Source organism: Pocillopora verrucosa, chromosome 4, assembly GCF_036669915.1.
Source record: "Pocillopora verrucosa isolate sample1 chromosome 4, ASM3666991v2, whole genome shotgun sequence".
Lineage (NCBI taxonomy): Eukaryota > Metazoa > Cnidaria > Anthozoa > Scleractinia > Pocilloporidae > Pocillopora > Pocillopora verrucosa.
Genome location: NC_089315.1, coordinates 4,251,212 through 4,468,792, shown reverse-complemented (window position 1 = coordinate 4,468,792; position 217,581 = coordinate 4,251,212). Strand labels below are relative to the sequence as shown.

At 38.0% G+C, this 217,581-nt stretch overlaps 12 protein-coding genes, 4 long non-coding RNA genes, 1 other non-coding gene and 5 pseudogenes across 22 annotated transcripts; 13 read left to right on the top strand and 9 right to left on the bottom strand.

The window, feature by feature from the left end:
- Positions 1–1,336: 1,336 nt before the first annotated feature.
- On the top strand, positions 1,337–7,108 carry LOC136280540 (uncharacterized). The gene is made up of 5 exons (XM_066165885.1): positions 1,337–1,399; positions 2,897–2,981; positions 4,880–4,924; positions 5,073–5,131; positions 5,602–7,108. The coding sequence occupies exons 1-5, from the start codon at positions 1,339–1,341 to the stop codon at positions 5,697–5,699; spliced, it is 348 nt and encodes a 115-aa protein (XP_066021982.1). The 5' UTR covers positions 1,337–1,338; the 3' UTR covers positions 5,700–7,108.
- Positions 7,109–30,439: 23,331 nt separating this feature from the next.
- On the top strand, positions 30,440–39,888 carry LOC136280517 (uncharacterized). Its single transcript, XR_010717271.1, has 5 exons — positions 30,440–30,530; positions 31,372–31,429; positions 37,605–37,649; positions 37,820–37,878; positions 38,349–39,888. It is a non-coding gene; the product is annotated as an uncharacterized lncRNA (long non-coding RNA).
- Positions 39,889–55,046: 15,158 nt separating this feature from the next.
- Positions 55,047–58,404, top strand: LOC131769198 (uncharacterized). 2 transcript variants are annotated; one of them, XM_066165747.1, is made up of 3 exons: positions 55,047–56,529; positions 57,137–57,202; positions 57,392–58,404. In XM_066165747.1, exon 3 carries the CDS (start codon positions 57,412–57,414, stop codon positions 58,324–58,326), a length of 915 nt encoding a protein of 304 aa, XP_066021844.1. In that variant the 5' UTR covers positions 55,047–56,529; positions 57,137–57,202; positions 57,392–57,411; the 3' UTR covers positions 58,327–58,404. The 2 variants fall into 2 exon arrangements, with proteins under 2 accessions (XP_066021844.1, XP_066021843.1); XM_066165746.1 differs by having other exon boundaries at positions 55,047–57,202.
- A 1,255-nt stretch (positions 58,405–59,659) lies between these two features.
- LOC131769197 (receptor-type tyrosine-protein kinase FLT3-like) lies at positions 59,660–63,424 on the bottom strand. Its single transcript, XM_059084955.2, has 9 exons — positions 63,258–63,424; positions 62,282–62,496; positions 61,804–61,988; positions 61,514–61,612; positions 60,737–60,925; positions 60,373–60,584; positions 60,187–60,227; positions 59,973–60,069; positions 59,660–59,840 (listed from the first exon to the last, which is right to left on the bottom strand). Exons 1-9 carry the CDS (start codon positions 63,422–63,424, stop codon positions 59,660–59,662), a joined length of 1,386 nt encoding a protein of 461 aa, XP_058940938.2.
- Positions 63,425–63,869: 445 nt separating this feature from the next.
- Positions 63,870–195,835, bottom strand: LOC131769194 (macrophage mannose receptor 1-like). Its single transcript, XM_066164893.1, has 9 exons — positions 195,735–195,835; positions 195,295–195,476; positions 194,769–194,962; positions 193,840–193,953; positions 192,990–193,107; positions 192,585–192,762; positions 191,987–192,168; positions 64,819–65,021; positions 63,870–64,121 (listed from the first exon to the last, which is right to left on the bottom strand). Exons 1-9 carry the CDS (start codon positions 195,833–195,835, stop codon positions 63,870–63,872), a joined length of 1,524 nt encoding a protein of 507 aa, XP_066020990.1.
- LOC136280180 (mast/stem cell growth factor receptor Kit-like) lies at positions 75,782–79,569 on the bottom strand. Its single transcript, XM_066164932.1, has 8 exons — positions 79,437–79,569; positions 78,959–79,143; positions 78,665–78,766; positions 77,888–78,103; positions 77,525–77,736; positions 77,339–77,379; positions 77,125–77,221; positions 75,782–76,992 (listed from the first exon to the last, which is right to left on the bottom strand). Exons 2-8 carry the CDS (start codon positions 79,091–79,093, stop codon positions 76,812–76,814), a joined length of 984 nt encoding a protein of 327 aa, XP_066021029.1. The 5' UTR covers positions 79,094–79,143; positions 79,437–79,569; the 3' UTR covers positions 75,782–76,811.
- On the bottom strand, positions 84,084–87,170 carry LOC136280183 (perlucin-like protein). The gene is made up of 5 exons (XM_066164935.1): positions 86,998–87,170; positions 86,472–86,665; positions 85,543–85,656; positions 84,698–84,815; positions 84,084–84,469 (listed from the first exon to the last, which is right to left on the bottom strand). The coding sequence occupies exons 1-5, from the start codon at positions 87,095–87,097 to the stop codon at positions 84,288–84,290; spliced, it is 708 nt and encodes a 235-aa protein (XP_066021032.1). The 5' UTR covers positions 87,098–87,170; the 3' UTR covers positions 84,084–84,287.
- LOC136280185 (uncharacterized) lies at positions 87,798–91,749 on the bottom strand. The gene is made up of 4 exons (XR_010717160.1): positions 91,593–91,749; positions 89,146–89,211; positions 88,483–88,588; positions 87,798–87,910 (listed from the first exon to the last, which is right to left on the bottom strand). It is a non-coding gene; the product is annotated as an uncharacterized lncRNA (long non-coding RNA).
- On the bottom strand, positions 100,789–102,282 carry LOC136280179 (uncharacterized; annotated as a pseudogene).
- LOC136280184 (uncharacterized) lies at positions 110,162–115,489 on the top strand. Its single transcript, XR_010717159.1, has 5 exons — positions 110,162–110,242; positions 111,077–111,134; positions 114,134–114,178; positions 114,448–114,506; positions 115,466–115,489. It is a non-coding gene; the product is annotated as an uncharacterized lncRNA (long non-coding RNA).
- Trnat-cgu (transfer RNA threonine (anticodon CGU)) lies at positions 115,250–115,322 on the top strand. Its single transcript has one exon. It is a non-coding gene; the product is annotated as a tRNA-Thr (tRNA).
- Positions 122,657–124,845, top strand: LOC136280181 (uncharacterized). The gene is made up of 3 exons (XM_066164933.1): positions 122,657–122,781; positions 123,579–123,644; positions 123,840–124,845. Exon 3 carries the CDS (start codon positions 123,854–123,856, stop codon positions 124,778–124,780), a length of 927 nt encoding a protein of 308 aa, XP_066021030.1. The 5' UTR covers positions 122,657–122,781; positions 123,579–123,644; positions 123,840–123,853; the 3' UTR covers positions 124,781–124,845.
- Positions 127,916–130,227, top strand: LOC131775902 (uncharacterized; annotated as a pseudogene).
- LOC136280104 (uncharacterized) lies at positions 135,441–138,501 on the top strand. The gene is made up of 5 exons (XM_066164760.1): positions 135,441–135,490; positions 137,250–137,294; positions 137,445–137,503; positions 137,992–138,326; positions 138,430–138,501. Exons 4-5 carry the CDS (start codon positions 137,997–137,999, stop codon positions 138,499–138,501), a joined length of 402 nt encoding a protein of 133 aa, XP_066020857.1. The 5' UTR covers positions 135,441–135,490; positions 137,250–137,294; positions 137,445–137,503; positions 137,992–137,996.
- Positions 145,505–148,482, top strand: LOC136280102 (uncharacterized). The gene is made up of 2 exons (XM_066164755.1): positions 145,505–146,504; positions 148,321–148,482. The coding sequence occupies exons 1-2, from the start codon at positions 145,755–145,757 to the stop codon at positions 148,480–148,482; spliced, it is 912 nt and encodes a 303-aa protein (XP_066020852.1). The 5' UTR covers positions 145,505–145,754.
- Positions 148,552–149,622, top strand: LOC136280101 (uncharacterized; annotated as a pseudogene).
- On the top strand, positions 161,917–169,435 carry LOC136280186 (uncharacterized). Its single transcript, XR_010717161.1, has 4 exons — positions 161,917–161,973; positions 162,800–162,857; positions 167,828–167,886; positions 168,360–169,435. It is a non-coding gene; the product is annotated as an uncharacterized lncRNA (long non-coding RNA).
- Positions 175,393–178,505, top strand: LOC136280100 (uncharacterized; annotated as a pseudogene).
- Positions 181,348–182,019, bottom strand: LOC131779154 (uncharacterized; annotated as a pseudogene).
- LOC136280182 (uncharacterized) lies at positions 182,213–184,386 on the top strand. Its single transcript, XM_066164934.1, has 3 exons — positions 182,213–182,310; positions 183,117–183,182; positions 183,378–184,386. Exon 3 carries the CDS (start codon positions 183,392–183,394, stop codon positions 184,316–184,318), a length of 927 nt encoding a protein of 308 aa, XP_066021031.1. The 5' UTR covers positions 182,213–182,310; positions 183,117–183,182; positions 183,378–183,391; the 3' UTR covers positions 184,319–184,386.
- LOC136280099 (receptor-type tyrosine-protein kinase FLT3-like) lies at positions 185,637–188,343 on the bottom strand (the record flags this gene model as incomplete). Its single annotated transcript, XM_066164753.1, has 8 exons — positions 185,637–185,817; positions 185,949–186,045; positions 186,163–186,203; positions 186,349–186,560; positions 186,712–186,900; positions 187,492–187,590; positions 187,778–187,962; positions 188,256–188,343. Coding segments are annotated over 8 exons (1,092 nt in total), but the record flags the coding sequence as incomplete, so codon positions are not given.
- A 4,198-nt stretch (positions 195,836–200,033) lies between the features above and the next one.
- On the bottom strand, positions 200,034–214,870 carry LOC131769193 (receptor-type tyrosine-protein kinase FLT3-like). Of its 5 annotated transcripts, none has more exons than XM_066164949.1 (18): positions 214,809–214,870; positions 214,073–214,244; positions 210,517–210,599; positions 209,727–209,832; positions 208,988–209,153; positions 208,246–208,427; positions 207,720–207,913; positions 206,173–206,286; positions 205,324–205,441; positions 204,659–204,848; positions 203,685–203,899; positions 203,207–203,391; positions 202,916–203,014; positions 202,144–202,359; positions 201,780–201,991; positions 201,594–201,634; positions 201,380–201,476; positions 200,034–201,244 (listed from the first exon to the last, which is right to left on the bottom strand). In XM_066164949.1, exons 4-18 carry the CDS (start codon positions 209,800–209,802, stop codon positions 201,064–201,066), a joined length of 2,286 nt encoding a protein of 761 aa, XP_066021046.1. In that variant the 5' UTR covers positions 209,803–209,832; positions 210,517–210,599; positions 214,073–214,244; positions 214,809–214,870; the 3' UTR covers positions 200,034–201,063. The 5 variants fall into 5 exon arrangements, with proteins under 5 accessions (XP_066021046.1, XP_066021045.1, XP_066021047.1 ...); XM_066164948.1 differs by lacking the exon at positions 210,517–210,599 and adding an exon at positions 210,390–210,455; XM_066164950.1 differs by lacking the exon at positions 210,517–210,599.
- Positions 214,871–217,581: the final 2,711 nt, after the last annotated feature.

Here is a 217,581-nt window from a genome sequence, read left to right as displayed (position 1 = left end):
GAAACAATGGGGAAAAAGTTAGAAGGGAGGAGAGGGGATTCCGGATGGAGTGGGTCAATAGTATTCTGGCCATCCCCGCCCCCTCCTCTGCTCTGCAGGCTAAGAATGGCAGAGCGCTACAAGGCATTGCAAAGAAAGGCTATACGTGGGAAAGCCAACGAAAGAAGAACTAGGGTATGCAAGCTTCCACAGTTCGCTGCGCAGATGAATCAGTACAGGGGTATTCAGGGGAGGTTCTTTGAATAATCTGGAGGCCCAAATCACCGGAATAGACCGAAGTTAGGACGATAGAATATGGAATTGTTTGTGACATTCTTGCTAAATTTAGCCGGTTTTTAGACCCCGACAAAGGGGACTGGAGACTACTTACCCTTTGTATGTGATTGGTCGATGTCTTGGGACAGCAAAATTTAAAGATGAAAGAGACGACCGATTCCTTTCGATTAAAGCATCCATTTCTTTCAAACTTTTTAAACTTTCATTTCGATAGAGTGATGGAAGCTAGTGAGTTAGAATGCTGTTGACAGTGGAAAACCTCAATTCCAATGGTGTGGTCACGAAACGGCGAACCTTCAAGAGTGTTACAGTTGTCTCGGGTCGAAATGAATTTCGCGACATCGCTCTCCGAATTGTAAGTCACTGACTAGTAGTCAATCTTCGTTGGGACAGACTTTTCCTGAAGGAATTAACCATTCACAAACAGTTGCTACAGGAAGGGAAGGCTACCATCAAACTTTTAACACAGAAGATTCAAATAATGTTTTCGCATTGTCCACCGAATCAGCTCGCGACGTTTTTAAAATGTCTGTCATTGAAACTTGCTCAAAGTAAACAAAATGGAATTGCAAGTAACAGAAGACGGCTTCTCAGTGATAAAGTGCGGTCGGCTAAACTTCAGAATACCCCGCAACTCATTTCCGCCTCACTTACATGTGTCGGGAGGCTTTGAAGATCGAGGCATAACACAATATACGCTATTCTTATTCAATGACATGTAAATGAGTTGCGGGGTATTCTGAAGTTGCTCCGTGCGGTCGTATGAAAACATAAGCCCTCTTACAGACAACGATTTCACAGTGGACCGCAAGAAAAGGCCTCTGGAAGATAAGAACGGTGTATCACCGAAGCGAATTAAAACTACAGGTAGAAAAAGCGATTCGAATTGTGGAAACGATGAACACAGCGGACCGGAAAGAAGACGTCTCAGGTCTTTGAGTTCTTTTCAAATGAATCTTATACCTGAACAAAGGGCAGTGATAAACGCCATAAGAGCTGGAAAGAGTGTGTTTTTTACTGGTAGTGCCGGAACTGGCAAGTCATATCTCACGTTTGATAACAATGTTACCACCTCAGAGTACCTTTATAACAGCTAGTACGGGAGCAGCAGCTTGCCACATAGGTGGGACTACGCTTCATGTGAGTGTGTGTGCGTGTGTGTGTGTTTGTGGGGCGGAGGGTGGGCTGGGTGGGCATAATCAGGAAACAAATATTGCTCTAGCCGCAAAATATTAGTAACCATCATCTTTCACGATCATTTGCACTATTGTGAAATATTCCTTTCCCGTTTCTTGATATCTTTTGTTTTGAACAAAGCGGCCATTGTATTTGGTTTTTAACAAAGCGGTCACAATCGTTCTTAATAGAATCTCAAGCCTTCATATAGTCTGATTTCCACATATTAATATTTTCGTAGTCACCAAACAGATGAGAGATAAAACCACCAGAAAAGTAAACAAATGGCTAGTCACGAAGGCAACTCTTCGCTTTTCCCTATAAAAATTCGCTGGTCCCTCATGCACTAAGCCAATAACAATATAAGGCACATATTGAAAAATCAGTGCGTGTACACCCCTGAACGTTGAAAATATATCAAGTCGAAAGAACAGTTTTGGTCTCGGTCCGCATATCGGTTAAAACGATGAAACGTACGCACCACATGCAAAGCTGTCAATTGTTTCTCGAATATTGCGTGTGTTAAATATTCAATAATGACATCTCATTTACATCTACGTCTACATCAACTTTTATTAAGTTGGCAAATTCTGAGCCGATATCACACCAACCAACTCGCGCGCAAAGAAAGAAGACTATATGAAGGCTTGAAATTATATTAAGAACGACTGTGATCAAGAAACGGGCAAGAAATATTTCACAATAGTGCAAATAATCGTGAAAGATGATCGTGGAAAAGCGATTGCGTGACGCTCGGCAAGTTGTAAGATGACATGTTATCACTTATCAGACGAAAAAAACAGTATAAATTCTCAGTATGCATTTTGTACCCAGTCAGCATTCTGCATTTTGTACCTTGTCTGCATTTTGCGCCCGGTCTGCAGTTTGCAGTCTGCAATTTGTTCTGACCGCATTGGTATTACTGTTTTGTTCGAACGAGCCTCAAGTCCGGACCGAAATATTGGAGCTCGAAAAAAAATTCTAGTGAGACTATCTTGGCCGCTATGATTGATATGTGGACTGTATGTTGAAGAGCTCACGAGGAAAAGTACAATAATAGAGCAATGATTACTTGTATCAACTGAAGACGGACGCAAATGCGCCGCTTACCAATATGGCTACCTCTGATACACTTTCGCGTGGTCACAGCGTGTGTCAAAATGAACCCGCTACGGGTCCCTTAGGTGTGAACACATCGGCTTTTCGATTCAAGTTGCATTTTCAGAAGTTTTGGAAATGTGATTTAAGGTTATTATTTTTATTAAACCATATAAACATTTTATTTCTTTCCACGTGAGTTTCTGAGCTTCATCGAAATTAATTTGGACTTTCACTAAGTCGGGAGGGGTAGCACAAATTAGTTTGGGCGGAAGCTAGTTCCTGATTTGACGCATTTTCGATATCATTTACAAAAACATCAAGTAGTTCTAATTCTTCCCTCCAGCTCCTACACTACTACGCGAAAGTCCAGGATTTGAACTCAGTTACGATTTGATTCACAGAAAGTCAGGCTGGTGCAAATCAACACTGTGAGTATTTCCTCTTGCAAAACTTATCAAAATCTGAATAGATAGCAATTTTTACACTCAAAGCTGTAATATAAAGTGAGGAATTGGGTCTATAGTTGTTCGCCTTGATTATAAACCCCTCGAAATAATCAAGGACTAAAAGGAACACTAGACGACATATCGTGTTTCTCCAAACGCTTCCTCCTTCGTCTGGCTGCCTCCTGCTCACCTTGTACCAGAACATATGCGGACCAAAGTGGAGGATTCTTTAGCTGTTAGAGATTGCCATTGAATAAGCCATTTCTGCTATCCCTCGACAAGGTGATGAAACAGGTTTTGCATGAGGTTTGCCCTGATCATTTTAGGCGACTTTGTAAATTACCAATAGTTGTCCAAATGAATACACGTAAATTATGATCACTAAGGTGCTCGGTTTCCGACTAGACTTCACTGGCAGAAAGTGTAGTGATCTAAATTTCGTAAACAGAAATGTCATTGTCGACGAAGCAGCGGCGTGTTTGTGTTTGAAACACAACTCTTGTATCCATGCGACCTTTGCCACAGGATAAAGATATTCCGGCTGAAATTAAGCTGATGATTTCTTGATCTTGGAAATAAAATGCTACTTTATATATGAATAGCAATTGTTCTGTAAGAAATACTGAACCCATCAAAGATATGTGGTGTTTGTACCTCATGAAATGGTGGCAACTCGCTTAATTAGAGGGAGGCTTTTGCCGCTTTCACTAATGAGATTCAAGAGTGATCCAAAGTTTGGGTCAAACGCGGCTGCTATATTCATATTTCGCTGGGTGTTGCATAAATAGCACGAGTCAGATAGAGCAGTCGAATTCCCAGTGATCGCACCGATGCTGAAAGCATAGGGGAGTTAAGGATAATCTTCTTTATGCGATTGTATGCGATTGTTTGCGATCGTGTTTGAAGCGCAACTTGCTCTATAGAAATCTACTTACCACGAACACAAACCAGTCATTTTGTTCACCAAACTTTGGATGTTTTACCTTGTTTAAATAAATGACAGGCTTGCACGGGTGGATACGATTGGAGAGATGAACAAAATTAGTAACATGGCGTTACGTTAAGATGATCTTGTTTATGCGATTGTTAGCGATCGTGTTTGAAGCGCAACCTGCTGTATAGAAATCTACTTACCACGAACATAAACCAGTCATTTTGTTCACCAAATTTTGGATTTATACCTTGTTTAAATAAATGAAAGGCTTGCACGGGTGGATACGATTGAAGAGATGAACAAAATTAGTCACATGGCGTGACATTTTTGGTTTGTGACGCTTTCACGGCAGTCTCCTTAGTTTGGTCAAATAAATTATATGTACTCGAAATTTGAGCATTATGCTTTTGAGAGTCACCCCTGAAAGTATAGCATTATGCATAAAATCCTGCTCAACGTAATAACAACTTTTAAGAGAGCTTCAACCTCCCCTCCCTCACTCCTACCAACAAATTCCTACCTTCATTCCTACCAAATTTCAGAACACAATGTTTTACTTGAACGAATTCCTTAGGTGAAAGCAAAAGAAGGAGGCTCACCGTTGAAATTACTCAGAATTTATCTCTTGTTGAACTGTTACATCAAGGGAATATTTGAGAGTTTTTAGTCCTTTAGCCCGCATTATGTTCGATTCTATGATTGTAATATGGCCAAAATTATGCCGGCATAATTCATCTGATCCTACTCCTTAGTTCCGTCACGCAATACGTTCTGATGGAAAAGAAAACACAATGCATGATAAATAAATAAATAAATAAATACATAAAAATAGCTGGAAAGAAGAACACTCCAACACTGCAGACTTGTAGCTCTTTAGTATAGCTTCCCATAGTCGACACAAAGGTTTCATTTCCTTACCTTTCAAATGTTTTTGTCTCATCCTCAGCTCAATTCTTGAGGTTGAATCCCAAACTGAAGACGTCCATACAAGGTAATTTCAGCAGTGGACTTTTTCAAATGATTCCGTTGTCGTGTTTTAAGAACAAAAGGCTTTCATAAGGCTATCATAAGGCTCTCGTTACGGATCCTGAGGTTTCTTTAGCTTGACTTCAGCGTTACATATTTTTTATATTATGCAGGAATCGCTTCACAAAAGACGTGTCAATAGTTGAAAGGACATTTTTTATTCAAAGACTGCGTAAGTCGTGTTTTTTCTCCAATTTTGTTTCATAGTGGTAATGTTTTCTCCAAACTTGTAGTATCCCAACATTTCCATCATTTCATAGATCTTCCATGCACTTTTGAGTTTTAAAAAGGCTATGTACCCAGCATTTAAAAAGCGACTCCATCTGTACCAATATTCCTTATCGATCAAACTCCTCATATGAGCCGTGACGTCTCTGCATGAGGTTCTCTTGCCTGCCCTTTTCCAAACTGAGTGCAAACGCTGGATCATGATAAAATCACCTAGGTTATTTGCCACCTATTATTCTGTTGACCTTGAAAGAACATGACCCATCTTCTGTTGTTTTTACATGGAACGTCGTGCTTGAGAACTCAGATCGGTTCCTGTACCTTACTTCAGTTCTCTACTGTGATGGTGTCTTTGTCGAGTGTAAGCTACTGATATATGCTGCATTTGTGCCTGTTTCGATTATCGTTTTCCAGATTTCGCGGAAATAAGTTGGCTTGTCCACTTTGTGTTGGTTTTTTCAAGCAAACATGTCGACAGAAGCAGGTCACACCTCAGAAATTGCTGCGAGTGAATACACAGCAAACGGCTTACCTGCTGATGAGAACACACCGCTGGTGCGAGAGGCCAATTCAACACGTCGCCTACAAAGAATCTGTGAACAGTTCTCACTAATTGGCTTTTTTTTACTGTTTTTGTCAACTGAGGTGGTTTTGATTATATCATATCTCAGTTTGTCCCTTACGAAATATTTGAGCGGAAACTCGACGAACACCTCGACGCAAGAAAACCTTGATAAAGAATTTTCCGACGCCATAATTTGGGCTATTTTCTTGAACGTGGTAGAAATTGTGAATTGTTGTCTTTTTCTGAGAATAGTTGCAAAATCCCCATCATTTGTCGGTTCCTCACGAGTTTTAAAAGATCTGTGTCGTCTTCCAAATTTTTGGACCCTTATTTTATTCTTTTTACTCTATTTGATGGGTGCCTCACTCAGCATCTACAGTGCAAATGGATTGTATAGTTTTTGCGTGAATACTAAATGGTGTCATGTAACGAAATCATTCATTGTTAAAATCATTCTTCAAATCACTCTTGAAATCTTGAATTTCCTTGTTATGATGATATTAGTTGTATTTCTAAATCACACGAAACTTCGCTATACGATACCAGGTCGTGCGTACATCTTGTTAAAGGGAGCTTTGATTTTGTTTTGCTTTCGTTTTTTCTTCATGGTGGTCGGTAACACGATTCATTTTATTTTTGCACGAGATGCAAACGAGGGAGTGATTCGGGCCAAGAAGATCAGCGAAATTTTGTTGTTGCCTTTTTTAAAAAAAATCATTGAACTTCTTTGGGAAAAAATCTTCTTTGATGAAAAGCGTATCATTGGTAAGATGAGGAGAAATAGAGACACACACCAAATTACTTTCGTCCTTTAAATTACTACTTTTCTCTCTTTACAGGTTTATATAAAGATAGGTTTGTCATCATTGAGCTTCCAATTGTAGTTAATTTTTATTAGACTTAAATTTTAAATTGTGTGTCGGGAGTAATTCAGGAATGCATTGGTTTTTTACTCAGACTGTGATTAAGACAACTCGTTCCACTATCTTAACCAATCGAGTGCAATTTTATTTCAAACCTTATCAGTAACAATGCCGCATGCAAGGCTGCTCTAAATATTATAATGAAAAGTAAAGCCGGGTAACCGAGCCTCGACTCTTAATTGAATAGACACTACTACATGAGACTTAAGTCTTTGAAAGGGCCTTTATAGCCTTGTATCATTTTTCTTTTTTTGTTTTTCTATTGTAACACAGTCATGGTCTTATTCAGACCCTGACTGGTTCATAAAAGAATCATTAAAGGCATATCGCTAGTTACTGTTACCAATTTAACTGAGAAGTAGTTAATAAAAAATTAGTCATGCTTAGCGTGCGTATAGTGAGTTATGGATGCACGTGGGAAGTTTGGAGAACACGAAAGAAGTGTAAAAAAGTGTGAATAAAAACCTTTACTTTCTGTTGATTTTTTGTTTATGTTATTTGTTTTTATTCATTATTCTTTATGTATATCTGTATTCGGGAGGAGGGAGGGGGGAGGGGAAGGCACATTTTTCTACTCAGTCGACCTTGATTAGAGTGGTCAGGCTAAAGTATGAGAACCAGAAACTTTTTATTAGACCTCGAGATATGCCACAACACCACCTTTATTTCGATTTGTTAATGCGTTGTATATAATGCGTTGTATTTGTTTTCTCGGCACCATGCTCTTTGACATGATGAGCATAGGTATGCTTTAATTTGTGGACCAAATGCAGACGGGGCAGTGAAGAAGGCTTCCATCTTTAACGAATTTTTGATACTGCGATTTTGCAAAAAGATAATTGAACTCCTTTGGGAAAAATTTTCTTCAATGAAAAGAATATCATTAGTAAGATTAGAAAAATAAAGGTGCGGACCAAATTCCTTTCATTGTTAAATTGTGGTTTGCTTCCTTTTTATTGTCTTTATAGGTTTGTGTAAAGGTAGGTTTGTCATCATTGAGTTTTCCACCGGTAATGGAATGCATTGCTTTTTACGAAGACTAGTCTGTGATTGAGACAGATTGCGCCACCATCTTAGCTAATCAAGTTTAATTATGTGTTCTTGAAATTCCATCAGCAGATCAGTGACAATGCTGCCTGCAACGTCGCTCTGTTTTACAATGGAAAGTCAAGGTAACTGCACCTCGACTCTTGATTGAACAGACACCATAACATACGACCTTGATCTTTAAAAGGGCCTCTACAGTCGTATTTCATTGTCTTTTTTTTCTTTTTCCACTACAACACTGTCATGGTCTTATTCAAACTCTGACTGGTTCGTAAAATGATCACTAGTTTCTGTTAATAGTTAAACCGAGAAGTAGTTAATAAAATTCTCAATAGAGGACTCAGCCAGGTTGTATCAGAGAAGATAAATTATGTGGATAAACATGTTAATTTGGACATAGTTTAGATAAGATGATCTTCACTTCTGCCTGGGAACGAACCATCTTTTTCCTTCTACCCGGGTGTTAGTTACCTTTGACAATTTTTGTGCAACCCTGAAAAGAGTTTCGGAAAAAGTAGTTTTCTCATAACTAGTAAGAGTAATTTACACTGTATTGTCAAGAAAGCTTAAATACTCTTAAATTTTTAGTTGATTTTTCGGTTTATTGTTTTCAGTCGTTATTCTCCATGTGTTTCTGTATTCGGGTAGAGGGAGGGGGAGAGTTGGGGGGGGGGGGAGTGGGTAGGGGGTAACATTAGATTGCTCAATGTCGATGGGAAAGTCGTGGTCACATTTTTCTATTTTGTCAACAGTTCCCGAGCAGTTAGCTCTAATTACAAGTAACTACACTTTAATAAATACTCGTTGATGAATTAATCTACCTTTACATGAAAAGCACGTGTGATTTTGCGATTCGGATTTTATTAACAATATTTGATGGAACCAAATGCCTCTTTTAATAATGAAATGGCTAACCGTATAGTCTCTGTGGTTCAGTGGTAGAGCTTCGGATCACGGAATCCGCAGGTCTGATGTTCGATTCCTCTAACGCTCGTGGAATGAAAAGCAAACATCATGTTCTTCATGATTAAGAGCTTTGCTTGACGAGTGTTTTCGCGTTTAGTAGTAGTAGTAGTAGTAGTAGTAGTAGTAGTAGTAGTAGTATTAGTAGTAGTAGTAGTAGTAGTAGTAGTAGTAGTAGTAGATCTTTATTTAAACTCGGTTAAGAATCTTCAGTTATACTAATGGTAATTACAATCATTTGTAAAAATTAAAATAACTATAAAAACTGATTTACAAGATTGCCGAGTGGGAATCGAATGTTTCAAGTGCGCGGTTGATTTCCTTCTTAAACTGCCCAATTGATCTAATCGCCCTAATATTCTCAGGAAGAGAATTCCACAGTAAGGCACCGCTATAGCCAAAGCTACGTTTCAAATAGTCTGTACGCGGCTTGGGTAAGTTTAACTTACAGAAAGAATCACGCAAGTCATAGTCTGTGTGTTGCTCACTGAATAAATCATGCAAGTACACTGGGGCTAACCCGTTGAGGGATTTAAACATCATTATAGCTTTCTGCTTTCTTCTTCTTAATGATAGCTGGTCCCACTTCAAAGTTTCAAGAAGAAGGCTTGAGTTTACCTCACAGTTGGCTTGCAGGATAACCCTAGCTGCTCGGTTTTGCAATTTTTGTACTTTCTCACATAGATAAGAACTAAATCCATCCCAAACGGGGACACAGTAATCGAAAAGAGGTTGGATTAAAGCGTTATATATTTGTACTGCAGTAGACTGAGAAATGAGGGACCTAATGCGCCTCAGAGCACCTATTACCGAGGATATCTTTGTGCATAGTTCTTTGATGTGATTAGACCATGAAAGTCGGTCATCAATAATTAAACCTAATGATTTCGCATGCTCAACCCTGCAAATTGGATGGCCATCTATTTGTATAGGTAATCACATGAGGCCAAGTACTATTAAGGATTAATTGCACGAGAGTTTTCAAAATTTTCCAAAATTGCCCGAGTCGCGAAGCGACGAGGGCAATTTGGAAAATTTTGAAAACTCAAGTGCAATTAATCCTTAATAGTACGAGGTCTCATGGGATTACTTGTTTATCAATAAAGGGCAAAATTTATACGAAGGAAAATCACGCGCGCAGTCTATTTTTATCTGGGAAGCCTGTTGCTAAGCAACGGACTAGCCAATCATTAACAGGTAATCATGCCCTCTCTTGATTACTAAAAATGCCCTCGATTAAGAAAAAAATGCCCTCTCTCTCAACTAATCAGCGCTCAGTAATTTTGCCCTTTATTGATAAGGATATTAATCTCACTACAATTTCTCGTGGGACTCGGGGACGTAGGACGCATGGACGTGGGACTCGAGGACGCGTGGGGACTCGGGGACGTGATCAACAAACAACACCTGAATTTGTAAAGTATAATTCTCGGTGGTCTCGACTGAAGGTGTAATATGCTGGAGAGCTTGTCGGGTGAGGCTATATCGAAGGCGTTGTCGAAGGTAAGAGTACACGGTAATTTTGGTTAGAGGGGAAATTATGAAACCTGCAAATATTGCAAAAGCCCGCGAAAGGATGACATCTAAAAACTGAAGGCAATTTTTGAATAAGACATTAGTATGCGTAATGATGGCGGCAACTAATCAATCTTCTTTAAACAAATCGGAGATTGACTTCCTTGAGGAAAACCTTGAAAATTGTTCGGTTGAAAATCGGTACTTCGTAGATTATTTCGATGGAAAAAGAGACGAGTTCGAAGATATGCTCGAGAGTTTTCTTCTTAGTAGTTCCACATGCTTTGTAAAGAAGGCCTTGCACTCAAAGGACTTAAATCACAAGAGGTTTTCGAAAAATGGTGGCAGTTTTTTTTAGTATTAACTGAATTTTTGCTTTTATCAATTCGGTGTGGGCCTCGTAGAGACTCGATCTTTTGAAGGCAATTTTGTAAAAACTTACGCAATGCACCGGGCGGAAAAGTGTTGAAATATTTAAAAGTATTTCATATAAAGGAAAGCACTTGGAAAATACTCCAAGTGCGTAATCTAGTGTACCGAAATACTTTTTCAAATTATGCATTTGCAGCGTCTCCCGTTTTTGAACACAACGGTGGTAATGTACCGATCCAATTTTTCGGCAAACCGTTTACCATCTAAGCAATGAAACTCGGCATTGCCTCCACACACCAACAAAGGTGAGAATTCTATTTGAAAACAGAGTTTGAAATATAATAAAACGTACCAATAGCATTCGATTTTTGCATAACCTGCGAAACTGTTTTAATTTTTTTAGGTATTTTAGTGGAGGAATCCATCGAACTTTTTGCATACTGAGGAAACAAAATCGGGAAGGTCATTTACATCCATTTACTTCAGAATTCCCCATAAACGTAGGGTGTATACAATTCCTGAAATTCCCGTTCGTTATTTCACGAATTATTTGACGTTTCAGTGTTAACAGATTTTTCGTATTACGTAAGTAAGAAACATTGAACTTCTCTGAACGGACTCAACGCTGCAAGGAGAATCTTTCTCATAATTTACTTTTTAAGAGACGAAGTTACCGTCTAAAATTCAAACGTTACTGTTAGGCTTATTGGCGCATTGATAACCAAGTAAAAAAGCACAAACATACTGAAAAAATTCTTATCTGTTTTTGTATATATCTTTATCTGTAAGCCACATGTGACTAAACAAAAACAGAGAAGTATAGATTGATGGCTTGTTTTCATGAATCTAGGATTTCGGGAATCGCTATAATTTACACGATCACGCATTTAGTAATATTTCTTCTTCTAATGATTGATACTGGAAGAAAATAGTGGGTGTATAGAATGCTTAAGGGAACTTTAGTTATGTTTTGTTTCCGCCTTTTCGTCTCCGTGGTCTTTAACATAATGAATTATAATATTGCTTTGATTCATGGAATACAAAACAAGGATATGCTAACGGCCAAAATCATTAACGAAATTTTGTTATTGCCGTTTTGCAAAAAAATCGTTGAACTCCTTTGGCAAAAAATCTGCTTGGATGAAAAGTGTATCATTGGTAAGATTAAGAGAAATAGAGGGACGCGACAAATTTATTTCGTTGTTTAACTCAGTTTGATTTTCTACATTTCTCTCAGGTTTATGAAAATATAATTTTGTCATCATTGAGCTTCCGCTGGTAGTTAGTTTGACAGAACATATTTAAAATGCATTGGTTTTTACTCAGACTACAAGGTGAGATTGAGACAACTCGCGTCACTATCTTATCCAATCAAGTGTTATTGTGTATATTAGATATCTTACTGGGCCCAAAGCCGTATGTCGCCCTGAATTACAATGGAAAGTCAGGGTAACTGCACCTTGACTCTTGGTTGAGCAGACACCGTTAAATTAGACCTAGATCTTCAAAAGGGCTTCTAAAATTATATATCATTTTTCTTTTTTTTTCCACTAGAACATAGACATGGTCTTATTCAGATCATGAAATAATCATCAATGTATCTTGATTTATATTTTAGCTACTTAAGGTTGGATTTTCCTGCCCTTTTTTTATATTCTCACCATGCTAGTTATTGTTATCTATTTAACGATGAAGTAGTTATCAAAACGTTTCAGCAAGGTTCAGATGAGATAAATTATGTGGATAAACTACTTTTACATGAAAAACACGTGTGATTTGGTAGTTCGATTTTTTACATTTTTTACTGAAATCAAGTGCCTCTTTGAGGAAAGAAATGGCCAACCGTAGAGCCTCTGTGACTCAGTGGTAGGGGTTCAGGGCGCGGAATCCGTTGGTCTGATGTTAGATTTCTCAAACGCTCGTGAACTGACGATAATATATATTTCTAATTGTCTTCTATATGATTAAGAGCTTTACTTGACCAGTCGATGAACGTGTTTCACGAATAGCACCTTTCAGGTTGATCATTTCGAGATGATCGTTAATATGAATCTCTATTGTTCAAAATAGTTTTAATCGTCAGTACTTGCAATTATGAAAGAGTTATCCTCTTCGACTATTATTTGGTCAGACCAAAGAATGAAAACTGTGAACTTTCATTAGATTCGAGGTACTACAATACTTTTAATATTTCGATTTGTCCATACGATATAAGTAGAACATATTTCTGCCATCCCTACGCAAAATGTCTATGTGAAGGAATGAAACAGGTTTTGTACGCGGTTCGCCTTAATCGTTTATTACTAATTGTTATATGTGACCTAAGTTAATCATCCAGTGTTAAACTATTAAAGGTGCTGTTTAACGCTTCAAAATAAAATAAACAAGACAACATCTATACAAAAATGAAACCAACTTATGATTAAGAAATTGGGCAGTAGCAATTTTCTGACAAGAGGTATTTTCTTTTGAAAAAAAAAAAAATAAAACTCAACAACAAAACCAGTTGAGCGTCGTGTTATGACGTGATCTTTATCAAGCAAAAGTCCCGGATGTACTATAGTTCCGACTTAATCATCGTGCAACACTCAGAGCAATCGACTAAAACGCAATTTGCTTTCACGGAAGCTTTGGGTAGGTGTTGAGCTTTGTTTATAACAAACCATTTCTATCAACGATACATAACATGACCGATAAGTTTTAATTAATGATTGTTTGTTTACGGGAAGTCGAACGAAAAAGAAGTATTTTATCGCAACATCAAACCATAAATCGCTTAGTCTGAGCAATAGGATAGCAATATAATAATAGCAATAGGTGTTATTGTCACGCATTTACGAGACAGATTAATCATGAGGCAGTTCTCTCCACAGTTTATAGGTCAGACAGTAAACAGACAGCATGGTCCAGTTTCGTGCAGTTTTTATTTTTTAAAATTTTTTTTTGATGCTGGCAGGGTCAAACACGGCTACTAAATCCATATTCCGCCAGGTGTTTCTGAGACAAATTTCTTGTTTGAATGCTAACGAGAAAGGGCAAAATCTTTACTCTAAGGGGTAGGGATATTCTTTCCTTTCAAAAGCATCTTTTGAATTTTGGGCCCCCCGCCAAGGATTCTGTTTTCGAGGTGAAATCGTTTAAGAATGTAAATTTGGCGCGTTATGAGGAGGAAATCCATCCTTGGTAATTTTCTATTCTCGTTGTATCCTACCTACCAAAAGTAAAAAAGCTTTATTATTACATATAGACTCCATTTGTTTGTATTTTCAATCGTGGAAACCGTAAATTCGTACGTTTCGAACCCCGATTTTATCAAGCGCTCAAAGACATATTGGATTCTCCACAGATCGCTGGTCATTGTGAGTCATTACGGTAGAGTAAAGAACATTTGAGGAAGAACCTTCGCATGGCCAGCAATTTTTCAGGGGAAAAAGGGGACGACGGGTGAGCAAAGCAAGTCTGCAAGTCAAATTCGCGATGTGTGGCCATGTTGAATAACTAAAATTTCTTGCTCACTTTGAGTGCAGTCGAAGGCCTCTAGATGGATAAAGCAGAAAATATGGTGAGCCGAATTCTCACCTTGTTGTAGCTGTTTCTACTTAGTCGAGTTTCCTCATTCAGTCAGCTTTAATTTCGAGCGACTACATTTTAATGAATATCTGTCGGTTAATTACTTTACTATTACATGAAAATCACGCGTGATTTGGGTATTTGATTTTGTTTTTACAATTTTTAATGGAACCAAGTGCCTCCTTGAATAAGAAAATGGCTAACCATACTATATATAAAATATATATAGGTATGACTATGTGGCTTAGCTGTGCAGTTATAGAAATCTTAGTATCCCAGGTAAAAGTAATTTTCTCCCTAAGCTTCTCCAACCCCCCTAAGAAAAAAATTATTAACCCTTTATCTACTGCTAGTCAAGCTATAGTTTTCTTGCTGAGTTATAAGCTTAATTAAAAGAAGTTGGATTTTTAGAAAATAAAAAGGACAAAAAGTTATGTATAAACCGTTTTTTCTGGTTAGTAGGCTAATGTAATCTTAAAATAACCTCGTCTAGTCAGCAAAGGATGACGTAATGTGTTATTTTGGTAAAAACAATTTGGGCGGAAATCCAAGACTTGACGCAGTTTCGATTTGATCCATAGAAAAAGTCAGGCCGGTGCAAGTCAGCACGTTGAGTATTTCCTCTTGCAAAACCTATCGACATCTAAATAGATATAAATTTTTGTAGCAATTGCGTAAAGCTATAATGTAAAGGAAGGAATTGGGTCTCACGTGGTTCGCCTTGATTTTAAACTCCTCAAACTAATCAAGGAGTCAAGCGGAACACTCGATGACCCCTCTTGTTTCCCCACACGCCTCCTTTGTCCTCTGGCTGTCTACTATTCGCTTTGCAGCAGATCATGTTCCTGCCATCCCTATGTAAAATATTCATGTAAATTGATGAAACAGGATTTGTATGCGTTTCGCCTTGATCGCTTATTACTAATTGTTATATGTGACTTAAGCTTATCATCCAATGTTAAACCATTAAGAGTTTCAGAGCATCAGAGCATTGCAGCGCGGGATCCGAAGGTCTGAGGTTCAATTCCTCATGGGGACTCGGAATTTTTTCTTTGCCCACGCTCGTGACAAGACGAAAAAAACATCTTTCTCTATTAAAAGTGCTGTTTAACGCTTCAAAATAAGGTAACTAAGACAGCAGCTACAAAAATGAAAGCAATTTATGATTAAGAAATTAGAGCAGGAGCAATTTTCTGACGAGGAATATATTTTTTTTCCAAGAAAAAAAGATATATTGAAAAAATAAAATAAACTAAAGCCCAACAACAAAACCAGTTTAGCGTTGTATTATGACGTGTCTTTATAGGGGCATCTCCTTACTCAGCGTTGTGGGCAAAGTCTTTGCTCGGGTTATTTTGGTAAGACTTCAGAAACTGGCTGAACGTATCTATCCAGAGTCACAGTGCGGCTTTCGAGCAGAAAGATCAACGATAGACATGGTATTCTTCCTCCGCCAGCTTCAGGAGAAATGCAGAGAGCAGCAGATGCCTTTGTACATTGCCTTCATCGATCTGACCAAGGCGTTTGATCTTGTAAGCAGAGAGGGTCTCTTCAGAATTCTATCTAAAATTGGCTGCCCCCCTAAACTACACAGCCTGATTGAGTCCTTCCATGCCAACATGCAGGGGACTGTGCAGTTCAACGGCAGAACCTCTGAGTCATTCAACATCAACAGTGGTGTCAAACAGGGCTGCGTACTTGCCCCAACCCTTTTCGGAATCTTCTTTGCCTTCCTTCTGAAACATGCATTTGGCGCATCGAAAGAAGGGATCTACCTGCATACAAGATCAGATGGCAGGCTTTTCAATCTTGCACGTCTCCGAGCAAAGACCAAAGTGCGTGAAGCCCTGATAAGAGACATGCTATTTGCTGACGATGCAGCAGTAGCCTGCCATACTCAGCAAGCACTTCAGTCACTCATGGACCATTTCTCTCAGGCCTGCAAAGACTTTGGGCTTACCATCAGCCTGAAAAAGACTAAAGTCCTGGAACAAGGAACAGAAACACCACCATCCGTTACCATCGACGATTACGAGCTCGAAGTGGTCCATCATTTTACGTATCTAGGCTCCACTGTCACTGACAATCTCTCCTTAGACTTCGAGCTCGACCAGAGAATTGGAAAGGCGGCTGCCACACTTGCACGCCTCACTACACGTGTGTGGTCCAACCCCATGCTCACAGAGAAGACCAAGATGGCAGTATACAGCGCTTGTGTCATCAGTACACTGCTATACGGCAGCGAGACATGGACGATGTACGCCAGACAAGAAAAACGCCTGAACACCTTCCACATGAGAAGCCTCCGCCGCATCCTGGGAATTTCGTGGCAAGACAAAGTCCCAAACACAGAGGTCTTGTCTCGTGCGGGCCTGCCAAGCATGTCAACCTTACTCAGGCAACGTAGACTCCGCTGGCTGGGCCACGTTCATCGCATGCCAGACGGCCGCATCCCCAAAGACTTACTGTATGGTGAGCTAGCCACTGGAAGTAGACGCAGAGGACGCCCACAGCTGCGATACCGAGATGCTTTGAAGCGTGACATGAAGGCTGTAGGAATTGACACAGAGACCTGGGAAAATCTCGCAGCTGATCGGTCACAATGGAGAGGAGCCGTTACAAGGCACCTCAAAACAGGAGAAGAGAAGCTGACACAAGCTGCCACAAGGAGGCGGACCCGCAGAAAACTTCGTATCAGCAACGTCCAACAAACAGCATACACGTGCAGCACTTGCGGCAGGGACTGCCATTCACGCATTGGCCTTCACAGTCATAGCCGCAGATGCTCCAGCCAAACACACAATTAGGATGCTATACCCATGGTCGACCCTGACCGATGGAGGCCTACTACTATATAGCAAATTCCCGGATGTACTATGGTCTCGATTTGATCGTCGTGCAACATTAAGAGCAATCGACTAAAACGCAATTTGCTTTCACGGAAGCTTTGGGTAGGTGTTGAGCTTTGTTTATAACAAACCCTTTTTGTCAACGACACATAACATGAACAATAAGTGAAAGGAATACGAAAAGAGAAGATTGCACAAAAATACAACGCAGCAGAACTGCTTCAGGTAGCAAAGCTAAGGCGGAAGAAACAAATCTCTTCCAAATAAGTATACTGCTGCACTCTTACGTATTATAAATACTTAGATGTTAATGATGGTTCGTTTACGTGTAGTGGAACGAAAAAGAAACAAATTATCGCAACATCTAACCATAAACCGCTTAGTATGAGCTCAGGGATGGATGGTCAATGAAAGCGAAAGTAGGAATGGGTGATTATTGTCACGCATCTACGAGACAGATCAATCATGAGGCAGTACTCTCCAGAGTTTATAGGTCAGGCGGTTGATAGACAGCATAGTCCAGCTCAGTGCTGTTTTTAATTTTAAACTACATAGTTCCGAGAGCAATGCTGACACTCAGTTTGAGCTGCGTAGAACCCGCATGAAATCCGCAATCGAAAGATCTCACGCTAGCGTCTGCTTGCATCATGATTTGGTTTTCGCAAGCGGCCAACTGAAAAATCATTTGTTAAACAAAAGATCTCGTTGACCTTAAATGATAGGAATTAGTGATTGATACAAAGTTGCATTTAATTCAGCAAGACTCTTGTATTTCCATCGACATATCACTGATGTTTTAAATTTAATCAAATTAATTTGGATTTTGAAGTGACACACAACCAGTGACGAGTCCGATCCTTGACGAGCCAGGATTAGAACACAACAGTGTAAATAATTTATTCTGACTACGTACAAGAAGAGTCAGGCCAGTTTTTTTCATCAAGGATAATTCATATGTCTTTTGTTACTTTAATTTTTATGATTTCTTATATAAGTCTGTTTAGCTTGCAACTTGTGGTATTATTTTCTTTGTTGTTGTTGTTTTTTAATTGGATGTCAGTTGTAAATGCCTCAGGAAGTTAGGCACAACTTTGTTTGAGCTTTAATTAACTTTAAAGTGCAAATTGTTCAATGTTTACTCTTTGTTTACGATTCACAGGTATCATGGCTGGAGATGAGGACAATCCTTCACTGATACCAGACGACAGACCACGAATAATATGGAAGCACTCTCCCCTCCGTTGGAATCTCAAAATGTCATACTCATTTTTCTTACTTGCTGAAATAGCTGCTGTTGGTTTTTATATTTACGAATATTGGAAAATTGTTTCACCTATTTTCACATCTAAAAATGCAACTCAAGGGCCAGTTAATGATGGAAAAAGAAATACTTCTGAAGATCAACTAGAGGATGTTTCCTATTTAAACATGACAAAGACATATTCCATAACACTAATGACCTTGAATTCTCTTGACACCTTGAATTGTTGGATTTTTCTCGGAGTGATAGTTACTTCACCGCTCTTTATAGGTTGCTCCACAATGATGAAAAATCTGAGTCGTTTACCAAGATTCTGGACCTTGTTGTTTTGTTTTTTTCTCACCCTCTCAGGTAACATTGTTGAAATTGTTTCCCCTTTTGTCTTCATGTACAGCTTTCCATTAACTACTGCACTTAGCGTTACGTTTGTTATAAGTGCTTTGTCACAGACGATCATGCTGGGAGCACTTAATCAGACGAAAATTTGTGACCTTGTACAAGGTGAAACATCGACATTTAAGGGAGCTCTGACTGTCTTTTTTGTTCGATTGCTTGCTAATCTGATTGTTACAACATTTCATCTCACTGTAATTTTATGTTTGCTTGCTGGCGCAAAGGAAAGATTATCGAAGGAGAAAGGTGCTATTACAAACAGTGTCAGTATGTTTCTGTACCTGCCATTCTACAAAATGGGGACTGGACTCCTTTGGAGCAAAATACTCCGTGATGATGGGCACATCTTTGGCAGAATTTAGGATACTGACGTAGCTGGTGATGGTAGACCGCCGATAAGCGGTTTAATTTCATTGCAACCCCTGGTTAAACCGTAATGGCCTTCAGGATGTCTAGTCAGGAAGAAAGGCTGAACATAGATTGTTTGTATAGTCTTTGTATAACCTATGAAGATGTAAACCACAACATTTATACAAATTGTAATCCCTCCATGGGAGTCTGTTTTTTTATATTGACATTTCAGCAAAATAGCAACGCTTCAGGTCAAATTGTCTGCCTTTCAACAACGAGAGGGTATTTGATATTTTGTTAGTGACGTTTTTGACCACATTAGATTAATCTTTGCCGTCTTGTGACAGTTGTGGTTACGGTTTTCTACACACAGTCGACCTTTCTTTCGTGCAGACATCAGTTTTCATGAGCGACAAAATATCATAAATATCTGCCGAGGAGTTGATCTAAGTGCAAGCAACTTATACTTCTTAGTTTTCGCGATATGCCGCAATAAGTTGCCTGCCCTGGAGCAGCATTAAAGAACTCGAGATTACATTATTATTGGCTGAAGTGGTTCTGCAGCTTGGATGGGTGACTTCAACAACCGGGAATCTATTTATATTTGTTCCTTTGTTGTTTTGTCTTTTTTCGATTGTTCTACTTCCCAAACGTGAGTGTTCACTTCATTTTACGGAGAATCGACCAGACCCCTCACAAGCCTTGCTGGTAACGATTTTTTAAGACTATAATTTAACAGTGGTAACTATTTGTCAAAGTAAGTCTCTCAATTTCAAGGATTCATCTAAAGATGAATTAAGAATCCGCTACTACTGCCAACTTCGCTCAAAATTTAAGCACCTTTTGCAGCCGATCACTCCCTCGCTAGGAAAAAAAATTGGTGAATAAACAAGTCGCATACCTTATTAACAACAATTGCTATTTTGCAGACCCGAGACATGGTCAGGATTAAATTTGCATTTGATTGAAAGAGAAATCGACTAAGTCAGTCACCTTATCTGGAATGCATGTCGCAAGGTGTTGTATTTGTAAGGACAAATTAATTTGGGCGGAAGTTCCAGATTTGACGCAATTTCTATTTTATTTACAAAACAGTCTGGCAGATCTTGTAACCTTCAAAGGTTACTAGTGTAGCGGAGAAGACAACCTGAACGCACAATATAAATCACGGTTTAATCAAATGAAGCACGTAATCAAAATTACAAACGAAAATAAGAAGATCGGTGTGAAATCGCAGATGAAAAGGGCGAAGTAAGATTGAAGATAGCGTAGTTACGATTGATGGTAACGTTGTAGCTGAATTTGTGTGGTTCGAACTAAAAGAAAATGCAGCGGAAACCAAACTAAGAAAATATCCCTGAGAAATGTAACACTAGCCTAATTAACAATGAAGCGATTATAAAGTGAATTGAGAGCGAGAAATAAATCGATAGAATATAAAAAAAGGGAAATATCTTAAATGAGAAATAAAGAAAACTTACTTTGGTCTAGTTCCTAATGATTGTAGATAAATCGCCGATAACGGATCGTAAGTGAATACCAGACAAAATAAGTGGCGTCGTCAGCAACTTATAGCGATGAAATATGAAATATAATATCTGGTACATGTGCTTAAATGAAACTGATCGAAATAAAAAACTTATTAAGTAATAATCATTAACCAACGAAGAAATAATAGACCGGAACAAACCTAACCGAAAAGTACACAAGTTACGCGTTTCGAAACTAACAGATCTAAATTAGTAACGCGGTGAGTATTCTCTGTAGCAAATATTAGGAAACTGAACTAAAATTTACTAAAGTTTCTGAACCAAAATTTCTTCTGAATATGAAGCTTTTTGCAAGCGCTGCGTAGATTGAAGAGATTGATCGATCTGTTTTGAAATTTGCGCCGCGAAATCACGACGATTTCTTAACAAAGCCTTGGACCTTAAATGGTCATATCGTTTGCTAAGCCTTCTTTGGTTACATTCATTAAATCTGTAAACCAGAGTAGCATCAAACCATGTCCAGTTATAAGTAATTTGAAACTTAAATTTGAAGCTTCCAAGAGTTTAGATGAGGTGAACTTTGAGTAATAATGCCACATCCGAATGTTCTCTAGGTTTGACGACGGAATTAAAAAAAAAATCAATCAATAGAGCAGGGCCTTCGTTTGAAGAAGACTGCCTTCCAGGTCAACTTTGGTCGAAAATGATTTTTTGTTTGTTTGTTTCGATCGGATTCAAGTCAAATACTTAAACTTAGTTTTTCCAATCAAACGAATTTAAAATCATGCAAAGCTGGCGAGTTGTTGAGAAAAGGTATTTCGTTAAAAAGTTCACCAACAATTGATTTGTCACAAATCTTCCAGCGACCTTCTCGCGGTAACCTGCTCCGCTGGGATTCGGAGATCTTAATGCCTTTGGTTGAACACTCGCCTTTGTCGAACACTCGCCCTTTAGAGCAGATTTTTTTTCGAATAAAGATGAGTTAACCGCTGGTCATGAAACATTGATTAAAAAGGAGCAAAACTCCTAAAATAAAACCAAGTAAAGCCAGGACCAAAGAGGCGCAAAGTTTGCAAATTTTCTGATGACAAAGGTAGATATTGTGCCGAGGGTCAAAGGTAACAGGATTTGTGATTTGCCCATAATTGTACATGTAACATACGAGCGATGTCATTCATGTTCAACACCTTAGCACGCCACTCCTTTATTCTCCAAACTAGGAATTTTAGATATTTTCCAAGTCAGTACGTTTGAAATCGCCAAATTCATGTTTTATTATAGAAAAAAGTTATTGCCTCTAGTACTTCTCAATCTTTTTGTAACGAATAGCCAAATTCACAACTATGGTACCAGAACAGCCCGTAATTATCGAACGCATTTGTGCCGTACAAATCTCAAGCAATTTACAATTCTCTATATACTAAGGTCCTAAAATTTAATTTGAAGTCTCCTCTGTTTCAGTCGCTCTTTCATCAAACCTTCTTAGTTTTAAGACGAAAATGCAAGATTTTTTACTTAAATAATCACTGAATTGGCTTAGTCGCACATTCGCAGCACTTTTTCTTTACTTTATTTATTAATGTAAGCTTCCTGGGTCTTCTCGCCTTCTAGCTATAACCGCTGTAAATAAATATTTTGTATTGTATAAATAAGGCAAATAAAAGACGATGATGATGATGATGACGAAGATATTTACTTACGATAATGAAAGTTATGAATTACTCAAATGTTGGGTTAGACATAACTGCCAGCTTGATATTCATGTTACGCTAGCTATATGTAGGTGTTGTATGAATAGCATGAGTCACATAACTGTCGTCTCGTAACTGTAAGTTTCTAGAACGTATTATTTTCCCCAACAATTTTAAGTAGGCTGGTTTCTCTTTTTATTTGTCAGAGAAGACCAACGTCATGAGCTTATGGACACCGTATGGATTTTTCGTATTCACATATTCGTATCTGGAACAGTCAGTCTCAATTATACAAGCTATATTGGGTGGCATTTTCTAGGTTCTTAAGGTATTCTGAGATTATTTGATGCTCCCAACCTTACTTGTTCTAAAATATTCGGGGTGTACTACTGCAATTATGTTCAGAATCACGGGTACTCGATCGATTGCGGTCATATACAAATATCAACTTCTTTACAGCTTTTAAATTTTCATCTTCAGCGCCAACCTTTGTGCGATTAGACTGATTTCATGGTGGCAGACACTGGCCCAAGCTGTATCGATACGTTAACAATGGAAGATAGCGGAAGTTTTACGTCTGCTGACCCCCAGGTAGACATCAGGCACCCAGACGAGACAGCCCCGCTAATGCCTGTGACTGTTTTATCAAATCGTCAACGCTGCCTCTCTCAATGCTGTTTCCTTTCAGATTTGTACTATCGGTTTTTCCCTTGCTCAAGGGGCTATGTTAATTTTTTGCATGACTTTCTTTTGGATTTCGCTGATCCTATAATTACTCAAAAGAAAGTAGGGAGATACCTCATTGACTGATGCGATCCAACTACAATCAAGAAGTGAACCATGTACCTCTGTTTGTTAACATGAAGAGATTTTTAAAATTTGCAATCGCGTATAATTTTTTTGGAATATTGAACTACATAATATTTACGGCAATCGTTGTCAAATCACAGATTTTTCTCGGCCTTTCAATAGTTTGTAGGAATCTGAATCACCTGCTGAAGTTTTAAACCTTGGTAATTCTACTTGCACTTTACTCGCTGGGTGCATTACTTACAGTTATCAATGTCAATTATTTTTACGAGTTGAGAGAATTAGACTGTGATTAAGTTGGCTTAGAAATTGTTGAAATTGTGATAGCAGTTATCCATTCTTTTTTTATGACCATATTTATTGGGTTTCTGAATTACACGAACATACGAAATATCAGTCGTAGTCAGTGCACGTATGTATTGCTGAAAATAGCATTAGTTGTTTTTTTGCTCTTGTTTCGCCATCTCTTGGCTAAACGTCGAATTTTCCATATATCTTTTTCTTGGGAAAACAAGTGATTAGTCAGTGTCGGTTGGCCAATTTTTGCCACTGCCATTTTTCCAAAAAGTAATAGAACTTCTCTGGACAAAAATACTCCACAATGAAGAAATGAAAAGTGGTTTCCGTGTTTACATAGCCTGATGTAAACACGCGGGAGGTTGGGAGAACACGAGATAAGCGTAGGAAACCACGACGTGAAGCTTATCGATTACATTTCTTTTATAAAATAACTAATGAAAGAGGAACGAAAACCGTGTTTACATACGCTTATGTAAAATGGTTTTATGGCCAATCAGAGCGCGCGTACTATTTGAATTATTTTGTAATGAAAAGTGCATCATTGGTGAGATTTCAAGCCAAAATGATGAGAACCGACATTCTTCCGCTTTTTACGCTTTTTACATCAAATAATTTGACGAACAATATGGAGATAAAAAGGATATATTTCAAGGGAACAATGTGCGTAACCCTGGCGGAGGAAAACAAATGATCCAAATGGGAGCTATTGATTTGCAATTTGCAATTGTGGTTGAAGAGAAAAAAGCATCTCAGTTTGAGCTAGAACTTTATTTGTAAAGTAATTGATCATGATCAATGTTTTAGTCACTAAACGTTTATTATGCACACTTAGCACATGATTGGAATGAAAGGAAGTAATATAATTCATTATTCTACTATTTTTTCCTCTGGTTAAAAAATGCGCATAGTGGGTTGAACTAAGTACGTTACCAAAGAAATTGCTTATAAAAATAAATCAGAAGCTTTCAGTTATCCATCTATTTTTATTTTTCAGGGAATAGGATAATTATTGTAAGCTACTTCATTAGATGATCTTTGTTATCAGCTATATCATTATTAAAGAGCGAAAATTCTTGCGCAGACTGAAGTATAAAGACCGTAAATGGATATTTTAAGCCCGTAAGGCTAAACCGTTTCTCTGTGTAACATCGCACCCCCTCACCAAACTTCCTTTAGAAAATGTTAAAATTTGTCACAGTCTCATCAACAGGAGGAGCACTACTTTTTAGATGAATTATTCACACCCCAACCTGGTTTAATCAAGGGAATCAACTTTGAAACTCACCCCTGTGACATCAGCAAAGGATATTAGATATTTCATATGGACATTTTACGTGCTGAAATATCAGCCCATTAATAGGGTTAGATTTTTAAAGGAGAAAGAGGCAAAATGTTTCATTCCGACCGAGAGCTTCTGCTTGCGTATTCACGCAGACCTTCCACGGACAAATCGGCTGAAAATTGCACGAACTTCTCGGCAGTTAAATATTTAATGACTCAAGAATTTTTTTTTTGTTGGAAGTTCAACTGACGCACGGTCAAACGGCGACAACTTATTTTGCAGTTCACTGCGGTAACAAGACAAAAACAGAATCGGAGTTGCCTCAAAACCAAAAGCGAAGCTTGTGAATTGCTCAGGCCAGTTACAGCTTTAGATCGGCTCAAGCTGGGTAGTCAATGATTAGGAACTTCTCTTATTTATTTATTTATTGCGGTTGCGTGACAAAAAAAGAGAAAAGATTCTAGATGCACTTTACCTTTTCTGCCTGTTCTTTGTTCCGACTGTAATCCAACTTTCTAGAAAAGGTAGTAATTTATCTGCCAAATTCAGCTTAAATTTCCTCAGAACAAAGAGGCAAGTGGAGCTATCTCGTTACATTTAGTTTATGATCTAATGAACTATATTTGAGCGAATTGTTCTTGGGGGAAGTCCCGGAGTGGATTTAGTTTCGCCTTGATTTTAAATAGCTGAGAACGAAAAAGGCGACGTGGCAAGTGACTCTCTTTTAAATGCTCTTTGGTTGTAAATAGTTAAATTTTCTGCAAGCGAAGGTATTTTATTTGAACACGTAATAAAAAAGAACGGTGCAGCGATTGAAAATACTCAGATTACTTATGCTTTAATCGAGCCACCGTTCACCGAAAGTACAACCCAGACAGCCAAAGTGGAAGGCCGGAATGATGTTACCGCTTCTAATGTGCTCTCTCGCTCTTACCATATTCCCATCAATAAGAGAACTTACGGTAAAATCAACGCAAGGGAGTCATTACGTTGATTTTCTTTACGTGACGCAGCAAAGCTGTGATCGGAGGTGACAAAAAAACCGAAGCGAAGAGAAGAGAAGTTTTGAGAAATAAGTAAGATCACAGGCAAAGTAAACAGCTCGGTTTCAGGTAGCGTGTTTGATGGAGCTTCGACGAGGAATTGTTGTCATGTTGAAAACAATAAAGTACCGAATATTCTCTCAAAACCGAAGCCTCGGTCTATTCTAGCGGTAGAAGCATGTCTCGAGGCTAAGCTTATTCTTTAGAAAAAAATCGTAAAATGGCGTGAGATTCTTGTTGGGTGACCCATGCACCGTAGTCTCCTCAGTTCCGTCATGCAATCGGCTTTGATGGAAAAAAATGTTACGCAAACTATAGCTGTTGAAAATTATATTTATACTCTGCAGTCTTAGAGTCCCTTAATATAGGTTTCTAACTTGCAAGTTTACCACGAAGGTTTCATTTGCTGAACTTTCAAATGTTTTGTCTCGTCCTCAGCTCAGTCCTTGAGGTTGAATGGCAGACTGATGGCGTCATTACAACGTAAATTCTCAGACTTTTTCAAATGATTCCGTTTTGATGAGACAGTCACTGTCATTATGGATCCCGAGCTTTCTTTAGATTGACTTGTTCTGGTAATGAATACTGAGTTAAATTTATTTTTTTCTAAAACTATCGCCTCAAAGAAGACGTGTCATCAGAGGATGAGGCCATGCCTTAATTGACGTCACATACATTTTGACGTAGCCGAAGGGGATTTCATGAATGCGTTAAGAAAAAAGACAAGAAGAAACTGGAACAAGCAGATGGGATCTGCTCCAATAATACTTATAAAGTTTTTGTAAAGAAAGGCGAAAGAGGTTGCCTTACAGCAAGAGCATGTACCCACAACGGCTCTTTTGGATGTGCGTCTTCTGGGAATGGAAATTGCTTTTTTCGTTCGTTTGATCCCTTTCGCTGTAGATTCTCTAACTGGGTTGGTTGGTTTTAAATAAAAGCACTGCAATTGCCCTTAAGTTCTTTGTTATCTTTTTTTTAGTGTTGATCTCAGCTTTTTTTTGTGGCTCAACGATCTGCCTTGACAGACCTAACAAGAAAATACGGCTAATCTGTTCTTTTCAAACTGTTGGGATAATGTTAATAGTGTGCACTATCTCACCTTATTGAACACATTCCCGCATTCCATTTCCAATGCAATATGAAACGAGAGGCAGCTGTCCTTAATGTATTAAGTTCCGTCACGCGCTGAGTACGCTCTGATGGAAAAGAAAACACGGTGCATGACAAAAACAATAGCTGCAAAAAAAGAATACTTGCACCCTGCAGATTTGTAGCCCTTTAGTATAGCTTTCGATAGTAAACACACAGGTTTCATTTCCTTTCCTTTCAAATGTTTTTGTCTCATCCTCTGCTCAGTTCTTGAGGTTGAATCCCAAACTAAAGACGTCGTTTTTAAGATAAATTCATCGGTGGACTTTTTCAAATTATTTCGTCGTCGTGGTTTAATATCATATCAGGCTATCGTTATGAATCCCCAGTTTTATTTAGCTTGACTTCAACGGTTTTTCTTACAATTTTATACAGGTATCGCTTCACAGGAGACGTGACAATAGTTTAAAGGTCATTTTTTATTCAAATATTACGTAAGTCGTGTTTTTTCTCCAATTTTGCTTATATAGTGGTAGTATTTTCTCCAAGCTTGAATTATCCCAACATTTTCATCCGTTCATAGATGTTCTATTCACTTTTGAGTTTATAAAAGCTTCGTAGCCAGCGTTTAAAAAGCGACTCCGTCTGTACCAATATTCCTTCATCGATCAAACTTCTCATACGAGCCGTGACGTCTCCGCACGAGGCTTTTCCAAACTGCGTTTAGATGCTGGATCATGAGACCTGAGGGTTAGGCTGGACACCTATCTGTTATTCTGTTGACCCTGGAAGCGCATGGCCCATTTTCTGATGATTTTACATGGAGCGTCGTGCTTTAGAACTCAGATCAGTTTCTGTACCTTACTTCAGTTCTCTCCTGTGTCATGCGACATTCGAGTGTAAGAATTGATATATACTGCATTTATGGATGTTTGGACTATAATTTTCCAGATTTTGCGGGAATACGTTAGCTTGTCCAGTTTGTGTTGGTTTTTTTCAAGCAAACATGCCGAAAGAAACAAATCACAGCTCGGAAATTGCTGCGAGTGAATACAGAGCAAACAGCTTACCTGCAGATGAGAACACACCGCTGGTGCGAGAGGCCAATTCTACATCTCGCCAACACAGACTCTGTGAACATTTCAACTATCGCCATTTCTTACTTGGTTTTTTTCTTAATGTTTTTGTCCGCTGAGGGGGTTTTTCTCGTGACAAATATTATCTTTTTTCTTAAGGAAAACTTAGAAGAAAGTCCCATCTCCACGAAAGGGTATATTCCCTATATTACCTAGTATGTCTTTGTTGTTGTCTTTTCCTGCGAATCATTGTAAAATCCCCATCGTTCGTCGGTTTCTCAACAGTTCTTAAAGATCTGTGTTGTCTGCCAAATTTTTGGACCCTTTTATTTTGTCTACTCTATTTAATAGGCGCCTCAATTAGTTTCCATAGGGTACTTGGAGTGTACAAGGAGTGTGTACCAGTTTGTAGTTCGAACATGATTAATAAATGCTGTTATTTTATTGAATTAATGATGGCTAGAATGATTCTTATAATTTTTAGTTTATTTTCTATGATGATATTAGTTATATTTCAAAATCAAATTAAGCTTCGTCATACGATAAGAGGTCGGGCCTACATCTTGTTAAAGGGAGCTTTTATTTTGTTTTGTTTTCGTTTTTTCGTGGAAGTGGTCGGTAGCACTACTACTTTGATTCTTGTAATAACTGTAAACGAGGAAAGGGCGCGGGCCAGGAAGATAAGCGAACTTTTGTTATTGCCATTTTGCAAAAAAATCATTGAACTCCTTTGGCAAAAAATCTTCTTTGATAAAAAGTGTATCACTGGTAAGATGAGGAGAAATAGAGACACATACCAAATTACCTTCGTTCTTTAAGTTAATTTTCATTCGCTGCTTTTCCCTCTTTACAGGTTTATGTTAAAATAGGTTTGTCATCATTGAGCCTCCAATGGTAGTTAATTTTTATTAGACTTTAATTTTAAATTGTGTGTCGGGAGTAATTCAGGAATGCATTGGTTTTTTACTCAGACTGTGATAAAGACAGCTCGCTCCACTATCTTAACCAATCGGGTGCAATTTTATTTGAAACGTTATCGATAACAATGTCACATGCAAGGCTGCTCTAAATATTACAATGAAAAGTAAAGGTAACCGAGCCTCGACTCTTAATTGAATAGAAATTACTACATAAGATTGAAATCTTTGAAAGGGCCTTTATAGTCTTGTATCATTTTTTCTTTTTTTGTTTTTCTACTGTAACACAGTCATGGTCTCATTCAGACCCTGACTGGTTCATAAAAAAAATCATCGAAGTATCTTATCGCTAGTTACTGTTACCAATTTAACTGAGAAGTAGTTAACAAAGAATTAGTCCATGCTCAGCGTGAGTACAGTGAGTTATGGATGCACGCAAGAAGTTTGGAGAACACGAAAGAAGCGTAAAAAAGTGTGAATAAAAACCTTTTACTTTCTGTTGATTTTTTGTTTATGTTATTTGTTTTTATTCATTGTTCTCTATGTATATCTGTATTCGGGTGGAAGGAGGGTGGAGGGGAAGGCACATTTTTCTACTTAGTCGACCTTGACTAGAGTGGTCAATCTAAAGTATGAGAACCAGAAACTTTTTTTTAGACCTCAAGATATGCCACAACACCACCTTTATTTCGATTTGTTAATGCGATGGTCGGGCCATGGGGTCAACTGTATTCGTTTTCTCGGCACGATGCTTTTTGACATGATGAGCATAAGTATGCTTTAATTTGTGGACCAAATGCAGACGGGGCAGTGAAGAAGGCTTCCATCCTTAACGTATTTTTGATATTGCAATTTTGCAAAAAGATAATTGAACTCCTTTGGGAAAAATTGTCTTCAATGAAAAGAATATCATTAATAAGATTAGAAAAATAAAGGCGCAGACAAAATTCCTTTCATTGTTAAATTGTGGTTTGCTTCCTTTTTATTGTCTTTATAGGTTTGTGTAAAGGTAGGTTTGTCATCATTGAGTTTTCCACTGGTAATGGAATGCATTGCTTTTCACGAAGACTAGTCTGTGATTGAGACAGATTGCGCCACTCTCTTAGCCAATCAAGTAAAATTATGTGTTTTTTGAAATTTTATCAGTTTCCGTATTCGGGTAGAGGGAGGGGGAGAGTTGGGGGGAGGGGAGTAACATTAGATTGCTTAATGTCGACGGGAAAGTTGTGGTCACATTTTTCTATTTAGTCGACCTTTCCCGAGCAGTTAGCTCTAATTACAACTGACTACACTTTAATAAATACTCGTCGATGAATTAATCTACCTTTACATGAAAAGCACATGTGATTTTGCGATTCGGATTTTATTTACAATATTTGATGGAACCAAGTGCCTCTTTGAATAATGAAATGGATAATCATAGAGTCTCTGTGGCTCAGAGGTAGATGGTAGAGCTTCGGAGCACGGAATCCACAGGTCTGATGTTCGATTCCTCTAACGCTCGTGGAATGACGAGAAAACATACTTGCAGGTATGTTCTACAGGATTAAGAGCTTTGCTTGACGAGCTTTCCGGTTCAATACTTGTAGATGATAGTTCATGTGAGTCTCTCCATTATTAAAATGGTTTTAAGTAAGAGTTTTAAGAGGTAAGAGGTTCGGGGTTTGTTTACATCAAGTCACGTGACACTACACGTGAAATCTAAAGCCCAAAAGGTGAGTTAGCAAAACATGACGTAATGTCTTATTTTGGTGAGAACAATTTTAGCGAAAGTCCAGGATTTGAACGCAGTTACGATTTGATTCGCAGAAAGTCAGACCGGTGCAAATCAACACTGTGAGTATGTCCTTTTGCGAAACTTATCAAAATCTTAATAGATAGCAATTTTTACACTCAAAGCTGTAATATAAAGCGAGGAATTGGGTCTATAGCTGTTCGCCTTGATTATAAACCCCTCGAAATAATCAAGGACTAAAAAGTAACACTGAACGACATATCGTGTTTCTCCAAACGCTTCCTCCTTCGTCTGGCTGCCTCCTGCTCGCCTTGTACCAAAACATATGCGGAATAAGCGGACCATACGGACCAAAGCATTTTTTAGCTGTTAAAGATTGTCATTGAATAAGCCATTTTTTCTATCCCTCGACAAGGCGATGAAACAGGTTTCGCATGAGGTTTGCCCTGATCATTTTAGGGGACTTTGTAAATTACCAATAGTTGTCCAAGTAAATACACGTAAATTATGGTCACTAAGATGCTCGGTTTCGGACTAGACTTCACTGGCAAAAAGTGTAGTGATCTAAATCTCGTAAACAGAAATGTCATTGTCGACGAAGCAGCGGTCGTGTTTGTGTTTGAAACACAACTCTTATATCCATGCGACCTTTGCCACAGGATAAAGATATTCCGGCTGAAATTAAGCTGATGTGAGCGCCATCCATGAAGATAATAATAATATAATTATGTAACGTTATTAACAATAACAATAACGATTGTTATACTAGTTTTTATGCTCATTTTCTTATTTACTGTTATCGTTATCACCATTTACACTATCTTTATTTCAACAAGGGAAATGTGAGTGCGAATTCATTTCTCATGCAAGTTCATTTCAGTTGAAATCACTCAACCTTCCGAGGGTCATTCAAATCATATCGTAGTTTGTTAATTTTTTAAGGTATTGGCTCAAAGAGGAGGCATCAGCTGAATAACTCTCTTTCTTCATATCCAATCAGGTAATTATAGTTCAAACCGTTTTAAGTGATGTTTAACGTATTCAAAATGTATTTCGACTGACTCGATTACTCTTAACTACAGAAACTAATGCAATAATGCAATTTTCAGGGCAAGCAAAGCAGATATATAGATAGTTTTGATGATGGAAACTCGAGTTTCAAGTTTTTCATTTGACCTCCAATTGAAGCGCATACGGAAATGTCATATTCAATGTTTTGTTGAGAGAATCATCTTTTGATGTTGTACAATATACATATGATACACCTTTTTAAAGCGTGATTTGTCGAGACATACCTTCTGACGACCAGTTTGGGTCAGTCGACTTATCGAAATTAGGGTCTTTCCGCGTTGTTTGATCAGTCGAAGTGGTTATTGATATCATTATTAACTTGGACTTTTAAATTATGAAAATCACGAATGTGAATTGCGGACTGATAAATGCATGTAAGAGTGACCTTGGCAGTGATAAACATTACTTGGGCAGTAGTGGAAATAAAGCCCGAGAAAAATTCAGGGCTAAACAGGATTTTAATCTAAGATTCAAAGTAAGGCCTTGCTATTCTCCCAAACTTGTTTAATAGTAGTAATGTTTTCTTTAGGTTCGCAGTATTTCAGCAAATTTGTCAGTTCACTGATCTTCCATGCAGTAAGTGTACTGTAAAGTTAACAAAAAAACTCGATACCCAACGTTTATAAGCGTTTCACTCCATCTGTGCAGGTATTCTTTAATCGGTCAAACTTGTCATTTAATAATCGGGATTGAATAAGAAGTAAGAAATCGGTAAATTCAACAGTCACCTGATCTGGAATGCATGTCACAAACTGTTATATTTGTAAGGACAAATTGATTTTGGTGGAAGTTCTAGATTTGACGCAATTTCTATTTGAATTACAGAAGAGTTTGGCAGATCTAAATCAGTGCGGTAAATATTCTCTCTAGCAAATCTCAAAAAACCTAACCAAAATCTCCTCTGAATATATAGCCGTTTCTGCAAGCGCTGCGTAGAGTGAAGAGATTGATCGATGTGTTTTGAGATTTTACGCCGCGAAATTATGTCGAAGTAACGACTTCTTAACAAAGCCTTGGACCTTAAATGGTCATATCGTTTGCTAAGACTTCAGGAGAGAATGATCAGTGGTCAGAGAAATCTTGAGGACGAATTACTCCTTTAGAAATTGTTTTGGATATTTCTTTGGAAATCGCTTCGGATATCCCTTCAGATCTTTTTGGAGTGCCCTCTGTGTGTTTTATGCTTGATCCTCGTCGCCAGATGTGGTGTTAATGATTAAATTAACACTGAAACTCTGGATGCAAACACAACGATATATAATCAACATTCAAGACGATACACGACTACCGAAAAACTCCCTTTTCTTTTGGACCGCGTGTGCATTCCGAATACTGTGATTGACAGCTGTCAGAACCGATACAATAGTTATTCATAAACCGTTTGTTCTGGAAAGTACGCCCATGTAATCTTTAAATAACCTAGCTCAGTCAGTTAGCAAAGTATGACGTAGTGTCTCATTTTGGTAAGAACAATTTTGGCGAAAGTCCAGATTTGACGCAGTTACGATTTGATTCACAGAAAGTCCGGCCGCTGCAGATCAACACTGTGAGTATTTCCTCTTGCAAAACTTATCAAAATCTGAATAGATAGCAAGTTTTACACTCAAAGCTGTAATTTAAAGCGAGGAATTGGGTCTATAGTGGTTGGCCTTGATTATAAACCCCTCGAAATAATTCTCTAAAGTTCTTAGCACACCACAATCCCAAATGCCAAACCCGCCGAGGAAAGCTTCTTTCCGCTTTTTTGGCTCGCTTTGGTTGTTCTACTTCCTATATGCGAGTGTTCACTTGATGTTACGGGGATGTCAACCATACCTCTTACAAGCCTTACTGATAACGATTTCTTAAGGACTAGAGTTCAACAGCGGTAACTATTTGTCAAAAGTAAGTCAAGGATTCATCTAAAGACGAATTAAGAATTCGATAGTACTGCTAACATGGCTCAAAGTTTAAGCACCCTATGCTCGAACAAAAGTAAGTTCAAGGATTCATCTAAAGACGAATTAAGAATTCGATACGACTGCTAACATTGCTCAAAGTTTAAGCACCCTGTGCTCGAACTTTTGCAGCCGATCACTCATCCGCTGGAAAGAAAAAAAAAGAGATGAATAAACAAATAGCACATCATTTAATGACGATTACCATTTTGCAGACTCAAGCACCTTCGCGCTTGAATTTGCATTTGATTGAATAAGAAATCGGCCATGAGTACTGATAGCAATTTTGTCCAAAAAAAAAAACATTGAATCTTAAATGATCATTACGACTGCTGAGAACGGGGAAGGAAAGGACGATCACGACTAGGACGGAGGTGGCCATCTTGTGGAAGAATTAATTCACAACAATCACAGCGGCAAATCTAGTCACCGATTGAGTTGTTTTCAGTTCAATTACCATATGATTTCTTGATCTTGGGAATAAAATGCTACTTTATATATGAATAGCAATTGTTCTGTAAGAAATACTGAACCCATCAAAGATATGTGGTGTTTGTACCTCATGAAATGGTGGCAACTCGCTTAATTAGAGGGAGGCTTTTGCCGCTTTCACTAATGAGATTCAAGAGTGATCCAAAGTTTGGGTCAAACGGGGCTACTATATTCATATTTCGCTAAGTGTTGCATAAATAGCACGAGTCAGATAGAGCAGTCGAATTGAGGAAATGAATGTTCCACTTCCCAGTGATCGCACCTGTAGTGACAGTCAAACATTGGAAACTTCATTTAAGTAACTTTACCGGTACTCGTAATTTACATTGTTGATGTTATTGTTAATCCGGGATACCGATACCTTTTAGTGCCCGTCAACACATATGTCAGCGGACTCGTTCTGTGAAGACGCCATTTTGTGAAGTATATGTAGCACGAGGTTTTTGTAGATTAAAGCCTTTAGAAACGAGGCCAAACGTTTGTTTAACTATCATAACAGCACCGATGCTGAAAGCATAGGGGAGTCAAGGATAATCTTCTTTATGCGATTGTATGGATGGATAGATTCACCCAACTAGATGCTTTCCCGCTGCCGAGGATCAGTGATACGATCAACGAAATAGCTCAGTACAAAGTGTTCAGTACCCTTGACCTCCAGAGTGCGTATCATCAAATACCTTTAAGAGAAGATGACAAGCCTTACACTGCGTTTGAAGCTAAAGGTGGGCTTTATCAGTTTACCAGGCTTCCTTTCGGTGTAACCAACGGTGTAGCCTGCTTCCAATGGGTTGTATCAATGGGTTCCTTGTTTCGCCGACAGAATTAAACCCATAACCAGCTGTAGATCATTTCCTTTATCTTCTGAAGCACAGAAAGCATTTGAAGACTTAAAGAGGATCATTGCCAAAGCTGCTGTCTCTGCCATAGACGAGAGTATTCCATTTGAGGTGGAAACAGACGCCTCAGATGTAGCGCTAGCCGCTACCCTAAATCAGAAGGGCAGACCTGTAGCCTTTTTCTCCCGCACCCTTCAAGGTAGTGAACTGAAACACTCTGCTGTAGAAAAGGAGGCTCAAGCAATAGTTGAGTCGGTCAGGCACTGGAGACATTTTCTCACCGGGTCCCACTTCACTCTAAAAACGGACCAAAAGTCAGTTTCCTACATGTTCAACCAGCGTCATCAAGGAAAGATTAAGAATGACAAGATAATGCGCTGGAGGATTGAACTGAGTTGCTATAGCTTTGACATAGAGTATCGACCAGGCAGAGATAATGTAGCACCGGATACCTTCTCACGAGCCACGTGTGCTTCTAGCGTCAGTGATGCTCTCTACAAGCTCCATGATTCGCTCTGTCACCCTGGGATTACCCGATTATGGCATTTTATTCGAGTCAAGAACTTGCCTTATTCTCTAGAAGATGTTAGGAGGACTGTGAACTCCTGTCCAATCTGTTGTGAATGTAAACCGGTATTCCACCGCCCGGACCCAGTTCAACTTATAAAAGCTACCCAACCCTTTGAACGAATCAACATTGACTTTAAAGGGCCACTTCCTTCCAACGACAAGAACAAATACTTCCTGAATGTTGTTGATGAGTTTTCACGGTTCCCGTTCGTTTTCCCTTGCCCTGATGTGTCTACTCCGACCGTTATAAAGTGTCTCACCACATTGTTTTCTCTATTTGGTATGCCTGCCTATGTGCATTCTGACAGAGGGGCTTCGTTTATGAGTCAAGAGTTACGGGAATTCCTCTCTAGCAAAGGTGTATCTACAAGTCGTACAACCAGTTATAACCCCACATGTAATGGTCAAGTAGAGAGGTACAATGGCACTGTATGGAAGGCGATTACAACGTCTCTTAAGTCAAAGAAGCTTCAGGTAGAACAGTGGCAATTGGTCCTGCCAGATGTGTTGCACTCGATCCGTTCTCTTCTGTGCACCGCAACGAATGAGACTCCGCATGAACGTTTCCTGAACTTTTCACGCCGTTCATCCACAGGTAGTTCGATCCCCTCTTGGCTGGCTGAACCTGGCCCTGTTTATGTAAAGCGTCATGTACGACATAGTAAGTTTGATCCTCTGGTTGAAAAAGCTGATGTTCTCCAGACCAATACTCACTACGCTCACGTTCGTTATCCTAATGGCAGAGAAACAACAGTTTCAACCAAGAATCTGGCTCCTTGTGGTCAAGTGGAACTTCTAGAACCACCCTCTTCAATCCAGCTCCCAGTCGTTAAACCCAATATTTCTAGTGAGTTTTCTCCCGTCAACGATCATCATGTTGATAAGACGCAAGAACCAACTAAAGAACCAGAACCCACAGAATTGAGGAGATCACAGCGAGAGCGCCGCCCTGTAGATAGGCTCAATTTATAGGAAGGGGTGAATGTAGTGACAGTCAAACATTGGAAACTTCATTTAAGTAACTTTACCGGTACTCGTAATTTACATTGTTGATGTTATTGTTAATCCGGGATACCGATACCTTTTAGTGCCCGTCAACACATATGTCAGCGGACTCGTTCTGTGAAGACGCCATTTTGTGAAGTATATGTAGCACGAGGTTTTTGTAGATTAAAGCCTTTAGAAACGAGGCCAAACGTTTGTTTAACTATCATAACAGCACCGATGCTGAAAGCATAGGGGAGTCAAGGATAATCTTCTTTATGCGATTGTATGCGATTGTTTACGATCGTGTTTGAAGCGCAACTTGCTCTATAGAAATCTACTTACCACGAACACAAACCAGTCATTTTGTTCACCAAACTTTGGATGTTTACCTTGTTTAAATAAATGACAGGCTTGCACGGGTGGATACGATTGGAGAGATGAACAAAATTAGTAACATGGCGTTACGTTGAGATGATCTTGTTTATGCGATTGTTAGCGATCGTGTTTGTAGCGCAACCTGCTGTATAGAAATCTACTTACCACGAACATAAACAAGTCATTTTGTTCACCAAATTTTGGATTTATACCTTGTTTAAATAAATGAAAGGCTTGCACGGGTGGATACGATTGAAGAGATGAACAAAATTAGTCACATGGCGTGACATTTTTGGTTTGTGACGCTTTCACGGCAGTCTCCTTAGTTTGGTCAAATAAATTATATGCACTCGAAATTTGAGCATTATGCTTTTGAGAGTCACCCCTGAAGGTATAGCATTATGCATAAAATCCTGCTCAACGTAATAACAACTTTTAAGAGAGCTTCAACCTCCCCTCCCTCACTCCTACCAACAAATTCCTACCTTCATTCCTACCAAATTTCAGAACACAATGTTTTACTTGAACGAATTCCTTAGGTGAAAGCAAAAGAAGGAGGCTCACCGTTGAAATTACTCAGAATTTATCTATTGTTGAACTGTTACATCAAGGGAATATTTGAGAGTTTTTAGTCCTTTAGCCCGCATTATGTTCGATTCTATGACTGTAATATGGCCAAAATTATGCCGGCATAATTCATCTGATCCTACTCCTTAGTTCCGTCACGCAGTACGTTCTGATGGAAAAGAAAACACAATGCATGATAAATAAATAAATAAATACATAAAAATAGCTGGAAAGAAGAACACTCCAACACTGCAGACTTGTAGCTCTTTAGTATAGCTTCCCATAGTCGACACAAAGGTTTCATTTCCTTACCTTTCAAATGTTTTTTTCTCATCCTCAGCTCAATTCTTGAGGTTGAATCCCAAACTGAAGACGTCGATACAAGGTAATTTCAGCAGTGGACTTTTTCAAATGATTCCGTTGTCATGTTTTAAGAACGAAAGGCTTTCATAAGGCTATCATAAGGCTATCATAAGGCTATCATAAGGCTCTCGTTACGGATCCTGAGGTTTCTTTAGCTTGACTTCAAAGTTACATATTTTTTATATTATGCAGGAATCGCTTCACAAAAGACGTGTCAATAGTTGAAAGGACATTTTTTATTCAAAGACTGCGTAAGTCGTGTTTTTTCTCCAATTTTGTTTCATAGTGGTAATGTTTTCTCCAAACTTGTAGTATCCCAACATTTCCATCATTTCATAGATCTTCCATGCACTTTTGAGTTATAAAAAAGCTATGTACCCAGCATTTAAAAAGCGACTCCATCTGTACCAATATTCCTTATCGATCAAACTCCTCGTATGAGCCGTGATGTCTCTGCATGAGGCTCTCTTGCCTGCCCTTTTCCAAACTGAGTGCAAACGCTGGATCATGATAAAATCACCTAGGTTATTTGTCACCTGTTATTCTGTTGACCTTGAAAGAACATGACCCATCTTCTGTTGTTTTTACATGGAACGTCGTGCTTGAGAACTCAGATCGGTTCCTGTACCTTACTTCAGTTCTCTACTGTGATGGTGTCTTTGTCGAGTGTAAGCTACTGATATATGCTGTATTTATGCCTGTTTCGATTATCGTTTTCCAGATTTTGCGGAAATAAGTTGGCTTGTCCACTTTGTGTTGGTTTTTTCAAGCAAACATGTCGACAGAAGCAGGTCACAGCTCAGAAATTGCTGCTAGTGAATACACAGCAAACGGCTTACCTGCTGATGAGAACACACCGCTGGTGCGAGAGGCCAATTCAACAAGTCGCCTACACAGAATCTGTGAACAGTTCTCACTAATTGGCTTTTTTTTACTGTTTTTGTCAGCTGAGGTGGTTTTGATTATAACACATCTCAGTTTGATCCTTGCGAAACATTCGAGCGAAAACTCGACGAACACCTCAGTGTCGCAAATAAACTTTGATAAAGAACTTTCCAAAGGCATAAGTAGGGCTATTTACTTGAACGTAGTAGAAATTGTGAATTGTTGTCTTTTTCTGAGAATAGTTGCAAAATCCCCATCATTTGTCGGTTCCTCACGAGTTTTAAAAGATCTGTGTCGTCTTCCAAATTTTTGGACCCTTATTTTATTCTTTTTACTCTATTTGATAGGTGCCTCAATCAGCATCTACAGTTATAGTTTGCGTATCACTCCGACATGCAGTTATGTAACGAAATTAACCGTTGTTAAAATCATTCTTCAAATCACTCTTGAAATCTTGAATTTCCTTTTTATGATGATATTAGTTGTATTTCTAAATCACACGAAACTTCGTCATACGATACCAGGTCGTGCGTACATCTTGTTAAAGGGAGCTTTGATTTTGTTTTGTTTTCGTTTTTTCGTCATGGTGGTCGCGAACACGATTAGTCTTATTGTTTTACCAGATGCAAACGAGGGAGTGATTAGCTCCAAGAAGATCAGCGAAATTTTGTTGTTGCCTTTTTTAAAAAAAACCATTGAACTTCTTTGGGAAAAAATCTTCTTTGATGAAAAGCGTATCATTGGTAAGATGAGGAGAAATAGAGACACACACCAAATTACTTTCGTCCTTTAAGTTAATTTTCATTCGCTACTTTTCCCTCTTTACAGGTTTATGTGAAGATAGGTTTGTCATCATAGAGCTTCCAGTGGTAGTTAATTTTTATTAGACTTTAATTTTAAATTGTGTGTCGGGAGTAATTCAGGAATGCAGTGGTTTTTTACTCAGACTCGTTCCACTATCTTAACCAATCGAGTGCAATTTTATTTCAAACCTTATCAGTAACAATGTCACATACAAGGCTGCTCTAAATATTACAATGAAAAGTAAAGGTAACCGAGCCTCGACTCTTAATTGAATAGATACTACTACATAAGACTTAAATCTTTGAAAGGGCCTTTACAGTCTTGTATCATTTTTCTTTTCTTGTTTTTCTACTGTAACACAGTCATGGTCTCATTCAGACCTTGACTGGTTCATAAAAAAATCATTAAAGGCTTATCGCTAGTTACTGTTACCAATTTAACTGAGAAGTAGTTAACAAAGAATTAGTCCATGCTTAGCGTGCGTATAGTGAGTTATGGATGCACGCAAGAAGTTTGGAGAACACGAAAGAAGCGTAAAAAAGTGTGAATAAAAACCTTTTACTTTCTGTTGATTTTTTGTTTATGTTATTTGTTTTTATTCATTGTTCTCTATGTATATCTGTATTCAGGTAGAGGGAGGGGGGGGGGGAGGGTAATGCACATTTTTCTACTCAGCCGACCTTGATTAGAGTGGTCAGGCTAAAGTATGAGAACCAGAAACTTTTTATTAGACCTCAAGATATGCCACAACACCACCTTTATTTCGATTTGTTAATGCGATGGTCGGGCCATGGGGTCAACTGTATTTATTTTCTCGGCACGATGCTCTTTGACATGATGAGCATAAATATGCTTTAATTTGTGGACCAAATGCAGACGGGGCAGTGAAGAAGGCTTCCATCCTTAACGAATTTTTGATATTGCAATTTTGCAAAAAAAAATTGAACTCCTTTGGGAAAAATCGTCTTCAATGAAAAGAATATCATTAGTAAGATTAGAAAAATAAAGGTGCAGACAAAATTCCTTTCATCGTTAAATTGTGGTTTGCTTCCTTTTTATCGTCTTTATAGGTTTGTATAAAGGTAGGTTTGTCATCATTGAGTTTTCCACTGGTAATGGAATGCATTGCTTTTCACAAAGACTAGTCTGTGATTGAGACAGATTGCGCCACTCTCTTAGCCAATCAAGTAAAATTATATGTATTTGAAATTTCATCAGCAGATCAGTGACAATGCTGCCTGCAACGTCGCTCTGTTTTACAATGGAAAGTCAAGGTAACTGCACCTCGACTCTTGATTGAACAGACACCAGTCGTATGTCATTGTCTTTTTTGTTTTTCCACGATCACACTGTCATAGTCTTATTCAAACCCTGACTGGTTCGTAAAATAATCATTAGTTTCTGTCATAACCGAGAAGTAGTTAATAAAGTTCTCAATAGAGGACTCAGCCAGGTTGTGTCAGAAAAGATAAATTATGTGGATAAACGTGTTAATTTGGTCATAGTTTAGATTAGGTGATCTTCACTTCTGCCTGGGAGCGAAGACGATCTTTTTCCTTCTACCCGGGTGTTAGTTACCTTTGACAATTTTTCTGCAACCGCAAGGAGTTTCGGAAAAAATAATTTTCTCATAACTTGAGTAATTTACACTGTATTGTCAAGAAAGCCTAAACACTCTTAAATTTTAGTTGAATTTTTGGTTTATTGTTTTCAGTCGTTATTCTCCATGTGTTTCCGTATTCGGGTAGAGGGAGGGGGAGAGTTGGGGGGAGGGGAGTGGGTAGGGAGTAACATTAGATTGTTAAGGGAAAGTTGTGGTCACATTTTTCTATTTAGTCGACCTTTCCCGAGCAGTTAGCTGTAATTACAACTGACTACACTTTAATAAATACTCGTCGATGAATTAATCTACCTTTGCATGAAAAGTACGTGTTTGCGATTCGGATTTTATTTACAATATTTGATGGAACCAAGTGCCTCTTTGAATAATGAAATGGATAACCATAGAGTCTCTGTGGCTCAGTGGTAGAGCTTCGGAGCACGGAATCCACAGGTCTGATGTTCGATTCCTCTAACGCTCGTGGAATGACGAGAAAACATACTTGCAGGTGTGTTCTTCATGATTAAGAGCTTTGCTTGACAAGCTTTCCGGTTCAATACTTGTAGATGATAGTTCATGTGAGTCTCTCCATTATTAAAATGGTTTTAAGTAAGAGGTAAATACCGACATTTGAGGTATTTATCCGACCTACTTAATGATATTACTCACAAGGTATCTTTGTAGAACGATCCTTTCTTCAAGGGGCCAAACACCGGCTAATTAGTACGGTCACACCTTCGTCGGATCAAAGCAGATACAATGAAAGCAACCTGATGTGTGCGTTTCTCACAGGACTGTGAAAATTTGTGGCGAATTCCTCCGTGACTTTCACCTTGCGCCGTACGGAATTTTACTTACAGTTCAAGATGATTTGTCCTTTGATTTCTTTGTCTGGATTTGCGAAATCGCAGGTCTTCGCTAGGCTTCTCAGACGTGTGTGGAAACAGCCGAGGATTTCTCCATCCTTCTGCTTGGCCTGCCGGAAATTATACACTTCGTACGTTACGCTGACTCGCGGAGAGAAGTGAGCGGTGAGTTTCTCGAACGGCCTTTTCGTAATCTTTGTCTTCACTGACGTCTTGAAACGTGTCGAAGATCTCGTCGACCCCTGGACCGCTGTTTTGCAGCAAAAGGGCTCTTTTTCGCTTGTCATCGGAAATTCCCATTCCAATGGCTAGTCTCTCGAATCGTCCTAGCCATTTCTTCCATCTCGGGTCTGCATTTCCATCGAAATGAACTTCGAACAGTGGTAAGTAGAGAAATTGCCACAACGTTTTCGGGGGGAAAATGCATCGGAAATCTCTTTAGAAATTGTTTTGGATATTTTTTTGGAAATCGCTTCGGAAATCCCCTCAGATCTTTTGGAGTGCTCTCTGTGTGTTTTATGCTTGATTCTCGTTGTCAGATCTCGGGAGAAACTGCAAGAATTCTTTCAGAGTGTACGGCTGTGACTAGTGGGACGGGGACGTGGGACGGGGACGTGGGACTGGGACTCGGAGACGTAGGACTCGGGGACGCGGGACTCGGAGACTCGGGGACGTGGACGTGGGACTCGGGGACGTAGGACGCATGGACGTGGGACTCGGGGACGCGCGGGGAATCGGGGAAGTGATCAACAAACAACACCTGAATTTGTAAAGTATAATTCTCGGTGGTCTCGACTGAAGGTGTAATATGCTGGAGAGCTTGTCGGGTGACGCTACATCGAACGCGTTGTAGAAGGTAAGAGGACACGGTAATTTTGTTTAGCGGGGAAATTATGAAACCTGCGAATATAACGAAAGCCCGTGAAAGGATGACATCTAAAAACTGAAGGCAAACTTTGAATAAGACACTAGTATGCGTAATGATGGCGGTGACTAATCAATCTTCTTTAAACAAATCGGAGATTGACTTCCTTGAGGAAAACCTTGAAAATTGTTCTGTTGAAAACCGGTACTTCGTGGGTTATTTCGATGGAAAAAGAGACGAGTTCGAGGATATGCTCGAGAGTTTTCTTCTTATTAGTTCCACATGCTTTGTAAAGAAGGCCTTGTACTCAAAGGACTTAAATCACAAGCGGTTTTCGAAAAATGGTGGGCAGTTTCTTTTATTTTTAACTGAATTTTTGCTTTGATCAATTCGGTGTGGGCCTCGTAGAGACTCGATCTTTCGAAGGCAATTTTGTAAAAACTTACGCAAAAAGTGTTGAAATATTTAAAAGTATATCATATAAAGAAAAGCGCTTGGAAAATATTCTTAGTGCGTAATCTAGTATACCGAAATACTTTTTCAAATTATGCATTTGCAGCGTCTCCCGTCTTTGAACACAACGGTGGTAATGTACCGATCCAATTTTTCGGCAAACCGTTTACCATCCAAGCAATGAAACTCGGCATTGCCTCCACTCACCAACAAAGGTGAGAATTCCATTTGAAAACAGAGTTTGAAATATAATAAAACGTACTAGTAGCATTCGATTTTTGCATGACCTGCGAAACTGTATTAATTTTTTTAGGTATTTTAATCCATCGAACTTTTCGCATACCATTAACGTAGGGTTTATACAATTCCTGAGATTCCCTTTCGTTATTTCACGAATCATTTGACGTTTCAGTGTTGACAAATTTTTCGTATTACGTACTAAGTAAAAAACATTGAACTTCTCTCAACGGACTCAACGCTGCAAGGAGAATCTTTCTCATGATTTAATTTTTAAGAGACGAAGTTACCGTCTAAAATTCAAACGTTGCTGTTAGGTTTATTGGCGCATTGATAACCTAGTAAATAGCACAAACATACTGAAAAATTATCTGTTTTTGTATATCTTTATCTGTGAGTCACATGTGACTAATCAAAAACAGAGAAGTATAGATTGATGGCTTGTTTTCATGAATCTAGGATTTCCAGAATCGCTATAAACTACACGATCACGCATTTTGTAATATTTGTTCTTCTAATGATTGATACTGGAAGAAAATAGTAACGGTGTCATGCTAGCTCACGGGTAAAAATCTCGTGAAAATTGTTCAAAAGAAATATGCCACAGTAGTTATTTTATGACAACCACAAAATACTCAAAACAAAATCAAGAAACTGCCGCAGAACCGCAGAAAATTATACTCTACAAATTCAGCGCAAACGTCAGGTGTTGTTTGTTTATCACGTCCCCGATCGAGTCTTCGCGCGTCCCCGAGTCCTCGCTTCCCACTTCCCCGATTCTCACGTTCCTGAGTCTCACCTCCCCGAGTCCTCGTGTCCCACTTCCCCGAGTCTCACTTCCCCGAGTCCCACGTCCCCGAGTCGCACGTCCTAGTCCCACATCCCAGTCCCGCATCCCAGTCCCGCATCGCAGTCCCACTTTTAGTCACAGCCAGAGTTGTTTTGTAAATAACACTGCAACGTATTTCAACTTGTTTGTGTGCTCTTTTAAGAAACGCGATATGTCTGTAATGTAATGACTAGAGTGCCAAACTTTATTCTTTAATTTTGATCTTCTCCACGCAGTGCGTAGTTCATGACCTGATATTTCAACGAAAATTATCGAGAAGGCGTCTTCCGATCACCTTTGTTTACTTTGTAAGTCACGCAAGCACGCAAGCGTTACGACCGATCACGTTTACGCAACGTTTTAGGACAACTCGGCATCTATTCTCCATTCAGTTGTTATGAAAACCTGAAATCATAAACGTAAAGGATAAACAAACGAAGTTTGAACGGTCAAAAGGAGATATTGGTCGAATTTCAGAATTATGCAAATCATCATTGACAAGAGCGCATTTGAGCAAGCATATGGATTTGCGTTGTTTTTAAGATGTTGGTAGATGAAAGCTATGATATAGCCGCGGGTCTGAGGCAATCGGTGACTTCATTGGTGTATGTACACGCCTGAATTTTGAGAATTCTTTCGTACAAATTGGTGAATTTTGACATGCAAATTAAGGTCAAAGAGACGGCTCACCTCTGATCACGCTTGTATGAAAAATGTTTCACCTGAAGTTTCCATATTTTGTCTGTGAACTAACTGAAGGCACCTTGTAACTTGTAACAAGATAGAATTCCGTGAGCTATATTATTGCAGTCGCTACGCGCTAGACAAAATCTGTGAAATTTACACTTTCGATCGCTGTCCACACGGGTGTTCTAGCCAAAAATCATTTTTGGCTTGTGACGACGCAAAAAAAGAGAATTGGAAAACAACTAAACTATTTTTGAAACATGTGTCCTAAACCCTTTTCATGGGCAAAAAAGAAAAGAAAACTTTTTTTCCGACAGGAAGTCGATAGGACCGCTCTTAGCGAGAGCGGCACTTAATCAACATGCAAGACGATACATGACTACCGAAAAACTCCTTTTTCTTTTGGACCGCGTATGCATTCCTAACACTGTGATTGACAGCTGTCAGAAACATTACAATAGTTATTCATAAACCGTTTGTTCTGGAAAGTAGTTCAACGTAATCTTAAAATAACCTAGCTCAGTCAGTTAGCAAAACATGACGTAATGTCTTGTTTTGGTAAGAACAATTTTAGCGAAAGTCCAGGATTTGAACGCAGTTACGATTTGATTCACAGAAAGTCAGATCGGTGCAAATCAACACTGTGAGTATGTCTCCTTGCGAAACTTATCAAAATCTGAATAGATAGCAATTTTTTACAATCAAAGCTATAATATAAAGCGAGGAATTGGGTCTATAGTTGTTCGCCTTGATTATAAACCCCTCGAAATAATCAAGGACTAAAAAGTAACACTAAACGACATATCGCGTTTCTCCAAACGCTTCCTCCTTCGTCTGGCTGCCTCCTGCTCGCCTTGTACCAAAAAATATGCGGAATAAGCGGACCATACGGACCAAAGCATTTTTTAGCTGTTAAAGATTGTCATTGAATAAGCCATTTCTGCTATCCCTCGACAAGGCGATGAAACAGGTTTCGCATGAGGTTTGCCCTGATCATTTTAGGGGACTTTATAAATTACCAATAGTTGTCCAAATGAATACACGTAAATTATGATCACTAAGGTGCTCGGTTTCGGACTAGACTTCACTGGTAAAAAGTGTAGTGATCTAAATTTCGTAAACAGAAATGTCATTGTCGACGAAGCAGCGATCGTGTTTGTGTTTGAGACAGAACTCTTATATCCATGCGACCTTTGCCACAGGATAAAGATATTCCGGCTGAAATTGAGCTGATGTGAGCGCCATCCATGAAGATAATAATAATATATATAATGTTATTAACAATAACAATAACGATTGTTATACTAGTTTTTTATGCTCATTTTCATATTTACTGATGTGAGTGTAAATTCATTCCTCATGCAAGTTCATTTCAGTTGAAATCACTCAACCTTCGAGGGTCATCCAAATGATATCGTAGAGTGTTAATTTTGTGAGTTATTGGCCCAAAGAGGAGGCATCAGTTAAATAACTTTGTCGTGTTAATTTTTTAGTTATTGGCTCAAAGAGGAGGCATCAGCTGAATAACTCTCTTTCTTCATATCGAATCAGGTAATTATAGTTTAGACCGTTTTAAGTGATGTTTAACGTATTCAAAATGTATTTCGACTGACTCGATTACTCTTAACTACAGAAACTAATGCAATAATGCAATTTTCAGGACAAGCAAAGCAGATATATAGATAGTTTTGATGATGGAAACTCGAGTTTCAAGTTTTTCATTTGACCTCCAATTGAAGCGCATACGGAAATGTCATATTCAATGTTTTGTTGAGAGAATCATCTTTTGATGTTGTACAATATACATATGATACACCTTTTTAAAGCGTGATTTGTCGAGACATACCTGCTGACGACCAGTTTGGGTCAGTCGACATTTCGAAATTAGGGTCTTTCCGCGTTGCTTGATCAGTCGAAGCGGTTATTGATATCATTATTAACTTGGACTTTTAATTTATAAAAATCACAAATGTGAACCGCGGACTAATAAATGCATGTAAGAGTGACCTTGGCAGTGAATAACATTACTTGGGCAGTAGTGGAAATAAAGCCCGAGAAAAATTCAGGGCTAAACAGGAGTTGAATCTAAGATTCAAAGTAAGGCCTTGCTATTCTCCCAAACTTGTTTAATAGTAGTAATGTTTTCTTTAGGTTCGCAGTTTTTCAGCAAATTTGTCAGTTCACCGATCTTCCATGCAGTAAGTGTACTTTAAAGTTAATAAAAAAACTCGATACCCAACGTTCATAGGCGTTTCACTCCATCTGTGCATATATTCTTCAATCAGTCAAACTTGCCATTTAATAATCGGGATTGAATAAGAAGTAAGAAATCGGTAAAGACAGTCACCTGATCTGGAATGCATGTCACAAACTGTTATATTTGTAAGGACAAATTAGTTTGGGTGGAAGTTCTAGATTTGACGCAATTTCTATTTGATTTACAGAAGAGTTAGGCAGATCTAAATCAGCGCGGTGAATATTCTCTCTAGCAAATCTCAGGAAACTTAACCAAAATTTCTTCTGAATATATAGCCGTTTCTGCAAGCGCTGCGTAGAGTGAAGAGATTGATCGATGTGTTTTGAGATTTCTTAACAAACCCTTGGACCTTAAATGGTCATATCGTTTGCTAAGACTTCAGGAGAGAATGATCAGTGGTCAGAGAAATCTTGAGGACGAATTACTCCTTAGAAATTGTTTTGGATATTTCTTTGGAAATCGCTTCGGAAATCCTCTCAGATCTTTTTGGAGTGCTCTCTGTGTGTTTTATGTTTGATCCTCGTCGCTAGATGTGGTGTTTATGCTCAAATGAACACTGAAACTCTGGATACAAACACAACGATATATATCAACATGCAAGACGATACACGACTACCGAAAAACTCCCTTTTCTTTTGGACCGCGTGTGCATTCCGAACACTGTGATTGACAGCTGTCAGAACCTATACAATAGTTATTCATAAACCGTTTGTTCTGGAAAGTAGGCCAATGTAATTCTAAAATAACCTAGCTCAGTCAGTTAGCAAAACATGACGTAATGTCTTGTTTTGGTAAGAACAATTTTAGCGAAAGTCCAGGATTTGAACGCAGTTACGATTTGATTCACAGAAAGTCAGATCGGTGCAAATCAACACTGTGAGTATGTCCTCTTGCAAAACTTATCAACATCTGAATAGATAGCAATTTTTACACTCAAAGCTGTAATATAAAGCGAGGAATTGGGTCTTTAGTTGTTGGCCTTGATTATAAACCCCTCGAAATAATCAAGGACTCATTAACAAGTAACACTAGACGACCTATCGTGTTTCGCCAAACGCTTCCTCCTTCGTCTGGCTGCCTCCGGCTCGCCTTGTAGCAGAACACATGCGGACCAAAGTGGAGGTTTTTTTAGCTGTTAAAGATTGCCATTGAATAAGCCATTTCTGCTATCCTCGACAAGACGATGAAACAGGTTTCGCATGATGTTTGCCCTGATCATTTTAAGGGACTTTGTAAATTACCAGTCGTTGTCCAAACGAATACCCATTAATTATGATCACTAAGATGCTCAGTTTCCGACTAGACTTCACTGGCAAAAAGTGTAGTGATATAAATCGGGTAAACAGAAATGTCATTGTCGACGAAACAGCGGTCGGTTTTTTTTGTTTGTAACACAACTCTTATATCCATGCGACCTTTCCCACGGGATAAAGATATTCCGGCTGAATTTAAGCTGGTGTAAGCGCTATCCATGACGATAATAATAATGCATGTAACTTTATTAATAATAACAATAATGGTTGTTATACTAGTTTTTGTGCTCATTTTCATATTTACTATTATCATTATCACCATTATTATTATCTTTCTTTCAACGAGGGAGATGTGGGTGCAAATTAATTTTTCATTCAAATTCATTTGTCCTTAAATCACTCAACCTTCCGAGAGTCATCCAAGTCACACCGTAGTGTGCTTACTTTTTAGCTATTGGCTTAAAGAGGAAGCATCAGCTGAATAACTCTCTTTCTTCATATCGATCAGGTAATTATAGTCTAAACCGTTTTAAGTGATGTTTAACGTATTCAAAATATATATCGACTAATTCGATAACTCTCCACTAAAGAAACTGATGCAATAATGCAATTGGACAAGCCAAGCAGCTATATATAGTTAAGATAAAGGACGCTCGAGTTTCAACAGTTTTTCATTTGACCACCAATTAAAGCGCAGACGGAAATGTCATATTCAATGTTTTCTTGAGAGAATCATCTTTTGATGTTGTACAATAAATATATGATATACTTTTTCAAAGCGTGATTTATCAAGATATACATTATGACGACCAGTTTGGGTCAGTCGACATATCGAAATTAGGGTCTTTCCGCGTTTTTTGATCTGTCGGAGCGGTTATTAATGGCATTATTAACTTGGACTTTTAATATATGAAAATCACATATGTGAACTGCGGACTAATAAATGCGTGTAAGAGTCAAAGCATGACGTAATGTCTTATTTTGATAAGAACAATTTTGGCGAAAGTCCAGGATTTGACGCAGTTTCGATTTGATTCACAGAAAGTCCGGCCGGTGCAAATCAACACTGTGAGTATGTCCTCTTGCAAAACTTATCAACATCTGAATAGATAGCAATTTTTACACTCAACACTGCAATATAAAGCGAGGAACTGGGTCTTTAGTTGTTGGCCTTGATTAGAAACCACTCTAAATTATAAAGGACCAAAAAGTAATACTAGATGACCCATCGTGTTTCTCCAAACGCTTCCTCCTTTGTCTGGCTGCCTCCTGCTCACCTTGTAGTAGAACATATGCAGACCAAAGTGGAAGAAGTTTTAGCTGTTAAAGATTGTCATTGAATAAGCCATTTCTGCTATCCCTCGACAAGGCGATGAAACAGGTTTCGCATGCGGTTTGCCCTGATCATTTTTGGGGACTTTGTAAATTACTTATAGTTGTCCAAATGAATACCCGTTGCCGATGCTTAGTTTCCGACTAGACTTCACTGGCAAAAAGTGTGGTGATTTAAATCGTGTAAACAGAAATGTTATTGTCGACGAAACAGCGATCGTGTTTGTGTTTGTAACACAACTTGTATATCAATGCGACCTTTGGTTAATGGTTGTTTGTTTACGAAAGAAAAAAAAAAAATTAAATACGTACGAGGTTGATTGGGGGCTCAATAAGTATTCACATTCAACATGATCTGTACAAGAATTGTACAAAAGTTTATAGTTTGAGCATGGTAGATAAATGCCGTAATGTATTCAAATTAGCCATTGTTGAAATTATTCTTGAAAGCTTGGATTTCTTTATAATGATGATATTAGTTGTATTTCTAAATCACACTAATCTTCGTTATACGATATCAGGTCGCGCGTGGGTGTATAGAATGCTTAAGGGGACTTTAGTTATGTTTTGTTTCCGCCTTTTCGTCCACGTGGTCAAGAACATACTAATGGCCCAAATCATGAACGACATTTTGTTATTGCCATTTTGCAAAAAAATCATTGAACTCCTTTGGCAAAAAATCTTCTTCAATGAAAAGTGTATCATTGGTAAGATAAGGAGAAATAGAGGTACATGCCAAATTACTTGCGTCGTTTAACTCAATCGTAATTTTCTACATTTCTGTCAGGTTTATGAAAATGTAGGTTTGTAACCCCTTTGGTAATTAGTTTGACAGAACATGTTTGATAAGTTAGTCTATGGAAAGTAATTCAGGAATGCATTGGTTTTCACTTAGACGACAAGGTGAGATTGAGACAGCTCGCACCACTATCTTAACCAATCAAGTGCAATTGTGTGTATTTGATATCTTATTGTAAAGTAAGCTTAAATAAACTGCTTAACCTTTCGTTAATTTTTGTTATTTTATTTGATTGTATCCATTGCTCTCCATTATGTCTATATTTGGGTAGAGGGGGGAGGGGGAGAGGGTGGGCACATTGGAATGACCATTGCCGACGGGGACGATTGTTGTGACAGTTTTCTACTCAGTCGAACTTTCTCATGCAATCATCTTTAATTACAAGCGACTACATTTTTATGAATACCTGTCGGCGAATTACTCTACTTTCACATAAAAAATACGTGTGATCTGACGATTTGATATTTTTTTTGGACAATCTTAATTGGATCCACGTTCTATTTCTGAAACGCTCGTGAAATGACGATAATACATATTTCTAAGTGTGTTCTATATGATTAAGAATTGTTTAGTTCTTTGCACTGAATTAACCCTCTTCTACATTGAATCAGCTTAACCAATCAGAGCTGAGTAATTTTTTCATGTATCTTATTAAACTATTAATAGTGCAATTTAACGCTTCAAAATAAGGAAACCAAGACAACAGCGAAAGAAATCTGAAACTAACTCATGATTAAGAAATTAGAGCTGGAACAATTTTCTGACCAGGAGTATTAAAAAAACCCCAACAATTAAACCAGTTGAGCGTGGTATTATGACGTCATCTTTATCTAGCAAAAGTCCCGGATGTACTATAGTTTCAATTTGATCCTCGTGCAATACTCAGAGCAGTCGACTAAAATGCAATTTGCTTTCACGGAAGTTTTGGGTAAGTGTTGAGCTTTGTTTATAACAAACCATTTCTGTCAACGATACATAACATGAACAATAAGTGATAAGTGATGACAAGAAATGAAAAGATCGCACAGAAATTAAACGCAGAAGAACTGCTTCAGATAGTACAGCTAAGGCGGAAGAAACAAATCTCTTCTAAAGAAATATACGGCTGCGCTTTTATGTATTATAAATACTTACATGTTAATGGTTGTTTGTTACGGGTAGCCGAACGAAAAAGAAACAAATTATCGCAACATCTAACCATGAATCGTTAAGTCTGAGCTCGGGCATGGATGGTCAATGAAAATTACGAGGCAGTACTCTCCAGAGTTTATAGGTCAGGCAGTTAATAGAAAGCTTAGTCCAGCTTAGTGCAGTTTTTTTTTGATGCTGCGGAAATCCGTGAAAAGTGCTGACATTCAATTTGAGCTGCGGGGAACCTGCACGGAATCCGCAATCGAAAAATCTCACGCTAGCGTCTGCTTGCATCATGATTTGGTTTTCGTAAGCGGCCAACCGAAAAATCATTTGTCAAACAGAAAATGTTAATGAACTCGAATGACAGAAAATGGCGTTAGAGACTGATGCAAAGTTTCCATAAATTTAGCAAGACTCTTTCGTATCTATCTATCTACATACCGTGTTTTAGATTCAATCAAATTAATGCGGATTTTGAGGTGAAACACAACCAGTGACAAGCCCTCGACAAGCTAAGATTAGCTGGCAATATCAGGATTAGTCGGCAATGTCAGTCATCTGATCAGGATTGCTTGTCGTAATATGCTATATTTGTAAGAAGAAATTACTTGAGCGGAAGCTAGTTCCTGAGTTGGCACAGTTTTGATTTGATTTACAGAACGATCAGGTAGATCTTGAACAACGAGGTGAGATTCTCTTTAGCAAGTTTTTAAAAGTTCGACCAAATCTTTTCTGAATGTGAAGCCATTTCTGCATAATGCAGCCGCTGCTTAGGGTAATCTAAAGTGTTGGGCAAGCTTTCATTTACTTTGCCTTGATTCGATGTGAAAATTAAGATGAGTATAACGATTTCGTCCAAAAAAAAAAAATCGTGGACTCTAAATAATCTTCGTACTTCCAAGAAGGGAGAAAGAAAGGATAATAATGGAAAGAGTGGTGGTAGCGATCTCGTGGAAGAATTACTCCACAACAGTCACAGCCGCGAATCTAGTCACCGGCTGAATGGTTTTCAATTTCGATACGAATTCCAAGTTACTTTAAAGCTGGATAGCAGTAGTTCTGTAAGAAAGAGTGAAACCATCGGAGATATGCGGTGTTTGTGCCTCATAAAATGATAACAACTCGCTTAAATTGAGGGAGAGTTTACTGCATTCAATAACGAGATTCAATGATGATCCAAATTTTAATTTGTACAAAACTCAGCTACTGAATTCATATTACGCTAGGTGTTACTTAAATAGCACGAGTCACATACCTACCGCGCGTCTGATAACGATTGTCACTAGAAACACTGAAAGAAGAGCGGTCGATTCGAGAAAATGACAAGAGGAAGATAGATAAATTTAGTAATGATATACTATCCACACAAAGGAAAACGGATCAAAAACGAGAATTGGACATATTTTCAATAACAGTTAAAGTCCAGTGTTTTGGTGCTGTTTCGCACTCGTATGACAAAAGCCCAGCCCAGCGTAACAACCTAGCTCAAAAATTTTGACATTAAAATAGTCAGTCGAAAAACCGCTAAAAAAAAGTTGTATGATCCAGTGAATACTCCATCAATCAGTAGCATTTACTTCTACTAATAGTTCGTCTTCCACCCCTCCCGAAGTAATAACAGTCTACCTCTCACCCCTCCCTAAGTACTGATTGACTGCATCCCACCACTCCCTGAGTACTAATGGTGTGTTCCCTCCCTCCCCCCCCCCATAAAATGATCCAAAGAAATATTGGGTAAAAGAAAAGGTCCAAAAACTTATCCAAAAAAACGGTCCAAAATATAGTCCAAAAAAATAGTCCAATGGTCTGAAGGTCCACTCCATATTTTACCCCATGACTGTAACGTTATAAACGATAACAATAATAATTTTTTTACTAGATTTTATGATCGTTTTCATTATTACTATTATCATTATCACAATTATTATTATTATCTTTATTTCAACAAGGGAGATGTGAGTGCAAATTCATTTCTTATGAAAAGCCCTAAAGAAATCTATAGTCAATCACTCCACCTTCCGAGGGTCATCCAAATCATATCGTAGTGTGTGCTTTTTTCAGCTATTGGCTCAAACAGGAGGCATTAGCTGAATAACTCTCTTTCTTCATATTGAATCAGGTAATTATAGTCTAAACCGTTTTAGGTGCTGTTTAACGTATTTAAAATGTGTACCGACTAATTCGATAGCTCTCCACTATAGAAACTAATGCAATAATGCAATTTTCAGGACAAGCCAAGCATGACAAGCAGCTATATATAGTTTTGATAAAGGCGACTCGGGTTTCAACAGTTTTCCATTTGACCTCCAATTCAAATGATTTTTATATATTCGCACTCGTGGATTCATCACTTCCCGAGTTTATTAAGAACCAACATAATGACCAGCTCTCAGTTGTATCGCAGATTAGGTAGGAGAACGATGAGGGTTGAAACTAAAAAATACCAAATTAAAAGTAAAGGTGAAGAAAGACAGCCAACTTAAAATGACGATACTTACATTGTTACGATTACTCACAAACTGCATTTGACGAGAAAACACTGTCCGAAGACGAAAAGAATAACGTGAGTACTGTTCGAAAGCGAACTGCGACTAGCGCGACTACAGAGAAAAAAAAAGGCCTCCTGAACAGAAAAAACTTAGTTTATATACGCAGGAAAAACTGAAATTAAAGCATGCGAAACGACTACCTGAAAATGTAATCGACGCCAATAATAACGAATGAAACAATAATATGGAATAACCAGTGGAAAAAACACTAATTGAGACAACGTGAAACAGCAACAAAAATTTAGGGAACACCCTATAATTAACAATATACAACATTCCGCGCGCTAAGATCCCACACAGTCGAACCTGTATCAAGCGGCACCGTGTTAAGCTGTCACTCTGTATTAAGCGGTGAGTAGTCAAAGTCCCGAAATTATTTTCTCTTGATCACTGTAATTGTCCCCTCTACTGAGCAGTCACCTCTATTAAGCGGTCACCCTTTATTGAGTCCCAGTAGTTGGTATTGTCCACCACCTGTATTGAACGGCCACTGAAAGCGGAACCGCTCAAATAAACTAAAAATAATTTTTGTAGCGTGATTGAATCCTGATTTCTCTCCCGAAATCAATGATTATGTCAATAATATGTTTGGGCGAGTTTTTGTACACGAGCGGTTAATTATGGCATGAAATTCATCGTTTCTTATATTCCCCCAATTTTGTGGAGCCTGTGTGAGTCGGTCAACATGTATTTAGCGATAACCTCGTTTTTTTTCGGTGGATGACCGCTTAATACAGGTTCGACTGTAATTTTGCTATACTTCTTACCGGCGCAGTATCACAGTTTCTCAAGAAATTTCCCCCTTATTCATCTTCATTATTCATTACTTAATTTTAAACACTTTTTAGAATAGGTTATTTACACTCAAACATCATGCAATCAAACGAAGATCACAGCTCAAACATTGTGACAGCAGACGACCATCGAAACATCAGCGCCCCAGATGAAACTACTCCACCGACTCAAAGCGGCAGAGAATTGAGTTCACCATACAAATACTGCCGATATTTCTTCCCTCGGTGTTTCGGTTTAATAGGCTATTTTCTCTTTCTCTTAGTTGAAGTGGTTACGTTTATTTTACGCATAACTTACTTTTGGCTCACGGTGATTCCACTGTATTCTTGGAAAGTGAAATGTGCAAAGGACTTGACTCATGGTGGGCAAGCATCAAACGAAACATCTCCAGACTTCTACTTGTCTTTACCGGTGACGAAGCTATTCAACCAAAGCTCAAGAGAAATGTTTCATGTATTTATTATTGCTTTTAAATCTATAGAAAACATTAAACTGCTGTATTTTTCTGTCATTGTGGGAACACTACGGTTTGTTAATTTCTCCAGAGTTCTGAAGAGGCTGATTTATATCGCAAAGTTTTGGACTCTGATACTTTTTCTTATGCTTAATTTGTCATCTGACGTAATCAGTATAACTTTGGAAGTCTTAAAAGATGAGTGTAATGGTAAGCATGGTAATTTTACTAAGTTGAGCATTGCTGGAATTGTGATTGAAATGCTGAATGTTTGTACGATGATGATAGTAGTTCCAGTTCCGAACTAGGTTACGTGTTTAACTGCTTAACATATATTTTCTTGCCGAGGTTTTTGTGTTTTTTCTTTTTTGTTATCACAAACGGTACGTACTTCTGGATCGACCCGCTTCCACGAGAGAGACGAGAGACATACCTCAATGGCTGATCCACCTGCAACCTAAGATTTCACCACGAGCATCTGTTGTTCATAGAGAGATTAAAAGTTGCAACTACCTTTGATTTTATGGGAACATTAAATTGCAGCCTTTTTGTGGTTGGATGCTCAAACGCAGTGTCAAAGAGCGAGAACTTCTTCTTCATTTCCAGTCGCGGTAACAAGTCAAAAACAGAATCAGAGTTGCCACAAAATCAAAAGTGAAGCCTGTTTAGCGAAAAGCGCAGCTTTATATCGGCTCAAGCGGAATAGTCAAAGTTCAAGAATTTCTCTTTTTTATCTGTCGCGGTCAAAGAAAAAAAAATCGAAAATGCGCATTCAAGGGAGACTTTACCTTATCTATACCTGTTCTTTGCTCCGGCTGTCATCTATCTAACTTTCTGGAAAAACGAGAAATTTACCAGCCAAGTTCAGCTTAATTACCTTAAAACAAAGAGGCAAGGGCACCATCCGTTATATTAAGCCTATGATGTAATGAAGTATATTTGAGCAAACTTTTTCAGAGGAAGTCCCGGATTGGATTTAGTTTCGCTTTGATTTTCAACAGCTCAGGAAGAGCAAAGGCGACCTCATTAATGGTTCTCTTCGTTTCTTGGAAAATCATTTAATTTTCTGCAGATCAAGGCTTTTATTTAAACAAGACCAAGAGGTAAAGTGCAGCAATATAAAATATTCAGATTACTTATGCCTCAATAGAGCTGAAGTTCAATCAGACTGCAACCAAGACAACCAAAGCGGACGGAATGATATATCCGATTGGTACAGTCCTATTTCAGCTATTTCGCTCATATCATAGTCGCATGAATAAGAGTAGTTTATTAGATAATCAATAGGAAATACTCATTTTGTTTCATTTTCATGACGTGACTCAGCGGTGGTATGATCAGGGGTTAAATCAAGAACTGAAACGAAGCGGGGTGAAGTTTCATGCATGAGCACAAAGGCAAAATAAACAATTCAGTTTCTCCAGGCCAACAGACAGTAAGTAAGATGAAGCTCGAAGAGGAATTCAGTCGTGTTGAAAACCTCCAAAGTACCGTAATATCCTCTCAGAACGAAAACCTCGGTGTACTTGGACGGTAGAAGCGTGTCTCGAAGCTAAGATTGTAGTAAAGTTCAGCTAATATCGTCGTGGAAAGGGATAAACAAAATGTAAAATCGTCAAATTAATAACCTAATTGTGAATTTAGTATTATTTATTATTAGTATTCATTTAATTATTTCTTGATTTCTTTGTTCTTTTTATCGTCTTCTAGAACTTCTCCGAACATATTGACCAAGCTGATTTGGGTTTATTCTCACTGCACAGCAATTAGATTTCGGTAAGTGCCAAGGGATATTTCAGTGACATATCGACATGTTTTGGCGTATCTCGGTTAATTACGATTCGAGTATTGTCTCTGTCATGGTCTACTGGGTAGCGTTTGAGATTAATATGATCGTTTCAGTCAGGATTGTCTGTAGTTTTCATTTTCGAAGGAGTTTCTGATGTATTGACTTTATCCACCCAGACCTAGATTCCCCAAGAACCATGAATCAGACGGAGGAGATGGCCTCGATGATATCAACTGAGGTGGATTCAAACCGTCAACGAAAGTGTACTTGCTGCAAGCCCTCCCTCGGCCGGATGATTTCCATGATTATGTATTTATTGCTTTTGCTGGCTGAATTAGTGGCTACTTTCACTTTCATTTATTATTTTGGAAAATCAGTATCGCCCGTTTTCACTTCGGAGAGTCACTTAAAAACCACGAATGTATCATCTAGCACTAAAAATGCCTCTCACGTATTTCCAATACAGCTTGTGCGCTACTTCGGCATGACAGAAACTTACTCCAGATTGATTATGGCCTTAAATTGTTTAGACACAGTGAACTGTTGGATCTTTCTTGGAGCAGTTTTCATATCTCCGCATTTCACCGGCTTCTGCCCTATGATGAAAAATCTTATTCGTTTGCCGAAATTTTGGACCTTACTATTTGTATTTGTGCTCTATGTCATAGGGAATGTTATTGAGAGCACAAGTTCCTCAATCGTCGCATCCGTATACAAATTTAGAGCTATGGTAGCAGTTTGCTTTACGTTCTCCCTGAATGCGTTCTTTGTAACAATGATTCTTGGAGTTCTGAATGAAATGAAAATTTGCCATATGGCGCCGGGGCAAGTGCACTTAATATTTAAGGGGGCACTTATTATCTTGTGCTTTCGATTGCTTGTATATTTGATTTATACAATACTTTATTTAGCTGTAATCTTATATTTCATCGCTGGAGTGAAGGATAGCTATTGGCGGAAGGGAGGTACGTTTACAACCTGTGTAAGTAGTTTTCTTTTCTTGCCTTTTTACAAAAAAGGAACTGAACTTGTATGGACAAAAATATTTCATGATGAAAAGTACATTATAGGGAAGATTAGAGACCCTGAAAGACAAGACAGTGATCTATAGTACCATCCAGACTGTTTAAAAATCGTCGATAACTTTCTCTTTAATCAGTATAAGTAACTGTTTCTGTAGTTCTATACATTGTTGTAATCATACACTCATAACATTTGATTATTAAAAAATCATGTTTTGCTAAGATAAAAAATGAAGCAAACTTTTCTCCATGCAAAATTAAAATTACACGCGAAAGAAGAAACCTCTAAAATGTACCTCGCTGGCAACGTATTTCAGTCGGTTGTGCCCGACTAGTATCTGAGAGTATGGTTTCGAATCCCTTCGAACAAAAGAAATATATCATTCATCCCTCAACCTCGATGTGATTTCTTTTGTTTTATTCCCCTAAGCCTCGTAGCCAAGTTTCAATTTTAATATTTTTAAAATGGCTAACTGAACACTCATGCGTTTACTGATATTTTCTTCGCTGCGAGAATCATTTTCTTTTTGTGGAAAAGTCGGTCAGCGACAACAATAAAGACAATATTCGTCCTTATATATTTGACGTCAACGTAAGGTTCGTCATTCGAAAGAAGAACTTATCGAGGAAGTCGAGGATAGTATTGGAGGATTTGTCTTTGAATAACGATTTGCGATGATAAATGGTAAGTACTTTTTCTCCTGGGCGCTTAGTAAAGTTTAATACTTCCGCCGTCAAGGGCTTTGCACACACCGCAACGGCTTACTAAATGTAACGATGAAAATTTTTTAAAGATTCTTTGGTACGCCTAAATAAAGCCTGAGAAAACCTGAGTTGATGGAGTGATTTCTTTTAATGAGTGTCTGATCTCCAAATTTTGTTCAATTTTGAGATCTGTTCATGTGAGACGGTCGTTATGCCTAGTTATCGAAATGTCGTCGGTCGCAAAGACCGAAATCCTGATGGCCAGGCTGAAAATTTTCGCATTTTAATGAGGAGCGACTCCTAAAGGAAGTACAGAAATTATCCTCAATATACTTACTTGAGCTCACTACAGTCTATATCTTAGCTCACCACTGACACAATCTCACAGTCGCACGTCTTCAAAACTCCGAAATGAACAATCTTCCACAGTAGCTCTCTTTCGGTATAGCTTCCCAAGTAGGTCACTCCTGACAAGAGCAACTACTACTACACGGCTGAATCCTTATTTACATTTACAAATATTCTAGAAAATTCCGGAAGCTTACAACACAACAATTTCGTTAGTATTGCATCCAACGTAAGCATGTCAGCATGATTAGGCATTCTAGAAATTTCGAGAAACTTATCTTTACAGCTATTATCCATAACATAAGAAACTCGGAGGTGATGTTATTCTCCAGGCGGTGATTACTAGGCGACAACCCTTATTTATACATCTCATCCGCTTTCTTCGTCAACCATGTCCTGTATGTTATAGTATGGACTCGATTCATCGCAATTTGACAGATCGCAGTATGTTACATCCCTCGTCATAATAGCCTCCAGTCGGTCAATCAACTCCGAGAAACTGGGGCGAGTTGTGGGATTGTTCTCCCAGCATGACGTCATCAGTTCATGTCTTTCAAGTATGAAAAGGGATAGCACATTTTTTTGAGAGTTTGTGGCGAAATCCAGTCAAAAAAGCAAAATTTGTTAGCAATTAGAATAAAATGGCAGGGTGAAAATTATTTCAAAATAAAATTCTACTCACACTTCATCGCAGCACATATCAGGTTTTTCCATGCGATAACCATTCTTTAGAAGTTTACAGAGCTCTGTATTGGTAAACGTAGGGTATGGAACACCACCTTAATTACAACAGAAGAAGAAATATGAATGCAACAACGAACAAATAACTCTAACAATGTGAAAAACGATAATGATAAGAACAATAGATATCTATCAAGAAAAGCTTTTTAACCTACCCATGGTAGCCATTTCCCAGAGAAAAATTCCATAAGACCAACTGCGAGAAATTTTAAACATTAACTATTAAATTGAGATTTGCGGCATCTCTGAGCAAGACTGAAAAAAAAAAGTTGTAAACAAACAAAAGAGAAAATTTGTTGAAACAGAAACACTACACTCAGTAGCAGCTCCAGTCTACTTACACGTCACTCTTGATAGTAAAAACACCCTCGAAGATGCTCTCTGGTGCCATCCATTTAACTGGTAGCTTTTTAGCTTTTTTTATGCTGTACACGTCTTCGTACACTTGGCGCATCAAACCAAAGTCTGAAACCTTCACTCCTCCGTCTTGACCAACAAGGATGTTCCGAGCTGCAAGGTCACGATGAACGAAATCATTTTCGGCAATGTGATTCTGGGAAAAAATAATGAAAAAAAAATTGCTTAAAGAGGTGTAACTGAAGACGACATAAAATAATGTCGAGAATGCTCTTCAGGTATGGTTTCTGCGTAAGGTTTTTTCGAAGGTAAGCCCACAGTCACTTCTGATTTAATTCATTTACTTACCATTCCTCTTGCTACTTGCCAAGCAAATGAAAACAGCTGTTGAGCAGAGAAACCATCAACACCGACGTCATCATTATCATTTACGCCATCAAGGTTACTCTCATGAAGATTCACCGTAGACAGCGAAATGACAGCAGCGTGGTTATAGTAACCTGGACTGGATGGCATTGACATCAATTCGATATTTTCCTGATTTACAGCACTGTCACAACTTTTCTGAGTGATAAAGGAAGGAATTAAATTAATAGATTAATGTTCACTGTTAGATCATGATTCATGGTGGGATGGCTTGCATGGAAGGGAGATAACTATGAATGCTTGATATCCGTCGAACTTTATTTTGACAAATAAAATCCGAAGAAGGCATTCGCTGTTCACAAAGCACTTTTCCGTCCCACATAGTCCATGCAAAGCGACAGAAATTGCGCCAAGTCGCCGAGTTATCTACCTTAATCTTCTTTTTACAACCGCGCTTGTGGAGGTGGAGTAGTTTTCCTGAAGGGCCTCAAGGAGCCTAGCTTTCCTCTCAAGCAAAATAGCACCTCATTTTTCTCCTTGATTTTTTCGGGGGTGAGGGGAGGGGTCTCTGATTCCCTTTAGCTTGACTACATTTTATTTCTTAGAGGAATAATATTTTTAGGAAACATTTCACCTTACTTTCGAGTTTCAATTCAATGGACGGAATAATGAATACTAATATAAATACGGTCAATCGCGACTTGCTTGGCAAAGCCTTCCCCATAGCCTAAACTACCGAAATAGCACAAAAATACTTACTCGACTAGTTTCGCATCTTTTCAACTCATCAATCGGAGTGTCTCTATCTTCATAAAACTTTTCCGCCTCCTTTCCTCTGAGTGCTTGATTTTTATTTACCTGAAGCGCAATAGGCGTAATATTTACCACAGATATGTATATACAGAATAAGGGTAGAAGATAAAGTTGTTATTTTTTTATCCAGAATCTAGCGAAACGTAATACAAGACTAATGATTAAGCCTCTTCCTTTCTCACAGACATCGAAATACAAAAAGTTAGCCTTGCTCAGGAAAATCTCTCTCCTCTTACCGATCGCCTCTTTTGCCGTAACCATTGTAAGAGATCACCATACGGAACATACTCTATCACCAGAAACTTGGTGTCCTGCAGTGTGCAGCATCCGACCAAAGACACGATATTTTGATGTGAACCCAACAGCTTCATTTGTAATATTTCATGAAGGAAAGCTTCTCTTTGCTCATCGCTTGGATCACCTGTGGATAGATGGTATTGATGCTTTTAGCGATTGTGAGTCCAGTCTTAGACCCTTGGGCGTTCGCAACAGCCCCTGGATTGAATAGGATGCTTGAAACCCCACGAGAGTAGCAGCCATCTCGATTATTACAGCGCATGCGCAAGTCGTGAACTAGCCCCTTCTGGCTTGATATATTAAAAGGAAAGCTTATAAGATGTTACCAGTCGACTTATGATTCCATGCAACGGCAGATCCTTTTCTTAGCGATTAAAAATTTCATTTTGACGGTATTTAGGCGCTATATCAACTCACCCTGCAATACTTTTACCGCGACAACTTGACATTGTTTTTCTGGCTTTAGTCTTTCTCTTGTTTCAAACACTTCTATTCCAGCTCTTCTCGTAAGAGTTGCTTTGTAAACCACACCAAATGCACCTCGGCCCAGTTCCTCCTCATAATGCACCTGCTTGGGAAGAATTTCCCACTTGTCAAGAGGAATAATCTCGCGGAAAGGACGCTGAACATGTCTGTTGACAACACAAATTTGGATTCAGTGAGAGAATGTTAAATGACTTAATAACTGATAGCTTTTTTCATCATTAAGACAAGAATTACAGTTAACCTTCTTCCCCTCTGATTTGGCACCATATTCAAAACCAACCGCGCTCAAGAGCAATATTTAAGGAATGTCTTTAGAAGATATCCTGATCAGAGCAACAACAACACATCTTCCGAGCATAATTCTGTAGTTCTCTCCTAGGCTGCAGTGTGACTGCTTTCTCGCTAACTGATATGAATAATTTCCGGGATGATGTCATGAGCCAACCCGCCCCATTCCCCCTACTTCTCGGTCGTGAACTTGAAAGACACCAATTTCGGGATCTTTGGAAGCTCAAAAATAATAATAATAACAACAATAATAATAATAATAATAATAAAAATAATAATAATAAAATAACCAAAATAGTTGCTAAATTAATTTTTTTCGATTTTTTTTATTCGTGGGACAATAAGATTTACTTTGTAGATAGAAAAGTTTTTGGGTAAGTGGCACTTTCAGAACTAACAGATTGAGAAACCTAAAGCTAAAGAACTCAGCTTGTGGATCGGAAGCAAGCGTCATCTGTTTGAAGATACTAACGTTAAGATCACCCGACCAAACGATGGTTCTGTTGTTGTTTTTGACATGCATATACACCATGCAGAGGAAGCTTACAGAAATTTACATAAGCCGTGATTGAATTGTGCTTGTTTACCATAATAACTATATTGGGCTTGTGAACATTACCTTTTTAACCTAGCGTGTCTTTTGCTTTTGTAGCACCGAAGTCCCATAATGCAGCACAGCACGAGTATCACTACAAAGGTAGCACCAGCCAAGCTGTAAATAAGGGCTACAGAACTCATGGCCTCGTTTTTCTGCGTTTTGATTGCAAGGGTAGGTGTTTTGGCCATGATATCCGATGCTGTGACTGTTGCTGCTGAAAAAAGTCAAATCTAAATAATCCAAGAAGCATTTAAAACACGTAATCATAGTAAGTAGATATTTGGAAAAAATTCCCCAGCTGAGGCCAGGTTTTTCCTCTATCATTTACAGGAAATACAAAAAACGAATCTTATTTGTGGTTAAGTCACTTTAGTTACCAAGAGTAATCCCATTCATTTGAAACTTCGTAAAGCGGAATTAGTGTTATACCTGTGTTCATTTTCAACCATTTCCATTTCAAAAGCTTAAGCGACTCGCTTTTCTCCAACCTAATGAACGTCAGAAATATTCAATTTATTCCCTACGTATTGGATGAGGCGCATTTTTTTTCCGTGCAAAATGTCATCTCTAAGGCAGGATGTCACAAAGACACATTTGAGAGAAAATATGCTTTGAAGACTCGACAAAGTGGGCTTACTTACGCCTAATATTTTTCTCGCAAATGTAAGGGGCACTCTTGTCACAGTCCATATCATTCCATCGGCCGGGAAGGTATAGTTGACTGTACATGTACAAGAAAATCCCAGAGACTGCAACACAGTCTTCCCCATCACCAGAATTATCAGGTTCACCCTTATTCCAGTGAGAGAAGTTGGCAGGTGTATTATCATGCTCCCATTTGAAGTCATTTTCATCATCAAGATCATGAAGTCCAATCCAAAGTGCCTTTAGACAAGAAAAGAATTAAATATTGCAACAACACAATCACAATGTTTAGGTCTTAACATTTCTAAATATTGATAATGAAATAACATAAGTAACATAATATTCCCTCGGAGCTACTATGGTAAAAATTATTTTATATCACATCTAGCGCGCAAGTCCTACCTAATTCCTTTAGAAGCTAGCATGGCAGAAATCCTTTGGTACGCATGGCCGTGCATCCATAACACTCAAGAAGCTAGAGTTGCTCTCGACTTCGCCTCGGATAACTTTTATGCTTCTCTCGTGCTCTCCAAATTTCCCACGCGCATCCATAACTCGATATACACACGCTAAGCATGAACCAATTCTTTCTTAACAATTTTGCCTAATTTACAAATTGTAGATTGCAGTATTGATATTATTTTGACTAATAGTAGAAAGAGGAGCTCGGCATTCAAAAACTTAATCAAGCTTATTCATTTTATATTTGAACTTTATCTTTTTTTGATAAAATAGATAATAATTCACCGATGAGAAATTCTGAAAGGAAAGTTTGATGTATTTTCCATTTTATCTATTTATTTTATCGTGAATAGACCAAAAATAACATCTTCGGTATTTGAGATCAAGTCGGAATTATTGCTTGAATCAGACCATTGCCACCGACTTTCGGAGTAAATGATATCGTGAAATGGTACTCTGGCAGCTGTAAACAGACCTGTATTTTTCTACTGATGTTGATTCTATCCGTTATGAAACTTTGTTCATCGGCATCATCTATTTTCACCAAAAATCCTCCAAGACTTTTACATCGCCTCACTGCTTTATACCAAGTGACCATTTCAGAGCTAAATTTGTAGCAAGATGATCCATACTGATAATACCATCCGGATGGACAGGATGGATGGATGGATGGTTGAACTAAGGAAAATGAAACACATAGTCAGCCATGGCGATATTTCTTTTATCATATAAACTATTTGGTGCCGCTCGGTTAGGTTGATGAATGAACGGCAAAGCTTTCACCATTCTCAATCCAAGGTATTTTGTCGAAATTTTCTCGGATTATGACAGCTAATTTACTGAAAAATCCATATCATTTACAGACACCGTATCGCTTTCCTAAGAGGGAAAGAAAACCAGTATACCAAAAGAAAAACCGAAAGTTACGTATCTAGTGGCTTTGGTAATGGCATTTCTCGAGGCTGAGAACAAAAAGATCGACAACTGGAAGACTTGCCACAGCCTGATTTGGCCGTTTACCTGAAAGATTTCTTCTGTCGGTAAGGAAGAAATCGACGAGTAAGAATTTTGTGAATTGAAAATTACGCCCATAATTGTTTTTGTAATCATGATTCAACGCATTTTTGCATCTTCATCCTTGGCGACAGCCCACTGTGTGATTTTTTTGGGGAATTGTCGTTTCCTTTATTTTCATTCATTATTAAAGTCGGCTTTTCTTGTCAGTAAAGGGCTATTGTGTTTATATGATAAACGAAATAATACCTGATTGCTTCTAGATATGGAATTTCTCTTCTCGTGTTCAACTAGAGCTATCGAGTTGAACACTCGAAGAGTAATTTGAAATCTACGCGCGCTCATGTATTATTCTCCATATAACAAATATTCACTCTATCGCGCTAATGACGCGAGTCGAGCTTCCTCAGTTTCACGCGCAAGATGTCAATCTCAATTAGTAAAACCAAATTACCTTGTGATACCGCTCAACGACGCGGTCCCACAATTTCTTTAGAAACTTTCTACCTTTATTCATCTCTAAATTGCTATCATTTTTTCTTACCAGGTAGATCAGCAGCCTCGAAATACAAAGAGAATCCTCGCTCCCGGCTGGTAAAATTATCACGAGACTCAAATTTTATCACCACGCTATTTCCAGTTACAAAAATGGTTTCTCCAGTCGCTTTGCCACAATAACTTCCAAAATATTGGTGCTGTTCGTTCAGAATCATCAGATGGTCGTCTCTTTTAGTACAAAATATAATAATAATTCTGATACTGAAGGAAAAAATAATCTGAAACTAAAAACATCATCTACTGGACTTTTCGAAAGCAAATTCATATACAACCTTTTCTTCAGGAAATAAAGGAAAAATTGACTGTAATAAAAGCCCCTCTTCCCACTAAAAAGCATTGAAGTGAGAGATCATGCTGCACTGTTACTAAGGCAAAGTCATGGATAAGATTGCTCGGTAAAAGGCTAAACAGGTATTCAATTCTGTACACAACTACTACGATCAATCTTTCCTCTATTGGAAAAAACATTCTTTTTAGAGGTAATGAAAGAGGGAGCGCCAGGGTGGGGTGGTTGGCGGGGGTTTATAGGACCTAATTCTGTTATTCCGCCTGCTGTAAGCATATGTGTTTATAATCAATCCTTACTCACAAGCACTGTAACTCATTACCAACAGGATATGGGTCAGGCATCTGAAAGTATTGAAACTTTATTTTCATTCTCGTGCCAGCTGGAATAGGAACTGAATAATTGCACTCCATTTTGTGTGGATAGCCTTCAGGATAGTGTGGACTTTTCAAAGTATTATTCACCACTGAACCACAGTCGGCTGAATAAAACAACAACAGCAGCAACAAAAGAAACGAAGTTATCTTAACATTATGCTGCGCAACAATGTAAATATATTGGAACAAAAGAAAAAAATTAACGTAGAAAAGAGTTTAAATCCAACAGGACTGATTTGGGCATTCACGTTGCCGTCTGTTGTTGTGATAACCAATTTGGCCGTGACGTTATGTAAAAACGTTCAATTAACTGGCCAGTGATCCACTTACCGTTTTTCTCGCAAATGGAGAATGTCTTGTCACTACACGATACGTCATTCCATTTCCCAGCTGGAAAGGGTGCGCCATTCAAGTCAAACCAAATCCCATAGGCCCGTGCACAGTCGGACTGAACAATTACAATTATAAATCATCTTATTTATCGAAGTTTAAGTTACAGAAAGTAGCTAGCCCTGCTCACCGAAAATAACTTAAGGGTTAAACCGGTTCGGTGACCATCATTCATAGGGGTATTGAGCTAAATCATTTATGCGTTTATCTTTATTAAGACTTCTACTCACAGTACACACGATTTAAAGATAACTCAAACACATTACAAATTATGAAATGATAAGCTAAGTATAACAAATATATTATCAAATAGATAAACAAATGATTGAATGAATAACAATATGAGGTAGCGATTTGTACCAATAAATGAAAAAATATTAGAAACAAGAGAAAGTAATGGCACTTTTCTCTTGATAGAAATTAGTAAAATACAATAGTTAATTATTTTTTGAATGAAGACTCTGTGAGAATTTTGAATATTTAGTCTATCTCATTCAGCAATTTCGGCCCATTATATCGAACATAAATTTGCCATAATTTGGTAATAGGCAGATCTCTTTTAAAAACATTGTGCTTCCATGGGATTTTATCTAAAAGTGTGTCAAAGATGATGGAACATTTTCCAAATTTGAACTTGTTCATGAACCAAAGGCTTGAAGTTGGACATGATGAAAATCAAAGACAAGTATGTACGCACATAAAAATATGAAGGGGTCGAAAGATATGATAGCAAGTCTTGCCCCAAACTAAACAACTATATGACAAAAATGAAAGAATGTTCGCCTCATACCGCTTTATTATTAGGCTCGTCCCTATTCCAGTTGGAGTAACGAGGAGGAGTATCGTCATACACCCATTTAAAGTTATTATCCTTATCAGGATCGTGTAGTCCAATCCAAACAGCCTAAAGTGAGAGATTGTCACTGAAAAATTAGATGAATACATCAATAATGATCACTTTAAGGAAGTGTAGAGCTTCACCTCTTTCGGTCTTAGAATTATGTTTATATTAACTTTAGATGATAAAAACAATAAATTAGCACTGCTGAACTCATATTTTGGTTGAGTACCACCACCTACTGCAAAATGCCTCTTACAAAATGTTATAAAACTCAGATATAGAGTTATAACGGAGACATAATCTTAAGTCGTAGAATGTCTTACTTTTAGTGTTTGTATTTTCTTCCCCTTCTATGAATTTTTCAACATCACTTTCCGAGACTTCGGAAAATCTTCCTGAATGTTCTTCAAGCTCGGAAAAAGGATCGATGTGAACATTTGGCAGCTCACCGACAAAGTCACCGGTTACAGTACCGTCTTCGCACCTCGAAGCCATTTTGTGAATGGAATTTCAAAAGAACCGGCCGCGCGCCTGGGCGGGAAGCTCCCTTGTAATTGGCTAATCATGTTAGTAATCATGTCGACACCAATATCCTCACTCGTGAAAGATAAAAATAGTATCTTCACTGGGCGCGATGAAGATACGATTTTTTAGTAAAAGGAAAAATCCTGGTATTTCATCGGTATCTATACAGTAAAAAGCGTTTGTCGATACCGATTTGAAAGATATTATTTCCAGATTTTTTTGCAGCTTTCCATACTACCTAGATGTGGGAAAAGGTCGCAGACTGTCGCATGTTGCTTTTAATGATTTATGAGATTATTGTACCTAGAGACTGGTATGGACACGTTTTCGTCATTCCTCTTTACATCACGAACCTGTGCGAGGCTCATTTCTTTTATTTTATCCGTAATATAAGACTGCTCTTTGTCATCATCGATCTTCACCAAATATCCTCCGAGACTTTGACAGTGTCTGCTAGCTTGATGCCAAGTCAGATACTCAAAACTGAATTTATAGCAGGATGAACCATATTGGTAATACCAACCAATCGGGCAGATACTTGGTTGAACTAACAAAAGTAAAACAAGTCAAGTTTACGATTGTTCAGTCTTTAGCGGAAACTGTACCAATCATCGTTTATACTGAGAAAAAAGCAACACGTATTAAATAATACTGTGTAAAAATAATGTAAACGGTCATCGTTGATCATCACTGACCATCGCACAATTGACGAGATTTATATGATGTTTATCGCAAGGCCATTATTCTAATAGTTGAGATTAATCGTTGAGATCTTCGCTCGTGAATACTCAATTTCCGGGCGCTTTATTTAAAGAGAATTCTTTGCTTTCCTTTTAAACTGAACTATATTCTGGGGGACTGGAAATTGAGATACATTACCGGGTTGATCAACAGCTTCAAAGCGTAACATGAATCCTATCCTTTTCATGTTAGAACTATTTCCAGAATGAAAGTTTATCAACGTGTAGTTTCCAGTTATCATAAAAGTTCCGCCTGTCGTTGAACCACAGTATTTCCCAAAATTTTGTTTCCTGTCGCCACGGAACGTCAAATAGTCATCCCTTTGGAAAACAAATAAAAAATAAATCTAAAATAACATACATCACTGCATTGCAAATAATAGTTCGCGGATGGGTGGATATACTTCTACAAGTCATATTCGAAAGTTTGCTTCACTTGCGCGTTTTTGAGTCCACGATCAATAACTTTGGACTCGAACAATCAGTGACGGAAGAATCGAAAGCCAATTTTGCCAACTGAACTCATGTAGATTTTTTTTCAATCCGGAAGAATAGATCGGAAGAATTTTAGAGGAGCAAGACGATTTGATTACAGGAAAGCAAGTGGGAATAGACCGGAATTTTGTTTGGACGGCTTTAGATAATTTGCCAAGATAAAAATTAAAACAGCACGTTTAATGAAGTGAGGTACCTTTTTGCTGCCTGCCCTCGTCAGTTTGTAACAAAATAAATTTTCGCTATTTTCTCACGCAGCTGATTGAAGGATCAGGAAAGTGAATATGTAAATGAACATAACTCATCTTTACCGTTTTTCGCTGTTAACATCAAGCTTAAACCCAACATTCATTCTTTCTTCTAACTTAAAATACCCATGAAGGATAACAGCCATTCCTCACTTACACGCACTGATAATGATTCCTTAGATCAGGCAACCTCATGTACTCAAACGTGATTTTCAATCTAAATCCAGATGGAATAATTTAATTTAATAATTTAATAATAAGTTCTTATATAGCGCATTAAAATTGAACTCTATGCGCTTTACAATTACAAATTAACAAAATTTCGATAAAAATCCTATACATGCAATTCGCTACTCTATCTAAACTAATGAATTATTACGTGTTATGCATATGTTTGACAACGTACGATATCAAATAATCTGGTGGCTTAATTTTTGAAAAGATGAGTTTTCAATAAGCGTTTAAAGGAGTCAACAGATTCGGCGTTTTTTATGCATTCAGGTAGTTGGTTCCACAAATACGGTGCTGCGTAGGAGAATGCTCTTTGCCCATACGTTTTAGTTCGAATTGTTGGGACCTCAAGTAGATTCATATTTGATGAACGGAGGTTTCGTGCTGGAATATATCGACTAAGAAGTTCAACAAGATAGGTTGGAGCCATGTCATTTAGTGCTTTGTATGTTATCAACAGTATCTTGAATTGAATTCGTTTTGTGACCGGGAGCCAATGAAGTTTCCTAAGTATAGGTGTTATACTGTCTCTTGATTTGGCACCGACTAACAAGCGGGCAGCTGTGTTTTGGATCCGTTGGAATTTTTCGATGTCACAAATCGGTAGACCGTACAATAGGCTATTACAATAATCAAGTCTCGATGAGATAAAGGCGTGTATCAATCTTTCATTTTGCTGCGTCGAGAGGTATTTACGAACGCGACCAATATTTCTGATTGCTAGAGACGACGATTTACAGATGGAATTTATATGCGAGCGTAAGTTCATCACAGAATCAAGCATGACGCCTAGGTCTCGGACAGTATTAGATAAATTAATGATATCATCTCCAATATTGATATTACAGAAAGGAGGATTTTTTGAGAAGCGTGAGAGGAAATGAATGATTTCTGTTTTTGAAGGGTTGCACTGCAATCTGTTTTTCTTGGCCCACTCCATGATTGCATTAACACATGATTTCAATCTTTCCATGCCTAGCATTCTGTCAGAGGAGTTTATCTTTATGTAAAGTTGCGAATCATCGGCATATATCATACAGTTTAGGCCATGTTCAGCAACAATGTCTTCTGTAGGCGAGGTATACATTAGAAAGAGTAGTGGACCAAGTACTGATCCCTGGGGTACGCCGTAGGAGATATGTCGAGGCTTGGAGATAGAGTGTTTGATCTTCACTGACTGAACACGATGTTCTAGGTATGATTTGAACCATTTTAGTGCGATACCTCTAAATCCGAAACGTTTCTCCATTCTTTCAAGTAATATGTTATGGTCGATCGTGTCGAACGCAGCGGAAAGGTCTAGCAAAACAAGTACTACTTCTTCTTTTTGATCTACAGCTCTTAGGATGTCATTTGAGACTTTTATTAAAGCAGTTTCAGTGGAGTAGTATTTGCGGTATGCTGACTGCATCGCTGGAAATAACTGGTTCTCGGCCATAAATCTGTATATTTGATTTGCGACCACCCTTTAGGTTCCTTTAATAGGAACTTTAAATTCACACTCCATATTGTCTGGATAGCCTTCAGGATAATTTGGACTTTTCAAAGTGTTATTCACCACTGAACCACAGTCTGGCAACAAAATAACACACAAATACTGACTTAAATGGTAAAATAATATTCGTGAATCAGAGCTCACTGATCAAACAATGAATAATGTGGTTTTGTCTAATGAACAGACTAAAATAACAGAACTTATTAAGATCCCATTCGCATCCAGGATTGTTGAGATAGAGAAGCACGACGACCCTGTATTGCAACTACGCGACTTTTGACTTCGATGGCGACTTTCTGAGCAAAGTTTAAGCGATTGTCATTCTTATCGCTACGGCCACTGTCACTCTTGCTGTTGTAGCTCTTTGTCATTGTCATTGTGCAATATTTTGCCTTTTACAAAATGCCACCCTCAGTGTCTAAATAAAATTGAAGGTCTCATTAGGGTTAACCGTCAGCCGTAAAACAGCAAAAAAAAGTTATAGACGTTAGAGAAAAAGTTGAGGAATATTAACCGTTAGTCTTAAAAAAAAGTGAACGGTTACAAGTTTCCTTTAATCGCAAAGAAAACAAATTAACCGCTGACCGTAATTTGAGACACTCAAAATTCAATGACTGTGTAATTGTGTGGTTACCCTGTGCGGCAGCATCGCCGCCAACTGTCACATTCCACATCTGCAGAACGAGCAATGGGAAAAGACTTCTTATCATATTTTTTTTATCTTGGGTTACAGCAGTATCCCTAAATATCAGAAACAAAATAAAAAAAAATTGGCAATGAGATATTTTGTAAAAATATCCGTTGATTTTAAATGCAAATTTGCTGATGGCTTGTTTGCTGAACACATCCTGTCGACCGACCTAAATGGAACTTAAATTGTTCAGGAGATAAAACAACTCATGAGTTCACAAACACCTTGAAGATCAACACTGTGAAATTTAGAGAAGTAAAGCTGACGGGTCTTATCACATCGATTAGATATTAGGGCATCTGTAATTGGTTAGTGGGCACTCAGAAAATTTTAGCAAGCTGACTTTCGTGTAAGGCTTTATTGCAGCTACTAATCCAAACACGAATATACCCTCGCTAGCAACATACAGGTTCAAAGAATTAACGAACAGCTGAAATTTAAATTCAGAGTTTCACCACCCTTGAGCAAGCAAAATTTTGGGAAACCGGCAAAGGGATGTTCGATCAATGCACACATTGCACTAGTTTCTTAAAACCGTCCTCAAAACCACTATGGAAGAAAACCGAATTTGCAGAAAATCTGGTTAAGTTACCTTCTATAACATCTGACAAGCAATGGACCTGAAAACACGTCTTCGTGGCATTGTACGTTGCAAACTCTTAAAGAAAAAAAAACTGTACAAGGAATATACCGAAAATGATAATAAACACAATTTTTACCCGAGGCAAATATACATTTAACACTTAAACTCCCATGAGTGACCAAGACAGAATTTCCGCTTACAGTATCAACACGATATTAAACAGAAAAGTGATGAGAATGAAGAAAATATCAATTGAGGGAATGTTAGTTGATTCAATACCAAAATCTCTGAAGTAACTTCATAAGAGTGGTATAGCAGAGAGTGAGGAGAATTACTAATGAGATCTTGGGAGTGAAAGGGTTACGGTGTTTATTGGGAATTCGAACTTCAAAATCATTTTGATGCCAGATCTTATTATATCACCTATCTTTATATTGAGGTCTAAGGTCAGGTGATGCGATATTCTCGTTTGCGGCTTCGGGGAAATATTTTTCAGTGTTATATTGAGTAAAAAATACATAATCAATGTTAACTGCTGTGCAACTTCTGAGTATTTGGTGTTAAATCAAACAATATCTCCTATTTGACATTTTGGGAAGGTGAAAGGGCAATAGTCTAAGTTACAACGAAGGTGACATTTCAAGGTTTATCTTGCTATTAGCCAAGATACACGAAGGGCGTTCATATTGGCGCGTTTTGAGGGCATACATTCCAAAAGTGCTATCTTTAAGTTTTTTGCGTCACTGGAGTCAGATATATTTTCCCTTCAATATTTCATCGTACACGTTTACGATATTTACGTAAATCTTATCTAGTTTTAGGCATAATTTAATGACATCATTCGTGTTGCGTGATCTTGCCGGCGGAAGATGCAAATAATCAGAGTAAAGAGGGCAATTCGACGCTGTTGAGGACTTCTGGTTAGTCGTCGGAATATCACCAAGTCACTGACTCTTGTGTCAGTGCTTTTCAGGACTACTTTCACCTGGACGATCGCTGAGCGTTTATCTGTGTTTCTTCAGATTCTAATCACTCGTATTAACAATGATGAATGCGGTCAATTCTTTTCAAGTCAGAGTGACTCTTTTTAACAATTAGATTATGAGCTCGGGATTTCTATTGCGTGACGGTTGATATGGGCGAAGCTGGAAATCAAATATCACCACAGAAAACGAGAGATATTTAATCGTTTTGGCATAAATTTTCTGCATGGTCATTCAAATCTTAAAACAAGACAGGCTCTGGATTTTGATCTATTTTATTTACAAATCCACTATGTTACGTTGCTAACTCAGCTCGCCACATATCAATGAATATCACGGGATGAATACTGCGTAGCGTAGCCACTAAGTTTTTAGCAATTCTGATAAAACACTGGTAGAGCTATACATGGACTTTTGGCTTAAACGAAATGTTCATTTGATCAGCGTTTCGTTTATTCGCAATGAATATTTAAGGTAGAGAAAATGGGTCTTTCCGATATCAAAAATACATTTTAATACCGACTTTTTGAGGATGAGTTGCTAATATATTTCTTATACGGAATATTTTCTTCACATCGATAAATAAAATATTGATGAGTAGCTGTATGAATTGAACTTACTATCGGTGGTCAAAATTATCTCCGAAACTGTAATCAAATTCACAGGTTTCTCAATCTCGCGTCTTGATCAGACTTCTCTCGGTCGTGAAGTCTTGAACGAAAAATTTTTCCTATAACTGGGGAACCAGTTTATGACAAGGGAGATTTGAAAGGACGATAATTGTCAGGGTAAATTCACGTCACATTTTTCATTCACATGTTACTTTCCTTATGAATGTACAAAGGGATTCATTTGCTGATCAGTTCAGGCAGGCGAAAAGTAAACGCTTCGGATCAATTTCAAGATTTTTTTCCTTTTTTTAATGGATAGATTTTTGAAGGTAACGACAGTTAGCAGTCAAAATGATAAAATACACCTTTACTGAAACTAAAATTAGTTCAAGTTTCTTTACTTTTATTTTGAATCTCGATGGCATCGTATTTTCCGCTTACTTCTGAAGTCACATCCCCAATATTGATCAGAGAGATTTTTATCTCACCGAGTTCATTCAATTTTCTATTTTAACATGCCCCTAGTCATCATATATTGTACTTTCAGTTCCTCAGACATATTTTTTACGAAGCCGAGAAAAAAAGTATCTTGCATTCTTGTGCAGCAAACTGACGCAACTGCATTTCTTATTGCGGAGAGCTGCTAGTTTATCATGGTCGATAAATACGGTAAACAATACTTAAATATAACAATAAAGAAAATAATTTTCTGTCTTGTCTTGCACGATGAGTGAAATACCAAAATATCGTTCTTAGCTCCAATAGCTATAACAATTGGCCGGGGATTTGGTGAGCATTATAGTGTTTTGATTCCATTCATCAAAATGTTTTTTTGAACTGTCCAGATGAGCAACCGAGTTCGATGGGCCAAACTAAGTGTCAAATGCTTCTTAATCCCAGTCTTGTATTACCGAATAGTATGAAAAATTAATTTAAATGCCCTGAATTGCGAGTATCAGCTTTTCCACTATCCTTTGATGTAATCAACACCAACTTAATACCTACAACTACTTTTCAATTGATGATATCTTTCCGAGCTTATAACCTTTTATTTCCTTTTTTTCTTTTTATAATTTATTTCAAAGGTAAAAACAGCAACACTTCATAAAATGCTAGCACTACTGGTTTCTAACTCTCAAACTAAATGAAACGCTCGTGGTACTTCATGTCTCCATTATTCAAACTTCAAAAACTCATTAATAATTCATAAGCCCATTAACCTATCAAATGGTAGATAATTCATCACGTGCAGTGACTTTATATCGATAAACCTCATCCTTATTAGTATGCGGTGTTTTATCAGATATAAAGACACTGCACGTGACTTATGAATATTAATTAATTATCAACACAGAAACTGACACAACAAATGGTGGGAACATATTTAATGTTCTTTCAACAAATTTCACACAGTAAATTTACTTTTGCACCAAATTAATAGTACAGTTGTGAAATACACATCTGGAAAAATTCTCTATTCCATTAGTACAGTAATCTGGTAAAGGCATATTAGACAATACATGAATGTTTTTTCTCATATGCTAATTTCTAACGTTCACAAAAGCATAATTGTTATGAACTCTCTTGACACACGCTTTTCCAAGAATGTTTTTGAAGCCGTTCAAAAAACTCCAGCACGTGTTTTATCGGGTCAAAAACCACTCGGCTACGCCTCGTGGTTTTAAACCCGATAAAACACTCCTGCTCGTTTTTTAAACATTACATAATACCAAAAGTTCAACTTTGGAATGTAACAACTAATAAATTGAGACTTTCCCTATCCCTTAGCTTTGCCTTGCAGCTTTGAATGTCTTAAACATCAATATAGATAAAACCGTTTATAGAATTATATGTTTTAAGCAAGTTAAGCATGTTTTAACAATGATAAGTGTTACGGTATAATCAAACCAACAGAAACAAACTACAAACTCAACTACTTTATCAAACAATGAGGAACATTCTTAATATGGAGCGACTCCTGAAGGAAGTACAGAAATTATCCTCAATATACTTACTTGAGCTCACTACAGTCTATATCTTAGCTTACCACTGACACAATCTCACAGCCGTACGTCTCCAAAACTCCGAAATGAACAATCTTCCGCAGTAGCTCTCCTTCAGTATAGCTTCCCAAGTAGGTCACTCCTGACAACAGCAACTAACTACCACCACACAGCTGAATCCTTATTTACATTTACAAAGTATTCTAGAACATTTCGGAAGCTTACAATACAACAACTGCGTTAGTATTACATCCAAGGTAAGCATGTCAGCATGACTAGGCATTCTAGAAATTTCGAGAAACTTATCTTTACAGCTATTATCCATAACATAAGAAACTCGGAGGTGGTGTTGTCTACCAGGCGGTGATGACTGGGCGACAACCCTTGTTTATACATCTCATCCGCTTTCTTCGTCAACCATGTCCTGTATGTTATAGTATGGACTCGATTCATCGCAGTTTGACATATCACAGTATGTTACATCCCTCGTCATAATAGCCTCCAGTCGGTCAATCAACTCCGAGAAACTGGGGCGAGTTGTAGGATCGTTCTCCCAGCATGACGTCATCATTTCATATCTTTCAAGTATGAAGAGGGATAGTACATTTTTATTAGAGTTTGTGATGAAATCCAGTCAAAAAAACAAAATTTGTTGGCAATTAGAATAAAACGGTAGGGTGAAAATTATTTCAAAACAAAATTCTACTCACACTTCATGGCAGCACATATCAGGTTTTTCCATGCGATATCCATTCTTTAGAAGTTTACAGAGCTCTGTATTGGTAAACGTAGGGTATGGAACACCACCTTAATTACAACAGAAGAAGAAGTATGAATGCAACGACGAACAAATAACTCTAACAATGTGAAAAACGATAATGATAAAAACAATAGATATCTATCAAGAGAAGCTTTTTAACCTACCCATGGTAGCCATTTCCCAGAGAAAAATTCCATAAGACCAACTGCGAGAAATTTTAAACATTAACTATTAAATTGAGATTTGCGGCATCTCTGAGCAAGACTGAAAAAAACAAGTTGTAAACAAACAAAATAGAAAATTTGTTGAAACAGAAACACTACACTCAGTAGCAGCTCCAGTCTACTTACACGTCACTCTTGATAGTAAAAACACCCTCGAAGATGCTCTCTGGTGCCATCCATTTAACTGGCAGCTTTTTAGCTTTTTTTATGCTGTACACGTCTTCGTACACTTGGCGCATCAAACCAAAGTCTGACACCTTCACTCCTCCGTCTTGACCAACAAGGATGTTCCGAGCTGCAAGGTCACGATGAACGAAATCATTTTCGGCAAGGTGATTCTGGGAAAAAATAATGAAAAAAAAATGCTTAAAGAGGTGTAACTGAAGACGACATAAAATAATGTCGAGAGTGATCTTCAGGTATGGTTTCTGCGTAAGGTTTTTTCGAAGGTAAGCCCACAGTCACTTCTGAGTTAATTCATTTACTTACCATTCCTCTTGCTACTTGCCAAGCAAATGAAAACAGCTGTTGAGCAGAGAAACCATCAACACCGACATCATCATTATCATTTACGCCATCAAGTTTACTCTCATGAAGATTCACCGTAGACAGCGAAATGACAGCAGCGTGGTTATAGTAACCTGGACTGGATGGCATTGACATCAATTCTATATTTTCCTGATTTACAGCACTGTCACAACTTTTCTGGGTGATAAAGGAATGAATTAAAGTAATAGATTAATGTTCACTTTTAGATCAAGATTTATGGTGGGATGGCTTGCATGGAAGGGAGATAATTATGAATGCTTGATATCCGTCGAACTTTATTTTTACAAATAAAATCCGAAAAAGGCATTCGCTGTTCACAAAGCACTTTTCCATCCCGCATAGTCCATGCAAAGCGACAGAAATTGCGTCAAGTCGCCGAGTTATCTGCCTTAATCTTCTTTTTACAACCGCACTTGTGGAGGTGGAGTAGTTTTCCTGAAGGGCCTCAAGGAGCCTAGCTTCCCTCTCAAGCAAAATGGTACCTCATTTTTCTCCTTGATTTTTTCGGGGTGATGGGAAGGGGTCTCTGATTCCGCTTAGCTTGACTGCATTTTATTTCTTAGAGGAATAATATTTTTAGGAAACATTACACCTTACTTTCGAGTTTCAGTACAATGGACGGAATAATGAATACTAATATAAATACGGTCAATCGCGACTTGCTTGGCAGAGCCTTCCCCATAGCCTAAACTACCGAAATAGCACAAAAATACTTACTCGACTAGGTTCACATCTTTTCAACTCATCAATCGGAGTGTCTCTATCTTCATAAAACTTTTCCGCCTCCTTTCCTCTGAGGGCTTGAGGGCTTTTATTTACCTGAAGCGTAATAGGCATAATATTTACCACAGATATGTATATACAGAATAAGGGTAGAAGATAAACTAGTTATTTGTTTTATCCAGAATCTAGCGAAACGTAATACAAGGCCAATGATTAAGCCTCTTCCTTTCTCACTGACATCGAAATACAAAAAGTTAGCCTTGCTCAGGAAAATCTCTCTCCCCTTACCGATCGCCTCTTTTGCCGTAACCATTGTAACAGATCACCATACGGAACATACTCTATCACCAGAAACTTGGTGTCCTGCAGTGTGCAGCATCCGACCAAAGACACGATATTCTGATGTGAACCCAACAGCTTCATTTGTAATATTTCATGAAGGAAAACTTCTCTTTGCTCATCGCTTGGATCACCTGTGGATAGATGTTATTGATGCTTTCAGCGTTTGTGAGTCCAGTCTTAGACCTTTTGGCGTTCGCAACAGCCCCTGGATTGAATAGGATGCTTGAAACCCGACGAGAGTAACAGCCATCTCGATTATTACAGCGCATGCGCAAGTCGTGAACTAGCCCCTTCTGGCTTGATATGTTAAAAGGAAAGCTTGCAAGATGTTACCAGTCGACTTATGATTCCATGCAACGGCAGATCCTTTTCTTAGCGATTAAAAATTTCATTTTGACAGTGTTTAAGCGCTATTTCTACTCACCCTGCAATACTTTTACCGCGACAACTTGACATTGTTTTTCTGGCTTTAGTCTTTCTCTTGTTTCAAACACTTCTATTCCAGCTCTTCTCGTAAGAGTTGCTTTGTAAACCACACCAAATGCACCTCGGCCCAGTTCCTCCTCATAATGCACCTGCTTGGGAAGAATTTCCCACTTGTCAAGAGGAATAATCTCGCAGAAAGGACGCTGAACATGTCTGTTGACAACACAAATTTGGATTCAGCGAGAGAATGTTAAATGAATTAATAATTCATAGCTTTTTCATCATTAAGACAAGAATTACAGTTAACCTTCTTCCCTTCTGATTTGGCACCATATTCAAAACCAACCGCTCTCAAGAGCAATATTTAAGGAAAGTCTTTAGAAGATATCCTGATCAGAGCAACAACAACACATCTTCCGAGCATAATTCTACAGGCTACAATGTGACTGCTTTCTCGCTAAATGATATGAATAATTTCCGGGATGATGTCATGAGCCAACCCGCCCCATTCCCCCTACTTCTCGGTCGTGAAGTTGAAAGACACCAATTTCGGGATCTTTGGAAGCTCAAAAATAATAATAATAACAATAATAATAACAATAATAATAATAATAATAATAATAAAAATAATAATAATAAAATAACCAAAATAGTTGCTAGATTAATTTTTTTCGATTTTTTTTATTCGTGGGACAATAAGATTTACTTTGTTGATAGAAAAGTTTTTGGGTAAGTGGCACTTTCAGAACTAACAGATTGAGAAACCTAAAGCTAAAGAACTCAGCTTGTGGATCGGAAGCAAGCGTCATCTGTTTGAAGATACTAACGTTAAGATCACCCGACCAAACGATCGTTCTGTTGTTGTTTTTGACATGCATATACACCATGCAGAGGAAGCTTACAGAAATTTAAATAAGCCGTGGTTGAATTGTGCTTGTTTACCATAATAACTATATTGGGCTTGTGAACATTACCTTTTTAACCTAACGTGTCTTTTGCTTTTGTAGCACCGAAGTCCCATAATACAGCACAGCACGAGTATCACTACAAAGGTAGCACCAGCCAAGCTGTAAATAAGGGCTACAGAACTCATAGCCTCGTTTTTCTGCGTTTTGATTGCAAGGGTAGGTGTTTTGGCCATGATATCCGGTGCTGCGACTGTTGCTGCTGAAAAAAGTCAAATCTAAATAATCCAAGAAGCATTTAAAACACGTAATCATAGTAAGTAGATATTTAGAAAAAATTCTCCAGCTGAGGCCAGGTTTTTCCTCTATCATTTACACGAAATACAAAAAAAGAATCGTATTTGTGGTTAAGTCACTTTAGTTACCAAAAGTAATCCCATTCATTTGAAACTTCGTAAAGCAGAATTAGTGTTATACCTGTGTTCATTTTCAACCATTTCCATTTCAAAAGTTTAAGCGACTCTCTTTGCTCCAACCTAATGAACGTCAGAAATATTCAATTTATTCCCTACGTATTGGATGAGGCGCATTTTTTTCCGTGCAAAATGTCATCTCTAAGGCAGGATGCCACAAAGACACATTTGAGAGAAAATATGCTTTGAAGACTCGACAAAGTGGGCTTACTTACGCCTAATATTTTTCTCGCAAATGTAAGGGGCACTCTTTTCACAGTCCATATCATTCCATCGGCCGGGAAGGTATAATTGACTGTACATGTACAAGAAAATCCCAGAGACTGCAACACAGTCTTCCCCATCACCAGAATTATCAGGTTCACCCTTATTCCAGTGAGAGAAGTTGGCAGGTGTATTATAATGCTCCCATTTGAAGTCATTTTCATCATCAAGATCATGAAGTCCAATCCAAAGTGCCTTTAGACGAGAAAAGAATTTAATATTGCAACAACACAATCACAATGTTTAGGTCTTAACATTTCTAAATGTTGATAATGAAATAACATAAGTAACGTAATGTTCCTTCGGAGCTACTATGGTAAAAATTATTTTATATCACATCTCGCGCGCAAGTCCTACCTAATTCCTTTAGAAGCTAGCATGGCAGAAATCCTTTGGTATGCATGGCCGTGCATCCATAACACTCAAGAAGCTAGAGTTGCTCTCGGCTTCGCCTCGGGTAACTTTTATGCTTCTCTCGTGCTCTCCAAATTTCCCACGCGCATCCATAACTCGATATATGAATAAAGGGGTAAGTTTCTAAAGAAACCGTGGTGCTGCGTCGGTGGGAGAGTATAGCAAGTAATTTAGTGTTAACAACTGGGTTGAAAACGTAAATTAGCCACCGTAAAGGGTAAAAAAGCTGACGTTTCGAGCGTTAGCCCTTCGTCAGAGCGATTGAACTCGATATACACACGCTAAGCATGAAAAAATTCTTTCTTAACAATTTCGCCTAATTTATATATTGTAGATTGCAGTATTGATATTATTTTGACTAATAGTAGAAAGGGGAGCTCGGCAATCAAAAACTTAATCAAGCTTATTGACTTTATATTTGAACTTTATCTTTTGTAGATAAAATCGATAATAATTCACTGATAAGCAATTCTGAAATGAAAGTTTAATGTATTTTACATTTTTAATATATTGTTTATCGTGAATAGACCAAAAATAACATCTTCGTTATTTGAGATGAAGTTGGAATTATTGCTTGAATCAGACCATTGCCATAGAGTAAATGACATCGTGAAATGGTACTCTGGTAGTTGTAAACAGACCTTTATTTTCCTACTGATGTTGATTCTATCCGTTAAGAAACTTTGTTCATCGGCATCATCTATTTTCACCAAAAATCCTCCAAGACTTTTACATCGCCTCACTGCTTCATACCAAGAGACCATTTCAGAGCTAAATTTGTAGCAAGATGATCCATATTGATAATACCATCCGGATGGACAGGTTCTCGGTTGAACTAACGAAAACGAAACACATAGTCAGCCATGGCGAAATTTCTTTGATCATATAAACTATAGTGCTATAAAATGATTTCCAGCCCTGAGAGAAGCTGCCACAACACACGTGAAAAAATAAGAAATTTTTTCACGTGTATTTGATATCGCCAACCAGCTGCTGACACGTCACTCGCCTTTAGCGCGCTCGGTCAGGTTGATGAATGAACGGTAAAGCTTTCACTCCCAGCCCTGAGAGAAGCCGCCACAACACACGTGAAAAAATAAGATATTTTTTCACGTGTATTTGATATCGCCAACCAGCAGGTTGATGAATGAACGGTAAAGCTTTCACCATTCTCAATCCAAGGTAGTTTGTCGAACTTTTCTCGGATTATGGCAGCTAAAACACTGAAAAACCCGTATCACTTACAGACACCGTATCACTTTCCTAAGAGGGAAAGAAAACCAGTATACCAAAAGAAAAACCGAAAGTGACGTTTCCAGTGGCTTTGGTAATGGCATTTCTCGAGGCTGAGAACAAAAAAATCGACAACTGGAAGACTTGCCACAGCCTGATTTTGGCCGTTTACCTGAAAGATCTCTTCTGTCGGTAAGGAAGAAGTCGATGAATAAGAATTTTTTAAATTGAAAATTACACCCATAATTGTGTGGGATATTGATCAAATGAAGCCTTTAAGTGCTACTGTGGTTCTTTCTTTATTCACTCCGAGCTTTCGCCGTTCTACGGCATCATCAGGGAGGATAATGAAGATGATCCCTGATGATGCCGTAGAACGGCGAAAGCTCGGAGTGAATAAAGAAAGAACCACAGTAGCACTTAAAGGCTTCATTTGATCAATATCCCACATCATTACGACATGCTACTAAAGGACACGTTCAAACGTTTAGCACACCCATAATTGTTTTTGTAATCATGATTCAACGCATTTTTGCATCTTCATCCTTGGCGACAGCCCACTGTGTGATTTTTTTTCGGGAATTGTCGTTTCCTTTATTTTCATTCATTATTTAAGTTGGCTTTTCTTGTCAGTAAAGGGCTACTGTGTTTATATAATGAACAAAATAATACCTGATTGCTTCTAGATATGGAATTTCTCTTCTCGTGTTCAACTAGAGCTATCGAGTTGAACACTCGAAGAGTAATTTGAAATCTACGCGCGCTCATGTATTATTCTCCATATAACAAATATTCACACTATCGGGCTGATGACGCGATTCGAGCTTCCTCACGCGCAAGATGTCAATCTCAATTGGTAAAACCAAATTATCTTGTGATAACGCTCAACGACGCGGTACCAGAATTTCTTTAGAAACTTTCTACCTTCATTCATCTTTAAATTGCTATCATTTTGTCTTACCAGGTAGATCAGCAGCCTCGAAATACAAAGAGAATCCCCTGTCCCGGCTGGTAAAATTATCACGAGATTCAAATTTTAAAACCACGCTATTTCCAGTTACAAAAATGGTTTCTCCAGTCGCTTTGCCACAATAACTTCCAAAATATTGGTCCTGTTCATTCCGAAACGTCAGACGGTCGTCTCTTTTAATACAAAATATGATAATAATTCTAATACTGAAGGGAAAAATGATCTGAAACTAAAAACATCATCTGCTGGACTTTTCGAAAGCAAATTCCTATACAACCCTTTTCTTCAGGGAATAAAGAAAAAATTGACTGAAATAAAAGCCCCTCTTCCCCCTAAAAAGCATTGAAGTGAGAGATCATGCTGCACTGTACTAAGGGAAAGTCATGGATAAAATTACTTGGTAAAAGGCTAAACAGGTATTCAATTCTGTACACAACTACTATGATCGATCTTTCCTCTATTGGAAAAAACATTCTTTTTAGAGGTAATGAAAGAGGGAGCGCCGGGGTATGGTGGTTGGTGGGGTTCTATAGGACCTAATTATGTTATTCCGCCTGCTGTAAGCATATGGGTTTATAATCAATCCTTACTCACAAGCACTGCAACTCATTACCAACAGGATATGGGTCAGGCATCTTAAGGTATTGAAACTTTATTTTCATTCTCGTGCCAGCTGGAATAGGAACTGAATAATTGCACTCCATTTTGTGTGGATAGCCTTCAGGATAGTATGGACTTTTCAAAGTATTATTCACCACTGAACCACAGTCGGCTGAATAAAACAACAACAGCAGCAACAAAAGAAACGAAGTTACCTTAACATTATGCTGAGCAGCAATGTAAATATATTGGAACAAAAGAAAAAAAATTAACGTAGAAAAGAGTTTAAATCCAACAGGACCGTATTTGGGCATTCGCGTTGCCGTCTCTTGTTGTGATAACCAATTTGGCTGTGAAGTTATGTAAATACGTTCAATTAACTGGCCAGTGATCCACTTACCGTTTTTCTCGCAAATGGAGAATGCCTTGCCTTTACACGATACGTCATTCCATTTCCCAGCTGGAAAGGGTGCGCCATTCAAGTCAAACCAAATCCCATAGGCCTGTGCACAGTCGGACTGTACAATTACAATTATAAATTATTTATGGAAGTTTAAGTTACATAAAGTAGCTAGCCCTGCTCACCGAAAATAACTTAAGGGTTAAAGCGGTTCGGTGACCATCATTCATAGGGGTATTGAGCTAAATCATTTATGCGTTTATCTTTATTAAGACTTCTACTGACAGTACACACGATTTAAAGATAACTCAAACACATTACAAATTATGAAATGATAAGCTAAGTATAACAAACAAATTATCAAATAGATAAACAAATGATTGAATGAATAACAATATGAGGTAGTGATTTGTACTAATAAATGAAAAAATAGTAGATAAAAGAGAAAGTAATGGCACTTTTCTCTTGATAGAAATTAGTAAAATACAATAGTTAATTATTTTTTGAATGAAGACTCTGTGAGAATTTTGAATATTTAGTCTATCTCGTTCAGCAATTTCAGCCCATTATATCGAACATAAATTCGCCATAATTTGGTAACAGGCAGATCTCTTTTAAAAACATTATGCTTCCATGGGATTTTATCTAAAAGTGTGTCAAAGATGATGGAACATCTTCCAAATTTGAACTTGTTCATGAACCAAAGGCTTGAAGTTGGACATGATGAAAATCAAAGACAAGTATGTACGCACATAAAAATATGAAGGGGTCTAAAGATATGATAGCAAGTCTTGCCCCAAACTAAACAGCTATATGACAAAAATGAAAGAATGTTCGCCTCATACCGCTTTATTATTAGGCTCGTCCCTATTCCAGTTGGAGTAACGAGGAGGAGTATCGTCATACACCCATTTAAAGTTATTATCCTTATCAGGATCGTGTAGTCCAATCCAAACAGCCTAAAGTGAGAGATTGTCACTGAAAAATTAGCTGAATACATCAATAATGATCACTTTAAAGAAGTGTAGAGCTTCACCTCTTTCGGTCTTAGAATTATGTTTATATTAACTTTAGATGATAAAAACAATAAATTAGCACTGCTGAACTCATATTTTGGTTGAGTACCACCACCTACTGCAAAATGCCTCTTACAAAATGTTATGAAACTCGGATATAGAGTTATAAAGGAGACATAATTTTAAGTCGTAGAATGTATTACTTTTAGTGTTTGCATTTTCTTCCCCTTCTATGAATTTTTCAACATCACTTTCCGAGACTTCGGCAAATCTTCCTGAATGTTCTTCAAGCTCAGAAAAAGGATCGATGTGAAAATTTGGCAGCTCATCGACAAAGTCACAGGTTACAGTACCCTCTTCGCACCTCGAAGCCATTTTGTGAATGGAATTTCAAAAGAACCGGCCGCGCGCCTGGGCGGGAAGCTCCCTTGTAATTGGCTAATCATGTTAGTAATCATGTCGACACCAATATCCTCACTCGTGAAAGATAAAAATAGTATCTTCACTGCGGGCGATGAAGATAAGATTTTTTAGTAAAAGGAAAAATCCTGGTATTTCATCGGTATCTATATAGTAAAAAGCGTTTTTCGATACCGATTTGAAAGATATTATTTCCAGATTTTTTTGCAGCTTTGCACACTACCTAGATGTGGGAAAAGGTCGCAGACTGTCGCATGTTGCTTTTAATGATTTATGAGATTATTGTACCTAGCGACTGGTATGGACACGTTTTCGTCATTCCTCTTTACATCACGAACCTGTGCGTGTCGCATTTCTTTTATTTTATCCGTAATATAAGACTGCTCTTTGTCATCATCGATCTTCACCAAATATCCTCCGAGACTTTGACAGTGTCTGCTAGCTTCATGCCAAGTCAGATACTCAAAACTGAATTTATAGCAGGATGAACCATGTTGATGATACCAACCAATCGGGCAGATACTTGGTTGAACTAACAAAATAAAACAAGTCAAGTTTACGATTGTTCAGTCTTTAGCGGAAACTGTACCAATCATCGTTTATACTGAGAAAAAAGCAACACGTATTAAATAATACTGTGTAAAAGTAATGCAAATGATCATCGTTGATCATCACACAAATCCCAATTCATTGACGGGATTTAGATAATGTTTACCACAAGGCAATTATTCTTACAGATGAGATTAACCGTTGAGATCTTCGCTCGCGAATAATCAATTTCCGGGCGCTATATTTGAAGAGAATTCTTTGCTTTCCTTTTAAACTGAACTATATTCTGGGAGACTGGAAATTGAGATACATTACCGGGTTGATCAACAGCTTCAAAGCGTAACACGAATCCTATCCTTTTCATGTTAGAATTATTTCCAGAATGAAAGTTTATCAACGTGTAGTTTCCAGGCATCAAAATAGTTCCATTCGTTGAACCACAGTATCTCCCAAAACTTTGGTTTCTGTCGTCACGGAACGTCAAATAGTCATCCCTTTGGAAAAGAAGTAAAAAATAAATCTAAAATAACATACATCACTGCATTGAAATAATAGTTCGCGGATGGGTGGATATATTTCTACAAGTCATATTCGAAAGTTTGCTTCACTTGCGCGTTTTTGAGTCCACGATCAATTACTTTGGACTCGAACAATCAGTGACGGAAGAATCAAAATAAACTGACTCATGTAGATTTTTTCAACCTGGATGAATTGATCGGAAGAATTTTGGAGGAGCTAGACGATGAGATTACAGGAAAGCAAATGGGAATAGACAGGAATTTTGCTTGAACGGCTTTAGATAATTTGCCAAGATAAAAGTTAAAACAGCACGTTTAAGGAAGTGAGGTACCATTTTGCTGCCTGCCCTCGTCAGTTTGTAACAAAATAAATTTTCGCTATTTTCTCTCGCAGCTGATTGAAGGATCAGAAGAAAAGTGAATATGTAAATGAACATAACTCATCTTTACTGTTTGCCACTGTTAAAATCAAGCTTGAACCCAACATTCGTTCTTTCTTCTAACTTAAAATACCCATAAAGGATAACAGTCATTCCTCACTTACTCGCAGTGATAATGATTCCTTAGATCAGGCAACCTCATGTACTCAAACGTGATGTTCAATCTAAATCCAGATGGAATAGGAACTTTAAATTCACACTCCATATTGTCTGGATAGCCTTCAGGATAATTTGGACTTTTCAAAGTGTTATTCACCACTGAACCACAGTCTGGCAACAAAATAACAAACAAATACTGACTTAAATGGTATAATAATATCTGTAAATCAGAGCTCACTGATTCAACAATGAATAATGTGGTTTTGTCTTATGAAAAAGCCTAAAATGACAGAGCATATTAAGATCCTTAGAGCGTTAAGGCCTGTATATAGAGAGAGAAACGAAGACTACGAAGTGCAACTACGCGACTTTTGACTTCGATGGCGACTTTCTGAGCAAATTTTTAAGCATTTTTCATTCTTATCGCTACGGTCACTGTCACTCTTGCTGTTGCTGTTGTAGCACTTTGTCATTGTCATTGTTATTGCGATATTTTGCCTTTTACAAAATGCCACCCTCAGTGTCTAAATAAAATTGAAGGTCTCATTAGGGCTAACCGTCAGCCGTAAAACAGCAAAAAAAAAGTTATAGCCGTTAGATAAAAAGTTAAGGAATATTAACCGTTAGTCTTAAAAAAAAGTTAACCGTAACAAGTTTTCTTTAATCGCAAAGAAAACAAATTAACCGCTGACCGTAATTTTGAGACACTCAAAATTCAATGAATGGCGTAATTGTGTGGTTACCCTGTGCGGTAGCATCGCCGCCAACTGTCACATTCCACATCTGCAGAACGAACAATGGAAAAAGACTTCTCATCATATCTTGTTATCTTGAGTTACAGCAGTATCCCTAAATATCAGAAACAAACAAAAAAAAATGGCGATGAGATCTTTCGCAAAAATATCCATTGATTTTAAATGTAAATTTGCTAATGGCTTGTTGCTGAACACATTCCGTCAACCGACCTAAATGGAACTTAAATTATTCAGGAGATAAAACAGCTCATGAGTTCACAAACACCTTGAAGATCAACACTGTGAAATTTAGAGAAGTAAAGCTGACGGGTTTTACCACATCGATTAGATATTAGGGCATCTTTAATTGTAAAGTCCGCGTGGCTAGTAGGCACTCAGAAAATTTTAGCAGGCTGACTTTTGTGTAAGGCTTTATTGCAGCCACTAATCCAAACACGAATATACCCTCGCTAGCAACATACAGGTTCAAAGAATTGACGAACAGCTGAAATTGAAATTCACAGTTTCACCACCCTTGAAAAAAGAAAGCAAAATTTTGGGAAAACCAGGAAAGAGATGTTGGATCCATGCACATATTGTGCTAGTTTCTTAAAACCGTCCTCAAAACCACTATGGAAGAAAACCTATATGCAGGAAATCTGGTTAAGTTACCTTCTATAACACCTGACAAGTAATGAACCTGAAAACACGTCTTCGTGGCATTGTGCGTTGCAAACTCTTAAAGAAAAAAAAAACTGTTCAAGGAATATACCGAAAATGATAATGAACACAATTTTTACCTGAGACAACTGTGATTAATACTGGTGAATCTTCCTGTTCCTTGGCCTATAAAGGAACAGAACTGAGTGGCAACCTGTACCCAGCTGGGATCAAATTACTTTGTACAAATCTCCATTTTAAAATGTACTTGATATTTTAGGTATCTTAGTTCCTGAATGAACCTTTTAATGAGTTCTTTGGCAAATAAGTTACTGTGTCAACCAATCAGGTTTGGTTTGTAATTTGAAAGTTACTCTTCAGCAACTAAGTTCCTCAACAACCCAATGACATGGAAGAATATATGTCATGTCATTTATAAATTAAGGTTTGCCTGCTTTATTTCTGTTAACGACATAAAAAACAGACAACTATAGGCGGGAAATTTCTACTTTTAGAGCAGTAATGTTTCGCCATACATTGGATGCCATCTGTAGTAAATTATTCTTCTTGTTTACCATTCGAGTTGTTATCAGTCTTTTAACTGTCGACTGATCTCATTCGCGTTTTCAACGACGTAGAGAGTACTTTATTTAGGCAGGCGATAAATTAAATCGTGCTATTTTTTGCAATTACGTAGAGACCAAACTATTCGAGTAAAGCTCCTGTGGACTTATTTTCTATCGATTACGACTCATCTTTCGTTAAATGTGTTTAATTGGCGCCTTGAAACGAAGTACAATCAAGAACAATCAAGGAAATGCAAGACTAGAAATACAGAATATTGTGGTGAAACTTGTAAGATTTCCTTTGCGAAGCATCGTGTGTTATAGTCTTCATCCTGAACTTTTCATCTTACACTTAACGAAGGGTAAATTATGATTTGCCTGGTTTTTACTTAAGCATTCATGAAACAATCAGTTGGGGAAGTTAAACGCTGACAGCCATAGCAATACTGCTTCCGATGAAGGAAAACAACTCAAGGCCACTCAGAAAGTGGCATTACATCGTCTTTTTATAATCGATAACAGAATCCTTGGAACCTTTTAGCCATCACGGAAACATTACAGCATTTAGGTTTTTAAAATCATGTAGGAACATTAAGCAGCAGGCTCGTAGTACATAAAGGTGATAAGACATCCAATAAATTTTATTCGTGCCTTGAATTATGCATTGCCTCTATTTCATTTTTTACGGTCTTTTTAAGGACAGGAGTCTATGAGGAAACGGTTGCTAGATCCTTTTTTCCTTATAACTCTACTTTTGGTGTGCTGTCTTGTAAAAAAAAAAAAAAAAAAAGAGAAAATTTAACGGTCGACAGATGCCACCTGCTATTGAGGTGAGTACCTTTTGTAACTGCCACTGGCGATTTATAGTAACTAATTCTAACAATTTTAAACGCGAACGGTACACGGTACGGTTAAAACTGCAAATAAAACAGCGAACGAAAACTATTACAATATAAACTAGAATAAATACACAAGGAGAGCTACAACGAGAACAACGAAGAAAACTACATGATACCAAACTTACATTTGTTGCGATGTTAAAGATCCTGCCTAGTGGCGAACAAACAGCATAAAGCGAAAAGAACAAATATACCAAACCACACTCGACGAAACTACACTGCCAAACTGCCCCAAACTACATTGAACAATACGGTTAAATACGCGCTACATTACGCAACGTTACACAATGACACAAAGAAAGCGCACACAAAATTTTACTACAATTAGCACTCCTGCACAAGAACAATAAACGAAAAAGAATGTAAGCCGTTGCGATCTACACCTTTAAACTAATCATTGAACATGTTTGTGCTAATAACTTTCTCTTAGACTTGCACAATACGCGATTTTAACTTTTGATAGATAAGCTATGTTTATGGACGAATATACAACAAAAAATTGTAACTATTCTTTACCATATGTCAGTACTGTTCTCTTGTAAAAATAATTTTTCACATATGATTGAGAGCGGTTAAAATGTGCTTCCGTACGATGCAGAAAGATCAAATTTCCGCCTAGTAAAACGCGGGAAAATTGACCATAACATAGTGTCATGCTTAAATGTTATTGAGAGAGGAGAGATGGGAAGGTAACTATTTTAAATGAAGTAATTCGTATTTGCCGAAGTTTTTAGTCGTTTTGCATCTAATATCCAATTTTCTGAATAAGAAACGCTAAAAACGCTAAATCTTTCGTTAAATACCCTTTAATTTTTCAAAAATGAGTTCCAATCATGGGTAGATGTTGAACGTCGGATTTTGACTTAGTCTTTGCTAGTTGTTGTAACTTTAATTCTTTTTGTACCAGTAAAATATAATAGGAGAGATATATAAATGAAGTTGTACTCATAAGTGAATCGAAGGATAAAAAAATGATTCGCCGTCTGCGACTCACCTTTTCCAAAAGTGAAGTTAGTCAACAATGCAGTCCAGGTCAAGAACATGAAAAATGAACAAATTCCGTGCCTTCTTCAAGGTAACGGTTTTCTGTTTCTACCACGCGCGTATGACACAAGTTTTAAGTTGATCGCTAACTCCAAGCAGTGGATTAAGCTTCCCAAATCGACCTGTCGTTATGAACGAAACCTTATTATGAAAATAAATTTTAAAAAAATGCTTGCAGCAGTCAGTTCCATGTGGAAATTAATGCAAATGGCGCAAATGGATGTTATCCGCTTCGCTCGATGGAGAGAATTGGGTCTCTTAGGAATATCTTCACATGTTAACATACGTATTAGACACCGAAATTAGTCCTTTGACCAACATTGTAAAAATTTCGATTAATTCTTTTAGGTCCAATTGACGAAAACGCTAGGTAAAGCAGATACTTAGACGTTAAGTTGTACGTTTTTAATCCAAAAACTTTTGGATTAAAAACTCCCTATTATTTAACATAGCAAATGTTTTGTTCAAGAAAATAAAATTTAAGGATAATGATCTTGTTTCTTTCAAGTGATCTTGTTTCTTTCAAGCAGCTGAAGATGTTTTCTCGCCAAGTGTTTGTGATACTCACATTTGGAAGCTCGGTAAATTTCATTTTCGTTTTATTTCAACTACACAGAAATAGGAGTTAAGGCTGAATATCAAATCTTACCATGGGGTGAAAGTCAAACTCAAGTTTTTCATGCATTAAGTACAGTCATCTCCTACCTTCCAAGATCCAACGTTCTTTGATGCCCAACACTAGACTTATTTAGCCAAACGCGTTTTCTTTTATTAGTCTGGTAGCTATGGTTACGATAGAAACTGTTGGGTTTCAAGCCAAGATGAAAATTAATATTAGAAATGAACTTCCCTCTTCCTGTTTGGGCTCTTTGCACAAAAAGCTAAATTGGTAGAATAATAATGTGTCTTGGACTATAAAATGTCATTATTAATTCCTTGAAGTGTCACACGTCACGTCAGGTGCAAATGCATTATAATTATAGATCGTCTTTGGTAATTCATGTCAAACAAACGCAATGCAGGTGAATTTGAGAGAAGAAACGAGAGACTTTAATTAACAAATAGAGAAGCCTTGACTGTGCTCTGTTCTGTTATAAAGCACACAGGAAGCGGCTAGAGCACGAAAGAAGTGTAGGGAGAAACACAAGACGTAGTCGAGTGTTTCTTCCCACTTCTTGAGTGCTCTAGCCGCTTCCTGCGTGCTTTATAACAGAACAGAGCACAGTCAAGGCTTCTCTGTTTGTTTTATAATAAAGAATCCGTCAAATTCCCCATGTATTACTTTCAATTTTCAAAACAAACTTTATTTCCAAAGCGAACTACAATGTCGTCAGCATGCTCTATACTCTCATAGAGCACGCTACAATAAGCCAATCAAAATCCCTGTTGGAATGGTTCAAATAATCTGATTGGCTCTACAAAACAAAAGCCGTCAAAAGTGTCAAACCATCAAAGTTCAAAAACCATCAAAGTTCACAATCTGCGATAGTTTACAAAGTAAAATAGTTCGGCAAGTCGATTTTAACGCTTTTGCTTGAAGTTTTCATACAGAATCTTGAAGTGAAATGTTCAGTGAACTTCAGCCAAATTATGCCTCATAAAAAACACGCGAGTTTTTTCACATGACAAGGTAGAAAACAAACTGTTTAAGGCGAGTGTTTTTTAAATGAACGACAGCCGAATTCACCGAACATGAAGATCGCTCGGGATGACAGCGCCGCAAAACTCGGCTGCAGTGACTGAAGTGACTTTCTGCTAAACGTATCGGAAAGGATATCAGAGCGAGCTCTTATTTTTTCACTCGAAAGCCGGCCGATGTAGTTTCTGAGGCTTGCTTTACTGTAATGACCGGAGATCGCCATACTAAGCGAGCCGCGATGGACTTCAGCATGATCATATTTGCTCGGACACCGTCATGATTAGTATGAATTTTGACAGTTATGTCAGTTTGATTATATTTTTCATAATTTCTGTTTTGTTCTGTTTTGTTTTTGAACTCTGAACTTTATATACTATACGAGTGTTAGCTGTGTTTGATTTTTATTACCGTACGTAAGCCTAAGCGTGAAAATCTTTAAAACTCGGAATGTCTATTTTGTTTTTCCTTTGAGGATTTTTGTATCTGCTCACGTTTTAATAATGTAAATTACGGCGCCTGATATGTTTACAAACCTTTGTTTGGTTCATCTGTTGCTATTTGCCGGCTCGCTTGTTCCGAAATTTCACTTACAATTATCGGAAAAAAGCTAAAAAGAAGTCCCGGAAAAGGTCGAACATAGTACAATTTGGCAGATGGCGTAACAGCTTTAGCTCAGTTCTATGCTCTATACTCTCATAGAGCACGCTCTTTCAACCAATGACAGCGCGCGTTATATCCGAACTTTATTATAATGAGAATTAAAGGCAAGTCCAGCGAAAATGGTTTTGAGACTCACACAAACATAGATAAAGAGGAAAATTTTGCACTTCGTACTCCTTAGCTTGATGGATTTTATTAAATTGATTACAGTGTGTATATAGTTAATCTATGTTAATGAGACTGGAAAGACAGATGTTTTCTTTCTGTCATCCATAATTTTCTGAAACTTGTTGATTTTCCTTGTATGATTCTTTATCTTATTTTCTACAATCAGTTTATAAAATAATATAAAGATAAAATAATAAAGATTTGAACGGCTGCCCATGCACTAGAAGTGATTATCAACATTGTCTGTGTGCGTACAGCGTTTAAAGTCTGGATAAATAGGTGTTCTTAGGCAATATTGCCTGATGCGTTATAGTTAAACAAACCCATTAGAGACTTTTTCTCTTTCTACTAGAAGAAATGGCCCATTGTTCCGGGTCAACTTTCCAAACAAAAGTCCTGAGTAATTGGTAGTCCTGAAGGACTTTGGCCGAAGGGAGGCGGAAAAGCTCGTAACTGATCGAGAAAATTATCGGAGTGACAATTTTGCTGCACTGTGGGAGTGGGTAGTGTAAATATGCACTAGTAAAATCAATCTCCATCGGTGTACCCAGGGGTAGACTTGACCCTCGTTTAGCGCATCGAGCCAAAGGTTCGCAAATTCAAAAATAATTAAATTTATCCCTGTTGCAGTGACTCATTTAAACCACCTCTCTCTATATGTCAGTCAAAGTCGCCTAGTTTTTACCAGTCAGTTTTTTCAACGTACAAATATATTTTTTGGTCTTACTACTGGTGTTAAATACAATCGAAAGTGACGGTTTTCTGTGGAGAGCCTCGAGGCGATTAAAAACCTTGTTTCTGGCGCACAGCTGTTTTCAAACGAGGCGCTCATCATTTTTAGAACCAGCATGTTTACCTAACACGAGGATCCTTCTTTGCAAAGGCGCCAAATTCGTGTAGCTATGTTGATGATACAAGATATACTGATCAAAGCAATGATTTCTAGTTTTTGCGAGAGCATGTATTTGAGTTATTTTCGTTTTCAATCAAACGCGTGGCAAGATGAGGGTGTGATATTTTTTCTCTCACAACTCTCACAATGAAGAAGGTGCGAGTTTTTTTTATTTATCTTTTGCAAAAAAAAGCAGGTCCTGTTTAAAAGTAAGTCTCTCTCATTAAAAACTATCAGATTTTTACAGCGGATTTTAACAATCTTTGTTAAAAGTAAGGAGCTGTCAACAGCTTCTCCAAATTTTCGTAGAGGGCAGGCGCTGGCGCACAGCTGTTTTCTAACGAAGCTCTTACTTTCTGGAACCATCAAGTCTACCTAAGAAGAGGATTTCTGTTTTACAAAAGCACAGAATTCTTGCAACGATGTTGATGACACAAGATGTACTGATCGAGGAAATTATCTCCAGTTTTTGAGAGGACATCTATTTTGAGTTATTCTCGTTTTCAGTCAAACGCGCGGCAAGACGAGAGTGTGATATTTTACTCACAAGTCTCACAATGGAGAAGTTAGGAATTTTTTGTTTTCGTTTGTTCTTTATTCTCTTTCGGAGAAAAAAAAAGCAGGTCTTGCTTGAGCTTACATAGTTTTACGACGGATTCAAACAGTCTTGGTGAAAATTATAAAGCTATCAACAGTTTTCCCAAATATTCCCTTTGTAGAAAGCGGACGTTAGGACTTTTTGTTTGTTCTCAATCAACCGACATCTAATAGATACCTATTCATCCTTTTGTGTGATAGCAGGAGGTGATATTTTTTTCGCATAGTCATGTTCTGCTGGTTTCTTCCTTTTTTTTTTTTGCTCAACAGGTTACTTGTATTCAATCACATCACTGACGCTGTCAGATTCATCTACCAAATTTTAGGGCGATCGAATTTCGCGCTACGAAAGTTATCCTATTTTCTTAGTTTGCCTCACATAAGCCACACATCCCCACCACTGCCTTTTGTAGCATGGTGTTGTAAAAATGTACAAAAGGTTCTCTTTCATGCTATTGGGGTATCCCTTGCAATTTTAGTGGAAGAAAAACACCCCTAATAAGTACGACAGGCACAGAGCGCCAAAAAAACAAGAATAATTCCTGCAATAAATAGACGTATTTTACTGATTGTCAACAGACAAAGATGACTATTACAAAAGATGACTATTACAAAGATGACTATCACAAAAATGTTTACAGAATAAAATATTTTGTAGGTTCCAAGAGTTCAATTCTGATAGTGCTTAATTATATGGAGTTTTGCCCTTCACCTACCCCCTAAAGTTTCTTTGTCACCAGTATTGCGTGACAACCCAAATACTCAAAGGGCGTACATGTTTGTAGTCAACTCAGTTTAGCATTGAATGAGACTGTCAGATGTAATTTTTTAGTGCATTGTAAACTGAGCAATACTCGCAGTCAACTAAACCGTTGAATAAGATGCCACAGTGAAGAAAGATATCGAACGTTTGACAACAAGATGGTGTTCGACAGGGTTGGTGGTTTCATTGGACGTTATCGCTTATACAGACCTAAATACGACGAACGACAAGAGAATCACACTAAAATGGTCTCTGGATCGGTCTTCTGCGGCAAATGAGGTTAGAGCATTTGGAAATATGTTTCTATGTACATTTTTCGGCCTCATATGGGCTGAAGCATATTAAAATATATGACTCGCGACTGGAATGTTGACCGCAAAAGGTCAAATAACTGAATTTTAACGGACTTTGAAAAGCTTTTGTATCACTCTTAATCATTTGCCCAAACAAATTTTTACAGTAATATTGAGAACATCTTTTCGAAATTCAACCACCAAAAGCTTAATCCATTTGAAGGTTTAGCACATGGTGAGAATTAATTTTATTCAAGTAGTATTTTTATTGAAGAGAAATGCATGCTTCCGAAATTAAATTATTTTAAGCGCAAAGAAGAGCGCAATGTTTACAAAAATCATTTTGTGAGGTCTTATGAGATCGAAAAAGAAGATTTGAGTGTTTAAAAGACAAAATAGTGAATCGTTTTTGCACGCGAAGCCCTCAAACTCGTGCAATAACGATTTTAACAGAATTTCGTTATTCGTATTTTTCTTTGAAATAAAAAGATATTTTGCCAAAAAAGGTATCCAGTGATTTTAGTTATAGTCTAGCCTATCTAACATCAAAATAAGAAAGAAATCGAATTTTCCACCCTTGCCGCGATATGTTTGATTTTTACAGACAAACGCTCCTAAGACTTTTTTCTAAAGCTGACGTTTTGAGGTTAGGCCGTTCGTCGATCTTCGTGGTCGTCCAAGAATTTTTTTCCACCCCAGTAAAGTTAGCAAAGAATGATTCTTTTGACGGGGTATTTAAGCAAAATAGGCAAGCGAATCACCATTTTTTCGAAGCGTATCTTCAATGTCATAAAATTGTTGTCATAAAGAAACTTTAGACCGAACCTGCATACCCCATTCTTAACCGTTAAGAGTTTCTAAGACTTCTTTCTAAAGCCATCGTAGTATCCTTACAACTTCATAGGTTAATTGTTTCGTACTTAACCCTAAACTTGTAATGTCGCGGTTTTTATGTCTCAGGAATTGCAGCCAACTCCTCCTAATACAGATGTGCTATTGCTTCTACCAGCTGAAGAAGTATTTGTTGCTTTTCTCAGCTTGTCTAAAAGCGACAGAAACAACAACAACAGCAACAACTTTATTTGTTTATACTAAATTAAAAATGGAGAGAATACAGGCTGCCTTTAATAACCATTGGGAGCTATAAAGATAGGGCAACCTTACTTAGGTTATAATAATTGGCTATATTAAAGGGCCAGGTACCACACACGCGCACACACTACACAAAACACAAAACAAAATAAAGCTAGTAGAAAAATAAAGACAGCAAAAGAAAGCTAAGTGTGCCAGTATTAAACAACGGAGGGCCAGAAGAAATATAGTTTTGGTAAATCTGCAATTAGTATTTAGCAATAACAATTGATTTAAACTTTTTCCTAAAACGTCTGAGAGAGAGAAGCTTTATGTCATCACTTACATCATTCCAAACTTTATCACCTGAAAGCTTATGCTGTAAATTCCATACTTTTTTTCTGGCCTTTAGGATAACATAAGTCATCCTAGAGAACAACCGAATGTTATATCTATGTATGTTCCTAGCAGGATTAAAAAAGGGTATCAAAGACTTAAGGTAAAAGTTGGACTTAAGTGTTCAGTGAAGCTGGAAAAGATGATTATTCTTATAGCTTTCTTTTGTAATGCAAATAGAGGTTGCAAAGTTGACTGATCTACATATCCCATACTGCTTACGTAGTCTTCATTCCTGCGAAGATCGCTTTCATATTCACGTCTTTATCCGCAGTTCAGATATACGACTTTCATATATTCACAGCCGTTTATTCACCACTTCACGGGTTTATTTGGAACCAACACAGTGACCAGCTCCCAGTTGGCTCGTTAGCTCGAGTGGTCGAGCACTACACCGGTATCGCAGAGGTCATGGGTTCAAATCACGTACAGGCCTGAATTTTTTTCAGGCCTTCTTTTCACTACTGCTTAAGTAGTGTTCATTGTTGCGATGATTGCTTTTATATTCACGTCTTTATCCGCAGTTCAGATATATGACTTTCATATATTCACAGCCGTTTTAAGAGCGAATTTTTTTTATCACCGCGTGGGAGGTGGCACATGATCGGAAAAATCACTATCCTCATATTTCGCTCAGAGATACCTTAGGGTAAGTCTATAAACGTGGTATAATTTTTTTGTTCAGAGCTGTTTTTATTTTCTAGAAAATCACCAAACACTGTATCGAGCCCCAACCGCCATAAAATGACCGAAATGAAGTCGACGAGTAGGGCAACAAAACCTTTATTCCTCAAAAGCGCAAAAGAAAGCAAGTCTTTCTGAATTTTACCTATTTGTATACGAGGTATTAAAAAATGATTTGAATCTAATAACGGGCTTGTTGACATAACTATGAATTATTGGCGAATATTTGAAAATAGCCAAAATTTGATTGATTAAAAATTACATTTTGGAGCAGTTTTTCAATAAAAATTTTTCCTACCTGGTATAACTCGGAATCACTTGAGATGAGCATTTTTACAAAGTGGAAAGAATGGTCTTTCCATGGATATAAAAATTAATTTGGGGCTCTTAATTACTGCGAAGAAGTAGCCCGGTCTATTTCGTGCAAATCGCAATGCCGCCATGTAAACAACCGCAGATAATCCAATTAGGCTTTTTATTATCGAAGCCATAATTCCGACAAAATCTTATCGCTTTGACCTATACTAGATTGTAAACTGGATTTCTTAGGCTCACCTGGCGAAAAACACCTTTCTAAGATTGGTTCCTTGCCTCAATCTTGTTATAAAGAGACTTGACAACAGCTTCGATAGTACAGCACTACAGGCGGTGTATACCAAATCACAGTGAAAACATCTCACGAAGGTTCCTGCCGGAAACGTCGCATTGCTGGACAGTTATAACCATATTCAGCTTGGAACACTCACATTTTACAAGTCTTCCTTTCACAATAAGAATGGAAGTTTGTTTTTTATAGAACGAGCCAGAGCATCCTGACAGATGAAATGAATCATTGACGTTCGTTTTTTGCGATGGTGTCACGCAATAACATGTCACTCGAAAGGAGGCTCGGTTACCAATACGCTCTTATTTTCTTTCCTTCTTATCCCCTATTTTTTATTTCCGGGAAAAAGTTTTAAATCCAGAATTTAAAATTACCGTTGTTTGCATTTTTTAAGCGCGATACCACTCATGCGTCACCCTAGACTGCTAAATGAATTAGGTATATGTTACTACAGCATAGAGGAAATTTCACTGCATTAATTTTCAACGACGTAAAAAAATGTGTTATCCTATTTTGTAAATTGTGACGGCTTGCAGGGTAGACAGGTGCGGGAGTGGAAAAATTACATTGGGAGTAGCTTTCTAAAATACTCAGCGCTAAAAAAATAAATTAGATAAGGCACAGTTTCTAACCATATAATGAGCGTCGCGCCATAAATTTTCCAAAGCAAACTAAAATGGTGTTTTCGTTTGGCCGCCGATTTTTTTAAGAGGTGAGCGTACCAAATGGAAATCAATTGCTCCTTTCAAAAATTAGTTGGGGGATGCTGCTCCCAAGATAAGCGAAGTCGAGTTGCAGGAAAAGCTCCTCTTATATATATAGTCCCTCTGCGCTTATGTGAGAAAGACATCTCAGCACACAAACAGGCCGTGGGCGTGAATGATGTTGAATCGGAAGTCGATCTCATTTTAGCACGGGCATCGATATTCACGTTGCCTTCCAATATTAATTTCGGACATGACTATCTGCCCAGCCCATCGCTCCTCTTTGGGCATTGGATGGCGAAGAGGCTCGCAACGGTGCCGTGTTCCATCCGAATTATCGAGGCATGCCAAGGAAGGGAAATCACGAAAGGGTGACCGTGGTATAAACAAAGCGCTTTCGAAGGCAATCCTTCGACGCACGGGAATATTCCTCCCTGTTGGGTCTGGTAAGTCTTTGTAATGTTGTTAATTTACAATAGGACGCTATGACAAACAGGACAAGAAGTTACTAGTAAAAACAAAATTGGCACATTTAAATTAGTACTACCACTAAAGCACACATTTAACCAGCCATTTAATTTTGTAGCGTGAGCTAGTTTAATCAAATTATTTTTTATCATATTAAAAGAGATTTCTTAAAAGATAAAACGGTAAAAACGAACGATAAAATCCGACGTTTCGGAGTAGTCATGACTCCATTATCAAGGTAAAAGTTTAAAACATGCAAATAACAGTATTTAAGCGATGTGGCGCGAAGAATTAACATAATAGGTGCGAAGATTATACAAATACTTTCGCACGAATAGAGTCCGATTGCACGTTCAGGTTTGGCTTTAAAGTTCTTATATGAAGCATTTCGTACAATAAGCAGTCAAATTTGTTCCTGCACTTCTTAAGAACTTCGAAGCATTTCAGTAGGTCCTGAGGGATCGTCCCGTGTATGTTCTTGCAATGTTTGGCAATGGCTGAGGACTGTTGTTTATGTCCTTTTACACGATTGTGTAAATGTCCGCGTGTGTATCCTATATAACCTGCATCGCACAGGTCACATTGGTATTTATAAACAACACACTGTTCATTTACGATCGATGGCTTTGCTTCTTTCACATTCAGTTCTTGATCAATTTTTCGGCTGACAAATACGGGCTGGATGTTGGTGTTCACTTTTAGGCTCAGATCCTTGAGTTGTCCTTTCACAAAATTTGCTGAGGTTTGGTCTTTAAATGGTAGAACCACTCGAATTGTGTCATCCGTCCCTTTAGTTGGTAATAATGGTCGCTGCTGGTCACAAACCTTTGAGTCAACGAAATTTTTGGTGGCAGAGTCGATGAGGTGTTTGGGGTACTTTAAACGCGAGAATACTGTCTTCAATCGGTCACATTTGTCTGAGAAGTGTGACCAAGAAGAAGATAAACGATGTACTCGGCCCAGCATAGTTCGGAGTAAACCCTGTTTGTACCGATTGTCAACGTGACTTTGGTAATGTAAGAGGAGACTTGAATTCGTGGGTTTTACGTACATCTTTGTCTCTATTTGGGGCGATCGGTTCAGTAACTGGATGCCCAAAAAAGGGAGCATGCCATTGCATTCGGTTTCCATCGTAAATTTTATGGAAGAATGTGCCTTGTTAAGAGTGTCCAGGAAGTTAGATGCTGTTGCGATATTTGGCATGATAGTAAGTGTATCATCAACGTACCTTCGATAGAAGGAAGGAAGTTTATCCTCTCGCTCGAGGTTTTCTTCAATTGAAGACATGAACACATTAGCTAGCAGGGGACCAAGGAGGGAACCCATGGCCACGCCATCCGTCTGTTCGTAAAGTGCTCCATTATACTGGAAGAGTTGTCCTTTTGTAGCTACACTGAGAAGGTCAACAAGGTCCGTTTTGGTCAGGTTCAGGTCATAGGTTGAATTAAACCAGTCGTTGTCAAAAGCTCTGTTCGCGAGTATCTCAATTGTTTCATCCAAGGGTACGTTGGTAAAGAGGGAGGACACGTCGTAAGAAACCAGAATGTCGCCGTTTGATATTTTCAATTCGCGAATTTCGTCGGCAAATTAAAAAATGTCAGTTACTGTGTAGCGATTCAGAGAGAGAGGCTTTAGTTTAGTGTCGAGCCATTTCGCCAGTGCATAGTTGTAAGTTTGCGTTGCTGATAGTATAGGGCGCATCGCCAAGCGCTCCTTGTGTGTTTTCGGTAAGCCGTACAAATGCGCTAATCTGGAACCTGTAGGACGAACAGTATCTGCTATGGACTTAGGCAGAATTCTTCGAACAATGGCGTCTAAATCTTTCTCTTTCTTTAGGAGGGGGTGGTAATATGTTGGCGGCCTACCTTTACTCGAGGGCCTTTCCAGGGGAACAGCTTGAAATTTACTGGAATCATTGATGGAAGCTTCGGATAATAGTCGCAGATATTCGGACTTATTCATTACGACTACTCCCGATCCTTTATCTGGTTTGGTGATGACGATGTCGTCACGTCGTTTCAGTTGTTCGATGGCAACCAAAATTGTCTTGGGAGGTTTCTGTACTTTGCGCTGGATGTAATTCAGAGCTGTTATTTGCATGTTTTTAAACTTTTACCTTGATAATGGAGTCATGACTACTCCGAAACGTCGGATTTTATCGTTCGTTTTTACCGTTTTATCTTGTTGTATTTTTGTGATAATAATGAAAAAATCCCTTTCAGTCTCCATATGCACAGTTCTAAAAGATCTGCTTTGTCTGCCAAAATTTTGGACACTGATATTATTTTATGTACTCTATGTGATTGGTGCTTCACTCGCGATCAACGAGTATAATCCTAATGATATCAGCGACTGTTATCCATATGAAGCTAAATTAGTCAAAGCTCAAATTGGTCTTGAAATGCCAAATTTATTTTCTATGATGGTGCTAGTATTACTTCTAAATTACACTAACGTCCGTGAAACGAAACCGTTTTGCACGTGGGTATTGTTAAAAGGAAGTTCTAATTTTATTTTGTTTTCGTTTTTTCGCTACCGTGGTCTTTAACATGATTAGGGTAAGTACTGCTTTGATTTCTGTTCCAGCTGCAAACAGGAAAGTAACGAAGGCCCTTATCATTAACGACGTTTTGGTACTGCCCTTTTGTAGAAAAATAGTTGAACTCCTATGGAAAAAATTATTCTTCGATGAAAAGCGTATCATTGGGAAGATAAGGAGAAACAGTGGTACACGCCAAATTACTTTCGTCGTTTAACTCAATAGTTATTTTCTACATTTCTGTCAGGTGTATAAAAATATAGGTTTGTCATCATTGAGCTTCCACTGGTAGTTAGTGTGATAGGATATTTTTAATTAGTCTGTCTATCGAAAGTAATCCAGGAATGCATTAGTTATTACTCAGACTACAAGGTGAGATTGAGACAGGTCGCGCCACTATCTTAACCAATCTTAACTCTTTTACATATTTCTTGAATGATGGTTGTGTGATTAATTATAGACCATATTGGTGTTGACACGACACCAACCAAGTGTAATTATAAAATTAAATCAAGTTAGTGTTAAGTAACATCAATTAGGTGTAGGCAAAGTACTATATAACACCTTGCTGGAGTTTTTTTACCCTCTCCCTATGAAAAGAAATCCCCTGCAAGGGTTCAACACCACCGGTTTGTAAAGCACACTGAGTAGTGTAAGTGTGTAAAATTCAGTGTTAAATAACATCAAACAAGTGTGAAATGTCTTAAACGCTGGGTTTTCTTTTTCAAACAGATCTGAAGTAGAATAATGTCGTATAAGCTGAGAAATCACAAAAATATTCTTGACATTTCTTTCCTATCCTTTTGTAATGAAAGTACGTCAGTTACATGTGAATCTGCTGTTGTCAGGTGGCGAAAATCGACCGTCGCCTGCCAAAAGGAGAATCCTGAAACGGGTGAATTTTCTCCAGAGAGGCGATTCCGAAGACATGGTGTTAAAAGTATGCCGTGAAGTTGTCATTTGTGATACGTCGACTACGAATCTCAGACTACAAGCAAGCTAAAATACTTGATGCATAAGTTTACAAAAAAGCGTTCATTGATCGATGCTGAATTTTGTAGTAAGAAACTCTACCAATGAAAACGTAAATTGGTACGAGTTACGCCCAAATATTTATATTATTGCAGACATAAAAAGTAGAGGATGGAGTGTGTTGGCTTGCCATGTGGATGATCATCGCGATCACGAACCTATCAACGCTGAGGCAAACGAGTTTTAACTAACTAAGCGCCGCATCGGCTAGTCGAAAAATTTAATAAACGCTGCGGCACTTTATCGAGTAAACATTGCATCATAGTATCATTGGCTAAATTAACAAATTCTTGGCATTTTTCGGAGTTTTGTTGCAGAATTTTCCACTGCGTTAAGGAAAATCTCTGCTGAACGCTGGTTCGACAATTAATAGGACTGTATCTTTCCGATTTCTTGCGTTTATTTACGATCCATACAATATCCGGACTTTCTACATTCAATCGTTCTCCAGTCTTCTGTGACAAGATAGTGATTCTATTTATCTGCTATTACAACGGAAATACACGCCTAAACTACGTTAATCCAAGATTATCATTACTTATTCGTGATTTACTAAAATCCCAAGTTATTTCCTGTCAACTTGATTTTTTAAAATGGCACATTTGCATTTAAACGAGCTATTCGCTCATATGCGATATGTGGTTTAATAATGTTACTTACTTACTTACTTACAGGAAATAACTGTTTCCCATTATACGCCGATCAACACTTCTGTAATTTGCACCCGCACGCACGCACCATTTGCTGCACGAATGAAACATCACGCAACGTCACAGGATGTTCCAACCCAAACGCGCACGCACAATTTCCCCAAGCAATTCCTTATCTAATTATTTCAGACCATTATTGATTTTCTCTATCGCGAACATTCTTACTACAAGTCTGCTATTACCGTGCTACGCTCAATTATACATCTAAATCTTAAGTAACCCAACTGTAATCAAACCCTCAGCTTAATTACTAAATTAGAAAATAGAGTGTCACGCTATACAATTACAAGATTATCACGACAAGTTTCTTATCACTCGCAGTCTTCTCGTCCAATCAGAGGATAGCGAGAAAGAAGAGTTGAAAGTGACGGGTGTTGGTTTAGAGAACTCACATTGTTGTCGGACATTTCAAACTGACACTCTAAATTTCAGGGAAGTCAATTTGTACCGCGATCTAGGTATTTTTACGGTCAGAAAAACATTTTAGTAATGTGAATTCAATTATTTTTTCTTGTGATGATATGAGGGAGTGGATAAAGAAAGAGGGATTTCAAGGATTTGCCGACGTCTTCTTTGGTAAGCCGATGTTTTAGTCACGTTTCATAAAGTTTTTACAGGCCAAGGCAACTCCAAACTGTTACAAATAAGGACGTTTGATGTAGATGTACTCCAGATAACTTTTCACTTGTTTGAAGACACGAATTCAAACGACTGTGCAATTTCTCTAAGAAAGTTTGCTTGAAATGCACCGTGACACTTACGTATCTTCTTCACTAACCGAAAATACAATTTGGCGCCAAATGACAATCACCTTGATGGTTATAAATACTTTCTTTTCAAGTTCTTAGCTTCTTTGCTTGTTTTGTTTCTTTTTCTATTGGGTTTTTACTTTTTCTTGAACACCAAAAGACGAGTTAGTTGATGGAGAAGAGACACTGAAAAGCCTCGTGCCCCCAGAGGTGTCCGTGCTAAACTACTCAGATCGAGAAGCTCAAAGCGAGCGAGCAGTCGTCGTTTCCGTTGCCCGGAATGACCATTGAGATTCCAGAGAGTGAACCACTGGCGCACAGTACACCAACTTGCAACAAAAACCTGGACGATTCAAACGACATAAGCTCACACGAAGAGAGGCAAAAAAGAGGTAAAAAAGCTGACGCAATATTTCGTAATAACGCTCATTGTGCTGACGTATGAACCATTTCAGGCATAGCTATTAAAAATTCCCTTAAAGTAGCACTCCGCTGCTCCAGGAACTCTATCAATTAATCACTCCATTTGACAAATTTATAGTTTTTCTATAGCCTGTGAGTGTCTACTTGCCTTAGACTATTTTCACTGTAACTTCTGGTTAACTTTCACTGATTTCAAGTTTCCATTCTATTTTTGGAGCATGATTGAACAGAGTTTCTATGGTCACTGTTATCCCCAACCATTCAATCATGTTGTGGACTCCCAAAGTTATTTAAATCGGATTTTCCGCTTTTTACTAGCTCCAAAGTTGAGTGGATTAAATATTTAATACCGCTCATTACTTGGAACATGAAGGGAACCAGCAGAGGATGACAAGTGGCTGACAAAAAAAAAACAACAACAAAAACAATTTTACTTCCATGTTTCCTTTGAAGTGAAACTGTTAAAGATAAAACTTGGATAAGATCCATGGAGGCAACATGACGCCAGAGATTAGCTAGAAATAAGAGAAAACGGACAGAAAAAAAGGCGACCGGAGAAATATGCAGTTCAAGAGTTAAAACAAGAAAAATACAAAAGACAGGCAACAGAAGAGAAATTGCTTTACACTGAAAAAAAGAAGGATAAATTTTACCAAATGTGGCGCCAAGTAGAGCGAGAAAAAGAAAAAATAACTTCAGTCCCAGATGTCTCTAGAAAAGAAATCAAGCAATAACTTTTCAAAAGGTGTTGTTTTCATTAAATCACTACTGGATATTCCCAGGGAAATTTTAAATTTGGATTGTGATTCAAATGTTACCTTGGGAGAAGGAAAATTTGACCAAGTATCACTTGCCTCCTACAGAGGGTTACATGTTGCTGTGAAGCAGTTTCATGCTGCTGTCTCACAAGCAGAAATAGAACATGAGGCAAACATTACCTCTTCTTTCAAGCACTTAAATCTACCAGTTCTCTTTTGTGTTTCTTGTCCGGAAAAGCCTTATCTGCTTGTCTTACAATTCTATAAAGTGGCAGGCAAAGCATTCAATATAAAAGACTGCCTTCAGCCTTTCTTTTGGCACTGCTTAACTATAGAATAAATGACTGATACAGTTTTTTCCCTTATCTAATTACCCTGTAGAATGCTACTGCAGCAAAAAAAGTGGCCGGCAAGGCAAGGACAGGAATGCCTCTCTTCATCATATTTGAGGGGAAATCAAAGTATGCTCCTCATACCATATCTTTATCAGCAGGGAACAGGAGCTCTTGATAAAAACAAATGGGGGGCACACAGAGGCGCTGATTACTTTTTTATTGTTGTATTTTGTGTGTAATGTGGAGTATCCGAAAGAATGTTTGAACGTGTATCTCTTCTTGCAGAGATACATTTTAAAAGTTTGTGATAATGCAAGACTGCCAACAAAATTATTGCAATTTTTGAACGAACTAAAGTGCTAAGACTTTATTTTTTATGTTTCGTTGGTGAGTTTGAGATTGAAAATAATAAAAGTGAGAACAAGAGAACCCATCGCATTCAATTGTATTTGCAGTTTCGGTGTTAATTTCACTATCAAGAGTGTTATTACAACGCATAGGGTGTTGTTTGATAATACTGGTGGAAGTGCTGATTTACGCCAATTGAGTGTAAAATTCATAACAGTGTAAAATCACCTTCTCTCGGTGTTGACACAGCTGCAATGCATTTTACACCAATTCAGTATGAAGAGACACTCTTTTAGTGTTAGAGTACGCTAGAACAGTGATAAGTCAGCACTATTGTGGTGTATAGTTACACTTCAGTTACACGACATAAATAGAGATTACTTCATGGAAAATGCGCGCGTACGATTTTTATTCACGAGTTGTGTAGTATCAGAAAACGAACGAGTGAGTTTTCTGATACGTATCAACGAGTGAATGAAAATCGTACAAAGCATTTTCCATGCTGTAATATGTTTATTTCATAGGTGCTGAGATTTTTTCGTGTTGTCTTTGGTAGACAAATAGCACAAATGGGGCGATGAAAAGCGTAAAAAGTAGTTCTAGGAGATAATAAATTCGCTAATGAATTCATTCAACTCAGTCGCTGGAATATCTTCAATTTTCCTGTCTTCGTCCTTCGTTTTCAAAAATCTTTCAAGCAATCTTACATCTCTTTCAGTTTTTTGAGCGGTATTTTTGTTTTCGTGTTCTAAAATGAATTCTTCAACTGAGTAAACAGAAGCGAACCTTCCCTCGGCCATTTTTCAAAGCGCGCGGGTTTTGTGCAACGGCTCTCGCATGACGTTCTCTTCAGTACGTTCATTCATCATTAGTGAAATTTCGTCGTTCGCGTTGCTGATTGGACGAACGATAATTTTTCACGGTGAAATTTTGTCGTTCGTACTCCTGATTGGCTACATTTAGAATCAGTACGAATTTTATTCACTACGATTTTTGTGGGTAAATCTCGGTACCTATGAAATAAAAACGAATTTACACCATGTTGGTGTGAAAGACCGTTTCAGCGTTGATGAAACACCAAAATGGTGCTCACACAGTTGCAAAAATTTACATTTTTTGGGTGTCACCATAACACCCCGACTTTTTGTGTGAACTGAAAGAGAAAAAAATAATTTCGAAATTATTTTTTTTTTCTCTTTCAGCTCCAAAAGCCCAACAAAACTTCGCATGTTTGCTCATGGCGATAATGACTACAGTTATGTACATGCAAGGTAAATAAATACTGCGTAGTATGCCTGAGACTTAATACTGTAATCACAATTTGAAAAATTGACATCTGTCTTTATTCCACGGTTAATGCGTTAAACCATTATTTAGTGCTTTCTACTCCAAATGGAGACACTAAAATGACGCTCCTCACTGCGAATGATCATGAAAATTTCACTAAGATCCCGTGACAATTTTCCAGCAACACAATACACTCCTGGGTGGAGAGGCATTAGGGAAAATAAATTGTCTTGCCAAAGATATCAGAAAAATTACTCATCAAAGGTCTGGGTATGACTCGGATATATCAACTGAAGTACGGCGTGCTAAGCCCTAAACCCATTTATAATTAGTTCTCATCCAATGCAGGTGGGGTAAGGGTTGTTCAATAGATCTGGTACTCCGGAGGACCTCAAATCGTGACCCTGCTGGAAACGAGCACCGTTCGTCGTGCCATATACATCATACGTAAAAAAGAAAAAACAAACCAACAAATAGACGAAAGTAAATGTGCAAAAATCGTAAAATATCAGCCTCCTGTATATTAACGTAAAGGAAAGAAGATTTTTGTTTTAGATTCTAGCTGGCCCTTTTCCCCAATGCCTTCCCTAACGCTCCAAAGCACAAACATTTACAAAAGCTCCTGACCACTGAAGCCATACCTTAATTGACGTCACATACATTTTGACTTTTTGACTTTTAAGTTCACAAGACGGAGGATAAACATGCAACATCCAACTTTGGCAAGTAACGTTATTTTGTCTTTTTTTAAAACATCTTCATCTTCCGTTGAGACTAACTCTAATAAGGTTTTATAAAAAACAACGAACATGGAGTTCAGTCATTATACATATGAGACAAAAAAGAAATCTGTTATTTGTCTTGAAAAATAGCTCATTACATTTCATTTGTCGATGTCAAAGGATCTGCTCTCCTGAAAAGAGGAGATAATCAAGACAACAGCTACAAAAATGAAACCAACGATTAAGCGGGTTCATTTTTTTTCACTTTGTGAATGCACAACGATCGCTGTCCACACGGGTGTTCTAGCCAAAAATCATATTTGGCCTGTGGCGACGCGAAAAAAGAGAATTGGAGAACAACTAAACTATTGGAAAATGTGTCCTAAGCCCTCTCCATAGGCAAAAAAGAAAAGAAAACTTTTTTTCCGACGGGAGGTCGAGAGGACCGCTCTTAGCGAAAGCGGCACTTAATCAACATGCAAGACGATACACGACTACCGAAAAACTCCCTTTTCTTTTAAACCGAGTGTGTATTCCGAACACTGTGATTGACAGCTGTCAGAACCGATACAATAGTTATTCATAAACCGTTTGTTCTGGAAAGTACGCCAATGTAATCTTTAAATAACCTAGCTCAGTCAGTTAGCAAAGTATGACGTAATGTCTCATTTTGGTAAGAACAATTTTGGCGAAAGTCCAGGATTTGAACGCTGTTACAATTTGATTCACAGAAAGTCAGGCCGGTGCAAATCAACACTGTGAGTATTTCCTCTTGCAAAACTTATCAAAATCTGTATAGATAGCAATTTTTACACTCAAAGCTGTAATATAAAGTGAGGAATTGGGTCTATAGTTGTTCGCCTTGATTATAAACCCCTCCAAATAATCAAGGACTAAAAGGAACACTAGACGACATATCGAGTTTCTCCAAACGCTTCCTCCTTCGTCTGGCTGCCTCCTGCTCACCTTGTACCAGAACATATGCGACCAATGGAGGATTTTTTAGCTGTTAAAGATTGCCATTGAATAAGCCATTTCTGCTATCCCTCGACGAGGTGATGAAACAGGTTTTGCATGAGGTTTGCCCTGATCATTTTAGGGGACTTTTTGTAAATTACCAATAGTTGTCCAAATGAATACACGTAAATTATGATCACTTAGGTGCTCGGTTTCCGACTAGACTTCACTGGCAAAAAGTGTAGTGATCTAAATTTCGTAAACAGGAATGTCATTGTCGACGAAGCAGCGGTCGTGTTTGTGTTTGAAACATAACTCTTATATCCATGCGACCTTTGCCACAGGATAAAGATATTCTGGCTGAAATTAAGCTGATGTGAGCGCCATCCATGAAGATAATAATAATATATGTAACGTTATTAACAATAACAATAACAATAACAATAACGATTGTTATACTAGTTTTTATGCTCATTTTCATATTTACTGTTATCATTATCACCATTTACACTATCTTTATTTCAACAAGGGAAATGTGAGTGCGAATTCATTTCTCATGCAAGTTCATTTCAGTTGAAATCACTCAACCTTCCGAGGGTCATCCAAATCATATCGTAGTGTGTTAATTTTTTTAGTTATTGGCTCAAAGAGGAGGCATCAGCTGAATAACTCTCTTTCTTCATATCCAATCAGGTAATTATAGTTTAGACCGTTTTAAGTGATGTTTAACGTATTCAAAATGTATTTCGACTGACTCGATTACTCTTAAGTACAGAAACTAATGCAATAATGCAGTTTTAAGGACAAGCACAGCAGATATATAGATAGTTTTGATGATGGAAACTCGAGTTTCAAGTTTTTCAATTGACCTCCAATTGAAGCGCATACGGAAATGTCATATTCAATGTTTTCTTAAGGGAATCATCTTTTGATGTTGTACAATATACATATGATACACCTTTTTAGAGCGTGATTTGTCGAGACATACCTGCTGACGACCAGTTTGGGTCAGTCGACATTTCGAAATTAGGGTCTTTCCGCGTTGCTTGATCAGTCGAAGCGGTTATTGATATCATTATTAGCTTGGACTTTTAATTTATAAAAATCACAAATGTGGACCGCAGACTAATAAATGCATGTAAGAGTGACCTTGGCAGTGATAAACATTACTTGGATAGTAGTGGAAATAAAGCCCGAGAAAAATTCAGGGCTAAACAGGAGTTTAATCTAAGATTCAGAGTAAGGCCTTGCTATTCTCCCCAACTTGTTCTTTCTATTTGAATTTCAGAAGAGTTAGGCAGATCTAAATCAGCGCGGTGACTATTCTCTCTAGCAAATCTCAAAAAACTGAACCAAAATCTCCTCTGAATAGATAGCCGTTTCTGTAAGCACTGCGTAGAGTGAAGAGATTGATCGATGTGTTTTGAGATTTGCGCCGCAAAATTATGTCGAAGTAACGATTTCTTAACAAAGCCTTGGACCTTGGACCTTGGACCGTAAACAGAAATGTCATTGTCGACGAAGCAGCGGTCGTGTTTGTGTTTGAAACACAACTCTTATATCCATGCGACCTTTGCAACAGGATAAAGATATTCCGCCCCTTTTCTTTTGGACCGCGTATGCATTCCGAACACTATGATTGACAGCTGTCGGAAACACTACAATAGTTATTCATAAACCGTTTGTTCTGGAAATGTCTTATTTTGGTAAGAACAATTTTGGCGAAAGTCCAGGATTTGACGCAGTTACGATTTGATTCAAAGAAAGTCCGGCCGGTGAAGATCAACACTGTGAGTATTTCCTCTTGCAAAACTTATCAAAATCTGAATAGATAGCAAGTTTTACACTCAAAGCTGTAATTTAAAGCGAGGAATTGGGTCTATATTGATTGGCCTTGATTATAAACCCCTCGAAATAATTCTCTAAAGTTCTTAGCACACCACAATCCCAAAAGCCAAACCCCCCGAGAAAAGCTTCTTTCCGCTTTTTTGGCTTGCTTTGGTTGTTCTACTTCCTATATGCGAGTGTTCACTTGATGTTATGGGGATGTCAACCATACCCCTTACAAGCCTTACTGATAACGATTTCTTAAGGACTAGAGTTCAACAGCGGTAACTATTTGTCAAAAGTAAGTCTCCCTAGTTCAAGGATTCATCTAAAGACAAATTAAGAATTCGATACTACTGCTAACATGGCTCAAAGTTTAAGCACCCTTTGCTCGAACTTTTGCAGCCGATCACTCATCCGCTGGAAAGAAAAAAAAATAGATGAATAAACAAATAGCACATCATTTAATGACGATTACCATTTTGCAGACTCAAGCACCTTCGCGATTGAATTTGCATTTGATTGAATAAGAAATCGGCCATGAGTACTGATAGCAATTTTTTCCAAAAAAAAACATTGAATCTTAAATGATCATTACGACTGCTAAGAACGGGGAAGGAAAGGATGATCACGACTAGGACGGAGGTGGCCATCTTGTGGAAGAATTAATTCACTGCAATCACAGCGGCAAATCTAGTCACCTACTGAGTTGTTTTCAGTTCAATTACCATATAATTTCTTGATCTTGGAAATAAAAAGCTACTTTATATATGAATAGCAATTGTTCTGTAAGAAATACTGAACCCATCAAAGATATGTGGTGTTTGCACCTCATGAAATGGTGGCAACTCGCTTAATTAGAGGGAGGCTTTTGCCGCTTTCACTAATGAGATTCAAGAGTGATCCAAAGTTTAGGTCAAACGCGGCTACTATATTCATATTTCGTTAGGTGTTGCATAAATAGCACGAGTCAGATAGAGCAGTCGAATTGAGGAAATGAATGTTCCACTTCCCAGTGATCGCACCGATGCTAAAAGCATAGGGGAGTTAAGGATAATCTTCTTTATGCGATTGTATGCGATTGTTTGCGATCGTGTTTGAAGCGCAACCTGCTCTATGGAAATCTACTTACCACGAACACACACCAGTCATTTTGTTCACCAAACTTTGGATGTTTTACTTTGTTTAAATAAATGACAAGCTTGCACGGGTGGACGCGATTGGAGAGATGAACAAAAGTAGTAACATGGCGTGACAATTTTTGGTTTGTGACGCTCCCACGGCAGTCTCCTAGTTTAGTCAGATAAATTATATACGCTCGAAATTTGAGCATTATGCTTTTGAGAGTCACCCCTGAAAGTATAGCATTATGTATAAAATTCTGCTCAACGTAATAACAACTTTTAAGAGACCCTCAACCTCCCCTCCCCCATTCATACCACCATTCCAACCGAATTTCAGAACACAATATTTTACTGGATCAAATTCCTTAAGTGAAGGAAAAAGAAGTAGGCCCACCGTTGAAATTGCTCAGAATTTATCTCTTGTTGAACTGTTACATCAAGAGAATTTTTGATAAGTTTAGTCCTTAAGCCCGCATTATGCTCGATGCTGTGGCTATATTATGGCCAAAATTATGCCGGCATAATTTATCTGATCCTACTCCTTAGTTCCGTCACGCCGAACGTTCTGATGGAAAAGAGAAAACACAACGCATGATAAAAAATAAATAAATAAATACATGGAAATAGCTGGAAAGAAGAATACTCCAACACTGCAGACTTTTAGCTCTTTAATTTAGCTTTCCATAGTCGACACAAAGGTTTCATTTCCTTACCTTTCAAATATTTTTGTCTCATCCTCAGCTCAATTCTTGAGGTTGAATCCCAAACTGAAGACGTCGTTACAAGGTAATTTCAGCAGTGGACTTTTTCAAATGATTCCGTTGTCGTGTTTTAAGAACAAAAGGCTTTCATAAGGCTATCATAAGGCTATCATAAGGCTATCATAAGACTATCATAAGGCTATCATAAGGCTATCATAAGGCTATCATAAGGCTATCATAAGGCTATCATAAGGCTATCATAAGGCTATCATAAGGCTATCATAAGGCTCTCGTTATGGATCCTGAGGTTTCTTTAGCTTGACTTCAGCGTTACATACTTTTCATATTACGCAGGAATCCCTTAACAGAAGACGTGTCAGTAGTTGAAAGGACATTTTTTATTCAAAGACTGCGTAAGTGGTGTTTTTTCTCCAATTTTGTTTTATAATAGTAATGTTTTCTCCAAGCCTGGAGTATCCCAACATTGCCATCAATTCATAGATCTTCCATGCACTTATGAGTTATAAAAAAGCTATGTACCCAGCATTTAAAAAGCGACTCCATCTGTACCAATATTCCTTATCGATCAAACTCCTCATATGAGCCATGACGTCTCTGCATGAGGCTCTCTTGCCTGCCCTTTTCCAAACTGAGTGCAGATGCTGGATCATGATAATATCACCTAGTTTATTTGTCACCTGTTATTCTGTTGACCTTGTGCTGCGGCTGTGAATCTATGAAAGTCATATACTTGAACTGCCCGTACAGGCCTGAATTTTCACTACTACTTAAGTAGTGTTCATAACTGCGAAGATCGCTTTCATATTCACGTCTTTATCTGCATTTCAAATATATGACTTTTCGTATATTCACAGCCGTTTATTCACCACTTCAAGGGTTCATTTGGAACCAACACAGAGACCAGCTCCCAGTTGGCTTGTTAGCTCAGTTGGTAGAGCACTGCACCGGTACCGCAGAGGTCATGGGTTCAAATCCCGTGCAGGCCTGAATTCTTTTCACTACTACTTAAGTAGTGTTCATAACTGCGAAGATCGCTATCATATTCACGTCTTTATCCGCATTTCAAATTTTCACAGCCTTTTATTTACCAATTCACGGGTTTATTTGGAACCAACACAGTGTTCAGTTTCCAGTTGGCTTGTTAGCTCAGTTGGTAGAGCACTGCACCCGTATCGCAGAGGTCATGGGTTCAAATCCCGTATAAGCCCGAATTTATTTTTTTCAGGCCTTCCTTTCACTACTGCTTAAGTAGTGCTCATAACTGCGAAGATGGCTTTCATATTCATGGGTCATTGGAGTGTAAGCTCTGATATATACTTCATTTATGGCTGTTTCGATTATCTTTTTCCAGATTTTGCGGACATAGGTTGGTTTGTCCACCCAATGTTGTTTTTTTCAAGAAAACATGCCGACAGAAGCAGGTCACAGCTTGGAAAGTGCTGCGAGTGAATACACAATACACAGCTTACCTGCCGACGAGAACACACCGTTAGTGCGAGAGGATAATTCAACAAGTTGTCAACACAAACCCTGTGAACATTTCAGTTGTCGCCATTTCTTACTAATTGGCCTTTCTTTACTTTCTTTTGCTGAGGTGGTTTTGCTTATAACATGCGTAATACTTATTATCCCGAAATTGAGCAACGAGCAAATGATAGCGATTGTTTCCTTGAATGTAGTAGAAATTGGGAATTGTTTTTTTTTCCTGGGAATCATTGTAAAATCCCCATCATTCGTCGGTTTCTCAACAGTTCTTAAAGATCTGTGTCGTCTGCCAAATTTTTGGACCCTGCTTTTATCTTTTCTAATCTATTTTTTGACTGGTGTCTCAATAATTATACAAATTGCATATACGGTTGATGGATTAACCATTGTTCAGATGATTCTTGAAATCTTGGATTTCTTTTCTTTGATGATATTAGTTGTATTTTTAAATCACACCAAGCTTCGTCATACGATAAGAAGTCGTGCGTACATCTTGTTAAAGGGAACTTTGATTTTGTTTTGTTTTCGTTTTTTCCTCATGGTGGTCGGTAGCACAATTGATTTTATAAATACAGACGATAAGGCCAAGAAAATAACCATGCTTTTGTTGTTGCCTTTTGTAAAAAAAAATCACTGAACTCCTCTGAGAAAAAATTTTCTTTGATGAAAAGTGTATCATTGGTAAGATGAGGAGAAATAGAAACACAAGCAAAATTACCTTTGTCGTTTAAATCAATTGTAATTTGCTACTTCTCTGTCTTTACAGCTTTGTGTAAAGATAGGTTTGTCATCATTGAGCTTCCACTGGTAGTTAATTTTATACTGGACTTTAATTTTTGATTGAAATGCATTGGTTTTTACTTAGACTCTGTGATTAAGACAGCTCGCGCCACATTCCTAACCAATCAAGTGCAACTTTATTTGAAAACTTATCAGTAACAATGCCGCATGCAAGGTGCTCCGTATATTACAATGGAAAGTAAAGGTAACTGAGCCTCGACTCTAGATTAAACAGACACTACTACATAAGACTTAAATCTTTGCAAGAGCCTTTACAGTCTTGTATCATTTTTCTCTTTTATTTTTCTACTGTAACACAGTCATGGTTTCATTCAGACCCTGATTGTTTCACAAAATAATCATCATGGCATCTTAATTTACATTTTAGCTACTAAAGTTTTGATTTTCCTGCTTTTTATCATATTCCTACCTCGCTAGTTATTGTTATCAATTTAATCAGAAGTAGTTGATAAAGAATTAGTCCATGCTTAACGTGCGTATAGTGAGTTAAGGATGCACGCGGGAAGTTTGTTGAGCACGAAAAAAACGTGAGAAAGTGTGAATAAAGTGCTTCACTTTTTGTTGACTTTTTCGTTTATGTGATTTGTTTTTTCCTTCCTTGTTCTCCATGTCTTTCTGTATTTGGTGGAGGGAAGGGGGAGGGGGAGTACATTTTTCTACTCAGTCGACCTTGACTATAGAGTGGTCAGGCTAAAGTATGAGAAATAGTAACTTTTATTAGACCTCGAGATACCACAAAACCTCCTTTATTTAGACTCGTCAGTGTGATATAGGTTGGGCTATGGGGGTCAACTGTGTTCGTTGTCTAAGCAACGTGGTCTTTGACATGATAAGCATAAGTATGCTTTAATTTGTGGACCAAATGCAGACGGGAAAGTCATCGACGAAGGTTTCCATCCTTAACGAATTTTTTATATTGCCATTTTGCAAAAAGATGATTGAACTCCTTTGGGAAAAATTTTCTTCGATGAAAAGTATATCATTGCATGGTAAGATTAAGAGAAATGAAGGCTCAGATCAAATTACTTTCATCGTTAAATGGTGCCGGTTTTGTTCCCTTTTTTCGCCTTTATAGGTTTGTGTAAAGGTAGGTTTGTCATCATTGAGCTTCCACTGGTAGTGGAATGCATTACTTTTCACTAAGAATACAGTCCGCGATTGAGGCAGGTCGCGCCACCATCTTAGCCAATAAAGTAAAATTATGTGTATTTGAAATTTCATCAGCAGATCAGTGGCAATGCTGCTTGCAACGTCGCTCTGTTTTACAATGGAAAGTCAAGGTAACTGCACTTCGACTCTTAATTGAACAGGAAACATAATATACGATCTTTGAAAGGGCCTCTACAGTCGTATGTCATTGTTTTTTTTTGTTTCTCCACTGAAACACTGTCATGGTCTTATTCAAACCCTAACTGGTTCATAAAAATAATAATCATTTAAGTATGTTAATTAATATTCTAGCTACTTAAGCTTGGATTTTCCTGCTTTTTATTATATTCTACAAGGCTAGTTCCTGTTATCAGCTTAACCGAGAAGTAGTTAATTAAACTTCTTAATAGAGGACGGACTCAGCCAGGTTGTGTCAGAGAAGATAAATTATGTGGATAAACATGTTAATTTGGTCATAGTTTAGATTAGGCAATATTCGCTGCTCCCGGGGAGCAAAGACCATCTTTTTCCTTCTACACGAGTGTTAGTCATGTTTGATAATTTTTCTGCAATCGAAGAGAGTTTCGGAAAGAACTAGTTTTCTCGTAACTAAAGTAATTTACCCTGTATTGTCAAGAAAGCCTGAATATTCTTAAATTTTAGTTGATTTTAGGTTTATTGTTTTTATTCATTATTCTCAATGTGTTTCTGTATTCGGTTAGAGGGAGAGGGAGAGGGAGAGGGAGAGGGAGAGGGAGAGGGAGAGGGAGAGGGAAGGGGGAGAGGGAGAGGGAGAGGGAGGGGGGAGGAGGGGGGTAACATTAGATTACCTAATGCAGACGGGGAAAGTTGTGATTACATTTTCTACTTAGTCGACCTTTCCAGAGCAGTCAGCTCTAATTACAAGAGACTACAGTTTAATAAATACCGGCCGGTTATTGAATTAATCCATCTTTTCATCAAAGGCACGTGTGATTTTGCGATGCGGGTTTTTTTTTATTATTTATTTATTTTTTTTTTTTTTTTACGATATTTGATGGAACCAAATGCTTCTTTGAATAAGGGAATGGCTAACTGTAGAGTCTCTGCGGCTCAGTGGTACAGTTTCGGTGCGCGGAATCCGCAGGTCTGATGTTCGATTCTTTAACGCACGTCAAATGACGAGAAAACTTGTATGCGGGAGTGTTTTACATGATCAAGAGCTTTGCTTGACGAGTGTTTTCGCGTGTCATTACTTGGAGCTTTTAGCTTCAATATTTGTAGATATTGTTCTTGTGAGTCTCTCCATCGTTTAAAATGGTTTCAATCTTAGATATATACAACTGTGGTAGAGTTATCCTCTTCGATCAGAGTGGTTAGACTAAAGTATGAAAACTGCCAACTTTTAGTAGACATCGTGGTGCTACAATACTTTTACCTTTATTCTGTGAATATTTTGATTTGTCCATACGATATAAGCCGGACTATGGGCGTTAAGCTGTGCAGTTACAGAAATCATAGTATCCGAAGTGAAAGATGCTTTTCAAAGACATCTTCTTCCCAAGCTTCTCCACTCCCCCAAGAAAAAAACGTTTCCCCTTTATCTATTGCTACCGGGTTTAAATGTCTAAAGCTATAGTTTTTAGCTGAGTTATTAGCTAAATGATATGAGAGTTTGATTTTTAGAAAATAAACAGGACAGATAGTTATCGAGCATCATGCAGTCAAACCAAGATGACAGCTCAAACAAATTGACAGCAGACGACCATCGAAACATCAGCATCCCAGATGAAAATACTCCGCTGACTCAAAGCGGCAGAAAATTGAGTTCACCATTCAAATACTGCCGATGTTTCTCCCCTCAGTGTTTCGGTTTAATTGGCTACTTTCTCTTGCTCCTAGCAGAAGTTGTTACATTTATTTAAGTATAACTTACTTTTAGCTCATGGTGATTCCGCTGTTTATTTGAAAAATGAAATGTGCAAACGACTCAACTCATGGTGGGCAAGCGTCAAACGAAACATCTTCGGACTTCCACTTGGCTTTTCCGGTGACGCTGATCAACGAAAGCTCAATCCCTCGCGAAAGAGAAATGTATCATGCATTTGATATCGCCTTTAAATCTGTAGAAACATTAAACTGCTGTATTTTTATATCAGTCATTGTGGGAACACAACGGTTTGGCAATTTCTCCAGGGTTCTGAAGAGGCTGATTTATATCGCAAAGGTTTGGACTCCGATACTTTTTCTTATGCTTAATTTGTCATCTGACGTAATCAGTGTAACTTTGGAAGTATTCAAAGATGAGTGTAATGGTAAGCATGGTAATTTTACTAAATTATGCACTACTGGAATTGTGATTTGAAATGCTGAATGTTTGTACGATGATGATAGTAGTTCTAGTTCGAAATCACACCACACTTCGTAAATCATTCCAAAGTCGCTCGTTTGTAATGTTCAAGGGAGCTTTAATTGTGTTTTGTTTTTGTTTTGCTGTTTCTATTCTTTACTCATTAACTGGGATCGCTTATTTCTTACGTTTTAAAGATGATGACTTTATAAACAACACGCCCCTGCTCGGTGTTTTAGTATTGCCTTTTTACCAAAGAGCAATAGAACTGCTTTGGAAAAAAATATTCCATGATGAAAAGTTCATCATTGGTGAGGTTCAGAGCAGTGATGGCGAAGACGGAAATATCCCCATCGTGTAATTTAGCATAATCAGGAAGTGATTTTAATTAGATGATGGCTAAGGTTTTCGAAATGCTCTAAAATGTCGACTAAACTTTGTTTTTTCAATTTTCACGGGAGTAAGTTACATTGATACAATTTGGTGGAGGAAAACTCTCAGAAAGCTGTTACATAACGCAAATGTTTTCTTGATTGCCCTTTCCATTCCTTAATATCCCCCTTCTATCAGTATCATTTTTCCAAATAAGGTCAGATTGCACTCATTGTTGATTTCATACATCCCACAAGACCCGATAGAATGTGGCCTCTTCAGGAAGGTCCCTTAGACAAATGATGAAGACAATATTTATCATAGAGAAAGATTTTGGAAAACAGTAGAACAAAACGAGCAAAGGACCGAAGATCTCAAGTTGAAGATTAGTTTTTGTCTAGTTTTTTTTTTTTTTTAATCTTGAATACATATTTCATCGTAACTGATATATTGCTGTTTACGAATAAAAGTTGTCCTATTTCAGGTGTTTTATTGAGCGAAAAGCACCCTAAAACGTATCAGCTAGGTCTCTTTTCTTACCCGTAAAAGGTACGACAAGCATCCTTACCCATTTCCGATCGCCTTCTCCCCCCCGGTCAGCACCTAAAAACAAAGATTTGCCCCCCAGTGGAAAAAAAAAGTGATTTGCCCCAGTCGCCCCCCACCTCAAAAATCTAATGTTCTGTCTCTTAGATACCTTTTACATGATTCCAAAATGAGTTTCGTTCCGGAACGAAATGAATTTCATACCGCGTTTACATGTTTGATAATTTAGCCTGTAAAAACAAGTATTTGTGTCCTTTTCTGTCTTTTTCTATGCTTCCCTCGCTCCCAAAGAGGATTCATACAGATATAAGAGTCGTACCGCGTTTATATTATACAGGTACAAGAATGAATGTTTCTTTCTGGAATGAAAACCCCAATAAACTCATTCAGAAATGACTCGTTTCGAATAAACCTTACTCTGGCATCATGTGGCAACCAGTATGAACTCGTTCTTGAACAAAAGTCATTCCGATATCATGTAAAAGGCCCCTAAAAGTTTTTATTCCAAGAGCATCACGCTTTGCTCTCCTGTCTAAATACTATAAATTTCAAGAGCATTGAAGCAACAACCCACTTTTAACTGCTTCGCTGCCACTGAAACAACGATTAGTGACCACAAAAGGCAGATATTCTAATATTTTCAATTCATCATAAACAAAAATCTCTATACAGGGTAAATATTCATTTGTGTCAGTATAAATTATTGCGTGACTAGCTTCTGATGTAAAAGGGGGAGGGGAAAATCCAACGCAAAACCTGAGCTCCTGTTATTAAATCATAAATAAACGAGGTAAGAGTGTTATGTTAGATTTTCTTACAAATTGTAGTGATTTATGCCAATAAACGGTGGCGACAAGTAGGCACACCATACATATTTCATAGTCGCTTGCAAGTAAATTTTGCCGGACTTTGAGTTCGTCTCAAGATAAAACAACACAAATACACAAGGAAATTTTGACTCTTTTGTCTTTTAAAAAGCTCGAAGCTCAATAGATTTTGTCATATCGGTCATTGCTAAATCTGTCTTTGTTTTGATGTTACTTTTCGACATAGGCAAAGTATGTCGGACAAAAATATTTACCAAAAAATAAATATTTCTTTGCCAACTCCAGTAATGACAGGGGATTAGGTTTAGATGATAAAACAAAGGATTATGTTGACAGAAATACCGGAGGTCAAGTATATTTGTTACATGAGGTCACACAACTCGGGTAATATCCACGGTGAAAATTTGCATATTTGAGAGGTCGAACGAAAAAAATCATTTCTCGAAATCTAAAATATATTTTCACAAAACAAGGACAGCACAAATATTAGGACATATTGGGCTACAAAATATGAAAGTAGGGGTAAATCGAATTTTGGGCGACTTGCCACAATATTTCAAATTTGTGCGAGGGATGCTGATATCCTCTCTTAAATTGCAGCCTTTTTGTGGTTGGATGCTCAAACGCAGTGTCAAACAGCGAGAATTTCTTCTTCAGTTCGCCGCAGTAACAGTCAAAAACAGAATCAGAGTTGCTACGAAATCAAAAGTGAAGCCTGTTTAGCGAAAAGCAGATTTATATCGGTTCAAGCTGAATAGTCAAAGTTCAAGAATTTCTCTTTTTTACCTATCGCGGTCAAAGCAAAAAAATCGAAATTGCACATTCAAGAGAGACTTCACCTTTTCTACCTGTTCTTTGCTCCGGCTATCATCTATCCAACTTTCTGGTAAAATGAGAAGTTTACCAGCCACTGTCCAGCTTAAATTTCCTAAAAACAAAGAGGCAAGGGTTACCATCCGTTATATGAAGTCTATGATGTAATGAACTATATTTGAGCAAACGTTTTCGGAGGAAGTCCCGGATTGGATTTAGTTTCGCTTTGATTTCCAGAACAGCTCAGCAAGAGCAAAGGCGACCTCATTAATGGTTCTCTTCGCATCTTAGAATATCATTGAATTTTCTGCGGATGAAGGCTTTTATTTGAACAAGTACCAAGAGGTAAAGTGCAGCGATAGAAAATATTCAGATTACTTATGCCTCAATAGAGCTGAAGTTCATTCAAACTGCAACCCAGACAACCAAAGCGGAAGGAATGATATATCCGATTGCTACAGTTCTATTTCAGCTATTTCGCTCTTACCATAGTCGCATGAATAAGTGTAGTTTGTTGGATAATCATCACGGAATACTCATTTTGTTTCATTTTCATGACGTGACTCAGCGGCTTTATGATCAGTGCGGCGATAGAAAATATTCAGATTACTTATGCCTCAATAGAACTGAAAGTCAATCAAACTGCAACCCAGACAACCAAAGCGGAAGAAATGATATATCCGATTGGTACAGTTTTATTTCAGCTATTTCGCTCATATTATAGTCGCATGAATAAGTGTAGTTTATGGGATAATCAATATGAAATACTCATTTTGTTTCATTTTCATGACGTTAAAATCAAGAACTGAAACGAAGCGGAGTGAATTTTCGTGACATGAGCACAACGGCAAAATAAACCGCTTAGTTTCTCCAGGCCAACAGACAATAAGTAAGATGAAGCTTCGAAGAGGAATTCAGTCGTGTTGAAAACCTCTAATGTACCGTAATATTCTCTCAGAACGAAAACCTCGGTGTATTTGGACGGTAGAAGCGTGTCTCGAAGCTAAGATTGTTGTGAAGTTGAGCTAATAAAGGGATAAACAAAATGTAAAATCGTCAAATTAATAGCCTAATTGTGAACTTAGTACTACCTTTTCAGTTAATTATTTCTTGATTTCTTTGTTCTTTTTATCGTCTTCTAGAAACTTTCCGGACATATTGACCAAGCTGATTTGGGTTTATTCTCACTGCACAGCAATTAGATTTGGGTAAGTGCCAAGGGATATTTCTGTGACATATTGACATGTTTTGGCGCATCTCAGTTAATTACGATTCGAGTATTGTCTCTGGCATGGTCTACTGGGCAGCGTTTGAGATTAATGTGACCGTTTCAGTCAGGATTGTCAGTATTTTTCATTTTCGAAGGAGTTTCTGACGAATTGACTTTATCCACCCTGATCTAGATTCCCCAAGAACTATGAATGAGACGGAGGAGATGGCCTCGATGATATCAACTGAGATGGAACCAAACCGTCAACGAAAGTGCACTTGCTGCAAGCCCTCCCTCGGCCGGATGCTTTTCATGATTATGTATCTTTTACTTTTGCTAGCTGAATTAGTGGCTACTTTCACTTTCATTTATTATTTTGGAAAATCAATATCGCCCGTTTTCACTTCGGAGAGTTACTTAAATGTATCATCTAGCACCAAAAATGCCTCTCACGTATTTCCAATACAGCTTGTGCGCTACTTCGGCATGACAGAAACTTACTCCAGATTGATTATGGCCTTAAATTGTTTGGACACAGTGAACTGTTGGATCTCTCTTGGAGCAGTTTTCATATCTCCGCATTTCACCGGCTTCTGCCCTCTGATGAAAAATCTTATTCGTTTGCCGAAATTTTGGACCTTACTATTTGTATTTGTGCTCTATGTCATAGGGAATGTTATTGAGAGCACAAGTTCCTCAATCGTCGCATCCGTATACAAATTTAGAGCTATGGTAGCGGTTTGCTTTACGTTCTCCCTGAATGCGTTCTTTGTAACAATGATTCTTGGAGTTCTGAACGAAATGAAAATCTGCCATATGGCACCGGGGCAAGTGCACTTAATATTTAAGGGGGCACTGATTATCTTGTGCTTTCGATTGCTTGTATATTTGATTAATACAATACTTAATTTAGCTGTAATCTTATATTTAATCGCTGGAGTGAAGGATAGCTATTGGCGGAAGGGAGGTACGTTTACAACCTGTGTAAGTAGTTTTCTTCTCTTGCCTTTTTACAAAAAAGGAACTGAACTTGTATGGACAAAAATATTTCATGATGACAAGTACATTATAGGGAAGATTAGAGGCCCTGAAAGACAAGACAGTGATCTAAATAGTACCACCCAGGCTGTTTAAAAATCATCGATAACTTTCTCTTTAGTCAGTATAAGTAACTGTTTCTGTAGTTCTATACATTGTTGTAATCATACGGTCATAACATTTGATTATTAAAAAATCATGTTTTGCTAAGATAAAAAATGAAGCAAACTTTTCTCCATGCAAAATTAAAATTACACGCGAAAGAAGAAACCTCTAAAATGTACCTCGCTGACAACGTATTTCAGTCGGTTGTACCCAACTAGTATCTGAGAGTAGGGTTTCGAATCCCTTCGAAGCCTGAGTTTTTTTCGGGCTTAGCTTATTTTCACGTTTGCTTTCATGACAGCTAACCAGCGAGGATCATTGCTCTAACTGGTTTTTATTCGCAGGTCAAATGAACAGTATTTTGTATGCAAGTCAAAGAAAACAATGCAAGGTTATGTAAGCATAGCAACATCAAAGTATAGTCTGTACCCCACTCCACCAGGTATCATCCCATTTTCTGCTGCTTGAAACGGCGGAGATGATTTGTAATAGCTTTGATTGAGGTACTGTCGAATGAATGGGAAGAAGCAAAAGAGACTCTCAATAAAAGCTGGTAATAAACATTTGTCAGCATTACGTGACACTGAAAGGTCATTGATACGCTCGTTTCAATGTATTAAAATTCTAAGATGGCTCCAAGGCTGGAGGAGGGGAGGGGAGGGGAGGGGGAAACAAAAGGAATATATCATTCATCCCTCAACCTCGATGTGATTTCTTTTCTTTTATTCCCCCAAGCCTCGGAGCCAAGTTTTAATTTTAATATTTTTAAATTGGTTTACTGAACACTCATGCGCATACTTATATTTTCTTCGCTGCGAGAATCATTTTCCTCTCGTGGAAAACTCGGTCAGCGACAACAATAGAGACAACTGCCTAAATTCTTTCAAAAGGAGAACGAACTATAAAAAAGGCAATACTCGTCCTTATATATTTGATGTCGACGTAAGGTTCGTTATTCGAAAGAAGACCTTTTCGAGGAAGTCGAGGATATATTGGAGGATTTGTCTTTGAATAACGATTTGCGGTGATAAATGGTAAGTACTTTTTCTCCTGGGCGCTTAGTAAAGTTTAATACTTCCGCCGTCGAGGGCTTTCTTTGCACACACCGCAACGGCTTACTAAATATAACGATGGAAATTTTTCAAAGATTCTTTAGTACGCTTCAATTAAGCCACCTTAAAAAACCTAAGTAGATGGAGTGTTGATCTCCAAATTTTGGTAAAATTTTGAGATCTGTTCATGTGAGACGGCAGTTATACCTAGTTATCGAAATGTCGTCGGTCGCAAAAGCCGAAATCCTGATGGCCAGGCTGAAAAATGTTCGCATTTTAAAAAAGCCTTGAACATGGAAGAGAACCTCAGAAACGACAAAACGCAAGCTCGAAACTGAAATTCCTTGTGCTCGAAAATTCCTATTAAGTCATAGACTTTTTTTCAACTTAATATATCCCAGAATGCAAATATTAATGCCAATATTTAAATAATCGTCTTTCAATTTCACGTAAGAATTAACCTTCCACCGAGTTTCACGATAACTGAATGAAAAGTTGAGATAGCAAATGGTCACCGTTTGGATGAATCTTTACATCGCATATTGAAAAATGTTTTTGAAGAAGGGAAAAACTCTCAAAACTATTCAGCAAAAGTTAATAGGTAGAAGAGAACAAGAGGATCAAGTTAGCTCAATTTATCAATTAATCAAGTTAGCTTTTTGGTCCGGGTTCGAGCTCAGGCCGGGGTCATTGTGTTGTGTTCTTAGGCAAGACACTTTACACTCACAGTGCTTCTCTTCACCCAGGTGTACAAATGGGTACCAGCAAATATGCTTGGGGTAACCCTGCGATGGAATAGCATCCCATCCAGGGGGGAGTAGCAATACTCCTAGCTGCGAGACAGGCCTGGTTAAGGGGTACGAATATTGCAATGTATTGAAATCTGTCATGGTCTACTGGGTAGCGTTTGAGATTAATGTGACCGTTTCAGTAAGGATTGTTTGTAGTTTTCATTTTCGAAGGAGTTTCTGATGAATCGACTTTATCCATCCAGACCTAGATTCCCCAAGAACAATGAATGAGGATATTATGATTATTTGTTTCTTCAATAATTTATTATACCTCTTTATGCAAGGGTTAACAGAAATGAATGGGACTGATTAGCAAGGGCAGCAGTCCCACCCCCTTTTTTCTGTACTTGCATTTCAGAAGGGATATGAGGTGCTGATTAGCAAAGGGCAGCAGTACCTCATCTCCCTACATTGTATGTAATTTTCGTTTGTTTTCTTGTCTTTAAATAGCACCTTGAACTGATTTGCAAGGGCAGCAGTTCACATTCTCTAGTCTTTTATAACTATATGTGTTGCCATGTAATTCGTGGGCTGCATTTCCCTTGGGTGGGGCGGCAGCATGACCGGCGTCATGCTGCTTTGGCGTTGTTTTTCAGCCCTCACCTTTACTGGGCAAGCTATTTTTCCCAGATTCAAATATTTTGGGTAATAATTGATTCAGTTTTGATTACTGATTAAACCGGCTTTGGGCCTTTGCCCTCAGCCATTTTCACTCCAGATCAATGTGTTTGTGTGATTTTTATGTGCCCAGTAAACGAACCCGGGAGATGCAGCCCAGTAATACATGAAAATAGCTGGAAAGAAGAACACTCCAACACTGCAGACTTGTAGCTCTTTAATATAGCTTTCCATATTCGACACAAAGGTTTCATTTCCTTACCTTTCAAATGTTTTTGTCTCATCCTAAGCTCAGTTACCGATGTTGAATCCCAAACTGAAGACGTCGTTACATGGTAATTTCATCAGTGGATTTTTTCAAATGATTCCGTTGACGCGTTTTAAGAACGAAAGACTTTCATAAGGCTATCATAAGGCTATCATAAGGCTATCATAAGGCTATCATAAGGCTATCATAAGGCTATCATAAGGCTATCATAAGGCTATCATAAGGCTATCATAAGGCTATCATAAGGCTATCGTTATGGATCCTTGGGTTTCTTTAGCTTGACTTCAAAGTTATATATTTTAAATATTGTACAGGAATCGCTTCACAGAAGACGTGTCAATAGTTGAAAGGACATTTTTCATTCAAGGACTGCGTAAGTGGTGTTTTTCCTCCAATTATGTTTTATAGTGGTAATGTTTTCTCCAAGTTTGTAGTATCCTAACATTTTCATCAGTTCATAGATCTTCTGTGCACTTTTGAGTTACAAACAGCTTTGTACGCAGCGTTTGAGAATCGACTCCATCTGTACTAATATTCTTTAATCAATCTACTTCTCATATGAGCCGTGACGTCTCCGCACAAGGCTTTCTTGCCTGCCCTTTTCCAAACTACATGCAGATGCTGCATCATGAAAATATCCCTGAGAGATAAAATGGACGCCCACCTATCATTCTGGTGACCATGAAAGCGCATGACCAATTTTCTGTCGTGTTTACATGGAACGTCGTGTTTCAGAACTCAGATCAGTTCCTTTACCTCACTTCAGCTCCCTCCTATGATTGTGGTTTTGTCTTAGGACAAAGATATATAATGACAATATATATATATATATATATATATATATATATATATAGGATTGGGCATTTTGCAGACAAGTTAAGGCCAGAACCCATGCACTGTGAGATCAATGCCTGGCAGCATTATATTGATCTCCTATACTTAGAGGCAGTAAGAATAAAAAAGTTTGATCCTTTTGTTTCTGCCCTGGAATAGGGAATAGAGATGGAGATGTTGAGGAGGGACAACCCCAAAAGACTCTTTTGAGGGTTTCTAATATAGACAGTGTTGGGGAGCGTGCTAGAAAGCAGGAAATGTTGCAGAAATCAGAGGAGGACCTAAAACAATGCCTGCAAAAGACAGGTTTTCCTCATGTAAGGCATGCATCAGGTAGGGGGGGGGGGGGGGTGGACTGGAATACTTGGCTTCAAGAGTAAAAGAACATTTTAGTGATGAAACTAACAGGTATAACAAGTTACCAGATAGGCTTATTGGCAATCAAGCTATTGCATTGGCTCGATATTACTATCGTTTAGTTGGCACTTTAGAAAGTGAATATGAAACAGAGGCACAAACAATACAACGACTGGCTCTTAGCAAGATAGGTGAGTATCTGAGGAATGCTGGGGGCTTTTTAATAGAGTAGAGACCAATTCTGCTCAGGTTGCAGAACTGAAAGAAATGTAAACGTTTGAACGTGTCCGTTTAGTAGCATGTCGTAATGATGTGGGATATTTATCAAATGCAGCCTTTAAGTGCTACTGTGGTTCTTTCTTTATTCACTCCGAGCTTTCGCCGTTCTACGGCGAAAGCTCGGAGTACTTTTGCCGTTCTACGGCCGTAGAACGGCAAAAGCTCGGAGTGAATAAAGAAAGAACCACAGTAGCACTTAAAGGCTGCATTTGATGAAAGAAATGTGTAGTATGTATTTTAACCTGATGTCTTTGTTTTTTTCATCCAGCGTTAATGTCACAACGTGGACAATTGGATATGCCATTCCCTATCATGCAAATTTGCTGTTTACAAGGTATAGGTTGGGCTATGGCATTGTCTCTTTGCAGGCTAAAGAGGCCAAACATTCTGGAGTGAAGGAAGATTTGACCTTAACTAAGCGGTCAAATGTAAGTACTGCCACTGGTAAATGGTGGCAAGTAATGTGAAGTAATTATGTTCGCTCATTTTACCTCCCAGAACATCAACCAATGCCCTCTTCTTATACCTCACACTACCAATCACGTTCTCCACCACACTGTTACCAATCAAATGTTTGTAATTGTGGTAGAAATAAAGAAAACGATTTGCTCAGTTGTCAAGTTTGTTTGTCTGGTATTGACCTTGTGACTTGTGCAAGCAGCAGAGGTCTGACAGAATCAGTGTTGTGTGCACTAAAACCTGTTGTCTGTAAACAGTGCAATACTTGCTTTGCTGATAACCTATCATTGTCGTCTCATTTAAAGTTCTGCAATGCCACTGAGGTAAGAAGTGTAGCTATCAAGCCAACTTTGATGACAGTACCTAGTTTAAAGGAAGCTTTACGTAGTAGAGGATTAAGCACTGCAGGTACTAAGGAAATTCTAGTTAAGCGCCTTGAAGGTGCATTGACTGGGGAGGGGTTGTTGAATTATTTTTTAATCAACAGTTTAAATCTCCCAAAATATTTGATTTGAAAGTTATTTTTCTTGGTCAAGTTGGTGCACAATAAGGCATACTTGTTATGAGAATGATAACTAGGCTCTCAACAAATTCTGTGTACCAGTAATGTGAGTAATATACCTACTTCATAAGAAAAATATATTTAAATTGGTGCAAAATTTTTTAAAATAAGCTATGTTTGTCAGAGGTTAAACCTGTCCAAATGCAAAAGTACTGTTGTCACTGATATCACTTGGTATGCACTGATATATTACATATAAAACTTTATAAACCCATTAATTTTTTTTACTGACTTGCATTTTAGAGGCTGGGTTTCTGCTCTAATGAATTTATGGAATTTTGTACTTAAGTGGTTTGACCACTTAAGAACAAGTCTCTGTAAGAATCAAACATCTTGGCAAATGAAAATTTTCAACCCCCCTTCAAATTTTGCATGCAGTTAGGCACTCAGGGGGGATGCACAAAAATGCTCTTTTTAAAGGGCGCAGCACTCATGTTACCATGGTAACAACGGCTGCTTGTTCGAGGCCTGGGGCCTCATTTTCATACAAAAACGTCTCAAAAAAAAGAGTGAAATGTTTATTTCTCTATCTCAACCTAAATACAACATAACAAATTGGCACTTCTACCATACATAGTAACATCATTCATCTTGACATTGACACAGTCAATTTTCCCTGGGAGTGAAGTTGAACACACTAACAGATGATTCATTTCGGTACAGTTCCGGTCATCTTTGTTGTCGGGTAAAACAGGGAAAACGTTTATCTGAATTTCTCCAAAAGTACACCGATTCTGGAACTGAGACTAACCACATAGCTGGCTATAATATTCTAGTTTTTAAAAATGTTTAAACCTCTGCGGGCCTGCCTCTACTTTCCATAGGAGCAATTCGCAAACGAAGCTCAAAAGTCAGATATTGCATAATTTGGCTATGTTTACATCGAATGTTCTCGACAACAAATGTTTCAGAAAAATGAAACATGTAAAGCTTTGAAAGAATGTCATCTTATGAGCAATATCACGAAGAGAAATCTCGCCTCTGGTTGTCATCTTTTTAAAAAAAAAAAATGATCAACCTTCATGGAGGACTACTCGACGTAACTACAAACATATACCTCAAATCGTGTGCATATCATCCAGATTCCGAGTGCTGCTCCTTCTTTCATGGGAATTTGAGCGATCTGGAGTCCTCTGAGGATACACTGCTATACTTGTATGTCATTTGAAACATGTTAAGTCGGCTGATCTACATGAAACTATCCTCACACCGGTCATTTGTCATAAACATGTACGTTATCACGTTGGCGTGACACTGTATTTCTCCGCGAAATCTATATCGGTCGCTCCAAAAACTGATATTTGTATATATGTCAGCAGATTTCCTCGCACTCTGAACTAAAAACAACCGAAAAAAAAAGGGGAAAACCACGATTGAACGCTCGTAAACACTGAGAATCTGAGAGTATCAATCGTAACCTGTCAGCGGCAGTACTAGATCTGGATGATATGCACACGATTTTTTTTGAAAAGATGACAATCAGAGGCGAGATTTCTCTTCGGGATATTGCTCATGAGATGACATTCTTTCAAAGCTTTACATGTTTCATTTTTCTGAAACATTTGTTGTCGAGAACATTCGATGTAAACATAGCCAAATTATGCAGTAAGATAGAATTCCGTGAGCTATATTATTGCAGTCGTTACGCGCTAGACAAAATCTGTGAAATTTACACTTTCGATCACAGTCCACGGGTGTCTACAAAACGAAGACCGAAGACCGAAGACCGAAGACCGAAGACCGAAGACCGAAGACCGAAGACCGAAGACCGAAGACCGAAGACCGAAGACCGAAGACCGAAGACCGAAGACCGAAGACCGAAGACCGAAGACCGAAGACCGAAGACCCTAATTTTTTTGCCCGAATAAGGCACGGACAGTTCAAAAACCAAGCCAAAGCGTTCCTCAGCGCAAACAGATGTGAAAATAACGGGGATCTTCGTTTTGTAGAAAAGACCCCCTGAATCTACAAAACGAAGACCCTCACTAAAACGGTTTGTCAGACGCCAATTGACGCGAAATCAATGGGGTCTTCGTTTTGTAGAAAAAGCCCCGTGAATCTATAAAACGAAGATCCTTGCTAAAACGCTTTGTCAGACCCCGGGGAAGGGGGGGGGGACTCCTATACATTGCCTATAGGGGTATGTGCTGCCCGACGGGGTCATGATTTCGGAGCTCCTGATTTAGAACGAGCTATCCAATTTTATGACGGAGCTTCGGTTTCCGATCCTGTCGCCCACTGACATAAACCATATGCGAAACCTGTCACTGAGTCAGCTATGGTGCAAGCTTTTATTTCCGAATTCCTCGAAAATGAAGCTATCGCCGATGTAAAACGGTTTTCCTTGATTTATTTGAGATCGTGCATGGCTTGAGAAAGCTTCAGATCGGCTCACGCGCTTGCACTTAAAGTTTATTTTCAAACGTAGTTTTACTTCATTATGTAAACAATATTAATTAAATTTTAGAGTTCACGATTACATTGATATGCTTTTGATACAATTGTTGGTCCGAAAAGACATAGTACAGTAATTTACGCTTCCTTGAGATACGATTTTCCGCACGGAATGATCTCTGCAAAAAGCTTTATGTTAGAAGTATAGTATTATGATCAATTTCTTTAGGTACCTATTGTTAAGTCAAGGTAGATATAAGAGTTTAGAAACTGTGCTTATCTTGCCTGGAATCTCTTAAATAGAAGCAGTGATGCCGAGGTTTCTGCATGCTGTGCCTCAATTTTAACGCTTTCAAACAAGGATTCTTAAAACTGACAGGTTATAACTGAATATAAAAAGACACTATAAAAATTGCACATATTATGTAAAGGAAGTTTTGTTCTGTGCATTCTTGCGTGACTTAATACTGATCCTAATATAATTGGCTGAATAGGCCTTATACATTAGGTTATGTGCTCATATTTCGCAAAGCTTTGCTTTGGTGCATCACTCTCAACCCGCTGGCAAAATGTGCACTTTGAAAGCGAGCTATTAAGACGAGATATTTCGAAGGAAACATGAGTACCATTTTTCCCCTGTAATTGCTGTTAGAATAATAACCCTGTAAATTAGGATCGCAGCCATTTTTCCTAGTATGAATTAGTTCCTCGTATATTCTAGCTTATGTCACTAGTAGGGAGAACACGCATGCCTGTATACATACTTTATACATACTTATACATCACTGCAAATGTGATACAGAGGATTTCAATTTCACTGTAGTTTGATAATTAGCACATCAATGTTTACTTTAGTTTCTGTTAATGTTTTTTAAATAGGAATGAGTATTTAAAACTTTGTTAATTTTATCAGGAATCGAAGACATTTTCCCTGTGTATAGTTTCTATAATTCCAGAATTGCATAACCACAAATAAAACAATATTTTATTCTTTTTGTGTCTAACTTTCATTGCCAAAGGGAACTATCCAATCGAGGGTATTCGTTTTGTATATTTACACGGTCATTTCGAATTCTACAAAACGAAGACCCTAATGATTTCGTGTCATTTGGAGTCTGACAAGGCGTTTTAGCAAGGGTCTTCGTTGTAAAGATTCAGGGGGTTTTTTCTACAAAACGAAGACCCCCTTGATTTCGCGTCAGTTGGCGTCTGACAAAGCGTTTTAGCTCCGAAATCATGACCCCGTCGGGAAGCACATACCCCTATAGGCAATGTATAGGAGTCCCCCCCCCCCTTCCCCGGGGTCTGACAAAGCGTTTTAGCAAGAATCTTCGTTTTATAGATTCAGGGGGCTTTTTCTACAAAACGAAGACCCCATTGATTTCGCGTCAATTGGCGTCTGACAAACCGTTTTAGTGAGGGTCTTCGTTTTATAGATTCAGGGGGTCTTTTCTACAAAACGAAGACCTCCTTGATTACGGGTCAATTAGGGTCTAACAAAGCGTTTTAGTAAGGGTCTTCCTTTTTTAGATTCAGGGGGTCTTTTCTACAAAACGAAGATCCCCGTTATTTTCACATCTGTTTGCGCTGAGGAACGCTTTGGCTTGGTTTTTGAGCTGTCCGTGCCTTATTATTCGGGCAAAAAAATTAGGGTCATCGTTTTTCGGTCTTCGGTCTTCGTTTTGTAGACACCCGCTGTCCACACGGGTGTTCTCGCCAAAAATCATTTTTGGCTTGTGACGACGCAAAAAAAGAGAATTGGAGAACAACTAAACTATTTTTGAAACATGTGTCCTAAACCCTTTTCATGGGCAAAAAAGAAAAGAAAGAAAAGAAAACTTTTTTCTGACGGGAAGTCGATAGGACCGCTCTTAGCGAGAGCGGCACTTAATCAACATGCAAGACGATACAAGACTACCGAAAAACTCCCTTTTCTTTTGGACCGCGTATGCATTCCGAACACTCTGATTGACAGCTGTCAGAAACACTACAATAGTTGTTCATAAACCGTTTGTTCAGGGAAGTAGGTCAATGTAATCTTAAAATAACCTAGCTCAGTCAGTTAGCAAAACATGACGTAATGTCTTATTTTGGTAAGAACAATTTTAGCGAAAGTCCAGGATTTGAACGCAGTTACGATTTGATTCACAGAAAGTCAGGCCGGTGCATATCAACACTGTGAGTATCTCCTCTTGCAAAAACTTATCAAAATCTGAATAGATAGCAATTGGGTCTATAGTTGTTCGCCTTGATTATAAACCCCTCGAAATAATCAAGGACTAAAAAGTAACACTAGACAGCATATAGTGTTTCTCCAAACGCTTCCTCCTTGTCTGGCTGCCTCCTGCTCGCCTTGTAGCAGAACATACGAGGACCAAAGTGGAGGATTCTTTAACTGTTAAAGATTGCCATTGAATAAGCCATTTCTGCTATCCCTCGACAGGGCGATGAAACAGGTTTCGCATGAGGTTTGCCCTGATCATTTTAGGGAACTTTGTAAATTACCAATAGTTGTCCTATTGTATATAAGTAAATTATGATCACTGAGGTGCTCGGTTTCCGACTAGACTTCACTGGCAAAAAGTGTAGTGATCTAAATTTCGTAAACAGAAATGTCATTGTCGACGAAGCAGCGGTCGTGTTTGTGTTTGAAACACAACTCTTATATCCATGCGACCTTTGCCACAGGATAAAGATATTCCGGCTGAAATTAAACTGATGTGAGCGCTATCCATGATGATAATAATAATAATATACTTAACGTTATTAACAATAACAATAACGATTGTTATACTAGTTTTCATGCTCATTTTCATATTTACTGTTATTATTATTATCACCATTTACACTATGTTTATTTCAACAAGGGAGATGTGAGTGCAAATTCATTCCTCATGCAAGTTCATTTCAGTTGAAATCACTCAACCTTCCGAGGGTCATCCAAATGATATCGTAGTGTGTTAATTTTTTTAGTTATTGGCTCAAAGAGGAGGCATCAGTTAAATAACTCTGTCGTGTTAATTTTTTAGTTATTGGCTCAAAGAGGAGGCATCAGCTGAATAACTCTCTTTCTTCATATCGAATCAGGTAATTATAGTTTAGACCGTTTTAAGTGATGTTTAACGTATTCAAAATGTATTTCGACTGACTCGATTACTCTTAACTACAGAAACTAATGCAATCATGCAATTTTCAGGACAAGCAAAGCAGATATATAGATAGTTTTGATGATGGAAACTCGAGTTTCAAGTTTTTCATTTGACCTGATAAATGCATGTAAGAGTGACCTTGGCAGTGATAAACACTACTTAAGCAGTAGTGGAAATATAAAGCCCGAGAAAAATTCAGGGCTAAACAGGAGTTTAATCTAAGATTCAAAGTAAGGTCTTTTTACTCTCCCAAACTTGTTTGATAGTAATGTTTTATTAAGTTCGCAGTATTTCAGCAAATTTGTCAGTTCACTGATCTTCCATGCAGTAAGTGTACTGTAAAGTTAACAAAAAAACTCGATACCCAACGTTCGTAAGCGTTTCACTCCATCTGTGCTGGTATTCTTTAATCGGTCAAACTTGTCATTTAATAATCGGGATTGAATAAGAAGTAAGAAATCGGTAAAGTCAGTCACCAGATCTGGAATGCATGTCACAAACTGAATATATAGCCGTTTCTACAAGTGCTGTGTAGAGTAAAGAGATTGATCGATGTGTTTTGAGATTTGCGCCGCGAAATCATGTCGAAGTAACAATTTCTTAACAAAGCCTTGGGCCTTAAATGGTCATATTGTTTGCTAAGACTTCAGGAGAGAATGATCAGTGGTCACAGAAATCTTGAGGACGAATTACTCCTTTAGCAGTTGTTTTGGACATTTCTTTGGAAATCGCTTCGAAAATTCCTTCAGATCTTTTTGGAGTGCTCTCTGCGTGTTTTATGCTTGATCTTCGTCGTTAGATGTGGTGTTTATGCTTAAATGAACACTGAAACTCTGAATGCAAACAAAATGATATTTAATTAAAACGATACACGACTACCGAAAAACTCCCTTTTCTTTTAAACCGCGTGTGCATTCCGAACACTGTGAATAACAGCTGTCAGAACCGATACAATAGTTATTCATAGACCGTTTGTTCTGGAAAGTACGCCAATGTAATCTTTAAATAACCTAGCTCAGTCAGTTAGCAAAGTATGACGTAATGTCTCATTTTGGTAAGAACAATTTTGGCGAAAGTCCAGGATTTGACGCAGTTACGATTTAATTCACAGAAAGTCCGGTCGCTGCAGATCAACACTTTGGGTATTTCCTCTTGCAAAACTTATCAAAATCTGAACAGATAGCAATTTTTACACTCAAAGCTGTAATATAAAGCGAGGAATTGGGTCTATAGTGGTTGGCCTTGATTATAAACCCCTCGAAATAATTCTCTAAAGTTCTTAGCACACCACAATCCCAAAAGCCAAACCACCCGAGAAAAGCTTCTTTTCACTTTTTTGCCTTGTTTTGGTTGTTCTACTTCCTATATGCGAGTGTTCACTTGATGTTACGGGGACGTCAACCATACCCCTTACAAGCCTTACTGATTACGATTTATTTAAGGTCTAGAGTTTAACAGCGGTAACTATTTGTCAAAAGTAAGTCTCCCTAGTTCAAGGTTTAATCCAAAGATGAATTAAGAATTCGATACTACTGCTAACTTGGCTCAAAATTTAAGTACCCTGTGCTCGAACCTTTTGCAGCCGATCACTCATCCACTGGAAAGAAAAAAAAAAAGGTGAATAAAGTAGTACATTATTTTATGACGATGGCCTGTATTATGGTCTTACCTTTCAAATGTTCTTGTCTCATCCTCAGCTCAGTTCTTGAGGTTGAATCCCAAACTGTAGACGTCGTTACAAGGTAATTTCATTAGTGGACTTTTTCAAATGATTCCGTTGTCGTGTTTTAAGAACGAAAGGCTTTCATAAGGCTATCATAAGGCTATCGTTATGGATACTGGGGTTTCTTTAGCTTGACTTCAACGTCGCATCTTTATATAATTTTATGCAGGTATCGCTTCAAAGAAGACGTGTCAATAGTTGAAAGGACATTTTTTATTCAAAGACTGCGTAAGTGGAGTTTTTTCTCTAATTTTGTTTTATAGTGGTAATGTTTTCTCCAAGCTTGTAGTATCCCAACATTATCATCAGTTCATAGATCTTCCATGCACTTTTACGTTATAAAAAAGCTTCGTAACCAGCGTTTAAAAAGCGACTCCATCTGTAACAATATTCCTTAATCGATGAAACTTCTTATATGAGCCATGATGTTTTCGCACGAGGCTCTCTTGCCTACCCTTTTCCTAACTGTGTGTAGATGCTGGATCATGAGAACATCACCTGAGGGGTAGGCTAGACGCCCATATGTTATTCTGTTGACCTTGAAAGCGCATGACCCATTTTCTCAGATCAGCTCGTCTACCTTGTTGTCTTTGTCATGGGACATTCGAGTGTAAGAACTGATATATACTACATTTATGGCTGTTTCGATTATCATTTTTCAGATTTTGCGGACATATGTTGGTTTGTCCACTTAATGTTGTTTGTTTTTTTGCAAGGAAACATGCCAACAGAAGCGGGTCACAGCTCAGAAATCGTTGCGAGTGAATACAGAGGAAACAGCTTACCTGCCGACGAGAACACACCGCTAGTACGAGAGGCTAGTTCAGCAATACGCCAACTCAGAAGCTGTGAAAATTTCAACTGTCGCCATTTCTTACTGATTGGCCTTTCTTTACTGTCTTTTGCTGAGGTGGTTTTGCTCATAATAAGCCTAGTACCTTTCCTTATGAAATTGAGCGGAGACTATGATACTCTTAAATACGAAATGAGTGTGACTATTTCCTTGATTGTAGTAGAAATTGTGAATTGTTTTTTTTTCCTGATGATCATCGTAAAATCCCCATCATTCGTCGGTTTCTCAACAGTTGTTAAAGATCTGTGTTGTCTGCCAAATTTTTGGACTCTGTTTTTATTTTTTCTATTCTATTTGATAGGTGCCTCACTCAATATCTACAGTTTACATAGAATTTACAATTCGTGCGATAGTGCAAGTGACTGTAATGTAATCATATTACTCCTTGTAGAAATTATTCTTGAAATCTTCGATTTCTTTTCTTTGATGATATTAGTTGTATTTCTAAATGATATTAACCTTCGTTATACGATACGAGGTCGCGCGTGGGTGTATAGAATGCTTAAGGGAACTTTAGTTATCTTTTGTTTCCGCCTTTTCGTCCCCGTGGCCTTCAGCATAGCGACCATAAATGTTGCTTGGTTTTTTTACGCAGATCGAAGCAAGGGCATACTAAGGACCCAAATCATTAACGACATTTTGTTTTTGCCATTTGGCAAAAAAATCGTTGAACTCCTTTGGCAAAAAATCTTCTTGAATGACAAGTGTATCATTGGTAAGATAAGGAGAAATAGGGGTACACGCCAAGTTACTTTCCTCGTTTAACTCAATTGTGATTTTCTACATTTCTCTCAGGTTTATGAAAATATAGTTTGTCATCATTGAGCTTCCGCTGATAGTTAGTTTGACAGAACATATTTAAAATGCATTGGTTTTCACTCAGACTAAAAGGTAAGATTGAGACAGCTCGCGTCACTATCTTAACCAATTAAGTGCAATTGTGTGTATAAGATATCTTACCAGGGTCAAAGCCGTCTGCAGCTTCGCCCTGTATTATAATGGAAAGTCAAGGTAACTGCACCATGACTCTTGATCGAACAGACACCCTTAAATACGACCTAGATCTTTAAAAGGGTTTCTACAGTCATATGTCATTTTTCTTTTACTTTTTTTCCACTAAAACATAGTCATGGTCTTATTCAGACCATTAAATAATCATCAATGTATCTTAATTTATATTTTAGCTATTTAAAATTTGATTTTCCTCTTTTCTTATGTATATTCTTACTATGCTAGTTATTGTTATCAATTTAACGAAGGAGTAGTTAATGAAACTTTTCAGCCAGGTTTGTGTCAGATAAGATAAATTATGTGGATAAACTGCTTAATTTAGACATAGATTGTAAAAAGGGTGATCTTCGCTTCCGTTGGGAGCATAGGGTGTCGACCACATTCTACACCGGACCCTGCTTTTCTTTATTTTCTCTTCGCCTCTAAACAAGTGTTGATCATGTTTAACTTTTTTCTGGAAATTGAAGAAAGTTACGGAAAAAGTAGTTTCCTCTAGAACTTAAGAGCGAATTTTTTTTATCACCGCGTGGGAGGTGGCACATGATCGGAAAAATCACTATCCTCATATTTCGCTCAGAGATACCTTAGGGTAAGTCTATAAACGTGGTATAATGTTTTTGTTCAGAGCTGTTTTTATTTTCTAGAAAATCATCAAACACTGTATCGAGCCCCAACCGCCATAAAATGGCCGAAATGAAGTCGACGAGTAGGGCAACAAAACCTTTATTCCTCAAAAGCGCAAAAGAAAGCAAGTCTTTCTGAATTTTACCTATTTGTATACGAGGTATTATAATAAAGTTTGGATATAACGCGCGGTGTCATTGGTTGAAAGAGCGTGCTCTATGAGAGTATAGAGCATAGAGCTGAGCTAAAGCTGTCACGCCATCTGCCAAACTGTACTATGTTCGACCTTTTCCGGGACTTCCTTCTAGCTTTTTTCCGATAATTATAATTGAAAGTGAAATTTCGGAACAGGCGAGCCGGCAAGTAGCAACAGAAGAACCAAATAAAGGTTTGTAAACATACCAGGCGCCGTAATTTACGTTATTAAAACGTGAGTAGATACAAATATTCTCAAACTACTACGTCTCGTGTTTCTCCCTACACTTCTTTCGTGCTCTAGCCGCTTCCTGCGTGCTTTATAACAGAACAGAGCACAGTCAAGGGTTTTCTATTTGTTAATTAAAAAATTATTTGAATCTAATAACGAGCTTGTTGACATAACTATGAATTATTGGCGAATATTTGAAAATAGCCAAAATTTGATTGATTAAAAATTACATTTTGGAGCAGTTTTTCAATAAAAATTTTTCCTACCTGGTATAACAAGGAATCACTTGAGATGAGCATTTTTACAAAGTGGAAAGAATGTTCTTTCCATGGATATAAAAATTAATTTGGGGCTCTTAATTACTGCGAAGAAGTAGCCCGGTCTATTTCGTGCAAATCGCAATGCCGCCATGTAAACAACCGCAGATAATCCAATTAGGCTTTTTATTATCGAAGCCATAATTCCAACAAAATCTTATCGCTTTGACCTATACTAGATTGTAAACTGGATTTCTTAAGCTCGCCTGGCGAAAAACACCTTTCTAAGATTGGTTCCTTGCCTCAATCTTGTTATAAAGAGACTTGACAACAGCTTCGATAGTACAGCACTACAGGCGGTGTATACCAAATCACAGTGGAAACATCTCACGAAGGTTCCTGCCAGAAACATCGGCATTGCTGGACAGTTATAACCATATTTCAGCTTGGAACACTTACATTTTACAAGTCTTCCTTTCACAATAAGAATGGAAGTTTGTTTTTATAGAACGAGCCAGAGCATCCTGACAGATGAAATGAATCATTGACGTTCGTTTTTTGCGATGGTGTCACACAATAACATGTCACTCGAAAGGAGGCTCGGTTACCAAAACGGTCTTATTTTCTTTCCTTCTTATCCCCTATTTTTTATTTCTGGGAAAAAGTTTTAAATCCAGAATTTAAAATTACCGTTGTTTGCATTTTTTAAGCGCGATACCACTCATGCGTCACCCTAGACTGCTAAATGAATTAGGTATATGTTACTACAGCATAGAGGAAATTTCACTGCATTAATTTTCAACGACGTAAAAAAATGTGTTATCCTATTTTGTAAATTGTGACGGCTTGCAGGGTAGACAGGTGCGGGAGTGGAAAAATTACATTGGGAGTAGCTTTCTAAAATACTCAGCGCTAAAAAAATAAATTAGATAAGGCACAGTTTCTAACCATATAATGAGCGTCGCGCCATAAATTTTCCGAAGCAAACTAAAATGGTGTTTTCGTTTGGCCGCCGATTTTTTTAAGAGGTGAGCGTACCAAATGGAAATCAATTGCTCCTTTCAAAGATTAGTTGAGGGATGCTGCTCCCAAGATAAGCGAAGTCGAGTTGCAGGAAAAGCTTCTCTTATAGTCCCTCTGCGCTTATGTGAGAAAGACATCTCAGCACACAAACAGGCTGTGGGCGTGAATGATGTTGAATCGGAAGTCGATCTCATTTTAGCACGGGCATCGATATTCACGTTGCCTTCCAATATTTCGGACATGACTATCTGCCCAGCCCATCGCTCCTCTTTGGGCATTGGATGGCGAAGAGGCTCGCAACGGCGCCGTGTTCCATCCGAATTATCGAGGCATGCCAAGGAAGGGAAATCACGAAAGGGTGACCGTGGTATAAACAAAGCACTTTCGAAGGCAATCCTTCGACGCACGGGAATATTCCTCCCTGTTGGGTCTGGTAAGTCTTTGTAATGTTGTTAATTTACAATAGGACGCTATGACAAACAGGACAAGAAGTTACTAGTAAAAACAAAATTGGCACATTTAAATTAGTACTACCACTAAAGCACACATTTAACCAGCCATTTAATTTTGTAGCGTGAGCTAGTTTAATCAAATTATTTTTTTATCATATTAAAAGAGATTTCTTAAAAGATAAAACGGTAAAAACGAACGATAAAATCCGACGTTTCGGAGTAGTCATGATTCCATTATCAAGGTGTTTCATCCAAGGGTACGTTGGTAAAGAGGGAGGACACGTCGTAAGAAACCAGAATGTCGCCGTTTGATATTTCCAATTCGCGAATTTCGTCGGCAAATTCAAAAATGTCAGTTACTGTGTAGCGATTCAGAGAGAGAGGCTTAAGTTTAGTGTCGAGCCATTTCGCCAGTGCATAGTTCTACCATTTAAAGACCGAACCTCAGCAAATTTTGTGAAAGGACAACTCAAGGATCTGAGCCTAAAAGTGAACACCAACATCCAGCCCGTATTTGTCAGCCGAAAAATTGATCAAGAACTGAATGTGAAAGAAGCAAAGCCATCGATCGTAAATGAACAGTGTGTTGTTTATAAATACCAATGTGACCTGTGCGATGCAGGTTATATAGGATACACACGCGGACATTTACACAATCGTGTAAAAGGACATAAACAACAGTCCTCAGCCATTGCCAAACATTGCAAGAACGTACACGGGACGATCCCTCAGGACCTACTGACATGCTTCGAAGTTCTTAAGAAGTGCAAAACAAATTTGACTGCTTATTGTACGAAATGCTTCATATAAGAACTTTAAAGCCAAACCTGAACGTGCAATCGGACTCTATTCGTGCGAAAGTATTTGTATAATCTTCGCACCTATTATGTTAATTTTTCGCGCCACATCGCTTAAATACTGTTATTTGCATGTTTTAAACTTTTACCTTGATAATGGAGTCATGACTACTCCGAAACGTCGGATTTTATCGTTCGTTTTTACCGTTTTATTTTCTATCAGTGTGTTTTTTTTTTGTTAACTTCTTGTCGCCAAAAACTAATACACCTCTTTCCTTATCTCACCATGCGGCCTGGGACCGAGATATTTATTTTGGTCAGGGGCTCAGGGCCACTCACTACACCGCAAAACCGCTCTTAGGGAAGCGTGATGGATAGATTTAGGGGACGTTGTTGCGTTGTTGGTGCGAGGGGACGGGCAGGTGATTTGAAAAGCGAAAGGGAGGGTAGGATTAAAAAACTGTTTTTGTCTCTGTCAATAGACCATTTTACAGTTCTGTGATATTTAACCAGGCCTCTGTATGAAAGCGAGGTTTGTGTTGACCTTGACACGATAGAGATCAAAAACTGGTTAGCATAACAATTAAAGGATTTGCATATCAAAAGTAATAGGGTTTGTATCAAAACAAGGTCAACTTGAGCCTCGCTTCCACTCAAAGGCTTGGTATCTAAGCACGCAACTGTAAAAGGGCCTATCCAAGCCCGAAAATTCCCCCAGGCATTCTCATTCTTATTCATTTTCGTTCGTTCGTTCGTTTATTCATTCTCATTCCCCTACCCCAGTGTGGGGCCTTTTCCAAAGACGATCAGCCCGGTTAGTGAAGCATTGTCAAAAACTACGTGATCTTTTCAGTCAACTCTCGTTACAACGAACACCCTCGGGACGTCGTTTAGTGTCCGTAATACAGTGGAACCCACCGATATTCCCGGTATAACGATGAATATTCTATGTCCCTGCAAATGTTACAGTAAACTGTATGGGACAGAACCCCGATATAACGATCTTCGATATAACGATATTCCCGATATAACAATGAGAATGAATACACAGTGCACAGTCACAATTTAAGCAAAACATTGAATTTAATACAGTAACCGAGCATCTGTAAAGTTTCCGTCGACAGCTTCTCTTTGACTCCTTTTACCCCGATATAACGATATGTTTGGTTATTTTTCAGCATTATCGTTATATCGGGTTTTCACTGTAGTGAGAGTCCGTAATGCTTGGAGTCATTTCCAGACAAACCTCTTTTGTCGGGGATCTGAATTTTGTCCGTAATAGCGAATGTCCGTAATAGCGAGGTGTCCGCAAAGCGAGAGTTTACTGTAAATGGTTCTGCCCCAACACTGTACAAATATTTGCACTGTTGTTTCCGTGTGCAAACGAGAGATGAAGCAAAGAAGAACGCCGGGAAGCAAAAGAGTTGCAGTTTTAGATGTTAAAAAGCGATTGAAGCTGTTGCAGGCTCCAGTCGTTCTAATGAAGTTACATTTATTTGGGAATGATTACTTGTATGCGTGAGCTTGCTTCACCGTGGGGCATTTTCCACATTTTCAAAATCAAAAGACAAATGCCCCGGGGGATGAGCGGGCTTGGAATTGACTGAGCCATTAGTATTGATAAATTAATTTTACTTTACGAACAGTTCGATTATAATTTATCATTTTTTTGTGTGTGTAGGAATTTGTCGTGACTGCAGGACGGCCATTGTTCCGGATACCAAGATAACGGTTACAGAAGCCTGTAGCTCAAGCATAGCTGGCATTGCAAAAGGAATTGAAAATGAGCCACTTTAGTGACAGTACGTAGCAGTTTCAGTGGTTTTCACATGTATTTTCGCGGTGAAAGGGCATTATCAATTGCGATTTTAAGAAAATTTGTGATTAAACATGACCTGTTTTCAGATAGACACCCACTTGTGTAGACTTGCATAAACTTACTATGGGTTGTATCTTACTTGATCACGTTGAGATTTCAACGCAAGGAGTTATCCAGCAGTTTCATTTGTTTGGCAAAACAATCTCCATCATTTGTGGATAGCGCTGTCAATATTAAATAAGTACATTCAAGCCGATGCACGACATTGGAAGTCAATTCATGTAAGTTCAGACTTCCTACTTATGCTGGCCTCCATCTCGTTTTTTCTATTACTTCTCACCGTGCCTGATGTTTCAGAATTTGAGCGCCAGTGTAGCCCAGTCAAATAAAGCATTTGGAATTAAACACGTTATGACTTTCTACCAAGTTACATACTTATGTTTTCTTATTTCTCTGAGAAAAACAGAAACGCAAAGTAATACTAACAGTAAACACCCGCATACAAGAACGCGTGGATTAAGAACATCAGGCTAAAAATTGGGCAATTAAACACCATTTATATACTGAAGAACAAATTCAGCCTGAAAAATAAACATGTTCTTTATGTTTAAAAAAGAAAAAGGATACCAGAAAAAGAAAGCTGGTCTAGAAAAACTAAGAAAATTCGTGTTTACTTATATCATTGATAGTATTTATTTACTTTTAATTTGAATTTTTTTTTAATGCAAGTAATGAAACATTGTATGCTAATTACACCTCTAGTGATGTATAATGTATACTATTTCTGAAAAAAATTTTAAGAACAATTTAATAACACTTTCAGGCTGATTTCCACTAAACACCCATTAAACAAAAACACGATCAGCCAGAAGCCCGAAATCAATGTTCTTTTATTCAGGTGTTTACTGTACACGCGTGGTTACATTTGTAGGACGAGGGGGAGGATTACGCTGGTGTTCCTCACAGTACTCCCATAACACCAGGAGGAAGTTTCTACATTCCTGAAAGTGACGACACATGCACTTCTTTTGAAGTAACGTTCGATGATCTTCGCGGTGCACAGGCAGAACACAAACCTGCTGACGCCCTTAACGAGTATTTGCAATCCCGAGATACCAGTCCAGTCCGTTCTAGGCTTAACACTCCGTGGGAGATCGCAAGTGAGAGAACAAAGTGTTATTACATACGAAAAGCTGGACAAGGTGTGACCACCATAATGGAAGATATCGCGCCCAAAAGTCCTGCTGAGTTGTTCCAGGCAATGTGTTCCTCGCAAGCCATCCAAAGAACTTTGTCAAGTGACGAGGAAACTGAGACAACTGTCGATGAAACCCTACTAGGAGAGCTTGCTGATTGCTACCACGCTGCTGGATGTTGGGAGACGCGTCGGCAAATTCTGTCTATCATGGCCGATAAAGTGTCGTTTAAGAAGTTGCGACTTTGGATACCAGACCTGTCAAGTTGTCGTTTTACCGAGGCCAAACGTCATCGCCTGACACACGGGAGAGGAGCACCTGTATCGTCAGCGCAAGCGCCTGTGATGCGTGTTTCCACTGCACAAATAGATCACTTTATCACATTTATCACAAGTGCACATGTTATCCAGGACTTGCCCCTCGGGGAAAGGACTATAACGTTGTCATCAAAAGAGACAATCAAAGTTCCCAACGTTATACGAACCATGGTTCCAGAACGATTAGTAAAGCAGTACCTCGCGTATTGTGAGGAGACAGGATTTAAAGCCCTCAGTCGCAGCACCCTATTGCGTATCTTAAGTGTCTGCGCCGCGTCTGTGAGGAAGTCCTTGCAAGGACTCGATTACATTGGTTCTTCAGGGGCAGAGGCATTTGACGATTTATGCAAAGTAGCCAAGATGCTTGGGGACGCTGGGCAAGGGATGGGGTGGGCAAAACAGCAAGAAACCAACCTAAGGGAAAGCAAGCGCTATCTAAAGAGCGACTACAAGGTACGTTTTATTAATTTGTTTGTTTAATTGCAATCAAACTTTTCTACTGCGATCAAGCTTGCAAGTTAATAAGCTGTTCCAAGCGCGTTTGTTCAGTATAAATTTACTATGTCGCCGTTTCATTATTCGATGAAGGTAGCCGATATTTTTTACTTCCCCCTATGTTCAATGGGTGGACGCTTCTATTTGTAACCCTACCCTTTCTTATTCGTTCAGAGTCGAACGAGTTTGCTGATTTTGGATTGGTCGTTCTGATAAAAATAATAGACGGCGGGAGTCGGTTTATGGTCTTTAAACCCTATCCAGACCAGAGGGGGAGTGCCCGCGCTGACTTTGAGCGTCTATAACTTTTTCAATAATCAACCAAACGCTGCCAAACTTGGCAGCTTTATCTAAAATTTATCTGGAAATAATTTGGTATGACAGGTTGTCGTTTCGGGAACTTAACGTTGCCATGGTTATGTCATTTTGACAGACATCTTTTCTAAATTTGTAATGTTTGTGTTTTTAGTAATGGAAATTAGGTTTAATGTAGTTATTTTCACCTTTTTAGGCCTTTTTTCGGCAACCTTTTAAAGCAACCTTTTTATCCTCTCTTGTTTAAAGTTTTTAAGGACTTTTCAGTAATATGTGGCGGTTTTCTGAGGTTTTTGAAAAAGTTTGAAATCCAGGATGGCGGATGGCGGATGGCGGCTGTTTGGACATTATGTCATAATTGTCACAAGATATGACGTCATCATACCACGTGACGTATACCAAAAGATAGATGTTCAGACATACTATATACCCTCTAAGTTTCTTTGTCATTGCTCAAATATTCTGGAAGTTACGGAGGGGGAGGGAGGGGCGAGTCCGCACCCCCGGTCTGAATAGGGTTAAGAATGTTAAAATTACGAAAATAAGGGGAGGAAACTAGGAGGGAATAGGGCAGCTTCACCCCTCGCCGCCGCTTGCTGGCTGTTTCTCAATTCGTATTAATGTTATCACGTCGCAGGCTAGGAAACGAAAAAGACTGCTAGCAGTTAAAAATCCAGAAAAAAGTCTGAGCTGGGAGGCCCGGTACCCAAGCGCCATTGTCATAGAGCCTGGAAATAGAAGGCGATGGTCACAAATGATACGAAACATGCGGAAAAGGAAAAACCACCAAAACTGCGAATTCTATGCAGCGTTGAGAAATTCCGTATCTTATCTTTTTGCAGAAATAGTGTTTTTCTTAGATTTAAGGTAAAATTTCTTATTTATTACTTTACTAAACACCGGAGTGCAAGCTCAATTATCCACCAACGAAAATGCTGTTCATCGAGTGGTTTTGCCTTTTAAAGATCAAAAGTCAGCTGACGCAGTGAAAAGGCAATTATCAGATCTAAGCAAAAAAATAGATTATACTCTTCAACCTGTGTTCAAGAGTCGCAAAATATGTGAAGGCCTGAAGATCTGCGAGCCCAAACCACCTATAATTAGCCAACAACTCGTTGTGTACAATTGTAAATATGATTTGTAACCATTGTAACCGAAAATTAGCCGAGTCCGTCGGGCTGCTCTGAAGATAGAAAATAAAGATGGCCTAATTAAAAAAAATCTTAAACAACGTATTTCACGCACTTTATTGCGAATTGATGGATGACTTTGCGGCACGCTAGCTTTTACACAATGGAATAAATTAATACAAAGAGAACTGTTGTTTCCCACTGATTCAATTTTTCAGAAGTTGGATATTTGTCAAATAACTCCCCTGATTGCTGTACTGAAAGTAATTGTACTGATCGAAATACCTCCTGCACTAAAAATCCGAATATTCTGTGGCTTAAATTCACAGTTGCATGTGTCTAAAAGCTCGTCAGTGCCCGATCATTGCAGACCGTTTGCTTTAAGCGACCCCAAGGATCCTGCAAAGCGCGAAGGGGATGAGATGCAAATGCTTACATTTGTACACATTTTTAACCGTGCAATCAAGACAACTGTGCTGTACTCGGAGTGATGGCAGATGTTATACGGCAGCTCAAGATCACAGTACCCAATCTAGCGTCCGTGTATTATTGGCAGGACAATGCCGGATGTTATCACTGTGGAGCAAACAATTGTGTGCGCAAGAGTCCTCGGCGAGCAGTTTGGCGTATCCATAAAGCGCCTTGATTTCTCGGATCCGCAAGGGGGAAAAGGGCCTTGCGATAGAAAGGCTGCTACGATCAAATCACATATGAGAGTTCACCTAAATTCTGGCAGCGATATTGAGACTCCCGCTCAGATGTCTGATGCAATTCTTTCCTCCGGGGGAGTGTCCGCGGTTAACGTTACTCTGTGTGAATCAGCCATCAGGAAGAGTTTGATTAACAATGTTGAGTATAACGGTGACGGAATTCGCGTGTGGAAGGCGTACGGTGTTGGCCCTGGGAAACTTTTAAAGTTGGAGAATCCACCGTTGTCGGAGCTTCCATCACTCACAAGTACTCAAACACATTCCAGTACCTTCCCTTTCCGTCAAGGCGTACAGCCTCAAGTTCATGAGGATCAAGTAGACCAAGAGGCTAACGCTGAATTCGTAGAAAATCTGACAGGAGTAGATGAAGGACTTTTTGTTTGTCCTGAGGAGGGCTGCACACGGACATTCCTAAGGTATTCTTCAATGCAGCGACACTTAGATTGTGGTAAACACGAGCGAGCTCTAGAGCGCGAGACCTTAACAGACAGAGCTGTTAAGGTGTATGGAGAGAAACTGGAGGGACAGACCCCTTCAGTACCAGAGGTTATTGCAAACAGTAGACCTGACATCAAACCAGATTCGTGCAGAAAAGTACCAATGGGCTGAGCACTAAGGGCTGGTGCCCCACGAAAGAGATTTACTTCCAGCCAGAAGGCCTATCTTACTGCCAAATTTAAACTGGGGGAACAATCAGGACAGAAAGCAGACCCTGCATCAGTTGCACGTGCGATGGTAAGCGCCAAAGATGCGAGTGGTAACCGCCTGTTTACAAGCGACGATTTCCTTACAGCAAATCAAATAGCTGCCTTCTTTTCCCGACTGGCTGCGAAAAAGACCCTCCAGGATGACGAGGAACTGTCTGATGACGACTTGGAGGCCGCTGCAAGTGAAGCAAGAATCCAAGAGCTGTCGAATTAATTGCAATCAAACTTTTCTACTGCGATCAAGCTTGCAATTGAGAACCCCAAATTAATTTTTATATCCTTGAAAAGAACATCGTTTCCAATTTTCATGCTCATCTCAAGTGATTCCGAATTATACCGAGTAGGAAAAATTTTAATTGAAAAACTGCTCCAAAATGAAATTTTTAATCAATCAAATTTTGGCGATTTTCAAATATTCGCCAATAATTCATAGTTATGTCAATAATCCCGTTATTAGATTCAAATCATTTTTTAATACCTCGTATACAAATAGATAATATTCGGAAAGACTTGCATTCTTTTGCGCTTTTGAAGAATAACGTTTTTGTTGCCCTACTCGTCGGCTTCATTTCGGCCACTGTTATGGCTGAGTGGTTTTCAGTTCAATTAACATATGACTTCTTGATCTTGGATATAAAAAGCTACTTTATGGATGGATAGCAGTAGTTCTGTAAGAAATAGTGAACCTATCAGAGATATTTGGTGTTTGTACCTCACGAAATGGTGGCAACTCGCTTAAATATAGGTAGACTTCTACCGCTTTCTATAACGAGATATAAGAGTGATCCAAAGTTTGGGTCAAACGCGGCTACTATATTCATATTTCGTTAGGTGTTGCATAAATAGCACGAGTCAGATAACTGTCGTCTGGTAACGATCATCACTAAGAACAATAAAAGAAGAGCAGTCGAATTGAGAAAATGAATGTTCCACTTCTCAGTAATCGCACCGATGCTAAAAGCATAGGGGAGTTAAAAATAATCTTCTTAATGCGATTGTTTGCGATCATGTTTGAGGCGCAACCTGCTCTATAGAAATCCACTTACCACAAACACAAGCAAGTCATTTTTTTCACCAAAATTTGGATGTCATACCTTGTTTAAATAAATGACAGGCTTGCACGGGTGGATGCGATTGGAGAGATGGACAAAATTAGTAACATGGCGTGACATTTTTGGTTTGTGACGCTTTCACGGCAGTCTCCATAGTTTGGTCAGGTAAATTATATATGCTCGAAATTTGACCATTACGCTTTTGAGAGTCACCCCTGAAAGTATAGCATTATGCATACAATTCTGCTCAACGTAATAACAACTTTTAAGAGACTCTCAACCTCCCCCCCCCCATTCCTGACACCAAAATTCCTACCACCATTCCTACTGAATTTCAGAATACAATATTTTACTGGATCAAATTCCTTAAGTGAAAGCAAAAGAAGGAGGCCCACCGTTGAAATTGCTCCGAATTTATCTCTTGTTGCACTGTTACATCAAGGGAATTTTTAAGAAGTTTAGTCCTTAAGCCCGCATTATGCTTGATGCTGTGTACTGTGAACTGCCAAAATTGTGCCGGCATAATTTATCTGATCCTACTTCTTAGTTCCGTCACGCAGTACGTTCTGATGTAAAAGAGAAAACACAATGCACGATAAAAAATAAATAAACAAATAAATAAAAATAGCTGGAAAGAAGAACACTCCAACACTGCAGACTTGTAGCTCTTTAATATGGCTTTCCATAGTCGCACAAAGGTTTCATTTCCTTACCTTTCAAATGTTTTTGTCTCATCCTCAGCTCAATTCTTGAGGTTGAATCCAAACTGAAGACGTCGTTACAAGGTAATTTCGGCAGTGGACTTTTTCAAATGATTCCGTTCTCGTGTTTTAAGAACGAAAGGCTTTCATAAGGCTATCATAAGGCTATCATAAGGCTATCATAAGGCTATCATAAGGCTATCATAAGGCTATCATAAGGCTATCATAAGGCTATCATAAGGCTATCATAAGGCTATCATAAGGCTATCATAAGGCTATCATAAGGCTATCATAAGGCTATCATAAGGCTTTCATAAGGCTTTCATAAGGCTATCATAAGGCTATCATAAGGCTATCATAAGGCTATCATAAGGCTATCATAAGGCTATCATAAGGCTATCATAAGGCTATCATAAGGCTATCATAAGGCTATCATAAGGCTGTCATAAGGCTATCATAAGGCTATCATAAGGCTATCATAAGGCTCTCGTTATGGATCCTGAGGTTTCTTTAGCTTGACTTCAGCGTTACATATTTTTAACATTATGCAGGAATCGCTTCACAGAAGACGTATCAATAGTTGAAAGGACATTTTTCATTCAAAGACTGCGTAAGTGGTATTTTATTTTGTTTTATAGTGGTAATGTTTTCTCTAAGCTTGTAGTATTCCAACATTTCCACCAGTTGAGCCGTGATGTCTCTGCATGAGGCTCTCTTGCCTGCCCTTTTCCAAACTGAGTGCAAATGCTGGATCAGGATAATATCACCTAAGTTATTTGTCACCTGTTATTCTGTTGACCTTGAAAGAACATCACCCATCTTCTGTTGTTTTTACATGGAACGTCGTGCTTGAGAACTCAGATCGGTTCCTGTACCTTACTTCAGTTCTCTACTGTGATGGTGTCTGTCATGGGACATTCGAGTGTAAGCTACTGATATATACTGCATTTATGGCTGTTTCGATTATTATTTTCCAGATTTTTCGGAAATAAGTTGGCTTGTCCACTTTGTGTTGGTTTTTTCAAGCAAACATGTCGACAGAATCAGGTCACAGCTCACTAATTGCTGCGCAATACACAGCAAACGGCTTACCTGCTGATGAGAACACACCGCTGGTGCGAGAGGCCAATTCAACAAGTCGCCTACACAGAATCTGTGAACATTTCTCACTAATTGGCTTTTTTTTACTTTTTTTGTCAGCTGAGGTGGTTTTGATTGTAACACTTCTCAGTTTGTCCCTTACGAAATATTTGAGTGGAAACTCGACGAACACCTCGACGCAAGAAAACCTTGATAAAGAATTTTCCGACGCCATAATTTGGACTATTTTCTTGAACGTGGTAGAAATTGTGAATTGTTGTTTTTTTCTGAGAATAGTTGCAAAATCCCCATCATTTGTCGGTTCCTCACGAGTTTTTAAAGATCTGTGTCGTCTTCCAAATTTTTGGACCCTTATTTTATTCTTTTTACTCTATTTGATGAGTGCCTCTCTCAGCATCTACAGTGCAAATGGATTGTATAGTTTTTGCGTGAATCATAAATGGTGTCATGTAACGAAATCAACCATTGTTAAAATCATTCTTCAAATCACTCTTGAAATCTTGAATTTCCTTGTTATGATGATATTAGTTGTATTTCTAAATCACACGAAACTTCGCCATACGATACCAGGTCGTGCGTACATCTTGTTAAAGGGAGCTTTGATTTTGTTTTGCTTTCGTTTTTTCTTCATGGTGGTCGGTAACACGATTCATTTTATTTTCGCACCAGATGCAAACGAGGGAGTGATTCGGGCCAAGAAGATCAGCGAAATTTTGGTGTTGCCTTTTTTAAAAAAAACCATTGAACTTCTTTAGGAAAAAATCTTCTTTGATGAAAAGCGTATCATAGGTAAGATGAGGAGAAATAGAGACACACACCAAATTGCTTTCGTCCTTTAAGTTAATTTTCATTCGCTACTTTTCTCCCTTTAAAGGTTTATGTAAAGATAGGTTTCTCATCATTGAGCTTCCAATGTTAGTTAATTTTTATTAGACTTTAATTTTAAATTGTGTGTCGGGAGTAATTCAGGAATGCATCGGTTTTTTACTCAGACTGTAATAAAGACAGCTCGCTCCGCTATCTTAACCAATCGAGTGCAATTTTATTTCAAACCTTATCAGTAACAATGTCGCATGCAAGGCTGCTCTAAATATTACAATGAAAAGTAAAGGTAGCTGAGCCTCGACTCTTAATTGAATAGACACTACTGCATAAGACTTAAATCTTTGAAAGGGCCTTTACTTGTATCATTTTTCCTTTTTTTGTTTTTCTACTGTAACACAGTCATGGTCTCATTCTGACCCTGACTGGTTCATAAAAAGAATCATCAGAGTATCTTATCGCTAGTTACTGTTACCAATTTAACTGAGAAGTAGTTAATAAAGAATTAGTCCATGCTTAGCGTGCATATAGTGAGTTATGGATGCACGCGAGAAGTTTGGAGAACACAAAAGAAGCGTAAGAAAGTGTAAATAAAACCTTTTACTTTCTGTTGATTTTATGTTTATGTTATTTGTTTTTATTCATTATTCTTTTTGTATATCTGTATTCGAATGGAAGGAGGGGGGGAGGGAAAGGCACATTTTTCTACTCAGTCGACCTTGACTAGAGTGGTCAGGCTAAAGTATGAGAACCAGAAACTTTTTATTAGACCTCAAGATATACTACAACACCACCTTCATTTCGATTTGTTAATGCGATGTATAGGTCGGGCCATGGGGTCAACTGTGTTTGTTTCCTCGGCACCATGCTCTTTGAGATGATGAGCATATAAGTATGCTTTAATTTGTGGACCAAATGCAGACTGGGTAGTGAAGAAGGCTTCCATCCTTAACGAATTTTTGATATTGCAATTTTGCAAAAAGATAATTGAACTCCTTTGGGAAAAATCTTCTTCAATGAAAAGAATATCATTAGTAAGATTAGAAAAATAAAGGTGCAGACCAAGTTCCTTTCATCGTTAAATTGTGGTTTGCTTCCTTTTTATTGTCTTTATAGGTTTGTGTAAAGGTAGGTTTGTCGTCATTGAGTTTTTCACTGGTAATGGAATGCATTGCTTTTCACGAAGAGTAGTCTGTGATTGAGACAGATTGCGCCACTATCTTAGCCAATCATGTAAAATTATGTGTTTTTGAAATTTCATCAGCAGATCAGTGACAATGCTGCCTGCAACGTCGCTCTGTTTTACAGTAGAAAGTCAAGTTAACTGCACCTCGACTCTTGATTGAACAGACACCATGACATACGACTTTGATCTTTGAAAGGGCCTCTACAGTCGTATGTCATTGTCTTTTTTGTTTTTCCACTACAACACTGTCATGGTCTTATTCAAACCCTGACTGGTTCGTAAAATAATCATTAAATTCTGTTATCAGTTTAACCGAGAAGTAGTTAATAAAATTCTCAATAGAGGACTCAGCCAGGTTGTATCAGAGAAGATAAATTATGTGGATAAACATTTTAATTTGGTCATAGGTTAGGTAAGGTGATCTTCACTTCTGCCTGGGAGCGAAGACCATCTTTTTCCTTCTACCCGGGTGTTAGTTTGACAATTTTTGTGCAACCGAAAAGAGTTTCGGAAAAAGTAGTTTTCTCATAACTAGAGTAATTTACACTCTATTGTCAAGAAAGCCTAAATACTCTTAAGTTTTAGTTGAGTTTTCGGTTTATTGTTTTCAGTCGTTATTCTCCATGTGTTTCTGTATTCGGGTAGAGGGAGGGGGAGAGTTGGGGGGGGGGAGTGGGTAGGGGGTAACATTAGATTGCTCAATGTCGACGGGAAAGTTGTGGTGACATTTTTCTATTTAATAGAAAGCCCGTTCTATTTACACGAAAAGCACGTTTGACTTTGCGATTCGGATTTTATTAACAATATTTGATGGAACCAAGTGCCTCTTTGAATAATGAAATGGCTAACCGTAGAGTCTTTGTGGCTCAGTGGTAAAGCTTCGGAGCACGGAATCCACAGTCTGATGTTCGATTCCTCTAACGTTCGTGGAATGACGAGCAAATATACTCGCAGGTATGTTCTACAGGATTAAGAGCTTTGCTTGACGAGTGTTTTCGCATGTCACTACTTGGAGCTTTCAGGATCAATACTTGTAGGTGATAGTTCATGTTAGTCTCTCCATTATTAAAATGGTTTTAAGTAAGAGGTAACTACCTAAAACGGAGGTATTACTCTATATATATTCCGAGGGCCGAAGGGTCGAGGGATGTATATGGATTAATACCGACGTTTGAGGTATTTGTCTGACCTACTTAATGATATTATTCACGAGATATCTTTATAGAACGATCCTTTCTTCATGGGGCCAAACACTGGCTAATTAGAACAGTCACGCCTTCGTCGGATCAAAGCATGTACAATGAAAGCAAGCCGATGTGTGCGTTTCTCACAGGACTGTGAAAAGTTGTGGCGAATTCCTTCGTGACTTTCACCTTGCGTCGTAGGGAATTTTACTTACCGTTCAAGATGATTTGTCCTTTGATTTCTTTGTCTGGATTTGCGAAATCGCAGTTCTTCGCCAGGCTCCTCAGACGTGTGTGGAAACAGTCGAGGATTTCTCCATCCTTCTGCTTGGCCTGCTGGAAATTATACACTTCGTACGTTACGCTGACTCGCGGAGAGAAGTGAGCGGTCAGTTTCTCGACGGCCTTTTCGTAATCTTTGACTTCACCGACGTCTTGAAACGTGTCGAAGATCTCGTCGACCCCTGGACCGCTGTTTTGCAGCAAAAGGGCTCTTTTTCGCTTGTCATCGGAAATTCCCATTCCCATGGCTAGTCTCTCGAATCGTCCTAGCCATTTCTTCCATCTCGGGCCTGCATTTCCATCGAAGTGAACTTCGAGCAGTGGGAAGTAGAGAAATCGCCACAATGTTTTCGGGGGGAAAATGCATCGGAAATCTCTTTAGAAATTGTTTTGGATATTTCTTTGGAAATCGCTTCGGAAATCCCCTCAGATCTTTTGGAGTGCTCTCTGTGTGTTTTATGCTTGATCCTCGTTGCCAGATCTTGGGAGAAACTGCAAGAATTCTTTTAGAGTGTACGGCTGTGACTAAAAGTGGGACGGGGACGTGGGACGGGGACGTGGGACGGGGACATGGGACGGGGACGTGGGACGGGGACGTGGGACTGGGACTCGGAGACGTAGGACTGGGACTCGGAGACGTAGGACTGGGACTCGGAGACGTAGGACTGGGACTCGGAGACGTAGGACTCGGGGACGCGGGACTCGGAGACTCGGGGACGTGGAACTCGGGGACGAAGGTGCATGGACGTGGGACTCGGGACGCGCGGGGACTCGAGGACGTGATCAACAAGCAACACCTGAATTTGTAAAGTATAATTCTCGGTGGTCTCGACTGAAGGTGTAATATGCTGGAGAGCTTGTCTGGTGACGCTACATCGAACGTGTTGTAGAAGGTAAGAGGACACGGTAATTTTGGTTAGCGGGAAAATTATGAAACCTGCAAATATTACGAAAGCCCGTGAAAGGATGACATCTAAAAACTGAAGGCAAACTTTGAATAAGACACTAGCATGCGTAATGATGGCGGCGACTAACCAATCTTCTTTAAAGAAATCGGAGATTGACTTCCTTGAGGAAAACCTTGAAAATTGTTCTGTTGAAAACCGGTACTTCGTAGGTTATTTCGATGGAAAAAGAGACAAGTTCGAGGATATGCTCGAGAGTTTTCTTCTTAGTAGTTCCACATGCTTTGTAAAGAAGGCCTTGCACTCAAAGGACTTAAATCGCAAGCGGTTTTCGAAAAATGGTGGGCAGTTTCTTTTATTTTTAACTGAATTTTTGCTTTTATCAATTCGGTGTGGGCCTCGTAGAGACTCGATCTTTTGAAGGCAATTTTGTAAAAAATTACGCAAAAAGTGTTGAAATATTTAAAAGTGTATCATATAAAGAAAAGCACTTGGAAAATAATCTAAGTGCGTAATCTAGTATACCGAAATACTTTTTCAAATTATGCATTTGCAGCGTCTCCCGTCTTTGAACACAACGGTGGTAATGTACCGATCCAATTTTTCGACAAACCGTTTACCATCTAAGCAATGAAACTCGGCATTGCCTCCACACACCAACAAAGGTGAGAATTCCATTTGAAAACAGAGTTTGAAATATAATAAAACGTACCAATAGCATTCGATTTTTGGATAACCCACGAAACTGTTTTAATTTTTTAGGTATTTTAGTGGAGGAATCCATCGAACTTTTTGCATATTGAGGAAACAAAATCGGGAAGGTCATTTACATCCATTTACTTCAGAATTCCCCATAAACGTAGGGTGTATACAATTCCTGAAATTCCCGTTCGTTATTTCACGAATTATTTGACGTTTCAGTGTTAACAAATTTTTCGTATTACGTAAGTAAGAAACATTGAACTTCTCTGAACGGACTCAACGCTGCAAGGAAAATCTTTCTCATAATTTACTTTTTAAGAGACGAAGTTAACGTCTAAAATTCAAACGATACTGTTAGGCTTATTGCCGCATTGATAACCAAGTAAAAAGCACAAACATACTGAAAAAATTCTTATCTGTTTTTGTATATCTTTATCTGTGAGCCACATGTGACTAAACAAAAAAAGAGAAGTATAGATTGATGGCTTGTTTTCATGAATCTAGGATTTCGGGAATCGCTATAATCTACACGATCACGCATTTAGTAATATTTCTTCTTCTAATGATTGATACTGGAAGAAAATAGTAACGTTGTCATGCTATTTTATGTGCCCGTTTTAAAATATTTGTCTTCGCATTCAGCCCACTGGTAAAAATCCCGTGAAAATTGTTCAAAAGAAATATGTCACAGTAGTTATTTTATGACAAACACAAAATACTCAAAACAAAATCAAGAAACTACTGCAGTTTCGCAGAAAATTATTCTCTACAAATTCAGCGCAAATGTCAGGTGTTGTTTGTTTATCACGTCCCCGAATCTTCGCGCGTCCCCGAGTCCCACGTCCCTGAGTCCTCGCGTCCCACGTCCCCGAGTCTCACGTTCCCGAGTCTCACGTCCCCGAGTCCCACGTCACCGAGTCCTACGTCACCAAGTCCCACGTCCTAATCCCACATCCCAGTCCCACTTTTAGTCACAGTCAGATTGTACAGTATACGTGTTGTTTTGTAAATAACACTGTAACGTATTTCAACTTGTTTGTGTGTTCTTTTAAGAAACGCGATATGTCTGTAATGTAATGACTAGAGTGCCAAACTTTTTTTTAATTTTGATCTTCTCCACGCAGTGCGTAATTCGTGACCTGATATTTCAACGAAAATTATCGAGAAGGCGTCTTCCGATCACCTTTGTTTAGTTTGTAAGTCACGCAAGCACGCAAGCCTTTCGACCGATCACGTTTACGCAACGTTTTAGGACAACTCGGCATCTATTCTCCATTCAGTTGTTATGAAAACCTGAAATCATAAACGTAAAGGATAAACAAACGAAGTTTGAACGGTCAAAAGGAGATATTGGTCGAGTTTCAGAATTATGTAAATCATCATTGACAAGAGCGCATTTGAGCAAGCACATGGATTTGCATTGTTTTTAAGATGTTGGTGGATGAAAGCTAAGATATAGCCGCAGGTTTGAGGCAATCGGTGACCTCATTGGTGTATAAACTATACACTAATATGCTTTTTTAGCCTGATTAACGCCTGAAGTTTGAGAATTATTTCGTACAAATTGGTGAATTTTGACATGCAAATTAAGGTCGAAGAGAAGGCTCTCCTCTGATCACGCTTGTATGAAAAATGTTTTACCTGAAGTTTCCATATTTTGTCTGTGAACTAACTGAAGGCACATTGTAACTTGTAACAAGACAGAATTCCGTGAGCTATATTATTGCAGTCACTACGCGCTAGACAAAATCTGTGAAATTTACACTTTCGATCACTGTCCGCGGGTGTCTACAAAACGAAGACCGAAGACCGAAGACCGAAGACCGAAGACCGAAGACCGAAGACCGAAGACCGAAGACCGAAAAACAATGACCCTAATTTTTTTGCCCGAATAAGGCACGGACAGTTAAAAAACCTAGCCAAAGCGTTCCTCAGCGCAAACAGATGTGAAAATAACGGGGATCTTCGTTTTGTAGAAAAGACCCCCTGAATCTACAAAACGAAGACCCTCACTAAAACGCTTTGTCAGACGCCAATTGACGCGAAATCAATGGGGTCTTCGTTTTGTAGAAAAAGCCCCTGAATCTATAAAACGAAGATCCTTGCTAAAACGCTTTGTCAGACCCCGGGGAAGGGGGGGGGGACTCCTATACATTGCCTATAGGGGTATGTGCTGCCCGACGGGGTCATGATTTCGGAGCTCCTGATTTAGAACGAGCTATCCAATTTTATGACGGAGCTTCGGTTTCCGATCCTGTCGCCCACTGACATAAACCATATGCGAAACCTGTCACTGAGTCAGCTATGGTGCTAGCTATCGGCGATGTAAAACGGTTTTCCTTGATTTATTTGAGATCGTGCATGGCTTGAGAAAGCTTCAGATCGGCTCACGCCCTTGCACTTAAAGTTTATTTTCAAACGTGCTTTTACTTCATTATGTAAACAATATTAATTAAATTTTAGAGTTCACGATTACATTGATATGCTTTTGATGCAGTTGTTGGTCCGAAAAGACATATAGTACAGTAATTTACGCTTCCTTGAGATACGATTTTCCGCACGGAATGATCTCTGCAAAAAGCTTTATGTTAGAAGTATAGTATTATGATCAATTTCTTTAGGTGCCTATTGTTAAATCAAGGTAGATATAAGAGTTTAGAAACTGTGCTTATCTTGCCTGGAATCTCTTAAATAGAAGCAGTGATGCCGAGGTTTCTGCATGCTGTGCGTCAATTTTAACGCTTTCAAACAAGGATTCTTAAAACTGACAGGTTATAACTGAATATAAAAAGACACTATAAAAATTGCACATATTATGTAAAGGAAGTTTTGTTCTGTGCATTCTTGCGTGACTTAATACTGATCCTAATATAATTGGCTGAATAGGCCTTATACATTAGGTTATGTGCTCATATTTCGCAAAGCTTTGCTTTGGTGCATCACTCTCAACCCGCTGGCAAAATGTGTACTTTGAAAGCGAGCTATTAAGACGAGATATTTCGAAGGAAACATGAGTACCATTTTTCTCCTGTAATTGCTGTTAGAATAATAACCTTGTAAATTAGGATCGCAGCCATTTTTCCTAGTATGAATTAGTTCCTCGTATATTCTAGCTTATGTCAATAGTAGGGAGAACACGCATGCCTACATACATACTTTATACATACTTATACATCACTGCAAATGTGATACAGGGGATTTCAATTTCACTGTAGTTTGATAATTAGCACATCGTTGTTTACTTTAGTTTCTGTTAATGTTTTTTAAATAGGAATGAGTATTTAAAACTTTGTTAATTTTATCAGGAATCGAAGACATTCCCTGTGTATAGTTTCTATAATTCCAGAATTGCATAACCACAAATAAAACAATATTTTATTCTTTTTGTGTCTAACTTTCATTGCCAAAGGGAACTATCCAATCGAGGGTATTCGTTTTGTATATTCACACGGTCATTTCGAATTCTACAAAACGAAGACCCTAATGATTTCGTGTCATTTGGAGTCTGACAAGGCGTTTTAGCAAGGGTCTTCGTTGAAAAGATTCAGGGGGTTTTTTCTACAAAACAAAGACCCCCTTGATTTCGCGTCAGTTGGCGTCTGACAAAGCGTTTTAGCTCCGAAATTATGACCCCGTCGGGAAGCACATACCCCTATAGGCAATGTATAGGAGTCCCCCCCCCCCTTCCCCGGGGTCTGACAAAGCGTTTTAGCAAGGATCTTCGTTTTATAGATTCAGGGGGCTTTTTCTACAAAACGAAGACCCCATTGATTTCGCGTCAATTGGCGTCTGACAAAGCGTTTTAGTGAGGGTCTTCGTTTTATAGATTCAGGGGGTCTTTTCTACAAAACGAAGACCCCCTTGATTTCGCGTCAATTGGGGTCTAACAAAGCGTTTTAGTAAGGGTCTTCCTTTTTTAGATTCAGGGGGTCTTTTCTACAAAACGAAGATCCCCGTTATTTTCACATCTGTTTGCGCTGAGGAACGCTTTGGCTTGGTTTTTGAACTGTCCGTGCCTTATTCGGGGACAAAAAAATTAGGGTCATCGTTTTTCGGTCTTCGGTCTTCGGTCTTCGGTCTTCGGTCTTCGGTCTTCGGTCTTCGGTCTTCGGTCTTCGGTCTTCGGTCTTCGTTTTGTAGACACCCGCTGTCCACACGGGTGTTCTAGCCAAAAATCATTTTTGGCTTGTGACGACGCAAAAAAAGAGAATTGGAGAACAACTAAACTATTTTTGAAACATGTGTCCTAAACCCTTTTCATGGGCAAAAAAGAAAAGAAAGAAAAGAAAACTTTTTTCTGACGGGAAGTCGATAGGACCGCTCTTAGCGAGAGCGGCACTTAATCAACATGCAAGACGATACAAGACTAGCGAAAAACTCCCTTTTCTTTCGGACCGCGTATGCATTCCGAACACTCTGATTGACAGCTGTCAGAAACACTACAATAGTTGTTCATAAACCGTTTGTTCTGGGAAGTAGGTCAATGTAATCTTAAAATAACCTAGCTCAGTCAGTTAGCAAAACATGACGTAATGTCTTATTTTGGTAAGAACAATTTTAGCGAAAGTCCAGGATTTGAACGAAGTTACGATTTGATTCACAGAAAGTCAGGCCGGTGCATATCAACACTGTGAGTATCTCCTCTTGCAAAACTTATCAAAATCTGAATAGATAGCAATTTTTACACTCAAAGCTGTAATATAGAGCGAGGAATTGGGTCTATAGTTGTTCGCCTTGATTATAAACCCCTCGAAATAATCAAGGACTAAAAAGTAACACTTGACGGCATATAGTGTTTCTCCAAACGCTTCCTCCTTGTCTGGCTACCTCCTGCTCGCCTTGTAGCAGAACAGACGAGAACCAAAGTGGAGGATTCTTTAACTGTTAAAGATTGCCATTGAATAAGCCATTTCTGCTATTCCTCGACAGGGCGATGAAACAGGTTTCGCATGAGGTTTGCCCTGATCATTTTAGGGAACTTTGTAAATTACCAATAGTTGTCCTATTGTATATAAGTAAATTATGATCACTGAGGTGCTCGGTTTCCGACTAGACTTCACTGGCAAAAAGTGTAGTGATCTAAATTTCGTAAACAGAAATGTCATTGTCGACGAAGCAGCGGTCGTGTTTGTGTTTGAAACACAACTCTTATATCCATGCGACCTTTGCCACAGGATAAAGATATTCCGGCTGAAATTAAACTGATGTGAGCGCTATCCATGATGATAATAATAATAATATACTTAACGTTATTAACAATAACAATAACGATTGTTATACTAGTTTTCATGCTCATTTTCATATTTACTGTTATCATTATCACCATTTACACTATGTTTATTTCAACAAGGGAGATGTGAGTGCAAATTCATTCCTCATGCAAGTTCATTTCAGTTGAAATCACTCAACCTTCCGAGGGTCATCCAAATGATGTCGTTGTGTGTTAATTTTTTTAGTTATTGGCTCAAAGAGGAGGCATCAGCTGAATAACTCTCTTTCTTCATATCGAATCAGGTAATTATAGTCTAAACAGTTTTAAGTGATGTCTAACGTATTCAAAATGAATTTCGACTGATTCGATTACTCTTAACTACAGAAACTAATGCTATAATGCAATTTTCAGGGCAAGCAAAGCAGATATATAGATAGTTTTGATGAAGGAGACACGAGTTTTAAGTTTTTCAATTGACCTCCAATTGAAGTGCATACGGGATTGTCATATTCAGTGTTTTCTTTAGAGAATCATCTTTTGATGTTGTACAAGAAACATATGATACACCTTTTTCAAGCGTTATTTGTCGAGATATACCTGCTGACGACCAGTTTGGGTCAGTCGACATATCAAAATTAGGGTCTTTCCGCGTTGTTTGATCAGTCGAAGCGGTTATTGTTATCATCAATAACTTGGACTTTTAATATGTGAAAATCACATATGTGAACTGCGGACTAATAAATGCATGTAAGAGTGACCTTGGCAGTGATGAAGATTACTTAAGCAGTAGTGGAAATAAAGCTTGAGAAAAATTCAGGGCTAAACAGGAGTTTAATCAAAGATTCAAAGTGAAGCCTTGTTACTCTCCCAAGCTTGTTTAATAATAGTAATGTTTTCTCTAGGTTCGTAGTATTTCAGCAAATTTGTCAGTTCACTGATCTTCCATGCAGTAAGTGTACGGTAAAGTTAACAAATAAACTCGATACCCAACGTTCATAAGCGTTTCACTCCATCTGTGAATAAGAAGTAAGAAATCGGTAAAGTCAACAGTCACCTGATCTTGAATGCATGTCACAAATTGTTATATTTGTAAGGACAAATTGATTTTGGTGGAAGATTTAGATTTTACGTAATTTCTATTTGAATTACAGAAGAGGTAGGCAGATCTAAATCAGCGCGGTAAATATTCTCTCTAGCAAATCTCAGGAAAATGAACCAAAATCTCTTCTGAATGTATGGCCGTTTCTACAAGCGCTGTGTAGAGTGAAGAGATTGATCGATGTGTTTTGAGATTTGCGCCGCGAAATCATGTCGAAGTAACAATTTCTTAACAAAGCCTTGGACCTTAAATGGTCATATTGTTGGCTAAGACTTCAGGAGAGAATGATCAGTGGTCAGAGAAATCTTGAGGACGAATTACTCCTTTAGAAATTGTTTTGGACATTTCTTTGGAAATCGCTTCGGAAATCGCTTCAGATCTTTTTGGAGTGGTCTCTGTGTGTTTTATGCTTGATTTTCGTCGCCAGATGTGGTGTTTATGCTTAAATGAACACTGAAACTCTGGATGCAAACAGAACGATATTTAATCAACATGCAAGACGATACACTACTACCGAAAAGCTCCCTTTTCTTTTGGACCGCATGTGCATTCCGAATACTGTGATTGACAGCTGTCAGAACCGATACAATAGTTATTCATAAACCGTTTGTTCTGGAAAGTACGTCAATGTAATCTTTAAATAACCTAGCTCAGTCAGTTAGCAAAGTATGACGTAATGTCTCATTTTGGTAAGAACAATTTTGGCGAAAGTCCAGGATTTGAACGCAATTACGATTTGATTCACAGAAAGTCCGGCCGGTGCAGATCAACACTTCGAGTATGTCCTCTTGCAAAACTTATCAACATCTGAATAGATAGCAATTTTTACACTGAAAGCTGTAATATAAAGCGAGGAATTGGGTCTTTAGTTGTTGGCCTTGATTATAAACCCCTCGAAATAATCAAGGACTCATTAACAAGTAACACTAGACGACCTATCGTGTTTCGCCAAACGCTTCCTCCTTCGTCTGGCTGCCTCCGGCTCGCCTTGTAGCTGAACACATGCGGACCAAAGTGGAGGATTTTTTAGCTGTTAAAGATTGCCATTGAATAAGCCATTTCTGCTATCCTCGAGACGATGAAACAGGTTTCGCATGATGTTTGCCCTGATCATTTTAAGGGACTTTGTAAATTACCAGTCGTTGTCCAAACGAATACCCATTAATTATGATCACTAAGATGCTTAGTTTCCGACTAGACTTCACTGGCAAAAAGTGTAGTGATATAAATCGGGTAAACAGAAATGTCATTTTCGACGAAACAGCGGTTGGTTTTTTTTGTTTGTAACACAACTCTTATATCCATGCGACCTTTCCCACGGGATAAAGATATTCCGGCTGAATTTAAGCTGGTGTGAGCGCTATCCATGACGATAATAATAATGCATGTAACTTTATTAATAATAACAATAATGGTTGTTATACTAGTTTTTGTGCTCATTTTCATATTTACTATTATCATTATCACCATTATTATTATCTTTCTTTCAACGAGGGAGATGTGGGTGCAAATTAATTTTTCATTCAAATTCATTTCTCATTAAATCACTCAACCTTCCGAGAGTCATCCAAGTCACATCGTAGTGTGTTTATTTTTTTGCTATTGGCTTAAAGAGGAAGCATCAGCTGAATAACTCTCTTTCTTCATATCGATCAGGTAATTATAGTCTAAACCGTTTTAAGTGATGTTTAACGTCTCCACTAAAGAAACTGATGCAATAAAGCAATTTTCAGGACAAGCCAAGCAGCTATATATAGTTAAGATGAAGGACGCTCGAGTTTCAACAGTTTTTCATTTGACCACCAATTAAAGCGCAGACGGAAATGTCATATTCAATGTTTTCTTAAGAGAATCATCTTTTGATGTTGTACAATAAACATATGATATACTTTTTCAAAGCATAATTTATCAAGATATACATTATGACGACCAGTTTGGGTCAGTCGACATATCGAAATTAGGGTCTTTCCGCGTTTTTTGATCTGTCGGAGCGGTTATTAATGGCATTATTAACTTGGACTTTTAATATATAAAAATCACATATGTGAACTGCGGACTAATAAATGCGTGTAAGAGTCAAAGCATGACGTAATGTCTTATTATGGTAAGAACAATTTTGGCGAAAGTCCATGATTTGATGCAGTTTCGATTTGATTCACAGAAAGTCCGGCCGATGCAAATCAACACTGAGTATTTCCTCTTGCAAAACTTATCAACATCTGAATAGATAGCAATTTTTACACTCAACACTGTAATATAAAGCAAGGAACTGGGTCTTTAGTTGTTGGCCTTGATTAGAAACCACTCTAAATTATAAAGGACCAAAAAGTAATACTAGATGACCCATCGTGTTTCGCCAAACGCTTCCTCCTTTGTCTGGCTGCCTCCTGCTCACCTTGTAGCAGAACATATGCAGACCAAAGTGGAGGAAGTTTTAGCTGTTAAAGATTGTCATTGAATAAGCCATTTCTGCTATTCCTCGACAAGGCGATGAAACAGGTTTCGCATGCGGTTTGCCCTGATCATTTTTGGGGACTTTGTAAATTACTTATAGTTGTCCAAATGAATACCAGTTAATTATGATCATTAAGATGCTTAGTTTCCGACTAGACTTCACTGGCAAAAAGTGTGGTGATATAAATCGCGTAAACAGAAATGTCATTGTCGACGAAACAGCGATCGTGTTCTTTGAACTCGTATATCAATGCGACCTTTGGTTAATGGTTGTTTGTTTACGGGTAACCGAAAGAAAAAAAAAATATCGCAACATCTAACCTTAACTCGCTTTGTCCGAGCTTGATCATGGATGGTCATAGAAAGTTAGAAAGAAAAGCGAAATTAGGACTGGGTGATTATTGTCACGCATCCACGAGACAGATTAATCATGAACCAGTGCTCTCCAGAGTTTATAGGTCAGGTAGTAAATAGACAGCATAGTCCAGCTCAGGGCAGTCTTTTTTTCGTTTTTGATACGAGCAAGGTCAAACACGGCTACCAAATTCATATTTCGCTAGGTGTTGCATGAATACGAGTCACATAACTGTCACGAGTCAGGTAACTATCGTCACTAAAAACACTGAAAGAAGAGCGGTCGAATTGAACAAATGAATGTTCCACTTCCTAGTAATCGCACCGATGCTAAAAGCATAGGGGAATTAAGAGTAATCTTAAAAAATTTGGTCGTGAGTCTTTTTAAATTTTTGCAACCGTGTGCGATTGTTTGCGATGATATTTAAAACCTGCTCTATAGACATCCACTTAACACAAACACCTGATTTGATTAAACATTTTATGTACCAAATTGTAGACGTTATACCTTGTTTAAACAAATAACAGGCTGGGACGGCTGGATACGATTAGAGAGACGAACAAATTAGTAAAATGGCGTGATATTTTTGATATGTGACGTTTGTGCAGAAGTATCTTTAGTATGGTCAAATAAATTATGCTCGAAAATTTGAGCATCATACTTTTGAGTGTCATTTCTGGAAACATAGTATTATGCCGGAATTGAGCTCAGCTCAATGATAAAAAATAACAGCTTTTAAGAACCCCTCAACCTCCCCTCCCCGATTCGTACCAACAATACGTAAAACTAACTTAGATTAAAAATTTTGGCATACTGAATTTTAGAACAACATATTTCACTGGATCAAATTCTTTAGTGAAAGCAAAAAAGCAGGCTCACCGTTGACGTTGCTCAGGACTTATCTCTTGTTGAACCGTTACATTGAGGGAATGTAATGGGAAACTGTCTGAAGCATTATGCTCGATGCTCTGGCTGTATTATGGCCAAAATTTATCTGACCCTACTTCTTAGTTCCGTCACGCGCTGAGTGCGCTCTGATGGAAAAGAAAACACAGTGCATGACAAAAACAGTAGCTGCAAAAAAAAAAATTACTCGCATACCGCAGATTTGTAGACCTAGGGTATAACTTTCGATAGTCGACACAAAGGTTTCATTTCCTCTCCTTTCAAATGTTTTTGTCTCATCCTCAGCTCAGTTCTTGAGGTTGAATCCCAAACTAAAGACGTCATTTTTAAGATAAATTATTCAGTGGACTTTTCCAAATTATTCCGTCGTCGTGGTTTAATATCATATCAGGCTATCGTTATGGATCTCTAGTTTTGTTTAGCTTGACTTCAACGGTTTTTCTTATAATTTTATACAGGTATCGTTTGACAGGAGACGTGACAATAGTTGAAAGGTCATTGTTTATTCAAAGATTACGTAAGTCGTGTTCTTTCTCCAATTTTGTTTATATAGTGGTAGTATTTTCTCCAAGCTTGAATTATCCCAACATTTCCATCCGTTCATAGATCTTCCATGCACTTTTGAGCTTAGCTTCTTAGCCAGCGTTTAAAAAGTGACTCCACCTGTACCAATATTCCTTAATCGATCAAACTTCTCATATGAGCAGTGACGTTTCCGTACGAGGCTTTTCCAAACTACGTGTAGATTCTGGATCATGAGAATATCACCTGAGGGTTAGGCTGGACACCCACCTGTTATTCTGTTGACCCTGAAAACGCATGGCCCATTTTCTGTTGTTTTTACATGGAACGTCTTGCTTCAGATCTCAGATCAGTTCCTGTACCTTACTTCAGTTCTCTCTTGTAACTGATGTGTCTTTGTCGTGGGACATTCGAGTGTAAGCACTGATATATACTGCATTTATGGCTGTTTCGATTATCATTTTCCAGATTTTGCGGAAATAAGTTAGCTTGCCCAGTTTGTGTTGGTTTTTTTCAAGCAAACATGCTGACAGAATCAGATCACAGCTCGGAAATTGCTACGAGTGAATACAGAGCAAACAGCTTACCTGCTGATGAGAACACACCGCTAGTGCGAGAGGCCAATTCAACAAGTCATCAGCAGAGACTCTCTGAACATTTCAACTGTCACCATCTCTTACTTGGTTTTTTTTTACTGTTTTTGTTTGCTGAGGTGGCTGTGTTTACATCAGCCGTAATATATCCACTTAGCGTAAACTCCAACAATGCCTTACAAGTACTTTATATTAGTATAATTATGACTATGGCCTTAAACTTAGTAGAAATTATAAATTGCTGTTTTTTCCTGGGAATCATTGTAAAATCTTCATCATTCGTCGGTTTCTCAACAGTTCTTAAAGATCTGTGTTGTCTGCCAAATTTTTGGACCCTGCTTTTATTTTTTCTACTCTATTTGATTGGGGGCTCAATAAGTATTCACATTCAACATGAACGGTACAAGAATTGTACAAAAGTTTATAGTTTGAGCAAGGTAGATAAATGCCGTAATGTATTCAAATTAGCCATTGTTGAAATTATTCTTGAAATCTTGGATTTCTTTATAATGATGATATCAGTTGTATTTCTAAATCACACTAATCTTCGTTATACGATATCAGGTCGCGCGTGGGTGTATAGAATGCTTAAGGGGACTTTAGTTATGTTTTGTTTCCGCCTTTTTGTCCCCGTGGTCAAGAGCATACTAATGGCCCAAATCATGAACGACATTTTGTTATTGCCATTTTGCAAAAAAATCATTGAACTCCTATGGCAAAAAATCTTCTTCAATGAAAAGTGTATCATTGGTAAGATAAGGAGAAATAGAGGTACACGCCAAATTACTTTCGTCGTTTAACTCAATCGTAATTTTCTACATTTCTGTCAGGTTTATGAAAATGTAGGTTTGTAACCCCTTTGGTAATTAGTTTGACAGAACATGTTTGATAAGTTAGTCTATGGAAAGTAATTAAGGAATGCATTGGTTTTCACTTAGACTACAAGGTGAGATTGAGACAGCTTGCACCACTATCTTAACCAATCAAGTGCAATTGTGTGTATTTGATATCTTTTTGTAAAGTAAGCTTAAATAAACTGCTTAACCTTTCGTTAATTTTTGTTATTTTATTTGACTGTATCCATTGCTCTCCATTATGTCTATATTTGGGTAGAGGGGGGGGGGGGAGGGGGAGAGGGTGGGCACATTGGAATGACCATTGCCGACGAGGACGATTGTTGTGACAGTTTTCTACTCAGTCGAACTTTCCCATGCAATCATCTTTAATTACGAGCGACTACATTTTTATGAATACCTGTCGGCGAATTACTTTACTTTCACATAAAAAATACGTGTGATCTGACGATTTGATATTTTTTTTGGACAATCTTAATTGGATCCACGTTCTATTTCTGAAACGCTCGTGAAATGACGATACCGGGTAATACATATTTCTAAGTGTGTTCTATATGATTAAGAATTGTTTAGTTCTTTGCACTGAATCAACCCTCTTCTACATTGAATCAGCTTAACCAATCAGAGCTGAGTAATTTTTTCATGTATCTTATTAAACTATTAATAGTGCAATTTAACGCTTCAAAATAAGGAAACCAAGACAACAGCGAAAGAAATCTGAAACCAACTCATGATTAAGAAATTAGAGCTGGAACAATTTTCTGACCAGGAGTATTAAAAAAAAAACCCAACAATTAAACCAGTTGAGCGTGGTATTATGACGTCATCTTTATCTAGCAAAAGTCCCGGATGTACTATAGTTTCAATTTGATCCTCGTGCAATACTCAGAGCAGTCGACTAAAATGCAATGCAACCATTTCTGTCAACGATACATAACATGAACAATAAGTGATAAGTGATGACAAGAAATGAAAAGATCGCACAGAAATTAAACGCAGAAGAACTGCTTCAGATAGTACAGCTAAGGCGGAAGAAACAAATCTCTTCTAAAGAAATATACGGCTGCGCTTTTATGTATTATAAATACTTACATGTTAATGGTTGTTTGTTACGGGTAGCCGAACGAAAAAGAAACAAATTATCGCAACATCTAACCATGAATCGTTAAGTCTGAGCTCGGGCATGGATGGTCAATGAAAATTATGAGGCAGTACTCTCCAGAGTTTATAGGTCAGGCAGTTAATAGAAAGCTTAGTCCAGCTTAGTGCAGTTTTTTTTTGATGCTGCGGAAATCCGTGAAAAGTGCTGACATTCAATTTGAGCTGCGGAGAACCTGCACGGAATCCGCAATCGAAAAATCTCACGCTAGCGTCTGCTTGCATCATGATTTGGTTTTCGTAAGCGGCCAACCGAAAAATCATTTGTCAAACAGAAAATGTTAATGAACTCGAGTGACAGAAAATGGCGTTAGAGACTGATGCAAAGTTTCCATAAATTTAGCAAGACTCTTTCGTATCTATCTATCTACATACCGTGTTTTAGATTCAATCAAATTAATGCGGATTTTGAGGTGAAACACAACCAGTGACAAGCCCTCGACAAGCTAAGATTAGCTGGCAATATCAGGATTAGTCGGCAATGTCAGTCATCTGATCAGGATTGCTTGTCGTAATATGTTATATTTGTAAGAAGAAATTACTTGAGCGGAAGCTAGTTCCTGAGTTGGCACAGTTTTGATTTGATTTACAGAACGATCAGGTAGATCTTTAACAACGAGGTGAGATTCTCTTTAGCAAGTCTTTAAAAGTTCGACCAAATCTTTTCTGAATGTAAAGCCATTTCTGCATGATGCAGCCGCTGCTTAGGGTAAACTAAAGCGTTGGGCAAGCTTTCATTTACTTTGCCTTGATTCGATGTGAAATTAAGATGAGTATAACGATTTCGTCCAAAAAACTTCATACTTCCAAGAAGAGAGAAAGAAAGGATAATAATGGAAAGAGTGGTGGTAGCGATCTCGTGGAAGAATTACTCCACAACAGTCACAGCCGCGAATCTAGTCATCGGCTGAATGGTTTTCAATTTCGATAAGAATTCCAAGTTACCTTAAAGCTGGATAGCAGTAGTTCTGTAAGAAAGAGTGAAACCATCGGAGATATGCGGTGTTTGTGTCTCATAAAATGGTAACAACTCGCTTAAATTGAGGGAGAGTTTACTGCATTCAATAACGAGATTCAATGATGATCCAAATTTGAATTTGTACAAAACTAAGCTACTGAATTCATATTACGCTACGTGTTGCTTAAATAGCACGAGTCACATACCTACCGCGCGTCTGATAACGATTGTCACTAGAAATACTGAAAGAAGAGCGGTCGATTTGAGAAAATGACAAGAGGAAGATAGATAAATTTAGTAATGATATACTATCCACACAAAGGGAAACGGGTCAAAAACGAGAATTGGCCATATTTTCAATAACAGTTGAAGTCCAGTGTTTCGGTACTGTTTCGCATTCGTATGACAAAAGCCCAGACCAGCGTAACAGCCTTCCTCAAAAATTTTGACATTAAAATAGTCAGTCGAAAAACCGCTAAAAAAAGTTGTATGATCCAGTAAATACTTCATCAATCAGTAGCATTTATTTCTATAACCGCCTCCCACCCCTCCCTACGTACTAATAGTTCGTCTTCCACCCCTCCCGAAGTAATAACAGTCTGCCTCTCACCACTCCCTAAGAACTGATTGACTGCATCCCACCACTCCCTGAGTACTAATGGTGTGTTCCCTCCCCCCCCCCCCCAATCATAAAATGATCCAAAAAAAATATTGGGTAAAAGAAAAGGTCCAAAAAATTATCCAAAAAATGGTCCAAAAAATAGTCCAAAAAAATAGTCCAATGGTCTAAAGGTCCATTCATATTTAACCCCATGACTGTAACGTTATAAACGATAATAATAATAATTGTTTTACTGGATTTTATGATCGTTTTCATTATTACTATTATCATTGTCACAATTATTATTATTATCTTTATTTCAACAAGGGAGATGTGAGTGCAAATTCATTTCTTATGAAAAGCCCTAAAGAAATCTATAGTCAATCACTCCCCCTTCCGAGGGTCATCCAAATCATATCGTAGTGTGTTCTTTTTTTCAGCTATTGGCTCAAACAGGAGGCATCAGCTGAATAACTCTCTTTCTTCATATTGAATCAGGTAATTATAGTCTAAACTGTTTTAGGTGCTGTTTAACGTATTTAAAATGTGTACTGAACAATTCGATAGCTCTCCACTACAGAAACTAATGCAATAATGCAATTTTCAAGACAAGCCAAGCATGACAAGCAGCTATATATAGTTTTGATAAGGCGACTCGGGTTTCAACAGTTTTCCATTTGACCTCCAATTCAAGCGCATACGGAAATGATTTTCATATATTCGCACTCGTGGATTCATCACTTCCCGAGTTTATTAAGAACCAACATAATGACCAGCTCTCAGTTGTATCACAGAGGTCATGGGTTCAAATCCCGTATAAGCCTGATGTTTTTCTCTTGCCTATTTTCACCACTGCTCATGTAGTATTCATTAATGCGACGATCGCTTTCATATTCATTATCAGCTCAGTTGATAAAACCAAATTACAATCTGTGACTGCGGTAACCGCAACCTTCCAACACCACGATTAAATTGATAAAATTAATAATAATAAAAAAAAAAGATTTAATTAGGTGGGAGAACGATGAGGGTTGAAACTAAAAAATACAAAATTACAACAATTGATTAAGTAAAGGTGAAGAAAGACAGCCAGCTTAAAATGACGATACTTACATTGTTACGATTACTCACAAACTGCATTTGACGAGCGAACTGCGACTAGCGCGACTTCAGAGAAAACTTAGTTTATATACGCAGGAAAAACTAAAATTAATGTATGCGAAACGACTACCTGAAAATGTAATCGACGCCAATAATAACGAATGAAACAATAATAAACGAAAGTATGCGATATGGAAAAGAAAATAAACTAAATAACCAGTGGAAAAAACACTAATTGAGACAACGTGAAACAGCAACAAAAATTTTGGGAACACCCTATAATTAACAATATACAACATTCCGCACGCTAAGATCCCACACAGTCGAACCTGTATCAAGCGGCACCGTGTTAAGCTGTCACTCTGTATTAAGCGGTGAGTAGTCAAAGTCCCCAAATTATTTTCTCTTAATCACTGTAATTGTCCCCTCTACTGAGCAGTCACCTCTATTAAGCGGTCACCCTTTATTGAGTCCCAGTAGTTGGTATTGTCCACCACCTGTATTGAACGGCCACTGAAAGCGGAACCGCTCAAATAAACTAAAAATAATTTTTGTAGCGTGATTGAATCCTGATTTCTCTCCCGAAATCAATGATTATGTTAATAATATGTTTGAGCGAGTTTTTGTACACGAGTGGTTAATTATGGCATGAAATTAATCGTTTCTTATATTCCCCCTATTTTGTGGAGCCTGTGTGAGTCGGTCAACATGTATTTAGCGATAACCTCGTTTTTTTTCGGTGGATGACCGCTTAATACAGGTTCGACTGTATCTTGCAATACTTCTTACCGGCGCAGTATCACAGTTTCTCAAGAAATTTCCCCCTTATTCATCTTCATTATTCATTACTTAATTTTAAACACTTTTTAGAATAGGTTATTTCCACTCAAACATCATGCAATCAAACGAAGATCACAGCTCAAACATTGTGACAGCAGACGGCCATCGAAACATCAGCGCCCCAGATGAAACTACTCCACTGACTCAAAGCGGCAGAGAATTGAGTTCACCATACAAATACTGCCGATATTTCTCCCCTCGGTGTTTCGGTTTAATAGGCTATTTTCTCTTTCTCTTAGTTGAAGTGGTTACGTTTATTTTACGCATAACTTACTTTTGGCTCACGGTGATTCCACTGTATTCTTGGAAAAAGAAATGTGCAAAGGACTTGACTCATGGTGGGCAAGCATCAAACGAAACATCTCCAGACTTCTACTTGTCTTTACCGGTGACGAAGTTATTCAACCAAAGCTCAAGAGAAATGTTTCATGCATTTGATATCGCTTTTAAATCTATAGAAAACATTAAACTGCTGTATTTTTCTGTCAGTCATTGTGGGAACACTACGGTTTGTTAATTTCTCCAGAGTTCTGAAGAGGCTGATTTATATCGCAAAGTTTTGGACTCTGATACTTTTTCTTATGCTTAATTCGTCATCTGACGTAATCAGTATAACTTTGGAAGTCTTAAAAGATGAGTGTAATGGTAAGCATGGTAATTTTACTAAGTTGAGCATTGCTGGAATTGTGATTGAAATGCTGAATGTTTGTACGATGATGATAGTAGTTCCAGTTCCGAACTAGGTTACGTGTTTAACTGCTTAACATATATTTTCTTGCCAAGGTGTTTGTGTTTTTTCTTTTTTGTTATCACAAACGGTACGTACTTCTGGATCGACCCGCTTCCACGAGAGAGACGAGAGACATACCTCAATGGCTGATACGATCCACCTGCAACCTAAGAAATCACCACGAGCATATGTTGTTCATAGAGAGGTTAAAAGTTGCAACTACCTTTGATTTTATGGGAACATTAAATTGCAGCCTTTTTGTGGTTTGGCAGTGTCAAAGAGCGAGAACTTCTTCTTCATTTCCAGTCGCGGTAACAAGTCAAAAACAGAATCAGAGTTGCCACGAAATCAAAAGTGAAGCCTGTTTAGCGAAAAGCGCAGCTTTATATCGGCTCAAGCGGAATAGTCAAAGTTCAAGAATTTCTCTTTTTTATCTGTCGCGGTCAAAGAAAAAAAAATCGAAAATGCGCATTCAAGGGAGACTTTACCTTTTCTACCTGTTCTTTGCTCCGGCTGTCATCTATCTAACTTTCTGGAAAAATGAGAAATTTACCAGCCAAGTTCAGCTTAAATACCTTAAAACAAAGAGGCAAGGGCACCATCCGTTATATTAAGCCTATGATGTAATGAAGTATATTTGAGCAAACTTTTTCAGAGGAAGTCCCGGATTGGATTTAGTTTCGCTTTGATTTTCAACAGCTCAGGAAGAGCAAAGGCGACCTCATTAATGGTTCTCTTCGCTTCTTGGAAAATCATTCAGTTTTCTGCAGATCAAGGCTTTTATTTAAACGAGACCAAGAGGTAAAGTGCAGCAATATAAAATATTCAGATTACTTATGCCTTAATAGAGCTGAAGTTCAATCAGACTGCAACCCAGACAACCAAAGCGGAAGGAATGGTATATCCGATTGGTACAGTCCTATTTCAGCTATTTCGCTCATATCATAGTCGCATGAATAGGAGTAGTTTATTGGATAATCAATACGAAATACTCATTTTGTTTAATTTTCATGACGTGACTCAGCGGTGGTATGATCAGGGGTTAAATCAAGAACTGAAACGAAGCGGGGTGAAGTTTCGTGCATGAGCACAAAGGCAAAATAAACAATTCAGTTTCTCCAGGCCAACAGACAGTAAGTAAGATGAAGCTTCGAAGAGGAATTCAGTCGTGTTGAAAACCTCCAAAGTACCGTAATATCCTCTCAGAACGAAAACCTCGGTGTACTTGGACGGTAGAAGCGTGTCTCGAAGCTAAGATTGTAGTAAAGTTGAGCTAATATCGTCATGGAAAGGGATAAACAAAATGTAAAATCGTCAAATTAATAACCTAATTGTGAATTTAGTATAATTTATTATTAGTATTCATTTAATCATTTCTTGATTTCTTTGTTCTTTTTATCGTCTTCTAGAACTTCTCCGAACATATTGACTAAGCTGATTTGGGTTTATTCTCACTGCACAGCAATTAGATTTCGGTAAGTGCCAAGGGATATTTCAGTGACATATCGACATGTTTTGGCGTATCTCGGTTAATTACGATTCGAGTATTGTCTCTGTCATGGTCTACTGGGTAGCGTTTGAGATTAATGTGACCGTTTCAGTCAGGATTGTCTGTAATTTTCATTTTCGAAGGAGTTTCTGATGAATTGACTTTATCCACCCTGACCTAGATTCCCCAAGAACCATGAATGAGACGGAGGAGATGGCCTCGATGATATCAACTGAGGTGGAGTCAAACCGTCAACGAAAGTGCACTTGCTGCAAGCCCTCCCTCGGCCGGATGATTTCCATGATTATGTATTTATTGCTTTTGCTAGCTGAATAAGTGGTTACTTTCACTTTCATTTATTATTTTGGAAAATCAATATCGCCCGTTTTCACTTCGGAGAGTCACTTAAAAACCACGAATGTATCATCTAGCACTAAAAATGCCTCTCACGTATTTCCAATACAGCTTGTGCGCTACTTCGGCATGACAGAATCTTACTCCAGACTGATTATGGCCTTAAATTGTTTGGACACAGTGAACTGTTGGATCTTTCTTGGAGCAGTTTTCATATCTCCGCATTTCACCGGCTTCTGCCCTATGATGAAAAATCTTATTCGTTTGCCGAAATTTTGGACCTTACTATTTGTATTTGTGCTCTTTGTCATAGGGGATGTTATTGAGAGTACAAGTTCCTCAATCGTCGCATCCGTATACAAATTTAGAGCTATGGTAGCAGTTTGCTTTACGTTCTCCCTGAATGCGTTCTTTGTAACAATGATTCTTGGAGTTCTTAACGAAATGAAAATCTGCCATATGGCACCGGGGCAAGTGCACTTAATATTTAAGGGGGCACTGATTATCTTCTGCTTTCGATTGCTTGTATATTTGATTAATACATATATGTTATTTGCCGGCTGGGAGGTCCGTATGGTGAAAACCTGTGACCGAGGTCTTGAAAATACTGCCCGAGGCCGTAGGCCGAGGGCAGCATTTTCAAGACCGAGGTCACAGGTTTTCACCATACGGACCGACCCTTAGCCGGTAAATAACATATTTATTGTTTTTAAACTTGACGAAATTCTTTACGAAAGAACCCGAATGATTTATGGCCGTAAATACGGCAAGATCTTCCATAAACTGAACAATTTTTGAGTGGGTTAATGGTAGTTAAAATAGAGGTGATACAAATTTAAGAGAGATGCCTCAGCGAAACATTTTCATTTCCGTAACGATAAAGGTGATTTAAAAGGCTTCCAAACAAACTTTGAAACATTATTTTTACAAGCATCTGTCACAAACTGACACCTGTCAATTAGAGAGCGCACATGAAAAAGAAAAGCGAAGGAACATTTGAAAACCAATAGAACTAGTTTGGCAAGGACTGTCACGACAATGTTTTCTTCAAAATCAGTTAATGATCTAACGGAAAGTATTATTCACTCTCATCGACGATTCATTCATGTACGAAGATTTACCTCTGTTCATTAAGTAAACGGCGAGGAAATTAATTGTGAGTAAATTCAATCTTTTTATTTTGAAGTTGTGAGAGTTTGCTCGTTTGTTTGCTGTAATGGCGTGTTTAACTCTGATCTTTCCTTCACAAAAACTAAATTCGAACAGCACACTCCAACGAGACACAAGGGAATGTAATGCGGCCTTTTCTCAAAAAATTCCTTCAATTTCTGTTGTGCAATTTAAGGTACAAATGTCCAAATTGAACGGAATTGGAAAGACTCACCAGGAGCGTATATTTGTTGTAGAACTTAAATTAAAACTTCGCTCGCTCTTTCACTATGAACAAATTGCTCGAGAAAATTCAGATATTAAATGAATGAAAGTTCCATCGTTCAGTTTAACTGTAACCAAATACCTCACGTTCCAACTTTCTGGGTACTTTTTGTGAACGATTAAAATTAATTGCAGAAGGTTTTTAAGCCGCTTGTCAACCAACGTAATGACACTATTGTTTATACAAATTCATTCTGAAACCAATATTTTTCTGTCAACCAAAGTGATTTGATAGAGAGAAAAGAGAGGATTCATAAGTTATTTATCGGCTTGAGGTAGTGACCGACGTGTTTGCTTAAAAATACTGCCCAGCCGGAAAACGAGGTATATTTATGAAAAATGACAACGAAAGTTGGGATGTACTCGGCGACTCACGAAAGCGTTACCGTGGCCCGTGGGCAGTATCTGGGAGTAGGGTTTCGAATCCCTTCGAAGCCTGAGTTTTTTTTTCAGGCTTAGCTTCTTTTCACATCTAACTGGTTTTTATTCGCAGGTCAAATGAACAGCATTTTGTATGCAAGTCAAAACATGCAAGGTTATGTAAGCATAGCAACATCAAAGTATAGTCTGTGCAAATGTTAAATACCGTGTACCCCACTCTACCAGGTATCATTCCCTTTTCTGCTGCTTGAAACGACTATGATTTGTAACAGCTTAGAGTGAGATACAGTCGAATGAATGGGAAGAAGCAGAAGAGACTCTCAGTGAAAGCTGGCAATAAACATTTGTCAGCATTGCGTGACACTGAAAGGTCATTCATCCCTCATCATTCACCCCTCAACCTCGATATGATTCTTTTGTTTTATTCCCCCAAGCCTCGGAGCCAAGTTTTAATTTTAATATTTTTAAATTGGCTAACTGAACACTTATGCGCTTACTGATATTTTCTTCGCTGCGAGAATCATTTTCCTTTCGTGGAAAAGTCGGTCAGCGACAACAATAGAGACAACAACCTAAATTCTTGTAAAAGGAGAACGAACTATAAAAAAGGCAATACTCGTCTTTATGTATTTGATGTCAACGTACATTGTCTTTGAATAACGATTTGCGGTGATAATTGGTAAGTACTTTTTCTCCTGGGCGCTTAGTAAAGTTTAATACTTCCGCCGTCAAGGGCTTTCTTTGCACACACCGCAACGGCTTACTAAATATAACGAAGGAAATTTTTTAAAGATTCTTTAGTACGCTTCAATTAAGCCACCTTAGAAAACCTAAGTAGATGGAGTGTTGATCTCCAAATTTTGGTAAAATTTTGAGATCTGTTCATGTGAGACGGCGTTTATGCCTAGTTATCGAAATGTCGTCGGTCGCAAAAGCCGAAATCCTGATGGCCAGGCTGAAAAAATGTTCGCATTTTAAAAAGACCTTAAACATAGAAGAGAACCTCAGAAACGGCAAAACGCAAGCTCGAAACTGAAATTCCTTGTGCTCGAAAATTCCTGTTAGGTCATAGACTTTTTTTAAACTTTATATAACCAGGAATGCAAATATTAATGCCAATATTTAAATAATCGTCTTTCAATTTCACGTAAGAATTAACCTTCCACCGAGTTTCCCGATAACTAAATGAAAGTTAATGTAGCAAATGGTCACCGTTTGGATGAATCTTTACATCGCATATTGAAAAATTTTTTCGTAGAAGAGAAAAACTCTCTAATTCTGCTCAGGTTGCAGAACTGAAAGAAATGTGTAGTATGTATTTTAACCTGATGTCTTTGTTTTTTTCATCCAGTGTTAATATCACAACATGGACAATTGGATATGCCATTCCCTATCATGCAAATTTGCTGTTTACAAAGTATACGGTGGGCTATGGGATTGTCTCTTTGCAGGCTAAAGAGGCCAAACATTCTGGAGTGAAGGAAGATTTGACCTTAACTAACCGGTCAAATGTAAGTACTGCCACTGGTAAAGGGTGGCAAGTAATGTGAAGTAATTATGTTCGCTCATTTTACCTCCCAGAACATCAACCAATGCCCTCTTCTTATACCTCACACTACCAATCACGTTCTCCACCACACTGTTACCAATCAAATGTTTGTAATTGTGGTAGAAATAAAGCAGCAGAGGTCTGACAGAATCAGTGTTGTGTGCACTAAAACCTGTTGTCTGTAAACAGTGCAATACTTGCTTTGCTAATAACCTATCATTGTCGTCTCATTTAAAGTTCTCCAATGCCACTGAGGTAAGAAGTGTAGCTATCAAGCCAACTTTGATGACAGTACCTAGTTTAAAGGAAGCTTTACGTAGTAGAGGATTAAGCACTGCAGATACTAAGGAAATTCTAGTTAAGCGCCTTGAAGGTGCATTGGCTGGGGAGGGGTAGTTGAATTATTTTTTAATCAACGGTTTAAATCTGGTGCACAATAAGGCATACTTGTTATGAGAATGATAACTAAGCTCTCAACAAATTCTGTGTACCAGTAATGTGAATAATATACCTACTTCATAAGAAAAATATATTTAAATCGGTGCAAAATTGGTTTAAATTAGCTATGTTTGTCAGAGGTTAAACCTGTCCGAATGCAAAAGTACTGTTGTCACCGATATCACTTGGTATGCACTGATATATTACATATAAAACTTTATAAACCCATTATATTTTTTACTGACTTGCATGTTAGAGGCAGGGTTTCTACTCTAATGAGTTTATGGAATTTTGTACTTAAAGGTTTGACCACTTAACCCTTTACATGCTAACAACAGCATGAATATTCTCTATACTGTTCTCAATATATTTTACGAGGTGTTGACAAGGAGAATTTGCTTAAAAATCAAGAGCTTCATTAGTTAATAATTATTTTCCTCATTCTTGTGACCTTATGTTTAATTTTGGGTTAATATTGTAAGAAGAAATTAGATGCTAGAAATTGTAAGGGGTCAAAGGGTCAATAACTAATGACCCAGCATTTTGCTTATGTTTACACAATACATTTGTTTTAGTAAAGGTTTGTCTTAAATAAAAGGTACAAGAATTTTCAGCTTGATAGTTTTAAGAGTAAGATGAAATATACACAGATAAATAAAATTTGTATCTAAAAGGAGTAATTCTGTATACTGATAGGATAATTTCATAAATGAATCAGACATCATTGTTAGTCAAATAAAAAAGCTTTCAGCTGTTATGTTTAGGTAAAAACCATACTTCTATTTATTTACTCCAATGTATTACAGTCTACAAGATACGAAGATTAAATTTTAAAATATCTGCTTGTATTAAAAACATGTTTCCTTCAGAACTTTGTTTCAGATTACATTCAGGGCTGTCATTCTTTTGATGTAGGAAGTTTCGTGACAAGGTCTAACAAAACATTAACAAGTCCTACTGTTAATTAACTGTCAAGCTAGATAGTTTTCAAATTCAATAGCTTTTGCAAATTTGAGTCCTTTGCAAATCCTTCTCGATCATAGCGCTGCACGCAAAATATGGTTACTACCCTTTGTTGCTTTGTTGAATAAACCATTTGAAGCGGCGCGATCATCTTCGAGGATTTTCTCGAAGTGCCGCTTCTTGAGAAAATTCTCTCCTTGAAACCTCGCAGGAGACCAAATTTTTTCTGCAGTGTCGAGCCTTTGGAAAGTTAGCGTTATTCTCTCACCACTCTTAATTGTGTCCGCGCTTCCCCGTAGCCTTATACTAAAACCCAGATATGTTTAAAGATTTGAAATGGCATAAAGAGAGTGATGGGCGCCATAAGACCGGTCATTCTAGAGCGAGCGAGCTTCGCATTAATAGAGAGCCCAATCTCCTTAAGGAAGCCATCTACCAGGGGACCTACAAGCTCCAGCTTGTTGCCTGTGAGTTCTTCCAACACGGGATCAAGGTCTCTCATCCCGTAATTAGGTTTATTTTCTGCGAAACGAACCCTCCTCAACCATACTTTCCCCGTACAGAACTTCATCTCTACGGAGCTGGTATTCCAAAACCGGTCTCCTCTCTCTGTCTCATCCTCCATGCCGTAGTGCCTTAAACAGAGTTTGTTTGATGTGCTCGTGCTGTCATTATTTACCGCCATTTTTGAATAGGCCTTTACTTTTCGTGCCAACTGCCGCTGACGATTTCTGCACCAGCGCGCATCAGAGCTGCGGGAGTAAAACCCTTGGCAACCGACAATCGTGCATATGATGTAATGAACTATATTTGAGCAAACGTTTTCGGAGGAAGTCCCGGATTGGATTTAGTTTCGCTTTGATTTCCAGAACAGCTCAGGAAGAGCAAAGGCGACCTCATTAATGGTTCTCTTCGCATCTAAGAATATCATCGAATTTTCTGCGGATGAAGGCTTTTATTTGAACAAGACCAAGAGGTAAAGTGCGGCGATAGAAAATATTCAAATTACTTATGCCTCAATAGAGCCGAAGTTCAATCAAACCGCGACCCAGACAACCAAAGCGGAAGAATGGTATATCCGATTGGTACAGTTCTATTTCAGCTATTTCGCTCTTACCATAGTCGCATGAATAAGAGTAGTTTATTGGATAATCATCACGGAATACTCATTTTGTTTCATTTTCATGACGTGATTCAGCGGCTTTATGATCAGTGCGGCGATAGAAAATATTCAGATCACTTATGCCTCAATAGAACTGAAATTCAATCAAACTGCAACCCAGACAACCAAAGCGGAAGAAATGATATATCCGATTGGTACAGTTTTATTTCAGCTATTTCGCTTATATTATAGTCGCATGAATAAGTGTAGTTTATGGGATAATCAATACGAAATACTCATTTTGTTTCATTTTCATGACGTTCAAATCAAGAACTGAAACGAAGCGAAGTGAATTTTCGTGACATGAGCACAACGGCAAAATAAACCGCTCAGTTTCTCCAGGTTAACAGACAGTAAGTAAGATGAAGCTTCGAAGAGGAATTCAATCGTGTTCAAAACCTCTAATGTACCGTAATATTCTCTCAGAACGAAAACCTCGGTGTATTTGGACTGTAGAAGTGTGTCTCGAAGCTAAGATTGTAGTGAAGTTGAACTAGTATCGTCGAGGAAAGGGATAAACAAAATGTAAAATCGTCAAATTAATAGCCTAATTGTGAATTTATTACTACCTTTTCATTTAATCATTTTTTTATTTCTTTGTTCTTTTTATCGTCTTCTAGAAATCTTCCGAACATATTGACCAAGCTGATTTGGGTTTATTCCCACTGCACAGCAATTAGATTTGGGTAAGTGCCAAGGGATATTTTAGTGACATATTGACAAGTTTTGGCGTATCTCAGTTAATTACGATTCGAGTATTGTCTCGGTCATGATCTACTGGGTAGCGTTTGAGATTAATATGACCGTTTCAGTCAGGATTGTCAGTATTTTTCATTTTCGAAGGAGTTTCTGATGAATTGACTTTATCCACCCTGACCTAGATTCCCCAAGAACTATGAATGAGACGGAGGAGATGGCCTCGATGATATCAACTGAGATGGAACCAAACCGTCAACGAAAGTGCACTTGCTGCAAGCCCTCCCTCGGCCGGATGCTTTCCATGATTATGTATTTTTTGCTTTTGCTGGCTGAATTAGTGGCTACTTTCACTTTCATTTATTATTTTGGAAAATCAGTATCGCCAGTTTTCACTTCGGAGAGTTACTTAAATGTATCATCTAGCACCAAAAATGCCTCTCACGTATTTCCAATACAGCTTGTGCGCTACTTCGGCATGACAGAAGCTTACTCCAGATTGATTATGGCCTTAAATTGTTTGGACACAGTGAACTGTTGGATCTTTCTTGGAGCAGTTTTCATATCTCCGCATTTCACCGGCTTCTGCCCTATGATGAAAAATCTTATTCGTTTGCCGAAATTTTGGACCTTACTATTTGTATTTGTGCTCTTTGTCATAGGGGATGTTATTGAGAGCACAAGTTCCTCAATCGTCGCATCCGTATACAAATTTAGAGCTATGGTAGCAGTTTGCTTTACGTTCTCCCTGAATGCGTTCTTTGTAACAATGATTCTTGGAGTTCTGAATGAAATGAAAATTTGCCATATGGCGCCGGGGCAAGTGCACTTAATATTTAAGGGAGCACTTATTATCTTGTGCTTTCGATTGCTTGTATATTTGATTAATACAATACTTTATTTAGCTGTAATCTTATATTTAATCGCTGGAGTGAAGGATAGCTATTGGCGGAAGGGAGGTACGTTTACAACCTGTGTAAGTAGTTTTCTTTTCTTGCCTTTTTACAAAAAAGGAACTGAACTTGTTTGGACAAAAATATTTCATGATGACAAGTACATTATAGGGAAGATTAGAGGCCCTGAAAGACAAGACAGTGATCTAAATAGTACCATCCAGACTGTTTAAAAATCGTCGATAACTTTCTCTTTAATCAGTAGAAGTAACTGTTTCTGTAGTTCTATACATTGTTGTAATCATACACTCATAACATTTGATTATTAAAAAATCATGTTTTGCTCAGATAAAAAATGAAGCAAACTTTTCTCCATGCAAAATTAAAATTACACGCGAAAGAAGAAACCTCTAAAATGTACCTCGCTGGCAACGAATTTCAGTCGGTTGTGCCCAACGAGTATCTGAGAGTATGGTTTCGAATCCCTTCGAACAAAAGAAATGTATCATTCACCCCTCAACCTCGATGTGATTTCTTTTGTTTTATTCCCCTAAGCCTCGGAGCCAAGTTTCAATTTTAATATTTTTAAAATGGCTAACTGAACACTCATACGCTTACTGATATTTTCTTCGCTGCGAGAATCATTTTCTTTTTGTGGAAAAGTCGGTCAGCGACAACATTAAAGACAATATTCGTCCTTATATATTTGACGTCAACGCAAGGTTCGTCATTCGAAAGAAGAACTTATCGAGGAAGTCGAGGATAGTATTGGAGGATTTGTCTTTGAATAACGATTTGCGATGATAAATGGTAAGTACTTTTTCTCCTAGGCGCTTGGTAAAGTTTAATACTTCCGCCGTCAAGGGCTTTCTTTGCACACACCGCAACGGCTTACTAAATGTAACGATGAAAATTTTTTAAAGATTCTTTGGTACGCCTAAATAAAGCCTGAGAAAACCTGAGTTGATGGAGTGATTTCTTTTAATGAGTGTCTGATCTCCAAATTTTGTTAAATTTTGAGATCTGTTCATGTGAGACGGTCGTTATGCCTAGTTATCGAAATGTCGTCGGTCGCAAAGACCGAAATCCTGATGGCCAGGCTGAAAATTTTCGCATTTTAATGAGGAGCGACTCCTAAAGGAAGTACAGAAATTATCCTCAATATACTTACTTGAGCTCACTACAGTCTATATCTTAGCTCACCACTGACACAATCTCACAGTCGCACGTCTTCGAAACTCCGAAATGAACGATCTTCCACAGTAGCTCTCTTTCGGTATAGCTTCCCAAGTAGGTCACTCCTGACAATAGCAACTACTACTACACGGCTGAATCCTTATTTACATTTACAAATATTCTAGAAAATTCCGGAAGCTTACAACACAACAATTTCGTTAGTATTGCATCCAACATAAGCATGTCAGCATGACTAGGCCTTCTAGAAATTTCGAGAAACTTATCTTTACAGCTATTATCCATAACATAAGAAACTCGGAGGTGATGTTATTCTCCAGGCGGTGATTACTAGGCGACAACCCTTATTTATACATCTCATCCGCTTTCTTCGTCAACCATGTCCTGTATGTTATAGTATGGACTCGATTCATCGCAATTTGACAGGTCGCAGTATGTTACATCCCTCGTCATAATAGCCTCCAGTCGGTCAATCAACTCCGAGAAACTGGGGCGAGTTGTAGGATTGTTCTCCCAGCATGACGTCATCAGTTCATGTCTTTCAAGTATGAAAAGGGATAGCACATTTTTTTAGAGTTTGTGGTGAAATCCAGTCAAAAAAGCAAAATTTGTTAGCAATTAGAATAAAACGGCAGGGTGAAAATTATTTCAAAATAAAATTCTACTCACACTTCATCGCAGCACATATCAGGTTTTTCCATGCGATAACCATTCTTTAGAAGTTTACAGAGCTCTGTATTGGTAAACGTAGGGTATGGAACACCACCTTAATTACAACAGAAGAAGAAGTATGAATGCAACGACGAACAAATAACTCTAACAATGTGAAAAACGATAATGATAAAAACAATAGATATCTATCAAGAGAAGCTTTTTAACCTACCCATGGTAGCCATTTCCCAGAGAAAAATTCCATAAGACCAACTGCGAGAAATTTTAAACATTAACTATTAAATTGAGATTTGCGGCGTCTCTGAGAAAGACTGAAAAAAACAAGTTGTAAACAAACAAAAGAGAAAATTTGTTGAAACAGAAACACTACACTCAGTAGCAGCTCCAGTCTACTTACACGTCACTCTTAATAGTAAAAACACCCTCGAAGATGCTCTCTGGTGCCATCCATTTAACTGGCAGCTTTTTAGCTTTTTTTATGCTGTACACGTCTTCGTACACTTGGCGCATCAAACCAAAGTCTGACACCTTCACTCCTCCGTCTTGACCAACAAGGATGTTCCGAGCTGCAAGGTCACGATGAACGAAATCATTTTCGGCAAGGTGATTCTGGGAAAAAATAATGAAAAAAAAATGCTTAAAGAGGTGTAACTGAAGACGACATAAAATAATGTCGAGAATGATCTTCAGGTATGGTTTCTGCGTAAGGTTTTTTCGAAGGTAAGCCCACAGTCACTTCTGAGTTAATTCATTTACTTACCATTCCTCTTGCTACTTGCCAAGCAAATGAAAACAGCCGTTGAGCAGAGAAACCATCAACACCGACGTCATCATTATCATTTACGCCATCAAGGTTACTCTCATGAAGATTCACCGTAGACAGCGAAATGACAGCAGCGTGGTTATAGTAACCTGGACTGTATGGCATTGACATCAATTCTAGATTTTCCTGATTAACAGCACTGTCACAACTTTTCTGGGTGATAAAGGAAGGAATTAAAGTAATAGATTAATGTTCACTTTTAGATCAAGATTCATGGTGGGATGGCTTGCATGGAAGGGAGATAATTATGAATGCTTGATATCCGTCGAACTTTATTTTTACAAAAAAAATCCGAAAAAGGCATTCGCTGTTCACAAAGCACTTTTCCGTCCCGCATAGTCCATGCAAAGCGACAGAAATTGCGTCAGGTCGCCGAGTTATCTGCCTTAATCTTCTTTTTACAACCACGCTTGTGGAGGTGGAGTAGTTTTCCTGAAGGGCCTCAAGGAGCCTAGCTTCCCCCTCAAGCAAAATAGTACCTCATGTTTCTCCTTGATTTTTTCGGGGGTGAGGGGAGGGGTCTCTGATTCCGTTTAGCTTGACTGCATTTTATTTCTTAGAGGAATAATATTTTTAGGAAACATTACACCTCACTTTCGAGTTTCAGTTCAATGGACGGAATAATGAATACTAATATAAATACGGTCAATCGCGACTTGCTTGGCAAAGCCTTCCCCCATCACTACCGAAATAGCACAAAAATACTCGACTACTTACTCGACTAGGTTCGCATCTTTTCAACTCATCAATCGGAGTGTCTCTATCTTCATAAAACTTTTCCGCCTCCTTTCCTCTGAGGGCTTGATTTTTATTTACCTGAAGCGTAATAGGCAAAATATTTACCACAGATATGTATATACAGAATAAGGGTAGAAGATAAACTAGCTATTTGTTTTATCCAGAATCTAGCGAAACGTAATACAAGGCCAATGATAAAGCCTCTTCCTTTCTCACTGACATCGAAATGATTTAACCTTGCTCAGGAAAATCTCTCTCCCCTTACCGATCGCCTCTTTTGCCGTAACCATTGTAAGAGATCACCATACGGAACATACTCTATCACCAGAAAATTGGTGTCCTGCAGTGTGCAGCATCCGACCAAAGACACGATATTCTGATGTGAACCCAACAGCTTCATTTGTAATATTTCATGAAGGAAAGCTTCTCTTTGCTCATCGCTTGGATCACCTGTGGATAGATGTTATTGATGCTTTCAGCGTTTGTGAGTCCAGTCTTAGACCTTTTGGCGTTCGCAAAAGCCCCTGGATTGAATAGGATGCTTGAAACCCAACGTGAGTAACAGCCATCTCGATTATTACAGCGCATGCGCAAGTCGTGAACTAGCCCCTTCTGGCTTGATATGTTAAAAGGAAAGCTTGAAAGATGTTACCAGTCGACTTCTGATTCCATGCAACGGCAGGTCCTTTTCTTATCGATTAAAAATTTCATTTTGACAGTATTTAGGCGCTATTTCTACTCACCCTGCAATACTTTTACCGCAACAACTTGACATTGTTTTTCTGGCTTTAGTCTTTCTCTTGTTTCAAACACTTCTATTCCAGCTCTTCTCGTAAGAGTTGCTTTGTAAACCACACCAAATGCACCTCTGCCCAGCTCCTCCTCATAATGCACCTGCTTGGGAAGAATTTCCCACTTGTCAAGAGGAATAATCTCGCGGAAAGGACGCTGAACATGTCTGTTGACAACACAAATTTGGATTCAGTGAGAGAATGTTAAATGACTTAATAACTGATAGCTTTTTCATCATTAAGACAATAATTACAGTTAACCCTCTCCCCTTCTGATGTAGCACCATATTCAAAACCAACCGCGCTGAAGAGTAATATTTAAGGAAAGTCTTTAGAAGATATCCTGATCAGAGCAACAACAACACATCTTCCGAGCATAATTCTGTAGTTCTCTCCTAGGCTGCAGTGTGACTGCTTTCTCATGTCATGAGCCAACCCGCCCCATTCCCCCTACTTCTCGGTCGTGAACTTGAAAGACGCCAATTTCGGGATCTTTGGAAGCTCAAAAATAATAATAATAATAATAGCAATAATAATAATAAAAATAACAATAATAATAATAGCAATAATAATAATAAAAATAACAATAATAATAAAATAACCAAAATAGTTGCTAAATTAACTTTTTCGATTTTTTTTATTCGTGGGACAATAAGATTTACTTTGTTGATAGAAAAGTTTTTGGGTAAGTGGCGCTTTCAGAACTATCAGATTGAGAAACCTAAAGCTAAAGAACTACAGAATAATTGACTCAGCTTTTGGATCGGAAGCAAGCATCATCTGTTTGAAGATACTAACGTTAAGATCACCCGACCAAACGATCGTTCTGTTGTTGTTTTTGACATGCATATACACCATGCAGAGGAAGCTTACAGAAATTTACATAAGCCGTGAGTGAATTGTGCTTGTTTACCATAATAACTATATTGGGCTTGTGAACATTACCTTTTTAACCTAGCGTGTCTTTTGCTTTTGTAGCACCGAAGTCCCATAATACAGCACAGCACGAGTATCACTACAAAGGTAGCACCAGCCAAGCTGTAAATAAGGGCTACAGAACTCATGGCCTCGTTTTTCTGCGTTTTGATTGCAAGGGTAGGTGTTTTGGCAATGATATCCGGTGCTGCGACTGTTGCTGCTAAAAAAAGTCAAATCTAAATAATCCAAGAAGCATTTAAAACACGTAATCATAGTAAGTAGATATTTAGAAAAAATTCTCCAGCTGAAGCCAGGTTTTTCCTCTATCATTTACACGAAATACATAAACGAAACTTATTTGTGGTTAAGTCACTTTAGTTACCAAAAGTAATCCCATTCATTTGAAACTTCGTGAAGCAGAATTAGTGTTATACCTGTGTTCATTTTCAACCACTTCCATTTCAAAAGTTTAAGCGACTCTCTTTGCTCCAACCTAATGAACGTCAGAAATATTCAATTTATTCCCTACGTATTGGATGAGGCGCATTTTTTTCCGTGCAAAATGTCATCTCTAAGGCAGGATGCCACAAAGACACATTTGAGAGAAAATATGCTTTGAAGACTCGACAAAGTGGGTTTACTTACGCCTAATATTTTTCTCGCAAATGTAAGGGGCACTCTTTTCACAGTCCATATCATTCCATCGGCCGGGAAGGTATAGTTGACTGTAAATGTACAAGAAAATCCCAGAGACTGCAACACAGTCTTCCCCATCACCAGAATTATCAGGTTCACCCTTATTCCAGTGAGAGAAGTTGGCAGGTGTATTATCATGCTCCCATTTGAAGTCATTTTCATCATCAAGATCATGAAGTCCAATCCAAAGTGCCTTTAGACAAGAAAAGAATTAAATATTGCAACAACACAATCACAATGTTTAGGTCTTAACATTTCTAAATGTTGATAATGAAATAACATAACTAACGTAATATTCCTTCGGAGCTACTATGGTAAAAATTATTTTATATCACATCTCGCGCGCAAGTCCTACCTAATTCCTTTAGAAGTTAGCATGGTAGAAATCCTTTGGTATGCATGGCCGTGCATCCATAACACTCAAGAAGCTAGAGTTGCTCTCGGCTTCGCCTCGGGTAACTTTTATGCTTCTCTCGTGCTCTCCAAATTTCCCACGCGCATCCATAACTCGATATACACACGCTAAGCATGAACCAATTCTTTCTTAACAAATTCGCCTACAAATTGTAGATTGCAGTATTGATATTATTTTGACTAATAGTAGAAAGAGGAGCTCGGCAATCAAAAACTTAATCAAGCTTATTGATTTTATATTTGAACTTTATCTTTTGTAGATAAAATCGATAATAATTCACTGATGAGCAATTCTGAAAGGAAAGTTTAATGTATTTTACATTTTTAATAGATTGTTTATCGTGAATAGACCAAAAATAACATCTTCGTTATTTGAGATGAAGTTGGAATTATTGCTTGAATCAGACCATTGCCATAGAGTAAATGACATCGTGAAATTGTACTCTGGTAGTTGTAAACAGACCTTTATTTTTCTATTGATGTTGATTCTATCCGTTAAGAAACTTTGTTCATCGGCATCACCTATTTTCACCAAAAATCCTCCAAGACTTTTACATCGCCTCACTGCTTCATACCGAGAGACCATTTCAGAGCTAAATTTGTAGCAAGATGATCCATATTGATAATACCATCCGGATGGACAGGTTCTCGGTTGAACTAACGAAAACGAAACACATAGTCAGCCATGGCGAAATTTCTTTGATCATATAAACTATAGTGTTATAAAATGATTTCCAGCCCTGAGAGAAGCCGCCACAACACACGTGAAAAAATAAGATATTTTTTCGCGTGTATTTGATATCGCCAACCAGCTGCTGACACGTCACTCGCCTTTAGCGCGCTCGGTCAGGTTGATGAATGAACGGTAAAGCTTTCACCATTCTCAATCCAAGGTAGTTTGTCGAACTTTTCTCGGATTATGGCAGCTAAAACACTGAAAAATCCATATCACTTACAGACACCGTATCACTTTCCTAAGAGGGAAAGAAAACCAGTATACCAAAAGAAAAACCGAAAGTGACGTTTCCAGTGGCTTTGGTAATGGCATTTCTCGAGGCTGAGAACAAAAAATCGACAACTGGAAGACTTGCCACAGCCTGATTTGGCCGTTTACCTGAAAGATTTCTTCTGTCGGTAAGGAAGAAGTCGGTGAATAAGAATTTTTTAAATTGAAAATTACACCCATAATTGTTTTTGTAATCATGATTCAACGCATTTTTGCATCTTCATCCTTGGCGACAGCCCACTGTGTGGTTTTTTTTTCGGGAATTGTCGTTTCCTTTATTTTCATTGATTATTTAAGTTGGCTTTTCTTGTCAGTAAAGGGCTACTGTGTTTATATGATGAACAAAATAATACCTGATTACTTCTAGATATGGAATTTCTCTTCTCGTGTTCAACTAAAGCTATCGAGTTGAACACTCGAAGAGTAATTTGAAATCTACGCGCGCTCATGTATTATTCTCCATATAACAAATATTCACACTATCGGGCTGATGACGCGATTCGAGCTTCCTCAGTTTCACGCGCAAGATGTCAATCTCAATTGGTAAAACCAAATTATCTTGTGATACCGCTCAACGACGCGGTACCAGAATTTCTTTAGAAACTTTCTAGCTTCATTCATCTCTAAATTGCTATCATTTTGTCTCTACCAGGTAGATCAGCAGCTTCGAAATACAAAGAGAATCCCCTGTCCCGGCTGGTAAAATTATCACGAGACTCAAATTTTATTACCACGCTATTTCCAGTTACAAAAATGGTTTCTCCAGTCGCTTTGCCACAATAACTTCCAAAATATTGGTGCTGTTCGTTCCGAAACGTGAGATGGTCGTCTCTTTTAATACAAAATATAATAATAATTCTAATACTGAAGGGAAAAATGATCTGAAACTAAAAACATCATCTACTGGACTTTTCGAAAGCAAATTCCTATACAACCCTTTTCTTCAGGAGATAAAGAAAAAATTGACTGAAATAAAAGCCCCTCTTCCCCCTAAAAAGCATTGAAGTGAGAGATCATGCTGCACTGTAACTAAGGGAAAGTCATGGATAGGATTACTCGGTAAAAGGCTAAACAGGTATTCAATTCTGTACACAACTACTACGGAAATTACTATTGGAAAAAACATTCTTTTTAGAGGTAATGAAAGAGGGAGCGCCAGGGTGGGGTGGTTGGCGGGGGTTTATAGGACCTAATTCTGTTATTCCGCCTGCTGTAAGCATATGGGTTTATAATCAATCCTTACTCACAAGCACTGCAACTCATTACCAACAGGATATGGGTCAGGCATCTTAAAGTATTGAAACTTTATTTTCATTCTCGTGCCAGCTGGAATAGGAACTGAATAATTGCACTCCATTTTGTGTGGATAGCCTTCAGGATAGTTTGGACTTTTCAAAGTATTATTCACCACTGAACCACAGTCGGCTGAATAAAACAACAACAGCAGCAGCAAAAGAAACGAAGTTACCTTAGCATTATGCTGAGCAGCAATGTAAATATATTGGAACAAAAGAAAAAAAATTAACGTAGAAAAGAGTTTAAATCAAACAGGACTGATTTGGGCATTCACGTTGCCGTCTCTTGTTGTGATAACCAATTTGGCCGTGACGTTATGTAAAAACGTTCAATTAACTGGCCAGTGATCCACTTACCGTTTTTCTCGCAAATGGAGAATGCCTTGCCTTTACACGATACGTCATTCCATTTCCCAGCTGGAAAGGGTGCGTCATTCAAGTCAAACCAAATCCCATAGGCCTGTGCACAGTCGGACTGTACAATTATAATTATAAATCATCTTATTTATGGAAGTTTAAGTTACAGAAAGTAGCTAGCCCTGCTCACCGAAAATAACTTAAGGGTTAAACCGGTTCGGTGACCATCATTCATAGGGGTATTGAGCTAAATCATTTATGCGTTTATCTTTATTAAGACTTCTACTGACAGTACACACGATTTAAAGATAACTCAAACACATTACAAATTATGAAATGATAAGGTAAGTATAACAAATATATTATCAAATAGATAAACAAATGATTGAATGAATAACAATATGAGGTAGTGATTTGTACAAATAAATGAAAAAATAGTAGAAACAAGAGAAAGTAATGGCACTTTTCTCTTGATAGAAATTAGTAAAATACAATAGTTAATTATATTTTGAATGAAGACTCTGTGAGAATTTTGAATATTTAGTCTATCTCATTCAGCAATTTCGGCTCATTATATCGAACATAAATTCGCCATAATTTGGTAACAGGCAGATCTCTTTTAAAAACATTGTGCTTCCATGGGATTTTATCTAAAAGTGTGTCAAAGATGATGGAACATTTTCCAAATTTGAACTTGTTCATGAACTAAAGGCTTGAAATTGGACATGATGAAAATCAAAGACAAGTATGTACGCACATAAAAATATGAAGGGGTCTAAAGATTTGATAGCAAGTCTTGCCCCAAACTAAACAACTATATGACAAAAATGAAAGAATGTTCGCCTCATACCGCTTTATTATTAGGCTCGTCCCTATTCCAGTTGGAGTAACGAGGAGGAGTATCGTCATAAACCCATTTAAAGTTATTATCCTTATCAGGATCGTGTAGTCCAATCCAAACAGACTAAAGTGAGAGATTGTCACTGAAAAATTAGCTGAATACATCAGTAATGATCACTTTAAAGAAGTGTAGAGCTTCACCTCTTTCGGTCTTAGAATTATGTTTATATTAACTTTAGATGATAAAAACAATAAATTAGCACTGTTGAACTCATATTTTGGTTGAGTACCACCACCTACTGCAAAATGCCTCTTACAAAATGTTATGAAACTCGGATATAGAGTTATAAAGGAGACATAATTTTAAGTCGTAGAATGTCTTATTTTTAGTGTTTGCATTTTCTTCCCCTTCTATGAATTTTTCAACATCACTTTCCGAGACTTCGGCAAATCTTCCTGAATGCTCTTCAAGCTCGAAAAAAGGATCGATGTGAAAATTTGGCAGCTCATCGACAAAGTCACCGGTTACAGTACCGTCTTCGCACCTCGAAGCCATTTTGTGAATGGAATTTCAAAAGAACCGGCCGCGCGCCTGGGCGGGAAGCTCCCTTGTAATTGGCTAATCATGTTAGTACTCATGTTGACACCAATATCCTCACTCGTGAAAGATAAAAATAGTATCTTCACTGCGGGCGATGAAGATACGATTTTTTAGTAAAAGGAAAAATCCTGGTATTTCATCGGTATCTATATAGTAAAAAGCGTTTGTCGATACAGATTTGAAAGATATTATTTCCAGATTTTTTTGCAGCTTTCCATACTACCTAGATGTGGGAAAAGGTCGCAGACTGTCGCATGTTGCTTTTAATGATTTATGAGATTATTGTACCTAGCGACTGGTATGGACACGTTTTCGTCATTCCTCTTTACATCACGAACCTGTGCGTGTCGCATTTCTTTTATTTTATCCGTAATATAAGACTGCTCTTTGTCATCATCGATCTTCACCAAATATCCTCCGAGACTTTGACAGTGTCTGCTAGCTTGATACCAAGTCAGATACTCAAAACTTAATTTATAGCAGGATGAACCATGTTGATGATACCAACCAATCGGGCAGATACTTGGTTGAACTAACAAAAGTAAAACAAGTCAAGTTTACGATTGTTCAGTCTTTAGAGGAAACTGTACCAATCATCGTTTATACTGAGAAAAAGCAACTCGTACTAAATAATACTGTGTAAAAGTAATGCAAATGATCATCGTTGATCATCACACAAATCCCAATTCATTGACGGGATTTAGATAATGTTTACCACAAGGCAATTATTCTAACAGATGAGATTAATCGTTGAGATCTTCGCTCGCGAATAATCAATTTCCGGGCGCTATATTTGAAGAGAATTCTTTGCTTTCCTTTTAAACTGAACTATATTCTGGGAGACTGGAAATTGAGATACATTACCGGGTTGATCAACAGCTTCAAAGCGTAACACGAATCCTCTCCTTGTCATGTTAGAACTATTTCCAGAATGAAAGTTTATCAACGTGTAGTTTCCAGTTATCATAAAAGTTCCGCCTGTCGTTGAACCACAGTATTTCCCAAAACTTTGTTTTCTGTCGTCACGGAACGTCAAATAGTCATCCCTTTGGAAAACAAATAAAAAATAAATCTAAAATAACATATATCACTGCATTGCAAATAATAGTTCGCGGATGGGTGGATATATTTCTACAAGTCATATTCGAAATCTTGCTTCACTTGCGCGTTTTTGAGTCCACGATTAATTACTTTGGACTCGAACAATCAGTGACGGAAGAATCGAAAGCCAATTTTGAACCCATCATTTATTCTTTCTTCTAACTTAAAATACCCATAAAGGATAACACTCATTCCTCACTTACACGCACTGATAATGATTCCTTAGATCAGGCAACCTCATGTACCCAAACGTGATTTTCAATCTAAATCCAGATGGAATAGGAACTTTAAATTCACACTCCATATTGTCTGGATAGCCTTCAGGATAATTTGGACTTTTCAAAGTGTTATTCACCACTGAACCACAGTCTGGCAACAAAATTACAAACAAATACTGACTTACTGATAATATTTGTGAATCAGAGCTCACTGATCAAACAATGAATAATGTGGTTTTGTCTAATGAACAGACTAAAATAACAGAACCTATTAAGATCCCATTCACGTCCAGGATTGTTGAGATAGAGAAGCACGACGACCATGTATTGCAACTACGCGACTTTTGACTTCGATGGCGACTTTCTGAGCAAAGTTTAAGCGATTTTCATTCTTATCGCTACGGTCACTGTCACTCTTGCTGTTGTAGCTCTTTGTCATTGTCATTGTGCAATATTTTTAAATACCACCCTCAGTGTCTAAATAAAATTGAAGGTCTCATTAGGGTTAACCGTCAGCCGTAAAACAGCAAAAAAAAGTTATAGACGTTAGAGAAAAATTTGAGGAATATTAACCGTTAGTCTTAAAAAGAAGTGAACGGTTACAAGTTTCCTTTAATTGCAAAGAAAACAAATTAACCGCTGACCGTAATTTGAGACACTCAAAATTCAATGACTGTGTAATTGTGTGGTTACCCTGTGCGGCAGCATCGCCGCCAACTGTCACATTCTACATCTGCAGAACGAGCAACGGGAAAATACTTCTTATCATATTTTTTTATCTTGGGTTACAGCAGTATCCCTAAATATCAGAAACAAATTGGCGTTGAGATATTTTGTAAAAATATCCGTTGATTTTAAATGCAAATTTGCTAATGGCTTGTTTGCTGAACACATCCCGTCGACCGACCTAAATGGAACTTAAACTGTTCAGGAGACAAAACAACTCATGAGTTCACAAACACCTTGAAGATCAACACTGTGAAATTTAGAGAAGCAAAGCTGACGGGTCTTATCACATCGATTAGATATTAGGGCATCTGTAATTGACTAGTAGGCACTCAGAAAATTTTTTAGCAGGCTGACTTTCGTGTAAGGCTTTATTGCAGCTACTAATCCAAACACGAATATACCCTCGCTAGCAACATACAAGTTCAAAGAATTAACGAACAGCTGAAATTTAAATTCAGAGTTTCACCACCCTTGAGCAAGCAAAATTTTGGTAAACCGGCAAAGGGATGTTCGATCAATGCACACATTGCACTAGTTTCTTAAAACCGTCCTCAAAACCACTATGGAAGAAAACCGAATTTGCAGAAAATCTGGTTAAGTTACCTTCTATAACATCTGACAAGCAATGGACCTGAAAACACGTCTTCGTGGCATTGTACTTTGCAAACTCTGAAAGAAAAAAAACTGTACAAGGAATATACCGAAAATGCTAATGATAATGATAATGAACACAATTTTTACCCGAGGCAAATATACATTTAACACTTAAACTCCCATGAGTGACCAAGACAGAATTTCCGCTTACAGTGTCAACACGATATTAAACAGAAAAGTGATGAGAATGAAGAAAATATCAATTGAGGGAATATTAGTTGATTCATTACCAAAATCTCTGAAGTAACTTCATGAGAGTTGTATAGCAGAGAGTAAGGAGAATTACTAATGAGATCTTGGGAGTGAAAGGGTTGAGGTGTTTATTAAGAACTTCAGAATCACTTTGATGTCAGATCTTACTGTATCATCTATCGTTATATTGAGGTCTAAGGTCAGGTGATGCGATATTCTTGTTTGCAGCTTCGAGGAAATATTTTTCAGTGTTATATTGAGTAAAAAGTACATAATCAATGTTAACTGCTCTGCAACTTCTGAGTATTTGGTGTTAAATCAAACAATATCTCCTATTTGGCATTTTGGGAAGGTGAAAGGGCAATAGTCTAAGTTACAACGAAGGTGACATTTCAAGGTTTATCTTGCTATTAGCCAAGATAGACGAAGGGCGTTCATATTGGCGCGTTTTGAGGGCATACATTCCAAAAGTGCTATCTTTAAGTTTTTTGCGTCACTGGAGTCAGATATATTTTCCCTTCAATATTTCATCGTACACGTTTACGATATTTACGTAAATCTTATCTAGTTTTAGGCATAATTTAATCACATCATTCGTGTTGTGTGATCTTACCGGCGGAAGATGCAAATAATCAGAGTAAAGAGGGCAATTCGACGCTGTTGAGGACTTCTGGTTAGTCGTCGGAATATCACCAAGTCACTGACTCTTGTGTCAGTGCTTTTCAGGACTACTTTCACCTGGACGATCGCTGAGCGTTTATCTGTGTTTCTTCAGATTCAAATCACTCGTATTAACAATGATGAATGCGTTCAATTCTTTCCAAGTCAGAGTGACTCTTTTTAACAATTAGATTATGAGCTCGGGATTTCTATTGCGTGACGGTTGACAAGGGCGAAGCTGGAAATCAAATATCACCACAGAAAATATTTAATCGTTTTGGCATAAATTTTCTGCATGGTCATTCAAATCTTAAAACAAGACAGGCCCTGGATTTTGATCTATTTTATTTACAAATCCACTCTGTTACGTTGCTAACTCAGCTCGCCACATATCAATGAATATCACGGGATTAATACTGCGTAGCGTAGCCACTAAGGTTGTAGCAATTCTGATAAAACACTGGTAGAGCTATACATGGACTTTTGGCTTAAACGAAATGTTCATTTGATCAGCGTTTCGTTTATTCGCAATGAATATTTAAGGTAGAGAACATGGGTCTTTCCGATATCAAAAATACATTTTAATACCGACTTTTTGAGGATGAGTTGCTAATATATTTCTTATACGGAATATTTTCTTCACATCGATAAATAAAATATTGATAAGTAGTTGTATGAATTGAACTTACTATCGGTGGTCAAAATTATCTCCGAAACTGTAATCAAATTCACAGGTTTCTCAATCTCGCGTCTTGATCAGATTTCTCTCGGTCGTGAAGTCCTGAACGAAAAATTTTTCCTATAACTGGGGAACCAGTTTATGACAAGGGAGATTTGAAAAGACGATAATTGTCAGGGTAAATTCACGTCTCATGTTTTATTCACATGTTACTTTCCTTAGGAATGTACAAAGGGATTCATTTGCTGATCAGTTCAGGCAGGCGAAAAGTAAACGCTTCGGATCAATTTCAAGATTTTTTTCCTTTTTTTAATGGATAGATTTTTGAAGGTAACGACAGTTAGCAGTGAAAATGATAAAATACACCTTTACTGAAACTTAAATTAGTTCAAGTTTCTTTACTTTTATTTTGAATCTCGATGGCATCGTATTTTCCGCTTACTTCTGAAGTCACATCCCCAATATTGATCAGAGAGATTTTTATCTCACCGAGTTCATTCAATTTTCTATTTTAACATGCCCCTAGTCATCATATATTGTACTTTCAGTTCCTCAGACATATTTTTACGAAGCCGAGAAAAAAAGTATCTTGCATTCTTGTGCAGCAAACTGACGCAACTGCATTTCTTATTGCGGAGAGCTGCTAGTTTATCATGGTCGATAAATACGGTAAACAATACTTAAATATAACAAGAAAGAAAATAATTTTCTGTCTTGTCTTGCACGATGAGTGAAATACCAAAATATCGTTCTTAGCTCCAATAGCTATAACAATTGGCCGGGGATTTGGTGAGCATTATAGTGTTTTGATTCCATTCATCAAAATGTTTTTTTGAACTGTCCAGATGAGCAACCGAGTTCGATGGGCCAAACTAAGTGTCAAATGCTTCTTAATCCCAGTCTTGTATTACCGAATAATATGAAAAATTAATTTAAATGCCCTGAATTGCGAGTATCAGCTTTTCCACTATCCTTTGATGTAATCAACACCAACTTAATACCTACAACTACTTTTCAATTGATGATATCTTTCCGAGCTTATAATTTTTTATTTCCTTTTTTTCTTTTTATAATTTATTTCAAAGGTAAAAACAGCAACACTTCATAAAATGCTAGCACTACTGGTTTCTAACTCTCAAACTAAATGAAACGCTCGTGGTACTTCATGTCTCCATTATTCAAACTTCAAAAACTCATTAATAATTCATAAGCCCATTAACCTATCAAATGGTAGATAATTCATCACGTGCAGTGACTTTATATCGATAAACCTCATCCTTATTAGTATGCGGTGTTTTATCAGATATAAAGACACTGCACGTGACTTATGAATATTAATTAATTATCAACACAGAAACTGACACAACAAATGGTGGGAACATATTTAATGTTCTTTCAACAAATTTCACACAGTAAATTTACTTTTGCACCAAATTAATAGTACAGTTGTGAAATACACATCTGGAAAAATTCTCTATTCCATTAGTACAGTAATCTGGTAAAGGCATATTAGACAATACATGAATGTTTTTTCTCATATGCTAATTTCTAACGTTCACAAAAGCATAATTGTTATGAACTCTCTTGACACACGCTTTTCCAAGAATGTTTTTGAAGCCGTTCAAAAAACTCCAGCACGTGTTTTATCGGGTCAAAAACCACTCGGCTACGCCTCGTAGTTTTAAACCCGATAAAACACTCCTGCTCGTTTTTTAAACATTACATAATACCAAAAGTTCAACTTTGGAATGTAACAACTAATAAATTGAGACTTTCCCTATCCCTTAGCTTTGCCTTGCAGCTTTGAATGTCTTAAACATCAATATAGATAAAACCGTTTATAGAATTATATGTTTTAAGCAAGTTAAGCATGTTTTAACAATGATAAGTGTTACGGTATAATCAAACCAACAGAAACAAACTACAAACTCAACTACTTTATCAAACAATGAGGAACATTCTTAATATGGAGCGACTCCTGAAGGAAGTACAGAAATTATCCTCAATATACTTACTTGAGCTCACTACGGTCTATATCTTAGCTTACCACTGACACAATCTCACAGCCGTACGTCTCCAAAACTCCGAAATGAACAATCTTCCGCAGTAGCTCTCCTTCAGTATAGCTTCCCAAGTAGGTCACTCCTGACAACAGCAACTAACTACCACCACACAGCTGAATCCTTATTTACATTTACAAAGTATTCTAGAACATTTCGGAAGCTTACAATACAACAACTGCGTTAGTATTACATCCAAGGTAAGCATGTCAGCATGACTAGGCATTCTAGAAATTTCGAGAAACTTATCTTTACAACTATTATCCATAACATAAGAAACTCGGAGGTGGTGTTGTCTACCAGGCGGTGATGACTGGGCGACAACCCTTGTTTATACATCTCATCCGCTTTCTTCGTCAACCATGTCCTGTATGTTATAGTATGGACTCGATTCATCGCAGTTTGACATATCGCAGTATGTTACATCCCTCGTCATAATAGCCTCCAGTCGGTCAATCAACTCCGAGAAACTGGGGCGAGTTGTAGGATCGTTCTCCCAGCATGACGTCATCATTTCATATCTTTCAAGTATGAAGAGGGATAGTACATTTTTATTAGAGTTTGTGGTGAAATCCAGTCAATAAAAAAACAAAATTTGTTGGCAATTAGAATAAAACGGTAGGTTGACAATTATTTCAAAACAAAATTCTACTCACACTTCATGGCAGCACATATCAGGTTTTTCCATGCGATATCCATTCTTTAGAAGTTTACAGAGCTCTGTATTGGTAAACGTAGGGTATGGAACACCACCTTAATTACAACAGAAGAACAGGTATGAATGCAACGACGAACAAATAACTCTAACAATATGAAAAACGTTAATGATAAAAACAATAAATATCTATCAAGAAAAGCTTTTTAACCTACCCATGGTAGCCATTTCCCAGAGAAAAATTCCATAAGACCAACTGCGAGAAATTTTAAACATTAACTTTTAAATTGAGATTTGCGGCATCTCTGAGCAAGACTGAAAAAAACAAGTTGTAAACAAACAAAAGAGAAAATTTGCTGAAACAGAAATACTACACTCAGTAGCAGCTCCAGTCTACTTACACGTCACTCTTGATAGTGAAAACACCCTCGAAGATGCTCTCTGGTGCCATCCATTTAACTGGCAGCTTTTTAGCTTTTTTTATGCTGTACACGTCTTCGTACACTTGGCGCATCAAACCAAAGTCTGACACCTTCACTCGTCCGTCTTGACCAACAAGGATGTTCCGAGCTGCAAGGTCACGATGAACGAAATCATTTTCGGCAAGGTGATTCTGGGAAAAAATAATGAAAAAAAAAAAGCTTAAAGAGGTGTAACTGAAGACGACATAAAATAATGTCGAGAATGATCTTCAGGTATGGTTTCTGCGTAAGGTTTTTTCGAAGGTAAGCCCACAGTCACTTCTGAGTTAATTCATTTACTTACCATTCCTCTTGCTACTTGCCAAGCAAATGAAAACAGCTGTTGAGCAGAGAAACCATCAACACCGACGTCATCATTATCATTTACGCCATCAAGGTTACTCTCATGAAGATTCACCGTAGACAGCGAAATGACAGCAGCGTGGTTATAGTAACCTGGACTGGATGGCATTGACATCAATTCTATGTTTTCCTGATTAACAGCACTGTCACAACTTTTCTGGGTGATAAAGGAAGGAATTAAAGTAATAGATTAATGTTCACTTTTAGATCAAGATTCACGGTGGGATGGCTTGCATGGAAGGGAGGTAATTATGAATGCTTGATATCCGTCGAACTTTATTTTTACAAATAAAATCCGAAAAAGGCATTCGCTGTTCACAAAGCACTTTTCCGTCCCGCATAGTCCATGCAAAGCGACAGAAATTGCGTCAAGTCGCCGAGTTATCTGCCTTAATCTTCTTTTTACAACCGCGCTTGTGGAGGTGGAGTAGTTTTCCTGAAGGGCCTCAAGGAGCCTAGCTTCCCCCTCAAGCAAAATAGTACCTCATTTTTCTCCTTGATTTTTTCGGGGGTGAGGGGAGGGGTCTCTGATTCCGTTTAGCTTGACTGCATTTTATTTCTTAGAGGAATAATATTTTTAGGAAACATTACACCTTACTTTCGAGTTTCAGTTCAATGGACGGAATAATGAATACTAATATAAATACGGTCAATCGCGACTTGCTTGGCAAAGCCTTCCCCCATCACTACCGAAATAGCACAAAAATACTTACTCGACTAGGTTTGCATCTTTTCAACTCATCAATCGGAGTGTCTCTATCTTCATAAAACTTTTCCGCCTCCTTTCCTCTGAGGGCTTGATTTTTATTTACCTGAAGCGTAATAGGCAAAATATTTACCACAGATATGTATATACAGAATAAGGGTAGAAGATAAACTAGTTATTTGTTTAATCCAGAATCTAGCGTAACGTAATACAAGGCTAATGATTAAGCCTCTTCCTTTCTCACAGACATCGAAATTCCAAAAGTTAGCCTTGCTCAGGAAAATCTCTCTCCTCTTACCGATCGCCTCTTTTGCCGTAACCATTGTAAGAGATCACCATACGGAACATACTCTATCACCAGAAAATTGGTGTCCTGCAGTGTGCAGCATCCGACCAAAGACACGATATTCTGATGTGAACCCAACAGCTTCATTTGTAATATTTCATGAAGGAAAGCTTCTCTTTGCTCATCGGTTGGATCACCTGTGGATAGATGTTATTGATGCTTTCAGCGTTTGTGAGTTCAGTCTTAGACCTTTTGGCGTTCGCAACAGCCCCTGGATTGAATAGGATGCTTGAAACCCAACGTGAGTAACAGCCATCTCGATTATTACAGCGCATGCGCAAGTCGTGAACTAGCCCCTTCTGGCTTGATATGTTAAAAGGAAAGCTTGCAAGATGTTACCAGTCGACTTATGATTCCATGCAACGGCAGATCCTTGTCTTAGCGATTAAAAATTTCATTTTGACGGTGTTTAAGTGCTATTTCTACTCACCCTGCAATACTTTTACTGCGACAACTTGACATTGTTTTTCTGGCTTTAGTCTTTCTCTTGTTTCAAACACTTCTATTCCAGCTCTTCTCGTAAGAGTTGCTTTGTAAACCACACCAAATGCACCTCGGCCCAGTTCCTCCTCATAATGCACCTGCTTGGGAAGAATTTCCCACTTGTCAAGAGGAATAATCTCGCGGAAAGGACGCTGAACATGTCTGTTGACAACAGAAATTTGGATTCAGTGAGAGAATGTTAAATGACTTAATAACTGATAGCTTTTTCATCATTAAGACAAGAATTACAGTTAACCTTCTTCCCTTCTGATTTGGCACCATATTCAAAACCAACCGCGCTGAAGAGCAATATTTAAGGAAAGTCTTTAGAAGATATCCTGATCAGAGCAACAACAACACATCTTCCGAGCATAATTCTGTGGTTCTCTCCTAGGCTGCAGTGTGACTGCTTTCTCGCTAAATGATATGAATAATTTCCGGGATGATGTCATGAGCCAACCCACCCCATTCCCGCTACTTCTCGGTCGTGAACTTGAAAGACGCAAATTTCGGGATCTTTGGAAGCTCAAAAATAATAATAATAACAATAATAATGATAATAATAAAAATAATAATAATAATAATAAAATAACCAAAATAGTTGCTAAATTAATTTTTTCGATTTTTTTTATTCGTGGGACAATAAGATTTACTTTGTTGATAGAAAAGTTTTTGGGTAAGTGACACTTTCAGAACTAACAGATTGAGAAACCTAAAGCTAAAGAACTCAGCTTGTGGATCGGAAGCAAGCGTCATCTGTTTGAAGATACTTACGTTAAGATCACCCGACCAAACGATCGTTCTGTTGTTGTTTTTGACATGCATATACACCATGCAGAGGAAGCTTACAGAAATTTACATAAGCCGTGATTGAATTGTGCTTGTTTACCATAATAACTATATTGGGCTTGTGAACATTACCTTTTTAACCTAGCGTGTCTTTTGCTTTTGTAGCACCGAAGTCCCATAATGCAGCACAGCACGAGTATCACTACAATGGTAGCACCAACCAAGCTGTAAATAAGGGCTACAGAACTCATGGCCTCGTTTTTCTGCGTTTTGATTGCAAGGGTAGGTGTTTTGGCCATGATATCCGGTGCTGCGACTGTTGCTGTTGAAAAAAGTCAAATCTAAATAATCCAAGAAGCATTTAAAACACGTAATCATAGTAAGTAGATATTTAGAAAAAAAACTTAATCAAGTTTATTGATTTTGTATTTGAACTTTATCTTTTGTAGATAAAATCGATAATAATTCACTGATGAGCAATTCTGAAAGGAAAGTTTAATGTATTTTACATTTTTAATATATTGTTTATCGTGAATAGACCAAAAATAACATCTTCGTTATTTGAGATGAAGTTGGAATTATTGCTTGAATCAGACCATTGCCATAGAGTAAATGACATCGTGAAATGGTACTCTGGTAGTTGTAAACAGACCTTTATTTTTCTTTCTAACGTAGAAAAGAGTTTAAATCCAACAGGACTGATTTGGGCATTCACGTTGCCGTCTGTTGTTGTGATAACCAATTTGGCCGTGACGTTATGTAAAAACGTTCAATTAACTAGCCAGTGATCCACTTACCGTTTTTCTCGCAAATGGAGAATGTCTTTTCACTACACGATACGCCATTCCATTTCCCAGCTGGAAAGGGTGCGCCATACAAGTCAAACCAAATCCCATAGGCCCGTGCACAGTCGGACTGTACAATTAAAATTATAAATTATCTTATTTATCGAAGTTTAAGTTACAGAAAGTAGCTAGCCCTGCTCACCGAAAATAACTTAAGGGTTAAACCGGTTCGGTGACCATCATTCATAGGGGTATTGAGCTTAATCTATTATGCGTTTATCTTTATTAAGACTTCTACTGACCGTACACACGATTTAAAGATAACTCAAACACATTACAAATTATGAAATGATAAGGTAAGTATAACAAACATATTATCAAATAGATAAACAAATGATTGAATGAATAACAATATGAAGTAGCGATTTGTACCAATAAATTAAAAAATAATAGAAACTAGAGAAAATAATAGTGCTTTTCCCTTGATAGAAATTAGTAAAATATAATAGTTAATTATTTTTTGAATGAAGAAGCCGTGAGAATTTGAATATTTAGTCGATCTCATTCTACAATTTCAGCCAATTATATCGAACATAAATTTTCCATAATTTGGTAACAGGCAGATCTGTTTTAAAAACATTGTGCTTCCATGGGATTTTATCTAAAAGTGTGTCGAAGATGATGGGAAATTTTCCAAATTTGAACTTGTTCATGAACCAAAGGCTTGAAGTTGGATATGATGAAAACCAAAGACAAGTATGTACGCACATAAAAATATGAAGGGGTCTAAAGATATGGTAGCAAGTTTTGCCCCAAACTAAACAACTATATGACAAAAACGAAAGAATGTTCGCCTCGTACCGCTTTATTATTAGGCTCGTTCTCATTCCAGTTGGAGTAACGAGGAGGAGTATCGTCATACACCCATTTGTAGTTATTATCCTTATCAGGATCGTGCAGTCCAATCCAAAAAACCTAAAGTAAGAGATTGTCACTGAAAAATCCGATGAATACATCAATAATGATTCTTTTGAAGACGTATAGAGCTTCACCTCTTTCGGTCTTAGAATTATGTTTATATTAACTTTAGATGATAAAAAACAATAAATTAGCACTGCTGAACTCATATTTTGGTTGAGTACCATATCTATATATCGTTTGACATAAACAAGAGTCCGACAGAACATTCTTCCGTGAGCAAACAGCCACCCAACTAATTTTTGGTGTTTGCATATTGCACCAACTCTCTTAACCGGACAATTCTACGACAGATATTTCTTCCAATTCCCGAGGATGTTCGCCTACGAGAGATTTGACTGTTATTTTTCCAAAGTTGTGTGCTGCTATCTTTTCAGTTACTATCGTAATTTCTTGCCATAATTTATCAATTTATTATTCTATTACCTGGTTTTGTACGAACCTTACCAAATATTTGGTTTTATCAACTGGATTGATAATGTGAATCTGATGTGTCGAGCGTTCGTCCTTTGTCGGAGCGAGTTCAAGAGTTGTGGGTTATATGGTTTATAATTAAACAGAAAGATGGAGCTACGCTACAATAGTAAATCAGTAGAATAGATAGAGGATATTGCATGGCCGCGCGGGGATACGAGGGATACTTTCAGCTCGAGAAGATAAAGTTCGTATCCCCAAGCTGCCATGTAATCTGTTTATTTTATAGATACTCATGAAATTCCTACGCAAAAGACAACTCTTTTTTTTATTCATTTTCGAAACAGCAAAATAGTGCGATCAAAGTGGTCACCTACTGCAAAATGCCTGTCACAAAAATGTTATAAAACTCAGATATAGAGTTATAAAGGAGACATAATCATAAGTCGTAGAAGGTCTTATTTTTAGTGTTTGTATTTTCTTCTCCCTCTATGAATTTTTCAACATCACTTTCCGAGACTTCGGCAAATCTTCCTGAATGTTTTTCAAACTCGGAAAAAGGATCGATGTGCAAATTTGGCAGCTCATCGACAAAGTCACCGGTTACCGTATTGTCTTCGCACCTCGAAGCCATTTTGTGAATGAAATTTCAAAAGAACCGACCGCGCTCCTGAACGGGAAGCTCTCTTGTAACTGGCTAATCATATTAGTAACCATGTCGACACCAATATCCTCACACGTGAAAGATAAAAATAGTATCTTCACTGCGGGCGATGAAGATACGATTTTTCAGTAAAAGGAGAAATCCTGGTATTTCATCGGTATCTATATAATAAAAAGCGTTTGTCGATACCGATTTGAAAGATATTTTTTCCAGATTTTTTGCAGCTTTCCAAACTGCCTAGATGTGGGAAAAGGCCGCAGACTGTCACATGTTGCTTTTAATGATTTGGGAGATGAATGTACCTAGCGACTAGTATGGACACGTTTTCGTCATTCCTCTTTAAATCACTAACCTCTGCGAGTCGCATTTCTTTAATTTTATTCGTAATATAAGACTGCTCTTTGTCATCATCGATCTTCACCAAATATCCTCCAAGACTTTGACAGTGTCTGCTAGCTTGATTCCAAGTCAGAGAATCAAAACTGAATTTATAGCAGGATGAACCATGTTGATGATACCAACCAATCGGGCAGATACTTGGTTGAACTAACAAAAGTAAAACAAGTCAAGTTTACGATTGTTCAGTCTTTAGAGGAAACTGTACCAATCATCGTTTATACTGAGAAAAAGCAACTCGTACTAAATAATACTGTGTAAAAGTAATGCAAATGATCATCGTTGATCATCACACAAATCCCAATTCATTGACGGGATTTAGATAATGTTTACCACAAGGCAATTATTCTAACAGATGAGATTAATCGTTGAGATCTTCGCTCGCGAATAATCAATTTCCGGGCGCTATATTTGAAGAGAATTCTTTGCTTTCCTTTTAAACTGAACTATATTCTGGGAGACTGGAAATTGAGATACATTACCGGGTTGATCAACAGCTTCAAAGCGTAACACGAATCCTATCCATGTCATGTAAGAACTATTTCCAGAATGAAAGTTTATCAACGTGTAGTTTCCAGTCATCAAAATAGTTTCGCCATTCGTTGAACCACAGTATCTCCCAAAACTTTGTTTTCTGTCGTCACGGAACGTCAAATAGTCATCCCTTTGGAAAAGAAGTAAAAAATAAATCTAAAATAACATACATCACTGCATTGAAATAATAGTTCGCGGATGGGTGGATATATTTCTACAAGTCATATTCGAAAGTTTGCTTCACTTGAGCGTTTTTGAGTCCACGATCAATTACTTTGGACTCGAACAATCAGTGACGGAAGAATCGAAATCAACTGAACTCATGTAGATTTTTTCAACCTGGATGAATAGATCGGAAGAATTTTGGACGATGAGTTTACAGGAAAGCAAATGGGAATAGACAGGAATTTTACTTGAACGGCTTTAGATAATTTGCCAAGATAAAAGTTAAAACAGCACGTTTAAGGAAGTGAGGTACCTAGTTGCTGCCTGCCCTCGTCAGTTTGTAACAAAATAAATTTTCGCTATTTTCTCTCGCAGCTGATTGAAGGATCAGAAGAAAAGTGAATATGTAAATGAACATAACTCATCTTTACTGTTTGCCACTGTTAAAATCAAGCTTGAACCCAACATTCGTTCTTTCTTCTAACTTAAAATACCCATAAAGGATAACAGTCATTCCTCACTTACACGCACTGATAATGAGTGCTTAGATCAGGCAACCTCATGTACTCAAAAGTGATTTTCAATCTAAATCCAGATGGAATAGGAACTTTAAATTCACACTCCATATTGTCTGGATAGCCTTCAGGATAATTTGGACTTTTCAAAGTGTTATTCACCACTGAACCACAGTCTGGCAACAAAATAACAAACAAATACTGACTTAAATGGTATAATAATATCTGTAAATCAGAGCTCACTGATTAAACAATGAATAATGTGGTTTTGTCTTATGAAAAAGCCTAAAATGACAGAGCATATTAAGATCCTTAGAGCCTTAAGGCCTGTATATAAAGAGAGAAACGAAGACTACGAAGTGCAACTACGCGACTTTTGACTTCGATGGCGACTTTCTGAGCAAATTTTAAGCACTTGTCATTCTTATCGCTACGGTCACTGTGACTCTTGCTGTTGCTGTTGTAGCACTTTGTCATTGTCATTGTTATTGGGATATTTTGCCTTTTACAAAATGCCACCCTCAGTGTCTAAATAAAATTGAAGGTCTCATTAGGGCTAACCGTCAGCCGTAAAACAGCAAAAAAAAAAGTTATAGCCGTTAGATAAAAAGTTAAGGAATATTAACCGTTAGTCTTAAAAAAAAAGTTAACCGTAACAAGTTTCCTTTAATCGCAAAGAAAAAAAATTAACCGCTGACCGTAATTTTGAGACACTCAAAATTCAATGAATGGCGTAATTGTGTGGTTACCCTGTGCGGTAGCATCGCCGCCAACTGTCACATTCCACATCTGCAGAACGAGTAATGGGAAAAGACTTCTCATCATATCTTGTTATCTTGAGTTACAGCAGTATCCCTAAATATCAGAAACAAACAAAAAAAAATGGCGATGAGATCTTTCGCAAAAATGTCCATTGATTTTAAATGTAAATTTGCTAATGGCTTGTTGCTGAACACATTCCGTCAGCCGACCTAAATGGAACTTAAATTATTCAGGAGATAAAACAGCTCATGAGTTCACAAACACCTTGAAGATCAACACTGTGAAATTTAGAGAAGTAAAGCTGACGGGTTTTACCACATCGATTAGATATTAGGGCATCTTTAATTGTAAAGTCCGCGTGGCTAGTAGGCACTCAGAAAATTTTAGCAGGCTGACTTTTGTGTAAGGCTTTATTGCAGCCACTAATCCAAACACGAATATACTCTCGCTAGCAACATACAGGTTCAAAGAATTGACGAACAGCTGAAATTGAAATTCAGAGTTTCACCACCCTTGAAAAAAGAAAGCAAAATTTTGGGAAAACCGGGAAAAAGATGTTCGATCCATGCACATATTGCGCTAGTTTTTTAAAACCGTCCTCAAAACCACTATGGAAGAAAACCTATATGCAGGAAATCTGGTTAAGTTACCTTCTATAACACCTGACAAGTAATGAACCTGAAAACACGTCTTCGTGGCATTGTGCGTTGCAAACTCTTAAAGAAAAAAAAACTGTTCAAGGAATATACCGAAAATGATAATGAACACAATTTTTACCTGAGACAACTGTGATTAATACTGGTGAATCTTCCTGTTCCTTGGCCTATAAAGGACAGAACTGAGTGGCAACCTGTACCCGGCTGGGATCAAATTAGGTAATTAGTGTTAACAACTGGGTTGAAAACGTAAATTAGCCACCGTAAAGGGTAAAAAAGCTGACGTTTCGAGCGTTAGCCCTTCGTCAATCGTTCTGACGAAGGGCTAACGCTCGAAACGTCAGCTTTTTTACCCTTTACGGTGGCTAATTTACGTTTTCAACCCAGTTGTTAACACTAATTACCTGCTATACTCTCCCACCGACGCAGCACCACAGTTTCTTTAGAAACTTACCCCTTTATTCATCTGGGATCAAATTACTTTGAACAAATCTCCATTTTAAAATGTACTTGATATTTTAGGTATCTTAGTTCCTGAATGAACCTTTTAATGAGTTCTTTGGCAAATAAGTTACTGTGTCAACCAATCAGGTTTGGTTTGTAATTTGAAAGTTACTCTTCAGCAACTAAGTTCCTCAACAAACCAATGACATGGAAGAATATATGTCATGTCATTTATAAATTAAGGTTTGCCTGCTTTATTTCTGTTAACGACATAAAAAACAGACAACTATAGGCGGGAAATTTCTACTTTTAGAGCAGTAATGTTTCGCCATACATTGGATGCCATCTGTAGTAAATTATTCTTCTTCAATGCTGCATTATTTTCGTTACTGCTTAACACGTGGAAGCTTTTTGTTAGGCTTTTGTCACCGTTGTAATTTTGCAGCAAAACATTATTTATTGAATTGTCGTCTGTCTTGTCTCACGCAACGTTAAATCAACACGTAATAATGGCTCGAAATTATTTGAAAAGTTGCTATTCTTGTAAAATCGTTCATTTTTCTTCCTACGGCTTTGTCACCACAAGTTAGACAAAAAGCACAACGTTTTCCGTCCTTATGATAAAATCATCCCGAAAATTTGTGCACGATGAAACATTTAGCCGGCTTCACGCACTCCGTAGGAGTTTTAAAACATATTTTAGGCGCACTTTTACCAGAATAAACAATACATATTCCCCCATTATTTAACATAGTAAATGTTTTGTTCAAGATGACAGACAAGACAGATACCAGAAGCTGTTTATGTCTTTCTATAAGACACCAAATGACTTCATTAATAAATTATCTCCTATATTTTCCAGCTTGTCTAATTCTTCGGCGGAAGTTGCTCGAATTTTGAATTCAAGTTACACTTGAAATTGTTTAAGTTCTCATTAGGTGTGACATGCCACTGAAAAACAGCTCAGTAATTTCGAACTTCATTATTATTAAAGAAATAAAACGTCGGGAAAATTGTGTGATTCACATTTCTAGTCAATAAGTCTCTATTGTTTAGATATGCAATTGTATTAGTCTTAATACACGGATGGTTTAATTTGAAAACTGTCAAACAATCTTTAGAACTTATGCATGGACGAACTTTTTTCAACAGTCGTTACCTATTTGTTTTGTATCTGAGGCGAAGAACTGAACATAAATTCAAGAAAAAACTCCAGTGAAGAAAAGTGAAATTGTTTCAAAAAAAGCTTCAAGAGATGGGGTTTTGCCTAAATTAAAGAAGCTTGCATTTTTCAGGGAACTTATTCAGCGTCGCTTTAAGGCCCTGTTTACCATTCGAGTTGTTATCAGTCTTTTAACTGTCGACTGGTCTCATTCGCGTTTTCAACGACGTAGAGAGTACTTTATTTAGGCAGGCGATAAATTAAATCGTGCTATGTTTTGCAATTACGTAGAGACCAAACTGTTCGAGTAAAGCTCCTGTGGACTTATTTTCTATCGATTACGACTCATCTTTCGTTAAATGTGTTTAATTGGCGCATTGAAACGAAGTAAGTACGTGCATATGTATAATATGGAATTAACAATCAAGGAAATGCAAGACTAGAAATACAGAATATTGTGGTGAAACTTGTAAGATTTCCTTTGCGAAGCATCGTGTGTTATAGTCTTCATCCTGAACTTTTCATCTTACACTTAACGAAGGGTAAATTATGATTTGCCTGGTTTTTACTTAAGCATTCATGAAATAATCAGTTGGGGAAGTTAAACGCTGACAGCCATAGCAATACTGCTTCCGATGAAGGAAAACAACTCAAGGCCACTCAGAAAGTGGCATTACATCGTCGTTTTATAATCGATAACAGAATCCTTGGAACCTTTTAGCCATCACGGAAACATTACAGCATTTAGGTTTTTAAAATCATGTAGGAACATTAAGCAGCAGGCTCGTAGTACATAAAGGTGATAAGACATCCAATAAATTTTATTCGTGCCTTGAATTATGCATTGCCTCTATTTCATTTTTTACGGTCTTTTTAAGGACAGGAGTCTATGAGGAAACGGTTGCTAGATCCTTTTTTTCCTTATAACTCTACTTTTGGTGTGCTGCCTTGTAAAAAAAAAAAAAGAAAAAAAAAGAGAAAATTTAACGGTCGACAGATGCCACCTGCTATTGAGGTGAGTACCTTTTGTAACTGCCACTGGCGATTTATAGTAACTAATTCTAACAATTTTAAACGCGAACGGTACAGGGTACGGTTAAAACTGCAAATAAAACAGCGAACGAAAACTATTACAATATAAACTAGAATAAATACACTAGGAAAGCTACAACGAGAACAACGAAGAAAACTACATGATAAAAGACTTACATTTGTTGCGATGTTAAAGATCCTGCCTAGTGGCGAACAAACAGCATGAAGCGAAAAGAACAAATATACCAAACCACACTCGACGAAACTACACTGCCAAACTGCCCCAAACTACGATGAACAATACGGTTAAATACGCGCTACATTACGCAACGTTACACAATGACACAAAGAAAGCGCACACAAAATTTTATTACAATTAGCACTCCTGCACAAAACAATAAACGGAAAAGAATGTAAGCCGTTGCGATCTACACCTTTAAACTAATCATTGAACATGTTTGTGCTAATAACTTTCTCTTAGACTTGCACAATACGCGATTTTAACTTTTGATAGATAAGCTATGTTTATGGACGAATATACAACAAAAAATTGTAACTATTCTTTACCATATGTCAGTACTGTTCTCTTGTAAAAATAATTTTTCACATATGATTGAGAGCGGTTAAAATGTGCTTCCGTACGATGCAGAAAGATCAAATTTCCGCCTAGTAAAACGCGGGAAAATTGACCATAACATAGTGTCATGCTTAAATGTTATTGAGAGAGGAGAGATGGGAATGTAACTATTTTAAATGAAGTAATTCGTATTTGCCGAAGTTTTTAGTCGTTTTGCATCTAATATCCAATTTTCTGAATAAGAAACGCTAAAAAAACTTTCGTTAAATACCCTTTAATTTTTCAAAAATGAGTTCCAATCATGGGTAGATGTTGAACGTCGGATTTTGACTTAGTCTTTGCTAGTTGTTGTAACTTTAATTCTTTTTGCACCAGTAAAATAGAATAGGAGAGATATATAAATGAAGTTGTACTCATAAGTGAATCGAAGGATAAAAAAATGATTCGCCGTCTGCGACTCACCTTTTCCAAAAGTGAAGTTAGTCAACAATGCAGTCCAGGTCAAGAACATGAAAAATGAACAAATTCCGTGCCTTCTTCAAGGTAACGGTTTTCTGTTTCTACCACGCGCGTATGACACAAGTTTTAAGTTGATCGCTAGCTCCAAGCAGTGGATTAAGCTTCCCAAATCGACCTGTCGTTATGAACGAAACCTTATTATGAAAATAAATTTTAAAAAAATGCTTGCAGCAGTCAGTTCCATGTGGAAATTAATGCAAATGGCGCAAATGGATGTTATCCGCTTCGCTCGATGGAGAGAATTGGGTCTCTTAGGAATATCTTCACATGTTAACATACGTATTAGACAACGAAATTAGTCCTTTGACCAACATTGTAAAAATTTCGATTAATTCTTTTAGGTCCAATTGACGAAAACGCTAGGAAAAGCAGATACTTAGACGTTAAGTTGTACGTTTTTAATCCAAAAACGTTTGGATTAAAAACTCCCTATTATTTAACATAGTAAATGTTTTGTTCAAGAAAATAAAATTTAAGGATAATGATCTTGTTTCTTTCAAGCAGCTGAAGATGTTTTCTCGCCAAGTGTTTGTGATCCCCACATTTGGAAGCTCGGTAAATTTCATTTTCGTTTTATTTCAACTACACAGAAATAGGAGTTAAGGCTGAATATCAAATCCTGCCATGGGGTGAAAGTCAAACTCAAGTTTTTCATGCATTAAGTTCAGTCATCTCCTACCTTCCAAGATCCAACGTTCTTTGATGCCCAACACTAGACTTATTTAGCCAAACGCGTTTTCTTTTATTAGTCTGGTAGCTATGGTTACGATAGAAACTGTTGGGTTTCAAGCCAAGATGAAAATTAATATTAGAAATGAACTTCCCTCTTCCTGTTTGGGCTCTTTGCACAAAAAGCTAAATTGGTAGAATAATAATGTGTCTTGGACTATAAAATGTCATTATTAATTCCTTGAAGTGTCGCACGTCACGTCAGGTGCAAATGCATTATAATTATAGATCGTCTTTGGTAATTCATGTCAAACAAACGCAATGCAGGTGAATTTGAGAGAAGAAACGAGAGACCTTAATTAACAAATAGAGAAGCCTTGACTGTGCTCTGTTCTGTTATAAAGCACGCAGGAAGCGGCTAGAGCACGAAAGAAGTTCTCCCCACTTCTTGAGTGCTCTAGCCGCTTCCTAAGTGCTTTATAACAGAACAGAGCACAGTCAAGGCTTCTCTATTGGTTTTATAATAAAGAATCCGTCAAATTCCCCATGCATTACTTTCAATTTTCAAAACAAACTTTATTTCCAAAGCGAACTACAATGTCGTCAGCATGCTCTATACTCTCATAGAGCACGCTACAATAAGCCAATCAGAATCCCTGTTAGAATGGTTCAAATAATCTGATTGGCTCTACAAAACAAAAGCTGTCAAAAGTGTCAAACCATCAAAGTTCAAAAACCATCAAAGTTCACAATCTGCGATAGTTTACAAAGTATAATAGTTCGGCAAGTCGATTTTAACGCTTTTGCTTGAAGTTTTTCATGCAGAATCTTGAAGTGAAATGTTCAGTGAACTTCAGCCGAATTATGCCTCATAAAAAACACGCGAGTTTTTTCACATGGCAAGGTAGAAAACAAACTGTTTAAGGCGAGTGTTTTTTAAATGAACGACAGCCAAATTCACCGAACATGAAGATCGCTCGGGATGACAGCGCCGCAAAACTCGGTTGCAGTGACTGAAGTGACTTTCTGCTAAACGTATCGGAAAGGATATCAGAGCGAGCTCTTATTTTTTCACTCGAAGGCCGGCCGATGTAGTTTCTGAGGCTTGCTTTACTGTAATGACCGGAGATCGCCATACTAAGCGAGCCGCGATGGACTTCAGCATGATCATATTTGCTCGGACACCGTCATGATTAGTATGAATTTAGACAGTTATGTCAGTTTGATTATATTTTTCATAATTTCTGTTTTGTTCTGTTTTGTTTTTGAACTCTGAACTTTATATACTATACGAGTGTTAGCTGTGTTTGATTTTTATTACCGTACGTAAGCCTGAGCGTGAAAATCTTTAAAACTCGGAATGTCGATTTTGTCTTTCCTTTGAGGATTTTTGTATCTGCTCACGTTTTAATTTTAGAAAATCTTTATTCAATACTCATAAAAAAGACCTATGTACAGTGCTTCACTTAAAAAGAATTAAATTTGTACCTTAACATCTGTTAGAAAGAAAAGAAAAAATCATAATGTCTCAATATCTCTGGAACTATAATCCACGAAAATGTTTCTCTACTAATTATTATTACTATTACTATTAGCAATCACTACCAATATTTAACATCTTTTCACTAATTCCTCTTTAAAATCTGCCACGGTTTCAACATGAACCAACAACGATAAAAACATTAAATAGTAGTAATAAATAAAATGCAATATTCAATATCTTTTCTCTAAATAAAAATCTAGCGTCCTAAAAGTCCTGCTAAAAATAATAACAATAATAATAATAATAATAATAATAATAATGAAATAAAAAGATATATAAAAAGATATATATGAAGTAAGGAAACACATCAATAGTCCGATTTAATGGCTCCTTCAACAACCTCGACGTCGATATCAACATTCTTAATGTCACATGGCACTCTTCTTGTCCTAGAGCCTCGAAGACAAACCAACGCAGATCTCAAGAGTGCGAATGAGGTTCTGGTTCTGATCCATGAGATGGTTTTGGCATACTGCTCCCCTTTTTTGATGGCAATCAGCTGTGCTAAACGGCTATGATACTTCAAGCACTCCTTTCCCATTCCGCCAGTCGTGGTTCACGTTTTAATAATGTAAATTACGGCGCCTGATATGTTTACAAACCTTTGTTTGGTTCATCTGTTGCTACTTGCCGGCTCGCTTATTCCGAAATTTCACTTTCAATTATCGGAAAAAAACTAAAAAGAAGTCCCGGAAAAGGTCGAACATAGTACAATTTGGCAGATGGCGTAACAGCTTTAGCTCAGTTCTATGCTCTATACTCTCATAGAGCACGCTCTTTCAACCAATGACAGCGCGCGTTATATCCGAACTTTATTATAATAAGAATTAAAGGCAAGTCCAGCGAAAATGGTTTTGAGACTCACACAAACATAGATAAAGAGGAAAATTTTGCACTTCGTACTCCTTAGCTTGATGAATTTTATTAAATTGATTACAGTGTGTATATAGTTAATCTATGTTAATGAGACTGGAGAGACAGATGTTTTCTTTCTGTCATCCATAATTTTCTGAAACTTGTTGATTTTCCTTGTATGATTCTTTATCTTATTTTCTACAATCAGTTTATAAAATAATACAAAGATAAAATAATAAAGATTTGAACTGCTGCCCATGCACTAGAAGTGATTATCAACATTGTCTGTGTGCGTACAGCGTTTAAAGTCTGGATAAATAGGTGTTCTTAGGCAATATTGCCTGATGCGTTATAGTTAAACAAACCCATTAGAGACTGGGGCTCC

Excerpts from the sequence above, each read along its gene's own strand:
- LOC136280540 (XM_066165885.1), top strand. The coding sequence starts at position 1,339 with ATGTTACCACCTCAGAGTACCTTTATAACAGCTAGTACGGGAGCAGCA. Across the intron at positions 1,400-2,896 it reads AGCAGCAGCTTGCCACATAG|CTCCTACACTACTACGCGAA; the intron begins GTGGGACTACGC and ends TCTTCCCTCCAG. Across the intron at positions 2,982-4,879 it reads GGCTGGTGCAAATCAACACT|CTCAATTCTTGAGGTTGAAT; the intron begins GTGAGTATTTCC and ends TCTCATCCTCAG.
- LOC131769198 (XM_066165747.1), top strand. The coding sequence starts at position 57,412 with ATGAATCAGACGGAGGAGATGGCCTCGATGATATCAACTGAGGTGGAT.
- LOC131769197 (XM_059084955.2), bottom strand. The coding sequence starts at position 63,424 with ATGGCCAAAACACCTACCCTTGCAATCAAAACGCAGAAAAACGAGGCC. Across the intron at positions 61,613-61,803 it reads TACGGCAAAAGAGGCGATCG|GTAAATAAAAATCAAGCACT; the intron begins GTAAGAGGAGAG and ends ATTGCGCTTCAG. Across the intron at positions 60,926-61,513 it reads AAAGATGCGAAACTAGTCGA|GAAAATATCGAATTGATGTC; the intron begins GTAAGTATTTTT and ends GCTGTAAATCAG.
- LOC136280180 (XM_066164932.1), bottom strand. The coding sequence starts at position 79,093 with ATGAAGCTGTTGGGTTCACATCAGAATATCGTGTCTTTGGTCGGATGC. Across the intron at positions 78,104-78,664 it reads AAAGATGTGAACCTAGTCGA|AAAAGTTGTGACAGTGCTGT; the intron begins GTAAGTATTTTT and ends TTTATCACCCAG. Across the intron at positions 77,737-77,887 it reads GGCAAGTAGCAAGAGGAATG|AATCACCTTGCCGAAAATGA; the intron begins GTAAGTAAATGA and ends ATTTTTTCCCAG.
- LOC136280183 (XM_066164935.1), bottom strand. The coding sequence starts at position 87,097 with ATGCCTGGAAACTACACGTTGATAAACTTTCATTCTGGAAATAATTCT. Across the intron at positions 86,666-86,997 it reads TGAAGCTGTTGATCAACCCG|TTCAACCAAGTATCTGCCCG; the intron begins GTAATGTATCTC and ends TTATTTTGTTAG. Across the intron at positions 84,470-84,697 it reads CTCCATTTGCGAGAAAAACG|CCGACTGTGGTTCAGTGGTG; the intron begins GTAAGTGGATCA and ends TGTTTTATTCAG.
- LOC136280181 (XM_066164933.1), top strand. The coding sequence starts at position 123,854 with ATGAATGAGACGGAGGAGATGGCCTCGATGATATCAACTGAGATGGAA.
- LOC136280104 (XM_066164760.1), top strand. The coding sequence starts at position 137,997 with ATGCCAACAGAAGCGGGTCACAGCTCAGAAATCGTTGCGAGTGAATAC. Across the intron at positions 138,327-138,429 it reads TTTTTTTCCTGATGATCATC|GTGCCTCACTCAATATCTAC; the intron begins GTAAAATCCCCA and ends TCTATTTGATAG.
- LOC136280102 (XM_066164755.1), top strand. The coding sequence starts at position 145,755 with ATGGAAGATATCGCGCCCAAAAGTCCTGCTGAGTTGTTCCAGGCAATG. Across the intron at positions 146,505-148,320 it reads ATCTAAAGAGCGACTACAAG|TTGCATGTGTCTAAAAGCTC; the intron begins GTACGTTTTATT and ends TTAAATTCACAG.
- LOC136280182 (XM_066164934.1), top strand. The coding sequence starts at position 183,392 with ATGAATGAGACGGAGGAGATGGCCTCGATGATATCAACTGAGATGGAA.
- LOC131769194 (XM_066164893.1), bottom strand. The coding sequence starts at position 195,835 with ATGGAGTGTGAATTTAAAGTTCCTATTCCATCTGGATTTAGATTGAAA. Across the intron at positions 193,108-193,839 it reads ACGAGCCTAATAATAAAGCG|TCCGACTGTGCACAGGCCTA; the intron begins GTATGAGGCGAA and ends ATAATTGTACAG. Across the intron at positions 64,122-64,818 it reads ACATCAGTAGAAAAATACAG|GCACTTTGGATTGGACTTCA; the intron begins GTCTGTTTACAG and ends TCTTGTCTAAAG.
- LOC131769193 (XM_066164949.1), bottom strand. The coding sequence starts at position 209,802 with ATGATGAGAAGTCTTTTCCCATTACTCGTTCTGCAGATGTGGAATGTG. Across the intron at positions 203,015-203,206 it reads TACGGCAAAAGAGGCGATCG|GTAAATAAAAATCAAGCCCT; the intron begins GTAAGAGGAGAG and ends ATTACGCTTCAG. Across the intron at positions 202,360-202,915 it reads AAAGATGCAAACCTAGTCGA|AAAAGTTGTGACAGTGCTGT; the intron begins GTAAGTATTTTT and ends TTTATCACCCAG.